General features: G+C 37.6%; 4 protein-coding genes and 188 non-coding genes across 192 annotated transcripts; 2 read left to right on the top strand and 190 right to left on the bottom strand.

Moving 5' to 3' along the window:
* Nucleotides 1-18,294: 18,294 nt before the first annotated feature.
* Nucleotides 18,295-37,733, bottom strand: LOC120338373 (uncharacterized). Its single transcript, XM_039406357.2, has 8 exons — nt 37,115-37,733; nt 36,534-36,691; nt 36,067-36,206; nt 32,545-32,663; nt 32,282-32,397; nt 31,631-31,731; nt 30,696-30,889; nt 18,295-30,443 (listed from the first exon to the last, which is right to left on the bottom strand). Exons 1-8 carry the CDS (start codon nt 37,664-37,666, stop codon nt 29,391-29,393), a joined length of 2,433 nt encoding a protein of 810 aa, XP_039262291.2. The 5' UTR covers nt 37,667-37,733; the 3' UTR covers nt 18,295-29,390.
* A 67,039-nt stretch (nt 37,734-104,772) lies between these two features.
* On the bottom strand, nt 104,773-104,845 carry Trnam-cau (transfer RNA methionine (anticodon CAU)). The gene has a single exon. It is a non-coding gene; the product is annotated as a tRNA-Met (tRNA).
* Nucleotides 104,846-105,285: 440 nt separating this feature from the next.
* Trnal-cag (transfer RNA leucine (anticodon CAG)) lies at nt 105,286-105,368 on the bottom strand. The gene has a single exon. It is a non-coding gene; the product is annotated as a tRNA-Leu (tRNA).
* A 954-nt stretch (nt 105,369-106,322) lies between these two features.
* Trnal-cag (transfer RNA leucine (anticodon CAG)) lies at nt 106,323-106,405 on the bottom strand. The gene has a single exon. It is a non-coding gene; the product is annotated as a tRNA-Leu (tRNA).
* A 711-nt stretch (nt 106,406-107,116) lies between these two features.
* Nucleotides 107,117-107,189, bottom strand: Trnam-cau (transfer RNA methionine (anticodon CAU)). Its single transcript has one exon. It is a non-coding gene; the product is annotated as a tRNA-Met (tRNA).
* A 587-nt stretch (nt 107,190-107,776) lies between these two features.
* On the bottom strand, nt 107,777-107,849 carry Trnam-cau (transfer RNA methionine (anticodon CAU)). Its single transcript has one exon. It is a non-coding gene; the product is annotated as a tRNA-Met (tRNA).
* Nucleotides 107,850-108,045: 196 nt separating this feature from the next.
* Trnam-cau (transfer RNA methionine (anticodon CAU)) lies at nt 108,046-108,118 on the bottom strand. The gene has a single exon. It is a non-coding gene; the product is annotated as a tRNA-Met (tRNA).
* A 1,029-nt stretch (nt 108,119-109,147) lies between these two features.
* Trnam-cau (transfer RNA methionine (anticodon CAU)) lies at nt 109,148-109,220 on the bottom strand. The gene has a single exon. It is a non-coding gene; the product is annotated as a tRNA-Met (tRNA).
* A 440-nt stretch (nt 109,221-109,660) lies between these two features.
* Nucleotides 109,661-109,743, bottom strand: Trnal-cag (transfer RNA leucine (anticodon CAG)). Its single transcript has one exon. It is a non-coding gene; the product is annotated as a tRNA-Leu (tRNA).
* A 711-nt stretch (nt 109,744-110,454) lies between these two features.
* Nucleotides 110,455-110,527, bottom strand: Trnam-cau (transfer RNA methionine (anticodon CAU)). The gene has a single exon. It is a non-coding gene; the product is annotated as a tRNA-Met (tRNA).
* A 587-nt stretch (nt 110,528-111,114) lies between these two features.
* Nucleotides 111,115-111,187, bottom strand: Trnam-cau (transfer RNA methionine (anticodon CAU)). The gene has a single exon. It is a non-coding gene; the product is annotated as a tRNA-Met (tRNA).
* A 196-nt stretch (nt 111,188-111,383) lies between these two features.
* On the bottom strand, nt 111,384-111,456 carry Trnam-cau (transfer RNA methionine (anticodon CAU)). Its single transcript has one exon. It is a non-coding gene; the product is annotated as a tRNA-Met (tRNA).
* A 711-nt stretch (nt 111,457-112,167) lies between these two features.
* Trnal-cag (transfer RNA leucine (anticodon CAG)) lies at nt 112,168-112,250 on the bottom strand. The gene has a single exon. It is a non-coding gene; the product is annotated as a tRNA-Leu (tRNA).
* Nucleotides 112,251-112,959: 709 nt separating this feature from the next.
* Trnam-cau (transfer RNA methionine (anticodon CAU)) lies at nt 112,960-113,032 on the bottom strand. Its single transcript has one exon. It is a non-coding gene; the product is annotated as a tRNA-Met (tRNA).
* A 5,337-nt stretch (nt 113,033-118,369) lies between these two features.
* On the bottom strand, nt 118,370-118,442 carry Trnam-cau (transfer RNA methionine (anticodon CAU)). Its single transcript has one exon. It is a non-coding gene; the product is annotated as a tRNA-Met (tRNA).
* Nucleotides 118,443-118,638: 196 nt separating this feature from the next.
* Trnam-cau (transfer RNA methionine (anticodon CAU)) lies at nt 118,639-118,711 on the bottom strand. The gene has a single exon. It is a non-coding gene; the product is annotated as a tRNA-Met (tRNA).
* Nucleotides 118,712-119,452: 741 nt separating this feature from the next.
* On the bottom strand, nt 119,453-119,525 carry Trnam-cau (transfer RNA methionine (anticodon CAU)). Its single transcript has one exon. It is a non-coding gene; the product is annotated as a tRNA-Met (tRNA).
* A 503-nt stretch (nt 119,526-120,028) lies between these two features.
* Trnal-cag (transfer RNA leucine (anticodon CAG)) lies at nt 120,029-120,111 on the bottom strand. Its single transcript has one exon. It is a non-coding gene; the product is annotated as a tRNA-Leu (tRNA).
* A 440-nt stretch (nt 120,112-120,551) lies between these two features.
* On the bottom strand, nt 120,552-120,624 carry Trnai-aau (transfer RNA isoleucine (anticodon AAU)). Its single transcript has one exon. It is a non-coding gene; the product is annotated as a tRNA-Ile (tRNA).
* A 437-nt stretch (nt 120,625-121,061) lies between these two features.
* Trnal-cag (transfer RNA leucine (anticodon CAG)) lies at nt 121,062-121,144 on the bottom strand. Its single transcript has one exon. It is a non-coding gene; the product is annotated as a tRNA-Leu (tRNA).
* Nucleotides 121,145-121,584: 440 nt separating this feature from the next.
* Nucleotides 121,585-121,657, bottom strand: Trnam-cau (transfer RNA methionine (anticodon CAU)). Its single transcript has one exon. It is a non-coding gene; the product is annotated as a tRNA-Met (tRNA).
* Nucleotides 121,658-123,885: 2,228 nt separating this feature from the next.
* Nucleotides 123,886-123,958, bottom strand: Trnam-cau (transfer RNA methionine (anticodon CAU)). The gene has a single exon. It is a non-coding gene; the product is annotated as a tRNA-Met (tRNA).
* A 196-nt stretch (nt 123,959-124,154) lies between these two features.
* Trnam-cau (transfer RNA methionine (anticodon CAU)) lies at nt 124,155-124,227 on the bottom strand. Its single transcript has one exon. It is a non-coding gene; the product is annotated as a tRNA-Met (tRNA).
* Nucleotides 124,228-124,424: 197 nt separating this feature from the next.
* Nucleotides 124,425-124,497, bottom strand: Trnam-cau (transfer RNA methionine (anticodon CAU)). The gene has a single exon. It is a non-coding gene; the product is annotated as a tRNA-Met (tRNA).
* A 438-nt stretch (nt 124,498-124,935) lies between these two features.
* Trnal-cag (transfer RNA leucine (anticodon CAG)) lies at nt 124,936-125,018 on the bottom strand. Its single transcript has one exon. It is a non-coding gene; the product is annotated as a tRNA-Leu (tRNA).
* A 927-nt stretch (nt 125,019-125,945) lies between these two features.
* Nucleotides 125,946-126,028, bottom strand: Trnal-cag (transfer RNA leucine (anticodon CAG)). Its single transcript has one exon. It is a non-coding gene; the product is annotated as a tRNA-Leu (tRNA).
* Nucleotides 126,029-127,006: 978 nt separating this feature from the next.
* On the bottom strand, nt 127,007-127,079 carry Trnam-cau (transfer RNA methionine (anticodon CAU)). Its single transcript has one exon. It is a non-coding gene; the product is annotated as a tRNA-Met (tRNA).
* A 196-nt stretch (nt 127,080-127,275) lies between these two features.
* Nucleotides 127,276-127,348, bottom strand: Trnam-cau (transfer RNA methionine (anticodon CAU)). The gene has a single exon. It is a non-coding gene; the product is annotated as a tRNA-Met (tRNA).
* Nucleotides 127,349-127,545: 197 nt separating this feature from the next.
* Trnam-cau (transfer RNA methionine (anticodon CAU)) lies at nt 127,546-127,618 on the bottom strand. Its single transcript has one exon. It is a non-coding gene; the product is annotated as a tRNA-Met (tRNA).
* A 465-nt stretch (nt 127,619-128,083) lies between these two features.
* Trnam-cau (transfer RNA methionine (anticodon CAU)) lies at nt 128,084-128,156 on the bottom strand. Its single transcript has one exon. It is a non-coding gene; the product is annotated as a tRNA-Met (tRNA).
* Nucleotides 128,157-128,352: 196 nt separating this feature from the next.
* Nucleotides 128,353-128,425, bottom strand: Trnam-cau (transfer RNA methionine (anticodon CAU)). Its single transcript has one exon. It is a non-coding gene; the product is annotated as a tRNA-Met (tRNA).
* Nucleotides 128,426-128,622: 197 nt separating this feature from the next.
* On the bottom strand, nt 128,623-128,695 carry Trnam-cau (transfer RNA methionine (anticodon CAU)). Its single transcript has one exon. It is a non-coding gene; the product is annotated as a tRNA-Met (tRNA).
* Nucleotides 128,696-129,764: 1,069 nt separating this feature from the next.
* Nucleotides 129,765-129,837, bottom strand: Trnam-cau (transfer RNA methionine (anticodon CAU)). Its single transcript has one exon. It is a non-coding gene; the product is annotated as a tRNA-Met (tRNA).
* A 503-nt stretch (nt 129,838-130,340) lies between these two features.
* On the bottom strand, nt 130,341-130,423 carry Trnal-cag (transfer RNA leucine (anticodon CAG)). The gene has a single exon. It is a non-coding gene; the product is annotated as a tRNA-Leu (tRNA).
* A 927-nt stretch (nt 130,424-131,350) lies between these two features.
* Trnal-cag (transfer RNA leucine (anticodon CAG)) lies at nt 131,351-131,433 on the bottom strand. Its single transcript has one exon. It is a non-coding gene; the product is annotated as a tRNA-Leu (tRNA).
* Nucleotides 131,434-132,262: 829 nt separating this feature from the next.
* Nucleotides 132,263-132,335, bottom strand: Trnam-cau (transfer RNA methionine (anticodon CAU)). The gene has a single exon. It is a non-coding gene; the product is annotated as a tRNA-Met (tRNA).
* Nucleotides 132,336-132,531: 196 nt separating this feature from the next.
* On the bottom strand, nt 132,532-132,604 carry Trnam-cau (transfer RNA methionine (anticodon CAU)). Its single transcript has one exon. It is a non-coding gene; the product is annotated as a tRNA-Met (tRNA).
* A 198-nt stretch (nt 132,605-132,802) lies between these two features.
* Nucleotides 132,803-132,875, bottom strand: Trnam-cau (transfer RNA methionine (anticodon CAU)). The gene has a single exon. It is a non-coding gene; the product is annotated as a tRNA-Met (tRNA).
* Nucleotides 132,876-133,072: 197 nt separating this feature from the next.
* Nucleotides 133,073-133,145, bottom strand: Trnam-cau (transfer RNA methionine (anticodon CAU)). The gene has a single exon. It is a non-coding gene; the product is annotated as a tRNA-Met (tRNA).
* Nucleotides 133,146-133,344: 199 nt separating this feature from the next.
* Trnat-cgu (transfer RNA threonine (anticodon CGU)) lies at nt 133,345-133,417 on the bottom strand. Its single transcript has one exon. It is a non-coding gene; the product is annotated as a tRNA-Thr (tRNA).
* A 233-nt stretch (nt 133,418-133,650) lies between these two features.
* Nucleotides 133,651-133,733, bottom strand: Trnal-cag (transfer RNA leucine (anticodon CAG)). Its single transcript has one exon. It is a non-coding gene; the product is annotated as a tRNA-Leu (tRNA).
* A 440-nt stretch (nt 133,734-134,173) lies between these two features.
* Nucleotides 134,174-134,246, bottom strand: Trnam-cau (transfer RNA methionine (anticodon CAU)). Its single transcript has one exon. It is a non-coding gene; the product is annotated as a tRNA-Met (tRNA).
* Nucleotides 134,247-134,952: 706 nt separating this feature from the next.
* On the bottom strand, nt 134,953-135,036 carry Trnal-cag (transfer RNA leucine (anticodon CAG)). The gene has a single exon. It is a non-coding gene; the product is annotated as a tRNA-Leu (tRNA).
* Nucleotides 135,037-135,865: 829 nt separating this feature from the next.
* On the bottom strand, nt 135,866-135,938 carry Trnam-cau (transfer RNA methionine (anticodon CAU)). The gene has a single exon. It is a non-coding gene; the product is annotated as a tRNA-Met (tRNA).
* Nucleotides 135,939-136,134: 196 nt separating this feature from the next.
* On the bottom strand, nt 136,135-136,207 carry Trnam-cau (transfer RNA methionine (anticodon CAU)). The gene has a single exon. It is a non-coding gene; the product is annotated as a tRNA-Met (tRNA).
* Nucleotides 136,208-136,405: 198 nt separating this feature from the next.
* Nucleotides 136,406-136,478, bottom strand: Trnam-cau (transfer RNA methionine (anticodon CAU)). The gene has a single exon. It is a non-coding gene; the product is annotated as a tRNA-Met (tRNA).
* A 469-nt stretch (nt 136,479-136,947) lies between these two features.
* Trnam-cau (transfer RNA methionine (anticodon CAU)) lies at nt 136,948-137,020 on the bottom strand. Its single transcript has one exon. It is a non-coding gene; the product is annotated as a tRNA-Met (tRNA).
* Nucleotides 137,021-137,219: 199 nt separating this feature from the next.
* Trnam-cau (transfer RNA methionine (anticodon CAU)) lies at nt 137,220-137,292 on the bottom strand. Its single transcript has one exon. It is a non-coding gene; the product is annotated as a tRNA-Met (tRNA).
* Nucleotides 137,293-137,795: 503 nt separating this feature from the next.
* Nucleotides 137,796-137,878, bottom strand: Trnal-cag (transfer RNA leucine (anticodon CAG)). The gene has a single exon. It is a non-coding gene; the product is annotated as a tRNA-Leu (tRNA).
* A 440-nt stretch (nt 137,879-138,318) lies between these two features.
* On the bottom strand, nt 138,319-138,391 carry Trnai-aau (transfer RNA isoleucine (anticodon AAU)). Its single transcript has one exon. It is a non-coding gene; the product is annotated as a tRNA-Ile (tRNA).
* A 437-nt stretch (nt 138,392-138,828) lies between these two features.
* Nucleotides 138,829-138,911, bottom strand: Trnal-cag (transfer RNA leucine (anticodon CAG)). The gene has a single exon. It is a non-coding gene; the product is annotated as a tRNA-Leu (tRNA).
* Nucleotides 138,912-140,129: 1,218 nt separating this feature from the next.
* On the bottom strand, nt 140,130-140,212 carry Trnal-cag (transfer RNA leucine (anticodon CAG)). Its single transcript has one exon. It is a non-coding gene; the product is annotated as a tRNA-Leu (tRNA).
* An 830-nt stretch (nt 140,213-141,042) lies between these two features.
* On the bottom strand, nt 141,043-141,115 carry Trnam-cau (transfer RNA methionine (anticodon CAU)). Its single transcript has one exon. It is a non-coding gene; the product is annotated as a tRNA-Met (tRNA).
* Nucleotides 141,116-141,311: 196 nt separating this feature from the next.
* Trnam-cau (transfer RNA methionine (anticodon CAU)) lies at nt 141,312-141,384 on the bottom strand. The gene has a single exon. It is a non-coding gene; the product is annotated as a tRNA-Met (tRNA).
* Nucleotides 141,385-141,582: 198 nt separating this feature from the next.
* On the bottom strand, nt 141,583-141,655 carry Trnam-cau (transfer RNA methionine (anticodon CAU)). Its single transcript has one exon. It is a non-coding gene; the product is annotated as a tRNA-Met (tRNA).
* A 118-nt stretch (nt 141,656-141,773) lies between these two features.
* Trnam-cau (transfer RNA methionine (anticodon CAU)) lies at nt 141,774-141,846 on the bottom strand. The gene has a single exon. It is a non-coding gene; the product is annotated as a tRNA-Met (tRNA).
* A 437-nt stretch (nt 141,847-142,283) lies between these two features.
* On the bottom strand, nt 142,284-142,366 carry Trnal-cag (transfer RNA leucine (anticodon CAG)). Its single transcript has one exon. It is a non-coding gene; the product is annotated as a tRNA-Leu (tRNA).
* An 832-nt stretch (nt 142,367-143,198) lies between these two features.
* On the bottom strand, nt 143,199-143,271 carry Trnam-cau (transfer RNA methionine (anticodon CAU)). Its single transcript has one exon. It is a non-coding gene; the product is annotated as a tRNA-Met (tRNA).
* A 196-nt stretch (nt 143,272-143,467) lies between these two features.
* Nucleotides 143,468-143,540, bottom strand: Trnam-cau (transfer RNA methionine (anticodon CAU)). Its single transcript has one exon. It is a non-coding gene; the product is annotated as a tRNA-Met (tRNA).
* A 198-nt stretch (nt 143,541-143,738) lies between these two features.
* Trnam-cau (transfer RNA methionine (anticodon CAU)) lies at nt 143,739-143,811 on the bottom strand. Its single transcript has one exon. It is a non-coding gene; the product is annotated as a tRNA-Met (tRNA).
* Nucleotides 143,812-144,009: 198 nt separating this feature from the next.
* Trnat-cgu (transfer RNA threonine (anticodon CGU)) lies at nt 144,010-144,082 on the bottom strand. Its single transcript has one exon. It is a non-coding gene; the product is annotated as a tRNA-Met (tRNA).
* A 1,206-nt stretch (nt 144,083-145,288) lies between these two features.
* On the bottom strand, nt 145,289-145,371 carry Trnal-cag (transfer RNA leucine (anticodon CAG)). Its single transcript has one exon. It is a non-coding gene; the product is annotated as a tRNA-Leu (tRNA).
* Nucleotides 145,372-145,798: 427 nt separating this feature from the next.
* Nucleotides 145,799-145,871, bottom strand: Trnam-cau (transfer RNA methionine (anticodon CAU)). The gene has a single exon. It is a non-coding gene; the product is annotated as a tRNA-Met (tRNA).
* Nucleotides 145,872-146,068: 197 nt separating this feature from the next.
* Trnam-cau (transfer RNA methionine (anticodon CAU)) lies at nt 146,069-146,141 on the bottom strand. Its single transcript has one exon. It is a non-coding gene; the product is annotated as a tRNA-Met (tRNA).
* A 198-nt stretch (nt 146,142-146,339) lies between these two features.
* On the bottom strand, nt 146,340-146,412 carry Trnam-cau (transfer RNA methionine (anticodon CAU)). Its single transcript has one exon. It is a non-coding gene; the product is annotated as a tRNA-Met (tRNA).
* Nucleotides 146,413-146,609: 197 nt separating this feature from the next.
* Trnam-cau (transfer RNA methionine (anticodon CAU)) lies at nt 146,610-146,682 on the bottom strand. The gene has a single exon. It is a non-coding gene; the product is annotated as a tRNA-Met (tRNA).
* A 1,064-nt stretch (nt 146,683-147,746) lies between these two features.
* Trnam-cau (transfer RNA methionine (anticodon CAU)) lies at nt 147,747-147,819 on the bottom strand. The gene has a single exon. It is a non-coding gene; the product is annotated as a tRNA-Met (tRNA).
* Nucleotides 147,820-148,019: 200 nt separating this feature from the next.
* On the bottom strand, nt 148,020-148,092 carry Trnam-cau (transfer RNA methionine (anticodon CAU)). Its single transcript has one exon. It is a non-coding gene; the product is annotated as a tRNA-Met (tRNA).
* A 437-nt stretch (nt 148,093-148,529) lies between these two features.
* On the bottom strand, nt 148,530-148,612 carry Trnal-cag (transfer RNA leucine (anticodon CAG)). Its single transcript has one exon. It is a non-coding gene; the product is annotated as a tRNA-Leu (tRNA).
* A 440-nt stretch (nt 148,613-149,052) lies between these two features.
* On the bottom strand, nt 149,053-149,125 carry Trnam-cau (transfer RNA methionine (anticodon CAU)). Its single transcript has one exon. It is a non-coding gene; the product is annotated as a tRNA-Met (tRNA).
* A 197-nt stretch (nt 149,126-149,322) lies between these two features.
* Trnam-cau (transfer RNA methionine (anticodon CAU)) lies at nt 149,323-149,395 on the bottom strand. Its single transcript has one exon. It is a non-coding gene; the product is annotated as a tRNA-Met (tRNA).
* Nucleotides 149,396-150,643: 1,248 nt separating this feature from the next.
* Nucleotides 150,644-150,726, bottom strand: Trnal-cag (transfer RNA leucine (anticodon CAG)). The gene has a single exon. It is a non-coding gene; the product is annotated as a tRNA-Leu (tRNA).
* An 829-nt stretch (nt 150,727-151,555) lies between these two features.
* Trnam-cau (transfer RNA methionine (anticodon CAU)) lies at nt 151,556-151,628 on the bottom strand. Its single transcript has one exon. It is a non-coding gene; the product is annotated as a tRNA-Met (tRNA).
* A 199-nt stretch (nt 151,629-151,827) lies between these two features.
* Nucleotides 151,828-151,900, bottom strand: Trnam-cau (transfer RNA methionine (anticodon CAU)). The gene has a single exon. It is a non-coding gene; the product is annotated as a tRNA-Met (tRNA).
* A 503-nt stretch (nt 151,901-152,403) lies between these two features.
* On the bottom strand, nt 152,404-152,486 carry Trnal-cag (transfer RNA leucine (anticodon CAG)). Its single transcript has one exon. It is a non-coding gene; the product is annotated as a tRNA-Leu (tRNA).
* A 440-nt stretch (nt 152,487-152,926) lies between these two features.
* Trnam-cau (transfer RNA methionine (anticodon CAU)) lies at nt 152,927-152,999 on the bottom strand. Its single transcript has one exon. It is a non-coding gene; the product is annotated as a tRNA-Met (tRNA).
* A 198-nt stretch (nt 153,000-153,197) lies between these two features.
* Trnam-cau (transfer RNA methionine (anticodon CAU)) lies at nt 153,198-153,270 on the bottom strand. Its single transcript has one exon. It is a non-coding gene; the product is annotated as a tRNA-Met (tRNA).
* A 197-nt stretch (nt 153,271-153,467) lies between these two features.
* Nucleotides 153,468-153,540, bottom strand: Trnam-cau (transfer RNA methionine (anticodon CAU)). Its single transcript has one exon. It is a non-coding gene; the product is annotated as a tRNA-Met (tRNA).
* A 200-nt stretch (nt 153,541-153,740) lies between these two features.
* On the bottom strand, nt 153,741-153,813 carry Trnam-cau (transfer RNA methionine (anticodon CAU)). The gene has a single exon. It is a non-coding gene; the product is annotated as a tRNA-Met (tRNA).
* A 437-nt stretch (nt 153,814-154,250) lies between these two features.
* On the bottom strand, nt 154,251-154,333 carry Trnal-cag (transfer RNA leucine (anticodon CAG)). The gene has a single exon. It is a non-coding gene; the product is annotated as a tRNA-Leu (tRNA).
* A 440-nt stretch (nt 154,334-154,773) lies between these two features.
* Trnam-cau (transfer RNA methionine (anticodon CAU)) lies at nt 154,774-154,846 on the bottom strand. Its single transcript has one exon. It is a non-coding gene; the product is annotated as a tRNA-Met (tRNA).
* Nucleotides 154,847-155,350: 504 nt separating this feature from the next.
* Trnal-cag (transfer RNA leucine (anticodon CAG)) lies at nt 155,351-155,433 on the bottom strand. Its single transcript has one exon. It is a non-coding gene; the product is annotated as a tRNA-Leu (tRNA).
* A 983-nt stretch (nt 155,434-156,416) lies between these two features.
* Trnam-cau (transfer RNA methionine (anticodon CAU)) lies at nt 156,417-156,489 on the bottom strand. Its single transcript has one exon. It is a non-coding gene; the product is annotated as a tRNA-Met (tRNA).
* Nucleotides 156,490-156,926: 437 nt separating this feature from the next.
* Nucleotides 156,927-157,009, bottom strand: Trnal-cag (transfer RNA leucine (anticodon CAG)). The gene has a single exon. It is a non-coding gene; the product is annotated as a tRNA-Leu (tRNA).
* A 1,286-nt stretch (nt 157,010-158,295) lies between these two features.
* Nucleotides 158,296-158,378, bottom strand: Trnal-cag (transfer RNA leucine (anticodon CAG)). Its single transcript has one exon. It is a non-coding gene; the product is annotated as a tRNA-Leu (tRNA).
* Nucleotides 158,379-159,089: 711 nt separating this feature from the next.
* Trnam-cau (transfer RNA methionine (anticodon CAU)) lies at nt 159,090-159,162 on the bottom strand. Its single transcript has one exon. It is a non-coding gene; the product is annotated as a tRNA-Met (tRNA).
* Nucleotides 159,163-159,359: 197 nt separating this feature from the next.
* Trnam-cau (transfer RNA methionine (anticodon CAU)) lies at nt 159,360-159,432 on the bottom strand. The gene has a single exon. It is a non-coding gene; the product is annotated as a tRNA-Met (tRNA).
* Nucleotides 159,433-159,632: 200 nt separating this feature from the next.
* Nucleotides 159,633-159,705, bottom strand: Trnam-cau (transfer RNA methionine (anticodon CAU)). The gene has a single exon. It is a non-coding gene; the product is annotated as a tRNA-Met (tRNA).
* Nucleotides 159,706-159,905: 200 nt separating this feature from the next.
* Trnam-cau (transfer RNA methionine (anticodon CAU)) lies at nt 159,906-159,978 on the bottom strand. Its single transcript has one exon. It is a non-coding gene; the product is annotated as a tRNA-Met (tRNA).
* Nucleotides 159,979-160,778: 800 nt separating this feature from the next.
* Trnam-cau (transfer RNA methionine (anticodon CAU)) lies at nt 160,779-160,851 on the bottom strand. Its single transcript has one exon. It is a non-coding gene; the product is annotated as a tRNA-Met (tRNA).
* A 197-nt stretch (nt 160,852-161,048) lies between these two features.
* On the bottom strand, nt 161,049-161,121 carry Trnam-cau (transfer RNA methionine (anticodon CAU)). Its single transcript has one exon. It is a non-coding gene; the product is annotated as a tRNA-Met (tRNA).
* Nucleotides 161,122-161,319: 198 nt separating this feature from the next.
* On the bottom strand, nt 161,320-161,392 carry Trnam-cau (transfer RNA methionine (anticodon CAU)). Its single transcript has one exon. It is a non-coding gene; the product is annotated as a tRNA-Met (tRNA).
* A 197-nt stretch (nt 161,393-161,589) lies between these two features.
* Nucleotides 161,590-161,662, bottom strand: Trnam-cau (transfer RNA methionine (anticodon CAU)). Its single transcript has one exon. It is a non-coding gene; the product is annotated as a tRNA-Met (tRNA).
* A 200-nt stretch (nt 161,663-161,862) lies between these two features.
* Nucleotides 161,863-161,935, bottom strand: Trnam-cau (transfer RNA methionine (anticodon CAU)). Its single transcript has one exon. It is a non-coding gene; the product is annotated as a tRNA-Met (tRNA).
* Nucleotides 161,936-162,135: 200 nt separating this feature from the next.
* On the bottom strand, nt 162,136-162,208 carry Trnam-cau (transfer RNA methionine (anticodon CAU)). Its single transcript has one exon. It is a non-coding gene; the product is annotated as a tRNA-Met (tRNA).
* An 800-nt stretch (nt 162,209-163,008) lies between these two features.
* On the bottom strand, nt 163,009-163,081 carry Trnam-cau (transfer RNA methionine (anticodon CAU)). The gene has a single exon. It is a non-coding gene; the product is annotated as a tRNA-Met (tRNA).
* A 197-nt stretch (nt 163,082-163,278) lies between these two features.
* Nucleotides 163,279-163,351, bottom strand: Trnam-cau (transfer RNA methionine (anticodon CAU)). Its single transcript has one exon. It is a non-coding gene; the product is annotated as a tRNA-Met (tRNA).
* A 200-nt stretch (nt 163,352-163,551) lies between these two features.
* Trnam-cau (transfer RNA methionine (anticodon CAU)) lies at nt 163,552-163,624 on the bottom strand. The gene has a single exon. It is a non-coding gene; the product is annotated as a tRNA-Met (tRNA).
* A 436-nt stretch (nt 163,625-164,060) lies between these two features.
* Trnal-cag (transfer RNA leucine (anticodon CAG)) lies at nt 164,061-164,143 on the bottom strand. The gene has a single exon. It is a non-coding gene; the product is annotated as a tRNA-Leu (tRNA).
* A 93-nt stretch (nt 164,144-164,236) lies between these two features.
* Trnam-cau (transfer RNA methionine (anticodon CAU)) lies at nt 164,237-164,309 on the bottom strand. The gene has a single exon. It is a non-coding gene; the product is annotated as a tRNA-Met (tRNA).
* Nucleotides 164,310-164,509: 200 nt separating this feature from the next.
* On the bottom strand, nt 164,510-164,582 carry Trnam-cau (transfer RNA methionine (anticodon CAU)). Its single transcript has one exon. It is a non-coding gene; the product is annotated as a tRNA-Met (tRNA).
* A 436-nt stretch (nt 164,583-165,018) lies between these two features.
* Trnal-cag (transfer RNA leucine (anticodon CAG)) lies at nt 165,019-165,101 on the bottom strand. Its single transcript has one exon. It is a non-coding gene; the product is annotated as a tRNA-Leu (tRNA).
* A 93-nt stretch (nt 165,102-165,194) lies between these two features.
* Trnam-cau (transfer RNA methionine (anticodon CAU)) lies at nt 165,195-165,267 on the bottom strand. Its single transcript has one exon. It is a non-coding gene; the product is annotated as a tRNA-Met (tRNA).
* A 200-nt stretch (nt 165,268-165,467) lies between these two features.
* On the bottom strand, nt 165,468-165,540 carry Trnam-cau (transfer RNA methionine (anticodon CAU)). Its single transcript has one exon. It is a non-coding gene; the product is annotated as a tRNA-Met (tRNA).
* A 436-nt stretch (nt 165,541-165,976) lies between these two features.
* Nucleotides 165,977-166,059, bottom strand: Trnal-cag (transfer RNA leucine (anticodon CAG)). Its single transcript has one exon. It is a non-coding gene; the product is annotated as a tRNA-Leu (tRNA).
* Nucleotides 166,060-166,457: 398 nt separating this feature from the next.
* On the bottom strand, nt 166,458-166,540 carry Trnal-cag (transfer RNA leucine (anticodon CAG)). The gene has a single exon. It is a non-coding gene; the product is annotated as a tRNA-Leu (tRNA).
* A 440-nt stretch (nt 166,541-166,980) lies between these two features.
* Trnam-cau (transfer RNA methionine (anticodon CAU)) lies at nt 166,981-167,053 on the bottom strand. The gene has a single exon. It is a non-coding gene; the product is annotated as a tRNA-Met (tRNA).
* Nucleotides 167,054-167,522: 469 nt separating this feature from the next.
* Trnam-cau (transfer RNA methionine (anticodon CAU)) lies at nt 167,523-167,595 on the bottom strand. Its single transcript has one exon. It is a non-coding gene; the product is annotated as a tRNA-Met (tRNA).
* Nucleotides 167,596-168,064: 469 nt separating this feature from the next.
* Nucleotides 168,065-168,137, bottom strand: Trnam-cau (transfer RNA methionine (anticodon CAU)). The gene has a single exon. It is a non-coding gene; the product is annotated as a tRNA-Met (tRNA).
* A 197-nt stretch (nt 168,138-168,334) lies between these two features.
* Nucleotides 168,335-168,407, bottom strand: Trnam-cau (transfer RNA methionine (anticodon CAU)). The gene has a single exon. It is a non-coding gene; the product is annotated as a tRNA-Met (tRNA).
* A 197-nt stretch (nt 168,408-168,604) lies between these two features.
* Trnam-cau (transfer RNA methionine (anticodon CAU)) lies at nt 168,605-168,677 on the bottom strand. Its single transcript has one exon. It is a non-coding gene; the product is annotated as a tRNA-Met (tRNA).
* A 198-nt stretch (nt 168,678-168,875) lies between these two features.
* Nucleotides 168,876-168,948, bottom strand: Trnam-cau (transfer RNA methionine (anticodon CAU)). Its single transcript has one exon. It is a non-coding gene; the product is annotated as a tRNA-Met (tRNA).
* Nucleotides 168,949-169,112: 164 nt separating this feature from the next.
* On the bottom strand, nt 169,113-169,185 carry Trnam-cau (transfer RNA methionine (anticodon CAU)). The gene has a single exon. It is a non-coding gene; the product is annotated as a tRNA-Met (tRNA).
* Nucleotides 169,186-169,653: 468 nt separating this feature from the next.
* Trnam-cau (transfer RNA methionine (anticodon CAU)) lies at nt 169,654-169,726 on the bottom strand. The gene has a single exon. It is a non-coding gene; the product is annotated as a tRNA-Met (tRNA).
* A 150-nt stretch (nt 169,727-169,876) lies between these two features.
* Trnam-cau (transfer RNA methionine (anticodon CAU)) lies at nt 169,877-169,949 on the bottom strand. Its single transcript has one exon. It is a non-coding gene; the product is annotated as a tRNA-Met (tRNA).
* A 198-nt stretch (nt 169,950-170,147) lies between these two features.
* Trnam-cau (transfer RNA methionine (anticodon CAU)) lies at nt 170,148-170,220 on the bottom strand. The gene has a single exon. It is a non-coding gene; the product is annotated as a tRNA-Met (tRNA).
* Nucleotides 170,221-170,418: 198 nt separating this feature from the next.
* Nucleotides 170,419-170,491, bottom strand: Trnam-cau (transfer RNA methionine (anticodon CAU)). Its single transcript has one exon. It is a non-coding gene; the product is annotated as a tRNA-Met (tRNA).
* A 197-nt stretch (nt 170,492-170,688) lies between these two features.
* On the bottom strand, nt 170,689-170,761 carry Trnam-cau (transfer RNA methionine (anticodon CAU)). Its single transcript has one exon. It is a non-coding gene; the product is annotated as a tRNA-Met (tRNA).
* A 198-nt stretch (nt 170,762-170,959) lies between these two features.
* Nucleotides 170,960-171,032, bottom strand: Trnam-cau (transfer RNA methionine (anticodon CAU)). Its single transcript has one exon. It is a non-coding gene; the product is annotated as a tRNA-Met (tRNA).
* A 164-nt stretch (nt 171,033-171,196) lies between these two features.
* Nucleotides 171,197-171,269, bottom strand: Trnam-cau (transfer RNA methionine (anticodon CAU)). The gene has a single exon. It is a non-coding gene; the product is annotated as a tRNA-Met (tRNA).
* Nucleotides 171,270-171,737: 468 nt separating this feature from the next.
* Nucleotides 171,738-171,810, bottom strand: Trnam-cau (transfer RNA methionine (anticodon CAU)). The gene has a single exon. It is a non-coding gene; the product is annotated as a tRNA-Met (tRNA).
* Nucleotides 171,811-171,960: 150 nt separating this feature from the next.
* Trnam-cau (transfer RNA methionine (anticodon CAU)) lies at nt 171,961-172,033 on the bottom strand. The gene has a single exon. It is a non-coding gene; the product is annotated as a tRNA-Met (tRNA).
* A 199-nt stretch (nt 172,034-172,232) lies between these two features.
* On the bottom strand, nt 172,233-172,305 carry Trnam-cau (transfer RNA methionine (anticodon CAU)). The gene has a single exon. It is a non-coding gene; the product is annotated as a tRNA-Met (tRNA).
* A 503-nt stretch (nt 172,306-172,808) lies between these two features.
* Trnal-cag (transfer RNA leucine (anticodon CAG)) lies at nt 172,809-172,891 on the bottom strand. The gene has a single exon. It is a non-coding gene; the product is annotated as a tRNA-Leu (tRNA).
* A 711-nt stretch (nt 172,892-173,602) lies between these two features.
* On the bottom strand, nt 173,603-173,675 carry Trnam-cau (transfer RNA methionine (anticodon CAU)). The gene has a single exon. It is a non-coding gene; the product is annotated as a tRNA-Met (tRNA).
* Nucleotides 173,676-173,872: 197 nt separating this feature from the next.
* On the bottom strand, nt 173,873-173,945 carry Trnam-cau (transfer RNA methionine (anticodon CAU)). The gene has a single exon. It is a non-coding gene; the product is annotated as a tRNA-Met (tRNA).
* Nucleotides 173,946-174,146: 201 nt separating this feature from the next.
* Trnam-cau (transfer RNA methionine (anticodon CAU)) lies at nt 174,147-174,219 on the bottom strand. Its single transcript has one exon. It is a non-coding gene; the product is annotated as a tRNA-Met (tRNA).
* Nucleotides 174,220-174,656: 437 nt separating this feature from the next.
* Trnal-cag (transfer RNA leucine (anticodon CAG)) lies at nt 174,657-174,739 on the bottom strand. The gene has a single exon. It is a non-coding gene; the product is annotated as a tRNA-Leu (tRNA).
* A 440-nt stretch (nt 174,740-175,179) lies between these two features.
* Nucleotides 175,180-175,252, bottom strand: Trnam-cau (transfer RNA methionine (anticodon CAU)). Its single transcript has one exon. It is a non-coding gene; the product is annotated as a tRNA-Met (tRNA).
* A 198-nt stretch (nt 175,253-175,450) lies between these two features.
* Trnam-cau (transfer RNA methionine (anticodon CAU)) lies at nt 175,451-175,523 on the bottom strand. The gene has a single exon. It is a non-coding gene; the product is annotated as a tRNA-Met (tRNA).
* A 164-nt stretch (nt 175,524-175,687) lies between these two features.
* Nucleotides 175,688-175,760, bottom strand: Trnam-cau (transfer RNA methionine (anticodon CAU)). The gene has a single exon. It is a non-coding gene; the product is annotated as a tRNA-Met (tRNA).
* A 197-nt stretch (nt 175,761-175,957) lies between these two features.
* On the bottom strand, nt 175,958-176,030 carry Trnam-cau (transfer RNA methionine (anticodon CAU)). The gene has a single exon. It is a non-coding gene; the product is annotated as a tRNA-Met (tRNA).
* A 164-nt stretch (nt 176,031-176,194) lies between these two features.
* On the bottom strand, nt 176,195-176,267 carry Trnam-cau (transfer RNA methionine (anticodon CAU)). Its single transcript has one exon. It is a non-coding gene; the product is annotated as a tRNA-Met (tRNA).
* Nucleotides 176,268-176,465: 198 nt separating this feature from the next.
* Nucleotides 176,466-176,538, bottom strand: Trnam-cau (transfer RNA methionine (anticodon CAU)). Its single transcript has one exon. It is a non-coding gene; the product is annotated as a tRNA-Met (tRNA).
* A 197-nt stretch (nt 176,539-176,735) lies between these two features.
* Trnam-cau (transfer RNA methionine (anticodon CAU)) lies at nt 176,736-176,808 on the bottom strand. Its single transcript has one exon. It is a non-coding gene; the product is annotated as a tRNA-Met (tRNA).
* A 201-nt stretch (nt 176,809-177,009) lies between these two features.
* On the bottom strand, nt 177,010-177,082 carry Trnam-cau (transfer RNA methionine (anticodon CAU)). The gene has a single exon. It is a non-coding gene; the product is annotated as a tRNA-Met (tRNA).
* A 437-nt stretch (nt 177,083-177,519) lies between these two features.
* Trnal-cag (transfer RNA leucine (anticodon CAG)) lies at nt 177,520-177,602 on the bottom strand. The gene has a single exon. It is a non-coding gene; the product is annotated as a tRNA-Leu (tRNA).
* A 440-nt stretch (nt 177,603-178,042) lies between these two features.
* Trnam-cau (transfer RNA methionine (anticodon CAU)) lies at nt 178,043-178,115 on the bottom strand. Its single transcript has one exon. It is a non-coding gene; the product is annotated as a tRNA-Met (tRNA).
* A 198-nt stretch (nt 178,116-178,313) lies between these two features.
* On the bottom strand, nt 178,314-178,386 carry Trnam-cau (transfer RNA methionine (anticodon CAU)). Its single transcript has one exon. It is a non-coding gene; the product is annotated as a tRNA-Met (tRNA).
* A 164-nt stretch (nt 178,387-178,550) lies between these two features.
* Nucleotides 178,551-178,623, bottom strand: Trnam-cau (transfer RNA methionine (anticodon CAU)). The gene has a single exon. It is a non-coding gene; the product is annotated as a tRNA-Met (tRNA).
* Nucleotides 178,624-178,820: 197 nt separating this feature from the next.
* Nucleotides 178,821-178,893, bottom strand: Trnam-cau (transfer RNA methionine (anticodon CAU)). The gene has a single exon. It is a non-coding gene; the product is annotated as a tRNA-Met (tRNA).
* A 164-nt stretch (nt 178,894-179,057) lies between these two features.
* Nucleotides 179,058-179,130, bottom strand: Trnam-cau (transfer RNA methionine (anticodon CAU)). The gene has a single exon. It is a non-coding gene; the product is annotated as a tRNA-Met (tRNA).
* Nucleotides 179,131-179,294: 164 nt separating this feature from the next.
* On the bottom strand, nt 179,295-179,367 carry Trnam-cau (transfer RNA methionine (anticodon CAU)). The gene has a single exon. It is a non-coding gene; the product is annotated as a tRNA-Met (tRNA).
* A 198-nt stretch (nt 179,368-179,565) lies between these two features.
* On the bottom strand, nt 179,566-179,638 carry Trnam-cau (transfer RNA methionine (anticodon CAU)). The gene has a single exon. It is a non-coding gene; the product is annotated as a tRNA-Met (tRNA).
* A 466-nt stretch (nt 179,639-180,104) lies between these two features.
* On the bottom strand, nt 180,105-180,177 carry Trnam-cau (transfer RNA methionine (anticodon CAU)). Its single transcript has one exon. It is a non-coding gene; the product is annotated as a tRNA-Met (tRNA).
* Nucleotides 180,178-180,374: 197 nt separating this feature from the next.
* Trnam-cau (transfer RNA methionine (anticodon CAU)) lies at nt 180,375-180,447 on the bottom strand. Its single transcript has one exon. It is a non-coding gene; the product is annotated as a tRNA-Met (tRNA).
* A 198-nt stretch (nt 180,448-180,645) lies between these two features.
* Nucleotides 180,646-180,718, bottom strand: Trnam-cau (transfer RNA methionine (anticodon CAU)). The gene has a single exon. It is a non-coding gene; the product is annotated as a tRNA-Met (tRNA).
* Nucleotides 180,719-180,916: 198 nt separating this feature from the next.
* Trnam-cau (transfer RNA methionine (anticodon CAU)) lies at nt 180,917-180,989 on the bottom strand. The gene has a single exon. It is a non-coding gene; the product is annotated as a tRNA-Met (tRNA).
* A 198-nt stretch (nt 180,990-181,187) lies between these two features.
* Trnam-cau (transfer RNA methionine (anticodon CAU)) lies at nt 181,188-181,260 on the bottom strand. Its single transcript has one exon. It is a non-coding gene; the product is annotated as a tRNA-Met (tRNA).
* A 435-nt stretch (nt 181,261-181,695) lies between these two features.
* On the bottom strand, nt 181,696-181,768 carry Trnam-cau (transfer RNA methionine (anticodon CAU)). Its single transcript has one exon. It is a non-coding gene; the product is annotated as a tRNA-Met (tRNA).
* Nucleotides 181,769-181,965: 197 nt separating this feature from the next.
* Nucleotides 181,966-182,038, bottom strand: Trnam-cau (transfer RNA methionine (anticodon CAU)). Its single transcript has one exon. It is a non-coding gene; the product is annotated as a tRNA-Met (tRNA).
* A 164-nt stretch (nt 182,039-182,202) lies between these two features.
* On the bottom strand, nt 182,203-182,275 carry Trnam-cau (transfer RNA methionine (anticodon CAU)). Its single transcript has one exon. It is a non-coding gene; the product is annotated as a tRNA-Met (tRNA).
* Nucleotides 182,276-182,439: 164 nt separating this feature from the next.
* Trnam-cau (transfer RNA methionine (anticodon CAU)) lies at nt 182,440-182,512 on the bottom strand. The gene has a single exon. It is a non-coding gene; the product is annotated as a tRNA-Met (tRNA).
* Nucleotides 182,513-183,018: 506 nt separating this feature from the next.
* On the bottom strand, nt 183,019-183,101 carry Trnal-cag (transfer RNA leucine (anticodon CAG)). Its single transcript has one exon. It is a non-coding gene; the product is annotated as a tRNA-Leu (tRNA).
* A 440-nt stretch (nt 183,102-183,541) lies between these two features.
* Trnam-cau (transfer RNA methionine (anticodon CAU)) lies at nt 183,542-183,614 on the bottom strand. Its single transcript has one exon. It is a non-coding gene; the product is annotated as a tRNA-Met (tRNA).
* Nucleotides 183,615-184,084: 470 nt separating this feature from the next.
* Nucleotides 184,085-184,157, bottom strand: Trnam-cau (transfer RNA methionine (anticodon CAU)). The gene has a single exon. It is a non-coding gene; the product is annotated as a tRNA-Met (tRNA).
* A 469-nt stretch (nt 184,158-184,626) lies between these two features.
* On the bottom strand, nt 184,627-184,699 carry Trnam-cau (transfer RNA methionine (anticodon CAU)). The gene has a single exon. It is a non-coding gene; the product is annotated as a tRNA-Met (tRNA).
* Nucleotides 184,700-184,896: 197 nt separating this feature from the next.
* On the bottom strand, nt 184,897-184,969 carry Trnam-cau (transfer RNA methionine (anticodon CAU)). The gene has a single exon. It is a non-coding gene; the product is annotated as a tRNA-Met (tRNA).
* Nucleotides 184,970-185,474: 505 nt separating this feature from the next.
* Nucleotides 185,475-185,557, bottom strand: Trnal-cag (transfer RNA leucine (anticodon CAG)). The gene has a single exon. It is a non-coding gene; the product is annotated as a tRNA-Leu (tRNA).
* A 440-nt stretch (nt 185,558-185,997) lies between these two features.
* Nucleotides 185,998-186,070, bottom strand: Trnam-cau (transfer RNA methionine (anticodon CAU)). The gene has a single exon. It is a non-coding gene; the product is annotated as a tRNA-Met (tRNA).
* Nucleotides 186,071-186,539: 469 nt separating this feature from the next.
* Trnam-cau (transfer RNA methionine (anticodon CAU)) lies at nt 186,540-186,612 on the bottom strand. Its single transcript has one exon. It is a non-coding gene; the product is annotated as a tRNA-Met (tRNA).
* A 469-nt stretch (nt 186,613-187,081) lies between these two features.
* Trnam-cau (transfer RNA methionine (anticodon CAU)) lies at nt 187,082-187,154 on the bottom strand. The gene has a single exon. It is a non-coding gene; the product is annotated as a tRNA-Met (tRNA).
* Nucleotides 187,155-187,351: 197 nt separating this feature from the next.
* Nucleotides 187,352-187,424, bottom strand: Trnam-cau (transfer RNA methionine (anticodon CAU)). Its single transcript has one exon. It is a non-coding gene; the product is annotated as a tRNA-Met (tRNA).
* Nucleotides 187,425-187,621: 197 nt separating this feature from the next.
* Trnam-cau (transfer RNA methionine (anticodon CAU)) lies at nt 187,622-187,694 on the bottom strand. Its single transcript has one exon. It is a non-coding gene; the product is annotated as a tRNA-Met (tRNA).
* Nucleotides 187,695-187,892: 198 nt separating this feature from the next.
* On the bottom strand, nt 187,893-187,965 carry Trnam-cau (transfer RNA methionine (anticodon CAU)). The gene has a single exon. It is a non-coding gene; the product is annotated as a tRNA-Met (tRNA).
* A 198-nt stretch (nt 187,966-188,163) lies between these two features.
* On the bottom strand, nt 188,164-188,236 carry Trnam-cau (transfer RNA methionine (anticodon CAU)). Its single transcript has one exon. It is a non-coding gene; the product is annotated as a tRNA-Met (tRNA).
* A 198-nt stretch (nt 188,237-188,434) lies between these two features.
* Nucleotides 188,435-188,507, bottom strand: Trnam-cau (transfer RNA methionine (anticodon CAU)). The gene has a single exon. It is a non-coding gene; the product is annotated as a tRNA-Met (tRNA).
* A 435-nt stretch (nt 188,508-188,942) lies between these two features.
* On the bottom strand, nt 188,943-189,015 carry Trnat-cgu (transfer RNA threonine (anticodon CGU)). The gene has a single exon. It is a non-coding gene; the product is annotated as a tRNA-Thr (tRNA).
* A 434-nt stretch (nt 189,016-189,449) lies between these two features.
* Trnam-cau (transfer RNA methionine (anticodon CAU)) lies at nt 189,450-189,522 on the bottom strand. The gene has a single exon. It is a non-coding gene; the product is annotated as a tRNA-Met (tRNA).
* A 164-nt stretch (nt 189,523-189,686) lies between these two features.
* Trnam-cau (transfer RNA methionine (anticodon CAU)) lies at nt 189,687-189,759 on the bottom strand. Its single transcript has one exon. It is a non-coding gene; the product is annotated as a tRNA-Met (tRNA).
* A 506-nt stretch (nt 189,760-190,265) lies between these two features.
* Nucleotides 190,266-190,348, bottom strand: Trnal-cag (transfer RNA leucine (anticodon CAG)). Its single transcript has one exon. It is a non-coding gene; the product is annotated as a tRNA-Leu (tRNA).
* A 440-nt stretch (nt 190,349-190,788) lies between these two features.
* Trnam-cau (transfer RNA methionine (anticodon CAU)) lies at nt 190,789-190,861 on the bottom strand. Its single transcript has one exon. It is a non-coding gene; the product is annotated as a tRNA-Met (tRNA).
* A 469-nt stretch (nt 190,862-191,330) lies between these two features.
* On the bottom strand, nt 191,331-191,403 carry Trnam-cau (transfer RNA methionine (anticodon CAU)). The gene has a single exon. It is a non-coding gene; the product is annotated as a tRNA-Met (tRNA).
* Nucleotides 191,404-191,872: 469 nt separating this feature from the next.
* Trnam-cau (transfer RNA methionine (anticodon CAU)) lies at nt 191,873-191,945 on the bottom strand. Its single transcript has one exon. It is a non-coding gene; the product is annotated as a tRNA-Met (tRNA).
* A 197-nt stretch (nt 191,946-192,142) lies between these two features.
* Nucleotides 192,143-192,215, bottom strand: Trnam-cau (transfer RNA methionine (anticodon CAU)). Its single transcript has one exon. It is a non-coding gene; the product is annotated as a tRNA-Met (tRNA).
* Nucleotides 192,216-192,413: 198 nt separating this feature from the next.
* On the bottom strand, nt 192,414-192,486 carry Trnam-cau (transfer RNA methionine (anticodon CAU)). The gene has a single exon. It is a non-coding gene; the product is annotated as a tRNA-Met (tRNA).
* Nucleotides 192,487-192,650: 164 nt separating this feature from the next.
* Nucleotides 192,651-192,723, bottom strand: Trnam-cau (transfer RNA methionine (anticodon CAU)). The gene has a single exon. It is a non-coding gene; the product is annotated as a tRNA-Met (tRNA).
* A 198-nt stretch (nt 192,724-192,921) lies between these two features.
* On the bottom strand, nt 192,922-192,994 carry Trnam-cau (transfer RNA methionine (anticodon CAU)). Its single transcript has one exon. It is a non-coding gene; the product is annotated as a tRNA-Met (tRNA).
* A 164-nt stretch (nt 192,995-193,158) lies between these two features.
* Nucleotides 193,159-193,231, bottom strand: Trnam-cau (transfer RNA methionine (anticodon CAU)). Its single transcript has one exon. It is a non-coding gene; the product is annotated as a tRNA-Met (tRNA).
* Nucleotides 193,232-193,665: 434 nt separating this feature from the next.
* On the bottom strand, nt 193,666-193,738 carry Trnam-cau (transfer RNA methionine (anticodon CAU)). Its single transcript has one exon. It is a non-coding gene; the product is annotated as a tRNA-Met (tRNA).
* A 198-nt stretch (nt 193,739-193,936) lies between these two features.
* Nucleotides 193,937-194,009, bottom strand: Trnam-cau (transfer RNA methionine (anticodon CAU)). Its single transcript has one exon. It is a non-coding gene; the product is annotated as a tRNA-Met (tRNA).
* A 196-nt stretch (nt 194,010-194,205) lies between these two features.
* Nucleotides 194,206-194,278, bottom strand: Trnam-cau (transfer RNA methionine (anticodon CAU)). Its single transcript has one exon. It is a non-coding gene; the product is annotated as a tRNA-Met (tRNA).
* A 466-nt stretch (nt 194,279-194,744) lies between these two features.
* Trnam-cau (transfer RNA methionine (anticodon CAU)) lies at nt 194,745-194,817 on the bottom strand. Its single transcript has one exon. It is a non-coding gene; the product is annotated as a tRNA-Met (tRNA).
* A 197-nt stretch (nt 194,818-195,014) lies between these two features.
* Nucleotides 195,015-195,087, bottom strand: Trnam-cau (transfer RNA methionine (anticodon CAU)). The gene has a single exon. It is a non-coding gene; the product is annotated as a tRNA-Met (tRNA).
* Nucleotides 195,088-195,285: 198 nt separating this feature from the next.
* Trnam-cau (transfer RNA methionine (anticodon CAU)) lies at nt 195,286-195,358 on the bottom strand. Its single transcript has one exon. It is a non-coding gene; the product is annotated as a tRNA-Met (tRNA).
* A 198-nt stretch (nt 195,359-195,556) lies between these two features.
* Nucleotides 195,557-195,629, bottom strand: Trnam-cau (transfer RNA methionine (anticodon CAU)). The gene has a single exon. It is a non-coding gene; the product is annotated as a tRNA-Met (tRNA).
* A 198-nt stretch (nt 195,630-195,827) lies between these two features.
* On the bottom strand, nt 195,828-195,900 carry Trnam-cau (transfer RNA methionine (anticodon CAU)). Its single transcript has one exon. It is a non-coding gene; the product is annotated as a tRNA-Met (tRNA).
* Nucleotides 195,901-196,405: 505 nt separating this feature from the next.
* Nucleotides 196,406-196,488, bottom strand: Trnaa-cgc (transfer RNA alanine (anticodon CGC)). The gene has a single exon. It is a non-coding gene; the product is annotated as a tRNA-Leu (tRNA).
* A 440-nt stretch (nt 196,489-196,928) lies between these two features.
* Nucleotides 196,929-197,001, bottom strand: Trnam-cau (transfer RNA methionine (anticodon CAU)). The gene has a single exon. It is a non-coding gene; the product is annotated as a tRNA-Met (tRNA).
* A 6,034-nt stretch (nt 197,002-203,035) lies between these two features.
* On the bottom strand, nt 203,036-211,612 carry LOC120344349 (uncharacterized). The gene is made up of 7 exons (XM_039413569.2): nt 211,289-211,612; nt 209,231-209,353; nt 208,452-208,559; nt 208,084-208,200; nt 207,425-207,579; nt 205,586-205,718; nt 203,036-204,360 (listed from the first exon to the last, which is right to left on the bottom strand). Exons 1-7 carry the CDS (start codon nt 211,590-211,592, stop codon nt 204,179-204,181), a joined length of 1,122 nt encoding a protein of 373 aa, XP_039269503.2. The 5' UTR covers nt 211,593-211,612; the 3' UTR covers nt 203,036-204,178.
* Nucleotides 211,613-218,791: 7,179 nt separating this feature from the next.
* LOC120341091 (kelch-like protein 38) lies at nt 218,792-242,852 on the top strand. Its single transcript, XM_078116730.1, has 12 exons — nt 218,792-219,115; nt 227,410-227,530; nt 228,437-228,593; nt 229,614-229,831; nt 230,422-230,568; nt 230,871-230,970; nt 233,319-233,401; nt 234,043-234,226; nt 235,493-235,630; nt 237,495-237,653; nt 240,218-240,368; nt 241,337-242,852. Exons 1-12 carry the CDS (start codon nt 219,060-219,062, stop codon nt 241,449-241,451), a joined length of 1,629 nt encoding a protein of 542 aa, XP_077972856.1. The 5' UTR covers nt 218,792-219,059; the 3' UTR covers nt 241,452-242,852.
* A 3,411-nt stretch (nt 242,853-246,263) lies between these two features.
* Nucleotides 246,264-272,969, top strand: LOC120341272 (kelch-like protein 24). The gene is made up of 12 exons (XM_078117236.1): nt 246,264-247,342; nt 256,421-256,541; nt 257,147-257,303; nt 258,324-258,541; nt 259,955-260,101; nt 260,505-260,589; nt 261,119-261,201; nt 261,903-262,086; nt 263,294-263,431; nt 266,955-267,113; nt 269,462-269,612; nt 270,615-272,969. Exons 1-12 carry the CDS (start codon nt 247,287-247,289, stop codon nt 270,727-270,729), a joined length of 1,614 nt encoding a protein of 537 aa, XP_077973362.1. The 5' UTR covers nt 246,264-247,286; the 3' UTR covers nt 270,730-272,969.
* The last annotated feature ends 2,795 nt before the right edge of the window (nt 272,970-275,764 follow it).

Here is a 275,764-nt window from a genome sequence, read left to right as displayed (position 1 = left end):
CGAGCTAAGAAGACGAGACAATGAAATACACGAGGGAATATGAAGTAATGTAATGTACAGTCATTCATTTTCATGACCTTCGTTCGCGTTTCGCGAGACTAATTACCTAATATCCTCTTAGCGTATTTGTATTACGGAAGAATGCTACATCATGACCATGGGGTTCTGACGCAAAAAAATCTGCAGCACAACTGTGATATTCTGGGTAACAAAAAAATCGACACTCAAAACCATCCATCCGGTTCAAAAGCTAACTATTCTATGTGATTCAAGAATCTTGATGTAAATTAGCACTAATGCACTTATGGGCGTTCCCGAAGTATGTGTATCAATATGGAGTAAACTAATTTTGTTTGCCTACTTTACATCAAGTTGTGTAAAGGGACTGAAACCTATATGGGCAAGGGGTATATTCACTTGGCTATCACAAACAGTCCCCGAACTTGTAATAGAACTAAAATACGAAAAATCGGAATAAAATTATGGCCTAATCCTAACCTGGTACACATACTACGGGATTACCCATTTCAGTAACATTCGTTAGAATTCAGACTTCTTCAGACAAGCATATTCAAACTAAAAATTCAATTTAATGCTTTAATAAAAATCAAGATCAGCCAATCGCCACTTTCACACGTTGATTACATCAACAAACCCTTCTTGAGAAAGCACAAGTGTAATAACACACAAATTAAACTAACGATGCTGATACTTTTCAAAAGCTCATGACTCCCTTGGTAATTGACCAAGATGTCGAAATTAGCGCATTACATAACAAAGTCTATTGTAAGTCATTCAAGAGCCTTGCTGCACATTAACACAAAGCAAAACTCTTCAATCACTTAAAATAGTTATCTCTAATCTCCTTCTATTCTTTTGTGTCGGGGATCCGAATGCATATAGTGCAAGGATGCTGTAGCAAGTAAAAATAACAATTCCATGGGATTCCAGTGTCTTGCTTTGTGTTATTGTGCTGCAATACTTTTTACTTAGAAAAGTTATCTTTAATCTTGCTACAGTATCTTTGCATAATATACATATGGATCCATCGGCACAAAAGAACAGAAGAAGGATAATTAAACTACTTCCGCCGAAACAAATCTAATACTGTCTTAATATTAACAAAGTGTATTGGAAGAGTATAATTGACACGCGTTTTTCACTGTCGTTAGCGGTTATGGAGTTTTCTGCGTATTTTCTTTGTGTTGTATTTAAGAATCCTGAAACTGAGCCACAATTAGTTTTAACTTTCAGTTTAGTTCCACTCTAGACTTTGTTTTAAATATAGCAAGCCTCTGACTATGTGAAGCTGACAGCTATCCCATGATTGATGACTACATCGTTGTCATCGTCTGCTCGCGCATAATACATTGTGATGTCACCATGTACCATGATTTTCGCAATTATGTCGTAATAATCTGAAACAACACAAACGTGCAACATGGGCATTTGATATAACAGCATCTCAGTGACCGCTTGTCTATATCCTTGTTCAAAACAAACATGTGGCATACCTCATAAACGCAAGGCTGCATTTATCTCCTTCAATAAAAGAGAGTGTGGCGTCTTCTGATTCTGACATGGGCAAACTACGGCCCGCGGGCCAAATCCGGCTCGTTGGGTAATTCAATCTGTCTCGCCTGATGCTGGCAAAACTAAACTATAAAATTTTGATGTTTTAACTGAAAGAAATTTGTTAAGATGACGATTAAATTTAGTTTTGGCACGTGGCTTATGGTTTTCCGCATTTGTTTTTGTAACACTGTAAATATTGTTCATAAAATGTAACTTTTCACGTCCCGCTTACATGGCCCGCCAGTCTAGGTGGGCAATATTTTGGCTCGTTGTCCAGAAACCTTGCCCACCTCTGTCTATTGCTTTCAATATGCTGTATTATTTGCTAAATTCACATGGAGTTGTTAGTGAAATATACTGAAATAGCTTCGCAGTAATTGAGATATGGTTCAAACAGCTGTGTTTGTATGATATCATAATAATGTTTGGTGAGTCATTGTTCGCTCACAGAGTGCGATTTGAGCTTGTTGCAGCAAAATGGTTTTCTTTTACGCAACTATTTAAGCTTCTAAAAGTCTCTCCACTTTGGGAAAGCGTGCTATATTCGATTTTAAATAGGCAAGAACGCAGGACTTCTACAAATCAGGTCACACAACTGGTGGTTGGGATCATATATCTAACCTTATTCCCCCTAACCTGCTGTCTATATGGCAGCTCAATAGCCGTACAAGGAAAAAGTCATTCATATATCGATTCAGAACCATTACCCATCCCTATTCCTAACCTGCTGTCTATATCGCTGCACAATAGCCCTCTACAGAGGAGCCATTCAAATGAAAATTGGAACTGTCTATATGTCAGCCCTATAGCAGCCCAATAGCCCATAACACGAGAGGAAACCATTCAAATAACGATTGGAACCATATATTCATCCCTATTACTAATCTGCTGTCCATATGGCAGTCCGATAGCCCAGTATGAAGTAGGCCATTCAAATGACCATTGGGACCATAAAATCCTCCTTTCCATGCTGTTTCTGCAAAGAACGCCATTTATATAGCTATTGGGGTTATACGTCCATCGCTATTCTTTATCTGCTGTATATGTGGCAGCCCGATTAAAAATTACAACATATTTACTGAAATCTAAACGGCCAAACTTCATCCGAAGTTTTTAAACTACTTTTTCTTAAATTTAGTCTTGTAAGTATAACTAACTTTCGCCTTCCCTAATATTTGGATCTTATGAATCCTTAGAGCATGATGCAAAAAAACTGTTCTGCGCGAGCTTATTTTGTAATAGATTCCTTCCTAATCAAATGCTTTTCAAATTTGCCTTTCATATCAGACATCTAACCATACTACTACTGAAGTTTTAAAGCGATAGCAGCAAATGCTATCATCTTAAATAGCTTGATTGTCGTCCATATAACGTTACTTGCCAAGTATATCTCTTCAGGTCTGTCACAATGAAAAAATCACCCATTAGTCACCATTTATCTCTGGACCGAGTGTGACTAAACATAACTTAACTTACGTATATTTTTCCTGTGATCAGAAAACAACGTCATCAACTTCCGTGTTGCGTGGGTCGAAACCTATTGTGATGTCACACTGGGTTACTTGAGTTGATTATTTAAAAAACAATAGTTTTCTGAAGATTTTGTCATCGCCAGGTTTCGCTTGTGCAATACGTAGAGTCGTTTCAATAAAAAGTCCAAACGTGGATAGATATTAGATTCCGCTAATATTTTTCGTAGGGTACTCCCGTAGTGTGTGTACAAGGTTAGGGTTGGGGCATGATTTTATTCCGATTTTCCCCTCTTTCAGTTCTATTACGAGTTCGGGGACTGTATGTGTTAGCCAAGTAAATATACCCCCTGCCCATAGGTTTCAGTCCCTTCACACAACTTGATGTAAAATAGGCGAACAAAAGTAGTTACTTCCATATTGGTATACACACTTCTAGAGCGCCTTTCGTTGTTCGTTTGCGGGGTAAGCATATAGGCACGTAGCTAATTATGAGTTGATGTCACTTGCGGGGTTACGTAGTGCGCGAAATCTCAAACCTTCGACCATTTCAAAGCTTCGTATCCATAACATACCACGTAACTGTATATATTGACTCTAGCCAGCTAGAGTGATTAAATTTTCGTTCAATAAGTCAAAATTGGCTACTGAGTACTAGAACCTTAAAACTCGACTCTGAGAGTAATTGTTATTCAATCACAAGCTTTTCACATTTACGGAAGCCCGTGTTTAACAGGATTTAGAAAGGATATTGTCACCAACATTTACGTGGCGTGGCATCTCAGACTAAGCATGGAATGGATATTAGGTTTGGAAGGATATGGGTATTAGTTATTTGAATTTCCCAAAATAGTACAATGGCCGGAAAGAGAAATTTGCTCTGAATGTTGGAATGAACATTTGGTGAAAATTTTTTCCTAACAGTAGTTGCAAATAAATCAGATGTTGCAGCTGTGGTTTATCGTGTAGGACAGGGGTATGCAAACTGCGACCCACGGGCCAAATGCGGCCCGCAAGAAAATATTGTGCGGCCCGCGGAGTAGTTAAGAATTTTGAATGGTGTACCCGCAAAACGAGTTTTTAGTTTAGGTATGCTGTACGTGCAAGCAATTCTAATTCCTTTGCGTCACAGAGCCTATACCGGTACCCGAGTGCCACTGTCATATCAGCAAAACTAGCTACAAAACATTTTTTGTACCTTAAACACTACTGGATAAGTATTTTAGCACGAAGGTAATTGCGAATTTATATCACTTTCGGAGATACGTAATGCGCGAAACTTCAATTTTGAGATGAATTTTAATCATTGTACTTGCACAGATTGTCACGAATTCCAATTCATATGTTTGCTCAGAACATTTCAAATTTTTATATTCATAACATACAACGTAGCCCACATATATCGACTCTAGTCTAACAAATCGATTCCCAAAGTGATAAAATTTTTGGCGTTCAAAAGGCCAAAATGGGCCATTGGGTGCCATGACCCCAAACTGGCATGAGCTTGTGACGTTTACGGATGTCCGTGTTTAACAGTATTCTGATTATCATATCATCAACAGCTCGATTGGCATTTCCGAATAACGAACAAGTAGGATGTGATATTAGGATTGGTGATATGCTTATGACTCGTTGGATAAGCATATACGCACGTAGCTAATTACAAGTTGATGACACTTGCGTAATTGCGTAGTGCGTGAAACTTTTAATCTTTAGAATTTAGATGAATCTATCTTCGTACGTACGTAAATTATCAAAACTAGACATTTATCACGTATCCCATTTCATGCGCTTACCTAGACCATTTTCAAAGTTTTATATCCAGAAAATACCATGGAACCCATAAATGTTTGACTCTGTGCTCAGTTCTGGATTAATCATTAAGCAAAATAAGCACGTGCTTAGGGCACCAAGGAAAAGGGTAAAATGGACAAATTTCCATAGGTTTTCATGAAAAAATTTGAGTAATCAGACGACACATACCTCAATATTGGCCTGGTTGAAATGAAGTTTTCAAGTATCATCTTGAATCTCTCTATCAATGTTTGTAAGTATGAGAACTGTTTCCAAATAAATCATGAAAATAAATCGTTAGTCCTCAATTAGCAATGAATACTAAAACTTAGCTCTTTACGCAACACCAGTTTCATTATTATCATATTTTATACATAGGGCACCAAAATCTTAAGTGGTTAAGGCTTCTAAAAGACATGATCGGACCATTCCTGTGGTTTTCCAAATGCAGAAAATTTGAGTTGGCTGGAATTGTTCATTGTGGTCAATGATTGCAAAGTTGCGCCTAAAACGAAAGCAATTTCAACTTCATTTTTTGCGGTATGTCATGGTATTCATTGAGAAATGGGACCTCCTGAAGTGTGCGCACCAAGATGGCGCACAACCTGAACTCAGGTTGTGTACCAGGTTAGGGTTCAGGTTATGCGACATCTTGGTGCGCATACTTCAGGAGTACCGAGAAAAGTACTCAATTTCTATAAAGACCACATCATATTCAGTCTAATCTAATTAATATGTAATATATACTTCTACGTACATAAGCTATTATTATATATACTTACCAATTCCGATGACTAAAAAAAACAAAACGAGAACTGACAGAAGAAATAGTTTATACCATGACGACAAAAATGGCTATAGCAAATTGATAAAATAACGTGGTTTGGTGTGTCTAATTTTACTACAATAGCATAATTTGAAGTTTTTTTTATCACATTTGAGTGACATGTTCAAAAGTTGAGCACAAAATGCTATTTTGCGAAGTGCTTTGTATTTCTTATTCCCATAATAAAAAATAAAAACAATAAAACATTTTTAAGGAGATAAAGATTTGGCAGGCGGCATGCTCATGCCTAGTCTAGGCTATGCATGCTTTATACAGATAATATTGGGAGTCAAGTCCATGCTTCCGAAAAACAATAAAACGTGCTAACTAATCCCATATTCGACATAGACCGGTAACCAGACGAGAGGCCATGGTTCGCCATATGATTACGCCGTATAATCGGCTTTCCTCTCCTCTGGGATAAATAAAATAAAAATCCTATCTTATCCCGCGATTTGCAACTAGAACTAAAGTCGGGATATGGAAATGGATAGTCGAGGTATGGGGGCTGGTTTTTGGTTGCCTTGGCAATTTTGTCACATTAATGTTGGCCTACGAGGCTGTAAAAAATTTTCCAACAAATTTGGAAAACACCATTCAAAAACGGCCCCGACTCCGGTCTCTCACCCAACTAAAATTTTAACGCTGGCTTCAGTTTTCAATCCTAGGTCGGAGGAAATTTCGACTCCGCGGTAAAGATCATTTGGTGATTCATGACGCTAGTTGGCGCTCTTGGGCATCTAAATTATTATGGAAATGTCAACAATTCATGATCAATTCCGAAATCAAAGTTTCCTGTTGCAAGGGGGCTGCAAATAAATCGCGACTGTGAATGAAAGATTCTTCTCGGGGATTCCCCCCCCCCCTTTTTGCTTAAATTGTTTTACATGTTGTTATTAGTCAGGGCAAAAAAAGCCGAAATTATGCTAATGGAAGGCTTGCAACATTGAGAGTTTTCTTGGGCAAAAATTTTGTCATTCTGAAGTCGTGAGTTATACGCGAAGTGCAAATAAGCTCCGGAGTCGGATATATGAACAGCCTGCGTTCGAGAGTAGGAGTAAAATATCAACTTTCCTCCGATTTTTAATGCTGGTTTAAATCACGGCATTAGGAATCGACAGCCTAGGCAAAACAAAACAAAAAACTTCATAGTAGTGCATGTACAAATATGATTGGCGTAGCAAGTTCTTAGGGGCCATGCCCTCATGCAAAAATCAACATTTTTTAAATGCAATTTTGCGGCATTTGCAGTAAGACAAATTCATACGTCTTTTCCAACATCATTTTGTTATGTTTTTAAACGATAAAAATGCGCGCTTATACCTTGGTTAATTTTGACAGTACGTCTGTGGACCGATTCTTCAATATATTGCTAGATATCGGAGCAAAAGGCCAAATTGATCATTAAAAAATGAGTACAAATTAAAAAAAAATTTTGTAAAATATTGCGACCTAATTATATGCTTAGGTATACTAAACGGCAAGTAGTGCTTTTATGCCCAAAAAATAAAATGCCTAATATAAAACAATCATTTTTATAAGAAATTTATTTTCCCAGAAATTAATTTAAAGTGAGAAAGCTGCTTTTGTTTGCCATTAACGAGTTTTTGAAATCGTGTCGTAGATTTACTTAATTAAACAGAATAAACCAGGGATGGGCTAAGTACACCCCGCGGCCCGGATCCGGACCAGCGAAGTGTTTCATGCCCATTTGTGTCTATTGAATTTACGACTATAGTTTTATTATGGATAAGAATTTTCGTTGAAAAGAACGTCATAATAACCCCGATTGTTTAATTTTGCTTCTTATTATGATGTAAAATTTAGCCTAGCTGTTGTAAATAAACTGTTTTAATTCAAACTATTTCATATTGAGTTTTGAGCCCAGTAGCCAAGTCTATTATCTGTACCTGGGCCCGCTTAGAGAAGTAATTGCCCACCTCTGGTATAGACGCCTCCAAGTTTCACTAGATACAATTACTTTTCCAAATACAAAATAAGCAATGAAATTTACTAGAAAATAAAATCACCAACGTTTAGATTTTTGTTGGAATAGCAAGCGACCCAAAAAATTTTCAAATCCAAGATTGAGTCGCGACTTATAGGTTGGGACGATTATTAGTTGTTCATTCATGTTCGCCCTACAATTCTGATTGAGCTGCGATTCATTGTTATTTCACAATATTAATAATGGACAGGCAGTGTTCTATCAATTGAGGTACTTTCCTTCCACGCCTACTGATCAATTGTTGCGTGACAATACATTGTTTGGTATGTCTGTGTGACGTCACACTTCGTGATAATAATCCTTTTATTGTGACAAAATACAACCGTGTAATATAACGGAAGTTACTGCAACGTATGTTGTCAACGGGAATAGCGTTTGTCGGTTTATTTTTAACTGTCTTACTTCCGGGGGATTTCTCCTTATGTGGGATTTTAATTTCCAAGGAACCGGGCTGGAGTCATCTCGTACTTCAAGTGACTGTATGTGTTAAAATAGCTACATGGGCAAACACCGTCCGCGGGCCAAACCGGCCCGTCGGGTTATTTAATCTGGCCTGCCAGACGCTGCCACAACCAAACTCAGACCAAATTTTTAGGTTTTAGCTAAAAAGACCTCCAGGAATTTGTTGAGATTGAGATTAAATTTATTTTTGGCACGGTGCCCATTGTTTTACACTATTGCTATTGTAACACTGTATATATTGCTCATAAAATGTAACTGTTTACGTTACTCTTACATAGCCCGCCAGTCTAAGCGAGCAAAATTTCTGGTCCCTGGCGAACCCCTAACTCGATAAAAGCTTATTTCTTCAATATGATGCAATACGACGCTTAATCCCTTTTCCTTCTGAACAAGGCCAAATACATGTGCGTGCTTGCATATGTATTTTTTTTTTGTTTATTTGTCTCATAATGATATTTTGATACTCCTGAAGTATGCACACCAAGATGTCGCACAACCTGAACCCTAACCTGGTACAAAACCTGAGTTCAGGTTGTGCGCCATCTTGGTGCGCATACTTCAGGAGGTCCGATATTTTTATAGATAAATAATGTGGAAATATTAGAGTTGGAGACTGAACGCTTGCATAAGGCCATTCTGGTCACAACCACGAATGTACAGCATTCACCTTTTTGAATGAAATATACCAAATTATGAAACCCATATCCACTGCCTTATCCAAAGTGTAACAAATTGACTAGGCAAAGCCGAACTGGAAACAATCCGGTCCTCCCACATTATAAGGGTTTTTTACGTTTTTCTTCAGTTTTGCAAGGTTTTTCGTGGTTTTTCACGAGTTGTGGCAAGATTTTTTGGAGGTTTTCACTGCTTTCGCACGTCTTTGCAAGATTTATGTTTTTCATAGTTTTTGGGTGCTTTTTTCCACGGCTTTGCGACGTTTTCAGTATTTAACGTATAACGTTTTTGGTGTTTTTTTGCTTGTAATGAGGCATGTTCGAACTGAAAAGCGTATAAAACGTGGCATGGTCCTTTGAGTAGGCATTTGGATTAGTAGTAACTACGTGTTACAAATGACATGTTTTTAATTTACATATTTAAATAACACGAGTGAGTCAGAATGTGCATCAACGTCCGATGAGAAACATAAATATGTATGAAACGTGATTCAACAAAAATATGCAAATTATGAATCAGCAATTTTGAGTAGTGCTGTAAATGCTAGTGGTGATATTATGCAATCTTTACAGCTTGGCTGAAAATATGTTTGGCTAATTATTGGGCATGAAGTGGACCTATGGATCGTTTTTCTCAATTGTTCTTGTTAATCTTTTGGTGCTCTTGTTGTTGCTGTTGCTGTTGAAAAAAATCTCTCTTGACCGCAACCAATAACCTAAGAGCTATATCTAAAACTTATATATCTAAATTTTCTACCTAAATATTTCAAATTTTGCGCTTTGAACTCAAATTGTCAGTGACATATTGTACAGAGCCTTGCTAGGAGTGAACGCTTATAAAACGTCGTTTAAAAAATGACGGGAAAACCCGCGTATGACATCCGGTGCAATCATTCTAATATTTGACTGAATTTTTTTTATGGCATTGCTGTATCCATGGAAATGATTGGGCTATGATATTCTTTTTGGTTATTCTTGTTAATCTTTCAGTGCTCTCGTTGTTGTTGTTGTTGACAAAAGAATCTCACTTGATCGCAACTAATAAACGCAGAACTATACCAAAAACGGTGCTCCTAAAGTATGTGCACCAAGATGTCGCATAACCTGAACCCTAACCTGGTACACATACTATGTTCAGGTTGTGCGCCATCTTGGTGCGCATACATCATACATCCCCAAAAACTTATATATGTTCAAATCTTCTACCTTCATATTTCAGCCCAAATTATGCTTGTTGATCTTAAATTATCAGTGACAGAGTGTTTAAGTGAAGGCTTATAAAACGTCGTATCAAAAATTATGGGAACACTTCCATATGACATTCGGCGGAATTCTTTTAACATTTGGCTAAAATTTTTCTGGCATTGCGTAGCTTTGGAAATCATTCGTCCCTTATATTTGGGCATTGCTTTTACTGGTTATTTTAGAGCGTGATTTTTGATTTTCGTATCATGTATGGCAGACTGAAAAATTCAATATAAGTAATCCAATCACTATTATCTTCAATCATCTATGACCACGTTCAATAATTCTCCTGATTAAAATATTCAAATATTTTACCCAAATTACTGAAACATAAGGTTTCGAGGTACAAAAATAAAGAAATAAACAATTGCGTAACTTGTGGACTATGAGAAGAAATGAACTGCATACCAGTGCATTATTTCCTTGTATGTAAAACGCATATACACGTCTTTCGCTGCGAACGGCCCCTATACCCTCCATGTCAAACTACGGCACGCTGGCCGAATCCGGCCCGTTGGGTGTTTCAATCTGGCCAGCCTGGATGCTGGATGCTGGATGCTGCCACAACCAAACTAAAACCAAATTTTAATGTTTTAGCTAAAAAATAGCTCAAAGAATTTGTCGAGATTGCGGTTACATTTAGTTTTGTTACGAGGCTTATTGTTTTCCACTTTCTCTTTTGTAACACTGTAAATATTGTTCATAAAATAAAACTATTTAAGTCACACCTACATGGCCTGCCAGTCTAGGGGGCAACATTTTTGGCCCGAGGTCCAAAAACCTGCCCATCCCTGCCCAATACCAACGTTTCCCAACCGGGAAGAAATTGTTCCCAAGAGAGGAATTTTGCTTCGGATTTGCTGTAGTATTCTGCTAATATTCTTCAATATTAATTACTAATACTATATTACCTATTTATGCACACATTACTAAATACCTAAACCAGGGTGGTCCAAGGTTGTCGGCTCCGCGGGCCACAAAATTATATTTGCATTGTTCGCGGGCCACACTAGTGTCAAGAGTCGGTGAACAGTGCAATACAAAACAAACGCTTTTATTGTGCAAACACATAGTTATCAGACATAGCCATCCCAGGCTAATAGAATCCGCATTCAATTTTTAGTTTTCTATGATGCCTATATTGGTAGCATATTTTCCCGACCAAAAAGATAGAAAGCCAGATAATAATTTAGACTGCCAAGCACATCATTCAACTTTGCTAGTTGCCTCAGCTAGCCATAACACTAGTACAATTCAGTGACATTATTGATGTAACAACAAACAATATGTCAAAAGATTTTTCTGATTAATTTTATTATACGAAACAACACGAAATGCGATTTTTTGATTACTCTCCTACTGTGACGCGGGCCACAGATAATGAAGCGGCTTGGGTTTAGACCACCCTGAGTCCTAAACTGTACAAACTGGTGCGACTTGCGTTCACATTAGCTAAGGATCCATCGAAGATTGTATGAATGAAGTAATTATCCATGGAGGCGAAGTAATTAGGAGTTCCAATATAGGCAAAGAGGGGATTTGACAAAAAGGTTGGGAAATCTGTCTTGGGGGCTCCCGAAGTATGCGAACCAAGATGGCGGACATCGGAATGTAATATGTGTACTAGGTTAGGGTTAGGCCATAATTTTAGGTATAAATACTACGGGAGGCTCTTGGCTAGTCTTCGAACTGATAATAGGACTAAAATAAGAAAAATTGGATAAAAATTATCGCCTAACCCTAACCTGTTACCCATGTTACGTTCCGATGTCCGCCATCTTGGTTCGCATACTTCGGGAGCACCCTGCCTTGTTCCTATTCACATGCTCTTTACAAGCAGCGACTAATTTTAACGATATGTGAGAATTTACCATTCAAGCTTTTCGCTGAGAACAAGGCCTTTCGCAAGCAAACACTGATGTCACGATATGTATCTAACGCTTCAACCGCTGGGCCATCGCGCTGTCCATTCATATATAAAGTGTTGTGTTATATATTATTTATGCCATCAAATCTGAAACAGATTAGTAACCTGAGATGTTATTGAGCATCGTACCAAAGCAGCGGGTGATGGTGCCGAGCCGGCCGGCCCTGGGTACTCCCGAAGTATGCGCACCGAGATGTCGCACACCCTGAACCCTAACTTGATACACATACTATGTTCAGGTTGTGCGCCATCGTGGTGCACATACTTCTGGAGGTCCGTTTTCTGCTGTTTTGACGGAGAACAAATTCACTTTAAAATCTTAAAAGACAGCCGATTGTTTAAAGGAAGATAATAAAAAATGAAAAACAAATGTTATTTGTTATGAAATAACACAACTTTGATAACATTGTCTCACGGATTCGGTTAATCGTTTTCGGTTGGCCAATTTTTTGATTGATTCGGATTACCGTTCTTCTCGAGTCCCTTTTCTAAACCATCACGACATAATCCAACTGGTTGTATTCGGTTGAACCTTTCCAGTTGACCAATTTTATTTGGTCGATTGTTGTTTGTCAGACTGTTTTCAATGAGGTCCAACCTCACTTTGTTTCGAGTTTGTTGATTTCAGTTTCGCCACTTGGCTCGTCGACTCGAAAAGAGGGACCTCCAGAAGTGTGTGCAATAAGATGGCGGACAACCAGAACACAGTATGTGTACCGGGTTAGGGTTCAGGTTGTGCGTCATCTTGGTGCACATACTTCGGGAGCGCCGAAGAGAGTACACAAGAATCTTTCGTAGGAAGCCCCGCCACCAATGAAAAAATGTGATATGCAATAAAAACACGCCGGCCACGATTTAAAAAAATAGTAATTAGTCAGCTCGGTTCTGGGTTAGAAAGGTTTTGAAATTTTGAATTTCAACGCAATCTGTATTCCTAAACCCAAACCTAAATTGGGTTTTACTCATTGACAAATCAGTTCAGGCTTGTCCATCCCATCTCATATCAATATATGATTGTCTCATCCCATGGGACATTTCGTATGCGATTCAGATGATAATCCAATTCCCATAGACAACCGTGTCGTTGTTCCACCAAAAAATTAATATTAGAGACAAATATATAAAGAAAAAGAGAGTAAAAGAAAATTAAAAAACGAATGAAACATTTTGAAGGTAAAAAAGCATGAATAAAAAGGTTAGCTCTGACGTCATCAAGTTGCAATAACATGTCTACTGCCCCATGGCAAATATAAATAGGTCTGACGTCCCATGGATGTTTTTCATAGAAAATCACCCTTGCCTACTATGTGTCTTTAACTAACATCCCGAAAAGATTTAATCAAGATATAAGTCAGACATAGGAGGCTGACAAAAATAAATGCTAAACAATAAAACGAGAATATCGGTTGGAAACCGAAGACTTATCGATCGATAGTTAGGGGATCCCCCAAAACAGAAACTGCAGTTTCGATTCATCCGCTCTTGTAACTTGCGCACTGCGCATCGCACACACACACTCGGCGGGTCTCAAATTCTCTCGCTTTACAAAAAATCAGATCACTATATCAATAATTGATTGATAACTCGCTAATTATACGACATAATTCGCCCAAAATCAATAGGCTTCTGGTCCGAGATAAGATGAATGCACATGCAAAATCTGGAGCAGATTCAATCTCGCTTTCGTGAGATATCGCGTGCATCTAACAGACAAACATATAGACATACAGACAAATACCTATCAACATACTTACCGATTAAAATCGATAAGTAACAAGAGGGCGATGCACAAATATATTGGCACGAAGACCAAATTGAAGCAGTGGTCTATACCTTACCTTTTTCATTCCCTTAGCGGCACGGTCAAAAAACTTCCGACTTTCGCGTATCACGAAATAGCACGAGAGACGTCGAGGAACCGCTACAAATACTTTTTATTAATTTTGAAGAGGTCACCAGTCACCACACAAAATTTCGAAGCGAAAAATACAATTTTTAACCACTGAAAATTTCAGAGCCGGTAGGTAAAATTTGGCCGGTAGTTAATGAGAAAAGCGACGAGAAAATTACCAACAAAAAACAACGGAGCTCCAGAAGTATGTGCATCAAGATGGGGCACATTCTGGACGTGGTATGTGTACCAGGTTAGGGTTCAGGTTGTGCGCCATCTTGGTGCACATACTTCGGGAGCGCCTAAACAATAACATAATAACAAGACGATCCCTATTTACATTTCGTGTCCGATAAGTACAATTGATCACAATACAACACATGAATACATCAATACATTTAAATGAGGCTTTGTCAAAACAATGTTGGAAACTTGAGAAATTGATAATTCAAACGAGATGACTGCAGCATAAATAACAAGCTTTACAAAACAGATCGAAACACAGAATAAAGTTTTAGATAGACAGTTGGTCATAACAAGAACCAACCAAGTAATCAACCAATAATCGCGATGTGAGTAAACATACGTAACACACACCAAAAGTAAGTAGGTTCCCGTGAGGAATAATCATGTGCGAGAAAATTGCTGGACTTCTCGTTGTCGTCGGGTGATTCACGAAACTGTTTGTCGGTTATAGCTCCACTACTAATTCCATGCATCTGAAACGAATACTTATCTAAATTATCCTCTTCCCGACATAGACTGGTAACTGGATGAGAGGCTGTAGTTCGCCATATGATTAGGTCGTCTTTCCAGTTATAAATATGTGAGTCATATCCTAGTACCGAGATATATCAGTTAAGTTTTCAAATCAGATATGTTACAAGGAATTCCGTCCGGTTCCGGATATCAATTAAATTCGACTCTTACTCCAGCTCTTGCTTGCGTTATTGTCAAAGTTTTAACTATATTAAACCCTCTGCGTTTGTGAGCATACTAATTTTCAGATTTTGATTCCAGAATTTTAGTTTCCGACTCTTCAAATCTGAGCGAGAAAACTTGTTCGTAAATCACAACACGTAAATCATTTTTTCATGATTTCCATTTTCCTTTTTGCTATCCTAACCCAGAACCTATTTTTTAATCTAATCATCTATATGAAGGATGCTTTAATCAGCTATCCACAGAAAAATCTGTTGATGTATCCAATTATCATGGCCAGCGACGCGCTCATAAAAGCCGTGCACCAGCCAACTGGGGAAATTGATTACTGACAAAACCGTTTGAATTTACGTTTTTTGTTAAAAGCTCTGTTATTTTCTCTCGAATGTATAATGTATTTCCAATTCGCAAACAAATAAATCGATTAGTCAAAATATCGTGAAAATATTTCCAGTAATTAGGAAAACGTGAAAGGTCGACTCAATATATTCGTTTCCTACAAAAGCATTCACGTCAGCTTTATCGCTAATCGGAAGCTGAAGGATAAAATACACTATTTATTACTTTTCCTTGTCACGCCAGCAAAAGATTTTAAAATGGCGTTTAACATGGCATTTATTAAAAACAAAGCACACAGTGAAAAAATAAAAAACAATTGAACGTTTTCGTTTGACCATTTTTATTTGATTAATTTTGATAATCGTTTATCCCAGTGCATTACAATTTAAAATTGGGAGAATCATAGCGTCATAAATCATTTGGTTCAATTCGGTTGACCGTTTTTGGTAGATCACTTTATTTGGCCTATTCGGATAACCGATTTTCTTATTGTTACATATAGTATATTTTAATATTTAAAAGAAGCATAACGTCATAAACCATCTGTTGGATTCGGGTGCCGGTTACGGTTGACCATTTTATTTGGCAGATTCGGATAACCGATTTTCTCATTGTTACATTCAGTACATTCTAATATTTAAAAGGCATAACGTCGTTATCCATCTGGTTGGTTTCGGTTGACCGCTTTTATATACCCAATTCGGATAACCGTTTTCTCAGAGTTACAACCAGCACTTACGTCAACGTTGTCGCGCTTATCGGAAGCTGAAGGATAAGATACACTATTTATTACTTTTCCTGTCACGCCGGCGGAAGATTTCAAAATGGCGTTTAACATGGCATTTATTAAAAACAAAGTACACAGTTATATAAAAAACAGTTGACCGTTTTTGGTTGACCATTTTTATTTGATTAATTTGGATAACCGTTCATCCCAGTGCATTACAATTTGATATTGGGAGAATTATAGCGTCCTATCATTAGGTTGCCGTTTTTGATTGGCCATTTTATTTGGCCGATTCGGATGACCGATTTTCTTATTGTTACATATAGTACATTTTAATATTTAAAATAAGCATAACGCCATAATCCATCTATTGGATTTGGTTGCCGGTTACGGTTCACCATTTTATTTGGCAGATTCGGATAACCGATTTCTCATTGTTCCATTCAGTACATTGTAACATTGAAAAAGGCATAACGTCGTAATCCATCTAGTTGGTTTCGGTTGACCACTTTTATATAACCAATTGGGATAACCGTTTTCTCATAGATCAACCAATCTTTAGGTCAACGCTAACGCGCTAATCGAAAGCTAAAGGATATATATAATAACACTTGTTTATTGCTTTAATTGTCACGTCGGCAAAAGATTTTAAAGCGGCGCATAAGATGGAAAGGAAAACTGCAAAGCACCAAACAGACAGTTGAAAAAACGGTTGACCGTTTTTATTTGACGAATTCAGATAACCGTTTATCCCGTTGCTACAATCAGTACAATTCAATTTTGAAGGGATTATGGCGTCATAAATCATTTGGTTCAATTCGGTTTACCGTTTTCGGTTAACTAATATTATTTACCCAATTCGAATTACCGTGGTATTGTCAGTGTTTTAAACAGTACAATCTAATTTTATAAAGGTCATGAGGTTATAACCCATCTGGTCAGACTCGGTTGACAATTTTATTTGGCCGATTCGGATAACCAGTTTTCTCATTGTTACATTTAGTACATTCTAATATTAAAAAAGCATAACGTCGTAACCCATCTGGTTGGTTTGAGTTGACCGTTTTTATATAACCAATTCGGTTAACCGTTTTTCTCCGTGTTACGGTCAGTAATTAGTTTTATATTATCTTTCCAATCCATGACGTTATAATCCATATATATGATTAACCGTTGTTATATAACCAATTCAGGTAACCGTTTTTGTCCGTGCTATGGTCAGCATTTGCGTCAGCGTTATCTGTTTTAATCGGAAGCTAAAGGATAAATTCACGTTATATTACTTTACTTGTGACGATCCCAGAATTGATGAATTGTGCAAAACGTAATCTCATCCAACACATTAATGTCGTTCGGGTTGTAAATGAAACATTACCTTTTCTCGTTAGTTAGGCACACAAATTTATACCACATAGTATGGGTGTCCGCCAAGACTAAGATTCACAAATAGGAGTCCGCGGCCCAAAAAGATTGGGAAACCCTGCTCTGGGCTACTCGGTTACTGTCTTAACCAAAACAAAGTAGCATTCTTAAAACGGAAAGCGTTTAAAATAAACAAATTCCAAAATAACAATTCGTATAAATATCTTTCCAATAGTTCACGTATTCCACTTCTGTATTGGAAAGTAATCCTTCCCGCGTAGACTACTCGGTTAAACAAAACAAAGTAGTATTCTTGAACCGGAAAGCGTTTGAAATAAACAAATTCCAAAATAATAATTCCTATGAATATCTTTTCAATATTACACGGTAGCGTATAAATAGTCCAACAACGTCATCAAAACCTAAGTATATCCCTTTTGCCAAGTGTTTTCCTAATCGCCGAAAAGTTTGTAATTTTCGGAACTGAATGACTAATTAGAATGTTAAGTGCTGTACCATTGTTCAACTTGCCTTACGTTATTGCTGCTAATTTTGAATAAACCATACATAGAACTAATGAGGTAGCCGCACGATCATTTCGCGTTCATCCCGTCCATTGCAGGATGAGTTCGAGTATTTGTTGTTATCTTGTGCGGACTTGTTTGAAAGCCTGGGTGGGTGATAAAGGATTTGATTGATAGCTCATAAGATCGTCCAATGTTACGTCGGAGTATAACCGCTAGATGTCGCTCTTGTCAATGTTTAACCCTAATTTCGTCATAGCCTAACTCAAGTGTTGTGGCGCAGTATAGAAGTCTCAATGAACCAGAATCTGAGCTATTAATAAACATGAAATGTATATACATATGGATTGTTTTTCTAAATAGTTGTTGTTGTTATTAGGTACGCTTATCTTTATAACTTGAAGAGTCGCTAGAACGTTACCATTTTACTCAACTCAACAACTGGGGTGAGTGTCGTTCAAAGAACCCTGTTCTTTCGTTATTCAATCGTTCTCTTGAACCCTTGATATTGCAGTAAGAAGCCAAAACATAATTTTTTTTAACATCGATTATATTGAACAAAAATATCCCGCACAAATATATAGAACAGTAGGTAACAATATGACGAAACAATAATATTAACAAAGCGATGGATTACACAACATTATGACGTCATAAATATGCAATATATATATATATATATATATATACGAAAACAAGGAAAAATGACGACGATGAAACTAATGACGTCACAAATGAAACTTTATGTACAGTGTGACGTCATAAATAAAAATCATTGCAAAAACAATGTACAAAAATAAGTTGCAGAACTCTGCAACCACTGTTGTGAGCGGAACATGAAAGCGAAAAAATGCTGCTGTTCGAAATTTGACGTTTCAATTTATAGGAAAGGGAACTAGGGGTATAGTACTTGTTTATATTTTAGAACGCGCAGTCTAGAAATAAGACTCATTCAAAAAAGAGGCCGTTGCAGCTTAATAACGTCCAACTTTTGGCAAAAAAAAAAATTTATTTGTGCCAATTTCCATATAATGAAATATTTAGGGGGGAAAAATAAACCAATTTGAATTTTCAATTAATAAAATCGATTGAGAATGCGGAATACATATGGATCAAGACAAATATAATGGGAAAATTAATTGATGCAGGAAAGCAGCAAAATTGGTTTAGTTAAAAAAATAAAACAAGCCACCACGAACGATAGGTTAATAAATCGACAATATAGCTTATAAGAATAAAGCTTACTATTAATAGAATTGACATATTCTACAGAAAAATTGAGTACAAAAACAATGATGAATATATATACGACTTGTGCAGCATATATAGGTAACCAATAGCACTCATCAGCTGTACATACAACAATGGGGTATATTATATATTATAAGTGCTGGTACATTACATACAATAATAATGGTGAAATTGATTACGTATTGATGACGTCATCGTTATCATATACATTTTCAAATTAATAAAATAGAAAATAAAGTAAAAATACATTGTGCTGAAATGCCGTAAAAAATGTCCTTTGGAAATGGGGTTCGATTTCGTCTTTCACTTGTCGCTTTTTGAGGGGGAATAAATTCAAAACATGTACAAATTATTACTCTGAATCTAAATATTTTTGAAAACGAATATGATTGTAACATCATAAACGTAAAAAAAATTGCAATGACATTATGCCGCCACAGTGCATTCTTTTGTTTGATTATAATCAGTTTCAAAACGAATAAACAACCTCATTGTTAGAAGATTCCCGCTTTATTTTATTTTGGTGACAATCTGTTTCCTGAGGCGGAATTCTCGTCTGTCAATCTCGCGACATTAGAAAAAAGCTCTATTTTTAGTTTGTCGAAAATTAGCTTGCCATTCCGCGATTCGTGGACTCAATTATGGGTGGAACTATTCGAATCTAGATATTTTAAGTCAAAACAAAATTGGTTTGTAACATTTGAAAATGAAAATTCTGAGTTTGATTTCACTCAACATGTCTGCCTATTCCGTTTGAGTGTATGTATTAAAATTTGCCTAAAGCTGAAACGATTGTCCATTGGATCACTTGCAACAAGCAAAACAAACGAAATAAAAACACACGCCAATCTTAAAATTATGGGCCCATAACTGATTCAAATATTAGTTTCCATTGTCTTTGACAACGCAGGCTGTCAATTGTACAAAATCTACAATTTAGAATCGAATTTTAGGACGAACTGCCAAAGTAGATGTCGTTGTTGACGCGCAATCTATCAATAAAATTAAGATTCGTAAAAATGGCATTTCATAAAATTAGTTCATTTTATTCAATGAGAATAGGGGTCTTGTTAAGCAGTCGCAGTATTGATTGCTGAAGTCAATTTTAAAAGAGTAAATCAGAAGGTACCTTTCACGGGAGGTCGGAAGAAAATGGTCCGTCATTCTATTTATTAACGTAATTGAAAAAGATATATTGTGTATGCAAATTTTATAATTGAAAGCGTGTTGATAAATGGCGAGTCTTGATAAATTAAATTGAAAAAAAATCGATTTTTGTGTGGTTAATCAAACAATACCGAAAACGGTGGTTAGAATGGTTGATTCACGGTTCTAAGACACGATTTCAAAATTTTCTTACAAGAATATGATGAAACGAACCGGATTTGGGATTATTATATGGAAAAGGAGAAATAAATTCGTGTTCTTACAGAGGAAGAAATTTATGTTATACTGTATTTACATACATGTTTTGAGATTAGCAGTTTAGCGCCGTAGGCTGGATATATGTCATAAACATCCGGACTTTATTGCGGATAAAAATGAAACAACTTTTGGTGATTTTGCAGAAAAAATTGAGGTAAAATATCACGTTCTGGTGACATTTTCACACAAAAATGCGTTAAACCTTCGTAAATAAACAAAAAACCAGAATAAGTTTGGATTACTGGTATTAAAGTAGAAATTAGCGTTTTCTGGTCAATTTGAAAATAAGGTTTAGAACTTGCTTTACGACACAAGATTTCGACGATAAATTGGCATTTTCTATTCAAATCAGTATAATTTGTCGATGATGCAATCGGAGTTATCTAATCTTAAAGTGATACAATAACATCAAATAACCTTATTTTAAATCTGAATCATCTCTAGAGTTTAAAAAAATTAACCGCTTATTATTTTTATCAAAATTCGCAAACAAAATTTTTATTGTTACATGAATTACGGCATAAAAACTAATGTAATGAATTTATTTAAAAATTCAAGTGTGATTATGATATTCGGAATAGTGTGAAAGCAGATTTTGCAATATATAACAATATAGAACAAAATTTTTGCCTTTCCGGTCTGAATAAGACTTCACCCACGCCGTCACTCGAATATAAGAAACCTCCCGTTTTTTAGACTCGCCGAACTGAACGTCAAAATGAACTTTTAGAGTTTGTGCGATTTAATAAAGAAATACTAAGGCGAGATTTAAAGACGGTTTAAAAAACGCATAATCATGAGTGTAAAGCCTTCCCTACGGCTATACTTTAATTACCATGGCCGAATGATTATATTTTACATCATTCTTAACCTGCTTAGGAACGGGCCTAGCCAGGCAATGGAGTATTTAAAAAAAAAATTTCGCGGCGCAACTTAAGCAGGTGCGACTTTGAAATGAGTCTTCCCCCGTAGTACAATAAATTGAGACGTAATAATTTGGTTTAATTACAATTGAACGATAGTGATGACAGATATTGAAGTATTTTTGGATTCGTGAATTTTCAAATTATTAATATTTAACATAACATTAGTATGAATGTGCGATATATATTTTATTAGTTTGCAATTCGTGGAAATGCGATTTTGTTTAGCGCTAATTAAAAGTAGGAATGCGGAACTCTCGATCGTTTTGTGTTGCTTGCTTGCTGAAGGTTCGATTTATATGTTTCTTATTTACTCGTAAATGTAATGGGACACTATAAACATGAGTCGTAAAACGGGTAATTTACATATTGTTGGCGCATAATGGTTGTTTCGCGCTTTTTGGAAAATTAAAATAAATATATTGCGAAATTCGTCTGTGTCGAAACAATCACTTAATTGAACAGAATCGTGACGGAACAATCCCCGCACGATTTATTTCGTCAAACAAACGAAAAATCAAATTACTCAGAGAGGGAATCAACCACAAAGAGGTATAGGGTTTGAAAGTGAGGAATAAATTTAAGAGAAAGTGAAATATATACAAATAGTGAATTCATGAGAAATATACTTAGGGATTTGACCTCCGGAATTTATATTATTTGCTCATATTTCATCCAGAAGTAAAATAAATTTGAGTAAACATTGATATAAAAGAACTTGCAATATCATGGGATTAGGAAGGTGACAATTTGGCAAAAAACCTACAAACAGATTATTTCCATTAAAACCAAAAATGTGAAAAATAAGAACATTTAGCGACGAGTTAATTGGCAGACGTGTTTTTGTACTGATATGTACAAAGAGCCATACTTGAGTATTTGAGAAAACGACGACGATTTAGGTGAATTTTCAATTTACCTGGCTTGGTGCGAAGAGTGAGCTTTTAAAAATCGTTTACAGGTATATTTTTTAACGCGTAGCTGACCTGTTAATTTATCAATAGAAATTGTTGCTTCAAACATTGAGATAGTCAACAAAGGGTTAGGCAATAACATATAACAGCCACGAAAGCAGATCACGAACCTAGCTCACGATTTTGAAAACTGAAGCACGACCTGAGCTAAATTAAGTCACGTCAGAAAAATGTAATGTTCCCATGGAAAATACAAAACCACTAAAATGTTATTTCCGCCATTTTGCGTCCAAATCGAACGCAATATATCATCCAATTCATAATTTCGTCAACATGTTTACACGTTTTTTGATATTTTTAAGCCAAAATGCCCTAAAAGTTGACAAAATAAATTCGATGGGGAAGCACTGAAAGAAAAACATTGCCACAAGCAAAATCTGATTCATAGTTAAACTATAATCATAAAGAACCCGACATTTTAAATTTTCGTCAGAAATTTCTCAAATAAATCGCCCGTATTGTGACCAATTCAAGCTTGGTTTAACGTTTCATGAAATAACAATAAGAATTCCAGGATCTCACAATAAAAACGTGCGGCGCCATATTTACTTATGTCATGTATTACTTCCGTTATTCGGACGAAAATGTCTCGATATCTCGACGAACTTTGGGTCAAAAACAGAAATGGTCAAATCGCAGAAGTTAATTAAGTCAATAAATAATATAAACTTATCATTATATTTCAATAAAATAAGGTATTCTAAATTTTAGCGTGGATTTCGGCATATAATTTCATCGCATAATTAATTTCATGTGGTAAATTACTAATAATTGGGACATTGAGCTATTAATCGGGTAAGACGAACCTATAATTTCATTCTAGTGAAAAAGCGCGTGTGTGATTAAGACAAATTTCCCCCAAAGCGAATAAAATTCATTGAATATACGACTTTAACACTTAGTCTTAGGCATAAGTTTTTCCATAAATACAGCTTAGCTCCATCTGTAAAGAAGTTAGAATCTTAGCTTACAAGAGCCACGCTTTCAACCTTCTACCGTACTCCGAAATTCAGTATCGATTTCTAATTTTGACAAAAATTCTAACGGGCTATTTTTTAAAATAAAAAAAAAACAGCGAGCGATATACCCTAATTTATTCATGAAATGTCATCAGTCTTGTATAACGTCACACTAATTAGCCTAAACGAGTTAAAATATAGGCTAAAGGTTTATAAACGCTGAACGTGATAGCGTGCGTTTAACAAAATCGTATTACATTTGTTTAAATGAGCCAAAAATATAGGTATATTCAGAGAACAGTGTCTAGCACGGTACAGGTATTTATAATACTTTAAATTCAATACTAGGCAATAGAAGAAAGGCGCTTAAAATCTGAATAAAAACGATAATTTAATTATAGAATGGCGCAAACGGTGATAATTTGCATTATAAATTTAAAATGATTTTACAATATGTTAAATTTGCATTTTCAAACTTTTTACGATTGAAATAAGAAGATGACATTTCGTTTTACAGCGAATATTGTCTGTGACGTCACACTAGTATGTTAATGAATTTGATTATTATTTTTAACCAGTGGAACGAGGGACATTTCTAATCCTAAGTATATATTTTTGCATAAATTTTTATTCAAATACTGTAGTCTGTAAATGACGTTAAACGAGTACTGTATTCAAATTCAGGAACGGTTAAAATTAGTATCAATGTCGCTGCAATTGTCATTGAAAATTTGTGAAAGAGAAATACGATTGAACCGAATATTTAATCAATTAAAACATCTTTGAATCAAATAACATATATCAAATTTCATATTAATCTGTATTTTGTAGAACTGTAATTTTGTAAAACGACTGATCACATAGTTTGTCAAATTTAGAAATTGCCTTGAAAATTGAAATATTAAATAATTGTACATACTATTTCAACTTGAATGCGAACTCGAAAAAATATCCCTATTCAATTCAGAGACATAATTCGCACGCTTGGGAAAGTCGTTGAAAGAATAATGTTTATTGAACGTGCAATCTTCAGTTTGGAATTTGTTTTTTGAGGACACGTATTAAATTTGCGGTTACGGATCGTGGATGTCTTCCTACAACACGTGGGGTTTTTGACACCATGTACGTGTAAAAAACAAAGCGTATTATTTGCATTCGATCTGATAATGCTACCCATTGCACGCAATATTAGGACATGATAAATAATAGTAAAATTGTGGCAACAATTTCCAAATACCCTTACAAAGTCATTTATATTTCTATAACGATTGGGCAACATTTTCGAATTTTCAAATATTCCGTAACACAACGATTTTATCATATAGCGTCATGGACCTAATTAATTCATAACGAATAAAATATCGAATCTTGACTCAAAGACCATTAGTCCAACATTTTTAAATGGTCATTTTACTTATTAGATATCAAGAAAATTCCTGGCAATAAAATAGCAATTAGAAAAATGTGAATATCGATCAAGAAAACAATCGCATTTTACATAATGAATTATGAGTCATGGATAGAAAGCGCAAACCATTGTTGGTTCCTATTATGAACGAATAATCCAAAAAGGAAAATTTTGAACCGCGTTAACATCTACTGTAATTAGTATTTCTCTAATATAACCATTTAAATGCTTGGCAATCCGCCAGTCACGACTGAACAATTCGAAGATAACCAAAAAATTTAAACAATGACAATTTGAATCTATTGTTAGTTCACAATGGTTGTTTATCTCTAAACCGGTTGTTGCCTCACAATGCGGAAGATCAACAACCCCTCGCACGGAAATATTCGATTGCTACAAAAACATGTCAGCAGATCCTATATGCAAAATTCTTCTTACATTACCTATTGTTTCATAGGACTAATAGGAAATTCGTCTCCTGAAATCGGGGAGAATAAAGGTCGGTAATAACCGCGACACAATATCGATTGAGCGACGTTGAAGTCTTCTCCACTGAGGATAATTATTGTAACAAAATGCTTTTATTTTTTAAGCCAGAAGCGTGACCAAAATATGATTCAACAAATAGACTAACGTTTACATTTAGATTGTAAACAGGGTGCGGTACATTTAACAAGAAATATAAAAAGTTTTTGTGCTTTCAATACTGAATCTGGGCGCGACTTTGAAAAACCTATACATCATACTGCCAAAAATAGAGATGCAAACCTAATACAAAAAATATTTTCGTACGTGAAGTTGGTGCATTGTAAAAAAAATTTCCGCTTTGGCTGACGCCGAAGAAACGTGTTTTTACGCTTGAAATACAATCCTGTCTACGTACGCGCGTGCGTCATTCTTTTTTGATTCCGCGGAAAGTAAACAATGTATAGTTGTTCGGCAGACGTCACATACATAAACGTCTTTCGCTTGCAAAGAATAATAATTATTACACCAAGTCATGGAAAATTTAAAGTAATTATCGTAATATGAAACTGAGCACTGCTGCCACAATGGAAACTACAAACGGCATACAATAGAAACCGAGCGAAATGTTCCTCGTACGACCACATACACAGATTTGAACATTTTCTATACTCATTGGTGACCTAATATGTTTATAGCGAGTAAATTGATCAACCGAAACATATTTCCTAGTAATTTATATGGAGAATGTGTACCTATATCAAAACACTTAGTTCAAATGAAACTTGAGGAAGATATATTTAGTGAATTTTAAAAAGCGAACTATCGATTTTAGTCTTTAAAATATGCCATTTTACTAATATTTCCAAACAGTTATTTATTTTAGATGATTAAAATATCAAAATTCGGATCTCAGATCTTAAAACGCGTAAACACTAGAGTTCTGACATCTAGATAGGGGCATCATAATTATGATCGAAATTGATTCATAGTAAGGAGTCCTTATTGCCAATTAAACGATACCGAAAACGTCATTTTTAGAAATTTTAAAAGTTTCCTTTTCGGGTGACGTCCGAGGTTTTTGAAACAAAATATGATATGAAAATCATCAATTTAAAATATACGCTGATTCATGAGAATGATCGTACAATTATACATGATATACACATAAATTACATTATTTACGTGCTGTTTATGCACGGCCAGACAAGAATTAAAATGTAGGTACTTTCCAATAGTTCGACGTGACTTAGTACATCTTAATAATTTCCATTTTAAAGTATTATGACGTAACAATAGGATCGTGGAACATGTCATAAAGCCATATTGTTGAGTTAACAATTTGTAGGTAGACTCATTTTAAAGGGCGTGATGTGTGACGTCACATACGAATGAATCAAAAGTACGGTGCGTTTTATGGCTAAAATTGGTCAAATGCAAATGTCATCAGAAATTACATATTTTCCAAACGCTAACATACGGCGCTCAAGTGGGTAATTTGAACATCGAAATAACAAACAGTTGGAGCGTGAAATATGTACGATATCGGATTAGGAAATTTTCCCGGAAAATACATGCGAAATGCAAACAGAAAAGATACGACTTTTCATATCTCAAAAGACATGAGAGTGTACGTAAAATCTGAAGCACTTTTGATCCGCATTGAAGCTTCGTCGACATTGCTCGTTTAATGAGTTATCCATGCAGTATATTAATATAGGGTTCCGGTATCAAATTACGGTAAAAAGCGATAAATTTCAATTCATTTTGTAACAGCGAGTGTCTATCGCGTAACGCAGGTCTGTGTGGCCCTAAAACTAGTATTCAAATGAGACGGGCGACGAATATAGCGAAGTAAAATGCAAATTTTCTCGACATAAAGATAATGGTCCGCATTCCTCTCGTATTGAACGAACACAGGCCTCACGAGAATACAGAAACGCGGTTTGAACATAAGTAGAATCCATTATATAGTCGAAGTGCCGTTTTATTTCGATTGACATTAGCTGAAAGCCAATTTAGCAATACAGGCTTCTGCATGCAAATATAACGTAACATGTTCGACCTATGGTATATAAAAATAGAATTAATCGCTAATGGAATAACGCACACAAACATTAATTTTTACATAACATATAAAATCTTTACTGTCGCTTGAAATTGATTACTGGACAAAATTCTTGAATACCCAACGAAGGGTTGTTAAGTTACGATTTTACAAAAAGCGAAACCGAAAAACGAGGGCTATTATACGCGTAAGATTGGACAAATGACTTCAGTCAAGAAAATGGTTATATATTCAATTAAAAGAAAACTCCGGATTTTATTAGCTAATTTAAATATTTCTGTGATTAAAAAATAACGTCGGTGACAAAAATGAAACTAGCAGACGGCATTTTCCCGAAACTGAAGACAATAATTGTCACGTCACAACCAAGATTAAGTACTCTTAATAATTCAAACTAAACGATAATTTGGGAATTTATTTCGTTTCTTGAATGCAAACGAAACTCATGTAATTCTAGATCTTATGTATAATTTACATGTAGCGGACGTTAAGTGTTTACCGAAATTGAAATTTTGAATATTAACAACAAAAACTGAGAGGCAATTATTTTCATTTGAATAAGTTTGTAGTAAAATGGTTTATTTGAATCGATAAGTTTTGCAAACAAAATTTTCACAATTGAAATATATTTTTTCAAGCGTGTTTCGGGGATAAATGTGACTAAATAAGCCAGGTTTATTACTGTATTAAGTATGGTAGTTCTCTTACGTTTAGCAAACATGTAGCTCAGATAAGGGACGTGAAAAAGCAGAAATTTGCATCTAATTTTGACATATCGATTAAACGCGGTGGCAAACCAGTATTCAAATTTATGCGTATTACTGGTGATATAATGAGGTCATTTCGTAAACGTCCGCGTTACAGAAAATCATTACACAGGACGTTTGAATTTTGTATGCAAAATCTTTTAACTCTATCGTGTTTACTAAAAAACAATTTACTGGTAAATCACAAGCCCGAATTAGTGATGTATGCGAATAAAAACGCGACGGTTTAAAAAATTCAGAAACCTTGTCAAAAAATATAATACTGTTAAAATCAATTTACCGAAATGGTAGTTTCGAGATAGCGAATTGAGCCAATACGACGTGAAAATATTGACAACGGGCGGATTGGGTTATTAAAAAAAATCGAGCCTAAAAACCAAAACAGGAAAAAATAATTGAATAATTGAATGATATAAGGCTGTTCGAATTAAAATGCGACGGCATAAAAATGACCGAGGGGATTGTCAAAAATTTTTGTCCTTACAGCCTAATATCAAAATTGTCAGAAATACAAAGGCGGCGGCATATAAAAATTTAGTAACAGAGGACTATCGAAAAAAGTGTCGAATTTTCAGCGGTAAAAATTTACCAAAACAGGGAGTTGGACTTAAAAAAATTATTATTAAAGGGGATTACAAGAAATAATTACGGCTTTTCAACACAATACTTTGCTACTTTAATAAAAAAACAAGGTAAAATAAGGCTTCAATGATCTATGTTGAACTTCTTGCTAGTAAACATAAATAATAAAGTACTTATTTCTAACATAGAGAGTGGCATGATTCATACAATTATTCTTCGTAATTTTGTTGTGATTTAAAATTAAAAAATATATTGGAAATTTCGCCCTTTTTCTTAAAAATTTAGAACCAATTTTATTTGTTTAAGAATAGCATTCAACTACCAATTTTAAAATCAACGCCATAATAAAAATTTGTAAGATACCAAAATATTCTCTATAAAACCATACATAATTCTCTCGCTTTATAAAAATATCACAATTTACAGCCAGCACATACAAAACTAACATAACACGACGGTGTACGGTACAAAACTACGGGCGGGTTTGGCTATTTCATATTCCCATACTTCTCCGCTCACCTTATATGGTAACATATACTTTTCAGTTGACGAAATTCTTCATCAAAAGACGTCGCTTAATTGTCGATGTATAATTCCCATTACGGAAGAAAAATTCACAGACAATGGTGATATTTCTGCGGACCTGGAGTGCTTTCCACTCCGCGTAAAGTCACCGAGATGCGGCACTTTCTACATCGGGGAGAGGGTACTGTCTTGTATTTGCACGAAAGACTTTTTATAAGGCGTTCTCTGTCATGGAGAAGCCCTCGATATTGTCCATTTCGATTAGACATTTTTTTTTATTAGTTGTCCATGTCCAGGCACATTTTAGCGAGGGTTTTCGCATCGTTTTCATTCGGGTTCTGCTTCATGACTCGTTCCACTGTGTTTCGATTGAACAATCCGCATAAGTTTTTAAATAAATTGTAACGTGGGTTCGAGGGATCGGTAAAAGAAGGTCCTTGTGGGACAGAGTTTTGTTGTATTGGGGGTAAATGGGGGTGTACTTGTCTTTGAATTAGGTTTTGTTGGTGATTGAGGGGTACAGGGGACGAGTATGGTTGTCTGTTAGCATTTTCATAAATGGGGTCACGCCCACCCATATGTGGTACCATGCGGTTACCAGAGTTTGGTAAATTATTTGGGTTTGAAAGGCTTGTAGGGGGCATCATAGGGAGCCGTGACTGGGGAAACCCATATTGATAACCCATGTGAGGTTGGGAGTTGGCGTGAGATTGCATACTGCCCATCTGGCTCATCAGCATATGATGCTGCATCATAGCTTGGTGCCACTGCATCATAGCGTCATGATTTTGAGGGTACGGGGGTTGGGGAGGATATTGGGGTAGTGGGGGGACTTGCTGCTGATGAAAACTGGGGTAAGTCATGTTGTTGAAGCCCCCCATTGCTCCAGTTTGTTGTCCCAGGTAGCTTCTGTCATACATGACAGCGGGGGGTGAACTATGGGGCATGTTCATTGTTGCCAAATGGGGGTGTTGTTGATGAATAGCAGAAGACGCAACATTACGTCTCGTCTGACTGTGCAAAGATGGTGGGGCTAAATGTCCTATTCCAGGCTGCATTGGGTTTGCATTTTGCTGTTCAGCACCAGTTGAATGGGAGTTATTTTCGTTGAAAGGGTATGTAGGGTAACCCCCACTTTGTGGGTAACCATTATAAGGCCCCAATTTTATTGCCTGCATTTCAGATGTGACAGCAGTCATGTTAGGTAAAGATGGGGTTTGATGGGGGTTACTTGATGATGAGCCCCCACAAGCACCCATAGATGATGGTGACGGGGTCCCACGAGCTCCTTCTTCCTGGCCTTTAGGAGTTAAATCTGATGGCTTGCTGACCTAAATTATTTAAATAAAATTAATCAAAACTTCTGAATTCATTAAAAATAAACAAGCATCGACTGATATTAAATCAGCTACAAGTTTCAAGAGGCATTTCCTACGCAATTCAATTTAGTGCTTTCTACTGATTGGAATGAAAGAGCATAAGAATAAATATGGTTTGGTGCGAGCTATGCAATATGGCAAAGTTTATATTTATAAAGTAGAAAATTGATAATTCTATGTTTTTAAATTTAAAAAGCTACACACCTTATTTAGTTGAGCACCGGTATTTGTCTGTGGGCTTGTAGTCCTCTGTGAGTCTTTTAAAATGTCATAAGTTAGTCTTTGAATTGACGCGCTATTCGGCGAGCGTTCTTTGATTTGTTCACTCACAGAACGTTGCGGGAATGAGCACTCCGGATGAAAAAATTTACACTTTTTACCATAAGTGCATTTTTCAGCTGAAAGAAATTTAAAATGTATTATTTAGTGGTGTGGTATTTTTTCTTAAGCTCTAGGTATGCATTCAAAGATATACAGGGTGTCCATAAAGTCCTTTTACAATTTCAATTTTGTTATGAAGTCAATTCTCAAAAATATATCTTAATCAGGTTTGTTCCTTTTTAATCAGTAATTGTTCAGGTATTTTCACTTCATTTAATACATCTTGTGTGAGGGCCAAAACAATATATGATATCCATAAATTCCCTTTGCAATTTAAAAAAAAATTAAGACTTTATGGACACCTTATATATGGTACTTGGAGGGGAAAAATTGGGGCTCCCGAAGTATGCGAACCAAGATGGCGGACATCGGAATGTAATATGTGTACTAGGTTAGGGTTAGGCCATAATTTTAGATATAAATACTACGGGAGGCTCTTGGCTAGTCTTCGAACTGATAATAGGACTAAAATGGGGAAAATTGGAAAAAAATTATCGCCTAACCCTAACCTGATACGTTCCGATGTCCGCCATCTTGGTTCGCATACTTCGGGAGCACCGAAAAATTAATATTGAAATGAGTCTAATTCAGTTGCCCATGTTATTGCTAAATTGCTGATATAGTAAGTATAAGATATATAGAGTATATATTGGGTAATGGGTGCAGCTGGGATGCCATGACAAGAATCAAAAACCTGTAACTTTAGCTTATAATTTTTAAAGAAGTAAAGACGATATTAAAATCAGACAAGTACTTACCATAAGGGCACCGTTTTTTCTCTTCCGTCGGAGGTCGGAGACGTAAAAAGTTATCAAGGCTTGGACCGTTACGCCCAAGTGGATCATCAGGAGGCATAAACCTAAAGAAATAAATAATCGATATAAACATAAGTTCAAGTTGGAGATAATTAAAAATTAAGCTATTAACAATGTTAATAATAGGTTTGATTCCTGGTGGTAAAGGCATTGGACCTAATTATGTATTCATTTCAGGTTTTCAGGATTCCTAAGATAGTAGGTCTTTACATTTCAGTGACCGCTTATACAGAGCCTTGCTCAAAGCAAGAGTATAAAAGAATATGGATATTTGAAACTAATCTTTTTTCTGTTTTTTTTTGTGTTTTATATCAAATTTACCGGTACTTGTTGAGTTATGTCATTTACTAATCAGAATTCTAAGATAGGATAGGATTTACATATCTATCTTGGGGAAAGGAAAGCTGATAAGACTGCCTAATCATTTGGCGAACCACGGCCTCTCGTTCGGTTACCAGTTTATGTCGAGTATAGAATTAGTTAGCAAGTTATATGTTTTCAGATACATGGACTTGATGGTGGAGGAAGCCCTAGCCGTCCAACTGTTACGTGAACCACCCTGATATAAAGCAATTTGAATATGACTATCCATACCTGTCATTAACAAATGAATACATTAGGAGACGCTTTTCAATAATCTCTCGCCATTCTGGTTTTTCATTCTGCAGATCTCTGAAGTTATCATTACTGACTATGACTCCTTGTGTCATCTGCAAAACAAAATTATATTCCATGAATTATAGCGAAAAATTACTAATTTTTTTTATGCATTTCTGTCTTGCCAAAATTTGCATAAAAAAAGAACTTCTCATTGCGACAGAAATCAATTGTAAAGTTGCTTTCGATAGGCACCATACCTCAGCTAATTTCAAAATAAATCGGTCATCATAGCAGGTTATTCTTCGGCCGCTGACATGTCTTGATGGTGTCCAGACTAAGATTTTATCCGCATGAAGTTTTGTCAAGATCTCTTGATCTGAAAGCAATTAAAAAAATATATAAATATGTTTAATGTGGTATAACTTTTTGTTAATTATACAAAATATAGGTACAAGGTATTTATTTGGGTAGAAGTTTACCCCCCTCAAAAAAAATTTATAACAAACAGTAAGACAAAAATTTAAATCATTTTTCCATAGAAAAATTTGCTAATAATAAAGAAGACTCTCATCTCTGAGTGGAACTATAACCAACACCAAATACCATGATGTATACTGAGATTGAAGAATTACTGAATACCTATTGGAGAGTTTCATGAAAAAATTTGAAAACTGAACTAATTTGACAAAACGATTTTTTGACAAAAAAAATTCTAAAAAACAAATTTATTCCATTCGGCAACTAGAATCAGGAAATATTCAATAGGAACACTGATTTTAATTATGCACAACGCTCTGCCCTGGGGGTGCTTTTCCAACTTATTTTAGTTCAATTCCACATTTATTTCAATTTAAACTGACGCTGCGTTTCTGAAGGCTTCTGAGAAACATGTGAATGGAACTCATTGTGAGAAAACAATGACAAGAGGAGGCAGCATTGTGAAGTAACAGTATTATGAAACATGAAAAACAAAGGCATTACTTCCTCATATTGTGAGGTAGAGGATCTAATAAATCCAATAATATTTCCCATATGGAATTTCAATGAAAAAAAAAACTAAGCATATTCTATATGCTTGCCAATTTAACATGCAAATACTACCTAAATGCAGTGAAAACTAAACTAAGAAATATGTGTATATTATAAGAAATATATTATAAAATTATAAGAGGAAGAGAAATAGTTATAATTGAAATAAAATATATCATTATTTAACAGAAATATCATTTGATTACAGGGCCATTTATAGAGAAACAGACCCAAACTGAATATTTTTTAAAATGAGCAAACTTATGAAATTGGAACCTCAACATATTGCGCAATTCCAAAATAGACATTCAAACCCTTCTAGAAATTCCATGTACACACCCAGTTACAACCCCCATAGTACCACCTTCACTAGTACACCTATAGGGGATCAGGGACGAAAGCAGAACCACAAGTCTTTCAAGGACATAAGCAAACAGAAATCTTATTAATCTCCGCATCACACAAAGAATAAAGGCATATTGATTACCAAGCATTAGCTGTATGTAAAGATGTAAATTGAGTAATTTACCAATGGCCAAGCTTGCCTGTGTATAAAGACAATAAAGTATTATTACATCACAGAAGAATGTGTTCCTCTTTTTATTTAATTACTTTGTGTTCCATCTCGAAACTTCCCTTGAGTATTACGACATAGTAGACTGATAATATTAATGGTCTGAAACTAGTATTCATGTTTCAAAAATTAGTTCAACAAGATAACGAAAATATCAGCCCTCAGTCAATACTTCATCATGGGAGCCCAAAACCTTGCTTTGGTCAAACTTCAATAATGAAATATTTGATAGAATTTTCAAGATAAAGATACTGACTGAAATAGGAATTCAAATATTCAAAAAAAAATTTAATTTTTATTTTAGTCCAAAAAATTCATCTCATAATATTGTCCCAAACAAATTATATTTCATTATTTTGCCATTTTTCAATTCTTTTTATTTTGAAAACTTGATAAAAGAAAAATCTTATTCTAGTACAAATTTTACTAAGGTATAAGAAATTTTGATTACCCAAAAAGCCTTCAAAAGTGCTATCATTAAATTCTTATTTCACAAAATAGTGTAACCCTACACAAATTGATACTAAAGTTTCTACACCATAAATCATTGAGCAAACATGATTGATGGATGCCTGATAAAGCAATGAGTCATTTATTTAAAAAACAGGACTAAGGGATTGTTGTTTGCTGTGAAATGCCATACAAATCAGGGGCACTGGGGTAACATGCCATGACTAACACTAGAGTAAACAAGATACTGGTTATACTATATTCAAATGGGGTGCTCGGGAAGTTTGAGAGAGTAACAAAAAAGACAAATAAATAAGACCCACTTTTTGAAAATAAGTTGTCTGGGAATGATAGCTAGACAATCGCTCGTGGTTCCTCATACAACTAGGCTATTTTAGGACAAGATTTACATATTTATTTCTGTAGGAAAATGATAAGATGCTCAATCATAATAGGGCAACCACAGTCTCTTGTCCAGTTACAAGTCCGTGTCGGATACAGGATTAGTTAACCAGTTATTTGTATCCAATACATAGACTTGATGGTTGAGAAAGCTGTAACAGAACACTGGCTCTGTAAACCACAACATAACATGAGGTATCACCCACCCTTCATTTTTACATTTTGTATGTTCAGTTCATATTTACAGCACAGTGACAAAATAAACTACCAATTCCTGCTAGCCAAATATGAGTTATTATGAATATAGAATTTCTATATTATGATTGTTTTATTGGCTGAAATCTGAAAATAAATACTGAAATCTTAAAATAAAGTCAAAATAAAAGATGTACCGGTAAGTGAAATAAATATTTAAAAAGGGTTTCTTCTTGATATAAATTATTGTCAGCCCTATCAAATGACAAAATCAAATTTTAAGTCCTGTCCAAACATAAACTATACATATTTTATATAACCAATGCCAGTGCCATGCTTGACTATGCCTCAAATTATTGCTTGCATTTTTAACAGCTTATTCAGAACTAGTATGCAAATGAGGTGTTGTTATCGATCCCCAGGCACAAAAATGCAGCGCTCGAATTGAAAACATTATTGTGAACGGTCACAAAGGACATGCAGTTCATATTGCCCATCTGGTTATTATTTTCATATTCTCAAAGGGATTTTGCCCACCCTTTCAATGCAGATCTCAAATTGAAAAGATTATTGCACAAAGGACATACAGTTCAATTATTTTTAAAAAGATTTTACCCTCAATATACATCCTTTCAACTTTTGACTATTTAACTATAGGTATCTTAGATTAGGCTATCTTTGGTACAGTAGCAATATCTAATCATGTAATAATTTTTTTTTTTTCAACTAGTCTATTAAACATATGCTATGTAAATCATAAGTATTCAGGACATTCAAAATACTTGTACTGTGATTCTCAAACTTTCATCACAAAAAGAGTTTCAGTCATTCAATAGGCTCCTCCCTGCTAAGTGTTGTACCTTTAATATGCGATGATAAGTACCTGACCAGGGCCATTAGTTACTTCGCTGACAGGTTATGGTCCCTAATTATCCCACAAGGTATTAGAACAGATTTTTTTTATGAGAAATTTGCTCAGAGCAAAGTCACAGAAAGTCACTAAAAAACTGAAGAGAATGATTTCAGAGCAAAAGCAACAGGTGATCACAAAAATGACGTGTTTGTAAATACCGATTGCGACAAGTTTTTAATATGCAAAATATGGCATTATATGATATGGAAAACCAACCTTTTATTGGGGCGTCAGGTCTGGTTTGCTCTTTTCTGTACTTGGGTACAAAAACAGTTATATCCCTATGCCCTCTATCAAGAAAATATTGCACCGTCAGTTGAATTCCTTTGCATGAGAAATATTCTTTGTTTCCATGACTAAAATAAAACAAATTGTGAAAAAAAATTTAATAATGACTATCTCAGAAAATTCATAATTTATGCCTAAAAATGAATAGTTTTATAAAAAATTTTATTATCTGCCCTTAGAATAACAGTGAATTCAAATATATTTAGAATAAGTTTTTCAAATTTCAAATTTTGAAAGCCAGGTTGGGCTAAATGTAACTTAAAAAAATAGAAAGTGATTTTTCTCAATTACTCTCTATTGGCCTATCCCGTATAACTATTTGAATATTTAATAACTCTATATATTTTAACAAATTTGTCACTAGACGATATTTTGGCAAATTTTATCTATCTCACCTCATTGCTACGTTACTGCCATCAATGACAATCGGTCGCAAGTTGTCGCTCGCACTCGATTCATCTTCTTTATTGTCATCTTCAACGGTCGAAGGTCCGCGCGGAACCAATTCAGAAGATCTTTGACCGCTTGAGTCTAAGATCTGGCCGCTTTCAGTCTGGGATGAAATAAAATTTGTTTTTTTGTGTTGTTAAAATAATTCAGCTCAAATGAAAATGACAAAAAACTATCCACTGTATATTAAAAATTAGAAAATTCTCTAAGTTCGTGATGGTCAAAATAAATATTTTTCTTTTATTAAAAGCTTAGTAAAACCTGATATTAGTCACAAAAATATTATTCCCGTATTTTAATTTTTTTTAATTCAACTGTTGTTTGAAATTCCATGTAGAATATTAAAATATTATATCGGAAGCAATATGATTTTTTAAGTGATAGATACAGAGTAGAGATAAATATTAAATTTTGTAAAATGAGCTATTAACAACTTAAAAGAGAAAATTATTGATAAAACTATTTGAAAAGTTTTTTTTTAAGGCACCTTCAAACACCAACATTATGTCAAAAAAATTGTACTCACATAGGTATCAGTGTCCAGGATGGCTGTGCTTGAATTTGCGTAATCTCCCAACGCAGAAAGAATATCATTTTTAGACGCATTGTGCCCGATCTCTTTTAATATAGTTTTAACTTGATTCGGGGTATACCCAAGTTTTAAACAAAATGATATTTTTTCTGCCAGTTCAACTGCTTCCTCTTCCCTACTTTTTTTCGAGTCTTTTTCCAATAACTTTGAGGAATACAGACTTGCGTCTGGTAAACTATTGTAAGCGCGTTCAGAAATAACGTTTATATCACCCATGGGTCTAGTTGGATACAACGTCCTTGGGGGGTATCCTTTAGTAGTAAATCCCTGCCCCATTGTGGGGGGTGAAAAATCTTCGTCGTGTCCGAGAGATGTTGTAATCATTTTAGCAGTTTCCTTCTGACAACAGCAAGTTGAAGAACAACTAAAACTGTGGTATCCGCTGTCTGCGTTTCCACCTATTTGAGTATCTTTTTCACCGTCTTCTATTTTTTCTGAGGAATGTTTTTCTCCCCCACTCGTTTCTAGTGGTTCTACTCCAACCATCCTTAACTAGCAACAAACTTATTAACTTTTAACTATATTCATTAAAAATCTTAAAAAAAAAATTCAAGTCATAATTTTCAGATAATGAGTTTCTCTCCCAAAAATTAGAACACATACACTAGAAATATTTATATTCCTAAATTTTTTTATTTTAAATCTCATTGCCACCATTTTGATTCTGAATATTCTAAAGGACTTATTTTTCAAAAATTATATGAAAAGCAATAATTTTGAATTTCATTTACCGGTATATTACATCCCTGGGTGAGTACTCCCAAAATAAACTCAGTTTCACTTTTACTGCCATTTTATTGTGACCAAGCCTCCTTTTCTAAGCCTTCGTGCTGTGGGTATGAATAACAAAGCCATTTTCAAACCAATAGTGAATTTAGCTAAAAATTATTATTATATTGTAGAAATTAAATAATTGAAAAAACAATTCAGAACAAAGTGCATTCTGTATCTTTCAAATTGACTAAAATATCTCAAACTATATTGATCATTATTTAGACATTTTACAATTTTAGAAGCTGTTGTATGTCCTGCTCTATGAGAACCAAATCAAACTAAAAAAAATAGATACAGACAAAAAAACTATCTTGAAATTGCTGAACCTTTATATGATATCATACTATAACTACAGATAGCTAGCAACTGTATATAAATCTGATATATATTACATTCCTCTGATTTTGTTATGCTGTTATGACCATCTTTATATTCAAACAAAATGACTTTTGAATTTAGGAAAAAAACTTGTAACAGACATATTATATTAAGTCAAAAATATTTGATTTCTGGCTGTATATTTCTCTGCCTGTTATTCTAGAATTTATAAACTGACAGTACCATTACTAAGAGATAGAAAAGTTTCTATTTATAAATTGGCCTGAACAAGAAACGCATTGGTGCTCTCCTATCTTGGCTGTGTCATAAACCAACTGACTTGAGATATATAGAATTTAGTAAAATTTACTTCAAAACCAGAAAAAGGCCGCAAGTATGAGAGAGCAAAGAAAAATTGGTGTGCCGTCTCTGAAAGAAGGTAAAATGAGAGATCTGTAGACTTATATGCAAATTATAACCTCACTAAATCAGTGCAGAAAAAGGTCAGACTTGGCCAGGCTCAGTTCAAACTAGTGTTATTACTGTGGCAGACCACGGCCAAACTAGTAAACACAGGTTAAATATAACATTGAGTTGAATTTTGGTGCCATATTTCCCCGATTTTTGAGTTATCTAAATAAAGTTGAAATTGAATCCTTTCTGATATAAAATTAGTTGTTAGGATATGAAAGTCTGAATTTCATACAGTGATTAAAACCATGCCAACATATAAAATATTTTAATTTGTGCTGATAAGTGTGAAATTAATTAAGTTTGAAATTTAAATAAATATCAGTAATACTAAATTTCATGACAACAACAAATTGAAATCAAAAAAGCGCATAAAGATAACCAATCCCATTGTGAAAGAGAAGCGAGAGGCATTCCTAAAAGGAGTTTGTGGGCCGGAATCTCCCCTTTTAAAATATGAAAAAAAAAAATAATTTTTTTACATACCAATTTTCCATAGCTTGAAACACTTTTGGCCCCACAAAACTCTGGCCGGACCCGCCAGCTGATACGGTCTAACTTGGCAATTAGATATTTCAGAACCCCGTTTTCAAAATTACTGGCTACACCTCTGTGGAGAGGTATGACTAAGACAATACGAATTGATTTGACATTTAGTGTATCGAATATTTCAAATTCTTGATTTCAGAAATAAATGATAATAGTTTTATTTTACAAAATTATCATTCCAAATTAATTTTATAGATTGGCCAAAAATGCATCTGTGTAAACAGTAGGGAAATTAAAAAACCAATCGAAAAATGTTTGTATTTTAACTTTCCATTCTCAAACTTGACTTTTATGTGGTAATTGATGAGTATTGAAAATTTATTTGGGACGTAATAGCAGATTCAGTTCAGTTTTCGCCATCTATGGTTATAGAATAATGTGTAGGATATCCAAAATTTTGAAAAATACAATCTTTAACCAATGAAAATTTCCATTAGTGAACGAGAAAAGCGACAGAAAAAAAAATAGGGGTTAGTTTGCAAAAATATGATACTCACCAATGATATTTTAAAAAACCCAGCTAAAGCCAGAAAATGCCTAAAATAGAACCTAACAGCCCATAAAATACTTGACCTTTATATGTGATGCGATCCTATGAACCCACATCGGTTGTCAACTGTCTGCCTTTCAAAGACAAAATAAAACATGCAGTTTCGAACAGGCATATCATAATCTGACAAGACAAAACCACACATCTGACAAGCATGATATAACGATAATTACTATGACATTTTATCCATGTCTCACATCCTATCAACTATGGCCCATTCATAGGCTATAATAACCTTAGAGAAGGTCTAAGATTTTGATATTCATTTCACTGATATTATAAATTTAGATTACATTTTGGAAATTCCAGAAGGTCACAACAAAAACTTCCAAGGATACTCCCCCACTGCATATCAACTTAGTTTTTGTTTTTATTTCAGGCTAAATTAGTCGCAATTGTGCACTATAATAACATGTGGGAGTGAAACAATCTTTGAAAAATCCTGCATATCCTGTTCTGACTTTCGATTAGAATATTCAGCTCACCTGTGTCATTTCTGAAATTTCATAGAGTGGTACTATTTTCACTACAATCAATAGGGGAAGTGTTTACTATAAAGACAAAGCTATTGGGGGGCTTTCGAACCTCTAAAGCTTCAACTACATATACGTAACTCTACCAAGATTCAATACAATACATAGTAAACTCTATCTCACAGTTGCAGAGTGTTCATAGCTGTCTATGGCTATCTTCGATAATTGCACAACCCTCCCAATAAAAATACCACTTACAATTCAAGATACTTTAATTCAGCCAGTTAGACAACAATACATTAACAAGGGGTTGCAGTTTGCTAAAAGCTTCGATTAAGACATTGCAATAGAGCTGCACTGACTTCTGGGACATTCATATCAGGATTTCGAGTTGAGCAAAAGAAATGAACTCTGAATTATGAAATTACTCATCTTAATCGCGTAGGAAACTATGAAATCATGGTATAATTTCTTCATTTTCTAAGATTTAAATTAGTTGTAAATGTAGGCTGGTTCACACATCTATGAAGAATATCAAATGTACAGGCTAACTTAATTAATACACTTAAGATTAGATTTATTCATGACTGAAAATCATTGAAGCTTAACTTGCCAGAATAATGACTTTACAATTGGCAAAGATGACACAAAGATGTCATGACACATTTTAGTAGTTCCTGGTTAAGATAAGGTCAAATCATACCAACATGGACTAGATCAGTAGATTAAAACAAGTTATGATACCCACAGGCAGACAGGTGAAGTCTTCTAGCTATGTCAGTATGTGCAGTAATTTATTTTGACAAGTCCTTCGCAACAAACAACATAGCTGAATGATTTAAAAGCTAAATGATATATTCTAATCCTAACTAATTTCAGCTGTATTTGGATTTGCTTTAAAGACTAATACAGTAATATGCTCATATAGCTCTAACCTAGTAGTCTAAGTAAATGTTTTACTTGAGGTAAAAACAGAATACAGAAATAAGCATGTTTGTTACATTAATACCTTCTGGTATTTATGCCCCAAAACAAACGAGGTGAATTGGCCTAATCATATTAGATTTTTGTATCAGGGTTGACAGGCTGAGTGTATAAGTATAAGTTTATTTCGACTCCATAATCAGCATACCAATAAAATGACTGGTAAAAAAAATAAATAAAAACTGATTATGAAATCAGGAGAGCAAATAAAACTTTAGATAAGGTTTAAAACGTACTGAATGTATACAAGATGAAAGGTTTTGCCAAGAAGAAGTGGTACGTGTTCACTCACCTAATCACTCACAGTATTAAGTAATTTATATTTTGGCTTATCTGAAAATGTGAAGAATGTATAAACTGAAAAAGCGGGCACTTACTGAAGCTATATAATAAAAAGTAAGGTATTATTGTTAACTGATAACTTTAAAAAGTTGCCGTGTATAAACAGAACTATCTGTACATAACAGCGCGACTAATATCACAAAGTACAGACCCGCCAGCTGACTTCTGCCTGGGAAAGCACTAGAATGCGAGACAGCGGACAACACCGAAATATCAGTAGACGTCAGTTTAGTCATCGAGCTCAGTGACTGAACAATGGCGTCACGATCTTCAATTATGAGAAAATAACGCACAATGGGGGTTTCGATGGTACGCGTAGTCGCCAGGTAAATAGAGACATGATTGCTAATAACACGAAGTTAGTGAGAGCGTCGGATTCAAAATATAGGCTTTAGAGCAATTTGTAAAATTTTCGTATCTGACGATTTTCGACGGCGTATAACAAAACCTAACTTTGATAGTTAGCTCACGAAGATGAAGTACGATCGACATAAAACCCTATATAAGGTGTCCAAAAAATTGTCGCCCGATTTTAAAGTAACAACAATTGAAAAAAATTTCGTCTTCATTTATTAATGGTTCTTATCGTGCTTGTAGTTCTCATTTATCATAAAATAAAACTTATTTAAACTATCAATTGTTAGTAATATAAAATTGACCGAAATTATTTGGAAACTTTGATATCGAAATCACTCCATTATAGATGCCCATGTCACTATCATTTATTCACACCGTCATTCAATTTTACCTGTTTTTCTTTCATTCTGTTCATAATAAGTTAGCCTAACTTATCCAAACCTAATCAAAGATAAACAAAATCAAAGAAAACAGACTAGTCGTGCGTCTATAACAAAATACGGAAATCATATCCCTTTCTTTACCACTTGTTAATCATTCGAGAAACATCTCTCTCTTCCGCTCTGGGTTACAGAACAAAAATCGAGATTCCGAGTGATTTTAATTTGAAAATCGTACATAATTTTTATTAAAAAGCTATTTTTGCTCACATTAGATATAACATTCAACGACTCAATTATTTTATACATAAACAGCAACGTGGTTCTTATTTTTTAATGAAAGCTTTATCAAAAAAATGTTCGTGCTACGTATTTTTGATTATCTTTTATATCGGTATATTCTCTTATGACAAATTAACCAGAATTAACAATAACTGACAATATGAACTTCCTAGTATGTTATAGATAACAATGGAACAATGATTTAATGACTATCTGACACTGCCAAGGAATGGGGATATGCACAATAGACGCGGCTCTAGTCATATTCAGATAGATTAAAGATAATTCAGTATGAAATCAAAATTACTATTCACAATGACGACTCAGACGGACGGAAATAAAGAAAAGTTGCCAATATTAGATTTGATGACATAACTTAAGTGTAAGAGACAATCCCACTTTGTGACATTGACGAGATACTGATAATGCATGCCTTAGTCATACACACAGGAGTACCGTAAGATACAAACAATAAAGTGGATAATACGTATTAGACAAGGCATTCTAGATCTTACATTGTTTTCAAAACAATACTGAACGAGAGTGCTGTGATGTATATATTTTGAGATGAGAACGAAATGACCATTTTTCGTCAATTAATGTGATGTATTGGCAAATGTTAGATTCAGTTAAAAGAATGGCACATTCCCTTTCCATATGACACACATTAGCACCACCTAGCGAGTAGGGTCTACCCCTAATTTTGACACCAGCATATCAGCGTATAAAAAATTAAGGTCCAATAAGCAAGAATGCGGTCATTAAAATTATTAGTAAATAAGTCCCTGAGAGAGCACAACATTTTTTTAAAGAAGGAAAAATTTGTCCGTCGGCGTAAAGTGATAATTTCAGAAAAAGCTCTACAATTACGAGGTATTCGGATCTTATCAAATTCCGCTCTTAAGAGAATCGCATTCAGAAATGCAAAGAAAAACTTCTAACATTCGCACTTTTCAAAATACGCTTGTGTTGTATGTACTGTATGAACGAGGCTGTGATAAAATAAAATGTTTTTTACAGAATTTATCACGATTAACAATATCTGTGTTTGCCATTTCGTGAACATGACTGCATTGTCTTTTGTAAAGCCGTTTCAATATTGCTAAACTAATATGCAAATACATTTCGGATTATTGAAAGCTGTGAGCGTAATATCACAAAACAAACTCCCAAATTCATAGATCTTGTACTGATAATTTAACATTCGTCAACAATTCGAATTACAATCCGACATTTTGAATTTTGACAGGAAGCCATTTTGCTAGATGGTTAGTGGCGTTGGAAACGAAATCGACCTAATTTTCAGACGACGTACTTCTCCGCCTTCAGATCGCAACAAAAATAGGGATGGGATTTACATATTTATACCGAGAGAGAGAAAAGCCGATAGAACGACTTAAATCCTATGACGAACCACGGCCTCTCTCCCGGCAAATGTGGGTTTTCATGTGTCTTGCTTCCAGTATTTACAAAATTTTGAATATAGCCAAGGCTTTTATTTTGATAGTGTCTGTGTTTGAAACGTATAGTTAACTAGTTAACTATTCCTACAACCGACATGAACTGGTAATCAGAAAAGAAATATTTTTGTTTAGACCTTATTTCCTCTTCCTCAACACATATGGAAATTATATTCTCTGTATGATTACGTCGTCTTACCGGTTTCTCCTCTTCGCTGAAATAAATTTTTTATTTTGTATAGCTAATGACATTGTTCTTTTGAGGATAACTCAAAGAAAATTTATCTGATTTTCATCAGAAAGAGTTTTGTATTATCGCATGATACGAAGTCTACATATCTGTCTGTGTCGAGCTACATTAATTAAAGGAAAAATCACAAGGAATTTAAATCTTCATCTCCAACGCGGACCCGCGAAATATTCTGACCTGAACTACAAATGACCTATCAGTCTTACTAACGTTGGCTTGGATTTAAAAGATCAATACCCACCAATTAAATATGATTAATCTGAGCAAAAAGTTTTGAAAAATACCAATTTTTGAGACGACTTTTGGTCGAGTTTCGGTATTTTAATGTTTGAATAGCTTGTTGTGCTAGATCTAGAGTTCTTTCACAAAATTTGAAATTAGTAGATTTCGAAAATTATTACCAAATTGTTCTAATGATGACGTTTGATCTGAGTGTTTATATCCGAATAACTTGACTTAAATTTGTTGATTAAATTATTACTACATTTTTCAAAGAATAGCAAAAATAGTAAAATTGACTCCCGTCACCGAATCGAATTTTCAAAAATATGCTAAAGTGGGGTATGTTTCTATATCGGAATAGACTTTTTTCTAGAATTTTTGTCCTCAATTCGGTTCCATTTCGAATATACTCATTTGGTTCCTTTTCAAAACATTTTGAATTCATAGTGTTGCCGATGGAATTCGATATAAGACTTGAACATTCCACTAAAAAGATGACAGCAGATATTAACGCCATATTGTTTTCAAGTATCTGATAGACTTGAAAGCTCCATAAAATATAAATATTTTTCAATATTAAATACGAAGGTAGCCAAGTTGATAAGACTGCGAACCGAGACTTCTTTGTTCCATTAACACTAAATTTTACTGAAACAGTTCGACTTCAGGATTGGAAATTCGCTTTAAAATCGGAAGATATCATCCGGGTAAAAACGCCATATTGTTTCCAAGTAACTTAGACGACAAAGATTCAAAGCATATAATTTTTGCATATTCAATATGACTTGCGATACCTGCCGATACTGATACCTGGAACCGCGGCCTCTTTGCTCTATATTGAACCCAAATTAAAAATTATAACAATATTTTATTTTTTACCGCGTACGCCATATTGATTTCAAGTAACTGAAAGATTTAAAAAATAAAATTTACTATATTCAATAGTAAGTAGAGCCACACCGGTATGACTTGGCATTGACCGCGTTATACGAATACCGATCAAGGTAGATTACGAGAATAAGTAACTAGTTGGATGATAGAAAACACAAGCTTAGTATTCAAAATGTCCACATTGGATTGGAACAGGTACTGTGTTTCCCCGAAAATATTACCTAGTAAGAAAATAAGACCTAGCGTGAATTCAAAAAAATTATTTCAATATAAGCCCTCTCCTTTAAATAAGAACTTGCGCGAATTTTTTTTATAAGTAAATGAATATCGGTTTTCATACTTTGTCCTATTAGTTTGTCTTAGTTTCAGGGAAACACGGTAGTACAGGAAGCGCTGTATAAAGACTTACGATTGGTGATTATCATTTGGGCATTTGTGATTGCCGAGTTGTCGTGGCAGATCAATTTGATGATGGCGATCAACACCAAAAGCTGATAGATCGCGCTGCAATAGACCACGGTTTGGATGAGGTAGTATCGTTTTATAAATTCCCCCTTACTAACGCCAATTAATTGATAGACTAGTTTCGGTCTTCGCGCCTATGATATACCGATATCGTAGAATTAAAATTTGATGTTGGCGATGAACGCCAAAAGCTGACGAGTCAGGCTGCAATAAAACAAGGGTAGATAGTTCATTTTGAAAACTCCGAATACACACTGATTAAAAATGGAGAATTCTGGAAAGCGAGCAAAATCTTTAAAAGAGTTTAAAACATGTAAAACAATGGCGTAGCCAGGGGGTGGTTTTGCGGGTCACGCCCCCCCCCCTTTTGTTGAAATGTAAAAAAATAAAATCAGTTTTCTGTATCATAGATATATAGCGATTTTTCGTAGCTTAAAATGCTTTTTAGAACCCAAGGCTAATAAGAACACGCGTATTACAGCGTTCGACTGAACCCGCTAGCTGTTTCGATCTAACTTGGCAAATAAAAAAAATTTAGAACCCCCCCCTCTTTGAAAATTTCTTCTGGCTATGCCCCTGATAAAAAATATCATGTGCCCGGTCACCGGCACACACATAAACATACGAAAAAAACAAACATGGTTGAACGAGGATTGGACTAGAAATGAACAAACAATAATACGCGAACGTATTGAACTTTCGATCTAGTAACTAGTAGTATAATTTTCCTATTACAAACGCCAAATAATCTATAGACTAGTTTCGGTCTTCACGCCTACACATGAATACCGTACGATTGAAATTTCGCTACCTACTTTGCTACAGAGTTAGTCACCCACAAGTATCCATTCTGTCACCTGCTTACTGATAAGCATTTTTATGTCAACTCATTTATAATATAGACGGTACTCCCGTAGTATATGTACCAGGTTAGGGTTTGGCCATAATTTTATTCCGATTTTAGTTTTATTACGAGTTCGGAGGCTGTCTGGGATAGCTAAGTGAATATATCCCCTGCCCATAGGGTTCAGTCCCTTTATACAACTTGATGCAAAGTAGGCGAACAAAATTAGTTTCCTCCATATTGGTAGGCTACATACATTTCTGGAGCGCCATATAGCCTACTGGAATAGCAATAATCTAACGTTAGTCTACCGATTTCGTTACTTAACAACGGTAAACCGCTAACATGCAACCATAAAGACGCCACTTCCGCCAGCCAGCTTCGGTAGCTAAAAATTTTCTCATCTAAAAATACGATTTATACATACCTACAGTAAGCAAAACAAGTTTTTTTAAACCACATATAAGCTTAACTTTTACAATTATCTATGTAATTCGTGCCTTCAAAATAAAACACTTATAGCTGTCACCACGCCAACCTTGTTACCGCTTAGCACGCGAACTATAGCTTTGCCAAACACGCATTGAGAGGTCGCCGCAATCTAACTGCGGGTAGCCTGAAGCAAATTGACAAATTGCGATTTTTCACAAGAGAAAAATCATTCTATGCGGTCATAATCGTGATGAAAACACGTGAATAACTGTACTGTAAAAAAATAGTGAAATTACCCGCTTTTTCATGTTATAAATATTAAAAATATTTAAAAAAAGCTGTGAATCGCTTGGCAGACCCAAACGCGCGCTTCAAACTGCAACAAAACTCAGGCTAAAAATGGCATATTTATACAGCTATATCTTTCGGATTATATTAATACATTAACTTCAAAATTCGAATATTTTATCGCATTTCTAATTAAATATAGAAAATGGCTTTTCTTCTAACGCCTGGGGTAAATAGCCATCGATGGCGGAAGCAGACCAATTTGAATGTAATGGCTTACTCAGCTTATTTTTATTCATAATTATTATTATTACTATGCGCACATAATACATAGACTTAAAATCAAATTTATCATTCTTGCATCATAATGCAAAAATAAGGATTTATTGTTAATGTCCGGATATGAATACGACGTAACAATATACGGACAATGATATTTTAAATATGAATTAAATTCAAAAACAAGCGAAATCCTTTCACGCACTTGGGAATTTTTCAGTATATCTATCTTCATTATGTGAACATTTATTGTCAACAGATATTCTGTGCGACTGTATCTCGTTCGATTCTGTGGAATTTACCACCAGTAAGCATTTTTACGACTGGATTTTTGACGTATTAAAATTCGCGATGCAATGCTTGTGACTTGACTTACGAATCATCGTTTTTATTGCAAAATTCAACGTTTACCGCCAGTAAGCCAGTAAGCCGTTTGATTTCCTGGCCATATAACTGGAAATGGACATTTTAAAACGAGCGGAATCCTTTGAACGCATTTTCGTTCCATTCGCGAGATTTACCGTCGGCGAACCGCTTCCCTGGCCGTGCTGACTGGAATTTTACCACATTGGATTTGCGTTAACACTTACTCTATGACAGTATCAAAAGTGGCTGGTAGTAACATTGCTTATAAGAGATAATTTTTTTTTTTCAAGATCGGGCGACAATTTCCCTAACCGTATTGACTGGAATTCCAGGGAATATGTTATAAAATATTACTCTACGGGTACTGGATGTCCCAATACATTTATTTGAACTTGTAAAATATACCGTATCAGCGGACCTTCAGAAGTATGTGCACCAAAATGGCGCACAAACTGAATATAGTTAGTGTACCAGGTTAGGCTTCAGGTTGTGCGCCATCTTGGTGCGATACGAATACGTTATACGAGTATTACTGGGTGTTGTCGGCTTTCTCGGTCATGTCATTTTGAAAACATAAAAATTGGAAATGCAAATGAGAATCATAAATATTAAACATATTTAATGATGATCCGAATAAACTCTATGGATAAGCCTCATCATACTTTAGCGCGATTTTGCGTTTCTCTACACTTATAAACATACAATTTGTTACGCCAGACATGTCTTTGAATGGGGATTGGTACTCGAATTCAAAGTATTCCTTATAAGGGCTCACAAAAATAAAAATGAAAAAGTCCACAATGAGCCACTATTTTTACAATAATTTGCGTAATACTCAGCAAACCGACAGTAACCGCACGAAGTTGTTTTTCTATACCATTTTTTGCATATTTATTTGCATTTTTGACAAATTTACACAAATTTTATAATGTTACAACTAAATTTTACATTTTTTGCATAGGCTTGAGACACATACGCGCATCCGTATGACCCGGTATTCAAATAGAAAGCAACTTAGACATTTTAATTCACAAATTTTAAGAAAATCAAGAACCGAACATGCTTGGTCTTACTATAATCAATCCTAATTAGTATAAGATTTCCCATTTATCACACACGGCCATGATTAATCGATCGAAAGTTATTGATTATTTTACGCAAATGTGAAAATTTCCCTTCAAAATTTTTTGCATTCTAGTGGTTCTAGTATTTGCAAGTGCGCATGCGTCGCGCATGTCAAGTAGCGTTTAACATAGAAATTCCGTGAACTACAAAACCTCGTCTGCACGCTATCACGGCTTATCGTGCGAAAAGAGCATTAATCAGCAATTTGCTGGCCGAAGTTGCCTAATATATTCAATACATCCTTATGTAATATATACATTAAGATGTGATCGCTGTCCAATAAAATTGATAAGACAAAAGTAGGAACAGAGTTCAGGGGTCACGGAAGTTCAGATTGTTTGATCAGGAAGTAATTTGTCAATTTTATGGTAATTTGTTGTTTGCAGTAGGGGCAGTAAAACCTCGCCTCTGCTTTATTCTTGTACCTGAATAAAATGGGATGGTCGGCTAGAAACGTCAACAGTCTCATGATCGTACCAAAGTTGTCGCACAACCTAGGACAACGACGGTGGTAATATTCATTAGGAAACTTGTTGGCAACAACGATGCAAAACACTTCAAAGTTGAAATACTAAATCGTCCGAATTACACAAAATGGCGATGCTATGTAACATTTGCTAAATTAATTTGGAAGTGGATTAAACGCCTATTTTCATGACTACTTCACCAAATGATTTCAAAATTACAGTATTTGACTCTGAAAGAAGTCGCAATAAGGATATTACTTAGGTAGCGTAATGATCTAGCACAGTGGTTCTCAACTGGCTGCCGGTGCCAAAAGTTTAGAGCGTACTGTCAGTCTTTGTATGAACCCCTGCATAACCTGCAAATAATGGTCAAACCTAGTCAAAGTATTACGACAGTTTCACAACACTGAGAAATAGATGTCGTAAACATATCACAGACGCATAACTTATATTTCTCTCATGTTCAAAAAACGGAATAACAGCAACATCGCCATTAGCTTTACCAAAGTAAATTAAGATGGCCTAGAACAGGGTGGTCCAAGGTTTTCGGCTCCGCGGGCCACAAAATTATATTTGCATTGTTCGCGGGCCACACTAGTGTCAAGAGTCGGTGAACAGTGCAATACAAAACAAACACTTCTATTGTACAATCACATAGTTATTGGGCTTAGCCATTCTAGGCTAATAGAATCCGCATTCGATTTTTAGTTTTCTATAATGCCTATGTTAGCATATATTCCCGATCAAAACGTTAGTAAGCCAGATAACAATTTAGACTGCCAAGCACATCATTCAACTTCGCTAGTTGCTTCAGCTAGCCATAACACTATTTAATTCAGTGACATTAGTGATGACAATATGTCAAAAGATTTTTCTGAATAATTTTATGACGAAACAACACGAAATGCGATTTTTTGATTACTCTCCGAATGTGACGCGGGCCACAGATAATGAAGCGGCGGGCCACAGATAATGAAGCGGCGGGCCATATGTGGCCCGCGGGCCTGGGCTTGGACCACCCTGGCCTAGAATGTGCGCTGTGATTGCATTACCTGTACTTGTGAAATGATAAACATTGGGGCCACGAGCGTTAAAACCCTCCAAAATTGATAGTCGAGATAGCCGTCGTAACGTAATATAGACGCAGATAAATATATATACATTTCTAATTCGCAAGCAACAGAAATGGAACAACTGTTACATTGCTATTAGTCTTACCAGGGTTTGTCAAAATGACCTAAAACAGGGGTGGGCAAATTATGGACGCGGACCACATCAGACAATCCATCGAAGTGTTTCATCTGGCCCGCCGATGAAAATATTGATAAAAAAAACAACGTCATAATGACCCCGATTGTTACATTGTGCTTCTTATTATTATATAAATGTAAGCCTATCTTTCGTAAATAAACCGTTTTTATTCACAGTTTACCCTATTAAGTTTTGAGTCTCCTGCCCGCAGCAACCAAGGCTATTTATCTATGACTGACCCACGCCAAAAAGTAATTAAAGGCCTAGAATGTGTACAACACTTGCACTACTCGTATTTTTGCAATAGTGAACAGGGAGCAACAAGTGCTTGAAGCCTCCGGAAAGCGGCCACGGGGCATAAAAGAATGAGAATCCTTGATTAAAAGTTAAAGCTTCAGACTTAACTGTGTTGGTATCGCAAATTACAGAATCAGAAAGGAGTTGCAATGCAATGAAAATATGCATTGAGAATTCATTTGTGGTTTTCAATTCAATTTGTGCCTTTTGCATAGGCTTGAGACACATACGCCATTTTGTTTCGATTATTACTTGTGTGTGGATTTGTTTAAATCCACTGTACGCCACTGTAATATCAACCCTTTTTTGAAACACTCAAATTTTTGAAAAATAAATTTTGTGAATTTTCGCGACACAAGAATATGCTCGAATACTAGATAACGTGCTCTTATGGTTGAAAAATTATCCGGCAAATATAAAACGAGAATATCCGTCGGAGACCGAAGACTTATCGATCGAAACTGCGGTTTCGGTTTATGACTCAATAGTGACACCGCGTGTCCCATCACTAATTAATTAATAACTCGCTAATTATACGACATATTTCATCCAAAATGAATAGGCTTCTGGTCCGAGATATGATGAACGCATATGCAAAATTTAGAGCAGATTCAACCACGCCTTCTTGAGATATCGCGTGCATCTAACAGACAGACAAACAGACAGACAGACAGACAAATACCTATCAACATACTTACCGATCTAAAGATCGATAAGTAATAACTATTTTAGAAAATAAATTTATTTTCCTAGAAAGCAACTCAAAGTTGATAAAGCTGCCCTTTATTTGCCATAAGCGAGTTTTTAAAATCGTGGCGTGGCTTTACTAAAGCGAAATAGATGTTGACATGTTTTCACGCTGTGATACTTACCGAGTATTTACTATTCAGCAACACTCCAAAACAAAATATAAAATAAACAATAAAATTGAGTACAAAATAAAATCAACAAGTATATCGGTCAGAGACCGAAGACTTATCGATCGAAAGTTAGGCGATTCCCCAAAACAGCGCTCTTACTTCATAGTGACACCTTGTGTCCCATCAATAATTTATTAATAACTCGCTAATTATACATAATTCACCCAAAATCAATAGGCTTCGGGTCCGACATATGACGAATGCACATGCAAAATTTGGAGCAGATTCAATCTCGTTTTCGTGAAATATCGCGTGCATCTAACAGACAGAAAGACAAATACCTATCAACATACTTACCGATTAAAATCGATAAGTAATACTCTTTAGGTTTTTTGTTGAAAAACAAGTGATCTAAGAGAATTTTCAGTCGACACAGTTTTGAACGCATAGGTTGGGAAACACTGGTCTAACAGCAAAAAATAACAGATCAAGCATTCGAATATAAAAATTTTTGCTTTTGCAGACAGGAAAACAACAACCGTTGCTAATTGGTAAAATAACAAGATGTCAGGAATTTGCCCATCATTTAAAATATAGACGAGCTTACGTGAACCTCATTATTAGTGGCTAATGAGCGGCTATTTTAAAACGCGTCGTCTGCCTTATAGCTGGGTGAAAAGTTCAGTTCGTTATTTTTTGAGAGACTCGGAGTCTGCGTGTGGCAAAAAAAATAATAAACTCATTTCAAAACAAGATAGCAATGATCAAATGTATGGACAAAATGGTGACGTATCGGTGCCGGCAACGAAAAGCTTTAGAGCAGGCCTCTTCAAACTAAAAATCGCGACCCCACAGGGGAATGCAAAACGAATTTTAGGGGTCGCAAAAAGTACACCAATTTCACACAAATGACTTTATTTATTGTACTTTTTAGACCTTTAATTCGAAACACAATTATTAAAACTAGATAAGCGGTGCGCTTGCATACCAATGCCGACTTTGATCGTAAGAGGCGTGGGACAGGGGGTCGCGAAAAGGCCATAATTTTATTCCAATTTTCAATATTTTAGTTCTATTACGAGTTTGGGGACTAGCCAAGTGACTCCCATAGTATTTGTACCTGAAATTATGGCCTAACCCCAACTTGGTAAACATATTGAGTTTAGGTGTCCGCCATCTTGGTTCACATACTTCGGGAGTACCTTTTTTTGACATATTGGAAACAAAATGGCTACTTAATAAAACTATTCATGATATTTCCGTGATTAAAACAAACTTTTCCGATCGGATTGAACTATTCTATCAGAATTTAGAATTGTTTTCAAATTTTTCTCGATTTGTCTTTTCCTACAATCTCCTTAAATTTTAATGGTTGTTTGGAACCGCACAATTCTTGTCAGATAATTTGCATACAAGATAAAAATTCACAATGATATCGGGCATTACAGAACTCAAAAGTAAATTGGACAGTTTTAACAATAACAGTAAAAACAACAACAAGAATCTAAGAAAATGCTCCATTAACACATTTCGTGTCCAGAAATGATATCTAGGTGTTTAAAACAGAAAGAGAGCGATGCCGAAATATATGGCCACGAAGACCAAAACGACGTAATAGGGTATGGAATCTATTGCAGTATACTACCGGTATCAGCCGTCACGGTGTCATAAAAACTTGTAAGATAGCCGTCACGTTGCCATAGAACGTGTTCCCATGGATAAAAATTAAACGGAGGAATTATAGATAAAATATCAGATCTCATAGAATTCAGAAAAATCTCGGGAATAAATAAAAGCCATAACCTTATTATAATAATCTTAAATTTAAAAGTGATTGGTTCACTAGTTAACAAGAAAAGCAATTTTTTCCATAATAACAAGAAGAAAATACCAACAAGAACAATAATCACAATAATAACAAAATGATTCATAAGTCGATTCCGTGTTCAATTATCAAGACTCATCCAATGGTTACTAGCTTTGCGATACAACCATTTGAGTCGCTGAACAGAACGCTGGGTTGGCATGTTACTCAATAATTAAAGTGACTTTAACATTTATTTTTAAAAGCTCTATTAAAAAATCACCCGTCGAAACAAGTTTCTGCTAAAACACGATTCGCAAAATGTCAGATCTATTTCCAGACGGGGAAAGAAAATTGATCAATCATGATTACAAAAATGCTTAGTCATGGGTAATTACCACAGAGCATGCAAATACTTGACATTATATATAAAAGTCTTAATTATATGATTTCACTATATTTCTTCTTTCGAAGTATGACGTAAAAAAATTGATGACGTCACGGGGTAGCTTTCATTTACTTTTGGGCGAATAACCTCGTGTTGAGGAAATTCTAAAATAAGAGTGTTTATCATCCTTGCATCAGAAATTTCGATAAATAGCGGTAGGTTTGAAATTATTTACTACTCGGGGAACACGGCTAAGCGGAAATGAACTTTTCAAAGCTGAAGTTCTTTGGAAAAGAATTTGCATAGAAATTTCGTTGCTATGCGGAAACGTCCGTCTACGACCTTCTAAGTTATAAGGTGACATTCAAATGACCTTGTTTTGCTTTGATTGAAACGTTTTTCAAGTAGAGATGCGGAGTCTGGAAAAATTGAACACTATCGACATACAGCTGTAAAAATCTCGGTACTCCCGTAGTGTGTGTACCAGGTTAGCGTTAGGCCATAATTTATTGGCCATAATCGATACTGGCGATCGTTTTGATATTATGCTGTTGTTCTTGTTATTCGTATTTCTTGCTGTTGTGAAAAGAAATCGCTTCTCTCTTTAATTACTGGTCCAATCGCTTTGGAATTTTTAGTGGCAAAAAATTGTATTTGTCGCTGGAAGGCTATCATAGCTTTTATTTCTTTCAAACATTACTGTGGGTTCTGAGGGATTCGTTTATGTGCGATGATGTCATCAGAATAAAAAATTGATACATTTTGGCGGTTCCGCTTTCGCGTTCGTTGCTATATGAAGTCGCGAAGACTGCGGTACCGGTAGTCTGCTGTGAAAGATTGCATACACGTACTAAGTCGTTTTGCCTTTCGTGTCTTTGTATTTGAGCATCGCTCTCTTGTAACCTGGGTAAGGGGGTGAGTATGGGGTTCTTGAACCCAATATTTTATCCAGCGATATCAAAAAGTTGAGTCCAATTTTTTAACCACTACGCCATCGCGATAGATCAGATATTCATAATATATCCGTGATTAAAACAAATTCTTCCGGTCGGGTTGAACTATTCTATCAGAATTTAAAATTGTTTTTGAATTTTTCTTGATCTGTCATTTCCTACAGACTCCTTAAATTTTAATTGCTTATTGGAACCGAATATTCTTGCCATGTAATTTACATACAAGATGAAACTTCACAATAATATCATTTGTAAATATTTGTTGGATTTTATCAGCAGCCATTTTGTGCCTAACATATTCTTGATAGTTTGACAAAATTGTCCGAACATGGAATACTTTCTGATATCTGTTATTTTCAACAAACTCCCTGATTTCTCATAGCTGGTTGGAACGCAAAATTCCCGGTATACAATTTGCATACTAGATAAAACTTCACGAAGTTGGTTTCCTCGGTAACCATTTTTTGTCGTCCGATACATCAAATAAAACAATTCGCGTCAGACATAAATGGATAAATATAAACGATTTCTATGTTTTTCTCTAGCCAGGGATGTCCAAAACGAATAGAATTTTTGAACATATTCAAAATTTATATATTCGTTATTGTAAATTTTCAAATTTAGGAATAATTTGGATGGGATAGGATTTACATATTTATCCCGGGGGAGAGGAAAGCCGATAAGACGGCTTAATCATATGGCGAACCATGGCCTCTCGTCTGGTTACCAGTCCATGTCGGGTATGGGATTAGTTGGCCAGTTATTTGTTTTCGGAAGCATGGACTTGGTGGTGGAGGAAGCTGTAACCGACCAGCGGTTACGTGAACCACCCTACGGCGGCGAGGAGTCCAGTAATCCTCTCGCACATGATCATCCCCGCATGGGATTCGAACCTGCGATCCCACGAAGGGTAATCAGAGATGCGGTGGCGAGCGTATTCCTAACGCTTAGCACGATGCGCCACACCGTCGAGCAATTTGGAACATTTTTACTTCAAAATTAGGGATTTTGAACCGTCAGACAAGCAGATCAAAACGTATGTATCTCAACCGGTAAAGCGCTTGTGTAGTTTTAGATGTGATCAACAATATTGAACTTGCTGCATTTTGAAGATCATTTCGTGTTGTCATTATTAGGTTCGCTTTCATTCATATTCATAGCTTATACAATTTTTACAATTCAGACGATTGAAACTATTGTACAAGGGGTTCTTCGAGTCTCTGAAAGGCTTCATTGTTTTTTTTGTGATACCAAAAAGGTTGAACACCACTGTTCTAGAGCGTTAGTGGTCGTCTGCATCGTTTCTAGCAGTGCTATTTCCACATTTACCTAAAGGCTTCGAAAATAACCATACAGCCAGGGACGCACATAGGGGATAGTTTTGCGGGTCGAAAGCCTCTCTCCTTGTTTGAAATGTAAAAAAAAAGCTTTTTCTGTATCAAACATAGCAATTTTTGGTAACTTGCAACTTTTTTAGACACCCAAGACTTTTGAACACCCATTCGGAAACCCTGACCTGCTAGCTGGTACGTTCTAATTTGGCAATTAGAAATTCCAGATCACTCTTGGATAGGGTTGCCAACTATGAAAAGTCTCAATAAAGGACATAGATTACCGTCATCATTTATTTTGTAACTTGCAGGAAAGAACAATATAAAACAATGAAATACAAATTATATACAAGCTAAAAAGATATATTGAAAAATCTTCATGTAATGCTCTGCAATTATTACAAGTGTCTGATATTTTGGAGAAAGATTATCCAAAAGAGATAATTTTCCAAATGTTGAATTTTCATCAAAGTCAAATCTTTTTTCCAAATACGTTATCGCAGAGTTGAGAAATAATCCAAAATCTTAGAGACCAATTATATTCTAGGTAAAATTCTAGTTATATTCTAGTTATTGAACTAGAATTCACTCAAATCTTGGAATTGTTAATAAAATTGGTATTTCTTTGGCTATTAGAGCCGTGCCAAAGCGAAATTAAAGAGAATAATTAAAAGCTTGCAAATACATAAACGGATGCGATTTAAGAACGAAACAATATCAAACACAGTACTATAACTATCGGGCAAAACGACGTTGGAAAAAATAAAGGACAATTATCATCTTAAAAAGGACAAGGACAAAAATCTCAAATAAAGGATTGTCCTTTGAAAAAAGGACGTTTGGCAACCCTACTCTTGGAATAATCATGGCTACGCCCCTGCATACATCCACAAGAGCTTATTTATTTGCTTACACAAAATAAATCAAAATGGAGGTCGATAAAATTGCTGAAATATTTGTGATAACCGCTGTTTATTAATCGGGTAATGACTTTGTTTATTAGATTTCGATCGGCCATTTTGAAATTGTCAAAACACTTAGTGAGCGAATGCGATGACTAATTGTGTTCGAAATTCATGCCCACAATGTGTAATATATTGGGTATGCTATACGTTGAACTTTATAGGGAAACATACCTTTGCTAAAACAATACAGGGTGGTCGCTACAAAAACAGAAATTTTGGTACTACTGTAGTATGTGTATGTACCAGGTTAGGGTTAGGCCATAATTTTATTCCGATTTTCCTTATTTAAGTTTTAGTAGGCGTTCGGGGAATGTTTGTATTAGCCAAGTAAATATGCCTCCTGCCCATAGGCCGTTTACCTAACTTGAAGTAGGCGAACAAAATTAGTTTCCTCCATATTGGTACACACACTTTCTGAAAGGCAGAAATTTTGAAGGTCAAGTGAGATCACGAATAAAATGCGTATTGATATAAGTGGAATCCGAACGATATCTCACAAGTTACCATTTAAACCTCTATACGAGTTTAGACTTGGTTAAGACAATACCCTGAGGTGCGCGGGCGACATTTTAGAAGCATCTACAAATGAAATATAACATGTCTTAAAAAAAATTGTAAAAGTTATTCTTTGTAAAAGGAAATAGCTGTTTGACAATTTATTTTTATTTTTTTGGCAAGCTACTTAAATAAGGAATGATCGGAATGAAAACTTTTCATGAAATAGGATTCCTTCCATCGTTAGGTTGGACAACTAACTAAAACTTTGACGACATAGTTTTGATGCTAGAGGTTATCATTTATATTGATTATTGATTCTAACGGTTAGATTGTACATAAAAAAATAATTCAATTCTGAAAGCGAGTAGCCTTGGACAATAAATTAAAATTCATAGAGACTCTTTTTCTCTGCCCTTTTGTTAAAAATTCGACAATTTAGTATTGACGTTGAATTTTATTATTAATTTTAAGTTAAGTAGTACATAAATAAAATAAGTCTGGACTCGAGTAAAAATAAATTAAAACTCACGGCATCGTGCTCACTGTCCACCAGTTTATCTTTTTCGTCGTCTGCAGTCAAATGTTGACGGTATGAGTCGCGCTGATGTCAGGAATCGTGGACTGAATCTTCCGATCGAGATTGAGCTTGAAAAGATGATCCTGCAAGATCAAGACGAGAGTTTAGGTTTGCCTGCGCTGAACGTATGATTGTATTTTATGGACCCAAACCAAGACCGAAATATCAAGCGGTTTTCTTAAAACACAATTATTTGCTAGTTTAGTTGGGGTCAAAGTTGTTCACAGCTAGATCTTTCTCGACGCCATCTTTGAAGGTTCGATACTTCTAAAGTACAGGTTGTACATAATGTCCCCTTACAATTTCAATTTTGTTATGAGGTCAGTTCACGATATATCTTAACCAGGTTTGTTATTTTTTAATCAGTAATTGTTCAAGTATTTTTTCTTGAAAACAATATATGGTATCAAAAAGTTCCCTCTATGGACACCCTATATTTGAAACTGATAAGCCAAAGTATTTACTGAAAAGCAGGGCTCGGCATTTTTAATCAAATATTCGGATCAAATAATGAATTATTCGAATCGGTTAAAATAAAAATTTTGAATTCACGCATCTTGTTTTATTTGACCGCTAAAAGTCAAGATGAATTTCTCAATTTTTTTTATTGAAACCTTGTTTTTGAAGTGCATTTTTGACACAACTCTTTTCTTTCTATTGAGTTATTGATGAAAAATATTTATTATTGTGTATAAAAAACTCAGCAAACTGACTGAGGGATAAAATCTATGTTTTGAGTAATTTATGTGTTATGTGTAAAAGTCACATACAATTACATATCTAGTACATCTAGATTCTGTTCTGAAAAACAGGTGGAAATACATGATTTTTGCTCTTATCGCTGCTTAAATCTTCCCGCGTTTTGCTTGCCGCCCTTATCACTGTAATTTTTTTTATGGCCCAGCCGTCCCAAATGTTTTAAGTTCGGTCCACTTTGTTTTCAAATATTGCGTTTGGAGTCGCTTTACTTTTTTTTAACCCACAATACAATAAACGAGAATATCAGTCAGAGACCGAAGACTTATCGATCGAAAGTTAGGGGATCCCCCAAAAAGCGTTCTTACTTCATGGTGACACCTTGTGTCCCATCACTAATTAATTAATAACTTGCTAATTATACGACATAGTTTATCCAAAATCAATAGGCTTCTGGTCCGACATATGATGAATGCATATGCAAAATCTGGAGCAGATTCAATTTCGCTTTCGTGAGATATCGCGTGCATCTAACAGACAGACAAATACCTATCAACATACTTACCGATTAAAATCGATGAGTAATTAATAGAAAAGCTTTAAGATCAAGAGATGATTAAAGTGCCGTGCTCCTGCTTACAGCTCCCTTTTTTCCTGCCTTTCAATAGTGAAGTATAATAGAAATCTTGTATAAGATATTGTGTTGTCGTTACATCAGTGGTTCCCAACCTTTTTCAATAAATTCCTCGCACTGCCTATTTCGAAAAGTTTTACTCTGTCCAATTCACAAAAATACGCGTTTTCTTATTTGTTCAATGTTTACAGTTTTCTTCATAAAAGCGGGTGCTAGGCCACACACGACTGCATGGGCTTATGTTGCTTAACAGTGTCCCGGTTTAATGTACGAGGTAAGGCTAAAAAGAAACGGGACTGACGTCACAGATTGCGCAACACGATTAACCATCGGTAATCAACACTTTTGCAGTGTGACGTAATATGTGTTCTTTGTTTAACAGCTGTTTTAACACAATATCGCAATTATTTTTGCTTTTCAGGATCCATAAGTGAATGTGATAAATTTATTGTTGAAAAAAAATGCTCTGCGAGGTCGGATGGAGTTTTTTGGCGATAGGGGGTTCAATTAAAGAATGACGACTGAGCAAAGAACTAACATTACCATATTAAACAGTGGTATTCGCACTCTGGCTTCTGGGAAGTTTGAAATGTTTAAAATATGTCCTTGAATATGCATTACAGAGTACTAGATAAGTAAAAAAAATTAGTAAGACTCCACTGGTACAACGTAATATTTTCTCCTCAATAAGAAAAAATTTCTACCTTGTGGACTTCTTCCCTTGTTAGGGAATGCCATCTTAAATGGTAAAATTTCAAAAAAGGTCGGATCAAATTTGCGTTCCACATTACCATTCAATCCCAAATTACAGTTAAATTAAAGTAATATTTACAGATTTCCTCATAGGGTCTAGACACGATTTTGAAACATGATTTCAGGTTCATTCATTTATTCCGCAAGTATTTTGTTTGCTGAAACGTGACATTCGTGATTCCAACCTATCAAAAAAGCACTCAAATTAGTTTTGTGTATACACGATCATGTAGATGAAACATAGCGGCGGTTCCGTCGGGTAAATTAATTCAAGTTCCGACAGTCAAAATTGGAATTATTGGACACGAATTGCACGTATGGCTATTTCTGCTAGATTGTGGTGTTGTTGGAATAATAACGTTTTTCTAGACATCTAATGAACCTTGGAATTTCAACTTTTTAGTGTTCGATGACAATAGTAGCCACAAGAATTGTGTTTCTTTCATCGGACAAAAAATGGGCTTTTTCATAGGCGTAGCCCCCCACTTTCCAAAAAAAAAAATTTCAATTTTCTGTTTGAATGCAATTTTGCGGCATTTGCAGTGAGACATAAATCCATACAGATTTTCCAACAGCATTTTACTCTATTCTTGAACGATTTATTGAAAACTGAATTTCCCCGGCTTGCTATCAATAAACCTTTCACCAAATGAATCAACCGAGGTAGATAAAAATGCGGGCTTATATAGCTTGGATAACTCTGACAGCAAAGTAAGTTTGCAGAGAGAAATTGCTGAATATCAGTCGCTGCCTTTTTCTAGCCTTGTTCGGAGCAAAAAGCACGAGTAAACGTCTTATTACGTCATTAAACAAAAAAAATTTGTTCCCGCTCCAAAATTTTGGGCTGGCTACGCTATTGCTGATGAACCATTGAATTTCAATTTTCCATTCCTTTAATAGACACACCAACGAACAAATTATCTCGCGTTTAGGTACAATGTAAACTTTATGAATGACGATTAAGATTCGTGATCGCGCTCATACCTTCGAGAAAATATTATTGTATTTAATATAAATCTCGTGCCTCTACACCTACTTGAGCTGAAAAGTCTTATTTGCCATTTTAAAACTCGCGTTTTCGTTTTTCAATAATATGCTTTTTTGTCCTAAAACTCACGAAACTTGCGTTTGCGCTTATACCTTTACTTGTTCTACATTATTAACTGCCCTTAATCTCGTATGTACGTTTGAATAACATTTTCTGTGCTAAAACTTGCGCTCATGCCTATGTCGGCACAAAAATATTGTCTGCCCTGAAAATTGCGTTCGCTATCATACATCTGATGGAACAAAATTATTGTCTGCTTTAAAACTCGCGTTCGCGCTCATACCTCTGCCCAATGAGGAAAATATTGTCTGCTTTGAAACCCGTGTTCGTGCTCGTATCTCCGCTTGAACAACAGTATTGTATGCCTCAAAATTCGCGTTCGCGCTTTTTCCCTTTGCTTGAACAACATCATTGACAGCCCTAAAACTCGCGTTCAAGCTCATACCTCCGCTTTGAACAACATTATTTTCTATCAAATTAACCTTGAGTCACGAACGTTTCTGAAATCGGAAACAAATCTGAACCGCAATGATTCTGTTTGGTAAATCGTGACATTCCTTCGTCTTTGTCAACTAATTGAGCTTGTTTACGCGGATGCAGGACCTGGAATAGTACAACACTAAGCTAACTTATATCTGTTGCGCTGCGGTTATGCAAGGTTCATTTCAAAATGTTGAAACAATTTTTTGAATCTCTCCGAGCCGCGCGGCACACAAATAACCCCTGTACATGTACATATTTTGTTCCGCATTTCTGCTCTTTTTCTCAACTTCCATGATCTATTCTCCCTCCCGAAACTCCTAACAATTTTGGACAAATTGCCCTTGCTTATATGGTTGCAGGTTCCATATGAACGGGACAAAAAGATAAGCCGAACATGCTTGGTAGCTCAAGGTTTATGCCAGAAGCGTGAAACAATATATTCTTTTCTTACATCGCTCCGAACCAGGCGCCATACAGATAACCACTTCTTTTTTACTCCGTATTTGTTCCCCCTCTCCCTCCTACCAGTGGACCTGAATTAAAAATTTGTATCAAGTATACACTATGAGTTCTAAAAATTTAAAATAGAAAAATTTTCCTCTAGGTAACAAACAAGGCTGGGCATTCTGTATCAAATCGAATAGTACATTATTCGAATTGGTTCGGTCATAAACTTCAAATCGCCGCCATCTTGATTTTTTTCGTTCGCCAATCGTCGAGGTGAGTCCGACGGTTCCTTTACATTTGAACCCACGACAATTGCACCGGCATACTATCGCACCTATGAAATTTTTTGTTGCTTCACGGATATTTGAACCCATACTAACCCTAACCCATGGGTTCTAGCACCCGCATATAGATTGAACCCGCGGATATACACATGGGCTTAAAATGTAAGTGGGTCCAAATGTACGGTCATCGAGTCCGTCATTTTTTTTTGTTGAAGCTATATTTTTGAATTGCAATTGTAACATTGACTCTTTTTTGCTAGTGAGTTATGTTTCTTATTGTGTGTGAACTCTCAGTGAACTGTCAAAGTGCCGGATATTAAGTTTTCAGTAATTTATGTGCTTGAAAGAAACATTACAATATTAAGGGACATACAATTACCAATCTTCCTAGTATTCGAGATACGATTCTGAAATCATCACAATCATCAGATGTTCAAAAATGCACAGCCCGAGTAGCAAATTAAATTTCAATAACAGAAAACTAAGCCGACACACTGATTGAATTCTAATGATGAGTCTAATACTGACATTGTCAATGTACTACCTGTGGGCCAAATCCGGCGGTTCAATCTGGCCAGCCTGATGCTGCCACAGTCCAACTAAAACCAAATTTTGATGTTTTACCTAAAAAATAGCTCAAGGAATTTGTTGAGATTGCGGTTAAATTTACCTTTGGTACGAAGTTTATTGTTTTCCACCTTTGCTCTTACAACACTGTAAATATTGTTCATAGAATGTAACTTTTACGTCATAATCAAATGGCCCGTCAGTTTGAGTGGGCAAAATTTTTGCTTAAGTGGCTGCATGATTTAACTGGCATATGTTTAGATCAGACTGCGTATTAATTCATTTCCTAACAAATTACTTCTTATCTTCAGAATCTTATCTGTCCGTATCTAGAATCCGTAATAAAAAAATCAAATATATTGAATTAAAAAGGTGAATTCAAAATGGCGGAATTTTGAATTACGTATTTTGCGTAACATTTTCTAATTACAATTTCGATGGAATAAACCCCAAAATCTATCGATTTGTTTTATGCGAGACTAACTACTTATCCCTTCTCTATGCTTTCGTGTCGGTGGATGCTTATGCAGATATTGCAAGGATGCTGTAGGAAAGGTAAAGATAACTATTCAAAGTGATTAAAGAGTCTTGCTGCACACTAACACAAATATATTTTGGTAACAAAGTCTGACCTTGGTGTGCAACAAAAATCTTGAATTACTTGAAAAAGGCTGTTTTGAGAAAATGGGGGAAACTTTGCTCCACTATATATCGTTTTTTCCTTACCAATTGTGTTTCATTACAGTCTAAACTTCATCGAAGCAATCAATAGAAAATGAAATCGGATCGTTTGTACAAAGCCCCTGTCAAAAAACACCCGCTAAAAAATAGTAATTAGGTCAGAACTATAGTAATGCTGACTGCACTGGAAATTAAAATTTTCAAATCATCACTAACCCCAACTGAATATTTGTTATTTTAAAACGCCGCGGGGGTATTTTTTTCAAATCCCACCTATTTTCATTAGTGGTGGAGGCTTTGTACAAACGATCCGAAAGCCCTATAACCAGGAATTCCATCGATCTGGAACCCAAAATAGGCTTTCCTATGGCCTCCAGGCTAATGTTACAATTACAGAAGTCACAGTGTGCGGAGCACTTACCCTTCATGCTTCGTTTAAGTTTGTATTCTTTCCCGTACTCATGAGATACGTTTTTACGTTTGTTCATTTTAAAATTTAGGCCAAAATAATCACTACCACGACAAAACCTAAGAATTGCCACACATGCCTATCTGTGCCTTACTTCTCTGTGTTCCAAATAAGATTGTGTTGCTTTTATGTTTACTCGGTGAGGTGGGGCCATGGCGTTTAAACCCGTGATGTGCCGCCCGAACGTGATGAAGTTTGTCTGTATCAGTGGTTCTTAAACGGTGGATCGCGCCTCACAAGGGGGCGTCATTAGATTTTTAAGGAGGGGGGGGGGGCTTATTTGAATATTTACATTCAAAAATTTCATTTGCTTCATTATTCTCGTCCCATCCACGTATTTTTAACGTGTTTTTTGAATAAACATACTTTCATCTTATTATCTGTTATTTTAGTTTATTGTTAGCTCGTTATTTTTGAGGTGGGGCGCGTGACTCAACAAAGTTTGAGAAGCAATGGTCTATATACAGGGAGTCCTCGACTTACGACGTTGTTCCGTTCTTGAGACGCGATGTAACCCGAATTTCAGTGTAAGTCGGAACAACCAAAATGGCGTACAGTATCACTGAAACTGTGTACCATGTGACTGAAGCTTAGTGATTATTCGTTCATAATCGTAATAGTTCGCAATTGTCCACGTCATTTACGATGTAAATGACGAAAACCAATGAGCCCAAAGTACTGATTTTCTTGATCACAAAGATCCAGTTTAAAGGCTTAGATATTACAGTACAGTATTATCTTTTATATTTTTATGAAGTTCGTTCGTAACCTCGAAACAGCGTTATGGAGTGCGCGTTTGTAACTTCGGAACAGCGTAAGTCGCGACCGTCGTAACCCGAGGACTCCCTGTAGTTGTATATATATAACCACATACGACTATACGTTCCAAGAAATATTGACGACATACAAAGAGTCTATTTTCTCATTCCACACTATGAATTCCACTTAAAACGTCAGCGATTCATTTTCCAAGGAAACAAGGGTTTGGCAATTACCGGAGAACGATTAAAACCGGGCGTATTTAGGGCGTGGTATCAGTAACGCAATCTTTACATATTAGTGACCTTCATGAGTTTATCGCAGAGTTCTGAGTTCATTTGGCTTATGATTTCCATATCCTGGTGTCGGGGTTCTCAAACTGGACCCAGGGGGCCATAAAGTAATTCTGAGAAGTTTACTGTCGCTCCTACTGGCATTCAGTAGTTGTGCTTTGTTCAGTTTTTTTTTTTATATCAGCCCTTATCAGCGTTGTGATTGTCGCTACTCGAGGATCGCTCAAGGTCTCTCGCGACTCCGGTCGCACAATTAACATAAACGGTATATTTTCCCCCATAAAACGCCTCTAGAAAACGCCTTTACGAGGTACAATTTGAGTTGATTACCTTAATTTAAAGTAAATAGTTTTGTATTAGCTTATTTCTTTGACTGTAATGGATTTTTACTTCCATTAAAAATATTATTATTCAAAATGACGCATAAAACAATGAATGGAAAGCCATGTTTTGCAGTGTAGGGGGGCAAGGGGTGCTAACATTTTTTTTTTGGAATGGGCCGAGTGGATACAAAACGTTGGACCTTACTATGTCTGCATCACGTGTTACAAATCTCAAAATAATTTTCTCACACTTCATTAATTTAATATTTAATTTAAATCAAAAGCAATAATTTCAGGATTGAGACATTTTCTGAGACCAGTCAGTTAGATATTTTCAACTAATCATTGTAATGCATTTATTCATTTAATTAATGGCTTTTTAATCAGCAAACGTGGCACACAAAAATAGATTGTTGGAAAGTGGGACATAAAACGTAAGAGTTCATTAGTTACTGTTATAATGGATTAAACTGACAGATGTCGGCTTTGTGGGTGAAATCGAAATATAAAAAATCGGCAAACAATTTTATATTCAAGATTGAGAACAAAATTTAATTATTTTCGCTTCTGGCTTGGGAGGTTTGTTTGAGAACAGTCGGTTAGGACAACTTTGAAAACAGATAACAAAGAAATTTGTAGAGGACGATTCTTAAAGCTTCAAGCTTGGTACTCCCGAAGTATGTGAACCAGGATGGCGGACACCGGGACGTAGTATGTGTACCAGGTTAGGGTTAAAGCCATAATTTTATTCCAATATTTTATATTTTAGTTCTATTACGAGTTCGGATACAAGCAAAGTGACTCCCGTAGTATTGGTACCTGTAATAATGGCCTAACCCTAACCTGGAACACATACTACGTTTCGGTGTCCGCCATCTTGGTTCACATACTTCGGGAGCATCTCGAGTTTTAGAACGAAACGTTGAACGCAATTTAGAAATTGGAATAATTTTTTTAAAAAAAATAACACATCAAACGTCATCGATACTCGCGGAAGACCAAGCTATTAGAAGGTAAATTGAGGCGCGGTTTCCAAAAAATTCAGCCCACGGTAAAATTAAGAAGTTTGCTGTAAACTTAAAAATTAAAATATTAGGCCGACAGTTAACAATATTGAATGGTTAATCAACACGCCATGCTTTCCAGAATGACATGAGGCCTGTTTTGATAGCAAGGCTTGTCCGCCTGTTTGTCGCCCGTTGGAGACAAATTTACGACCCAGAGTCACCGAAATACGAGAGAAATCGCCATGACGACCAATTTAGTAGCAAAATCAATGAATCCCTGTTTAGCAGAACACAGTTTGAGAAATGCTGGTATAAAGTTCCAAACCGCCGCCGTTCCAAAATAACCATGAACTTGTTAAACCGAGATCACCGCGCGAGACATGAAAAGAGAGAGGCATCACGACTTTGGGCAATTATTATCAACCGTAAAATGTAGATCTTAATCTACTTAAAGAAATTAAGTATTTTATTTATCTGAACGTGACAGAAGTAATGCGCGTCTCATTCAAGTGCGGATTAGTAAACCAACGTACTTAGATAAAGGAATGCGCAAGTCATCATTCTACGATGTTAGAAAAAATTGTTGAAAATAATGTGAGATGATGAAATTCTTTCCGAAATATGGCCATGTTATATGTTTTTATTAATACGCTTCTTCACGCATTTGCTCCGAGCAAGCCCTGTAAAAATAGCCTCATATCTAGCGATAGGTCATCAATCTTTGATATTAGAAAATTGTAGAAAATAAAGGGTCATGACAAAATATGGCCACGTTTAATGTTTTTTTTTCATGCCTTGCTCTCCGAACAAGGCCCGGTAAAGCAACCACTGATATATGACGATATTTCATTATTCTCCCTTAAAAATCTTACGCTGTTTCTTACCATCATCAAGGCAAACCAATAAAAAATTAAAATCCTTAACAGTTCACTTTTCATTTTCATCGACCAGGTGAAGTTTATCTGTACAGACATCCGAAACGCTGGCCAAACTATGTATCGTTTGCTTTTGATTAGAGCTGAGCATTTTCGAACACCTAATGATTTCAAATTCAAATCGTTTTTTTCGTATCGAATCGAATACTTGTAATTAAGTGTGACTTCTTAATGTAATGGGTGCTCCGGACATATAAATAGAGCCATGCTCAATGTTTTTAATACATTTCACTCTTTCAACATAGGAATCTATGTTAGAATAGGGCCTTGCTCAATTATTTTTTCAGAAAACCGATTTTTATTTGATGTCTTTCCCCAATTTTCGTTGCGTATTTCGTATGCGTGCAACTAATTACTTAAAATATTTAAATCAAAATGAGGTCTATTTTTATGAAGAAAAATATGGCAAATTGTTTCGATCAGTACTACAAAATAAAAACAATTAAGTGCTGCACTTTGAAAACGTAAAAGAAAACTAAAAAATCCAATTGGCCGAATCAACATTTTTTATTTAATTTGTTGTTCCGACCCGCACACCCCTTTCGTAGTTACGCCCAATTTTGTAAAAAGTCTATTATTTGAAATAAAAAGCGTAAAAAAGTATTTTATAATGGTTACATTGTTTCGCGTTTTTTTTTTTTTGACAAATTCTAAGAAAAAGCTATTCGTGTCTAATATTAGTTTTATAGGAAACACTACGAAAGTCTTATACAATGGTGAACATGTTTTGAACATGATAAACGTGCGATATCGATGTGATGTCATGGGTTGAGTGGAAATAGACAATTAAATAATACCATTAACTGTAATTTCAATGAGTTTCTACTCATCTGCCAATCTACACGAAACGTTTATAAACGTTTTTATAATTTAATTCTAAATAATAAAAGCAAAGTTCAAACTCCATACTCGTCACGTCACCTTGGGCAGAATATATATCTAGTATACAATACAGAACGGGTAAAATTCCTAGTTCTTCTCATCAATAGTAGTGATTGATTGTCTAAAAAAGCCTTGTTTAAAGAGAGGTAATGTGAATTTGTAAAGTAAACATAATAAATTAACTAATACAGAAGACCGTCGGAGAATAACTCGACTTATAATTCTAAAAATACCACATAACCCGGATGTTATAAATTGTGATTGCAATATGCTAACCCAGTGGTCCTGAAACTTTTTAACATCGTTTCCCTCAAAATCGAATTACCAAAAGCTCAATTACCCTCTTACAGTAATATACAGTATTCATATCGTTATCAATTTTTCATTTACCAAAAATGGCGGTAACACTAACACCTATTGCATCTTTCGATTTAAATTTGAGTCGTTAAATTTGCGCAAACTCAGCATTTTAGTCTAAAATCGGTACGGCTAAGTATAGTTATTATATCCATATTAACCGCGTGACCTGATGTCTGAGCTAATTGACTAGATCACTAGATGACAGCATTGCATGTTCATCTTTTCCGCAGACTGGTCAAAAGTACGGAACTTACAGAAACAAAATTGTTAAAACAGTGAGCGCCTGGATTATCCCGTAAAAATTGAAAATTTACCTTATTTGGGGGTAATTAACCCCAGTTTGGGAGCTACTTCTTAGAAGATTTATTACTGGTTCCGACTATGTTAATATCGCAAGTTAAAAATCTTGGCTTCAAATATATCAAAACCATGAGTGCTATAAATTGAATAAGCAATGCCAAGCAGTTGATAATCCGGTTCTTCTAAATATCATGACTGCTTGTCTCATGCCTTGTTCTGAGATGTAAAACACTCATATACAAATGGAATATGTCATTTATTATTTGAAGTGGGAGGCGGGAAAAAATCGTCGTACGAAATAAATGAAAGTAAATTCCATTTTTTCAACAAATTCTAAAAAAAGGTTCGTGTTTAATATCAGTTTGGTAAGAAACATTGCGGAAGTCTTATACAAAGGCGAACATTACTTTATGTTTTGAACATGATAAACGTGCGATATCGGAGTAATATCATGTTTTCAGCAAAAATAGAAAATTGTCTAATACAGAAAACCACACCTTTATTTTTCGTTTCTATGAAAGCCTTTAATTATTGGAAGAAAATAGTCAGATTAATTGCTTCGCTAATTTATTGTTGTTGTTAAGACAATAATTCTACGTGACTGCTTGTACAGGCCTTGTTGGAGAAAAAACGTGAAAAAGCGTCGTATTTAAAATCATGGTTTCAACTTATTTTAAATTGTTAATATTTATTTTTTTCATTTTTTATCAAATTCAAAATTTTTCAAATTTTCCATGAGCTCCGGCCGTTGTTTTGGACGTTTCTTTCTGATTTCCAAAACTTGCGCCTCTACCGTGGGTGGCTTACGAGCTTTAGTGAAACATTATTCGAATAGACGAATGAGATAGGTAATACGAACCATGAAAACTCTAATAAAGTATTAGATGTTACTCACATCATTGTCTGGTTTTCGGGGTCGTGGTTCAGATTAAGTTTTCATGAAACATTTGCTACAAACGAGGTCACTCGCACTCACTCAGAAGTTAAAGAGACTCATCTCTGAGCAAAGTTACGACACTCACTCAGAAGTAAAAGATACTTACCTCTGAGCAGCAAAGTAATGAGCACTCACTCAAAATTAAAGAAGACTCATCTTTGAGCAAAGGGACCTCCTGAAGTATGCCCACCAAGATGGCGCACAACCTGAACTAAGGTTGTCTACCAGGTTAGAGTTCAGGTTATGCGACATATTGGTGCGCATACTTCAGAAGTACCGAGCAAAGTCATGTGCACTCAATTAGAAGTGGCGAATACTCATTTCTGAGTTTCTGAGTGAAGTGCAACCACTCAAGTGCCAAGAGAAAACAATGCATGAAAGTTATAGCGGAACTTTGATGAAGCATTTCAGAGAATTGAGAAACCGATGTGAAACAGTTTAATTGCCTTCTATTGCCAGAATTGTATAAACTATATGTGAGCAAACCAAATACTGGCAAAACGAACGAATTTTTAAAATGTAGTGAGTTTGATAAAAGTAAACAATATAAATATACTGTATCAATATGGACTCAGGGATTTGAATAAAAATTCGCAGAACTCCAGGGCTGTAATGGCGGAACCTTAGAGTTCCCCGGAACTCCGGTTAAAAACCATTGCTCTGACCCACAATACACAATTTCAAGTTAATTAACTATGGCCGCCATTTTGTATGAATGAAATTATTCTTAAAATGGCGAGGTATGACGGGTCTGTTCTCTTATTTTTATCTAATATGCAAAATATTTTAGTCCTCCCCAAAATTCTTCGTTATAAAATTTTTTGATTACTGGGAAAATGAATTCGTGAAAACGATGTAGGAATAACTAAGTATGATCATAACAAAACCGTTTGCCGGGAACTATTTCAATATGAAAAAATTTACTCTAAAAATATGTTTTATCAAATAGGAACTAACAATCAACGGATCAATGGGTGAACATAAATTTTATTATTATTTTGGAAATTTTCTGAATAAAAAAATAAAATATACCAAGTTTCAAGTCGATTAAATTTATATTTCATATATGACTGAGATTTTGAGTTGTAACACAAATTGTTAGAGTCAAATTTCTGCCCTTTTTCATTTTGTTGCACATTTTCTTCGTTTTATTATGTTTGTGTTTATTTGTGTAAACGAGACTCATATCGTAACAGAGGTGTCGGAGGTTACTAAAACTATGTAGAATTTTGATGGCGCATTGTCCGCACTCACTCGGAAGTAAATGATATCTGAGCGAAGGTACGGGCACTCACTCAGAAGTAAAGGAGACTCATCTCTGGGTATAAAGTCACGAGCGACCACTGTAATACCAAGAGCCACTAAAACTATATAATGTTATAATGGTGGTGCATTAGGAGAGCATTTCCATTTTGACTAACAATCGTTAATTTATAAGCTACGTCGTAGGTTCATTAGGGCAATCCTAACAACAACATAGACACTAGAAACGGTAACAACAAAAATTCAGAAAAAAAAAATAAGAAAATACCCCGCCTGTGTATTTTGCAATGTCATCTGCGAATTAATTATGAATTATGATTTCATAATACGACAATGACACAAAATGACGAAAATCACGACGCCGATTGAAGATCACATCGCAACATTCAATATGGGTACATTTCCATTTTAATTCCCAATCGGAAACTAGTGATCTATAAGGTCTATCAGAGAGACTTTACGCCCTTACAACAACATGGACACTATATAAACGGTAACAAGAGCCAATTAGAAAAATACACTGCAAAACGGTCTTGTGACTGAAACGGTAGTTTAACTGTGTTAATGTCACTGATTACGCATCTCACGTTCAAATTATATTCCCTCACTGCGCCTAGGGTGAAATAAATTGTGAAGGCGATGCCTCATCGAAATATTTCCGGTCCAGTCCAGAGAACTGAGTGTAGAAGAGTTTTGTAGCGCCCTACAAAACATGTTCACTTCGTGTTCAAGAAAAACCCCGCCCTTTGCAATGTCATATGCAAATTAATTATCAATTATGATTTCATAATACGACAATGACACAAGATGACAAAAATCACGACGCCGATTAAATATCAGAATCGCTCGAATGATTGTGCGAAAATTCCAATGACGTTTTGCACGTTATCAATGATTTTACGGATTCCGTGAAAATATTTCCGTTTTATTTATTTTTGATACTCATTTTACCAAAAATAAGGCCTAAAATTGCCAATTTCTTGATGATTAGATTCACGGATCGAAAATATTGTTGAAAGCATGATTGAATCACAGCCGCAAAAATATTTGAATCTCTTTCAAATTTTTTTTATAGACATTCGATCAAGGTCAGGTCATGCGCGCTTACTCAGGAACATACAGAATATTCTCTGAGCAAAGTTACTAAGAAATAAAAGTGATTGATCACTGAGCAATGTTATGAAAGACGAATAAAGTGCGAAGAGCTATAAAGATTTTACTAAATACAAGTTGTTCAGTTGTTCATTTGAGAAGTTTTGCAAACACGTTTAAAACCGATGTAAGAAATTGCTTATCACAATGTCATCTAACAAGCAATTTTTTTAAACGCGTTTCACTCGGGAAAGTCTCTGTATACATTATGCAGACGCAGTATAATGTAGAGAAAAGATGAGCCATATTATGAACTCTTTATAGGAGTTTCTATATAGCTTTCCAACTCCAAACAAGGTTCTGAACCGTGAAACTCTTCAACACTGACTGTATTGTGTATATATATATGTATATATGTTTTTTCAAATATAATGTGCTATATACTATTAACCATCGTCTAAAGTGAATGGCTGGGCTTTATATGATTCGAGTTTAATCTACCTCAAAGAATGAATTCGATAAATTGCCAGTTGGAGCCGTAGATTATTGCGTATATGTTTGATATGTTTATTTAATCATTGAGTTTGTTTATGCATGTTTTCATATCACGCAATAAAATTTCTTTAGGTAAAAAGTGCAAGGACGATTTTCATGAATATTCATTTATGACGCAAAAAAACAGTTCCCATTAGGAAAAGACAATAGAATCTGGCGCCATTGTTCGACAATTATTACGTTTGCTAGGCAGAACAATAGCGTTCGCAGATGAAAATCGTGATTTAGGACAATTACAAATATTTTCCTCCCACGTTTCTTAGTAATCTTTTCGAAACTAGACAATTGTTATTATCGAACAATCCAGGTTCAGGTATGATAACATTAGTAGATTATGACATCATTAAAAATTTATTTAATCATCGTGTATATAACACTTGACATAAGTCACGTTTGTCTGGTTTTATCGCCCTTTTTAAAACAATATAATGATAAAACGATACCCCGTAGGATGTGTACCATGTTAGGCCATAACTATATTCCGATTTTCCTTATTTTGGTTCTATTACGAGTTCGGGATCTGTTTGTGTTAGTTAAGTGAATATACCCCCTGCACATAGGTTCCAGTCCCATCACATAACTTGATGTGAGGTGGGCGAATAAAGTTAGTTACCTGGAGCGCCCATAAAATATACAAACATTAGATAACAGACTTGAAATAGGTAAATCTATATTGCCAGGAAAGCAGTTATACAGTAGTGTATTCACCAATAGGCTTTTAATCGAATTCCAGTAACGATAAATACAATTTATTGCAAAGAATACTTGAATGTTTTTGCCAATGCTTAACTTCAGATTAGTGGAATCCATGGCCAATAAATCTCCTAATAATAGTGGGCTTGAACTCTTAAACTGTTTCAATTAATTTCCTAACTCTAGCATAGTGCAAATCATAGCTAGTTTCGCGCCAATTCATATCTGGTATCGGCCTCGGTAAAAATTCTTAATAACTTTGCTTTCAAAGAAAAGTTCAATCCAATAATATTTCTAGCGAGTTCATGTAACCTCGCTCTGAGAGAATATTTAAATAAAAATAAAGAATACGTCACAATACAGATTTAATCTATATTATGACGCGGAACACGCTTCAAATTAATTGCTGAGAAAAAAATTTAATTTTAATATTCCTGATAAAGTATGATAAATTCAATATTACATACCATGCACCGTAAACTCTGAAGATCGTGATTTGTGGAGTCGGTGGCATCGGCTTTCAGAGGATCTTAATAAAGCTTGAGTCTTCAGACATAAAAATAATTCAATTTCTATACTGTTCTGTTCATATAAACTCTGATGAAAAAATTGGTTATATTTATTAGCAGAGTGTATTCGAACACAACGGTGACCGTACATTTGAACCCATGCGTATATACGCGGGTTCAATCTATATGCGGGTGCTAAAACCCATGGGTTAGGGTTAGTATGGGTTTAACTTTCCGTGAAAAAAAAAAATTCCATAGGTGCAATAGCATACAGGTGCAATTGTCATGGGTTCAAATGTACGTGGGTTCAAATGTAATGGAACCGAACACAACGCAACCAAGTCCCTGCATCTGGACAGGGCGAGGATTTTGGGACACGGGCCAACAATTTGCTCACCTAGACTGCCGGGCAATGTAAGTGTGACGTACAAATTACATTTTATGAACAATATCTACGAGCGGCCTAAAGCATGGCATAAAGTATAACTTAATAACAGCAATAATAATAACAGCATTATTGCTGTTATTAAGTTATATCTTGTATTGTTTGAAGAAGTTAGACCATGATCTAACGAAAGCTCACAAATATACTTACTATTTCGTTGAAAGAGATCATGTTATTTTTACTCAACAAATTCCTTGAGCTTTTTTTAGCTAAAAAATCAAAATTTGGTTTTATAGTTTGGTTGTCGTATCATCAGGCGGACTAGACTGAATTATACAACGGGCAGGATTTAGCCCGCGGGCCGTAGTTTGCCCACGTAATATCTGGACGATCAACTGGTTAACGATTCCCATACGCAATACGGACAGGTGACCTAACGAAAACTCATGGTTAGTTTCGTTATTAAGTCGTCTTCTCGGCTTTCCTCTCCCAAAACTAAATATGAAATACAAGCGAAATTGATTCGTAAAATACAACGCGATTTGAAAGCGCACTGCAAAACTTTGAAACACAACAATATTAAACCATATTACGCAGAAGGCTGGTAAATTGGCTGAATAAGCTAAAACCATAGCCTCAACCAGATACGCCAAATTAGACCGATCTATATTTACCGCCTCATAGCTCAACACGCAAAACTTGGATGTCTAGACAAACCGGTGGTTTCCAACATTTTTTTGATGCATCCTCCCTTGGCCCTTTGTAAACTCTTTGTTCCTCCCCTCCCCCCACCACGCATAAAAACTCGGTATTTATTTGGTATCCAATCTTCAATGGAAGATTTGCTAGCAATATGTACAGTTTGGATTGAATATATATGCATAACACTAATACTGATAGGTAAAAATATCAGTAATACTGCATGGAAATACGAAGATTAAATAATACTAAATAAGTATAAATAATTAGTAACACTACACGCAAATATAAAGTCAAATTTTCTCATCAAATGTTTAAATTTTGGTACCCCTGTAGTATGTGTACCAGGTTGGACCATAATTTTATTCAGATTTCCCTTATTTTAGTTCTATTACGAGTTTGTGGACTGTCTGTGTTAGCCAAGTGAATATACTCCCTTTCCATAGGCTCCCGTCTATTTATACAAATTGATGTAAAGTAGGCGAACAAAATTAGTTACCTCCATATTGGTACACATACTTCTGAAGCACCCAAATTTCCTCAGGTTGGGAAATACTGTTCTAGACAGTTGTTCAAGTTTTTTCTCTAATTTGGTTACAAACGGATGAATATGTGCAATGCAATGATACTATATTCATAATTAATAACGCAAGTTCAAAGTAAGTTTTCCTCCTCAAAAATATTTTAATTTCCTCTCCGGCTGGGAAACACTGGTCTAGACATTCGTATAATTTCTAATTTGGTTACAAACGAAAATCGAAACACCAGTCATAACTCTACACAATAACAACTTTTAAAAAGCAAAAATACTTTTCGCCTTAGCCTTAGGCATTTCGTGAACGCTCGTCAGCAGTTCAATCAAACTGGCGCTGAACAGCATGGGCCTAATAAATACACATATAATTATGGTTGGGCCTTGTATGTTTGATTATAACTTTATATGTTTGTGCGATCGCAGAGATTTTTTGGAATTTCTAGGAGTCGAGTGGAAAGTTAATAAAAGAGAATAAAAATTGAGAGTGGGATGATGACGCGATGTTGTGAAATAATAAAGAAAATATAGAGAGACGAATGAAAAAGTCGAGAGTGGGATGATAAATAAACTAAAATTATTTTTATTCGTAACACTATTGTTATGATGAGAAATAATGAAACAATAAAATATGCTTTCAAATTTTCTCGAACAGAAATTTGATTAAATTGAGCTCGCGAGTCTTCATTTATTAATTAAAATACGGCAAATGAATTACAGCAATCGTTGATGTTTTGAATGTTGTATGTAAATATGAGAATTGAATTGTCGCTTCAGCGTTAGAGACAAACTATTCAAGCGAACATTTAGATTTGTTGGTCGCAAAACGAAATTTTTACTGATTCCAAATTATTTTTAGACATATTCTCTAAAAATTCACCCCAAAACGGAACTGATGGCGTTAAAAAATGTACGGGCCATGGTTAAGCTAGGCTTAAAATTTTCCAAATTTTATAATTGGAAAAACACGGAAATGGACGGAATTGGCAAAAATTGAGTTAAATGTTTGTGCGATGACGTCAGCGAGTCACGTTTAGCGAGCAACAATTTGGTATATGGTTTTAGAGTCTATCAAGGATGGCCCTCACAAAACAAGCGTAGTTTTATACTTCGATCTTCTGCGGCCGAGGGAATGTCTGGGTTTAATTATTTTATCACGTTTTTTCACAATAGTGGTTTGTTTATTTATGGTTTTAAGTAAACAATGCGATCACGATCGAAAGACGGGACGGCGATGCATTTTCTTCATAAAGCACTCAAAATTCCATTTTATGAGAAAGTAACAAAATATGGATCTTTTGTAATAAAGCCCCGCAACTAATACAAAATGGAAAATTTGAGAAAAATACCGCCGACACGTTTTAAAATTAAAAAAAAAATAAGAATTATCTAGTTAGAGTTAGGATCTTAGGAATCATTTGAAACTCTGAATTTTCAGCGGAATATGAAAGAAACCACGACAGCAGCAAAGGCAATGAAAAAAAAAAAAACGGAAAAAAGTAACTGAAAGCATCCAGTGCCCATCAACAGCCAAAATAGGTCTGCATTCCTCACCCTAACTGGTTAATTAGAAGATTAAATAATTTTGTTATTTTGAGCAAAGGCGTGGGTGTATTTTTGGCGAAGGCTTTCTACAAAAGATCTCAAAATATACTTCGGGGAAATTAGAGAAAAAGCTTGGTCAGATTTAAGTATAAAAATAGTTTTAAGACGCAGTCGAAACCAGTAAATTGCATCTCACTGGATTAGACCTATTGGCCTATGTTTCCCAACTTATGTTATTTTGGGGTCGCCTTGTTTTTTCAACGAAAATTTAATGGATTTCGATTTCTGGTGAATTCAATTTTTTTTATATTAGGTATTGTTCTATTGCTCAATAGTGATTGACTATGTGTAGAGTATCACAGCGTAAAAACTTGGCGGCTCTTATTTCACATAAGTGAAGCCATGTCCCGATTTCAGAAACTCGCTGATGGCAAGCAGCTTTCTCCATAGTGTAACTTTGAATTAATTTCTGTTGAAATAAATGTTATGTGCTAATGATTGATTAGTATTAGTAATTTTGCGGCCATAAAAGCACTACATGCCATTTAGTACGTGAGTAGCTTGAAATATAAAGCTGGGAATCACTGCTATAGGCCACCTGTGCCATGTTAAGTCATGGGATTTTTGTCTCTATATGTGTGGACATTGCTCTCTCGTTACTTATCGATCTTAAGATCGGTAAGTATGTTGATAGGTATTTGTCTGTTTGTTTGTTTGTCTGTTACACGCGATATCTCACGAAAGCAAGGATGAATCCGCTCCAAATTTTGCATATGCATTCATCATATCTCGGATCAGAAGCCTATTGATTTTGGATGAATTATGTCGTATAATTAGCGAGTTATTAATTAATTAGTGATGGGTCACAAGGTGTCACTATGAAGTAAGAGCGCTGTTTTGGGATCCCCTAACTTTCGATCGATAAGTCTCCGGTCTCTGCCCAATATTCTCGTTTTATATTTATCAAAGTAAAATAAGCTTTCCCTGGAATTATGCAGAACCAAATAAATACTTAATGTATGTAACTTACTGAACTTCTTTCCCAACATTTATTAAATCCTACGCCTCTGTCTCACCAACTTTGACGTAGTTATTTGGTTGAAAAAACAGATTTCAATAAAAACGTCTCATTCTGCTGTCATAATGATTTATTACCATGACGAATATATTTGACACGCCGATATCAGATTATTGTATCACAATGTTTCTATAGTGACGAAACAAAACGTTTTTTATTTATCAACAAAAACTTCTCAAATTTTCATTATCTATGTATTAATGGTATTTAGTTACAGTAATTGCTATTGGCGGTTGACACGAAATTCAAAGCTGACCGTGCTTTGCTTGCCTGGCCGCAATGTCACTTTTCATGACAGAAATCACACAATGGAGATAATGCGGCTCTTTCATAAAGTTGTTAATTTACTGGTCTAGGGGTGACATGACAGGTTTTAGAAAACATAAACACGTGTGACACTGTAAATCAGTGATCCCAGAGTTTATTGATCGGAGGCCAAAATTAGAAGCGGAAGAATGTTCGCGGGCCGAGTAAAAGGAGCGACCATATGGGAACAATACCAACCTGTATAATTGAATTGTCACGAATATACACGTACAAACTGTGATGAGGGCGTAACAATTGGTGGCATCTAAAGCGCGAATAGGTAGAAAGTTCGGCGAGCCTTATATTATTACGCGGGTCGTAATTGGTCCACGTGTTGGGAACCCTTGCTGTAAATATATCGGCTCACCATATATGTCACGGTTTAGCGGGGAAAATGCCGGCTGTACCACCCGGTAGGCTTCAATGTCCCGGCCATGTAGTATAGCAGCCGTAAGACTTAAATCTACTGCCGAAAATTATCAAAATACTAAATTAACATCAGAATTACATCATCATCTTGACGATGAATTATAGAAAAACTTCGATTCCAATTCCAGCTCGGACAAAATTTTGAAAATTTTTTTTTTAAATAAATCTTTTTAAATAGAATGGTAAGAACGCTAATCAAAATTATTGCTTCATGAGTTTTCGTAACAAGTTTCGATATATTTTAAGCATTGGAAGTTTTTTATTAGGACGATTTCAGCATTTTTACATCTTTTCAATTTCATTAGATCGACCCCGCGCTCACATACTTCAAGCTTATAAATTATTGGAAGAATATTCCTCTTCTACACCACCACGCGGTTGGCAATTTCATCCGTTATCGTTACTTCCATCGGAGATATTTGTCTATCAGAATAGTTTGGCATGATTTCACTGGATCTGTATTTTCAAACTCCACGAGGTTGTGATGCCAAAAGCTCTCACAGAAACATATTCGACTTTGTCAAGTAATTTTCTTGAAGGTTCGTAATTTTCATCAACATGGCGTCAGCAGACATGGCGTTCAACTCTAGTATATAATCAATCAGAGGTCATAGTCGATTTTATTCAGAGGTCGGGCCGACTGAAAAAATTCCCACGACATCACAGACCTGCTCTTTTTTTTTGTTTAAAATTTTGATTTGGTGGCTTTTTATTCCGTGGTTTCCGTTTGCGGTGGCTATCAAAAACAGTTCATTAATCAGAATTAATCAGGTGTACCAACCTCATAAATTCAATTTAAAGTTTGTTTTGAGTTTGAGCGCGAATAAATGATGTTTACGGATATTATAATGATGTTATGCAAGCACCAAAAGGAGTATTTAGTTAGTACTAATGGAGCTTAAAATAACAAGCAAGAAGGATTGAATTTGGCAATTTTACATAACCAAAAAATGAGAATATCGGTCGAAGACCGAAAACAGAAACTGCGGTTTCGATTCATCCGCTCTCACTCCATAGCGACAGCGACACCGTGTGTCGCACCACTAATTAATTAATAACTCACTATTTATACGACATAATTCATCCAAAATCAATAGGCTTCTGGTACGAGATATGATGAATGCACATGCAAAATTCAAGCAAGCAGATTCAACGTCTCTTTCGTGTGATATCGCGTGTATCTAACAGACAGACAAACAAACAGACAAATACCATACTTACCGATCAAGATCGATAAGTAATAACTACTATTTATCTTCTTGTGTTGGCTGATTTTAAATATACTTGTTGATATAATCGTGAGCTCAAAATAAACAGAGAAGTATTGAATTTGGTACTCCGAGAGAAAGTCTCTTCAATGGAAAACGTTAATGATCTTATATAACCAAAAAAAAATTAAAATATCAGCAAATTTGACTCATCAAACAAAGTGTCAACGATCTTATGAAAGTATCAGTTCGGGTTACAAAGACTAACTACCAATCTTTCTTCTATGAATGATTGCAAATATGCTTCTTGGACACGCGGATCATTTTGTTGTTGTTGTTTATTAGTCTTCTCCTTGTTTTCTTGTGAAAAGTGAAAACAAAAATCGCTTTCTTGGTGGTTATAGATTGAATTTGTAGCTAGAATGCTATTACGTTTATTTAATCCAAAGGTTCCTGTGGGCTCTATAGGATTCCTTTTCTTGCGGGCGGTGACGTCATCAAAATTGAAAATTGCGCATCTTCGTGCGAGACGTTACAGAAATACATTTGTGTTAGTGAACAACAAGGCTATATTAAATCATATTGCTCATATTTAGCCAATAAAAAGGTTTAAAGTGTAATGGCGCTCACAACTGTGAAAACAATGTCTATTTGAATAACAGTGTGCTACAGATATTGATACTGAAAATTAACTTGCGGACGTGGTATTGTTCTTATTATGCTCTTACGGGAAGGCAGCGTCAGTACCGAGTATTACAGCCCGCGTTCTCCAGTCTACTTACTATCTTGCGACAGTCGCTAAGGATTACCAAACCAGGTCGAACACAATAACACACGCCAAACAGTTGGAATACTAAAAAGACGGTTTTTAATATTAGTGTCACTAGGGTATATGCAAAATCATCAATTTACCTAAATTTACACAAATCATCTACAGCAGGGCTTCCCAAACTAGGGGCCGCGAAACGAATTTTAGGGGCCGAAAAGAGAACACCAAATTCACACAAAGTACTCTAGTCTGTTGTACTTTTTCAGACTCTTGATTTGAAATGCAATTATTAAAAATAGTGTAAAACAAAAATTTCACGATTACGAGTGAATACATACATCATCTTACCGTGTTTCCACGAAAATAAAACGGTGTCTTCGATTTTCTTCCGAAAATGACACCAGGGCTTATTTGTGGGGGACGAAGAGAATAACGAATTTTTTTAATATGACAAATATGAATACCGATTTCCATTTACTTATAAATAGCACATTTTCATTTAAAAAAAAACTGCTACATAAAGATTATTAACCATTTAAAAAGTAGTAAAAATACGTATTCATCATACCTTTTTTGCATTGAGTTTATCATTTTTAAAATTCAGGTCCAGTCTCATTTTCGGATTTTGCATTCATTTTCTCATTGCATATTTCAAATATTTTATTTATTCTGAATGTATTTTATTTTCTCATTATTGCAAATGATGTGTTTATGAATCAAATTCATTTTACCATTCTATGTTGTTCACTTTGTTACGTAGGGTCTATTGTTGCGTAACAGAAGAGCTGCAATTTCGTAGGCTGCAGTTTATTCATTTGATGAACCGAGATTATCAAGTGATTTTTTAGTATTTTAAAGAAAAACCAGGCAGGGATTAGAAATAAAAGTTAACCTTTTGCCTTTAATCATTAGTACTACATGTTAATTAAACTCAAAAGGCATAAAGTACACTTTAACGACGACAAAATTGTGTTTTATTTTGAGGCAGCATATTTTTTGTGTAGGTACGCGCGAGTTTCCCTGATAATTTGGCGTCGCACAAACCGCTGCCTTACGCTAAATTTGAGCAATAAGAGTGAGTAACAATTCCGGATAAGAACCATGCCGTCGGTGGCCAGACATCGTAATTCATCATTTAGACCTGCATAAACAAACATTGAGCAACGACTGGACTTGTTATGCAGCAAAAAGCATTCGCACCAATTACACTGAATAATTGAGTAATGTTAACCTGAATAAATATGTGCTTGTTTTTGTTATTGAGTAGGCCTACTAAAAGTTGAGAATTAGCTGTGTCAATAAAACATTAAAAATGCATATTCCGAACTGTTTATCATTATTAGCGTGAATAAGGGCCGCGTGAATAAGTGTATAAAACGGGGCCGCGATCCCGAAAGTTTGGGAAGCCCTGATCTACAGATGCACCATACTGTTAGAGAACTAATCAAGCCACTAACTGTATAAAAACCCGACGGGGCAAGTACCCCAACGCACCAGATTACACGAAGCACACGAGTGCACACACGCGGTTCTTACCGATAATCCTTATTAAAGTTGTAAGCCAAGGTGAATGGCACCATGCGGCACCTGGTGGATATAAACTCACGGTTACGTGTGCCAATAACGCCTTTTTGTCAATGAATATCTATTGCACTCCCATTAAATATAACAAAAAATCAGTACGACCAGTTGTTAGAAGCCCATCCCATATTACCGGTATTTTCATACAACAAAAACAAGCTATTATCTTTAAAAAATATTTTATCCACTCCAACTATGCATAGATTTATTACAGCAGACGCAATAATCTCGTTTCAATCTCAACAGACATGTCCTCGAAGAAAAGTAACATATATCTAGCTTTTTAACCAGACTTTGACAAAAACACTTGTGCGAGTTCCGTATGTTTTGGGAGATCTGTAGGATTCGACGAAGTTGCAGTCCAACGATGATTGTTGATTTGAAAAGGAGAAAGTTTCACTTCTAGTTCAGTAGACAGGTATTTTTTCTTCTTCGGCGCAAAAATGACCAAATTATTCTCCTAGTAATAGACTTTTTCAACTGTATGTTTGCAAATATCACGCAATTGTGACAGCTTCGAAATCGATATTTTGTACTAGCTCGATGGTTCTCAATTTCTTTTTGGCGCTCCCGTATTATTTGCCCAAGATGGCGGACACCGGAACGTAGTATGTGTACCAAGTTAGGTTTAGGGCATAATTTTATTCCATTTTTTATTTATTTTAGTTCTATTATGGAGACTAGCCAACTGACTCCCGTAGTACTTGTGCCTTAAATTATGGCCTAATCCTAACCTGGCACACATACTACGTTCAAGTGTCCGCCATCTTTGTGCATATACTACGGGAGTACCGATTAAACGATGCACACGAATGCATACACATGGTTCTCACCCATAATTCTAATCAAGATTATAGGTGAATAGCAACATTCGACACATCGTGGATACAAACCCATGAGTACAAGCGCCAATAATTCCCTAAATCAGGAGTCACCAAACTTTTTTGACCGCGGGCCGGGTATGACTCAAACTGTGTTGGAACGGCCCGGACAAACATTTTTGTCAATGCAATACAATAAATTCACGAACGTTTGGAAATCCATTCAGTTTATTCAACAATAAATATATTTTACATTTCTGAAGACTTGAATATTAAATTCTATCTCTATTGCAGAATAAATAAGTATAATAAGTCTATTTTGATTTTCCCGCAAAATAATCATACACAAAACATAAACAATGAACACACAGAAGATTGGAAAAACTGGCAATACGTTTATAAAGGTTTAATGTATCGAGAACATCCTAGGAAAACAAATATACAAGATTTCTATATCTATTCAATTATCCTGAGTTTAGCTGTTAGCAAAACGTTGCTGCCATGAATAGGAATGTTAAAAAATCCACTTTTTTGCGCCAAAAAATATGTACGCATCACATCTGCTATGTAACGTTACGCCGCGTTGGAATAACGCTCATATAAACGACTACGGGCTGCCTGCGGTACCTCTGAATTCCATGAAATTTTGACATGGTTTAGATAAAATAAACAACTATTATCTGGTATTTGATTTTTTTCATCAGCGCATAAATTTCAAGTTATAAGTAGTGCAAATTTGATGAAAATGATAATGTCTATGGACACCAATAAAATTTATGTGAACGTGAGTATTTCCTTCTTAACTAGATACTTACCAATTTTTATGAAGTTTGTTCTATCAGAACATCTTTGATTATTACCCACAATGAACCAATGTCAAACTAACATGTACAACTCGAGCGTTTCTTTGCGACAAACTTTCGGCGGTGCCAATGACCGTTACCAGAATAAAATCCTGAAATAGTCTCAATATTCCGTAGATGTGACGCAGATCGAAAGATTAGAGATTGATATGTGTTCTTTTTTCATATTTATTACAGGTATTATCCAAAAAGTGATACAATGCTTATGGAAAAAATTGGCATGTCGGACGGTACTAAAATCCCGATATCTTCGTTATTTCTAGACCGTTTTTTATAAACTTGGTATTGTCTTCTTAATTTCACTCAGATCTATCCACTGGCGCAGTTTTTATTTAATTCGGATGAACTTTAATTTGTTTCTAGCATACCCACATGAATATTAGCATTTAGGCAGTACAAAAGTTAGTGTGACTTGTGAAATTGCAGCAGTACGCGAGGGATCACAGTACTGTTCGCGCAACATGCACATTCGACGTTCATTTCAGCATAAGAAACGTAAACAGTTCCGTCGAAAGCCCGCGCCACAAGTATACGAGTGCATCTTTCGCGGAAAACGTTTAGCACCGGTAGATAATTTCAGTCTATTTTGTCAGAGCTATTTCTAGACTAATATTTCATTACTACTATTAAAACTACAACTCTTAAGGAGGCAAATGATGATTGACTTATTTGATTCATACTTAAATTTTTCAAACACAACCAAAAACTAACGAAGAGCATTCAAAATCGCAAAAACGAAGTACTCTTTACAACCAAGACTGAATCTGTCAAGATGACAAAAGTGACTGAGCGGATGCGAAAAGGCCTATTATTACGTCACTTTTTTGCATCTTGCTGATTGGCCCTTATTATCAAATAAACAAGACAATGCTCGGGAAAATTTCCATTGGAAAAAAATTTTGCCATTTTTGCGTGTTATTGCGGGCCGGATAAAATTACGCCGCGGGCAGGATCCGGCCAGTGGGCCGTAGTTTGGTGACCCGTGCCCTAATTGAACACAAATCTTCTACAAATACTTGATGGACGACATAACCACCAAGAAACAATGGAGAAGCAGGCAGACTAAAGCAACAAATTAAACGAAGCACACAAATGCATACACAAGGTTCTTATCCATAATTCGTTGTTATTGTTGGATTGGCTAACACCAAAATTTGACTTTAATACTATCATGGGTGTTTCCGAATAATAATTGCATATTGTTTTACAGCAAAATGCTATTGTGGCGATTTTTCATGCGGCGAATTTTCCTATGCGGTGAAATTTCCTGCGGCAAATTTTTCGAATACGCATTTAAACGGAGGAAAACAGCTCTCGGGACTGATCTTGTTTCGGACAAGCGATTTTGCTGGATTTAAATTACATGGAAAAAGAACAATTGAATACGAAATATTGCAAAGCATATTAGAGAACTAAAGTTGCCAGAAAAATCATAAATTACGTGAATTTTGTTCAACCAATATTGATGATGAAACTATGATAATCTATAAATGGGATTTTATGTTATTTTCGGCTTCGAAAATTTTTTCATTTTGGTGAAAAATTAGACGATATTCCATGTCAAACATATTTGTTTCAGACATACATTTTTGTTGGACTTTCGGAAAACTATAAATAGAATTTTCACCATTTTTCGGAATGGACCAACATAGAAACGTGAGAAAATTTTTGCTGTGAATGTTTGATATAAAACCTTGTATTGGACACGTAGTGGACATAACGATCGTTTCAAAATTTTGTTGTTATTGTTATTATTTGTCTCCGTCAACACGTTTTGAAGAAATCGCTTCTCTCTTCGAATACTGGACCAATTGCTTCGAAATTTTCAGTGGTTAAAGATAATTTTTTTTTCCAGAAGGCTATTACTTTTGTTTCGCTATGACGTCATCAAAAATATGTATCTCCACGTGTCCATATATTTGAGCATAACTCTCTTGTTATAATTCAACACAGACTGTAGTTTTATTCAGAGATGTTGAGATTGCCTTGTGTCAAATCTTGCACACACATTAAGCTACTTAGATCATGGTAGCAAATCATACAGGATAAAATTAGTAGCATAGGTGAAACCGACATTCTAGAATGAATCTGATCTGACTATAAAAACTTGGAAATTATGTACTGTGAAAATGTGCTAAAAGAATTGGATGGAGAACGAAACCCTTCAGGAAGTATGTAACTTTGATATTATTTTTCGACATTTCGGTCAGACTTTTGAATAGGTATAAATAAGCCATCAAAATCAACTTCTAGGGTGTATTCACACGACTTAGATATTTTTTGCTGTGATTGATATAAACAATAGAGAAAAATTCAAATGTCATTTTTGACTTAGGCTATAATTGTATGTACATAGGTAGAAAATTGTATGCCAGTACTTCGACAATCATTTAGGATTTCCTACTAACCGTATCCTATCCATCCAGAATACAATTCCCAGCAAACTTTCCGAAGTGATTATCATCTGACAATGACCATAGAGAAATGATATTCTGTAAATGAAAAACCAACAATTAAAAATTAAATCGCTAATTTAACTTTTAAGTTTGTAGCTTGTTTTAGAATAAGCACTTGCAAACGATGTACTAAAAAAGTATGCAATAAGAACTGAATAAAAAACTTTTGTAATTATGTACTGTGAAAACATGCCAAAAAATTGGTCAGAGAACAAAACCCCCAAGTAAGTGGAAAACGTTATAACACTCCGTAAGTCTGATGATTTGTTTCAGACATACATTTCTGTTGAAATTTTGAAAAACTATAAATAGGACCCCCACCACTTTTCGAGTTGGGCTAACATGAAAACTTGTGATAAATTTTGCTGTATATGATTGATATGAACCATCGTATTATGATACAGCGCCAGTTAGTAGTTTGATTGCTTTGTTGAGATTGCTTTGTGTCAAATCTTTGACACACATTAAATTATTCAGATCACAGTACCAAATCAAACAGATTAATCAGCAGCATAGGTGAAACAGACATTCTAAGATGTATCTGATCTGACTATAAAAACTCAAAAATTATGTAATGTGGAAATATACTCAAAGGATTCGTTGGAGAATGAAACCCTAAAGTAGGTGGAAATCTTTATGAAACTCCGTATGTCTGGAGATTTCTTTCAGACATACATTTCTGTTGGACTTTTGGAAAACTATAAAAATGATTTTTATCATTTGTCGGGTTGGACCACATAGGAACGTGAGAAAAATTTTACTGTGAATGATTGATATGAAACATTGTAATATAATAAATACAACGTCCTTATCAACACAGACTGTAGTTTTATTTAAATATGTTGATATTGCCTTGTGTCAAATCTTTGACACACATGTTGATATTGCCTTGTGTCAAATCTTTGACACACATTAAACTACTTAGATCACAGTACCAAATTAAACAGGATAATCTTTTTTTGCTGTGAATGGTTTGCTATGAAACAAACAATGTAGAACAATTCATATGTCATTTCATACTTGGGCTATTTTTTTATGTACATAGGTAGAGAATTGTGCGCCAGCACTTCGACAATTATTTAAGTTTTTGTACTAGCCGTACCCTATCCATCCAGAGTTTAATTCCCAGCAAACATCGCAAAGTGATTGTCATCTAACAATGACCGTAGTGAAATGATATTCTGTAAAAGAAAAACAAGAATTATAAAATAAAAATCCCTATTGAACTTTCAAGTTTTGTGGCTTGTTTTAAGGGACTTAAACTTAAACACGATACGAAACCATTCATAGAAAATTCGACTCTCAGACCCTGGGCTTGCGCCACAGCTCATCATGCGATGGTACAAAACGTTTAATCTTCACATTCGGAAGCTTGTATTGCTGTGAGCAGCTTTATCTAAAATGCATTGCGATTAGAACTTAGAAAAAATATGCCCAGTCAGCACCGCAGATAGGGATTTTGCCATAAATACACCATCTATCACATTACATTGATAATAAGGAAATAAAAACTATGTATCGTTAGTTAATGTAATAAAACACGCCACATACACATATCGTGGTGGCATGCTTTCAACGCGACAATAGAAGAAAACTTTGAAGTTTAATGTGGCAATTTTTTTGAACGCGAGCTATTGTATGAGTAGAATGAGTAAAATTGTGAGTAGAAATAATAAATTGTGACTGCAATAATTGCCTTCATATTTTAAACTGCAAGAGGAGTCAACGATGGACTTTAACTGTGTGAACAAATAAACATCGAATTGCAAGTTTATTTACACCTTACACCTTTATGAATTATGGGTAATCTTCGAAGGAATGGGAGATGGCTACTCCCGAAGTATTCATACCAGGTTAGGGTTAGGCTATAATTCAGTTTTCGTTCTTTACGAGTTCTATTACGAGTGCGGGGACTGTCAGTATTGGCTAGATGAATATCAATCACACTGTTCATAGGTTTTAGTCCCTTTAGACAACTTGTATAAAATATGAGAAATGGCAGTTGGCCTTCCCAATGTCTACTCTCCAATTGAAATAAATGGATTCCTTCAGGACTTTCCCTGTTTCAATCAAGTTTTGTCCGGGAAACGCCTCAGAAATATTTTACAGTCCTCAGACAAAAGTTTAGCACTTGCTACTAATGACCCGAATAAAGACAAATTGTTCAAATACTTGTTACCTCGGTCGCTATTATTTCAAAATTCGTACTCTCCCGTGTTCACTATTAGCGCACTGTTTTAGGGACTGCGAAATCGCTATTTTTTACGATTTGGAAGTGTAAAAATTCAATGTTGACAAATATTTTCGTGCGAGTATGACAAATAGGTTGCGTACTGGAATATTTGGGTTGCTGGAATTCTAATCTATTTGGTGCACACATGAGAGATGAAAACGGCAAAATTTTTGTTTTAAATATGATTATTAAACAAGAACGCCGATTGCCTTCTCACGCAAAAACGGTCAGCAGAGTCGACCAGATGTTGGGAGTTAAACGCAGTCCGTTTTTTTGAACGAGAGTGCCTATGTGACAATGAATGACATTAAAGCATTGTGATCAAATAGCACAATTTTCTAATGCAAGTTTGACGGGTCGTTGTAGCCTACTCTTCTTAGTGAATGTATTAAAGCCATTGAAAATGTTCTGATACCCGACGCGACATTGTTTAGTATGGAATGTAAACTTATTATCATTATTAGACAATTATTTTATGAATTAGAAGAAACTTACAGCAGCATTTCACAGATTTGCGAATCACCCAATTCACAAAATACATGTTGTATTAACAGCCATGATTAACCAAGAATGTAAAAAGTACGTGGCATCCCCCGAAATTTTGCAATTGTGGCGGGACTGGAGTTTTGTTTATTATTTTATTTATATTTCTTGGCTGGTTATTGCATATGCATTGGTGTGTGGAGTCTGAGCCCTAATTCGCCCAATAGTTGTATTCAGTTACTTGATTCCAACCACCACTGCATATGTGAACTGCTTCGGTTTCGCAGTGTCTTTCTTCTTGCTTTTGCTGTCGCCGAGTAAGGACCGTATTTTGTCGCTCTTATTTTATCTGCTGCTTTAAGCGTGGATTTTACACTATTTTAATAAAGTCTCTTCGTTTGCATCGTGAACTTCGAACCTACTTGTGTGTCTTTGCAGCACATTGGATCTTCTGAACTAATTATTACAGTAATACTAGACTGTATTAGTGGCGAGCACCTACCGGTATTCCGGTTAAGTCGTAACGTTTGCAAATTGACGAGCAAGCGCCAGGTTTGAAAAATCAGACGATTTTTTGATTAAAAGTTCATATCACACCGAAGAAAGAATTACGACCAGGAACGAAATGTAATAAGGGATAAAATTGCCCAGATGGAAACCAAAAACAAAGACATTGAAGATAAGAATAAATCACTGGGAGCGGAAAATAAAGAACTGGCTAGACAACTGCAAGATGCTTTGTCTCAACTGAAAGTAGTCAAGACCATTGTTATACAACTTGGAGAAAGATATTTTGGCATGAAGGAAGTACTCGAACGGGTTGTATGCCGTCTGGAGAGCATTGACGAGGCCATGGCTGAGGGTGAGGTGCCATCATTTATTCCTAAACCTATTCTGAAAACCCCTGAGGTGCCCAAGAGTGTTGATAGGAATGGTGAACCTGACTGCCCTGATGATATATGTTTGATAAATGGTACCGCTACTATTAAAAAATTGAATTTTGCTGATGAGTGAGTGTGTGGTTGACCAGTCTACACCTATGCATGCAAGTGTGAATGGTAATGTTACTGATTGCAAGGCAGTTCCTTTTGGTATGAATAGTAGTATGAGAATGGATATTCAGCCTGATACTTTTAATGGCGATGGTATGTCTTTGGGTGATTATTTCTGTCATTTTTCATCCATTAGTACCTGTAATGGATGGACTGATAAAATTGCTGGTGTACATTTTGCTGCATGTATGCGTGGGAAGGCTTTGTCCTTGTTGAATGAATTATCTCTTCCCGACAGGCACATTTCGAGCGTTGCAGTGAATCACTTGAACAAGCGTTATTATCCAGAGGGTAAGGAATCATACTTTGCTACTCTGTTTAATAACAGGAAGAAGTTGGCCACTGAGACGCCAACGGAATATGCTACTTCTCTTTGTGCATTGTCAAGGAAGGCTTATCCCTCTTTGGATGTTATTGCTCGTGAGAATCTGATTAAGCAGCGTTTCATTTCAGGTTTTCCTGATTTCGAGATGTGTAAGACTTTGACCATCAGGCAGACTCAGAGTTTGGATGAATTAATTACTGTGGCTGATGTATGTCATTCTATTGATGCTACGCGCAGTGCACCTGGTTGTAATCGTGCTAATAAGCCCATGGTAGCTGTTGTGAATAATTCTGGGTGTGATGATGGTGTGAGTGAATCTGAATTTAGTAAGCTGCGGAAGATATTAAAGAGATGCTTGACCATTTTTGGGCTAGGTTTGATGAAGGTCATCGATCTCGATTTTCCCGTCAGAAGGGTTGGCGTAGGAATGAAGGTATTACTTGTTATGGCTGTGGTACCAAGGGTCATATACGTAGGAAATGTCCAAAGAACCTGAGCCAGAGGTCACACAGCTTCTCAGTGTGATCGATATTATGTTCCACAGAATTCGCAGCCTTCTGCTTATTTGGCCCAGCAAACGGCCAGTGGCCCTATAGGAAATTTTTCTCAAGGGAATAGCTTCAATTCTGTTTGGGGTGGGAATGGCCAAACTCGTGATGGTGGTAATATTCCCCAGTTTCACCCTGCTCCCCAGAATAGTGATATGCCTTTAAACAGAAATCAGTAGCACGGGGGTCCTCAGTTGCTGCTGGAAAGATGACGAATGTATGCATGGACCATGATTTTGATAATTTGATTTGTTCTTTGAGATTACCCACTAGCTGGTATGCTATGGTTGATGTGTGAAACTGTTTCTCTGAGTAAGCTCTTTTGTCTGTTCCTAGTTGTGGAATTGCGGATAAATGTGTGACTGAGTGAGTGAGATGGTGATTTATGGTCGTTTGAGTTGTCTGTGGGAACCCAGGTTGATGTCATAGCTGTGGCAGAGGCTGCGTGTGTGATTGAGAGTGAATATTGGTGGGCGTGGTTTATTTTTATTATCCCTTAGTGGTGAACGCCTCATGCTCTCTGGTGCCTCTCATGTTGCTCAAGGAAGCGGTAGAAATAACTGCTGATTTGCCGGACAATATAGCTGTTTCTGACGATGTACAGGATCTTACTATTCCTGTTGATGTTAAACCAGAAGTTAATTTTAATTCTGAGTTGTCCGATAAACATCAGGTTGTTACTCGTTCTGGTAGGACAAGGCGTAGACCTGCCTACTTGGATGATTTTCATACTTGATTTATGCGCTGTAACATTTTGTTTTGAATTACATTGGGAATTGTGCTATAATGTATATATTTAGGTAGGACTAGTTAGTGTTTTTAGATAGGGTTTATTTGATTTTGTAGTTGGGAATTTTTTGTATTTTTATTGTGTATTTCGTAAATAGTATGCTTTATATTTGTCATACTTTCAGGAATGCTTTCTACTGTTCAATATTTCGTTCCACTGTGTTTCATATTTTGCTAATACCTGCCGATGGACATACACAGTGTTTTTTACAAGTTTTGTATTCCTACTGTGTTAATAACTTTCCTAGGGAAAGTTCTTATTTTATTTTTTTGAGAGTAAATTTTTCTGAATTTTCTCCAATGAAAAGGGGGGTATTGTGGTGGGACTGGAGTTGTACTATATTTTATTTATATTTCTTGTCTGGTTATTGCATATGCATTGGTGTGTGGAGTCTGAGCCCTAATTTGCCCAATAGTTGTATTCAGTTACTCGACTCCAACCACCACTGCATGTGTGAACTGCCTCGGTTTCGCAGTGTCTGTCTTCTTGCTTTCGCTGTCGCCGAGTCAGGACCGTATTTTGACGCTCTTATTTTGGGGCTCCGGCAGTATGCGAACCAAGATGGCGGACATCGGAATGTAATATGTGTGCTAGGTTAGGGTTAGGCCATAATTTTAGGTATAAATACTACGGGAGGCTCTTGGCTAATCTTCGAACTGATAATAGGACTAAAATAAGGGAAATTGGAAAAAAAATATCGCCCAACCCTAACCTGTTACCCATGTTACGTTCCGATGTCCGCCATCTTGGTTCGCATACTTTGGGAGCACCCTTATTTTATCTGCTTTAAGCGTGGATTTTACACTATTTTAATAAAGTCTCTTCGTTTGCATCGTGAACTTACTTGTGTGTCTTTGCAGCACATTGGATCTTCTGAACTAATTATTACAGTATTACTAGACTGTATCAGTGGCGAGCACCTACCGGTATTCCGGTTAAGTCGTACCGTTACACAATATTCAATACATCTGATCATCGACGATAAATTGAAATAAGACCAGTCTTAAAATCAAGTGCAACTATTTCCAATTGGAAATTTTCCAATATCCTATTTTTTATAAATACCTTGTCCTCTATATTGATGACCAATTAAAATGGGCCACACATATTAACTACATCGCTGGAAAGCTGGCGCGTGCTTCCGGAATATTATTTAAACTCAGAAGAAAATTTCTCACCATGCCAGCTCTTCGAATGGTCTGTTTTTTTACTTTTCCAGTCATATCTACAGTATGGTATCATGTCATGGGGTAGCGCTTCGACAACTCTCTTTAGAAGATTGGAGGTGTTGCAAAATAAAGCAGTCAGAGCTGTATGTAATGCACCATTTCGGTCTAGACTTGACCCTTTATACCCCAGATGCAGCATAGTTGAACTTGGTCATATTCATGAAATCGAGATTTTGATGGTAAACTTCCCATAGCATTCACTGAATTTTTTTACGAAGCAGAGCACTATCCATTCCCATTCCACTAGATCAGCTTCGTCAGGTTCATTTCACGTCCCAAGATACTCGTTTAGCAGAACACAGAATTCAATCAAATGTATGGGTGTGAAGCCCTGGAATGTTTTACCTAATGCCATTACATCGCTATCGTATGGTATGTTTAAAAAAATCTGAAAGATAAATACATTAGTAACTATCTCTCTTCTTATAACCATTGAAGTACCGGTACCGGTACTCGACAGTGTCGCATATCAAATTGCTCGCTGTTAAGCAAGTCGGGCAAACAATAATAAGCGCAAGGAGTCCAATTCTAGAATACCCGCCGCATTAAATCTGGTAACTCTGAATGACTCGGTGAAATAATCTAGGTTTACCAATTTTTATGACCGTTTTTTTTTCGTCTGTTTCATCCTACTTACTGCAAGTTTTATACTCGTATAATAGGATACCGTACTGGTATTGTTTGCAATATATTCTTCGCTGTAAACTAATTAGAGTGGTAATTTTCACTCTTTTTAATTTGTATAGAACCTTTCAAAATTGTATTTGTTAGAAATATTTTGTGCGTGTTGTTCGTTTTCCTTGGTTTTTAGTTTTACATTTGCCAAATTTGCATTCTTTTTAAGTTTTTCTTGTTGTCCTCCCATTTTCTTTCTTTAGTGCATTCTCGCGTGATAGTTATATATTTATTTTGTTAAATAATCTGCGCGGTAGCCTTAATTATGTATAGTGCCGCAACTACTGGTATTCAGTAATTGTGTCTCATTTAGTTACTTTTTTTTATACTAACCTGCATCAGCTAGATGTCTCTCCTCTATAGGTCCCTCGCGACTCCGGTCGCACAATTAACATGATCAGTATATTTCGTTTGTTGTAACAGTTTTCTATATGCTTGTTTTTTGTGTTGACAAATAAAAGATTGATTGATTGATTGATATGCAAGGTTATGATATTAATGTCGACAATATTTGTAAGCATATATCAATGGACGAAAATATTTTTCACTCCGGCCACTTGCTGAACAACGATTCTCTAAAGTTGATTGATCGAATAGACAGATAGTATTTATGTATAATCTCACTGTCTCACAATCTCTCATGTTCTCTGTTTTTAATAAAAATATTTTCACGAATGTTTATTTTACTTTTGTGTATTAGGTATGATATGTTGGGGTTTTATTTATTTAAATTTGAAACTGTCCGGAATGCTCAAACAGGTGTATAAGTATAATGATATTGTTGAGTAACCAACTTACCAAGAGGGAAGTCTAATGAACTTGAAGTTAGGGCGTCGTAAACCCCGTTCTGAATTTATTTTTTAATTTGATTGACAGAATTTTAATTGTGATTTAGGATAGGTAATTTTCATTTAGTTGGCGCTGATAATGATGCACATGCATAAGGATCCGTATATAAATAGGAAATTTGAAATAGGCTCCTAACGCACTGTGTCTGCTAATTGAAAAGCGATAGCACAAGATTCAGCAGCAAATAATAAACAAAATTATTTTATAATCATGGTTTCTTTCATAAAGATTTGCTAATTATGGCAAGATATAAAGAATAAACCCTAAAAAAAAACTATTGCCGCGCGAGAAATGAATAAGAATTGTCGATTGTGATCCGATTTAAACTTATTCGCACGCAAACCAAGGCACGCCGACATTTAAAAACTACATGTCCCTGCGTAAGATCTGATATAATATGAATGTGATTGAGATATTGGGTCAAGCTGGCTCGCCAAACGGGGAAGGATATTTTGTAAGTGCTATTCTGAATTCAAACATCTACTAATCATCCACCATCAATTTGTGGTCAGTGGGTATACCCACATTTAGGAATAAAACAATCGTTCATATGTACAAACACAACCACGCATGTGGAGCCGATCAAACGCATGGGGAATGTAAAATATTGTCAAAAATCTTTTCAAAATTTACTAGAAGACTGAAAACTCCGTAACACGGTGTTTTTCATTTCATAATGTCATTATAGCAGCTGAGTATTTGTTGTCACCGCGATCGTTTTGGCATCTGACATTCTGTTTAATGTTGGTAGTTTATCAGGAAATAGGGCTCGGTTTGAGTCCTTCCATGGTCGTGGACTGGAAAGGATTCAAGACCCCCAGGTGTTATAATATACTATAATAATATTAATAACGGTTTCGGCAAAAATTCAATGTTGACAAATATTTTCGTGCGAGTATGATAAGTTGCGTACTAGTACTTTTACCGATATTTGCAGGAATTCTAACTTAAGCAGTGCAGACATGGGAGATAAACGGAAAAATGTTTGTTTTCAATATGATTATTATACAAGCACGCCGATTCCGCTTCCCCCGCAAAAACGGTCAGCGGCGTCGATCGTATGTTGGGAGTACAACGCAGTGTATTTCTCTGAACGAGTGTGCTTAAGTGACACTCAATAACATCAATGCATTGTGACCAATATGCACGATTTTCTAGTGCAGATTTGACGGGTCGTTGTTTCCTTCTTAGTGAATTTATTGAAGCCATTCAGAAAGTTCTGATTCCCGACACGACATTGTTCAGTAATGGAACGGAAACTTATTATCATTATTAGACCACAATTTTACGAATTAGAACTTTCATTACCCTCCCACAGATTTGCAAATCACTAAATTCACAAAATACATAAGTCGTATTAAGATACATTATTGAGCACGAATGTTAAAAGTACGAGGCATTTCCCGGAAATTTGCGATATTTAATATATCTAGTCATCCACGATAAATCGAACTAAGACGAGTCTTGGAATCAAGTGCAACTATTTCTCATTGATATGCGAGGTTATGATATTAATGTCGTGAATATTTGTGAGCATATATCAATAGAGGAAAATATTTTGCATCCCGGCTGCTTGCTGAACAACGATTTGCTAAAGGTGATTGATCGAATACACAGGAAGTATTCATATTTAATCTCACTGACCAACATCGGGGTTTTGGAGTGATTTCAAGATCGTGTTCTCGGTCTTCAATCAAGATATTTTTCACGAATGTTTATTTTACTTTTGTGTATTAGGTATGATATATTATGGTTCTATTTATTTAAATTCAAATTGATCCGAAATGCTCAAACAGGTGTATAAGTATAATATTAATAATAATAGTATCGTGTAATTGAGTAACCAACTTAACGAAAGGGAACCCTAATAAACTTGATGTGTTAACTTGAGGGCGTCGTAAACCCCGTTTTGAATTTTTTTTTCAATTTGATTGATCTACCTACTGCTTAAAAAACAACGTTGTTTTACAGTCATCTAACGTAACTTTTGCGACCAAATCTTTTTTGTTCTGTATGGCATTACCCTAGCGCAATTATTACCGACAGAATTTTAATTGTGATTTAGGATAGGTAATTTTCATTTATTTGGCGCTGATAATGATGCACATGCATAAGGATCCGTATATAAATAGGAAATTTGAAATAGGCTCCTAACGCACTGTGTCTGCTAATTGAAAAGCGATAGCACAAGATTCAGCAGCAAATAATAAACAAAATTATTTTATAATCATGGTTTCTTTGATAAAGATTTGCTAATAATGGCAAGATATAAAGAATGTGGCTTGGATTATATAACAGAACGACATTTATTCTTTGACGAAAACCCTTAAAAAAAAAAATAAATGATCGCGAGAAATGAATAAGAATTGTCGATTGTGATCCGATTTAAACTTACTTGCACGCAAACCAAGGCACGCCGACATTTAAAAAGTACATGACCATGCGTAAGATCTGATATGGTATATAATATAAATGTAATTGAAATATTAGGTCAAGCTAGCTCACTAAACGGGGAAGGGTTGTAAGTGCTATTTCGAATTCAAACATCTACTAATCATCCACCTTCAATTTGTGGTCAGTGGGTATACCCACATTTAGAAATAAAACAATCGTTTATATGTACAAACACAACCACGCATGTAGAGCCGATCAAACGCATGGGGAATGTAAAATATTGTCGAAAATCTTTTCAAAATTTACTAGAAGACTGAAAACTCTGCAATAACGGTGTTTTTCGTCATTATAGCAGCTGATTATTTTTTGTCATCGCGATCGTTTCGGCATCTGACATCCTGATTAATGTTGGTAGTTTATCAGGAAATAGGGCTCGGTTTGAGTCCTTCCGTGGTCGTGGACTGGAAAGGATTCGAGACCCCCAGCTCGAACACAAACCGAGCCCTCTTTATCCTGATAAACGATGCAAACTTGTTCTACCCTTGAATAAGGATGCTAAGTATGATTACTTTCAAGTATTCAATTCTTATCAGATTCCTAAATTTTCGATTCCGATTCTCGATTCCGAATCTCGATTCCTCGACATATCTTTCCGAGAAAACATACACACCTAAGCAATATTATATGAAATCAAACAATAGAGCGATGTTCGAATATATGGACGGACAAGAAGGCCAAAACTAAGTAGTATAGGTATTCAATCTGTCAGAAATAAAATTAATATTCAATTGCAAAGGTCGTTGGGCGTCCAGCGTCTTTCTGGGTGTCCAGGTCCCCTCGAATTACTTTGACGTAAACTTTGTTTAAAATAATCATAGATTGATTTATCTATTACTGTTACAATTCAAATCACGGAAATTCGTTGCTACGAAACCAGTTAAGGTTTCTCGTGCTTCCCTTCACCCTAAAGTTACACTTTCTTTTTTGCATTCTTTATTTATAAAGTGTAATATAGTATGATGGCAAATAAATGACTGATTAAGAATTATCAGAAGCGAATTAAAGTTATTGTTCGGTGTGATATTTAGTTTATACTAGATCTTTTATGACAATAATTGGCAGGCAAGTCTCTCAGTAATAACTTAAGTAGAATATCAAATTGATAACTTGATCAGATTGACAAACTATGGACCTTTCCCCGACCTTTGACCCCCAGAAAGTTCTTCCTATACTTTACCATTAGAAAATTTTCGGGGTTATTTTAAGAGTGCCTTTGCGAATTGGCGCCTGTAAAATGGGGTATGTGTTTCGAACCATCATCAGGATTCATCGCATACAACAATCTGTTTTTTAAAAGTACCGGTAAATGAATTTTAGCCTAGTTTATCACAGCTATTTTTACACTAATTTTTTATTACTGCAATTAAATTAAAACTCTTAGGAAGACAGAATGATCATTGAATTATCTGATTTATGTTTAAGTTTCCGAAACACAACTGAAACCTAACGAAGAGAGTCCAAAAACGCGGAAACGAGGTAATGTTTACGACCACGCTTGAAAATCTGTCTGAGTGAGAAAATTGTCTGAGCGGATGTGAAAGGGAGCATTGTTACGTCACTTTTTGCATCTTGCTGATTGGCCAATGTCACGAAGTTAACAAGGAAGTCGATGCTCGGGGAAAGGTCCATTGATTGAAGCAAAAAACGGAATTGGACTATTTACCTATATAAATTATTATATAATCAAAACGGATTCCTATTTCGCTGACTCTTATGTGCAGTGGCCAGAACTGCTACGCCGAAAAAGAAACTACATCAACATAATCATACTCGTAACGTAAGATCGCACATAGAAGACATATATATATATATATGCATCACGGTACGTCATTTTTAAATAAGATCTAGTAGCATAGCAATTAACTAATTCATAAGATGCGGATTATTCCTTGTGAAGTTGAGTTCCGAATGCGAGGCAATAAAAATCTATAGTAACACACATCATGCAGAATTCTAGTTATACCGTATTATACTTATCTTGTAGGTATGATTTTTCAATTCGGCATTTTCCCTTTCTGAACTTTATGTATTCAATATTCCATAAAATTGCATTCTCCCATCAGCTTCCGGTTCGTCTTAAAGAGGAATGCGATATGGATTGCGACTGTTAACGCATGGAATTAAAAGGACATTATCAGTATTATTATTACAAGTCGTGGCGATTTTAGTTACAAGGATAATGTACGCCAGACTGAAATCAATTTTTTCGAGCCTAGACAATACAGGTAGACCACAAAGGCCGAACACGATAATGCAAATAGCCTAGTTACGGAATTTAAATGAAAAATGGAAATAAGATTACAAATAATATAGATCAAATATTATAGTATGAAGATAATTACCTGCACATGTCATTATCACATCGAAACTACTGAAAATACCGACGTAAAACGGCCGGAGTGAACTTGCATCTGTTCGAACCAAACACGCACTGGCAAGGTTGAAACCAAAGTGACAGAACACGTGTAGCAAAGGCATTGTGATTCAGATTCAGATTCAGATTTTATTTTCGTCATGCAAAACCAATATACGATATGAAAAAATAAAAAAAGACATATAACAGATTACGAAGACAGATATCGGCTTGTTGCAATAGACGAGGGATCGCGAAAGACTCAAAGAGTCATCCAGTCAGCGACACCTTGTAGCTGCATTGAAGCAGCAAATATAGCAACCGAACAACTCAATATTGAATAGTCACTAAATTCGACACAATCATATATATAAAAGGGACAACAAAAAGAATGCCACAATGACCACGAAAAGTTACCTAAACATTCACTTAATTAGCCTCAATCACAAAAAGGAACAACAAAGTTTGAAAAATAAAATACAGGATGTCATAATAACTATGGAGTATTAGATATTTACCTAATTAAACTCGATCATACAGAGTAAGAACAAAATAAAATCGAAATAAACACCGAGATACTACAATGATCACATCGTATTATATGACTTAACAGCGACATCTGTAAGAAGGATATGCCTCAATGACAACAAAGAATTGCGCAATAATGCTGACTAAGCATACACAGTAAACCAATATGGCGTGCCCAGCAACGGGCTTCTGTGGGTAATTATAATTGGAGTTTACGGTAATCGCTAAAACATTAGCGATCAAAAGCATATTCAGATTTTTTTGAGTTATATTAATTTAAAAAAATATTAAAACAATAACAGATTGCACATAGCGTGAGCAAGATTTTTTATTTAGCTACATTAAGAAAAGATTAAAAATGATAATCTGATGTGACACCCTTCAGTGCCATAATCCGAATTTACAACTTCAAAGAGGTGAGTCAACCAGTGAGTGAGTTTTATTTAAAAACAAAAAAGATACGATTAAATTTAGATTATATGTGAGCATTTCAGAGACGAGAAATACCAGATATGTGCAACATTATAAAAACAATTTTTATATTAACGAAATTCCTTTCAACAATGCGACGTGACTGCGGCTATGAAGGCCGGAATGTCATTCCGCCTCTAAATATATGAAAAATTATTTTAAATATTTGAGCATACCATCGAGGCTTCTATCACGTTGAACAATAATAATTACAAAATTAATTAATTTCGTCATAAAGATGTGTTTGTGTTTTTGCCCATCTGGCCTTAATTTATAACAAAAATCATTATTCATTTTGAGTACCAGCTGTATGAAAGGATCTTGATTTAAACCCACGCTCACCTGTACGCAACGCCTTAGACCGCTGTGCCAACCAGTAACCCTGAGCATGGTAGCAAAATCAAAATATAAAATTTGTTTGAAGTATGAAAAATGAAAATGAGTAAAATAATTAAGAATTTCAAGTGTCGGATTTGGAACCAAATCCAAAAGCTTGATATAATAAAAGACATTGTGTTTGTGATCTAGGTCTGAAATGTTTACTGTAGCCCCGAGTGAGGATGGAACTCACGACCTTGAGATCATGAGACTCATGCGCTGCCTACTGCGCCATCGAGGCTCCCATTGCAGCGAGAAATATATATAACAAAATCTTTCATTTTCGCTTTTATTTAATAAGGATTTGTGTGTCAACATTGACAGAGGCGTGCCACTATGATAGTCACTCTGTCAATACGACAGAAGCATGTTACAAATACAAGTCTCAATCGAAGACTGCGACATGCACGTAGCGCCTTAGATTACATTAGACATGTGTTCTGTTCTGTCGCATCAAGATAAAATATGTTATGTGCCTCGGGTGAGGATCGAACTGACGACCTTGAGGTTATGAAACTCACGCGCTGCCAACTGCGCCACCGATGCTCCTTTTTGGCCAGCAATATATATAACAAAATCTATTAGTTTTTTCATTTATTGTTCGAATAGGATTTGTGTGCCAACAATATGACAGAAGCGGGGTAAGAACCCAAGTCTCAATCGGAGAATGCTTCGATTCAGCTTCGATAACAATAGACATGTGTTTATGTTCTTTCGCATCAGGTCTAAGTTATACGATCCGACCCGAGTTTAAGGATTTGTGTGCAAAAAATATGACAGAAGTGCACACTTTTTTTTTATATATCGGATCAGAGTACGGATGTGAAACCGGATCGGTATTATATTAATACGTCATGTCCGAGTTGTAACGGTAATACGCTTCATAAACATATCGCTGCATATGCAGCAATCATACGTATGTCAGGGGGTTGTGAACATAGCATAATTGCCGCCCCCGAAGCTTCCGTTTCATCATTTCCGACGGGGCGGTAGATGGTATTGACTTATCTAAGCTACCGTTTATGGGTAGCGGGGTATGACCTTGGGTTAATGTTACGTATATTAGCCTCGCTCATATCCGTTTAGGATTATCTTCCAGTTTGGGACTATTCCTACCTAACAACCGAGTATCTCCGTATTTATTGATTATAGTGCTCAGGAATTCTTTGTACATTTTGATTGTGGCTGTTGTTATGCAAATATCAAAAGGGCCATTATATCGGTTTTCGATATCTAATTTTATTTTCAGTTTTATTGTTTCCCGTTTCATAATAGCGAAGAGTTTGTTTGTCGCTATAAGTTGTGGTCCCGAGTGGCTATTATAGTAAATATTTTTGTTTGTAGTTTTTATCTTTTGCTGGCTGATTGCGTTCGAACAAGTTTGTAAATATTGGATGTGCTCGGTTATTTTTGAGCAGTGGAGGAAAATATGTTCAGTAGAGTCCGAATTCGCTTTACAAAATTTACAATTTAGGATCCTAATTTTTCCGAATTGATCATGGCGGAGTGAGGTGCCTTTGCGACGGTTTCCGAAAAAGTATCCATTTTGGACTATTCTGTAGCTACAGATTCTTTCTGCATTGGAGATGTAGAAGTGGGATTCAAACACACGCCTCCATCGGAGACTGCGACCTGAACGCAGCGCCTTAGACCGCTCGGCCATTCTGCCTTTCTATGCACACAGGGTAGCAAATAAAATGTAGGAACCTTATTGAAATCTTATAAAGTGAAAACGAGTGAAGTAACTCAGTGTTTTAAGAAACCGTAATTGGAATCAACTCCAAAAGCTATATATCACGATAGATATGTCAGTCTGGACTGTCGCATCAGGTCTAAAGTATTTAATGTTCCCCAAGTGAGGATTGAACTCACGACCTTGAGACTCGCACGCTGCCTACTGCGCCATAGAGGCCCCCATCACATCGGGAAATATGTTTAACAAAATCTATTATTTTTGCATTTATTGTTTAAAAAGTATTTGTGTGCCAACAGTACAACAGAAGCGTGTCACAATTCCATCAAAGCGAGCAATATATATAACAAATTACATTTTTTTCGTCATTCATTGTTCGAAAAGGTTTGGTGTGTCAACAGTATGACAGAAGCGTGTCACAAATCCAAGTCTCATTGGAAGACCGCGACATAAACGTAGCGCCTTAGATTACATTAGACATGTGTTCTGTTCTGTCGCATCAAGTCTAAAATATGTTATGTGTCTAGAGTGAGGATTGAACTCACGACCGTGAGATTATGAGACTTACGAGCTGCCTTCTGCGTCAACGAAGCTCCCATCAAAGCGAACAATATATATAACAAAATCTATTATTTTCGCATTTATTGTTCGAAAAGAATTTGCGTGGCATCATTGCATTTATTGTTTGGAAATTTGAAAAGTATTTGTGTGCCAACAGTATGACAGAAGCGTGTCACAAATCCAAGTCTCCATGGAAGCCTGCGACATAAACGTAGCGCCTTAGATCGAACTCACGACCTTGAGATTATGAGAGTCACGCACTGCCTACTGCGCAATCCAGGCTTTTATCACAAAGAGCCATATATATAAGAAAACCAATGATTAACGTCATTGATTGTTCTGAAATGACTTGTGTGCCACCATTATGAAAAGAGCGGGTTACGAAACCGAGTCTCAATCAGACACTGTGACCTGAACGCAGCAGCTCAGATTACAATAGACATGTGTTAATGTTCTTTCGCATCAGTTCTAAGTTATACGATCCGACCCGAGTTTAAGGATTTGTGTGCAAAAAATATGACAGAAATGGGATTCGAACCCACGCCTCCTGTCGCATCAGGTCTAAAGTATTTAATGTTCCCCAAGTGAGGATTGAACTCACGACCTTGAGACTCACACGCTGCCTACTGCGCAATCGAGGCTCCCATCAAAGCGAGCAATATATAGAACAAAATCTATTATGTTTGCATTTATTGTTTGAAAAGTATTTGTGTATTTATGTAGTTAAGCGTGTCACAAATCCAAGTCTCACTTGAAGACTGCGACATGGACGCAGCGCGTTAGATTACATAAGACATGTGTTCTGTTCTGTCGCATCAAGATAAAATATTTTATATGCCTCGAGTGAGGATCGAACTCACGACCTTGAGATTATGAGACTCACGCGCTGCCTACTGCGCCATCGAGGCTCCCATCAAAGCGAGCAATATATATAACAAATTCTATTGGTTCGTCATTTATTGTTCAAAAAGGATTTGCATGCCAACAGTATGACACATGCGTGTCACAAATCCAAGTCTCATTAGAATACTGCGAAATAAACGTAGCGCCTTAGATCGAACTCACGACCTTGAGACTATGAGAGTCACGCACTGCCTACTGCGCAATCCAGGCTTCTATCACGAAGAGCCATATATATAACAAAATCAATGAATAACGTCACTGATTGTTCTGAAATGACTTGTGTGCCAGCATTGTGACAAGAGCGGGTTACGAAACCAAGTCTCAATCAGACAATGCGACCTGAACGCAGCATCTTAGATTACAATAGACATGTGTTTATGTTCTTTCGCATCAGGTCTAAGTTATACGATCCGACCCGAGTTTAAGGATTTGTGTGCAAAAAATATGACAGAAATGGGATTGGAACCCACGCCTCCATCGGAGACTGCGACCTGAACGCAGCGCCTTATACCACTCGGCCATTCTGCCTTTCTATGCACAGAGGGTAGCAAATAAAATATAGGAACCCTATTGAAATCTTATAAAGTGAAAACGAGTGAAGTAATTCAGTGTTTTAGGAAACCGAAATTGGAATCAACTCCAAAAGCTAGATATCACGGTAGATATGTATTTCTGGACTGTCGCATCAGGTCTAAAGTATTTAATGTTCCCCAAGTGAGGATTGAACTCACGACCTTGAGCCTCACACGCTGCCTACTGCGCCATAGAGGCCCCCATCACATCGGGAAATATGTTCAACAAAATCTACTATTTTTGCATTTATTGTTTGAAAAGTATTTGTGTGCCAACAGTATGACAGAAGCGTGTCACAAATCCAAGTCTCACGGAAGACTGCGACATAAACGTAGCGCCTTAGATTACATTAGACATGTGTTCTGTTCTGTCGCATGAAGTCTAAAATATGTTATGTGTCTAGAGTGAGGATTGAACTCACGACCGTGAGATTATGAGACTCACGCGCTGCCTACTGCGCCATCGAGGCTCCCATCAAAGCGAGCAATATATATAACAAATTCTATTGGTTCGTCATTTATTGTTCAAAAAGGATTTGCGTGCCAACAGTATGACAGAAGCGTGTCACAAATCCAAGTCTCATTGGAAGACTGCGAAATAAACGTAGCGCCTTAGATCGAACTCACGACCTTGAGATTATGTGAGTCACGCACTGCCTACTGCACAATCCAGGCTCCTATCCCGAAAAGCCATATATATAACAAAATCAATGATTAACGTCATTGATTGTTCTGAAATGACTTGTGTGCCAGCATTATGACAAGAGCGGGTTACGAAACCAAGTCTCAATCAGACACTGCGACCTGAACGCAGCAGCTTAGATTACAATAGACATGTGTTTATGTTCTTTCGCATCAGGTCTAAGTTATACGATCCGACCCGAGTTTAAGGATTTGTGTGCAAAAAATATGACAGAAGTGGGATTCGAACCCACGCCTCCATCGGAGACTGCGACCTGAATGCAGCGCCTTAGACCGCTCGGCCATTCCGCCTTTCTGTGCACACAGGGTAGAAAATAAAATATAGGGACCCTATTGAAATCTTATAAAGTGAAAACGAGTGAAGTAATTCAGTGTTTTAGGAAACCGAAATTGGAATCAACTCCAAAAGCTAGATATCACGGTAGATATGTCTTTCTGGACTGTCGCATCAGGTTTAAAGTATTTAATGTTCCCCAAGTGAGGATTGAACTCACGACCTTGGATCTCACGCGCTGCCTACTGCGCCATCGAGGCTCCCATCAAAGCGAGCAATAAATATAACAAATTCTATTTGTTTCGTCATTTATTGTTCGAAAAGGGTTTGTGTGCCAACGGTATGACAGAAGCGTGTCACAAATCCAAGTCTCATGGAAGACTGCGACATAAACGTAGCGCCTTAGATTACATTAGACATGTGTTCTGTTCTGTCGCATCAAGATAAAATATGTTATGTGTCTAGAGTGAGGATTGAACTCACGACCGTGAGATTATGAGACTCACGAGCTGCCTACTGCGTCATCGAGGCTCCCATCAAATCGAGCAATATATATAAAAAAATCTATTATTTTCGCATTTATTGTTCGAAAAAGATTTGTGTGCCATCAGTATGACAGAAGCGTGTCACAAATTCAAGTCTCAATGGAAGATTGCGAAATAAACGTAGCGCTTTAGATTACATTAGACATGTGTTCTTTCTGTCGCATCAAGTCTAAAATAGTTATGTGCCTCGACTGAGGATCGAACTCACGACCTTGAGATTATGAGACTCACGCGCTGCCTACTGCGCCATCGAGGCTCCCATCAAAGCGAGCAATATTTATAACAAATTCTATTTGTTTCGTCATTTATTGTTCAAAAAGAATTTGTGTGCCAACGGTATGACAGATGCGTGTCACAAATCCAAGTCTCAATGGAAGACTGCGACATGAACGTGGCGCCTTAGACCGCTCAGCCATTCTGCACTGCTATGCACACAGGGTAGCAAATAAAATATAGGAATCTTATTGAAATCTTATAAAGTGAAAACGAGTGAAGTAATTCAGTGTTTTAAGAAACCGAAATTGGAATCAACTCCAAAAGCTAGATATCACGGTAGATATGTCTTTCTGGACTGTCGCATCAGGTCTAAAGTATTTAATGTTCCCCAAGTGAGGATTGAACTCACGACCTTGAGACTCGCAGCCCCCCATCACATCGGGAAAAAATGTTCAACAAAATCTATTATTTCGTCATTCATTGTTTGAAAAGTATTTGTGTGCCAACAGTATGACAGAAGCGTGTCACAAATCTAAGTCTCACTAGAAGACTGCGACATGGACGCAGCGACTTAGATTACATTAGACATGTGTCCTGTTCTGTCACATCAAGTCTGAAATAATTATATGCCTCGAGTGAGGATCGAACTCACGACCTTGAGATTATGAGACTCACGCGCTGCCTACTGCACCATCGAGGCTCCCTTCAAAGCGGGCAATATATATAAAAATTACACTTGTTTCGTCATTCATTGTTCGAAAAGGTTTTGTGTGCCAACAGTATGACAGAAGCGTGTTACAAATCCAAGTCTCATGGAAGACTGCGACATAAACGTAGCGCCTCAGATTACATTAGACATGTGTTCTTTCTGTCGCATCAAGTCTTAAAGATTTATGTGCCTCGAGTGAGGATCGAACTCACGACCTTGAGATTATGAGACTCACGCGCTGCCTACTGCGCCATCGAGGCTCCCATCAAAGCGAGCAATATATATAACAAATCTTATTTGTTTCGTCATCTATTGTTCAAAACGAATTTGTGTGCCAACGGTATGACAGATGCGTGTCACAAATCCAAGTGTCAATGGAAGACTGCGACATGAACGTAGCGTCTTATATTAGATTAGACATGTGTTCTTTCTGTCGCATGAAGTCTAAAATATTTATGTGCCTCGAGTGAGGATAGAACTTACGACCTTGAGATTATGAGACTCACGCGCTGCCTACTGCGCCATCGAGGCTCCCATCAAAGCGAGCAATATATATAACAAATTCTATTGGTTCGTCATTTATTGTTCAAAAAGGATTTGCGTGCCAACAGTATGACAGAAGCGTGTCACAAATCCAAGTCTCATTGGAAGACTGCGAAATAAACGTAGCGCCTTAGATCGAACTCACGACCTTGAGATTATGTGAGTCACGCACTGCCTACTGCACAATCCAGGCTCCTATCCCGAAAAGCCATATATATAACAAAATCAATGATTAACGTCATTGATTGTTCTGAAATGACTTGTGTGCCAGCATTATGACAAGAGCGGGTTACGAAACCGAGTCTCAATCAGACACTGTGACCTGAACGCAGCAGCTCAGATTACAATAGACATGTGTTAATGTTCTTTCGCATCAGTTCTAAGTTATACGATCCGACCCGAGTTTAAGGATTTGTGTGCAAAAAATATGACAGAAATGGGATTCGAACCCACGCCTCCTGTCGCATCAGGTCTAAAGTATTTAATGTTCCCCAAGTGAGGATTGAACTCACGACCTTGAGACTCACACGCTGCCTACTGCGCAATCGAGGCTCCCATCAAAGCGAGCAATATATAGAACAAAATCTATTATGTTTGCATTTATTGTTTGAAAAGTATTTGTGTATTTATGTAGTTAAGCGTGTCACAAATCCAAGTCTCACTTGAAGACTGCGACATGGACGCAGCGCGTTAGATTACATAAGACATGTGTTCTGTTCTGTCGCATCAAGATAAAATATTTTATATGCCTCGAGTGAGGATCGAACTCACGACCTTGAGATTATGAGACTCACGCGCTGCCTACTGCGCCATCGAGGCTCCCATCAAAGCGAGCAATATATATAACAAATTCTATTGGTTCGTCATTTATTGTTCAAAAAGGATTTGCGTGCCAACAGTATGACAGAAGCGTGTCACAAATCCAAGTCTCATTGGAAGACTGCGAAATAAACGTAGCGCCTTAGATCGAACTCACGACCTTGAGATTATGTGAGTCACGCACTGCCTACTGCACAATCCAGGCTCCTATCCCGAAAAGCCATATATATAACAAAATCAATGATTAACGTCATTGATTGTTCTGAAATGACTTGTGTGCCAGCATTATGACAAGAGCGGGTTACGAAACCAAGTCTCAATCAGACACTGCGACCTGAACGCAGCAGCTTAGATTACAATAGACATGTGTTTATGTTCTTTCGCATCAGGTCTAAGTTATACGATCCGACCCGAGTTTAAGGATTTGTGTGCAAAAAATATGACAGAAGTGGGATTCGAACCCACGCCTCTATCGGAGACTGCGACCTGAATGCAGCGCCTTAGACCGCTCGGCCATTCCGCCTTTCTGTGCACACAGGGTAGAAAATAAAATATAGGGACCCTATTGAAATCTTATAAAGTGAAAACGAGTGAAGTAATTCAGTGTTTTAGGAAACCGAAATTGGAATCAACTCCAAAAGCTAGATATCACGGTAGATATGTCTTTCTGGACTGTCGCATCAGGTTTAAAGTATTTAATGTTCCCCAAGTGAGGATTGAACTCACGACCTTGGATCTCACGCGCTGCCTACTGCGCCATCGAGGCTCCCATCAAAGCGAGCAATAAATATAACAAATTCTATTTGTTTCGTCATTTATTGTTCGAAAAGGGTTTGTGTGCCAACGGTATGACAGAAGCGTGTCACAAATCCAAGTCTCATGGAAGACTGCGACATAAACGTAGCGCCTTAGATTACATTAGACATGTGTTCTGTTCTGTCGCATCAAGATAAAATATGTTATGTGTCTAGAGTGAGGATTGAACTCACGACCGTGAGATTATGAGACTCACGAGCTGCCTACTGCGTCATCGAGGCTCCCATCAAATCGAGCAATATATATAAAAAAATCTATTATTTTCGCATTTATTGTTCGAAAAAGATTTGTGTGCCATCAGTATGACAGAAGCGTGTCACAAATTCAAGTCTCAATGGAAGATTGCGAAATAAACGTAGCGCTTTAGATTACATTAGACATGTGTTCTTTCTGTCGCATCAAGTCTAAAATAGTTATGTGCCTCGACTGAGGATCGAACTCACGACCTTGAGATTATGAGACTCACGCGCTGCCTACTGCGCCATCGAGGCTCCCATCAAAGCGAGCAATATTTATAACAAATTCTATTTGTTTCGTCATTTATTGTTCAAAAAGAATTTGTGTGCCAACGGTATGACAGATGCGTGTCACAAATCCAAGTCTCAATGGAAGACTGCGACATGAACGTGGCGCCTTAGACCGCTCAGCCATTCTGCACTGCTATGCACACAGGGTAGCAAATAAAATATAGGAATCTTATTGAAATCTTATAAAGTGAAAACGAGTGAAGTAATTCAGTGTTTTAAGAAACCGAAATTGGAATCAACTCCAAAAGCTAGATATCACGGTAGATATGTCTTTCTGGACTGTCGCATCAGGTCTAAAGTATTTAATGTTCCCCAAGTGAGGATTGAACTCACGACCTTGAGACTCGCAGCCCCCCATCACATCGGGAAAAAATGTTCAACAAAATCTATTATTTCGTCATTCATTGTTTGAAAAGTATTTGTGTGCCAACAGTATGACAGAAGCGTGTCACAAATCTAAGTCTCACTAGAAGACTGCGACATGGACGCAGCGACTTAGATTACATTAGACATGTGTCCTGTTCTGTCACATCAAGTCTGAAATAATTATATGCCTCGAGTGAGGATCGAACTCACGACCTTGAGATTATGAGACTCACGCGCTGCCTACTGCACCATCGAGGCTCCCTTCAAAGCGGGCAATATATATAAAAATTACACTTGTTTCGTCATTCATTGTTCGAAAAGGTTTTGTGTGCCAACAGTATGACAGAAGCGTGTTACAAATCCAAGTCTCATGGAAGACTGCGACATAAACGTAGCGCCTCAGATTACATTAGACATGTGTTCTTTCTGTCGCATCAAGTCTTAAAGATTTATGTGCCTCGAGTGAGGATCGAACTCACGACCTTGAGATTATGAGACTCACGCGCTGCCTACTGCGCCATCGAGGCTCCCATCAAAGCGAGCAATATATATAACAAATCTTATTTGTTTCGTCATCTATTGTTCAAAACGAATTTGTGTGCCAACGGTATGACAGATGCGTGTCACAAATCCAAGTGTCAATGGAAGACTGCGACATGAACGTAGCGTCTTATATTAGATTAGACATGTGTTCTTTCTGTCGCATGAAGTCTAAAATATTTATGTGCCTCGAGTGAGGATAGAACTTACGACCTTGAGATTATGAGACTCACGCGCTGCCTACTGCGCCATCGAGGCTCCCATCAAAGCGAGCAATATATATAACAAATTCTATTGGTTCGTCATTTATTGTTCAAAAAGGATTTGCGTGCCAACAGTATGACAGAAGCGTGTCACAAATCCAAGTCTCATTGGAAGACTGCGAAATAAACGTAGCGCCTTAGATCGAACTCACGACCTTGAGATTATGTGAGTCACGCACTGCCTACTGCACAATCCAGGCTCCTATCCCGAAAAGCCATATATATAACAAAATCAATGATTAACGTCATTGATTGTTCTGAAATGACTTGTGTGCCAGCATTATGACAAGAGCGGGTTACGAAACCAAGTCTCAATCAGACACTGCGACCTGAACGCAGCAGCTTAGATTACAATAGACATGTGTTTATGTTCTTTCGCATCAGGTCTAAGTTATACGATCCGACCCGAGTTTAAGGATTTGTGTGCAAAAAATATGACAGAAGTGGGATTCGAACCCACGCCTCCATCGGAGACTGCGACCTGAATGCAGCGCCTTAGACCGCTCGGCCATTCCGCCTTTCTATGCACACAGGGTAGAAAATAAAATATAGGGACACTATTGAAATCTTATAAAGTGAAAACGAGTGAAGTAATTCAGTGTTTTAGGAAACCGAAATTGGAATCAACTCCAAAAGCTAGATATCACGGTAGATGTCTTTCTGGACTGTCGCATCAGGTTTAAAGTATTTAATGTTCCCCAAGTGAGGATTGAACTCACGACCTTGGATCTCACGCGCTGCCTACTGCGCCATCGAGGCTCCCATCAAAGCGAGCAATATATATAACAAATTCTATTTGTTTCGTCATTTATTGTTCGAAAAGGGTTTGTGTGCCAACAGTATGACAGAAGCGTGTCACAAATCCAAGTCTCATGGAAGACTGCGACATAAACGTAGCGCCTTAGATTACATTAGACATGTGTTCTGTTCTGTCGCATCAAGATAAAATATGTTATGTGTCTAGAGTGAGGATTGAACTCACGACCGTGAGATTATGAGACTCACGAGCTGCCTACTGCGTCATCGAGGCTCCCATCAAATCGAGCAATATATATAAAAAAATCTATTATTTTCGCATTTATTGTTCGAAAAAGATTTGTGTGCCATCAGTATGACAGAAGCGTGTCACAAATTCAAGTCTCAATGGAAGATTGCGAAATAAACGTAGCGCCTTAGATTACATTAGACATGTGTTCTTTCTGTCGCATCAAGTCTAAAATACTTATGTGCCTCGACTGAGGATCGAACTCACGACCTTGAGATTATGAGACTCACGCGCTGCCTACTGCGCCATCGAGGCTCCCATCAAAGCGAGCAATATTTATAACAAATTCTATTTGTTTCGTCATTTATTGTTCAAAAATAATTTGTGTGCCAACGGTATGACAGATGCGTGTCACAAATCCAAGTCTCAATGGAAGACTGCGACATGAACGTGGCGCCTTAGACCGCTCAGCCATTCTGCACTGCTATGCACACAGGGTAGCAAATAAAATATAGGAATCTTATTGAAATCTTATAAAGTGAAAACGAGTGAAGTAATTCAGTGTTTTAAGAAACCGAAATTGGAATCAACTCCAAAAGCTAGATATCACGGTAGATATGTCTTTCTGGACTGTCGCATCAGGTCTAAAGTATTTAATGTTCCCCAAGTGAGGATTGAACTCACGACCTTGAGACTCGCAGCCCCCCATCACATCGGGAAAAAATGTTCAACAAAATCTATTATTTCGTCATTCATTGTTTGAAAAGTATTTGTGTGCCAACACTGCAGTGTTAACTCTAAGCGAATTATGAGTGCGAAAGTGCTTCGCAGTCGAAAAAAAAAGTGCGAAAGTGCTTTTGCCGATTTTAACAAGTTAGGTGCTCTAGCCTTTCATATAACCCATTTAAAACGGCATAGATACTCGAAAAAGCGCTCCTCCGGTTAATATTATGAATTAAAGAGAAGCCTTTCCTTTAACCGAGTTCCCTTTAAGCGAATTCATGTTTAATTGAAACAAGCGAATTCATCGGCAACGAAAAGACATCTGCTAACACTTGCCGCGAACAAAACTTTCATGCAATGTATCACGGTGTCAGTTGCTTACTCGGTGAACAGCAAAGGCTTTCACATTTGTTACTCCTTCCATCTAACAGACAACAATTGATACACGTAGGCTGGAAACCATATTAGTTACAGGGTGGATCATTTGTACAAATTCCGTGCAAAATAATCCCCCCCAATAATATAAATAGCAATCAACTAATTAGGGTTAGGTGCGCTGGAAATTCAACTTTTCGATTTATCCCTAAACCTAAACTGATAATTATTAATTTGTGATTTTTAACCACTTTGAAAGTCGCCACCCGCTGTTTTAAAAGATAGGTTAACCTACGTTCCCTCCCAAATATTACACAGGATACTCCCCTGTTTTAGGAGATAGGTTGACCTACTTTCCTTTCAAACTTTTTTCTCCGAAATATTATACAAGATCACTTTGAAAATCCTCCCCTTTCGTGAGCTGGCGTGACCTAATTTCTCATTTACATTTATATTATACTATTTTAGAGCTTACCCAAAGACAAGTAATTTTTAAATGTCGGCATGCCTTGGTTTGCGTGCGAGTTAGTTTAAATCGGGCAGAAAACATCATATATTGGCAAAATGTTTAGTAATGCCACGTACTTTCAGCATTCATAAATGGCACTCTTTGTAATGCTGCTGACCTAGTATCAAATATTCGCATCACAACGCCACTTGCGAGGTTTCCATATATTTCAATTACACTAATAGGAACGATGACACCACAGAGTTTTCTTTTGCAAAGGTACACGAAATATAACGAGGGTGTTTCTTGAAAAAAACATGAATATAAAAAATAAACGAATGATATGATAGTGGATCCCAAATAATATTGAGAGTGTCTCGAAATACCAATCCATTTCATAAATAATTTTTATTTGACCACATGAACGCTGATATACGCATTCTCAGATATCGGACATCCAGTCGCTATATTCAATCGTTCATATGCACAAATCTCACATTAATAGTAATTGCTACCCACGTTTGTAAAGTTTAGAAACCAACAAACAGAAAATAACTTATCCTAAAACACAATTAAAATTCAGTCGGCAATAAATTCGTCGCCAAGACGATGGCATACAAAACAAAAAAGATTTGGTCGCGAGAGTTACTTAGATGACTGCAAAACGACGTTGTTTTTTAAGCAGAATGTAAAACAATCAAATTAAAAAACGGGAGTTACGACGCCCTTAACACATCGTGTGTATTAAACTTCCCTGGTAAGTACTATTATTATTGTACTTATACACCTGTTGGAGTATTTCGGACAGTTTCGAATTTAAAATTAATGAAAACCCGACACATAATAAAGACGCAAAAGTAAAATGAACATTCATTGAAAAAGTTATTATTTAAGAAAGACAACATGATCGTACAATTCCGCCCAAACCTCGATGTTCGCAAGTGAGATGATAAATAAATACTTCCCTGTATTCGATCAATTAACTTTAGCGTATCGTTGTTCTGCCAACAAACAGCCGGGTGCAAAATATTTCCGTCCTGTGATATGCTCACAAATATTCTCGATATTAATATCATACCCTCGCGTATGTACTTTCTATTAGCTCTTTAGTGATCCCTCGCATCCTTGGCCAAGTCATGTTTCGAATATGTGAACATTTTATTCGACCATACATGACCGGCGGGATGATAAAATTGTAAACAAGAGAGAGGTAAAATCAATTTCGAATTTCGGCTCGTTTACGAATTGTTGCGCCTGTTATCGTCGAAAATGATTACATTTGTTGTATTTTGAGGCATTTAAGCAGTAATAATTAGGGCATGACATCATCAAAATCGTCAAGTGAGATCTTGAAATTGCAAATTCCGTAAATAAAATTGTGAATTACTCGGTAACGAATTCAGCTTCAATGACCGTCGGGGTATTGTTTTGTTGAAAATTATAATTAATGTGAGAGCGCCCAAAACATACAGTCCATACCGATGCGACTGCAATTTATATGGCCGCACTTGGCGTGGCGCGTTTATTAATAGTGTAAAATAAATTAAACGAATATCAATTATAACCAAGCCTGTCAGCGTGTTTATTTTCTGTGGGCAAGAATCGTAAAATACCATCTTGGGACAAATTCACTTCTATTATAAAATCTAATTTTTCAGTTATTATCGTTATACAAATAACGTGTGGCAACTTTTTAATTTATCGTCGACCAAAAAACCGCCCCACACTCGTCCAAACGTGTGTCAAGCTTGACCGACAGGAACAGATTCATCGACGACTTTAATTAGGGAAAATATGTATTTTGTTGGGAATGCTAAACAAATGTAACAAAACGCATTTTTTTGTGATATAACTTTGTATTTTCGGAAACGGATTGCCGTGAAAGGTAAAATTTGATCTAAATTAATCGCAAAAATGTTTTATTTTAAATGTAACAAAACACATTTTGCGATATAACCTTGTATTTTCGAAAACGGGTGTCCTGAGAAGTAAAATATGATCTAAATTAATCGCAAAAATGTTTTATTTTAAATGTAACAAAACACATTTTTCGCAATACAACTGTATTTTCGGATACCGGGTGTCATGAAGAGTAAAATAGGATCTGAATTAACCGTAAATAATGTTTCATTCCAAATGTATTAAAACGCATTTTTTTGCGATATAATTTTGTATTTTCGAAAACGGGGCGTCATGAAATATATTAATCTAATGTTTTATCTATTGTCTAACTAACGTCTGGTACATATCATTTTCGGGGAGAACTCTAGCCCGCGAAACGTCATTCAATTTAAAATAGAGAATGTTCCACGCATTCCAAAACGGAAAATCACCAGTAAGTCGACAGGGATTCAACCCTTCGGATTCAGTATTCAATATCCCCCGTGTCAGAAATTTCTGAAGATTGGAACAAAGAACCCGTCAAACCGCCGCGGAAGAAGGGGAGTATTTTTTGCACTAATAATTAGGGCGTGGCATTATCAATATCGTCAAGAAACTGGTGAATTTTCAAATTCCATAAATAAAATTGTGAATTGCTCGGTAACATTTTAGCTATAATTATCGCCGGGGTATTGTTTTGTTGAAAACATGTTGAAACTTGGGGGAATTAGTTACAATTAGCGCCTGACCTCTATTAGGCACTCGAGCACTCAAAAAAAAAAGCACTCGAGTCCAATCTTTTTAGCATTAAGTCGCATACGTAAGATATCCTGTAAAAGAAGTGCTGTTCATTAACGCCATCTCGTTTTATGACCACGCAGAAATGCCTTTATTGTCGAATTATTCAATCACTATTTTAAATCAACATTCAGGATTGGCACAATTTCAGATTTGCGAAGTTTATCACCATAGAAAAACATGAGAAAGTTAGTTATCGTCTTAATAAATATCAGCATCACGGTATCGACAATAATATTACCATTCGCATAAAATTGGGACCGTAAATTTACAAATCTTGATAGGTAATATTAAAGCCAACGCAAATGTTAATTTGAGTCCTCAATGTCTTCAACCGCTGTTGCCGATGTGAACAAACGGGTAAACCCGAAATATAAAACTTCGATGGCCACCGACCCGCAAGAATTCATATTTGTAAAAAAGAGAGGGCGGGAATATAGATTAACAAAACCTGAATATCGCCGCCAAAACGATCGGTGACAAGAACAATTAGCGTATACAACGGAATTAACCAGTAAAAAGGCTTTGTTGCCGATTTTTTAATGTTTCGCCCAACGTTCCAAAAATATTTGTTATTCGGTACTCGTTAAAAATATTCAATTCAATAAAATATTGAATTTTGCCCACCCGTACTCGCATATCAATGAGAAATAGTTGTGTAAATATCGCAAAATGCCACGTGCTTTCAACATTGTGATTACAATAAAATGGCACTTAATGGTATTTTGTGAATTTGGTGATTTTGCAAATCTGTGACATGCTGCTAAAAGTTTCGTCTGGTTTGAAAATCGTGCACTTTGGTCACAATACATCCAAAGTGACTATAACACTTTACTAACACTTTTATAGTCATTTTGAATTCAACGATATCATTGATAGTCACATGACCACGTTCGTTCAAAGAAAGGCACTGCCTAGTATTCCAACATCTGGTTTCAAAGACGCGGAGCGTTTTGCGGGAGAAGCGGAATCCGTGTGCTTGTATAATAATCATAATATAAACAAGAATTTTGCGGTTAATGCAAAAGCTTTATCTCCTATGTCTGCATCTCATAGGTTAGAATCCCGGTAAATATCGTTATGATATGCAGAATTGAGTTACAAAAGTACTAGTATGTTACTTATTTGTCAACTTAATACTCGAAAATATTTGTTAACTTTGAATTTTTATTCCATTCAAAATCGGAAAAAAGTGCTATTTCCCTTCAAAATCGGAAAAAAGTGCTATTTCGCAGTCCCTAAAAAAAGTTGCGAAAGTGCTTCGCAATTTTCGCAAAAAAGTGCGCTAATAGTGAACACTGGCCAACAGTATGACAGAAGCGTGTCACAAATCTAAGTCTCACTAGAAGACTGCGACATGGACGCAGCGACTTAGATTACATTAGACATGTGTCCTGTTCTGTCACATCAAGTCTGAAATAATTATATGCCTCGAGTGAGGATCGAACTCACGACCTTGAGATTATGAGACTCACGCGCTGCCTACTGCGCGATCGAGGCTCCCTTCAAAGCGGGCAATATATATAAAAATTACACTTGTTTCGTCATTCATTGTTCGAAAAGGTTTTGTGTGCCAACAGTATGACAGAAGCGTGTTACAAATCCAAGTCTCATGGAAGACTGCGACATAAACGTAGCGCCTCAGATTACATTAGACATGTGTTCTTTCTGTCGCATCAAGTCTTAAAGATTTATGTGCCTCGAGTGAGGATCGAACTCACGACCTTGAGATTATGAGACTCACGCGCTGCCTACTGCGCCATCGAGGCTCCCATCAAAGCGAGCAATATATATAACAAATTCTATTTGTTTCGTCATCTATTGTTCAAAACGAATTTGTGTGCCAACGGTATGACAGATGCGTGTCACAAATCCAAGTGTCAATGGAAGACTGCGACATGAACGTAGCGTCTTATATTAGATTAGACATGTGTTCTTTCTGTCGCATGAAGTCTAAAATATTTATGTGCCTCGAGTGAGGATAGAACTTACGACCTTGAGATTATGAGACTCACGCGCTGCCTACTGCGCCATCGAGGCTCCCATCAAAGCGAGCAATATATATAACAAATTCTATATGTTTCGTCATTTATTGTTCAAAAAGAATTCGTGTGCCAACGGTATGACAGATGCGTGTCACAAATCCAAGTCTCAATGGAAGAATGCAACATGAACGTAGCGTCTTATATTACATTAGACATGTGTTCTTTCTGTCGCATGAAGTCTAAAATATTTATGTGCCTCGAGTGAGGATCGAACTCTCGACCTTGAGATTATGAGACTCACGCGCTGCCTACTGCGCCATCGAGGCTCCCATCGAAGCGAGCAATATATATAACAAATTCTATTTGTTTCGTCATTTATTGTTCAAAAAGGATTTGCGTGCCAACAGTATGACAGAAGCGTGTCACGAATCCAAGTCTCATTGGAAGACTGCGAGATAAACGTAGCACCTTAGATTACATTAGACATGTGTTCCTTTCTGTAGCATCAAGTCTAAAATGTTTATGTGCCTCGAGTGAGGATCGAACTCACGACCTGGAGATTATGAGACTCACGCGCTGCCTACTGCGCCATCGAGGCTCCCATCAAAGCGAGCAATATATATAATAAATTCTATTGGTTCGTCATTTATTGTTCAAAAAGGATTTGCGTGCCAACAGTATGACAGAAGCGTGTCACAAATCCAAGTCTCATTGGAAGACTGCAAAATAAACGTAGCGCCTTAGATTACATAAGACATGTGTTCTTTCTGTCGCATCAAGTCTAAAATATTTATGTGCCTCGAGTGAGGATCGAACTCACGACCTTGAGATTATGAGACTCACGCACTGCCTACTGCGCAATCCAGGCTTCTATCACGAAGAGCCATATATATAACAAAATCAATGAATAACGTCATTGATTGTTCTGAAATGACTTGTGTGCCAGCATCATGACAAGAGCGGGTTACGAAACCAAGTCTCAATCAGACACTGCGACCTGAACGCAGCAGCTTAGATTACAATAGACGTGTTTATGTTCTTTCGCATCAGGTCTAAGTTATACGATCCGACCCGAGTTTAAGGATTTGTGTGCAAAAAATATGACAGAAGTGGGATTCGAACCCACGCCTCCATCGGAGACTGCGACCTGAACGCAGCGCCTTAGACCGCTCGGCCATTCTGCCTTTCTATGCACACAGGGTAGCAAATAAAATATAGGAACCCTATTGAAATCTTATAAAGTGAAAACGAGTGAAGTAATTCAGTGTTTTAGGAAACCGAAATTGGAATCAACTCCAAAAGCTAGATATCACGGTAGATATGTCTTTCTGGACTATCGCATCAGGTCTAAAGTATTTAATATTCCCCAAGTGAGTATTGAACTCACGACCTTGAGACTCACACGCTGCCTACTGCGCCATAGAGGCCCCCATCACATCGGGAAATATGTTCAACAAAATCTACTATTTTTGCATTTATTATTTGAAAAGTATTTGTGTGCCAACAGTATGACAGAAGCGTGTCACAAATCCAAGTCTCAATGGAAGACTGCGACATGAACGTAGCGTCTTATATTACATTAGACATGTGTTCTTTCTGTCGCATGAAGTCTAAAATATTTATGTGCCTCGAGTGAGGATCGAACTCACGACCTTGAGACTATTAGACTCACGCGCTGCCTACTGCGCCATCGAGGCTCCCATCAAAGCGAGCAATATATATAACAAATTCTATTGGTTCGTCATTTATTGTTCAAAAAGGATTTGCGTGCCAACAGTATGACAGAAGCGTGTCACAAATCCAAGTATCATTGGAAGACTGCGAAATAAACGTAGCGCCTTAGATCGAACTGACGACCTTGAGATTATGAGAGTCACGCACTGCCTACTGCGCAATCCAGGCTTCTATCACGAAGAGCCATATATATTACAAAGCAATGATTAACGTCATTGATTGTTATGAAATGACTTGTGTGCCAGCATTATGACAAGAGCGGGTTACGAAACCAAGTCTCAATCAGACACTGCGACCTGAACGCAGCAGCTTAGATTACAATAGACGTGTTTATGTTCTTTCGCATCAGGTCTAAGTTATACGATATGACCCGAGTTTAAGGATTTGTGTGCAAAAAATATGACAGAAGTGGGATTCAAACCCACGCCTCCATCGGAGACTGCGACCTGAACGCAGCGCCTCAGACCGCTCGGCCATCCTGCCTTTCTATGCACACAGGGTAGCAAATAAAATATAGGAACCCTATTGAAATCTCATAAAGTGAAATCGAGTGAAGTAATTCAGTGTTTTAGGAAACCGAAATTGGAATCAACTCCAAAAGCTAGATATCACGGTAGATATGTCTTTCTGGACTGTCGCATCAGATCTAAAGTATTTAATGTTCCCCAAGTGAGTATTGAACTCACGACCTTGAGACTCACACGCTGCCTACTGCACCATAGAGGCCCCCATCACATCGGGAAATATGTTCAACGGAATCTACTATTTTTGCATTTATTGTTTGAAAAGTATTTGTGTGCCAACAGTATGACAGAAGCGTGTCACAAATCCAAGTCTCACTAGAAGACTGCGACATGGACGCAGCGCCTTAGATTACATTAGACTTGTGTTCTTTCTGTCGCATCAAGTCTAAAATAATTATATGCCTCGAGTGAGGATCGAACTCACGACCTTGAAATTATGAGACTCACGCGCTGCCTACTGCGCCATCGAGGCTTCCTTCAAAGCGAGCAATATATATAAAAATTACACTTGTTTCGTCATTCATTGTTCGAAAAGGTTTTGTGTGCTAACAGTATGACTAGGGATGGGCAATGTAGAATAATTTACTATTCTAGAATATTCTAGAATAGTTAAATCGAATCCAGAATACCGAATCCTATTCTATTTTTATACTTATTCAAATAGTGGGAATTTCTACATTGCTGGATTTAGATGGTAAAAAATTGCAAATGTATTACTTACTATAAATGTATTATCTATTTGGAAATGTCCTGAACATTGGATTTCATTTGATACTAAACAGGCAGTTCCCAGGACAATAAAATTTAGGAATATTACAATATTTTTTGCCTTCAATTGTTCCAAATGTATGTAATCCCTAAATACTAATAAATACTGATATGCTAAATTAAGACACGCTTTACACACTTTAATAGTAAGCGGTTAAATACAAAATAGACATGTAACGGCGTTAAATCATTATTAATGTAAGTCTGCCGAGTATACTAAAACATACCCGCTGAGAACCAGCGTGTGGCCACTGCAACCTATGCGCCGTTGTAAAATATTAAATTTAACCACTATCAATTAAAATCAACCATTTATTCTGTGAGAGCAAGACACGTAAAACCAAGTTCCCGTAAACGCGATTTCGTACTTAGTTATTAGGTAATAACATCTGAAGACGAACTCATTTTCTATGATTATCGTTACATATCATTATCTACCCAGACTTGGCCCTACTCGAATTCAATACGTCACTAGCTTCGCCAGATGCGGCACCTTTTTTCAAAATTCATCGGCGACTAAAATACTACAGACTTCCGATCAAACGTGCGTCTATCTTGAACGATAGAAATGTTATCATTAATCATTATCTACCCAGACTTAGCCCTACTCAAATTCAATACGTCACTCTCTTCGCCAGATGCGGCAACTTTTTTCAAAATTTATCGGCGACTAAAATACTACAGACACTCGATCAAACGTGCGCCTATCTTGAACGATAGGAATGTTATCAATAATCATTATCTACCCAGACTTAGCCCTACTCAAATTCAATACGTCATTATCTTCGCCAGATGCGGCAATTTTTTTCAAAATTTATCGGCGACTAAAATCAAACGTGCGTCTATCTTGAACGATAGAAACGGATCGAAAAATATGTAATCTTTTGAGAGTGAAATTTAAATGTGACAGTTGTTCGCGTTTTGCGATATAACTTTGTATTTCGGAAAATGGTATGATAAAATTATTCGTAAATAATATTTGATTTAAATTAATGGCGAGTAATGTTATAACATTTAACGCCCGGCTTTTGGTTTACGTGCATCATTTTTTTGGGAAAACTCGTAGGTCGCGAAAAATCATTTAATTTAAAATGAGGCAAGGCACGTCTGTAAACAATTAAAGATTGTTGCATTTAGATTATCGGAATATCATCACTAAGTAACGTTAAGATTATCGGAATATCACCAGTAAATAACGCTAGCTAGATAGCAAAGAAGGAAAACGCAAAAATGGTGCAATAACGAGTCCTCGGCGTGAGGTTATATTGCCGACTTCTTGTCTTGAATATGCCGATTGAAATTACAGTGTTTGATGTTTACCGATTTACGGGTTCTTCGCGAGCAGACGCAAGTTTAATTAAACGAGAGAGATTTCCACGCGAGAAAAACGCTCGTCTATAATTGATAAATTAGAAACCCGAAATACAAAAATTGACTCTTGGCGCCGGAGAGGCGGAAACCGAATCCTGTTATCGGATCCCGTTGGATTCGAATACTTTGGGATTCGAATCCTCCGGATTCGGTATTCTATATTGCCCATCCCTAAGTATGACAGAAGCGTGTCACAAATCCAAGTCTCATGGAAGACTGCGACATAAACGTAGCGCCTTAGATTACATTAGACATATGTTCTTTCTGTCGCATGAAGTCTAAAATATTTATGTGCCTCGAGTGAGGATCGAAATCACGACCTTGAGATTATGAGACTCACGCGCTGCCTACTGCGCCATCGAGGGTCCCACCAAAGCGAGCAAGATATATAACAAATTCCATTGGTTCGTCATTTATTGTTCAAAAAGGATTTGCGTGCCAACAGTATGACAGAAGCGTGTCACAAATCCAAGTCTCATGGAAGACTGCGACATAAACGTAGCGCCTTAGATTACATTAGACATATGTTCTTTCTGTCGCATGAAGTCTAAAATATTTATGTGCCTCGAGTGAGGATCGAACTCACGACCTTGAGATTATGAGACTCACGCGCTGCCTACTGCGCCATCGAGGCTCCCTTCAAAGCGAGCAATATATATAAAAATTACACTTGTTTCGTCATTCGTTGTTCGAAATAGTTTTGTGTGCCAACAGTATGACAGAAGCGTGTCACAAATCCAAGTCTCATGGAAGACTGCGACATAAACGTAGCGCCTTAGATTACATTAGACATGTGTTCTTTCTGTCGCACCAAGTCTAAAATATTTATGTGCCTCGAGTGAGGATCGAACTCACGACCTTGAGATTATGAGACTCACGCGCTGCCTACTGCGCCATCGAGGCTCCCATCAAAGCGAGCAATATATATAACAAATTCTATTGGTTCGTCATTTATTGTTCAAAAAGGATTTGTGTGCCAACGGTATGACAGATGCGTGTCACAAATCCAAGTCTCAATGGAAGACTGCGACATGAACGTAGCGTCTTATATTACATTAGACATGTGTTCTTTCTGTCGCATGAAGTCTAAAATATTTATGTGCCTCGAGAGAGGATCGAACTCGCGACCTTGAGATTATGAGACTCACGCGCTGCCTACTGCGCCATCGAGGCTCCCATCAAAGCGAGCAATATATATAACAAATTCTGTTTGTTTCGTCATTTATTGTTCAAAAAGGATTTGCGTGCCAACAGTATGAAAGAAGCGTGTCACAAATCCAAGTCTCATTGGAAGACTGCGAAATAAACGTAGCGCCTTAGATCGAACTGACGACCTTGAGATTATGAGAGTCACGCACTGCCTACTGCGCAATCCAGGCTTCTATCACGAAGAGCCATATATATTACAAAGCAATGAATAACGTCATTGATTGTTCTGAAATGACTTGTGTGCCAGCATTATGACAGGAGCGGGTTACGAAACCAAGTCTCAATCAGACACTGCGACCTGAACGCAGCAGCTTAGATTACAATAGACGTGTTTATGTTCTTTCGCATCAGGTCTAAGTTATACGATCCGACCCGAGTTTAAGGATTTGTGTGCAAAAAATATGACAGAAGTGGGATTCGAACCCACGCCTCCATCGGAGACTGCGACCTGAACGCAGCGCCTTAGACCGCTCGGCCATTCTGCCCTTCTATGCACACAGGGTAGCAAATAAAATATAGGAACCCTATTGAAATCTTATAAAGTGAAAACGAGTGAAGTAATTCAGTGTTTTAGGAAACCGAAATTGGAATCAACTCCAAAAGCTAGATATCACGGTAGATATGTCTTTCTGGACTATCGCATCAGGTCTAAAGTATTTAATATTCCCCAAGTGAGTATTGAACTCACGACCTTGAGACTCACACGCTGCCTACTGCGCCATAGAGGCCCCCATCACATCGGGAAATATGTTCAACAAAATCTACTATTTTTGCATTTATTGTTTGAAAAGTATTTGTGTGCCAACAGTATGACAGAAGCGTGTCACAAATCCAAGTCTCAATGGAAGACTGCGACATGAACGTAGCGTCTTATATTACATTAGACATGTGTTCTTTCTGTCGCATGAAGTCTAAAATATTTATGTGCCTCGAGTGAGGATCGAACTCACGCGCTGCCTACTGCGCCATCGAGGCTCCCATCAAAGCGAGCAATATATATAACAAATTCTATTGGTTCGTCATTTATTGTTCAAAAAGGATTTGCGTGCCAACAGTATGACAGAAGCGTGTCACAAATCCAAGTATCATTGGAAGACTGCGAAATAAACGTAGCGCCTTAGATCGAACTGACGACCTTGAGATTATGAGAGTCACGCACTGCCTACTGCGCAATCCAGGCTTCTATCACGAAGAGCCATATATATTACAAAGCAATGATTAACGTCATTGATTGTTATGAAATGACTTGTGTGCCAGCATTATGACAAGAGCGGGTTACGAAACCAAGTCTCAATCAGACACTGCAACCTGAACGCAGCAGCTTAGATTACAATAGACGTGTTTATGTTCTTTCGCACCAGGTCTAAGTTATACGATATGACCCGAGTTTAAGGATTTGTGTGCAAAAAATATGACAGAAGTGGGATTCGAACCCACGCCTCCATCGGAGACTGCGACCTGAACGCAGCGCCTCAGACCGCTCGGCCATCCTGCCTTTCTATGCACACAGGGTAGCAAATAAAATATAGGAACCCTATTGAAATCTCATAAAGTGAAATCGAGTGAAGTAATTCAGTGTTTTAGGAAACCGAAATTGGAATCAACTCCAAAAGCTAGATATCACGGTAGATATGTCTTTCTGGACTGTCGCATCAGATCTAAAGTATTTAATGTTCCCCAAGTGAGTATTGAACTCACGACCTTGAGACTCACACGCTGCCTACTGCACCATAGAGGCCCCCATCACATCGGGAAATATGTTCAACAAAATCTACTATTTTTGCATTTATTGTTTGAAAAGTATTTGTGTGCCAACAGTATGACAGAAGCGTGTCACAAATCCAAGTCTCACTAGAAGACTGCGACATGGACGCAGCGCCTTAGATTACATTAGACATGTGTTCTTTCTGTCGCATCAAGTCTAAAATAATTATATGCCTCGAGTGAAGATCGAACTCACGACCTTGAAATTATGAGACTCACGCGCTGCCTACTGCGCCATCGAGGCTTCCTTCAAAGCGAGCAATATATATAAAAATTACACTTGTTTCGTCATTCATTGTTCGAAAAGGTTTTGTGTGCTAACAGTATGACAGAAGCGTGTCACAAATCCAAGTCTCATGGAAGACTGCGACATAAACGTAGCGCCTTAGATTACATTAGACATATGTTCTTTCTGTCGCATGAAGTCTAAAATATTTATGTGCCTCGAGTGAGGATCGAACTCACGACCTTGAGATTATGAGACTCACGCGCTGCCTACTGCGCCATCGAGGGTCCCACCAAAGCGAGCAAGATATATAACAAATTCCATTGGTTCGTCATTTATTGTTCAAAAAGGATTTGCGTGCCAACAGTATGACAGAAGCGTGTCACAAATCCAAGTCTCATGGAAGACTGCGACATAAACGTAGCGCCTTAGATTACATTAGACATATGTTCTTTCTGTCGCATGAAGTCTAAAATATTTATGTGCCTCGAGTGAGGATCGAACTCACGACCTTGAGATTATGAGACTCACGCGCTGCCTACTGCGCCATCGAGGCTCCCTTCAAAGCGAGCAATATATATAAAAATTACACTTGTTTCGTCATTCGTTGTTCGAAATAGTTTTGTGTGCCAACAGTATTACAGAAGCGTGTCACAAATCCAAGTCTCATGGAAGACTGCGACATAAACGTAGCGCCTTAGATTACATTAGACATGTGTTCTTTCTGTCGCACCAAGTCTAAAATATTTATGTGCCTCGAGTGAGGATCGAACTCACGACCTTGAGATTATGAGACTCACGCGCTGCCTACTGCGCCATCGAGGCTCCCCTCAAAGCGAGCAATATATATAACAAATTCTATTGGTTCGTCATTTATTGTTCAAAAAGGATTTGTGTGCCAACGGTATGACAGATGCGTGTCACAAATCCAAGTCTCAATGGAAGACTGCGACATGAACGTAGCGTCTTATATTACATTAGACATGTGTTCTTTCTGTCGCATGAAGTCTAAAATAATTATATGCCTCGAGTGAGGATCGAACTCACGACCTTGAAATTATGAGACTCACGCGCTGCCTACTGCGCCATCGAGGCTTCCTTCAAAGCGAGCAATATATATAAAAATTACACTTGTTTCGTCATTCATTGTTCGAAAAGGTTTTGTGTGCTAACAGTATGACAGAAGCGTGTCACAAATCCAAGTCTCATGGAAGACTGCGACATAAACGTAGCGCCTTAGATTACATTAGACATATGTTCTTTCTGTCGCATGAAGTCTAAAATATTTATGTGCCTCGAGTGAGGATCGAACTCACGACCTTGAGATTATGAGACTCACGCGCTGCCTACTGCGCCATCGAGGGTCCCACCAAAGCGAGCAAGATATATAACAAATTCCATTGGTTCGTCATTTATTGTTCAAAAAGGATTTGCGTGCCAACAGTATGACAGAAGCGTGTCACAAATCCAAGTCTCATGGAAGACTTCGACATAAACGTAGCGCCTTAGATTACATTAGACATATGTTCTTTCTGTCGCATGAAGTCTAAAATATTTATGTGCCTCGAGTGAGGATCGAACTCACGACCTTGAAATTATGAGACTCACGCGCTGCCTACTGCGCCATCGAGGCTTCCTTCAAAGCGAGCAATATATATAAAAATTACACTTGTTTCGTCATTCGTTGTTCGAAATAGTTTTGTGTGCCAACAGTATTACAGAAGCGTGTCACAAATCCAAGTCTCATGGAAGACTGCGACATAAACGTAGCGCCTTAGATTACATTAGACATGTGTTCTTTCTGTCGCACCAAGTCTAAAATAGTTATGTGCCTCGAGTGAGGATCGAACTCACGACCTTGAGATTATGAGACTCACGCGCTGCCTACTGCGCCATCGAGGCTCCCATCAAAGCGAGCAATATATATAACAAATTCTATTGGTTCGTCATTTATTGTTCAAAAAGGATTTGTGTGCCAACGGTATGACAGATGCGTGTCACAAATCCAAGTCTCAATGGAAGACTGCGACATGAACGTAGCGTCTTATATTACATTAGACATGTGTTCTTTCTGTCGCATGAAGTCTAAAATATTTATGTGCCTCGAGTGAGGATCGAACTCGCGACCTTGAGATTATGAGACTCACGCGCTGCCTACTGCGCCATCGAGGCTCCCATCAAAGCGAGCAATATATATAACAAATTCTGTTTGTTTCGTCATTTATTGTTCAAAAAGGATTTGCGTGCCAACAGTATGAAAGAAGCGTGTCACAAATCCAAGTCTCATTGGAAGACTGCGAAATAAACGTAGCGCCTTAGATCGAACTGACGACCTTGAGATTATGAGAGTCACGCACTGCCTACTGCGCAATCTAGGCTTCTATCACGAAGAGCCATATATATTACAAAGCAATGAATAACGTCATTGATTGTTCTGAAATGACTTGTGTGCCAGCATTATGACAGGAGCGGGTTACGAAACCAAGTCTCAATTAGACACTGCGACCTGAACGCAGCAGCTTAGATTACAATAGACGTGTTTATGTTCTTTCGCATCAGGTCTAAGTTATACGATCCGACCCGAGTTTAAGGATTTGTGTGCAAAAAATATGACAGAAGTGGGATTCGAACCCACGCCTCCATCGGAGACTGCGACCTGCGAAAACGAGTGTGAAGTAATTCAGTGTTTTAGGAAACCGAAATTGGAATCAACTCCAATAGCTAGATATCACGGTAGATATGTCTTTCTGGAGTGTCGCATCAGGTCTAAAGTATTTAATGTTCCCCAAGTGAGGATTGAACTCACGACCTTGAAACTCACGCGCTGCCTACTGCGCCATCGAAGCTCCCATCAAAGCGATCATATATATATATAACAAATTCTATTTGTTTCGTCATTTCTTGTTCGAAAAGGGTTTGTGTGCCAACGGTATGACAGAAGCGTTTCACAAATCCAAGTCTCAATGGAAGACTGCGACTTGAACGTGGCGCCTTAGACCGCTCGGCCACGCGACTCACGCGCTGCCTACTGCGCCATCGAGGCTCCCATCAAAGCGAGCAATATATATAACAAATTCTATTGGTTCGTCATTTATTGTTCAAAAAGGATTTGCGTGCCAACTGTATGACAGAAGCGTGTCACAAATCCAAGTCTCATTAGAAGACTGCGAAATAAACGTAGCGCCTTAGATTACATTAGACATGTGTTCCTTTCTGTAGCATCAAGTCTAAAATATTTATGTGCCTCGAGTGAGGATCGAACTCACGACCTTGAGATTATGAGACTCACGCGCTGCCTACTGCGCCATCGAGGCTCCCATCAAAGCGAGCAATATATATAATAAATTCTATTGGTTCGTCATTTATTGTTCAAAAAGGATTTGCGTGCCAACAGTATGACAGAAGCGTGTCACAAATCCAAGTCTCATTGGAAGACTGCAAAATAAACGTAGCGCCTTAGATTACATAAGACATGTGTTCTTTCTGTCGCATCAAGTCTAAAATATTTATGTGCCTCGAGTGAGGATCGAACTCACGACCTTGAGATTATGAGACTCACGCACTGCCTACTGCGCAATCCAGGCTTCTATCACGAAGAACCATATATATAACAAAATCAATGAATAACGTCATTGATTGTTCTGAAATGACTTGTGTGCCAGCATCATGACAAGAGTGGGTTACGAAACCAAGTCTCAATCAGACACTGCGACCTGAACGCAGCAGCTTAGATTACAATAGACGTGTTTATGTTCTTTCGCATCAGGTCTAAGTTATACGATCCGACCCGAGTTTAAGGATTTGTGTGCAAAAAATGTGACAGAAGTGGGATTCGAACCCACGCTTCCATCGGAGACTGCGACCTGGACGCAGCGCCTTAGACCGCTCGGCCATTCTGCTTTTCTATGCACACAGGGTAGCAAATAAAATATAGGAACCCTATTGAAATCTTATAAAGTGAAAACGAGTGAAGTAATTCAGTGTTTTAGGAAACCGAAATTGGAATCAACTCCAAAAGCTAGATATCACGGTAGATATGTCTTTCTGGACTATCGCATCAGGTCTAAAGTATTTAATATTCCCCAAGTAAGTATTGAACTCACGACCTTGAGACTCACACGCTGCCTACTGCGCCATAGAGGCCCCTATCACATCGGGAAATATGTTCAACAAAATCTACTATTTTTGCATTTATTGTTTGAAAAGTATTTGTGTGCCAACAGTATGACAGAAGCGTGTCACAAATCCAAGTCTCAATGGAAGACTGCGACATGAACGTAGCGTCTTATATTACATTAGACATGTGTTCTTTCTGTCGCATGAAGTCTAAAATATTTATGTGCCTCGAGTGAGGATCGAACTCACGCGCTGCCTACTGCGCCATCGAGTCTCCAATCAAAGCGAGCAATATATATAACAAATTCTATTGGTTCGTCATTTATTGTTCAAAAAGGATTTGCGTGCCAACAGTATGACAGAAGCGTGTCACAAATCCAAGTATCATTGTAAGACTGCGAAATAAACGTAGCGCCTTTGATCGAACTGACGACCTTGAGATTATGAGAGTCACGCACTGCCTACTGCGCAATCCAGGCTTCTATCACGAAGAGCCATATATATTACAAAGCAATGATTAACGTCATTGATTGTTATGAAATGACTTGTGTGCCAGCATTATGACAAGAGCGGGTTACGAAACCAAGTCTCAATCAGACACTGCGACCTGAACGCAGCAGCTTAGATTACAATAGACGTGTTTATGTTCTTTCGCACCAGGTCTAAGTTATACGATATGACCCGAGTTTAAGGATTTGTGTGCAAAAAATATGACAGAAGTGGGATTCGAACCCACGCCTCCATCGGAGACTGCGACCTGAACGCAGCGCCTCAGACCGCTCGGCCATCCTGCCTTTCTATGCACACAGGGTAGCAAATAAAATATAGGAACCCTATTGAAATCTCATAAAGTGAAAACGAGTGAAGTAATTCAGTGTTTTAGGAAACCGAAATTGGAATCAACTCCAAAAGCTAGATATCACGGTAGATATGTCTTTCTGGACTGTCGCATCAGATCTAAAGTATTTAATGTTCCCCAAGTGAGTATTGAACTCACGACCTTGAAACTCACGCGCTGCCTACTGCGCCATCGAAGCTCCCATCAAAGCGAGCATATATATATAACAAATTCTATTTGTTTCGTCATTTATTGTTCGAAAAGGGTTTGTGTGCCAACGGTATGACAGAAGCGTGTCACGAATCCAAGTCTCAATGGAAGACTGCGACATGAACGTGGCGCCTTAGACCGCTCGGCCATTATGCCCTGCTATGCACACAGGGTAGCAAATAAAATATAGGAATCTTATAGAAATCTTATAAAGTGAAAACGAGTGAAGTAATTCAGTGTTTTAAGAAACCGAAATTGGAATCAACTCCAAATCTAGATAGCACGATAGATATGTCTTTCTGGACTGTCGCATCAGGTCTAAAGTATTTAATGTTCCCCAAGTGAGGATTGAACTCACGACCTTGAGACTCGCAGCCCCCCATCACATCGGGAAATATGTTCAACAAAATCTATTATTTCGTCATTCATTATTTGAAAAGTATTTGTGTGCCAACAGTATGACAGAAGCGTGTCACAAATCCAAGTCTCACTAGAAGACTGCGACATGGACGCAGCGACTTAGATTACTTTAGACATGTGTCCTGTTCTGTCACATCAAGTCTGAAATAATTATATGCCTCGAGTGAGGATCGAACTCACGACCTTGAGATTATGAGACTCACGCGCTGCCTACTGCGCCATCGAGGCTCCCTTCAAAGCGAGCAATATATATAAAAATTACACTTGTTTCGTCATTCGTTGTTCGAAAAGGTTTTGTGTGCCAACAGTATGACAGAAGCGTGTCACAAATCCAAGTCTCATGGAAGACTGCGACATAAACGTAGCGCCTTAGATTACATTAGACATGTGTTCTTTCTGTCGCACCAAGTCTAAAATATTTATGTGCCTCGAGTGAGGATCGAACTCACGACCTTGAGATTATGAGACTCACGCGCTGCCTACTGCGCCATCGAGGCTCCCATCAAAGCAAGCAATATATATAACAAATTCTATTTGTTTCGTCATTTATTGTTCAAAAAGAATTTGTGTGCCAACGGTATGACAGATGCGTGTCACAAATCCAAGTCTCAATGGAAGACTGCGACATGAACGTAGCGTCTTATATTACATTAGACATGTGTTCTTTCTGTCGCATGAAGTCTAAAATATTTATGTGCCTCGAGTGAGGATAGAACTCACGACCTTGAGATTATGAGACTCACGCGCTGCCTACTGCGCCATCGAGGCTCCCATCAAAGCGAGCAATATATATAACAAATTCTATTGGTTCGTCATTTATTGTTCAAAAAGGATTTGTGTGCCAACGGTATGACAGATGCGTGTCACAAATCCAAGTCTCAATGGAAGACTGCGACATGAACGTAGCGTCTTATATTACATTAGACATGTGTTCTTTCTGTCGCATGAAGTCTAAAATATTTATGTGCCTCGAGTGAGGATCGAACTCGCGACCTTGAGATTATGAGACTCACGCGCTGCCTACTGCGCCATCGAGGCTCCCATCAAAGCGAGCAATATATATAACAAATTCTATTTGTTTCGTCATTTATTGTTCAAAAAGGATTTGCGTGCCAACAGTATGACAGAAGCGTTTCACGAATCCAAGTCTCATTGGAAGACTGCGAAATAAACGTAGCGCCTTAGATTACATTAGACATGTGTTCCTTTCTGTAGCATCGAGTCTAAAATATTTATGTGCCTCGAGTGAGGATCGAACTCACGACCTTGAGATTACGAGACTCACGCACTGCCTACTGCGCAATCCAGGCTTCTATCACGAAGAGCCATATATATAACAAAATCAATGAATAACGTCATTGATTGTTCTGAAATGACTTGTGTGCCAGCATCATGACAAGAGCGGGTTACGAAACCAAGTTTCAATCAGACACTGCGACCTGAACGCAGCAGCTTAGATTACAATAGACGTGTTTATGTTCTTTCGCATCAGGTCTAAGTTATACGATCCGACCCGAGTTTAAGGATTTGTGTGCAAAGAATATGACAGAAGTGGGATTCGAACCCACGCCTCCATCGGAGACTGCGACCTGAACGCAGCGCCTTAGACCGCTCGGCCATTCTGCCTTTCTATGCACACAGGGTAGCAAATAAAATATAGGAACCCTATTGAAATCTTATAAAGTGAAAACGAGTGAAGTAATTCAGTGTTTTAGGAAACCGAAATTGGAATCAACTCCAAAAGCTAGATATCACGGTAGATATGTCTTTCTGGACTATCGCATCAGGTCTAAAGTATTTAATATTCCCCAAGTGAGTATTGAACTCACGACCTTGAGACTCACACGCTGCCTACTGCACCATAGAGGCCCCCATCACATCGGGAAATATGTTCAACAAAATCTACTATTTTTGCATTTATTGTTTGAAAAGTATTTGTGTGCCAACAGTATGACAGAAGCGTGTCACAAATCCAAGTCTCACTAGAAGACTGCGACATGGACGCAGCGCCTTAGATTACATTAGACATGTGTTCTTTCTGTCGCATCAAGTCTAAAATAATTATATGCCTCGAGTGAGGATCGAACTCACGACCTTGACATTATGAGACTCACGCGCTGCCTACTGCGCCATCGAGGCTTCCTTCAAAGCGAGCAATATATATAAAAATTACACTTGTTTCGTCATTCATTGTTCGAAAAGGTTTTGTGTGCTAACAGTATGACAGAAGCGTGTCACAAATCCAAGTATCATGGAAGACTGCGACATAAACGTAGCGCCTTAGATTACATTAGACATATGTTCTTTCTGTCGCATGAAGTCTATAATATTTATGTGCCTCGAGTGAGGATCGAACTCACGACCTTGAGATTATGAGACTCACGCGCTGCCTACTGCGCCATCGAGGGTCCCATCAAAGCGAGCAAGATATATAACAAATTCCATTGGTTCGTCATTTATTGTTCAAATAGGATTTGCGTGCCAACAGTATGACAGAAGCGTGTCACAAATCCAAGTCTCATTGGAAGACTGCGAAATAAACGTAGCGCCTTAGATCGAACTGACGACCTTGAGATTATGAGAGTCACGCACTGCCTACTGCGCAATCCAGGCTTCTATCACGAAGAGCCATATATATTACAAAGCAATGAATACCGTCATTGATTGTTCTGAAATGACTTGTGTGCCAGCATTATGACAAGAGCGGGTTACGAAACCAAGTCTCAATCAGACACTGCGACCTGAACGCAGCAGCTTAGATTACAATAGACGTGTTTATGTTCTTTCGCATCAGGTCTAAGTTATACGATCCGACCCGAGTTTAAGGATTTGTGTGCAAAAAATATGACAGAAGTGGGATTCGAACCCACGCCTCCATCGGAGACTGCGACCTGAACGCAGCGCCTTAGACCCGCTCGGCCATTCTGCCTTTCTATGCTCACAGGGTAGCAAATAAAAAATAGGGACCCTATTGAAATCTTATAAAGTGAAAACGAGTGAAGTAATTCAGTGTTTTAGGAAACCGAAATTGGAATCAACTCCAATAGCTAGATATCACGGTAGATATGTCTTTCTGGACTGTCGCATCAGGTCTAAAGTATTTAATGTTCCCCAAGTGAGGATTGAACTCACGACCTTGAAACTCACGCGCTGCCTACTGCGCCATCGAAGCTCCCATCAAAGCGAGCATATATATATAACAAATTCTATTTGTTTCGTCATTTATTGTTCGAAAAGGGTTTGTGTGCCAACGGTATGACAGAAGCGTGTCACAAATCCAAGTCTCAATGGAAGACTGCGACATGAACGTGGCGCCTTAGACCGCTCGGCCATTATGCCCTGCTATGCACACAGGGTAGCAAATAAAATATAGGAATCTTATAGAAATCTTATAAAGTGAAAACGAGTGAAGTAATTCAGTGTTTTAAGAAACCGAAATTGGAATCAACTCCAAATCTAGATAGCACGATAGATATATCTTTCTGGACTGTCGCATCAGGTCTAAAGTATTTAATGTTCCCCAAGTGAGGATTGAACTCACGACCTTGAGACTCGCAGCCCCCCATCACATCGGGAAATATGTTCAACAAAATCTATTATTTCGTCATTCATTGTTTGAAAAGTATTTGTGTGCCAACAGTATGACAGAAGCGTGTCACAAATCCAAGTCTCACTAGAAGACTGCGACATGGACGCAGCGACTTAGATTACATTAGACATGTGTCCTGTTCTGTCACATCAAGTCTGAAATAATCATATGCCTCGAGTGAGGATCGAACTCACGACCTTGAGATTATGAGACTCACGCGCTGCCTACCGCGCCATCGAGGCTCCCTTCAAAGCGAGCAATATATATAAAAATTACACTTCTTTCGTCATTCGTTGTTCGAAAAGGTTTTGTGTGCCAACAGTATGACAGAAGCGTGTCACAAATCCAAGTCTCATGGAAGACTGCGACCTAAACGTAGCGCCTTAGATTACATTAGACATGTGTTCTTTCTGTCGCACCAAGTCTAAAATATTTATGTGCCTCGAGTGAGGATCGAACTCACGACCTTGAGATTATGAGACTCACGCGCTGCATACTGCGCCATCGAGGCTCCCATCAAAGCAAGCAATATATATAACAAATTCTATTTGTTTCGTCATTTATTGTTAAAAAAGAATTTGTGTGCCAACGGTATGACAGATGCGTGTCACAAATCCAAGTCTCAATGGAAGACTGCGACATGAACGTAGCGTCTTATATTACATTAGACATGTGTTCTTTCTGTCGCATGAAGTCTAAAATATTTATGTGCCTCGAGTGAGGATAGAACTCACGACCTTGAGATTATGAGACTCACGCGCTGCCTACTGCGCCATCGAGGCTCCCATCAAAGCAAGCAATATATATAACAAATTCTATTTGTTTCGTCATCTATTGTTCAAAACGAATTTGTGTGCCAACGGTATGACAGATGCGTGTCACAAATCCAAGTGTCAATGGAAGACTGCGACATGAACGTAGCGTCTTATATTAGATTAGACATGTGTTCTTTCTGTCGCATGAAGTCTAAAATATTTATGTGCCTCGAGTGAGGATAGAACTTACGACCTTGAGATTATGAGACTCACGCGCTGCCTACTGCGCCATTGAGGCTCCCATCAAAGCGAGCAATATATATAACAAATTCTATTTGTTTCGTCATTTATTGTTCAAAAAGAATTTGTGTGCCAACGGTATGACAGATGCGTGTCACAAATCCGAGTCTCAATGGAAGAATGCGACATGAACGTAGCGTCTTATATTACATTAGACATGTGTTCTTTCTGTCGCATGAAGTCTAAAATATTTATGTGCCTCGAGTGAGGATCGAACTCACGACCTTGAGATTATGAGACTCACGCGCTGCCTACTGCGCCATCGAGGCTCCCATCAAAGCGAGCAATATATATAACAAATTCTATTTGTTTCGTCATTTATTGTTCAAAAAGGATTTGCGTGCCAACAGTATGACAGAAGCGTGTCACGAATCCAAGTCTCATTGGAAGACTGCGAAATAAACGTAGCGCCTTAGATTACATTAGACATGTGTTCCTTTCTGTAGCATCAAGTCTAAAATATTTATGTGCCTCGAGTGAGGATCGAACTCACGACCTTGAGATTATGAGACTCACGCGCTGCCTACTGCGCCATCGAGGCTCCCATCAAAGCGAGCAATATATATAATAAATTCTATTGGTTCGTCATTTATTGTTCAAAAAGGATTTGCGTGCCAACAGTATGACACAAGCGTGTCACAAATCCAAGTCTCATTGGAAGACTGCAAAATAAACGTAGCGCCTTAGATTACATAAGACATGTGTTCTTTCTGTCGCATCAAGTCTAAAATATTTATGTGCCTCGAGTGAGGATCGAACTCACGACCTTGAGATTATGAGACTCACGCACTGCCTACTGCGCAATCCAGGCTTCTATCACGAAGAGCCATATATATAACAAAATCAATGAATAACGTCATTGATTGTTCTGAAATGACTTGTGTGCCAGCATCATGACAAGAGCGGGTTACGAAACCAAGTCTCAATCAGACACTGCGACCTGAACGCAGCAGCTTAGATTACAATAGACGTGTTTATGTTCTTTCGCATCAGGTCTAAGTTATACGATCCGACCCGAGTTTAAGGATTTGTGTGCAAAAAATATGACAGAAGTGGGATTCGAACCCACGCCTCCATCGGAGACTGCGACCTGAACGCAGCGCCTTAGACCGCTCGGCCATTCTGCCTTTCTATGCACACAGGGTAGCAAATAAAATATAGGAACCCTATTGAAATCTTATAAAGTGAAAACGAGGGAAGTAATTCAGTGTTTTATGAAACCGAAATTGGAATCAACTCCAAAAGCTAGATATCACGGTAGATATGTCTTTCTGGACTATCGCATCAGGTCTAAAGTATTTAATATTCCCCAAGTGAGTATTGAACTCACGACCTTGAGACTCACACGCTGCCTACTGCGCCATAGAGGCCCCCATCACATCGGGAAATATGTTCAACAAAATCTACTATTTTTGCATTTATTGTTTGAAAAGTATTTGTGTGCCAACAGTATGACAGAAGCGTGTCACAAATCCAAGTCTCAATGGAAGACTGCGACATGAACGTAGCGTCTTATATTACATTAGACATGTGTTCTTTCTGTCGCATGAAGTCTAAAATATTTATGTGCCTCGAGTGAGGATCGAACTCACGACCTTGAGATTATTAGACTCCCGCGCTGCCTACTGCGCCATCGAGGCTCCCATCGAAGCGAGCAATATATATAACAAATTCTATTGGTTCGTCATTTATTGTTCAAAAAGGATTTGCGTGCCAACAGTATGACAGAAGCGTGTCACAAATCCAAGTATCATTGGAAGACTGCGAAATAAACGTAGCGCCTTAGATCGAACTGACGACCTTGAGATTATGAGAGTCACGCACTGCCTACTGCGCAATCCAGGCTTCTATCACGAAGAGCCATATATATTACAAAGCAATGATTAACGTCATTGATTGTTATGAAATGACTTGTGTGCCAGCATCATGACAAGAGCGGGTTACGAAACCAAGTCTCAATCAGACACTGCGACCTGAACGCAGCAGCTTAGATTACAATAGACGTGTTTATGTTCTTTCGCACCAGGTCTAAGTTATACGATATGACCCGAGTTTAAGGATTTGTGTGCAAAAAATATGACAGAAGTGGGATTCGAACCCACGCCTCCATCGGAGACTGCGACCTGAACGCAGCGCCTCAGACCGCTCGGCCATCCTACCTTTCTATGCACACAGGGTAGCAAATAAAATATAGGAACCCTATTGAAATCTCATAAAGTGAAAACGAGTGAAGTAATTCAGTGTTTTAGGAAACCGAAATTGGAATCAACTCCAAAAGCTAGATATCACGGTAGATATGTCTTTCTGGACTGTCGCATCAGATCTAAAGTATTTAATGTTCCCCAAGTGAGTATTGAACTCACGACCTTGAGACTCACACGCTGCCTACTGCACCATAGAGGCCCCCATCACATCGGGAAATATGTTCAACAAAATCTACTATTTTTGCATTTATTGTTTGAAAAGTATTTGTGTGCCAACAGTATGGCAGAAGCGTGTCACAAATCCAAGTCTCACTAGAAGACTGCGACATGGACGCAGCGCCTTAGATTACATTAGACATGTGTTCTTTCTGTCGCATCAAGTCTAAAATAATTATATGCCTCGAGTGAGGATCGAACTCATGACCTTGAAATTATGAGACTCACGCGCTGCCTCTGCGCCATCGAGGCTTCCTTCAAAGCGAGCAATATATATAAAAATTACACTTGTTTCGTCATTCATTGTTCGAAAAGGTTTTGTGTGCTAACAGTATGACAGAAGCGTGTCACAAATCCAAGTCTCATGGAAGACTGCGACATAAACGTAGCGCCTTAGATTACATTAGACATATGTTCTTTCTGTCGCATGAAGTCTAAAATATTTATGTGCCTCGAGTGAGGATCGAACTCACGACCTTGAGATTATGAGACTCACGCGCTGCCTACTGCGCCATCGAGGGTCCCATCAAAGCGAGCAAGATATATAACAAATTCCATTGGTTCGTCATTTATTGTTCAAAAAGAATTTGCGTGCCAACAGTATGACAGAAGCGTGTCACAAATCCAAGTCTCATTGGAAGACTGCGAAATAAACGTAGCGCCTTAGATCGAACTGACGACCTTGAGATTATGAGAGTCACGCACTGCCTACTGCACAATCCAGGCTTCTATCACGAAGAGCCATATATATTACAAAGCAATGAATACCGTCATTGATTGTTCTGAAATTACTTGTGTGCCAGCATTATGACAAGAGCGGGTTACGAAACCAAGTCTCAATCAGACACTTCTACCTGAACGCAGCAGCTTAGATTACAATAGACGTGTTTATGTTCTTTCGCATCAGGTCTAAGTTATACGATCCGACCCGAGTTTAAGGATTTGTGTGCAAAAAATAGGACAGAAGTGGGATTCGAACCCACGCCTCCATCGGAGACTGCGACCTGAACGCAGCGCCTTAGACCGCTCGGCCATTCTGCCTTTCTATGCTCACAGGGTAGCAAATAAAAAATAGGGACCCTATTGAAATCTTATAAAGTGAAAACGAGTGAAGTAATTCAGTGTTTTAGGAAACCGAAATTGGAATCAACTCCAATAGCTAGATATCACGGTAGATATGTCTTTCTGGACTGTCGCATCAGGTCTAAAGTATTTAATGTTCCCCAAGTGAGGATTGAACTCACGACCTTGAAACTCACGCGCTGCCTACTGCGCCATCGAAGCTCCCATCAAAGCGAGCATATATATATATAACAAATTCTATTGGTTCGTCATTTATTGTTCAAAAAGGATTTGTGTGCCAACGGTATGACAGAAGCGTGTCACAAATCCAAGTCTCAATGGAAGACTGCGACATGAACGTGGCGCCTTAGACCGGTCGGCCATTATGCCCTGCTATGCACACAGGGTAGCAAATAAAATATAGGAATCTTATAGAAATCTTATAAAGTGAAAACGAGTGAAGTAATTCAGTGTTTTAAGAAACCGAAATTGGAATCAACTCCAAATCTAGATAGCACGATAGATATGTCTTTCTGGACTGTCGCATCAGGTCTAAAGTATTTAATGTTCCCCAAGTGAGGATTGAACTCACGACCTTGAGACTCGCAGCCCCCCATCACATCGGGAAATATGTTCAACAAAATCTATTATTTCGTCATTCATTGTTTGAAAAGTATTTGTGTGCCAACAGTATGACAGAAGCGTGTCACAAATCCAAGTCTCACTAGAAGACTGCGACATGGACGCAGCGACTTAGATTACATTAGACATGTGTCCTGTTCTGTCACATCAAGTCTGAAATAATTATATGCCTCGAGTGAGGATCGAACTCACGACCTTGAGATTATGAGACTCACGCGCTGCCTACTGCGCCATCGAGGCTCCCTTCAAAGCGAGCAATATATATAAAAATTACACTTGTTTCGTCATTCGTTGTTCGAAAAGGTTTGGTGTGCCAACAGTATGACAGAAGCGTGTCACAAATCCAAGTCTCATGGAAGACTGCGACATAAACGTAGCGCCTTAGATTACATTAGACATGTGTTCTTTCTGTCGCACCAAGTCTAAAACATTTATGTGCCTCGAGCGAGGATCGAACTCACGACCTTGAGATTATGAGACTCACGCGCTGCCTACTGCGCCATCGAGGCTCCGATCAAAGCAAGCAATATATATAACAAATTCTATTTGTTTCGTCATTTATTGTTCAAAAAGAATTTGTGTGCCAACGGTATGACAGATGCGTGTCACAAATCCAAGTCTCAATGGAAGACTGCGACATGAACGTAGCGTCTTATATTACATTAGACATGTGTTCTTTCTGTCGCATGAAGTCTAAAATATTTATGTGCCTCGAGTGAGGATAGAACTCACGACCTTGAGATCATGAGACTCACGCGCTGCCTACTGCGCCATCGAGGCTCCCATCAAAGCGAGCAATATATATAACAAATTCTATTGGTTCGTCATTTATTGTTCAAAAAGGATTTGTGTGCCAACGGTATGACAGATGCGTGTCACAAATCCAAGTCTCATCCAGTGCCTCGAGTGAGGATCGAACTCACGACCTTGAGATTATGAGACTCACGCGCTGCCTACTGCGCTATCGAGGCTCCCATCAAAGCGAGCAATTTATATAACAAATTCTATTGGTTCGTCATTTATTGTTCAAAAAGGATTTGCGTGCCAACAGTATGACAGAAGCGTGTCACAAATCCAAGTCTCATTGGAAGACTGCGAAATAAACGTAGCGCCTTAGATCGAACTGACGACCTTGAGATTATGAGAGTCACGCACTGCCTACTGCGCAATCCAGGCTTCTATCACGAAGAGCCATATATATTACAAAGCAATGATTAACGTCATTGATTGTTATGAAATGACTTGTGTGCCAGCATTAAGACAAGAGCGGGTTACGAAACCAAGTCTCAATCAGACACTGCGACCTGAACGCAGCAGCTTAGATTACAATAGACGTGTTTATGTTCTTTCGCACCAGGTCTAAGTTATACGATCCGACCCGAGTTTAAGGATTTGTGTGCAAAAAATAGGACAGAAGTGGGATTCGAACCCACGCCTCCATCGGAGACTGCGACCTGAACGCAGCGCCTTAGACCGCTCGGCCATTCTGCCTTTCTATGCTCACAGGGTAGCAAATAAAAAATAGGGACCCTATTGAAATCTTATAAAGTGAAAACGAGTGAAGTAATTCAGTGTTTTAGGAAACCGAAATTGGAATCAACTCCAATAGCTAGATATCACGGTAGATATGTCTTTCTGGACTGTCGCATCAGGTCTAAAGTATTTAATGTTCCCCAAGTGAGGATTGAACTCACGACCTTGAAACTCACGCGCTGCCTACTGCGCCATCGAAGCTCCCATCAAAGCGAGCATATATATATATAACAAATTCTATTTGTTTCGTCTTTTTATTGATCGAAAAGGGTTTGTGTGCCAACGGTATGACAGAAGCGTGTCACAAATCCAAGTCTCAATGGAAGACTGCGACATGAACGTGGCGCCTTAGACCGGTCGGCCATTATGCCCTGCTATGCACACAGGGTAGCAAATAAAATATAGGAATCTTATAGAAATCTTATAAAGTGAAAACGAGTGAAGTAATTCAGTGTTTTAAGAAACCGAAATTGGAATCAACTCCAAATCTAGATAGCACGATAGATATGTCTTTCTGGACTGTCGCATCAGGTCTAAAGTATTTAATGTTCCCCAAGTGAGGATTGAACTCACGACCTTGAGACTCGCAGCCCCCCATCACATCGGGAAATATGTTCAACAAAATCTATTATTTCGTCATTCATTGTTTGAAAAGTATTTGTGTGCCAACAGTATGACAGAAGCGTGTCACAAATCCAAGTCTCACTAGAAGACTGCGACATGGACGCAGCGACTTAGATTACATTAGACATGTGTCCTGTTCTGTCACATCAAGTCTGAAATAATTATATGCCTCGAGTGAGGATCGAACTCACGACCTTGAGATTATGAGACTCACGCGCTGCCTACTGCGCCATCGAGGCTCCCTTCAAAGCGAGCAATATATATAAAAATTACACTTGTTTCGTCATTCGTTGTTCGAAAAGGTTTTGTGTGCCAACAGTATGACAGAAGCGTGTCACAAATCCAAGTCTCATGGAAGACTGCGACATAAACGTAGCGCCTTAGATTACATTAGACATGTGTTCTTTCTGTCGCACCAAGTCTAAAATATTTATGTGCCTCGAGCGAGGATCGAACTCACGACCTTGAGATTATGAGACTCACGCGCTGCCTACTGCGCCATCGAGGCTCCGATCAAAGCAAGCAATATATATAACAAATTCTATTTGTTTCGTCATTTATTGTTCAAAAAGAATTTGTGTGCCAACGGTATGACAGATGCGTGTCACAAATCCAAGTCTCAATGGAAGACTGCGACATGAACGTAGCGTCTTATATTACATTAGACATGTGTTCTTTCTGTCGCATGAAGTCTAAAATATTTATGTGCCTCGAGTGAGGATAGAACTCACGACCTTGAGATCATGAGACTCACGCGCTGCCTACTGCGCCATCGAGGCTCCCATCAAAAGCGAGCAATATATATAACAAATTCTATTGGTTCGTCATTTATTGTTCAAAAAGGATTTGTGTGCCAACGGTATGACAGATGCGTGTCACAAATCCAAGTCTCAATGGAAGACTGCGACATGAACGTAGCGTCTTATATTACATTAGACATGTGTTCTTTCTGTCGCATGAAGTCTAAAATATTTATGTGCCTCGAGTGAGGATCGAACTCACGACCTTGAGATTATGAGACTCACGCGCTGCCTACTGCGCCATCGAGGCTCCCATCAAATCGAGCAATATATATAACAAATTCTGTTTGTTTCGTCATTTATTGTTCAAAAAGGATTTGCGTGCCAACAGTATGACAGAAGCGTGTCACAAATCCAAGTCTCATTGGAAGACTGCGAAATAAACGTAGCGCCTTAGATCGAACTGACGACCTTGAGATTATGAGAGTCACGCACTGCCTACTGCGCAATCCAGGCTTCTATCACGAAGAGCCATATATATTACAAAGCAATGAATAACGTCATTGATTGTTCTGAAATGACTTGTGTGCCAGCATTATGACAGGAGCGGGTTACGAAACCAAGTCTCAATCAGACACTGCGACCTGAACGCAGCAGCTTAGATTACAATAGACGTGTTTATGTTCTTTCGCATCAGGTCTAATTTATACGATCCGACCCGAGTTTGAGGATTTGTGTGCAAAAAATATGACAGAAGTGGGATTCGAACCCACGCCTCCATCGGAGACTGCGACCTGCGAAAACGAGTGAAGTAATTCAGTGTTTTAGGAAACCGAAATTGGAATCAACTCCAATAGCTAGATATCAGGGTAGATATGTGTTTCTGGACTGTCGCATCAGGCCTAAAGTATTTAATGTTCCCCAAGTGAGGATTGAACACACGACCTTGAAACTCACGCGCTGCCTACTGCGCCATCGAAGCTCCCATCAAAGCGATCATATATATATAACAAATTCTATTTGTTTCGTCATTTATTGTTCGAAAAGGGTTTGTGTGCCAACGGTATGACAGAAGCGTGTCACAAATCCAAGTCTCAATGGAAGACTGCGACTTGAACGTGGCGCCTTAGACCGCTCGGCCACGCGACTCAGCCAACAGTATGACAGAAGCGTGTCACAAATCCAAGTCTCATTGGAAGACTGCGAAATAAACGTAGCGCCTTAGATCGAACTGACGACCTTGAGATTATGAGAGTCACGCACTGCCTACTGCGCAATCCAGGCTTCTATCACGAAGAGCCATATATATTACAAAGCAATGATTAACGTCATTGATTGTTATGAAATGACTTGTGTGCCAGCATTAAGACAAGAGCGGGTTACGAAACCAAGTCTCAATCAGACACTGCGACCTGAACGCAGCAGCTTAGATTACAATAGACGTGTTTATGTTCTTTCGCACCAGGTCTAAGTTATACGATATGACCCGAGTTTAAGGATTTGTGTGCAAAAAATATGACAGAAGTGGGATTCGAACCCACGCCTCCATCGGAGACTGCGACCTGAACGCAGCGCCTTAGACCGCTCGGCCATCCTGCCTTTCTATGCACACAGGGTAGCAAATAAAATATAGGAACCCTATTGAAATCTCATAAAGTGAAAACGAGTGAAGTAATTCAGTGGAATTGGAATCAACTCCAAAAGCTAGATATCACGGTAGAAATGTCTTTCTGTACTGTCGCATCAGGTCTAAAGTATTTAATGTTCCCCAAGTGAGTATTGAACTCACGACCTTGAGACTCACACGCTGCCTACTGCGCCACAGGGGCCCCCATCACATCGGAAAATATGATCAACAAAATCTACTATTTTTGCATTTATTGTTTGAAAAGTATTTGTGTGCCAACAGTATGACAGAAGCGTGTCACAAATCCAAGTCTCACTAGAAGACTGCGACATGGACGCAGCACCTTAGATTACATTAGACATGTGTTCTTTCTGTCGCATCAAGTCTAAAATAATTATATGCCTCGAGTGAGGATCGAACTCACGACCTTGAGATTATGAGACTCACGCGTTGCCTACTGCGCCATCGAGGCTCCCATCAAAGCGAGCAATATATATAACAAATTTTATTGGTTCGTCATTTATTGTTCAAAAAGGATTTGCGTGCCAACAGTATGACAGAAGCGTGTCACAAATCCAAGTCTCATTGGAAGACTGCAAAATAAACGTAACGCCTTAGATTACATAAGACATGTGTTCTTTCTGTCGCATCAAGTCTAAAATATTTATGTGCCTCGAGTGAGGATCGAACTCACGACCTTGAGATTATGAGACTCACGCGCTGCCTACTGCGCCATCGAGGCTCCCATCAAAGCGAGCAATATATATAACAAATTCTATTTGTTTCGTCATTTATTGTTCAAAAAGAATTTGTGTGCCAACGGTATGACATATGCGTGTCACAAATCCAAGTCTCAATGGAAGACTGCGACATGAACGTAGCGTCTTATATTACATTAGACATGTGTTCTTTCTGTCGCATGAAGTCTAAAATATTTACGTGCCTCGAGTGAGGATAGAACTCACGACCTTGAGATCATGAGACTCACGCGCTGCCTACTGCGCCATCGAGGCTCCCATCAAAGCGAGCAATATATATACCAAATTCTATTGGTTCGTCATTTATTGTTCAAAAAGGATTTGTGTGCCAACGGTATGACAGATGCGTGTCACAAATCCAAGTCTCAATGGAAGACTGCGACATGAACGTAGCGTCTTATATTACATTAGACATGTGTTCTTTCTGACGCATGAAGTCTAAAATATTTATGTGCCTCGAGTGAGGATCGAACTCACGACCTTGAGATTATGAGACTCACGCGCTGCCTACTGCGCCATCGAGGCTCCCATCAAATCGAGCAATATATATAACAAATTCTGTTTGTTTCGTCATTTATTGTTCAAAAAGGATTTGCGTGCCAACAGTATGACAGAAGCGTGTCACAAATCCAAGTCTCATTGGAAGACTGCGAAATAAACGTAGCGCCTTAGATCGAACTGACGACCTTGAGATTATGAGAGTCACGCACTGCCTACTGCGCAATCCAGGCTTCTATCACGAAGAGCCATATATATTACAAAGCAATGAATAACGTCATTGATTGTTCTGAAATGACTTGTGTGCCAGCATTATGACAGAAGCGGGTTACGAAACCAAGTCTCAACCAGACACTGCGACCTGAACGCAGCAGCTTAGATTACAATAGACGTGTTTATGTTCTTTCGCATCAGGTCTAAGTTATACGATCCGACCCGAGTTTGAGGATTTGTGTGCAAAAAATATGACAGAAGTGGGATTCGAACCCACGCCTCCATCGGAGACTGCGACCTGCGAAAACGAGTGAAGTAATTCAGTGTTTTAGGAAACCGAAATTGGAATCAACTCCAATAGCTAGATATCAGGGTAGATATGTCTTTCTGGACTGTCGCATCAGGTCTAAAGTATTTAATGTTCCCCAAGTGAGGATTGAACTCACGACCTTGAAACTCACGCGCTGCCTACTGCGCCATCGAAGCTCCCATCAAAGCGATCATATATATATAACAAATTCTATTTGTTTCGTCATTTATTGTTCGAAAAGGGTTTGTGTGCCAACGGTATGACAGAAGCGTGTCACAAATCCAAGTCTCAATGGAAGACTGCGACTTGAACGTGGCGCCTTAGACCGCTCGGCCACGCGACTCACGCGCTGCCTACTGCGCCATCGAGGCTCCCATCAAAGCGAGCAATATATATAACAAATTCTATTGGTTCGTCATTTATTGTTCAAAAAGGATTTGCGTGCCAACAGTATGACAGAAGCGTGTCACAAATCCAAGTCTCATTAGAAGACTGCGAAATAAACGTAGCGCCTTAGATTACATTAGACATGTGTTCTTTCTGTCGCATCAAGTCTAAAATATTTATGTGCCTCGAGTGAGGATCGAACTCACGACCTTGAGATTATGAGACTCACGCGCTGCCTACTGCGCCATCGAGGCTCCCATCAAAGCGAGCAATATATATAACAAATTCTATTTGTTTCGTCATTTATTGTTCAAAAAGAATTTGTGTGCCAACGGTATGACAGATGCGTGTCACAAATCCAAGTCTCAATGGAAGACTGCGACATGAACGTAGCGTCTTATATAACATTAGACATATGTTCTCTTTCTGTCGCATAAAGTCTAAAATATTTATGTGCCTCGAGTGAGGATCGAACTCACGACCTTGAGATTATGAGACTCACGCGCTGCCTACTGCGCTATCGAGGCTCCCATCAAAGCGAGCAATATATATAACAAATTCTATTGGTTCGTCATTTATTGTTCAAAAAGGATTTGCGTGCCAACAGTATGACAGAAGCGTGTCACAAATCCAAGTCTCATTGGAAGACTGCGAAATAAACGTAGCGCCTTAGATCGAACTGACGACCTTGAGATTATGAGAGTCACGCACTGCCTACTGCGCAATCCAGGCTTCTATCACGAAGAGCCATATATATTACAAAGCAATGATTAACGTCATTGATTGTTATGAAATGACTTGTGTGCCAGCATTAAGACAAGAGCGGGTTACGAAACCAAGTCTCAATCAGACACTGCGACCTGAACGCAGCAGCTTAGATTACAATAGACGTGTTTATGTTCTTTCGCACCAGGTCTAAGTTATACGATATGACCCGAGTTTAAGGATTTGTGTGCAAAAAATATGACAGAATTGGGATTCGAACCCACGCTTCCATCGGAGACTGCGACCTGAACGCAGCGCCTTAGACCGCTCGGCCATCCTGCCTTTCTATGCACACAGGGTAGCAAATAAAATATAGGAACCCTATTGAAATCTCATAAAGTGAAAACGAGTGAAGTAATTCAGTGTTTTAGGAAACCGAAATTGGAATCAACTCCAAAAGCTAGATATCACGGTAGAAATGTCTTTCTGTACTGTCGCATCAGGTCTAAAGTATTTAATGTTCCCCAAGTGAGTATTGAACTCACGACCTTGAGACTCACACGCTGCCTACTGCGCCACAGGGGCCCCCATCACATCGGAAAATATGATCAACAAAATCTACTATTTTTGCATTTATTGTTTGAAAAGTATTTGTGTGCCAACAGTATGACAGAAGCGTGTCACAAATCCAAGTCTCACTAGAAGACTGCGACATGGACGCAGCACCTTAGATTACATTAGACATGTGTTCTTTCTGTCGCATCAAGTCTAAAATAATTATATGCCTCGAGTGAGGATCGAACTCACGACCTTGAGATTATGAGACTCACGCGTTGCCTACTGCGCCATCGAGGCTCCCATCAAAGCGAGCAATATATATAACAAATTTTATTGGTTCGTCATTTATTGTTCAAAAAGGATTTGCGTGCCAACAGTATGACAGAAGCGTGTCACAAATCCAAGTCTCATTGGAAGACTGCAAAATAAACGTAACGCCTTAGATTACATAAGACATGTGTTCTTTCTGTCGCATCAAGTCTAAAATATTTATGTGCCTCGAGTGAGGATCGAACTCACGACCTTGAGATTATGAGACTCACGCGCTGCCTACTGCGCCATCGAGGCTCCCTTAAGAGCGAGCAATATATATAAAAATTACACTTGTTTCGTCATTCATTGTTCGAAAAGGTTTTGTGTGCTAACAGTATGACAGAAGCGTGTCACAAATCCAAGTCTCATGACAGACTGCGACATAAACGTAGCGCCTTAGATTACATTAGACATGTGTTCTGTTCTGTCGCATCAAGATAAAATATGTTATGTGTCTAGAGTGAGGATTGAACTCACGACCGTGAGATTATGAGACTCACGAGCTGCCTACTGCGTCATCGAGGCTCCCATCAAATCGAGCAATATATATAAAAAAATCTATTATTTTCGCATTTATTGTTCGAAAAAGATTTGTGTGCCATCAGTATGACAGAAGCGTGTCACAACTTCAAGTCTCAATGGAAGATTGCAAAATAAACGTAGCGCCTTAGATTACATTAGACATGTGTTCTTTCTGTCGCATCAAGTCTAAAATAGTTATGTGCCTCGAGTGAGGATCGAACTCACGACCTTGAGACTATGAGACTCACGCGCTGCCTACTGCGCCATCGAAGCTCCCATCAAAGCGAGCAATATTTATAACAAATTCTATTTGTTTCGTCATTTATTGTTCAAAAAGAATTTGTGTGCCAACGGTATGGCAGATGCGTGTCACAAATCCAAGTCTCAATGGAAGACTGCGACATGAACGTAGCGTCTTATATTACATTAGACATATGTTCTTTCTGTCGCATGAAGTCTAAAATATTTATGTGCCTCGAGTGAGGATCGAACTCACGACCTTGAGATTATGAGACTCACGCGCTGCCTATTGCGCCATCGAGGGTCCCATCAAAGCGAGCAAGATATATAACAAATTCTATTGGTTCGTCATTTATTGTTCAAAAAGGATTTGCGTGCCAACAGTATGACAGAAGCGCGTCACAAATCCAAGTCTCATTGGAAGACTGCGAAATAAACGTAGCGCCTTAGATCGAACTGACGACCTTGAGATTATGAGAGTCACGCACTGCCTACTGCGCAATCCAGGCTTCTATCACGAGGAGCCATATATATTACAAAGCAATGATTAACGTCATTGATTGTTCTGAAATGACTTGTGTGCCAGCATTATGACAAGAGCGGGTTACGAAACCAAGTCTCAATCAGACACTGCGACCTGAACGCAGCAGCTTAGATTACAATAGACGTGTTTATGTTCTTTCGCATCAGGTCTAAGTTATACGATCCGACCCGAGTTTAAGGATTTGTGTGCAAAAAATATGACAGAAGTGGGATTCGAACCCACGCCTCCATCGGTGACTGCGACCTGAACGCAGCGCCTTAGACCGCTCGGCCATTCTGCCTTTCTATGCTCACGGGGTAGCAAATAAAATATAGGGACCCTATTGAAATCTTATAAAGTGAAAACGAGTGAAGTAATTCAGTGTTTTAGGAAACCGAAATTGGAATCAACTCCAAAAGCTAGATATCACGTTAAATATGTCTTTCTGGACTGTCGCATCAGGTCTAAAGTATTTAATGTTCCCCAAGTGAGGATTGAACTCACGACCTTGAGACTCACGCGCTGCCTACTGCGCCATCGAAGCTCCCATCAAAGCGAGCATATATATATAACAAATTCTATTTGTTTCGTCATTTATTGTTCAAAAAGGGTTTATGTGCCAACGGTATGACAGAAGCGTGTCACAAATCCAAGTCTCAATGGAAGACTGCGACATGAACGTGGCGCCTTAGACCGCTCGGCCATTCTGCACTGCTATGCACACAGGGTAGCAAATAAAATATAGGAATCTTATTGAAATCTTATAAAGTGAAAACGAGTGAAGTAATTCAGTGTTTTAAGAAACCGAAATTGGAATCAACTCCAAATCTAGATAGCACGATAGATATGTCTTTCTGGACTGTCGCATCAGGTCTAAAGTATTTAATGTTCCCCAAGTGAGGATTGAACTCACGACCTTGAGATTCGCAGCCCCCCATCACATCGGGAAATATGTTCAACAAAATCTATTATTTCGTCATTCATTGTTTGAAAAGTATTTGTGTGCCAACAGTATGACAGAAGCGTGTCACAAATCCAAGTCTCACTAGAAGACTGCGACATGGACGCAGCGACTTAGATTACATTAGACATGTGTCCTGTTCTGCCACATCAAGTCTGAAATATTTATATGCCTCGAGTGAGGATCGAACTCACGACCTTGAGATTATGAGACTCACGCGCTGCCTACTGCGCCATCGAGGCTCCCATCAAAGCGATCAATATATATAACAAGTTCTATTTGTTTCGTCATTTATTGTTCAAAAAGGATTTTCGTGCCAACAGTATGACAGAAGCGTGTCACAAATCCAAGTCTCATTGGAAGACTGCGAAATAAACGTAGCGCCTTAGATTACATTAGACATGTGTTCATTTCTGTCGCATCAAGTCTAAAATATTTATGTGCCTCGAGTGAGGATCGAACTCACGACCTTGAGATTATGAGACTCACGCGTTGCCTACTGCGCCATCGAGGCTCCCATCAAAGCGAGCAATATATATAACAAATTTTATTGGTTCGTCATTTATTGTTCAAAAAGGATTTGCGTGCCAACAGTATGACAGAAGCGTGTCACAAATCCAAGTCTCATTGGAAGACTGCAAAATAAACGTAACGCCTTAGATTACATAAGACATGTGTTCTTTCTGTCGCATCAAGTCTAAAATATTTATGTGCCTCGAGTGAGGATCGAACTCACGACCTTGAGATTATGAGACTCACGCACTGCCTACTGCGCAATCCAAGCTTCTATCACGAAGAGCCATATATATAACAAAATCAATGAATAACGTCATTGATTATTCCGAAATGACTTGTGTGCCAGCATCATGACAAGAGCGGGTTACGAAACCAAGTCTCAATCAGACACTGCGACCTGAACGCAGCAGCTTAGATTACAATAGACGTGTTTATGTTCTTTCGCATCAGGTCTAAGTTATACGATCCGACCCGAGTTTAAGGATTTGTGTGCAAAAAATATGACAGAAGTGGGATTCGAACCCACGCCTCCATCGGAGACTGCGACCTGAACGCAGCGCCTTAGACCGCTCGGCCATTCTGCCTTTCTATGCACACAGGGTAGCAAATAAAATATAGGAACCCTATTGAAATCTTATAAAGTGAAAACGAGTGAAGTAATTCAGTGTTTAAGGAAACCGAAATTGGAATCAACTCCAAAAGCTAGATATCACGGTAGATATGTCTTTCTGAACTGTTGCATCAGGTCTAAAGTATTTAATGTTCCCCAAGTGAGTATTGAACTCACGACCTTGAGACTCACACGCTGCCTACTGCGCCATAGAGGCCCCCATCACATCGGGAAATATGTTCAACAAAATCTACTATTTTTGCATTTATTGTTTGAAAAGTATTTGTGTGCCAACAGTATGACAGAAGAGTGTCACAAATCCAAGTCTCACTAGAAGACTGCGACATGGACGCAGCGACTTAGATTACATTAGACATGTGTTCTTTCTGTCGCATCAAGTCTAAAATATTTATGTGCCTCGAGTGCGGATCGAACTCACGACCTCGAGATTATGAGACTCACGCGCTACCTACTGCGCCATCGAGGCTCCCATCAAAGCGAGCAATATATACAACAAATTCTATTTGTTTCGTCATTTATTGTTCAAAAAGAATTTGTGTGCCAACGGTATGACAAATGCATGTCACAAATCCAAGTCTCAATGGAAGACTGCGACATGAACGTAGCGTCTTATATTACATTAGACATATGTTCTTTCTGTCGCATGAAGTCGAAAATATTTATGTGCTTCGAGTGAGGATCGAACTCACGACCTTGAGATTATGAGACTCACGCGCTGCCTACTGCGCCATCGAGGCTCCCATCAAAGCGAGCAATATATATAACAAATTCTATTGGTTCGTCATTTATTGTTCAAAAAGGATTTGCGTGCCAACAGTATGACAGAAGCGTGTCACAAATCCAAGTCTCATTAGAAGACTGCGAAATAAACGTGGCGCCTTAGATTACATTAGACATGTGTTCTTTCTGTCGCATCAAGTCTAAAATATTTATGTGCCTCGAGTGAGGATCGAACTCACGACCTTGAGATTATGAGACTCACGCGCTGCCTACTGCGCCATCGAGGCTCCCATTAAAGCGAGCAATATATATAACAAATTCTATTTGTTTCGTCATTTATTGTTCAAAAAGAATTTGTGTGCCAACGGTATGACAGATGCGTGTCACAACTCCAAGTCTCAATGGAAGACTGCGACATGAACGTAGCGTCTTATATTACATTAGACATATGTTCTCTTTCTGTCGCATGAAGTCTAAAATATTTATGTGCCTCGAGTGAGGATCGAACTCACGACCTTGAGATTATGAGACTCACGCGCTGCCTACTGCGTCATCGAGGCTCCCATCAAAGCGAGCAATATATATAACAAATTCTATTGGTTCGTCATTTATTGTTCAAAAAGGATTTGCGTGACAACGGTATGACAGAAGCGTGTCACAAATCCAAGTCTCATTGGAAGACTGCGAAATAAACGTAGCGCCTTAGATCGAACTGACGACCTTGAGATTATGAGAGTCACGCACTGCCTACTGCGCAATCCAGGCTTCTATCACGAAGAGCCATATATATTACAAAGCAATGATTAACGTCATTGATTGTTATGAAATGACTTGTGTGCTAGCATTATTACAAGAGCGGGTTACGAAACCAAGTCTCAATCAGACACTGCGACCTGAACGCAGCAGCTTAGATTACAATAGACGTGTTTATGTTCTTTCGCACCAGGTCTAAATTATACGATATGACCCGAGTTTGAGGATTTGTGTGCAAAAAATATGACAGAAGTGGGATTCGAACCCACGCCTCCATCGGAGACTGCGACCTGAACGCAGCGCCTTAGACCGCTCGGCCATCCTGCCTTTCTATGCACACAGGGTAGCAAATAAAATATAGGAACCCTATTGAAATCTCATAAAGTGAAAACGAGTGAAGTAATTCAGTGTTTTAGGAAACCGAAATTGGAATCGACTCCAAAAGCTAGATATCACGGTAGATATGTCTTTCTGGACTGTCGCATCAGGTCTAAAGTATTTAATGTTCCCCAAGTGAGTATTGAACTCACGACCTTGAGACTCACACGCTGCCTACTGCGCCATAGAGGCCCCCATCACATCGGGAAATATGTTCAACAAAATCTACTATTTTTGCATTTATTGTTTGAATTGTATTTGTGTGCCAACAGTATGACAGAAGCGTGTCACAAATCCAAGTCTCACTAGAAGACTGCGACATGGACACAGCACCTTAGATTACATTAGACATGTGTTCTTTCTGTCGCATCAAGTCTAAAATAATTATATGCCTCGAGTGAGGATCGAACTCACGACCTTGAGATTATGAGACTCACGCGTTGCCTACTGCGCCATCGAGGCTCCCATCAAAGCGAGCAATATTTATACCAAAATTCTATTGGTTCGTCATTTATTGTTCAAAAAGGATTTGCGTGCCAACAGTATGACAGAAGCGTGTCACAAATCCAAGTCTCATTGGAAGACTGCAAAATAAACGTAGCGCCTTAGATTACATAAGACATGTGTTCTTTCTGTCGCATCAAGTCTAAAATATTTATGTGCCTCGAGTGAGGATCGAACTCACGACCTTGAGATTATGAGACTCAAGCACTGCCTACTGCGCAATCCAGGCTTCTATCACGAAGAGCCATATATATAACAAAATCAATGAATAACGTCATTGATTATTCCGAAATGACTTGTGTGCCAGCATCATGACAAGAGCGGGTTACGAAACCAAGTCTCAATCAGACACTGCGACCTGAACGCAGCAGCTTAGATTACAATGGACGTGTTTATGTTCTTTCGCATCAGGTCTAAGTTATACGATCCGACCCGAGTTTAAGGATTTGTGTGCAAAAAATATGACAGAAGTGGGATTCGAACCCACGCCTCCATCGGAGACTGCGACCTGAACGCAGCGCCTTAGACCGCTCGGCCATTCTGCCTTTCTATGCGCACAGGGTAGCAAATAAAATATAGGAACCCTATTGAAATCTTATAAAGTGAAAACGAGTGAAGTAATTCAGTGTTTCAGGAAACCGAAATTGGAATCAACTCCAAAAGCTAGATATCACGGTAGATATGTCTTTCTGAACTGTTGCATCAGGTCTAAAGTATTTAATGTTCCCCAAGTGAGTATTGAACTCACGACCTTGAGACTCACACGCTGCCTACTGCGCCATAGAGGCCCCCATCACATCGGGAAATATGTTCAACAAAATCTACTATTTTTGCATTTATTGTTTGAAAAGGATTTGTGTGCCAACAGTATGACAAAAGCGTGTCACAAATCCAAGTCTCACTAGAAGACTGCGACATGGACGCAGCGACTTAGATTACATTAGACATGTGTTCTTTCTGTCGCATCAAGTCTAAAATATTTATGTGCCTCGAGTGCGGATCGAACTCACGACCTTGAGATTATGAGACTCACGCGCTGCCTACTGCGCCATAGAGGCTCCCATCAAAGCGAGCAATATATACAACAAATTCTATTTGTTTCGTCATTTATTGTTCAAAAAGAATTTGTGTGCCAACGGTATGACAGATGCGTGTCAAAAATCCAAGTCTCAATGGAAGACTGCGACATGAACGTAGCGTCTTATCTTACATTAGACATATGTTCTTTCTGTCGCATGAAGTCGAAAATGTTTATGTGCTTCGAGTGGGGATCGAACTCACGACCTTGAGATTATGAGACTCACGCGCTGCCTACTGCGCCATCGAGGCTCCCATCAAAGCGAGCAATATATATAACAAATTCTATTGGTTCGTCATTTATTGTTCAAAAAGGATTTGCGTGCCAACAGTATGACAGAAGCGTGTCACAAATCCAAGTCTCATTAGAAGACTGCGAAATAAACGTAGCGTCTTATATTACATTAGACATATGTTCTCTTTCTGTCGCATGAAGTCTAAAATATTTATGTGCCTCGAGTGAGGATCGAACTCACGACCTTGAGAATATGAGACTCACGCGCTGCCTACTGCGCCATCGAGGCTCCCATCAAAGCGAGCAATATATATAACAAATTCTATTGGTTCGTCATTTATTGTTCAAAAAGGATTTGCGTGCCAACGGTATGACAGAAGCGTGTCACAAATCCAAGTCTCATTGGAAGACTGCGAAATAAACGTAGCGCCTTAGATCGAACTGACGACCTTGAGATTATGAGAGTCACGCACTGCCTACTGCGCAATCCAGGCTTCTATCACGAAGAGCCATATATATTACAAAGCAATGATTAACGTCATTGATTGTTATGAAATGGCTTGTGTGCTAGCATTATTACAAGAGCGGGTTACGAAACCAAGTCTCAATCAGACACTGCGACCTGAACGCAGCAGCTTAGATTACAATAGACGTGTTTATGTTCTTTCGCACCAGGTCTAAGTTATACGATATGACCCGAGTTTGAGGATTTGTGTGCAAAAAATATGACAGAAGTGGGATTCGAACCCACGCCTCCATCGGAGACTGCGACCTGAACGCAGCGCCTTAGACCGCTCGGCCATCCTGCCTTTCTATGCACACAGGGTAGCAAATAAAATATAGGAACCCTATTGAAATCTCATAAAGTGAAAACGAGTGAAGTAATTCAGTGTTTTAGGAAACCGAAATTGGAATCAACTCCAAAAGCTAGATATCACGGTAGATATGTCTTTCTGGACTGTCGCATCAGGTCTAAAGTATTTAATGTTCCCCAAGTGAGTATTAAACTCACGACCTTGAGACTCACACGCTGCCTACTGCGCCATAGAGGCCCCCATCACATCGGGAAATATGTTCAACAAAATCTACTATTTTTGCATTTAATGTTTGAAAAATATTTGTGTGCCAACAGTATGACAGAAGCGTATCACAAATCCAAGTCTCACTAGAAGACTGCGACATGGACGCAGCACCTTAGATTACATTAGACATGTGTTCTTTCTGTCGCATCAAGTCTAAAATAATTATATGCCTCGAGTGAGGATCGAACTCACGACCTTGAGATTATGAGACTACGCACTGCCTACTGCGCCATCGAGGCTCCCTTCAGAGCGAGCAATATATATATAAAAATTACACTTGTTTCGTCATTCATTGTTCGAAAAGGTTTTGTGTGCTAACAGTATGACAGAAGCGTGTCACAAATCCAAGTCTCATGGAAGACTGCGACATAAACGTAGCGCCTTAGATTACATTAGACATGTTTTCTGTTCTGTCGCATCAAGATAAAATATGTTATGTGTCAAGAGTGAGGATTGAACTCACGACCGTGAGATTATGAGACTCACGAGCTGCCTACTGCGTCATCGAGGCTCCCATCAAATCGAGCAATATATATAAAAAAATCTATTATTTTCGCATTTATTGTTCGAAAAAGATTTGTGTGCCATCAGTATGACAGAAGCGTGTCACAAATTCAAGTCTCAATGGAAGATTGCGAAATAAACGTAGCGCCTTAGATTACATTAGACATGTGTTCTTTCTGTCGCATCAAGTCTAAAATAGTTATGTGCCTCGAGTGAGGATCGAACTCACGACCTTGAGATTATGAGACTCACGCACTGCCTACTGCGCAATCCAGGCTTCTATCACGAAGAGCCATATATATCACAAAGCAATGATTAACGTCATTGATTGTTATGAAATGACTTGTGTGCCAGCATTATTACAAGAGCGGGTTACGAAACCAAGTCTCAATCAGACACTGCGACCTGAACGCAGCAGCTTAGATTACAATAGACGTGTTTATGTTCTTTCGCACCAGGTCTAAGTTATACGATATGACCCGAGTTTGAGGATTTGTGTGCAAAAAATATGACAGAAGTGGGATTCGAACCCACGCCTCCATCGGAGACTGCGACCTGAACGCAGCGCCTTAGACCGCTCGGCCATTCTGCCTTTCTATGCGGACAGGGTAGCAAATAAAATATAGGAACCCTATTGAAATCTTATAAAGTGAAAACGAGTGAAGTAATTCAGTGTTTTAGGAAACCGAAATTGGAATCAACTCCAAAAGCTAGATATCACGGTAGATATGTCTTTCTGAACTGTTGCATCAGGTCTAAAGTATTTAATGTTCCCCAAGTGAGTATTGAACTCACGACCTTGAGACTCACACGCTGCCTACTGCGCCATAGAGGCCCCCATCACATCGGAAAATATGTTCAACAAAATCTACTATTTTTGCATTTATTGTTTGAAAAGTATTTGTGTGCCAACAGTATGACAAAAGCGTGTCACAAATCCAAGTCTCACTAGAAGACTGCGACATGGACGCAGCGACTTAGATTACATTAGACATGTGTTCTTTCTGTCGCATCAAGTCTAAAATATTTATGTGCCTCGAGTGCGGATCGAACTCACGACCTTGAGATTATGAGACTCACGCGCTGCCTACTGCGCCATCGAGGCTCCCATCAAAGCGAGCAATATATACAACAAATTCTATTTGTTTCGTCATTTATTGTTCAAAAAGAATTTGTGTGCCAACGGTATGACAGATGCGTGTCACAAATCCAAGTCTCAATGGAAGACTGCGACATGAACGTAGCGTCTTATATTACATTAGACATATGTTCTTTCTGTCGCATGAAGTCGGAAATATTTATGTGCTTCGAGTGAGGATCGAACTCACGACCTTGAGATTATGAGACTCACGCGCTGCCTACTGCGCCATCGAGGCTCCCATCAAAGCGAGCAATATATATAACAAATGCTATTGGTTCGTCATTTATTGTTCAAAAAGGATTTGCGTGCCAACAGTATGACAGAAGCGTGTCACAAATCCAAGTCTCATTAGAAGACTGCGAAATAAACGTAGCGCCTTAGATTACATTAGACATGTGTTCTTTCTGTCGCATTAAGTCTAAAATATTTATGTGCCTCGAGTGAGGATCGAACTCACGACCTTGAGATTATGAGACTCACGCGCTGCCTACTGCGCCATCGAGGCTCCCATTAAAGCGAGCAATATATATAACAAATTCTATTTGTTTCGTCATTTATTGTTCAAAAAGAATTTGTGTGCCAACGGTATGACAGATGCGTGTCACAAATCCAAGTCTCAATGGAAGACTGCGACATGAACGTAGCGTCTTATATTACATTAGACATATGTTCTCTTTCTGTCGCATGAAGTCTAAAATATTTATGTGCCTCGAGTGAGGATCGAACTCACGACCTTGAGATTATGAGACTCACGCGCTGCCTACTGCGCCATCGAGGCTCCCATTAAAGCGAGCAATATATATAACAAATTCTATTTGTTTCGTCATTTATTGTTCAAAAAGAATTTGTGTGCCAACGGTATGACAGATGCGTGTCACAAATCCAAGTCTCAATGGAAGACTGCGACATGAACGTAGCGTCTTATATTACATTAGACATATGTTCTCTTTCTGTCGCATTAGGTCTAAAATATTTATGTGCCTCGAGTGAGGATCGAACTCACGACCTTGAGATTATGAGACTCACGCGCTGCCTACTGCGCCATCGAGGCTCCCATTAAAGCGGGCAATATATATAACAAATTCTATTTGTTTCGTCATTTATTGTTCAAAAAGAATTTGTGTGCCAACGGTATGACAGAAGCGTGTTACAAATCCAAGTCTCATTGGAAGACTGCAAAATAAACGTAGCGCCTTAGATCGAACTGACGACCTTGAGATTATGAGAGTCACGCACTGCCTACTGCGCAATCCAGGCTTCTATCACGAAGAGCCATATATATTACAAAGCAATGATTAACGTCATTGATTGTTATGAAATGACTTGTGTGCTAGCATTATTACAAGAGCGGGTTACGAAACCAAGTCTCAATCAGACACTGCGACCTGAACGCAGCAGCTTAGATTACAATAGACGTGTTTATGTTCTTTCGCACCAGGTCTAAGTTATACGATATGACCCGAGTTTGAGGATTTGTGTGCAAAAAATATGACAGAAGTGGGATTCGAACCCACGCCTCCATCGGAGACTGCGACCTGAACGCAGCGCCTTTCTGTCGCATCAAGTCTAAAATATTTATGTGCCTCGAGTGAGGATCGAACTGACGACCTTGAGATTATGAGACTCACGCGCTGCCTACTGCGCCATCGAGGCTCCCATTAAAGCGAGCAATATATATAACAAATTCTATTTGTTTCGTCTTTTATTGTTCAAAAAGAATTTGTGTGCCAACGGTATGACAGATGCGTGTCACAAATCCAAGTCTCAATGAAAGACTGCGACATGAACGTAGCGTCTTATATTACATTAGACATATGTTCTTTCTGTCGCATGAAGTCGAAAATATTTATGTGCTTCGAGTGAGGATCGAACTCACGACCTCGAGATTATGAGACTCACGCGCTGCCTACTGCGCCATCGAGGCTCCCATCAAAGCGAGCAATATATATAACAAATTCTATTGGTTCGTCATTTATTGTTCAAAAAGGATTTGCGTGCCAACAGTATGACAGAAGCGTGTCACAAATCCAAGTCTCATTAGAAGACTGCGAAATAAACGTAGCGCCTTAGATTACATTAGACATGTGTTCTTTCTGTCGCATCAAGTCTAAAATATTTATGTGCCTCGAGTGAGGATCGAACTCACGACCTTGAGATTATGAGACTCACGCGCTGCCTACTGCGCCATCGAGGCTCCCATTAAAGCGAGCAATATATATAACAAATTCTATTTGTTTCGTCATTTATTGTTCAAAAAGAATTTGTGTGCCAACGGTATGACAGATGCGTGTCACAAATCCAAGTCTCAATGGAAGACTGCGACATGAACGTAGCGTCTTATATTACATTAGACATATGTTCTTTCTGTCGCATGAAGTCGGAAATATTTATGTGCTTCGAGTGAGGATCGAACTCACGACCTTGAGATTATGAGACTCACGCGCTGCCTACTGCGCCATCGAGGCTCCCATCAAAGCGAGCAATATATATAACAAATTCTATTGGTTCGTCATTTATTGTTCAAAAAGGATTTGCGTGCCAACAGTATGACAGAAGCGTGTCACAAATCCAAGTCTCATTAGAAGACTGCGAAATAAACGTAGCGCCTTAGATTACATTAGACATGTGTTCTTTCTGTCGCATTAAGTCTAAAATATTTATGTGCCTCGAGTGAGGATCGAACTCACGACCTTGAGATTATGAGACTCACGCGCTGCCTACTGCGCCATCGAGGCTCCCATTAAAGCGAGCAATATATATAACAAATTCTATTTGTTTCGTCATTTATTGTTCAAAAAGAATTTGTGTGCCAACGGTATGACAGATGCGTGTCACAAATCCAAGTCTCAATGGAAGACTGCGACATGAACGTAGCGTCTTATATTACATTAGACATATGTTCTCTTTCTGTCGCATGAAGTCTAAAATATTTATGTGCCTCGAGTGAGGATCGAACTCACGACCTTGAGATTATGAGACTCACGCGCTGCCTACTGCGCCATCGAGGCTCCCATTAAAGCGAGCAATATATATAACAAATTCTATTTGTTTCGTCATTTATTGTTCAAAAAGAATTTGTGTGCCAACGGTATGACAGATGCGTGTCACAAATCCAAGTCTCAATGGAAGACTGCGACATGAACGTAGCGTCTTATATTACATTAGACATATGTTCTCTTTCTGTCGCATTAGGTCTAAAATATTTATGTGCCTCGAGTGAGGATCGAACTCACGACCTTGAGATTATGAGACTCACGCGCTGCCTACTGCGCCATCGAGGCTCCCATTAAAGCGGGCAATATATATAACAAATTCTATTTGTTTCGTCATTTATTGTTCAAAAAGAATTTGTGTGCCAACGGTATGACAGAAGCGTGTTACAAATCCAAGTCTCATTGGAAGACTGCAAAATAAACGTAGCGCCTTAGATCGAACTGACGACCTTGAGATTATGAGAGTCACGCACTGCCTACTGCGCAATCCAGGCTTCTATCACGAAGAGCCATATATATTACAAAGCAATGATTAACGTCATTGATTGTTATGAAATGACTTGTGTGCTAGCATTATTACAAGAGCGGGTTACGAAACCAAGTCTCAATCAGACACTGCGACCTGAACGCAGCAGCTTAGATTACAATAGACGTGTTTATGTTCTTTCGCACCAGGTCTAAGTTATACGATATGACCCGAGTTTGAGGATTTGTGTGCAAAAAATATGACAGAAGTGGGATTCGAACCCACGCCTCCATCGGAGACTGCGACCTGAACGCAGCGCCTTTCTGTCGCATCAAGTCTAAAATATTTATGTGCCTCGAGTGAGGATCGAACTGACGACCTTGAGATTATGAGACTCACGCGCTGCCTACTGCGCCATCGAGGCTCCCATTAAAGCGAGCAATATATATAACAAATTCTATTTGTTTCGTCTTTTATTGTTCAAAAAGAATTTGTGTGCCAACGGTATGACAGATGCGTGTCACAAATCCAAGTCTCAATGAAAGACTGCGACATGAACGTAGCGTCTTATATTACATTAGACATATGTTCTTTCTGTCGCATGTAGTCGAAAATATTTATGTGCTTCGAGTGAGGATCGAACTCACGACCTCGAGATTATGAGACTCACGCGCTGCCTACTGCGCCATCGAGGCTCCCATCAAAGCGAGCAATATATATAACAAATTCTATTGGTTCGTCATTTATTGTTCAAAAAGGATTTGCGTGCCAACAGTATGACAGAAGCGTGTCACAAATCCAAGTCTCATTAGAAGACTGCGAAATAAACGTAGCGCCTTAGATTACATTAGACATGTGTTCTTTCTGTCGCATCAAGTCTAAAATATTTATGTGCCTCGAGTGAGGATCGAACTCACGACCTTGAGATTATGAGACTCACGCGCTGCCTACTGCGCCATCGAGGCTCCCATTAAAGCGGGCAATATATATAACAAATTCTATTTGTTTCGTCATTTATTGTTCAAAAAGAATTTGTGTGCCAACGGTATGACAGATGCGTGTCACAAATCCAAGTCTCAATGGAAGACTGCGACATGAACGTAGCGTCTTATATTACATTAGACATATGTTCTCTTTCTGTCGCATGAAGTCTAAAATATTTATGTGCCTCGAGTGAGGATCGAACTCACGACCTTGAGATTATGAGACTCACGCGCTGCCTACTGCGCCATCGAGGCTCCCATCAAAGCGAGCAATATATATAACAAATTCTATTGGTTCGTCATTATTGTTCAAAAAGGATTTGCGTGCCAACGGTATGACAGAAGCGTGTCACAAATCCAAGTCTCATTGGAAGACTGCAAAATAAACGTAGCGCCTTAGATCGAACTGACGACCTTGAGATTATGAGAGTCACGCACTGCCTACTGCGCAATCCAGGCTTCTATCACGAAGAGCCATATATATTACAAAGCAATGATTAACGTCATTGATTGTTTTGAAATGACTTGTGTGCTAGCATTATTACAAGAGCGGGTTACGAAACCAAGTCTCAATCAGACACTGCGACCTGAACGCAGCAGCTTAGATTACAATAGACGTGTTTATGTTCTTTCGCACCAGGTCTAAGTTATACGATATGAATCGAGTTTGAGGATTTGTGTGCAAAAAATATGACAGAAGTGGGATTCGAACCCACGCCTCCATCGAAGACTGCGACCTGAACGCAGCGCCTTAGACCGCTCGGCCATCCTGCCTTTCTATGCACACAGGGTAGCAAATAAAATATAGGAACCCTATTGAAATCTCATAAAGTGAAAACGAGTGAAGTAATTCAGTGTTTAGTTATGTGCCTCGAGTGAGGATCGAACTCACGACCTTGAGATTATGAGACTCACGCGCTGCCTACTGCGCCATCGAGGCTCCCATTAAAGCGAGCAATATATATAACAAATTCTATTTGTTTCGTCATTTATTGTTCAAAAAGAATTTGTGTGCCAACGGTATGACAGATGCGTGTCACAAATCCAAGTCTCAATGGAAGACTGCGACATGAACGTAGCGTCTTATATTACTTTAGACATATGTTCTCTTTCTGTCGCATGAAGTCTAAAATATTTATGTGCCTCGAGTGAGGATCGAACTCACGACCTTGAGATTATGAGACTCACGCGCTGCCTACTGCGCCATCGAGGCTCCCATCAAAGCGAGCAATATATATAACAAATTCTATTGGTTCGTCATTATTGTTCAAAAAGGATTTGCGTGCCAACGGTATGACAGAAGCGTGTCACAAATCCAAGTCTCATTGGAAGACTGCAAAATAAACGTAGCGCCTTAGATCGAACTGACGACCTTGAGATTATGAGAGTCACGCACTGCCTACTGCGCAATCCAGGCTTCTATCACGAAGAGCCATATATATTACAAAGCAATGATTAACGTCATTGATTGTTATGAAATGACTTGTGTGCTAGCATTATTACAAGAGCGGGTTACGAAACCAAGTCTCAATCAGACACTGCGACCTGAACGCAGCAGCTTAGATTACAATAGACGTGTTTATGTTCTTTCGCACCAGGTCTAAGTTATACGATATGAATCGAGTTTGAGGATTTGTGTGCAAAAAATATGACAGAAGTGGGATTCGAACCCACGCCTCCATCGAAGACTGCGACCTGAACGCAGCGCCTTAGACCGCTCGGCCATCCTGCCTTTCTATGCACACAGGGTAGCAAATAAAATATAGGAACCCTATTGAAATCTCATAAAGTGAAAACGAGTGAAGTAATTCAGTGTTTAGTTATGTGCCTCGAGTGAGGATCGAACTCACGACCTTGAGATTATGAGACTCACGCGCTGCCTACTGCGCCATCGAGGCTCCCATTAAAGCGAGCAATATATATAACAAATTCTATTTGTTTCGTCATTTATTGTTCAAAAAGAATTTGTGTGCCAACGGTATGACAGATGCGTGTCACAAATCCAAGTCTCAATGGAAGACTGCGACATGAACGTAGCGTCTTATATTACATTAGACATATGTTCTCTTTCTGTCGCATGAAGTCTAAAATATTTATGTGCCTCGAGTGAGGATCGAACTCACGACCTTGAGATTATGAGACTCACGCGCTGCCTACTGCGCCATCGAGGCTCCCATCAAAGCGAGCAATATATATAACAAATTCTATTGGTTCGTCATTATTGTTCAAAAAGGATTTGCGTGCCAACGGTATGACAGAAGCGTGTCACAAATCCAAGTCTCATTGGAAGACTGCAAAATAAACGTAGCGCCTTAGATCGAACTGACGACCTTGAGATTATGAGAGTCACGCACTGCCTACTGCGCAATCCAGGCTTCTATCACGAAGAGCCATATATATTACAAAGCAATGATTAACGTCATTGATTGTTATGAAATGACTTGTGTGCTAGCATTATTACAAGAGCGGGTTACGAAACCAAGTCTCAATCAGACACTGCGACCTGAACGCAGCAGCTTAGATTACAATAGACGTGTTTATGTTCTTTCGCACCAGGTCTAAGTTATACGATATGAATCGAGTTTGAGGATTTGTGTGCAAAAAATATGACAGAAGTGGGATTCGAACCCACGCCTCCATCGAAGACTGCGACCTGAACGCAGCGCCTTAGACCGCTCGGCCATCCTGCCTTTCTATGCACACAGGGTAGCAAATAAAATATAGGAACCCTATTGAAATCTCATAAAGTGAAAACGAGTGAAGTAATTCAGTGTTTAGTTATGTGCCTCGAGTGAGGATCGAACTCACGACCTTGAGATTATGAGACTCACGCGCTGCCTACTGCGCAATCCAGGCTTCTATCACGAAGAGCCATATATATTACAAAGCAATGATTAACGTCATTGATTGTTATGAAATGACTTGTGTGCCAGCATTATTACAAGAGCGGGTTACGAAACCAAGTCTCAATCAGACACTGCGACCTGAACGCAGCAGCTTAGATTACAATAGACGTGTTTATGTTCTTTCGCACCAGGTCTAAGTTATACGATATGACCCGAGTTTGAGGATTTGTGTGCAAAAAATATGACAGAAGTGGGATTCGAACCCACGCCTCCATCGGAGACTGCGACCTGAACGCAGCGCCTTAGACCGCTCGGCCATCCTGCCTTTCTATGCACACAGGGTAGCAAATAAAATATAGGAACCCTATTGAAATCTCATAAAGTGAAAACGAGTGAAGTAATTCAGTGTTTTAGGAAACCGAAATTGGAATCAACTCCAAAAGCTAGATATCACGGTAGATATGTCTTTCTGGACTGTCGCATCAGGTCTAAAGTATTTAATGTTCCCCAAGTGAGTATTGAACTCACGACCTTGAGACTCACACGCTGCCTACTGCGCCATAGAGGCCCCCATCACATCGGGAAATATGTTCAACAAAATCTACTATTTTTGCATTTATTGTTTGAAAAGTATTTGTGTGCCAACAGTATGACAGAAGCGTGTCACAAATCCAAGTCTCACTAGAAGACTGCGACATGGACGCAGCACCTTAGATTACATTAGACATGTGTTCTTTCTGTCGCATCAAGTCTAAAATAATTATATGCCTCGAGTGAGGATCGAACTCACGACCTTGAGATTATGAGACTCACGCGCTGCCTACTGCGCCATCGAGGCTCCCTTCAGAGCGAGCAATATATATATATAAATTACACTTGTTTCGTCATTCATTGTTCGAAAAGGTTTTGTGTGCTAACAGTATGACAGAAGCGTGTCACAAATCCAAGTCTCATGGAAGACTGCGACATAAACGTAGCGCCTTAGATTACATTAGACATGTGTTCTGTTCTGTCGCATCAAGATAAAATATGTTAGGTGTCTAGAGTGAGGATTGAACTCACGACCGTGAGATTATGAGACTCACGAGCTGCCTACTGCGTCATCGAGGCTCCCATCAAATCGAGCAATATATATAAAAAAATCTATTATTTTCGCATTTATTGTTCGAAAAAGATTTGTGTGCCATCAGTATGACAGAAGCGTGTCACAAATTCAAGTCTCAATGGAAGATTGCGAAATAAACGTAGCGCCTTAGATTACATTAGACATGTGTTCTCTCTGTCGCATCAAGTCTAAGATAGTTATGTGCCTCGAGTGAGGATCGAACTCACGACCTTGAGATTATGAGACTCACGCGCTGCCTACTGCGCCATCGAGGCTCCCACCAAAGCGAGCAATATTTATAACAAATTCTATTTGTTTTGTCATTTATTGTTCAAAAAGAATTTGTGTGCCAACGGTATGACAGATGCGTGTCACAAATCCAAGTGTCAATGGAAGACTGCGACATGAACGTAGCGTCTTATATTACATTAGACATGTGTTCTTTCTGTCGCATGAAGTCTAAAATATTTATGTGCCTCGAGTGAGGATAGAACTCACGACCTTGAGATTATGAGACTCACGCGCTGCTTACTGCGCCATCGAGGCTCCCATCAAAGCGAGCAATATATATACCGAATTCTATTTGTTTCGTCATTTATTGTTCAAAAAGAATTTGTGTGCCAACGGTATGACAGATGCGTGTCACAAATCCAAGTCTCAATGGAAGAATGTGACATGAACGTAGCGTCTTATATTACATTAGACATGTGTCCTTTCTGTCACATGAAGTCTAAAATATTTATGTGCCTCGAGTGAGGATCGAACTCACGACCTTGAGATTATGAGACTCACGCGCTGCCTACTGCGCCATCGAGGCTCCCATCAAAGCGAGCAATATATATAAAAAACTCTATTGGTTCGTCATTTATTGTTCGAAAAGGATTTGCGTGCCAACAGTATGACAGAAGCGTGTCACAAATCCAAGTCTCATTGGAAGACTGCGACATGGACGTAGCGTCTTATATTACATTAGACATGTGTTCTTTCTGTCACATGAAGTCTAAAATATTTATGTGCCTCGAGTGAGGATCGAACTCACGACCTTGAGATTATGAGACTCACGCGCTGCCTACTGCGCCATCGAGGCTCCCATCAAAGCGAGCAATATATATAACAAACTCTATTGGTTCGTCATTTATTGTTCGAAAAGGATTTGCGTGCCAACAGTATGACAGAAGCGTGTCACAAATCCAAGTCTCATTGGAAGACTGCGAAATAAACGTAGCGCCTTAGATTACATTAGACATGTGTTCTTTCGGTCGCATCAAGTCTAAAATATTTATGTGCCTCGAGTGAGGATCGAACTCACGACCTTGAGATTATGAGACTCACGCGCTGCCTACTGCGCCATCGAGGCTCCCATCAAAGCGAGCAATATATATACCAAATTCAATTTGTTTCGTCATTTATTGTTCAAAAAGAATTTGTGTGCCAACGGTATGACAGATGCGTGTCACAAATCCAAGTCTCAATGGAAGACTGCGACATGAACGTAGCGTCTTATATTACATTAGACATGTGTTCTTTCTGTCGCATGAAGTCTAAAATATTTATGTGCCTCGAGTGAGGATCGAACTCACGACCTTGAGATTATGAGACTCACGCGCTGCCCACTGCGCCATCGAGCCTATTTGTTTCGTCATTTATTGTTCAAAAAGAATTTGTGTGCCAACGGTATGACAGATGCGTGTCACAAATCCAAGTCTCAATGGAAGACTGCGACATGAACGTAGCGTCTTATATTACATTAGACATGTGTTCTTTCTGTCGCATGAAGTCTAAAATATTTATGTGCCTCGAGTGAGGATAGAACTCACGACCTTGAGATTATGAGACTCACGCGCTGCCTACTGCGCCATCGAGGCTCCCATCAAAGCGAGCAATATATATAACAAATTCTATTTGTTTCGTCATTTATTGTTCAAAAAGAATTTGTGTGCCAACGGTATGACAGATGCGTGTCACAAATCCAAGTCTCAATGGAAGAATGCGACATGAACGTAGCGTCTTATATTACATTAGACATGTGTTCTTTCTGTCGCATGAAGTCTAAAATAATTATGTGCCTCGAGTTAGGATCGAACCCACGACCTTGAGATTATGAGACTCACGCGCTGCCTACTGCGCCATCGAGGCTCCCATCAAAGCGAGCAATATATATAACAAACTCTATTGGTTCGTCATTTATTGTTCAAAAAGGATTTGCGTACCAACAGTATGACAGAAGCGTGTCACAAATCCAAGTCTCATTGGAAGACTGCGAAATAAACGTAGCGCCTTAGATTACATTAGACATGTGTTCTTTCTGTCGCATCAAGTCTAAAATATTTATGTGCCTCGAGTGAGGATCGAACTCACGACCTTGAGATTATGAGACTCACGCGCTGCCTACTGCACCATCGAGGCTTTATTGTTCAAAAAGGATTTGCGTACCAACAGTATGACAGAAGCGTGTCACAAATCCAAGTCTCATTGGAAGACTGCGAAATAAACGTAGCGCCTTAGATTACATTAGACATGTGTTCTTTCTGTCGCATCAAGTCTAAAATATTTATGTGCCTCGAGTGAGGATCGAACTCACGACCTTGAGATTATGAGACTCACGCGCTGCCTACTGCACCATCGAGGCTCCCATCAAAGCGAGCAATATATATAACAAATTCTATTTGTTTCGTCATTTATTGTTCAAAAAGGATTTGCGTGCCAACAGTATGACAGAAGCGTGTCACAAATCCAAGTCTCATTGGAAGACTGCGAAATAAACGTAGCGCCTTAGATTACATTAGACATGTGTTCTTTCGGTCGCATCAAGTCTAAAATATTTATGTGCCTCGAGTGAGGATCGAACTCACGACCTTGAGATTATGAGACTCACGCGCTGCCTACTGCGCCATCGAGGCTCCCATCAAAGCGAGCAATATATATACCAAATTCAATTTGTTTCGTCATTTATTGTTCAAAAAGAATTTGTGTGCCAACGGTATGACAGATGCGTGTCACAAATCCAAGTCTCAATGGAAGACTGCGACATGAACGTAGCGTCTTATATTACATTAGACATGTGTTCTTTCTGTCACATGAAGTCTAAAATATTTATGTGCCTCGAGTGAGGATCGAACTCACGACCTTGAGATTATGAGACTCACGCGCTGCCTACTGCGCCATCGAGGCTCCCATCAAAGCGAGCAATATATATAACAAACTCTATTGGTTCGTCATTTATTGTTCGAAAAGGATTTGCGTGCCAACAGTATGACAGAAGCGTGTCACAAATCCAAGTCTCATTGGAAGACTGCGAAATAAACGTAGCGCCTTAGATTACATTAGACATGTGTTCTTTCGGTCGCATCAAGTCTAAAATATTTATGTGCCTCGAGTGAGGATCGAACTCACGACCTTGAGATTATGAGACTCACGCGCTGACTACTGCGCCATCGAGGCTCCCATCAAAGCGAGCAATATATATACCAAATTCAATTTGTTTCGTCATTTATTGTTCAAAAAGAATTTGTGTGCCAACGGTATGACAGATGCGTGTCACAAATCCAAGTCTCAATGGAAGACTGCGACATGAACGTAGCGTCTTATATTACATTAGACATGTGTTCTTTCTGTCGCATGAAGTCTAAAATATTTATGTGCCTCGAGTGAGGATCGAACTCACGACCTTGAGATTATGAGACTCACGCGCTGCCCACTGCGCCATCGAGCCTATTTGTTTCGTCATTTATTGTTCAAAAAGAATTTGTGTGCCAACGGTATGACAGATGCGTGTCACAAATCCAAGTCTCAATGGAAGACTGCGACATGAACGTAGCGTCTTATATTACATTAGACATGTGTTCTTTCTGTCGCATGAAGTCTAAAATATTTATGTGCCTCGAGTGAGGATAGAACTCACGACCTTGAGATTATGAGACTCACGCGCTGCCTACTGCGCCATCGAGGCTCCCATCAAAGCGAGCAATATATATAACAAATTCTATTTGTTTCGTCATTTATTGTTCAAAAAGAATTTGTGTGCCAACGGTATGACAGATGCGTGTCACAAATCCAAGTCTCAATGGAAGAATGCGACATGAACGTAGCGTCTTATATTACATTAGACATGTGTTCTTTCTGTCGCATGAAGTCTAAAATAATTATGTGCCTCGAGTTAGGATCGAACCCACGACCTTGAGATTATGAGACTCACGCGCTGCCTACTGCGCCATCGAGGCTCCCATCAAAGCGAGCAATATATATAACAAACTCTATTGGTTCGTCATTTATTGTTCAAAAAGGATTTGCGTACCAACAGTATGACAGAAGCGTGTCACAAATCCAAGTCTCATTGGAAGACTGCGAAATAAACGTAGCGCCTTAGATTACATTAGACATGTGTTCTTTCTGTCGCATCAAGTCTAAAATATTTATGTGCCTCGAGTGAGGATCGAACTCACGACCTTGAGATTATGAGACTCACGCGCTGCCTACTGCACCATCGAGGCTTTATTGTTCAAAAAGGATTTGCGTACCAACAGTATGACAGAAGCGTGTCACAAATCCAAGTCTCATTGGAAGACTGCGAAATAAACGTAGCGCCTTAGATTACATTAGACATGTGTTCTTTCTGTCGCATCAAGTCTAAAATATTTATGTGCCTCGAGTGAGGATCGAACTCACGACCTTGAGATTATGAGACTCACGCGCTGCCTACTGCACCATCGAGGCTCCCATCAAAGCGAGCAATATATATAACAAATTCTATTTGTTTCGTCATTTATTGTTCAAAAAGGATTTACGTGCCAACAGTATGACAGAAGCGTGTCACAAATCCAAGTCTCATTGGAAGACTGCGAAATAAACGTAGCGCCTTAGATTACATTAGACATGTGTTCCTTTCTGTCGCATCAAGTCTAAAATATTTATGTGCCTCGAGTGAGGATCGAACTCACGACCTTGAGATTATGAGACTCACGCGTTGCCTACTGCGCCATCGAGGCTCCCATCAAAGCGAGCAATATATATAACAAATTCTATTGGTTCGTCATTTATTGTTCAAAAAGGATTTGCGTGCCAACAGTATGACAGAAGCGTGTCACAAATCCAAGTCTCATTGGAAGACTGCAAAATAAACGTAGCGCCTTAGATTACATAAGACATGTGTTCTTTCTGTCGCATCAAGTATAAAATATTTATGTGCCTCGAGTGAGGATCGAACTCACGACCTTGAGATTATGAGACTCACGCACTGCCTACTGCGCAATCCAGGCTTCTATCACGAAGAGCCATATATATAACAAAATCAATGAATAACGTTATTGATTATTCCGAAATGACTTGTGTGCCAGCATCATGACAAGAGCGGGTTACGAAACCAAGTCTCAATCAGACACTGCGACCTGAACGCAGCAGCTTAGATTACAATAGACGTGTTTATGTTCTTTCGCATCAGGTCTAAGTTATACGATCCGACCCGAGTTTAAGGATTTGTGTGCAAAAAATATGACAGAAGTGGGATTCGAACCCACGCCTCCATCGGAGACTGCGACCTGAACGCAGCGCCTTAGACCGCTCGGCCATTCTGCCTTTCTATGCGCACAGGGTAGCAAATAAAATATAGGAACCCTATTGAAATCTTATAAAGTGAAAACGAGTGAAGTAATTCAGTGTTTTAGGAAACCGAAATTGGAATCAACTCCAAAAGCTAGATATCACGGTAGATATGTCTTTCTGAACTGTTGCATCAGGTCTAAAGTATTTAATGTTCCCCAAGTGAGTATTGAACTCACGACCTTGAGACTCACACGCTGCCTACTGCGCCATAGAGGCCCCCATCACATCGGGAAATATGTTCAACAAAATCTACTATTTTTGCATTTATTGTTTGAAAAGTATTTGTGTGCCAACAGTATGACAAAAGCGTGTCACAAATCCAAGTCTCACTAGAAGACTGCGACATGGACGCAGCGACTTAGATTACATTAGACATGTGTTCTTTCTGTCGCATCAAGTCTAAAATATTTATGTGCCTCGAGTGCGGATCGAACTCACGACCTTGAGATTATGAGACTCACGCGCTGCCTACTGCGCCATCGAGGCTCCCATCAAAGCGAGCAATATATACAACAAATTCTATTTGTTTCGTCATTTATTGTTCAAAAAGAATTTGTGTGCCAACGGTATGACAGATGCGTGTCACAAATCCAAGTCTCAATGGAAGACTGCGACATGAACGTAGCGTCTTATATTACATTAGACATATGTTCTTTCTGTCGCATGAAGTCGAAAATATTTATGTGCTTCGAGTGAGGATCGAACTCACGACCTTGAGATTATGAGACTCACGCGCTGCCTACTGCGCCATCGAGGCTCCCATCAAAGCGAGCAATATATATAACAAATTCTATTGGTTCGTCATTTATTGTTCAAAAAAGATTTGCGTGCCAACAGTATGACAGAAGCGTGTCACAAATCCAAGTCTCATTAGAAGACTGCGAAATAAACGTAGCGCCTTAGATTACATTAGACATGTGTTCTTTCTGTCGCATCAAGTCTAAAATATTTATGTGCCTCGAGTGAGGATCGAACTCACGACCTTGAGATTATGAGACTCACGCGCTGCCTACTGCGCCATCGAGGCTCCTATTAAAGCGAGCAATATATATAACAAATTCTATTTGTTTCGTCATTTATTGTTCAAAAAGAATTTGTGTGCCAACGGTATGACAGATGCGTGTCACAAATCCAAGTCTCAATGGAAGACTGCGACATGAACGTAGGCGTCTTATATTACATTAGACATATGTTCTCTTTCTGTTGCATGAAGTCTAAAATGTTTATGTGCCTCGAGTGAGGATCGAACTCACGACCTTGAGATTATGAGACTCACGCGCTGCCTACTGCGCCATCGAGGCTCCCATCAAAGCGAGCAATATATATAACAAATTCTATTGGTTCGTCATTTATTGTTCAAAAAGGATTTGCGTGCCAACGGTATGACAGAAGCGTGTCACAAATCCAAGTCTCATTGGAAGACTGCGAAATAAACGTAGCGCCTTAGATCGAACTGACGACCTTGAGATTATGAGAGTCACGCACTGCCTACTGCGCAATCCAGGCTTCTATCACGAAGAGCCATATATATTACAAAGCAATGATTAACGTCATTGATTGTTATGAAATGACTTGTGTGCTAGCATTATTACAAGAGCGGGTTACGAAACCAAGTCTCAATCAGACACTGCGACCTGAACGCAGCAGCTTAGATTACAATAGACGTGTTTATGTTCTTTCGCACCAGGTCTAAGTTATACGATATGACCCGAGTTTGAGGATTTGTGTGCAAAAAATATGACAGAAGTGGGATTCGAACCCACGCCTCCATCGGAGACTGCGACCTGAACGCAGCGCCTTAGACCGCTCGGCCATCCTGCCTTTCTATGCACACAGGGTAGCAAATAAAATATAGGAACCCTATTGAAATCTCATAAAGTGAAAACGAGTGAAGTAATTCAGTGTTTTAGGAAACCGAAATTGGAATCAACTCCAAAAGCTAGATATCACGGTAGATATGTCTTTCTGGACTGTTGCATCAGGTCTAAAGTATTTAATGTTCCCCAAGTGAGTATTGAACTCACGACCTTGAGACTCACACACTGCCTACTGCGCCATAGAGGCCCCCATCAGATCGGGAAATATGTTCAACAAAATCTACTATTTTTGCATTTATTGTTTGAAAAGTATTTGTGTGCCAACAGTATGACAGAAGCGTGTCACAAATCCAATTCTCACTAGAAGACTGCGACATGGACGCAGCACCTTAGATTACATTAGACATGTGTTCTTTCTGTCGCATCAAGTCTAAAATAATTATATGCCTCGAGTGAGGATCGAACTCACGACCTTGAGATTATGAGACTCACGCGCTGCCTACTGCGCCATCGAGGCTCCCATCAAAGCGAGCAATATATATAACAAATTCAATTTGTTTCGTCATTTATTGTTCAAAAAGAATTTGTGTGCCAACGGTATGACAGATGCGTGTCACAAATCCAGGTCTCAATGGAAGACTGCGACATGAACGTAGCGTCTTATATTACATTAGACATGTGTTCTTTCTGTCGCATGAAGTCTAAAATATTTATGTGCCTCGAGTGAGGATCGAACTCACGACCTTGAGATTATGAGACTCACGCGCTGCCTACTGCGCCATCGAGGCTATTTGTTTCGTCATTTATTGTTCAAAAAGAATTTGTGTGCCAACGGTATGACAGATGCGTGTCACAAATCCAAGTCTCAATGGAAGACTGCGACATGAACGTAGCGTCTTATATTACATTAGACATGTGTTCTTTCTGTCGCATGAAGTCTAAAATATTTATGTGCCTCGAGTGAGGATCGAACTCACGACCTTGAGATTATGAGACTCACGCGCTGCCTACTGCGCCATCGAGGCTCCCATCAAAGCGAGCAATATATATAACAAACTCTATTGGTTCGTCATTTATTGTTCAAAAAGGATTTGCGTGCCAACAGTATGACAGAAGCGTGTCACAAATCCAAGTCTCATTGGAAGACTGCGAAGTAAACGTAGCGCCTTAGATTACATTAGACATGTGTTCTTTCTGTCGCATCAAGTCTAAAATATTTATGTGCCTCGAGTGAGGATCGAACTCACGACCTTGAGATTATGAGACTCACGCGCTGCCTACTGCGCCATCGAGGCTATTTGTTTCGTCATTTATTGTTCAAAAAGAATTTGTGTGCCAACGGTATGACAGATGCGTGTCACAAATCCAAGTCTCAATGGAAGACTGCGACATGAACGTAGCGTCTTATATTACATTAGACATGTGTTCTTTCTGTCGCATGAAGTCTAAAATATTTATGTGCCTCGAGTGAGGATCGAACTCACGACCTTGAGATTATGAGACTCACGCGCTGCCTACTGCGCCATCGAGGCTCCCATCAAAGCGAGCAATATATACAACAAATTCTATTTGTTTCGTCATTTATTGTTCAAAAAGAATTTGTGTGCCAACGGTATGACAGATGCGTGTCACAAATCCAAGTCTCAATGGAAGACTGCGACATGAACGTAGCGTCTTATATTACATTAGACATATGTTCTTTCTGTCGCATGAAGTCGAAAATATTTATGTGCTTCGAGTGAGGATCGAACTCACGACCTTGAGATTATGAGACTCACGCGCTGCCTACTGCGCCATCGAGGCTCCCATCAAAGCGAGCAATATATATAACAAATTCTATTGGTTCGTCATTTATTGTTCAAAAAGGATTTGCGTGCCAACAGTATGACAGAAGCGTGTCACAAATCCAAGTCTCATTAGAAGACTGCGAAATAAACGTAGCGCCTTAGATTACATTAGACATGTGTTCTTTCTGTCGCATCAAGTCTAAAATATTTATGTGCCTCGAGTGAGGATCGAACTCACGACCTTGAGATTATGAGACTCACGCGCTGCCTACTGCGCCATCGAGGCTCCTATTAAAGCGAGCAATATATATAACAAATTCTATTTGTTTCGTCATTTATTGTTCAAAAAGAATTTGTGTGCCAACGGTATGACAGATGCGTGTCACAAATCCAAGTCTCAATGGAAGACTGCGACATGAACGTAGGCGTCTTATATTACATTAGACATATGTTCTCTTTCTGTTGCATGAAGTCTAAAATGTTTATGTGCCTCGAGTGAGGATCGAACTCACGACCTTGAGATTATGAGACTCACGCGCTGCCTACTGCGCCATCGAGGCTCCCATCAAAGCGAGCAATATATATAACAAATTCTATTGGTTCGTCATTTATTGTTCAAAAAGGATTTGCGTGCCAACGGTATGACAGAAGCGTGTCACAAATCCAAGTCTCATTGGAAGACTGCGAAATAAACGTAGCGCCTTAGATCGAACTGACGACCTTGAGATTATGAGAGTCACGCACTGCCTACTGCGCAATCCAGGCTTCTATCACGAAGAGCCATATATATTACAAAGCAATGATTAACGTCATTGATTGTTATGAAATGACTTGTGTGCTAGCATTATTACAAGAGCGGGTTACGAAACCAAGTCTCAATCAGACACTGCGACCTGAACGCAGCAGCTTAGATTACAATAGACGTGTTTATGTTCTTTCGCACCAGGTCTAAGTTATACGATATGACCCGAGTTTGAGGATTTGTGTGCAAAAAATATGACAGAAGTGGGATTCGAACCCACGCCTCCATCGGAGACTGCGACCTGAACGCAGCGCCTTAGACCGCTCGGCCATCCTGCCTTTCTATGCACACAGGGTAGCAAATAAAATATAGGAACCCTATTGAAATCTCATAAAGTGAAAACGAGTGAAGTAATTCAGTGTTTTAGGAAACCGAAATTGGAATCAACTCCAAAAGCTAGATATCACGGTAGATATGTCTTTCTGGACTGTCGCATCAGGTCTAAAGTATTTAATGTTCCCCAAGTGAGTATTGAACTCACGACCTTGAGACTCACACACTGCCTACTGCGCCATAGAGGCCCCCATCACATCGGGAAATATGTTCAACAAAATCTACTATTTTTGCATTTATTGTTTGAAAAGTATTTGTGTGCCAACAGTATGACAGAAGCGTGTCACAAATCCAAGTCTCACTAGAAGACTGCGACATGGACGCAGCACCTTAGATTACATTAGACATGTGTTCTTTCTGTCGCATCAAGTCTAAAATAATTATATGCCTCGAGTGAGGATCGAACTCACGACCTTGAGATTATGAGACTCACGCGCTGCCTACTGCGCCATCGAGGCTCCCATCAAAGCGAGCAATATATATAACAAATTCAATTTGTTTCGTCATTTATTGTTCAAAAAGAATTTGTGTGCCAACGGTATGACAGATGCGTGTCACAAATCCAAGTCTCAATGGAAGACTGCGACATGAACGTAGCGTCTTATATTACATTAGACATGTGTTCTTTCTGTCGCATGAAGTCTAAAATATTTATGTGCCTCGAGTGAGGATCGAACTCACGACCTTGAGATTATGAGACTCACGCGCTGCCTACTGCGCCATCGAGGCTATTTGTTTCGTCATTTATTGTTCAAAAAGAATTTGTGTGCCAACGGTATGACAGATGCGTGTCACAAATCCAAGTCTCAATGGAAGACTGCGACATGAACGTAGCGTCTTATATTACATTAGACATGTGTTCTTTCTGTCGCATGAAGTCTAAAATATTTATGTGCCTCGAGTGAGGATCGAACTCACGACCTTGAGATTATGAGACTCACGCGCTGCCTACTGCGCCATCGAGGCTCCCATCACAGCGAGCAATATATATAACAAACTCTATTGGTTCGTCATTTATTGTTCAAAAAGGATTTGCGTGCCAACAGTATGACAGAAGCGTGTCACAAATCCAAGTCTCATTGGAAGACTGCGAAGTAAACGTAGCGCCTTAGATTACATTAGACATGTGTTCTTTCTGTCGCATCAAGTCTAAAATATTTATGTGCCTCGAGTGAGGATCGAACTCACGACCTTGAGATTATGAGACTCACGCGCTGCCTACTGCGCCATCGAGGCTATTTGTTTCGTCATTTATTGTTCAAAAATAATTTGTGTGCCAACGGTATGACAGATGCGTGTCACAAATCCAAGTCTCAATGGAAGACTGCGACATGAACGTAGCGTCTTATATTACATTAGACATGTGTTCTTTCTGTCGCATGAAGTCTAAAATATTTATGTGCCTCGAGTGAGGATCGAACTCACGACCTTGAGATTATGAGACTCACGCGCTGCCTACTGCGCCATCGAGGCTATTTGTTTCGTCATTTATTGTTCAAAAAGAATTTGTGTGCCAACGGTATGACAGATGCGTGTCACAAATCCAAGTCTCAATGGAAGACTGCGACATGAACGTAGCGTCTTATATTACATTAGACATGTGTTCTTTCTGTCGCATGAAGTCTAAAATATTTATGTGCCTCGAGTGAGGATCGAACTCACGACCTTGAGATTATGAGACTCACGCGCTGCCTACTGCGCCATCGAGGCTCCCATCAAAGCGAGCAATATATATAACAAATTCTATTTGTTTCGTCATTTATTGTTCAAAAAGAATTTGTGTGCCAACGGTATGACAGATGCGTGTCACAAATCCAAGTCTCAATGGAAGAATGCGACATGAACGTAGCGTCTTAGATTACATTAGACATGTGTTCTTTCTGTCGCATCAAGTCTAAAATATTTATGTGCCTCGAGTGAGGATCGAACTCACGACCTTGAGATTATGAGACTCACGCGCTGCCTACTGCGCCATCGAGGCTCCCATCAAAGCGAGCAATATATAATAAATTCTATTTGTTTCGTCATTTATTGTTCAAAAAGAATTTGTGTGCCAACGGTATGACAGATGCGTGTCACAAATCCAAGTCTCAATAGAAGACTGCGACATGAACGTAGCGTCTTATATTACATTAGACATGTGTTCTTTCTGTCGCATGAAGTCTAAAATATTTATGTGCCTCGAGTGAGGACCGAACTCACGACCTTGAGATTATGAGACTCACGCGCTGCCTACTGCGTCATCGAGGCTCCCATCAAAGCGAGCAATATATATAACAAATTCTATTGGTTCGTCATTTATTGTTCAAAAAGGATTTGCGTGCCAAAAGTATGACAGAAGCGTGTCACAAATCCAAGTCTCATTGGAAGACTGCTAAATAAACGTAGCGCCTTAGATTACATTAGACATGTGTTCTTTCTGTCGCATCAAGTCTAAAATATTTATGTGCCTCGAGTGAGGATCGAATTCACGACCTTGAGATTATGAGACTCACGCGCTGCCTACTGCGCCATCGAGGCTTCCATCAAAGCGAGCAATATATATAACAAATTCTATTGGTTCGTCATTTATTGTTCAAAAAGAATTTGTGTGCCAACGGTATGACAGATGCGTGTCACAAATCCAAGTCTCAATGGAAGACTGCGACATGAACGTAGCGTCTTATATTACATTAGACATGTGTTCTTTCTGTCGCATGAAGTCTAAAATATTTATGTGCCTCGAGTGAGGATCGAACTCACGACCTTGAGATTATGAGACTCACGCGCTGCCTACTGCGCCATCGAGGCTCCCAACAAAGCGAGCAATATATATAACAAATTCTATTTGTTTCGTCATTTATTGTTCAAAAAGAATTTGTGTGCCAACGGTATGACAGATGCGTGTCACAAATCCAAGTCTCAATCGAAGAATGCGACATGAACGTAGCGTCTTAGATTACATTAGACATGTGTTCTTTCTGTCGCATAAAGTCTAAAATATTTATGTGCCTCGAGTGAGGATCGAACTCACGACCTTGAGATTATGAGACTCACGCGCTGCCTACTGCGCCATCGAGGCTCCCATCAAAGCGAGCAATATATATAACAAATTCTATTTGTTTCGTCATTTATTGTTCAAAAAGAATTTGTGTGCCAACGGTATGACAGATGCGTGTCACAAATCCAAGTCTCAATGGAAGACTGCGACATGAACGTAGCGTCTTATATTACATTAGACATGTGTTCTTTCTGTCGCATGAAGTCTAAAATATTTATGTGCCTCGAGTGAGGATCGAACTCACGACCTTGAGATTATGAGACTCACGCGCTGCCTACTGCGCCATCGAGGCTCCCATCAAAGCGAGCAATATATATAACAAATTCTATTTGTTTCGTCATTTATTGTTCAAAAAGAATTTGTGTGCCAACGGTATGACAGATGCGTGTCACAAATCCAAGTCTCAATGGAAGACTGCGACATGAACGTAGCGTCTTATATTACATTAGACATGTGTTCTTTCTGTCGCATGAAGTCTAAAATATTTATGTGCCTCGAGTGAGGATCGAACTCACGACCTTGAGATTATGAGACTCACGCGCTGCCTACTGCGCCATCGAGGCTATTTGTTTCGTCATTTATTGTTCAAAAAGAATTTGTGTGCCAACGGTTTGACAGATGCGTGTCACAAATCCAAGTCTCAATGGAAGACTGCGACATGAACGTAGCGTCTTATATTACATTAGACATGTGTTCTTTCTGTCGCATGAAGTCTAAAATATTTATGTGCCTCGAGTGAGAATAGAAATCACGACCTTGAGATTATGAGACTCACGCGCTGCCTACTGCGCCATCGAGGCTCCCATCAAAGCGAGCAATATATATAACAAATTCTATTTGTTTCGTCATTTATTGTTCAAAAAGAATTTGTGTGCCAACGGTATGACAGATGCGTGTCACAAATCCAAGTCTCAATGGAAGAATGCGACATGAACGTAGCGTCTTATATTACATTAGACATGTGTTCTTTCTGTCGCATGAAGTCTAAAATATTTATGTGCCTCGAGTGAGGATCGAACTCACGACCTTGAGATTATGAGACTCACGCGCTGCCTACTGCGCCATCGAGGCTCCCATCAAAGCGAGCAATATATATAACAAACTCTATTGGTTCGTCATTTATTGTTCAAAAAGGATTTGCGTGCCAACAGTATGACAGAAGCGTGTCACAAATCCAAGTCTCATTGGAAGACTGCGAAGTAAACGTAGCGCCTTAGATTACATTAGACATGTGTTCTTTCTGTCGCATCAAGTCTAAAATATTTATGTGCCTCGAGTGAGGATCGAACTCACGACCTTGAGATTATGAGACTCACGCGCTGCCTACTGCGCCATCGAGTCTATTTGTTTCGTCATTTATTGTTCAAAAAGAATTTGTGTGCCAACGGTATGACAGATGCGTGTCACAAATCCAAGTCTCAATGGAAGACTGCGACATGAACGTAGCGTCTTATATTACATTAGACATGTGTTCTTTCTGTCGCATGAAGTCTAAAATATTTATGTGCCTCGAGTGAGGATCGAACTCACGACCTTGAGATTATGAGACTCACGCGCTGCCTACTGCGCCATCGAGGCTATTTGTTTCGTCATTTATTGTTCAAAAAGAATTTGTGTGCCAACGGTATGACAGATGCGTGTCACAAATCCAAGTCTCAATGGAAGACTGCGACATGAACGTAGCGTCTTATATTACATTAGACATGTGTTCTTTCTGTCGCATGAAGTCTAAAATATTTATGTGCCTCGAGTGAGGATCGAACTCACGACCTTGAGATTATGAGACTCACGCGCTGCCTACTGCGCCATCGAGGCTCCCATCAAAGCGAGCAATATATATAACAAATTCTATTTGTTTCGTCATTTATTGTTCAAAAAGAATTTGTGTGCCAACGGTATGACAGATGCGTGTCATAAATCCAAGTCTCAATGGAAGAATGCGACATGAACGTAGCGTCTTAGATTACATTAGACATGTGTTCTTTCTGTCGCATCAAGTCTAAAATATTTATGTGCCTCGAGTGAGGATCGAACTCACGACCTTGAGATTATGAGACTCACGCACTGCCTACTGCGCAATCCAGGCTTCTATCACAAAAAGCCATATATATAACAAAATCAATGAATAACGTCATTGATTGTTCTGAAATGACTTGTGTGCCAGCATCATGACAAGAGCGGGTTACGAAACCAAGTCTCAATCAGACACTGCGACCTGAACGCAGCAGATTAGATTACAATAGACATGTGTTTATGTTCTTTCGCATCAGGTCTGAGTTATACGATCCGACCCGAGTTTAAGAATTTGTGTGCAAAAAATATGACAGAAGTGGGATTCGAACCCACGCCTCCATCGGAGACTGCGACCTGAACGCAGCGCCTTAGACCGCTCGGCCATCCTGCCTTTCTATGCACACAGGGTAGCAAATAAAATATAGGAACCCTATTGAAATCTCATAAAGTGAAAACGAGTGAAGTAATTCAGTGTTTTAGGAAACCGAAATTGGAATCAACTCCAAAAGCTAGATATCACGGTAGATATGTCTTTCTGGACTGTCGCATCAGGTCTAAAGTATTTAATGTTCCCCAAGTGAGTATTGAATTCACGACCTTGAGACTCACACGCTGCCTACTGCGCCATAGAGGCCCCCATCACATCGGGAAATATGTTCAACAAAATCTACTATTTTTGCATTTATTGTTTGAAAAGTATTTGTGTGCCAACAGTATGACAGAAGCGTGTCACAAATCCAAGTCTCACTAGAAGACTGCGACATGGACGCAGCACCTTAGATTACATTAGACATGTGTTCTTTCTGTCGCATCAAGTCTAAAATAATTATATGCCTCGAGTGAGGATCGAACTCACGACCTTGAGATTATGAGACTCACGCGCTGCCTACTGCGCCATCGAGGCTCCCTTCAGAGCGAGCAATATATATATAAAAATTACACTTGTTTCGTCATTCATTGTTCGAAAAGGTTTTGTGTGCTAACAGTATGACAGAAGCATGTCACAAATCCAAGTCTCATGGAAGACTGCGACATAAACGTAGCGCCTTAGATTACATTAGACATGTGTTCTGTTCTGTCGCATCAAGATAAAATATGTTATGTGTCTAGAGTGAGGATTGAACTCACGACCGTGAGATTATGAGACTCACGAGCTGCCTACTGCGTCATCGAGGCTCCCATCAAATCGAGCAATATATATAAAAAAAATCTATTATTTTCGCATTTATTGTTCGAAAAAGATTTGTGTGCCATCAGTATGACAGAAGCGTGTCACAAATTCAAGTCTCAATGGAAGATTGCGAAATAAACGTAGCGCCTTAGATTACATTAGACATTTGTTCTTTCTGTCGCATCAAGTCTAAAATAGTTATGTGCCTCGAGTGAGGATCGAACTCACGACCTTGAGATTATGAGACTCACGCGCTGCCTACTGCGCCATCGAGGCTCCCATCAAAGCGAGCAATATTTATAACAAATTCTATTTGTTTCGTCATTTATTGTTCAAAAAGAATTTGTGTGCCAACGGTATGACAGATGCGTGTCACAAATCCAAGTGTCAATGGAAGACTGCGACATGAACGTAGCGTCTTATATTACATTAGACATGTGTTCTTTCTGTCGCATGAAGTCTAAAATATTTATGTGCCTCGAGTGAGGATAGAACTCACGACCTTGAGATTATGAGACTCACGCGCTGCTTACTGCGCCATCGAGGCTCCCATCAAAGCGAGCAATATATATACCGAATTCTATTTGTTTCGTCATTTATTGTTCAAAAAAAATTTGTGTGCCAACGGTATGACAGATGCGTGTCACAAATCCAAGTCTCAATGGAAGAATGCGACATGAACGTAGCGTCTTATATTACATTAGACATGTGTTCTTTCTGTCGCATGAAGTCTAAAATATTTATGTGCCTCGAGTGAGGATCGAACTCACGACCTTGAGATTATGAGACTCACGCGCTGCCTACTGCGCCATCGAGGCTCCCATCGAAGCGAGCAATATATATAACAAACTCTATTGGTTCGTCATTTATTGTTCGAAAAGGATTTGCGTGCCAACAGTATGACAGAAGCGTGCCACAAATCCAAGTCTCATTGGAAGACTGCTAAATAAACGTAGCGCCTTAGATTACATTAGACATGTGTTCTTTCTGTCGCATCAAGTCTAAAATATTTATGTGCCTCGAGTGAGGATCGAATTCACGACCTTGAGATTATGAGACTCACGCGCTGCCTACTGCGCCATCGAGGCTTCCATCAAAGCGAGCAATATATATAACAAATTCTATTGGTTCGTCATTTATTGTTCAAAAAGAATTTGTGTGCCAACGGTATGACAGATGCGTGTCATAAATCCAAGTCTCAATGGAAGAATGCGACATGAACGTAGCGTCTTAGATTACATTAGACATGTGTTCTTTCTGTCGCATCAAGTCTAAAATATTTATGTGCCTCGAGTGAGGATCGAACTCACGACCTTGAGATTATGAGACTCACGCACTGCCTACTGCGCAATCCAGGCTTCTATCACAAAAAGCCATATATATAACAAAATCAATGAATAACGTCATTGATTGTTCTGAAATGACTTGTGTGCCAGCATCATGACAAGAGCGGGTTACGAAACCAAGTCTCAATCAGACACTGCGACCTGAACGCAGCAGATTAGATTACAATAGACATGTGTTTATGTTCTTTCGCATCAGGTCTGAGTTATACGATCCGACCCGAGTTTAAGAATTTGTGTGCAAAAAATATGACAGAAGTGGGATTCGAACCCACGCCTCCATCGGAGACTGCGACCTGAACGCAGCGCCTTAGACCGCTCGGCCATCCTGCCTTTCTATGCACACAGGGTAGCAAATAAAATATAGGAACCCTATTGAAATCTCATAAAGTGAAAACGAGTGAAGTAATTCAGTGTTTTAGGAAACCGAAATTGGAATCAACTCCAAAAGCTAGATATCACGGTAGATATGTCTTTCTGGACTGTCGCATCAGGTCTAAAGTATTTAATGTTCCCCAAGTGAGTATTGAATTCACGACCTTGAGACTCACACGCTGCCTACTGCGCCATAGAGGCCCCCATCACATCGGGAAATATGTTCAACAAAATCTACTATTTTTGCATTTATTGTTTGAAAAGTATTTGTGTGCCAACAGTATGACAGAAGCGTGTCACAAATCCAAGTCTCACTAGAAGACTGCGACATGGACGCAGCACCTTAGATTACATTAGACATGTGTTCTTTCTGTCGCATCAAGTCTAAAATAATTATATGCCTCGAGTGAGGATCGAACTCACGACCTTGAGATTATGAGACTCACGCGCTGCCTACTGCGCCATCGAGGCTCCCTTCAGAGCGAGCAATATATATATAAAAATTACACTTGTTTCGTCATTCATTGTTCGAAAAGGTTTTGTGTGCTAACAGTATGACAGAAGCATGTCACAAATCCAAGTCTCATGGAAGACTGCGACATAAACGTAGCGCCTTAGATTACATTAGACATGTGTTCTGTTCTGTCGCATCAAGATAAAATATGTTATGTGTCTAGAGTGAGGATTGAACTCACGACCGTGAGATTATGAGACTCACGAGCTGCCTACTGCGTCATCGAGGCTCCCATCAAATCGAGCAATATATATAAAAAAATCTATTATTTTCGCATTTATTGTTCGAAAAAGATTTGTGTGCCATCAGTATGACAGAAGCGTGTCACAAATTCAAGTCTCAATGGAAGATTGCGAAATAAACGTAGCGCCTTAGATTACATTAGACATTTGTTCTTTCTGTCGCATCAAGTCTAAAATAGTTATGTGCCTCGAGTGAGGATCGAACTCACGACCTTGAGATTATGAGACTCACGCGCTGCCTACTGCGCCATCGAGGCTCCCATCAAAGCGAGCAATATTTATAACAAATTCTATTTGTTTCGTCATTTATTGTTCAAATAGAATTTGTGTGCCAACGGTATGACAGATGCGTGTCACAAATCCAAGTGTCAATGGAAGACTGCGACATGAACGTAGCGTCTTATATTACATTAGACATGTGTTCTTTCTGTCGCATGAAGTCTAAAATATTTATGTGCCTCGAGTGAGGATAGAACTCACGACCTTGAGATTATGAGACTCACGCGCTGCTTACTGCGCCATCGAGGCTCCCATCAAAGCGAGCAATATATATACCGAATTCTATTTGTTTCGTCATTTATTGTTCAAAAAAAATTTGTGTGCCAACGGTATGACAGATGCGTGTCACAAATCCAAGTCTCAATGGAAGAATGCGACATGAACGTAGCGTCTTATATTACATTAGACATGTGTTCTTTCTGTCGCATGAAGTCTAAAATATTTATGTGCCTCGAGTGAGGATCGAACTCACGACCTTGAGATTATGAGACTCACGCGCTGCCTACTGCGCCATCGAGGCTCCCATCGAAGCGAGCAATATATATAACAAACTCTATTGGTTCGTCATTTATTGTTCGAAAAGGATTTGCGTGCCAACAGTATGACAGAAGCGTGTCACAAATCCAAGTCTCATTGGAAGACTGCTAAATAAACGTAGCGCCTTAGATTACATTAGACATGTGTTCTTTCTGTCGCATCAAGTCTAAAATATTTATGTGCCTCGAGTGAGGATCGAATTCACGACCTTGAGATTATGAGACTCACGCGCTGCCTACTGCGCCATCGAGGCTTCCATCAAAGCGAGCAATATATATAACAAATTCTATTGGTTCGTCATTTATTGTTCAAAAAGAATTTGTGTGCCAACGGTATGACAGATGCGTGTCACAAATCCAAGTCTCAATGGAAGACTGCGACATGAACGTAGCGTCTTATATTACATTAGACATGTGTTCTTTCTGTCGCATGAAGTCTAAAATATTTATGTGCCTCGAGTGAGGATCGAACTCACGACCTTGAGATTATGAGACTCACGCGCTGCCTACTGCGCCATCGAGGCTCCCAACAAAGCGAGCAATATTTATAACAAATTCTATTTGTTTCGTCATTTATTGTTCAAAAAGAATTTGTGTGCCAACGGTATGACAGATGCGTGTCACAAATCCAAGTCTCAATCGAAGAATGTGACATGAACGTAGCGTCTTAAATTACATTAGACATGTGTTCTTTCTGTCGCATAAAGTCTAAAATATTTATGTGCCTCGAGTGAGGATCGAACTCACGACCTTGAGATTATGAGACTCACGCGCTGCCTACTGCGCCATCGAGGCTCCCATCAAAGCGAGTAATATATATAACAAATTCTATTTGTTTCGTCATTTATTGTTCAAAAAGAATTTGTGTGCCAACGGTATGACAGATGCGTGTCACAAATCCAAGTCTCAATGGAAGACTGCGACATGAACGTAGCGTCTTATATTACATTAGACATGTGTTCTTTCTGTCGCATGAAGTCTAAAATATTTATGTGTCTCGAGTGAGGATCGAACTCACGACCTTGAGATTATGAGACTCACGCGCTGCCTACTGCGCCATCGAGGCTCCCATCAAAGCGAGCAATATATATAACAAATTCTATTTGTTTCGTCATTTATTGTCCAAAAAGAATTTGTGTGCCAACGGTATGACAGATGCGTGTCACAAATCCAAGTCTCAATGGAAGACTGCGACATGAACGTAGCGTCTTATATTACATTAGACATGTGTTCTTTCTGTCGCATGAAGTCTAAAATATTTATGTGCCTCGAGTGAGGATCGAACTCACGACCTTGAGATTATGAGACTCACGCGCTGCCTACTGCGCCATCGAGGCTATTTGTTTCGTCATTTATTGTTCAAAAAGAATTTGTGTGCCAACGGTATGACAGATGCGTGTCACAAATCCAAGTCTCAATGGAAGACTGCGACATGAACGTAGCGTCTTATATTACATTAGACATGTGTTCTTTCTGTCGCATGAAGTCTAAAATATTTATGTGCCTCGAGTGAGGATAGAAATCACGACCTTGAGATTATGAGACTCACGCGCTGCCTACTGCGCCATCGAGGCTCCCATCAAAGCGAGCAATATATATAACAAATTCTATTTGTTTCGTCATTTATTGTTCAAAAAGAATTTGTGTGCCAACGGTATGACAGATGCGTGTCACAAATCCAAGTCTCAATGGAAGAATGCGACATGAACGTAGCGTCTTATATTACATTAGACATGTGTTCTTTCTGTCGCATGAAGTCTAAAATATTTATGTGCCTCGAGTGAGGATCGAACTCACGACCTTGAGATTACGAGACTCACGCGCTGCCTACTGCGCCATCGAGGCTCCCATCAAAGCGAGCAATATATATAACAAACTCTATTGGTTCGTCATTTATTGTTCAAAAAGGATTTGCGTGCCAACAGTATGACAGAAGCGTGTCACAAATCCAAGTCTCATTGGAAGACTGCGAAGTAAACGTAGCGCCTTAGATTACATTAGACATGTGTTCTTTCTGTCGCATCAAGTCTAAATTATTTATGTGCCTCGAGTGAGGATCGAACTCACGACCTTGAGATTATGAGACTCACGCGCTGCCTACTGCGCCATCGAGTCTATTTGTTTCGTCATTTATTGTTCAAAAAGAATTTGTGTGCCAACGGTATGACAGATGCGTGTCACAAATCCAAGTCTCAATGGAAGACTGCGACATGAACGTAGCGTCTTATATTACATTAGACATGTGTTCTTTCTGTCGCATGAAGTCTAAAATATTTATGTGCCTCGAGTGAGGATCGAACTCACGACCTTGAGATTATGAGACTCACGCGCTGCCTACTGCGCCATCGAGGCTATTTGTTTCGTCATTTATTGTTCAAAAAGAATTTGTGTGCCAACGGTATGACAGATGCGTGTCACAAATCCAAGTCTCAATGGAAGACTGCGACATGAACGTAGCGTCTTATATTACATTAGACATGTGTTCTTTCTGTCGCATGAAGTCTAAAATATTTATGTGCCTCGAGTGAGGATCGAACTCACGACCTTGAGATTATGAGACTCACGCGCTGCCTACTGCGCCATCGAGGCTCCCATCAAAGCGAGCAATATAAATAACAAATTCTATTTGTTTCGTCATTTATTGTTCAAAAAGAATTTGTGTGCCAACGGTATGACAGATGCGTGTCACAAATCCAAGTCTCAATGGAAGAATGCGACATGAACGTAGCGTCTTAGATTACATTAGACATGTGTTCTTTCTGTCGCATCAAGTCTAAAATATTTATGTGCCTCGAGTGAGGATCGAACTCACGACCTTGAGATTATGAGACTCACGCACTGCCTACTGCGCAATCCAGGCTTCTATCACAAAAAGCCATATATATAACAAAATCAATGAATAACGTCATTGATTGTTCTGAAATGACTTGTGTGCCAGCATCATGACAAGAGCGGGTTACGAAACCAAGTCTCAATCAGACACTGCGACCTGAACGCAGCAGATTAGATTACAATAGACATGTGTTTATGTTCTTTCGCATCAGGTCTGAGTTATACGATCCGACCCGAGTTTAAGAATTTGTGTGCAAAAAATATGACAGAAGTGGGATTCGAACCCACGCCTCCATCGGAGACTGCGACCTGAACGTAGCGCCTTAGACCGCTCGGCCATCCTGCCTTTCTATGCACACAGGGTAGCAAATAAAATATAGGAACCCTATTGAAATCTCATAAAGTGAAAACGAGTGAAGTAATTCAGTGTTTTAGGAAACCGAAATTGGAATCAACTCCAAAAGCTAGATATCACGGTAGATATGTCTTTCTGGACTGTCGCATCAGGTCTAAAGTATTTAATGTTCCCCAAGTGAGTATTGAATTCACGACCTTGAGACTCACACGCTGCCTACTGCGCCATAGAGGCCCCCATCACATCGGGAAATATGTTCAACAAAATCTACTATTTTTGCATTTATTGTTTGAAAAGTATTTGTGTGCCAACAGTATGACAGAAGCGTGTCACAAATCCAAGTCTCACTAGAAGACTGCGACATGGACGCAGCACCTTAGATTACATTAGACATGTGTTCTTTCTGTCGCATCAAGTCTAAAATAATTATATGCCTCGAGTGAGGATCGAACTCACGACCTTGAGATTATGAGACTCACGCGCTGCCTACTGCGCCATCGAGGCTCCCTTCAGAGCGAGCAATATATATATAAAAATTACACTTGTTTCGTCATTCATTGTTCGAAAAGGTTTTGTGTGCTAACAGTATGACAGAAGCATGTCACAAATCCAAGTCTCAAGGAAGACTGCGACATAAACGTAGCGCCTTAGATTACATTAGACATGTGTTCTGTTCTGTCGCATCAAGATAAAATATGTTATGTGTCTAGAGTGAGGATTGAACTCACGACCGTGAGATTATGAGACTCACGAGCTGCCTACTGCGTCATCGAGGCTCCCATCAAATCGAGCAATATATATAAAAAAATCTATTATTTTCGCATTTATTGTTCGAAAAAGATTTGTGTGCCATCAGTATGACAGAAGCGTGTCACAAATTCAAGTCTCAATGGAAGATTGCGAAATAAACGTAGCGCCTTAGATTACATTAGACATTTGTTCTTTCTGTCGCATCAAGTCTAAAATAGTTATGTGCCTCGAGTGAGGATCGAACTCACGACCTTGAGATTATGAGACTCACGCGCTGCCTACTGCGCCATCGAGGCTCCCATCAAAGCGAGCAATATTTATAACAAATTCTATTTGTTTCGTCATTTATTGTTCAAAAAGAATTTGTGTGCCAACGGTATGACAGATGCGTGTCACAAATCCAAGTGTCAATGGAAGACTGCGACATGAACGTAGCGTCTTATATTACATTAGACATGTGTTCTTTCTGTCGCATGAAGTCTAAAATATTTATGTGCCTCGAGTGAGGATAGAACTCACGACCTTGAGATTATGAGACTCACGCGCTGCTTACTGCGCCATCGAGGCTCCCATCAAAGCGAGCAATATATATACCGAATTCTATTTGTTTCGTCATTTATTGTTCAAAAAAAATTTGTGTGCCAACGGTATGACAGATGCGTGTCACAAATCCAAGTCTCAATGGAAGAATGCGACATGAACGTAGCGTCTTATATTACATTAGACATGTGTTCTTTCTGTCGCATGAAGTCTAAAATATTTATGTGCCTCGAGTGAGGATCGAACTCACGACCTTGAGATTATGAGACTCACGCGCTGCCTACTGCGCCATCGAGGCTCCCATCGAAGCGAGCAATATATATAACAAACTCTATTGGTTCGTCATTTATTGTTCGAAAAGGATTTGCGTGCCAACAGTATGACAGAAGCGTGTCACAAATCCAAGTCTCATTGGAAGACTGCGAAATAAACGTAGCGCCTAAGATTACATTAGACATGTGTTCTTTCTGTCGCATCAAGTCTAAAATATTTATGTGCCTCGAGTGAGGATCGAACTCACGACCTTGAGATTATGAGACTCACGCGCTGCCTACTGCGCCATCGAGGCTCCCATCAAAGCGAGCAATATATATAACAAATTCAATTTGTTTCGTCATTTATTGTTCAAAAAGAATTTGTGTGCCAACGGTATGACAGATGCGTGTCACAAATCCAAGTCTCAATGGAAGACTGCGACATGAACGTAGCGTCTTATATTACATTAGACATGAGTTCTTTCTGTCGCATGAAGTCTAAAATATTTATGTGCCTCGAGTGAGGATCGAACTCACGACCTTGAGATTATGAGACTCACGCGCTGCCTACTGCGCCATCGAGGCTATTTGTTTCGTCATTTATTGTTCAAAAAGAATTTGTGTGCCAACGGTATGACAGATGCGTGTCACAAATCCAAGTCTCAATGGAAGACTGCGACATGAACGTAGCGTCTTATATTACATTAGACATGTGTTCTTTCTGTCGCATGAAGTCTAAAATATTTATGTGCCTCGAGTGAGGATAGAACTCACGACCTTGAGATTATGAGACTCACGCGCTGCCTACTGCGCCATCGAGGCTCCCATCAAAGCGAGCAATATATATAACAAATTCAATTTGTTTCGTCATTTATTGTTCAAAAAGAATTTGTGTGCCAACGGTATGACAGATGCGTGTCACAAATCCAAGTCTCAATGGAAGACTGCGACATGAACGTAGCGTCTTATATTACATTAGACATGTGTTCTTTCTGTCGCATGAAGTCTAAAATATTTATGTGCCTCGAGTGAGGATCGAACTCACGACCTTGAGATTATGAGACTCACGCGCTGCCTACTGCGCCATCGAGGCTATTTGTTTCGTCATTTATTGTTCAAAAAGAATTTGTGTGCCAACGGTATGACAGATGCGTGTCACAAATCCAAGTCTCAATGGAAGACTGCGACATGAACGTAGCGTCTTATATTACATTAGACATGTGTTCTTTCTGTCGCATGAAGTCTAAAATATTTATGTGCCTCGAGTGAGGATCGAACTCACGACCTTGAGATTATGAGACTCACGCGCTGCCTACTGCGCCATCGAGGCTATTTGTTTCGTCATTTATTGTTCAAAAAGAATTTGTGTGCCAACGGTATGACAGATGCGTGTCACAAATCCAAGTCTCAATGGAAGACTGCGACATGAACGTAGCGTCTTATATTACATTAGACATGTGTTCTTTCTGTCGCATGAAGTCTAAAATATTTATGTGCCTCGAGTGAGGATCGAACTCACGACCTTGAGATTATGAGACTCACGAGCTGCCTACTGCGTCATCGAGGCTCCCATCAAATCGAGCAATATATATAAAAAAATCTATTATTTTCGCATTTATTGTTCGAAAAAGATTTGTGTGCCATCAGTATGACAGAAGCGTGTCACAAATTCAAGTCTCAATGGAAGATTGCGAAATAAACGTAGCGCCTTAGATTACATTAGACATTTGTTCTTTCTGTCGCATCAAGTCTAAAATAGTTATGTGCCTCGAGTGAGGATCGAACTCACGACCTTGAGATTATGAGACTCACGCGCTGCCTACTGCGCCATCGAGGCTCCCATCAAAGCGAGCAATATTTATAACAAATTCTATTTGTTTCGTCATTTATTGTTCAAAAAGAATTTGTGTGCCAACGGTATGACAGATGCGTGTCACAAATCCAAGTCTCAATGGAAGAATGCGACATGAACGTAGCGTCTTAGATTACATTAGACATGTGTTCTTTCTGTCGCATCAAGTCTAAAATATTTATGTGCCTCGAGTGAGGATCGAACTCACGACCTTGAGATTATGAGACTCACGCGCTGCCTACTGCGCCATCGAGGCTCCCATCAAAGCGAGCAATATATAATAAATTCTATTTGTTTCGTCATTTATTGTTCAAAAAGAATTTGTGTGCCAACGGTATGACAGATGCGTGTCACAAATCCAAGTCTCAATGGAAGACTGCGACATGAACGTAGCGTCTTATATTACATTAGACATGTGTTCTTTCTGTCGCATCAAGTCTAAAATATTTATGTGCCTCGAGTGAGGATCGAACTCACGACCTTGAGATTATGAGACTCACGCGCTGCCTACTGCGCCATCGAGGCTCCCATCAAAGCGAGCAATATATAATAAATTCTATTTGTTTCGTCATTTATTGTTGAAAAAGGATTTGTGTGCCAACGGTATGACAGATGCGTGTCACAAATCCAAGTCTCAATGGAAGACTGCGACATGAACGTAGCGTCTTATATTACATTAGACATGTGTTCTTTCTGTCGCATGAAGTCTAAAATATTTATGTGCCTCGAGTGAGGACCGAACTCACGACCTTGAGATTATGAGACTCACGCGCTGCCTACTGCGTCATCGAGGCTCCCATCAAAGCGAGCAATATATATAACAAATTCTATTGGTTCGTCATTTATTGTTCAAAAAGGATTTGCGTGCCAACAGTATGACAGAAGCGTGTCACAAATCCAAGTCTCATTGGAAGACTGCGAAATAAACGTAGCGCCTTAGATTACATTAGACATGTGTTCTTTCTGTCGCATCAAGTCTAAAATATTTATGTGCCTCGAGTGAGGATCGAATTCACGACCTTGAGATTATGAGACTCACGCGCTGCCTACTGCGCCATCGAGGCTTCCATCAAAGCGAGCAATATATATAACAAATTCTATTGGTTCGTCATTTATTGTTCAAAAAGAATTTGTGTGCCAACGGTATGACAGATGCGTGTCACAAATCCAAGTCTCAATGGAAGACTGCGACATGAACGTAGCGTCTTATATTACATTAGACATGTGTTATTTCTGTCGCATGAAGTCTAAAATATTTATGTGCCTCGAGTGAGGATCGAACTCACGACCTTGAGATTATGAGACTCACGCGCTGCCTACTGCGCCATCGAGGCTCCCAACAAAGCGAGCAATATATATAACAAATTCTATTTGTTTCGTCATTTATTGTTCAAAAAGAATTTGTGTGCCAACGGTATGACAGATGCGTGTCACAAATCCAAGTCTCAATCGAAGAATGCGACATGAACGTAGCGTCTTAGATTACATTAGACATGTGTTCTTTCTGTCGCATAAAGTCTAAAATATTTATGTGCCTCGAGTGAGGATCGAACTCACGACCTTGAGATTATGAGACTCACGCGCTGCCTACTGCGCCATCGAGGCTCCCATCAAAGCGAGCAATATATATAACAAATTCTATTTGTTTCGTCATTTATCGTTCAAAAAGAATTTGTGTGCCAACGGTATGACAGATGCGTGTCACAAATCCAAGTCTCAATGGAAGACTGCGACATGAACGTAGCGTCTTATATTACATTAGACATGTGTTCTTTCTGTCGCATGAAGTCTAAAATATTTATGTGCCTCGAGTGAGGATCGAACTCACGACCTTGAGATTATGAGACTCACGCGCTGCCTACTGCGCCATCGAGGCTCCCAACAAAGCGAGCAATATATATAACAAATTCTATTTGTTTCGTCATTTATTGTTCAAAAAGAATTTGTGTGCCAACGGTATGACAGATGCGTGTCACAAATCCAAGTCTCAATCGAAGAATGCGACATGAACGTAGCGTCTTAGATTACATTAGACATGTGTTCTTTCTGTCGCATAAAGTCTAAAATATATATGTGCCTCGAGTGAGGATCGAACTCACGACCTTGAGATTATGAGACTCACGCGCTGCCTACTGCGCCATCGAGGCTCCCATCAAAGCGAGCAATATATATAACAAATTTTATTGGTTCGTCATTTATTGTTCAGAAAGGATTTGCGTGCCAACAGTATGACAGAAGCGTGTCACAAATCCAAGTCTCATTGGAAGACTGCGAAATAAACGTAGCGCCTTAGATTACATTAGACATGTGTTCTTTCTGTCGCATCAAGTCTAAAATATTTATGTGCCTCGAGTGAGGATCGAACTCACGACCTTGAGATTATGAGACTCACGCACTGCCTACTGCGCAATCCAGGCTTCTATCACAAAAAGCCATATATATAACAAAATCAATGAATAACGTCATTGATTGTTCTGAAATGACTTGTGTGCCAGCATCATGACAAGAGCGGGTTACGAAACCAAGTCTCAATCAGACACTGCGACCTGAACGCAGCAGATTAGATTACAATAGACATGTGTTTATGTTCTTTCGCATCAGGTCTGAGTTATACGATCCGACCCGAGTTTAAGAATTTGTGTGCAAAAAATATGACAGAAGTGGGATTCGAACCCACGCCTCCATCGGAGACTGCGACCTGAACGCAGCGCCTTAGACCGCTCGGCCATTCTGCCTTTCTATGCACACAGGGTAGCAAATAAAATATAGGAACCCTATTGAAATCTTATAAAGTGAAAACGAGTGAAGTAATTCAGTGTTTTAGGAAACCGAAATTGGAATCAACTCCAAAAGCTAGATATCACGGTAGATATGTCTTTCTGGACTGTCGCATCAGGTCTAAAGTATTTAATGTTCCCCAAGTGAGTATTGGACTCACGACCTTGAGACTCACACGCTGCCTACTGCGCCATAGAAGCCCCCAACACATCGGCAAATATGTTCAACAAAATCTACTATTTTTGCATTTATTGTTTGAAAAGTATTTGTGTGCCAACAGTATGACAGAAGCGTGTCACAAATCCAAGTCTCACTAGAAGACTGCGACATGGACGCAGCGACTTAGATTACATTAGACACGTGTTCTTTCTGTCGCATCAAGTCTAAAATATTTATATGCCTCGAGTGAGGATCGAACTCACGACCTTGAGACTATGAGACTCACGCGCTGCCTACTGCGCCATCGAGGCTCCCTTCAAAGCGAGCAATATATATAAAAATTACACTTGTTTCGTCATTCATTGTTCGAAAAGTATTTGTGTGCCAACAGTATGACAGAAGCGTTTCACAAATCCAAGTCTCATTAGAAGACTGCGACATAAACGTAGCGCCTTAGATTACATAAGACATGTGTTCTGTTCTGTCGCATCAAGTCTAAAATAATTATATGCCTCGAGTGAGGATTGAACTCACGACCGTGAGATTATGAGACTCACGAGCTGCCTACTGCGCCATCGAGGCTCCCATCAAAGCGAGCAATATATATAAAAAAATCTATTATTTTCGCATTTATTGTTCGAAAAGGATTTGTGTGCCATCAATATGACAGAAGCGTGTCACAAATTCAAGTCTCAATGGAAGACTGCGACATGAACGTAGCGCCTTAGATTAAATTAGACATGTGCTCTTTCTGTCGCATCAAGTCTAAAATATTTATGTGCCTCGAGTGAGGATCGAACTCACGACCTTGAGATTATGAGACTCACGCACTGCCTACAGCGCCATCGAGGCTGCCATCATATCGAGAATTATGTAGAACAAAATCTATTATTTTGGCATTTATTGTTTGAAAAGGTTTTGTGTGCCAACAGTATGACAGAAGCGCGTCACAAATCCAAGTCTCATGGAGGACTGCGACATAAAAGTAGCGCCTTAGATTACATTAGGCATGTGTTCTGTTCTATCGCATGAAGATAAAATATGTTATGTGTCTAGACTCTAGAGTGAAGATTGAACTCACGACCGTGAGATTATGAGACTCACGAGCTGCCTACTGCGTCATCAAGGCTCCCATCGAAGCAAGCAATATATATAACAAAATCTATTATTTTCGCATTTATTGTTCGAAAAGGATTTGTGTGCCAACAGTATGACAGAAACGAGTCACAAATCCAAGTCTCATGGAAGACTGCGACATAAACGTAGCACCTTAGATTACATTAGACATATGTTATTTCTGTCGCATCAAGCCCAAAATATTTATGTGCCTCGAGTGAGGATCGAACTCACGACCTTAAGATTATGAGACTCACTCGCTGCCTACCTCGCCATCGAGGCTGCCATCATATCGAGAATTATGTAGAACAAAATCTATTATTTTGGCATTTATTGTTTGAAAAGTATTTGTGTGCCAACGGTATGACAGAAGCGTGTAACAAATCCAAGTCTCAATGGAAGACTGCGACATAAATGTAGCGCCTTAGATTACATTAGACATGTGTTCTGTTCTGTCACATAAAGTCTAAAAACCTTGAGATTATGAGACTTACGCACTGCTTACTGCGCCATCGAGACTCCTATCACGACCAATTTAAATAACACAATCAATTATTACGTCATTAATTGTTTTGAAATGACTCGTGTGCCACCATCCTGACAGGAGCGGGTTACAAACCCAAGTCTCAATCGGAGACTGCGACCTGAACGCAGCAGCTTAGATTACAATAGACATGTGTTTATGTTCTTTCGCATCAGGTCTAAGTTTTTGATCCGACCTGAGTTTAAAGGATTTGTGTGCAACAAATAAGACAGAAGTGGGATTCGAACCCACGCCTTCACTGGAGACTGCGACTTTGACGCAGAGCCTCAAACCGCTAGGCTATTTTGTCTTGTAATACATGCATTGTAGCAAACAAAATATAGAAACCTCAGTGAAATCTTTTATAGTGAAAACGAGTGAAGTAATTCATTATTTTGAAAGACCGGGATTGGAATCAACTCCAAAAGCTAGATATCACGATGGATATGTGTTTTTGAAATGCCGCATCAGGTTTAAAATATTTGACCTGCCCCGAGTGAGGATCGAACTCACGACCTTTAGTTTATGAGACTCTCGCGCTGCCTACTGCGCCATCGAGGATCCTATCACGACGAGCAATATATATAAGAAAATCCATCATTAACGTCATTAATTGTTCTGAAATGACTTGTGTGACACCATTATTACAGAAGCGGATTACGAATACAAGTCTCAATCGGAGACTGCGACCTGAAAGCAGTGGCTTAGATTACATTAGACATGTGTGTATGTTATTTGGCACTTGGCACCAGGTCTAAGATACATGATCCGACCCGAGTTATATCACGACAGATATGTGATTCTGGACTGTCGCATCAAGTCTCAAATATTTGATCTGCCCCGAGCGAGGATTGAACTCACGACTTAGAGATAATGAGACTCATGTGCAGCCTACTGCGCAATCGAGGCTTCGATCGCAGCAAGCAATATGAATATATAACAAAATCTGGTATTTACGTCATTTATTGTTCGAAAAGGTTTTGTGTGCCAACAGTATGACAGAGGAGCGTCACAAATCCAAGTCTCCAACAAAATCTATTATTCTTGCATTTATTGTTTAAAAAGGATTTGTGTGCCAACAGCATGACAAAAGCGTGTCACAAATCCAAGTCGCAATCGAATTTTGCCTTGCAATTACTTCTATTAATTCCTAAATTCTCTGTGAATTCTATGAGATCTAATACTTATCCAAAATTTCGCTGTATCACTTTTAATTATGAGACCACGGTTTTTAATCCACCAAGCGTGACGGCTGATTTCGCAAATTGTTGCTCCTAGAAAATCGGAAGTTTTTTGAGGTTATGGTACCGGTAACGCTAAATGTAAAGTAAACTACGGTACTCCATTGCTTGGTTTCAATATATTTGTAGACTGTGATATCTGCCGTTATAATACCGGCCATCAACTGTCCGGATCATCTTGCAATTTCAGGGTGGCACAAGACAGGAACTGGTAAAGTGAGGGCTGTTGGAGTTCCGGTGCCGTGACACAGTTTGAAATTAAGTCTTTTTTTTTGACAAGTTACACTTCCCTAACTAGACCATTGTTGTACTATAAACATGAAACATATAAAAGATTCCAGTTCTAGTATCCGTACTGTAAAAGTGCCTTCGAACAACTTCGGACGGTTCCTAACTTCGGACAAGAATTTTAAACAGTCATATCTCGGCTAAAAAACGCATTATTCCGCCAGTTTTAATTTTTATGGCTAGCGTTGTTACGTGTACTCCTTAACTTTTTAATTTAGCATAATCCTTTTTTTTATTAAAAAATGGAATTAATACCAAAATGACTACCCGCTATTCAACGGCGCTTCGACTGAGGCTATCATCATCAAAATACCACCATTCGGTAGAGGGCGATAACAATGTATTCAATTCATCAGAGTGATGGCAAGATGTCGTACAAGATTTACCTAAAACCTAAAATTCCGAATCGTAAATACCGTCAAAATATTGAGAATTCACGGTGCGTCAAAAGTTACGTCAACCTCACATAAATCATTTTTGCTCACCTTTGAGACGACGTCACTCTGCGTCGCGGAAAAAAGTTTTGACGCCCGACACAACAGCGCCAAATTGCCAATTTTCAATCAGATACTGACTGCGTTCCGGTGTAATATTTTTGTATTTTGTTCGGTTCATAAGTGAATATATGCCAAAACTACATTAATGAGAATACATGTCTTATCTGATCGTTGACATCAAATATCGAATCTATGAAAATTTCAACGTTCATATGCCACTGTATACTGACGTAACAACATTTTGTGCCTTGAAGTCGAAATGACAGTTATTGATCGTTTCAATATTATGTTGTTGTTCTTGTTTATCAACATTACAGAATCGCTTTTCTCTTCGAATACTGAATTGATTGCTTTGAATTATTCGATTGATTTTTCCGCCAGAAGACTATTGCTTTTACTTATTTCAAAAATTTCTGTGGACTTCCAGAGATTCCTTTTTTTATTAGTCAGAATAGTAAAGAGCGACACTGTGTGACGTGTCTATATATTTGAGTATAGCTCTCTTGTACCCATAATACCACATTGTAAACTACTTGAACTGTACAAAAGCGGGAGTGCGACTTACACATGACAATTTCTACCGAGCTAAGGATCCATTAAATATTGGGGATTAGTTTGAAATATTTTACTTTTAGGCTCTATTTTAAGTACTGGGATTAATATAAAATCCTATTTTAATGAAGCCCTTTAATTCAGTATGAAAAAGAAGTTTTTTATCATTTGTAAGCAATATGAAAATGATTTACAATGTAAGAATCAAAATCTTTTATTTTTAAAGATTTTTTCAAATTCTCAAATGTGCGATTGTATTTTTTCAAATGAGTGGGAATTTCGAATGAATAGTCCGCAGCTGTAGCAACCTTAGATTTTTCCACTGTAGATATTTCATATGTATACTTTTATTCTGATGTATGTAAAATCTGATGTAAAATAAAGGTTCAAATTTTCGCCTGCGTTTGTAATAATGTTCGTAAGTCTATTTCAGTGATTACCAGATTCTTGTGGTGCAACACTGTACTGATCAAAACCTATTATTTAATTTTTTCTTCAATTCTCGAATAAGCAATTATATTTTGTTAAGTGCAGGGCAATGTTATGGACTCTATTATCTGATTTAAATTCTATAGATTATGTATTTTAATTGAGTAGTAATCAACATTATATTGAAATTTATCATTGTAAAATCACTGTTTCAATCTGATATATTCAATATTAAAAATACTTGTGTAGGTACAAGTGTTATTGAGTCTACTTGTGGCAGTATTGCTTCCAGAATAAGCTTGGTATAATAAGCAGGCAGAAATACAATAAATAAACCATGTATACATCAGAGACGTCTAGTCTCATTTTCATTTCCTTTTGTAATGAAGCTAAAAGGACGCCTGCGACTCTGTTGTGAATAGAAGAGGTGTTATGCTCGTTTTTGATCTTTGTACACATTTCCATAACGAGTCTCTATTTTACACGTTTGCCTATGATCATTAGAACATGACGAATCACTGTTTTATTATTTTTTTTATGCCTGAGTATTCAGTTCCCAATAGCGTGTTATATTGATTACACACAGACGGCTATGTATGGGTTTAAACGTATATCGTGAGTCTGCACCAGTGTTTACCCTATTCAGTCCCGAACCAGAGCAAATTAAATCGCGGCAAACTCAGACACGAGATTTGAATAAACTCTTATTTTATCAAGATTTGTATACTGTTTTAGGTTACTACAAAAATATCATTTTTAATAATATGAGTGTAGTGTTGATATGATTCTTCAGAAAAGTCTTGAAAGATTGCGTGAAATTTAATCCAATATATATAGCAAATCCTGCTAGTCGAGGCCTGAGGTGCGGCCAAGGACGTTTAACTTGTGACCCAGAATTTTAATTGTTTATTGTCGGTCTATATTCTTATCAATAGAATTTAGAAAAAGACTTTTCATACCGGTATATTTTTGGGAGAACTTCTGTCGTAGTTAATTCACTGACACTCATTTTATTTTTCTTTCAACTCGAAAAACCATAAGTATCGCGGTATTTCTATAAAGTACCTTCCGACACGCGACAATTATTCACGAAAGCGGTCTTGAACAAACTAAAATTTGATGTTTGCTTCATTTTGATATACAGGGTGTCCCCAAAGTCCCTTTACAATTTCAATTTTGTTATAAAGTCGGTTCTCAATATATCTTAACCAAGTTTGTTGTTTTTATTCAGTAGTTGTTTGGGCAATTTTACTTCAATTTTAAATCAATACATCTGTGAGGGCCAAAACAATGTATGGTAACGATAAATTATCTTTGCAATTTAAAAAAATTAGAATTTTATAGACCCCCTATAGTTCTGCTTCGGACATCTGGCTTATCAAATCTGAAGCAACAACATACTATTATGTAAAATGAGCAACTAGAACAGTTACTTGACTTTGATATATTTTCAAATACTAGTGATGCGCAGAGTCGAAGTTTGACATGTTTTTATTGCTATTGAAGTTGGGCAAGGATTTGTATTTTTAAACTTCCCGGAGTCGGGAGTTAATTGCGATATATCTGTAAGACATTACTTGTTGAGACGGTTGCTATTGAAGTGAAGATGTGAATACCACAAACAGATGTTCGGAACAGTATCTATGACTAAAGGTACCCGCGATAAAGACGCAAAAGATTAACATGTTTTTGTGCAATATTTACATTTTTATTAATCACTTTGCAACGAACATTTAACGTCAGAAAGATTCTCTACTCATTTAATAAAGTAACAAAGGTTGCTAATGCAACAAAAATAAACTTCGTAGACTGGGAAAGAGATAACAGTTGTTGATGGAAACCGGAAATTTTTATTTCAAAATATCCGTGTTTATCTCAATTACTGACTATAAACAACCGAACGACGTAAAATTATGATCAATCTTGTGAAAGTTGGATGGTTGCCAAATTCAGTTAGCTTTAATAATTATTGGATTTAACGTTGTTGGTGTTTCAGGTTATATTATACATCTTGAGTAAATTCCACGTCCACACAAACGGCTTTTAAACTATAAATTGAGGTCGTAACTATATGATCTTCCTATTCAGGTCACAGGTGTGGATGCCTTTAAAGGGCTTTGTTCAAAGTGAAGGCGTATAGAAATTGCTTATCAAATTCTAGAAAAATTGTCAAACTCTTACCCACAAGTTTTCAATAGTCACCAATCGAAAAAGTAATTGGAGATAATTGAGAGCTTTCAGGTATTTGTCGTTTTTAACTCTTTAATTACATACACACATTTTGAATTTGGTGGTCAGTTGATAGTAGGCATTGAAATGTAATAAACGAATGACAATAGTTAAATATATCTAATAATGGGAAATTATTGAGCATTGTTAAACTGGAGAGAGAATCGGGGAAAACCATAACGAAATTATCAAAAAGGAGTTACCCAGACTACTAACTACCTGTACTTAATGCTGAAAAATCAATTAGCATGTATAAAGTTTGGGAGGGGAGGTATTCCGAGTAACAATTAGTTAAACTAGTAGCAATGACCACCTTCGCAAGATGAACTTATTTTATTAAATTCAAACCAGCCATTCTCAAACGTTATTGTATATATACTATATGATTTAAATTGAAGTTGTAAAAAATGTCACCAAGTCAACTTCGAATTGTGAGGCGCTATGACAATACATTCCTATATTGCAAAACTTTGTTTCTTTCAACGTACCATGTGTTACTTAATTATAGGCTCGCTGTGCGAGAGAATATCTAAAATATATGAACCACGGTAATATAAAAAAAATTCCATTGCTTTTTACATCGGTTCTAGCAGTTTCCATAGGTTCTGAGATTTTAACCCATGCATTCTAATTTGCCGAGAGTGTGCCATCCATTTTCTCCCTTATTTCCCATGTCGCCGAATCTTATTTCTTTGACCGGTAACTTGGTCTTGGCGGTCAGGAATCCTTCGTCTGCCCTGATGGTGCCGTCGTTCTTATCGCAATTGCATTTCCATACGTTGTCAGCACATTGGCCTTGAAATATAAAAGGATAGGATAGGATTTACATATTTATCCAGGGGGAGAGGAAAGCCGATAAGACGGCTTATTCATATGGCGAAGCACGGCCTCTCGTCCGGTTACCATTCCAAGTCGGGTATGGGATTAGATTTACTGTATTGTTTGTTTTCGGAAGCATGGACTTGGTGGTGGAGGAAGCCGTAACCGACCAGCGGTTACGTGAACCACCCAACGACGGCGAGGAGTCCAGCAATCCTCTCGCACATAACCATCCCTGCATGGGATTCGAACCTGCGAACCCACGCAGAGTAGTTAGAGGTGCGGTGGCGAGCGTATTCCTAACGCTTAGCCCGTTGAGCCACACCGCCGCGCCAAATTGCAAAAGCTTGTTCCAAAAAAAAAACGGTTTGAAATTTTATAAAACTAATATTTATTTAATTTTTAATCAAGTTAATAATTCCCAAATATTCACCTTTAAGATGTTGAAAATCAAATGCGATTGAATAAATTGATTTGTCTAAAGTTAAAAAACTCACCGCTTGAACTTTAAAAAAATATACTAAATTAATTAAATTGATTGAACTTGAAAAAGAATATAAAAAAACGATATATAGCCATACTTATTTATCTAGTCTAGACAACAACGAATTGAAGAATTACTGTATTTTCTACTATTCCGGATATTTTATTATAAACTCATTTATTTCAACTTGGACTGGTAATTTTATTTATCAGCATTAATCATGTCATGCCATGTTACCCTATGCGACTAGAACAGGTATTGCGTCGTCGAGTTTTCCCGAACGATGGCGTTTTATTATAGACTTATGTTTATTAGTGCCTTCAAATTCAACTATGCAATCTACTCGGGCGATTAGCGTACGTGTCTTGCTTTTCATTAAAATTTCGTATTTGACGCAATTTAAAATTTTATTTATGCCATCATATTACATTTTACATGACCGTAAACAATATATAATGACGTCATAATAAATGATTTATGGCGTCATGATTAAAGAAGGATCTCACAAGAATCAAAACCTCTCTCATCGTCCAAATCCGGGCTGGCTGTATATGAACGTAGCAGAAGCCCCACATGGATATTCAAATGACTATATATGAGTTGGCTGTATATGTATATTGTTGTCTGTATTATTGGAACTATATGACGTCAACAAGCTCACTCAATGACTTGGTTTGGTAAGTAGAATTCAAGACGGCCAAAAGCCAGTGACGTTACCTGTCTCTCCACAAGCGCAATAATAATTTATCTTGGAAATTGCTCCACCCCAATACATCATCTTCTCTCCATCTCGCGAAACCCACCAGGCATAAGGATTAGTTCGAAATAAGGCCATGCCTTGACAACGGGCCTATTTGAAAAGAAGAATAGATTTGGTTAATTAACTGGGACATTCAAGTTTTTGTATTATGTTTGTACGGTTCTAGGATAATTCGTTGCAGAAAAATTCGCCGTAGGAAATCTCGCAGAGGGAAATTTCGTCGCATGGAAAATCGCCTTCTGTAAAAAGGATCGTTCTTAAAACACATATCCAAACCCTATAATCCCAACTGTTTTTTATCGCAAATACTTGTTTTACAGCAATATGCTCTAGCGATTTTTCCTATGCGGCGAAATTTCCTTAGGCGAGATTGCCTACGGTGAAATTTCCTGCGGCGAATTTTCCGGGCACGTGTTTGTACAAGTAGTATGTAGATCTAATGAACCACCGCACAAGAAAGTATCTAATTTGGGTATAGCTGGGAAGGCGATATTTTGATATGAAAACACACCTATCATTGTGACTAGTGTAAATTATAGTAACTCGGAACAGCTCCAGAACTTTATAAATGCTAAATGATTTTTCAGCAGTACACGTAGTTGGTAGTCTAAGTTATTTTTATTGAGTTTTAATAATTTTATTAGTATGGTTTTCCCCGTTTTCTCTTCAGTCTAATAACGCTTAAATCTATGTAAGCTCTTATAAAGGAAAAAATCTTTGTGTGAATGACCTGCTGTGGTTACAAGGTTTGACTCCAATTCCAGAATAAAAAATTCTGGAACTCTGGAATAGTAAAATTTGACTCCGAAACAAAAAAAAATTTGACTTCACAAGATCTCTAAATACTTGAAACAGCTGTTTCTGGCTTTAAACAGTAAAATTGTCTAATTTGGCTCCAGTCTCATACTTCGACTAACTAACGCTGTTCGCTCGGCGAGTTGGGTATTACGTGAAATGCCACAGTGTTTTGATTTACGGGCTCATTCTTGAATACTTAAGCAGCGGATTTTCAAAAATGCGCACTAAATGCGCTTTGCGGAAACAGATCAACACCAATGTCCTCCCGTTAGTGGTCACGAGATAACAATGCACGATATTATTAACACAACGGTTTATTGAGACTTTATATATAATTACCCACAAAAAGAACAGGTTGATAATATATATTTTGATCCCTTGAAATAAAACATATTCCAGTAAGTCAATTTTCCATTACGCTGCCCGAGTGTTTATATGTATGTTTGTGTACATCAGGGGTCGGCAACCTACGGAGTAATATAATCCGGCCCTCGACGCTTCACTGAATATAGTAACAAAACAGCCATTTCGACGATTATATTCTTTAAGTAACAGCATTTATTGCGAGACACGCGTAGACTAAATTATATTATAATCTAACAAGTATAAAATTCACAATTACTCGTTTGATGAGCCTATGAATTAAATATAATTAACACATGGCAACAAAACGCATAAAAGTCGATGCTAAGTGCAAAGGATTCAATGGCGCCAAAAATATTCAAAGGGAATTTTTTGAGATGCAATAATTCACTGCTTGATTTTTAATATAAAAAGTATCATCCGTTCGGTTTTCAACTTTCTAAAAATATGTGCGGCCCGCCAATGACTTGCAATTACAACCCTTGATTTTGGCTAGCGAGTAACAAAAGGTTGCCGACCCCTGGTGTACACGGTAATCGATCCTTCGTAATAAAAAAGTGTTTTGTGGAGATAGGGAGTAGGGGCATCCAAAACTTTGTCAAAAACGCATCTTGATAATAATCAAAGTTGCAAACCTTAATATATTGCCGACATTCCCTTGAGTTCTCTATGATTTTAATCGTGTAATTCAGGCTGATTGTATACCGGGGAATCTTGGAATAGCATCCACGATCTTCGCAGTTTGTCATCTTCACCTCATTCATGGAATCATGTCGAATTTCAGTGATTGCTGTAAATGTAATATAAAATAGTTAACGGTAAGTCTTCTACTTTCTAGATAAAGCTTTCAACTTTTTGTGAGACTTTCAATAAAATATATCGTCAGAATTAATTAAATTTTCTCAGCTTCAAATGAAACGTTTTCTCGGTTCAGTGAAATCTTGTTTTGAGTAAAAATAATAGCAAATTAGACGTTCGAAATGAATTTCGTCTAATCATGGCCATGAACTCATTCCATATCTCAGTGTTTGCTGGGAATACGACAGTATAATATTCATTGGGTAATATTCATTGGTTTTGAATTTTTGTTCGAAACAGAGCTCTGACTGTGTTTCAAAGCGATCCCAAATTCCAGTTTCCGTTGGTAATATGAAGGCTCAACAATTGCTTTAAAGATTTTGGCTCTTACGCTCCAAACAAGGCTTTACATAAGTAAACTGAGTATACTACTATCACTGAACCTCATAGCATTGTGAACATGCATCAGTAAATTACCACAAATCGACAAACGTACCATCCGATCCAGAAAAGTCACAATGAACCTCATATTGGTTGTTGGCTGACCCAAGAAGGTATTTCCCAGACGTCTCAATTTCGTCTCTTTCCTGAAGTTGCTTGCACGTAAAAACATCTGTTGTAACAAAAGAGATCTTTTAGCATGGAACGTTTTGAGAATAATCGCTGGTAAAAACCCATGCCCACCACCTCACTTATAATATGTATTTGGGGCAAGCAAGTAAGGAATAAAAAAGATTCGTTTTCCTTTTAAAAAATTTAATCATACTACTTATAATCTTATATAACTACTTATTATTGTTTGTTCTGAACATCGTTGTTACGCTCATGCAATATCACACCGCATATTGTGTTAAAAAATGGTACCTGAGCAGTAATGGTATTTCGGTTGCTCACTTGAGGTCATTCTTAGACGATAAAACCCGGATGTTGAAATACCGTACCGCAATATGAACTCTTTACAATTGGATACGCCTGAAAATTAAAAAAAAGAGGTTACGAATATTTCCAACGTCTCTATTTAAAGATATCCATAAATATCTTATGTGATTCAAAGCTTTGCGTCCCATCAACACAAATGTATTTCGATAAGATTTCGCACAGCCGAGCTCAGGTTTCTTCAAACAAGCATATAAACAAGACAAGCAATGAATGCCTGACATAGAGATTAGTAGTTAGTCCTGCCTTAGGAGTTAGTTGCGCCTAACCAAAGATGATAGTTGAATAAATGGTTTTCATAAGTATTTGGTTTGATAAAAAAAAAGGGAACATGAAAAGGTTTTACTAGAACAAAGCCAATCAGCGAAGACGTGATAACTTTCGCATTTTTAAAATACCGTATTTTACGTGTCCCTAGGCCATTGGTGGGAAATCTTTTTCGGCTCACGTGCCAAAATCGACAACATTTAATGACAAAATTCTTTCGCGTGCCGACCAAAATTGTCGAGAGCACACTCTGTTGTTACGTCGTAATATATTTCTTTGAAGCCATATGTCACGAAAGGCCAAAAAGAATTAAATAAGGAAATAATGAATGAACAAACACCGAGTTTTCTCAACATAATTAAATGTGTCGAAATCGTCTGTAGTCTTCCGAAATCTTGAAAGGTAAGAATGTTTCTGAATAAAAATGAATTCTCACATACCGTCATAAATTCTGAAGTCGCAGTAAACAGAGACCAGAACTCCGGTACCAATCGTTCTCAATGGGTAATATCCGGTTGTTGAAACTCTGTGAATTTCGTTCAGTTCCTTGCAGCTTGTTTGCCCTAAATAACAGAGATATTCTGATAACAATAAGTGCGAAATGGAATTTTCCATGAAAATCTTCAGAACTAGGGAAACGTAGTGTGACGTCACCAGTGACCCCCAAAACTATTATTGTCAACTTATACCAGTGTTGAGGAGTTTCAAAGTCATCTGATCGAGATGACTCGACACGGATTTGACTAACATCCATAGACAACTCGACTTTAGATTTGAAAACAATTTGGGCGAGTTTTTAAAAAAGAGAAAAATATCTGACAAAGTAAGATTTGACATGCCGAAATGCTGTGCTTTAAAAAAATATGGAAAATTCATCATCTTGATGCAGCAATAACTCATAACCTTGATGATACCGATGTAAATGTTGTATACGATTGAATTCTATTTCAATTTCATAAATAACGTTGCAATAACGGAAGTTGGACGTCCCTTGTGTTCGTGCCAATATGACTCATGATTATCAATTCACTGTTATTTACTAAATCTTATGACTCTGGACTCGACTTGTTACTCGAGCTTAACATTTGCTACCGCCCATACTTGGCTCTAGCTTTGAAGGGCCCGTGACTCTACTTGACTTGCGACTTCTACCCAACACTGAGTTGAACTACACCGAAAGGCCAAAGTCAGTAAAAAGCATGATCGGTCATGGCGCAACATTCTAGATTAGATTATGTCGTCAACGTACACATCTGGGGCGCAATATATGATTTCACAAGTAGGGGTAATTCTATACCAACGCACAGTTGTGCGTCGTGTCGGATTCGGAGGGTTTGGGGTTCGGGTTGAATCAGAAGACAAAAACTTTATTCAAAGCATGTTCCGAAATTTTAAATTAAAGCAGAAACATTAAAGCAGATGAACCCCGTGCCAAAAATGATGAATGCTATTTAATTCGGTTTGAATTTGGGTTTGAATCACAAAACAAAAATTGTATTCAGAAATTTTCAATTTTCCATAATGTATGTTGTATTACTGTCCATGTTCATGTTGTATTACTGTTATCGAGCGGGTTTCAATTCCAAAATAACAACAGCTCACTTGCAACTATGTCATGAGATTGAGCGCCCTTTTAAAACAGCTATTTGTTACAAGTGTTCGGCAATGGATATTTTCTTTCTGTGTTTACATATAAACACATCTACATGCACACATCCCTGTTTGTATTCACAACAATGAAGTCGGCTACGGTAATCCACGATGAGCCTATCATGTCTGGCCAATCGAAACAAATACTAGTGAGCGAACAGAATAAAAAAAATAGAAAATTTAAATCTCCTGTCGCATAATTTTTTTAATCAGTTGAACGTACTTTAAAATGGCCAAATAAATCGAAATTTCAGTAGAAAATGTATTATATATCTACGCTAAAATCATTTGCAAGCGTGTCAAGATCACTTTAAAACGGCAAATAGTTTTTTTCCGCCTAGATATGTCAGCGATATTTTTCTTGATTTTTCGTTCGAAGGATTCAGTACTTGTCGAGCCGTCCTATCCGAAAAAAGGGGCCACGATTATTCGATTTGTGTCACTTCGTTCGCGCATTATATTAATTAGATTGGCAGAAATAGCCTACCTTTGATACCTGTATATTAACAAAAAATTTCGAACAAGTTCCATCGTGAACTTGATTTCCAAAATCGCGCTTCTGATTTTGGAATTGAAAAAAACCCAGAAATGTTCGCATGTGAGTACTTGATTTATGTGAGATTTAACAAGGATTTTTATACGTTTATCGATAACTTGAAGTACTGAAATACCCTATTCAATAAACAAATGACGTCATCAGAATGATGTATACTGGCTTTAAAAACCCTATGGTCTCTAAAGTCCGAGTTTCAGGAGGAGGGGCCGTTCACCTCACTTCTCCCATGTATTAATAGCGGGCGCGGCCATTTTTGAACAGACAGGTAAAGAAAATATGAAAATAAACTCACTCATTATGTTTTGAATTCTCACATAATCCGGCGCGTCTCCTTTTGCTCCTTTAATACCTTGAGGTCCCACTGGCCCAGTACCACCCGGGTCACCTTTGGGGCCAAGTTTCCCGGGCGGGCCTGAACGTCTAAGGTGTTGAGAGTCCCTTTTATTATCAACAGGAGCGACAGACCCGCAGTTGACTTGAACTACGTTGCACGAATCCCCTCCTTTTGACGGAAACGGCACCGAATGCTGGGCGACGACAATTATAGTTGTAATGTGGCAAATTATTAACAATATGAGCACCATGGATTTTTCCATCGTATAAGATTATTAATTAATGATCTGTGAAATACGTTGTACAAAGTTAAAAATTATTCGAATGAAAAAAGTGTTTAAAAAATATCTGGTAAAAATATTTTCGATTCTCGAAACTCATTAATCTTTACTGAATTCTAAATTCCGTGATCCAAGTAATTTACCACGGGCAAGGTTAATACTTTCCATCGGGTGTCAGGAAATAATTATTACCGAATTGTGAAAAATAGTTATATTTTTGTCAAAAAATTCATCTGAAACTTAAGACTTGGATTGCAAGTCTTAGAAATTACTTATAAAAATATATGACTTTGCACCCTCGATAGTCATCCCGACCCCTCACCTATTCACTGCATGGCGTAAAATATTATTCGTAATTCGCAACTCAATATATATAAACTAAGAATGAGAAGATCGGTTATCTAACGCAAAATATATACTTCTCCTCTTCTACCTGTGCTGCTTTCTTTAATTATGAAATGAACTACTACTGATTACAGGAGCATCATGATTTTAAGAAACCTATGCAGCTCCTATCGTTTTGAGCACATTTATTGAAATACGCTCATATGAGCCTAAATACCTTATTTAGATAGCCGATAAAAAAAATGAGAAGGGCGAAACGCGCTTGCGTCATTTTTAAGAAATGAACATTTCTCCTTATCTTAATCTTTTGTGTTTTAAGGCCAGTGTCTGTGTGCGTGTGTGTTTCAACTGACAAACGACTCACTTTAATCATTAAAGTTAATGCATACTCAAGGTGTGTTTTCAACAAAAAGATACAAACAACTCAATTCAAGCCAGACATGGCTAGTTATTTTAAAATCCTACGTGATCCCGGCTGCCTGCCCTAAATAGCCCAATTTTATTTTTATTTTTTTAATTAATCGTTGAAATTATGCATAGTAGTGAACAAGTCTTTTACGGGAAATTGACATAAGGATGGTTGACAAAAGGATGGTTTATGAAACGCTCAACATCAGATCATGTATGAAAAATTGTATTATAAATGTATATGCAAACGGCGTCAATCAATCATGGCCATATTATTTGGGAAACGTTTGTAAGTAACCGGTTATATTTTTATTATGCATGAAAATGTTTGTTTTTTTCACGTTTTATACCGTTAATATTCTACCAAATGTTACTGGTTTCAACCGACGGACTTTTTTCAAAGTACACTGAGTCATTCAAACGAATATTGGATCATTTGTCCAAATCCCCGTCACTTGTGAGAAAATGTGAGAGTTGAGAAAAACACCGCCGCCGTTCGGGTAAGAAATGATTTGAAAATTTAAATTTCCAGGGCAATCTGCATTACTGACCCTAACGCTAACTGGATAATCACCTCATAATTTTCTTATTTTGAGCGTTGGCGGGGGTGTTAATTTATTTTTTTGGCGAGGGGCTTTGTACGAAAGTTTATAAAAACTATGACTTACCCAACTATGACTTACCCCAAATTGAATTTAAAAACCCATACCATAAGCAATCATGCTTGTCTAAGTACTGACTGAGTCAGAATATGACAATCGATTGCAGGTAGATCGCGTGACAATTACACAACAATCTTTCAACACACGCGAGGCAAAAAGCTTCCTGCGACAGAACGAGAGAAACTACGCAAACGCATCGGTATCACGTTGCATGTGAATACAACACGACAATACAAACGATTTCATTGTAAACATACCTGAGTTAGACCTTTGAATTAAAGTCTTTCTTAGCACTTGAACCCGCGCTGTTGTGATTTACCTTGCCTGAATTTTCCAATCCATTTAAGACTTAACCGTCGAAATTATGTAGTAACGGGGAATAAAATTTCTACTTGATGTCTAACTAACCGCCCTAGCACGATTTAATTGAAAAAAAAGAATGCTTTTATTCGGCTTTGTTGGCCAAACCACGGGCATCGAATAAACGTGAGATCTGCTAATAGGAACAGATAGTGTTTTCAAGGGAGACTCGGCTTAAATCACTTTAATGAACTTGTATTACAGGCCACCATGTATGCTTAAAGTATACTATTCACGGAAATAGACAAGTAGTTTAGATCGCTATTTTGTCTAATACGGCTGACGTTGATTACAAACTTTCCAACAAATTTTTTTTGAAAATTCTGCTCCAACAGCCCACCATGGTAGAGAGAAAAGCAATTATCGCCTTTTTGCACCATCACGCGGGAAAAGACCTAAAATCCATTTGTAACTCGCGTTTGAACGGGGAGAAAAATATGTTTTTATAAAGATGTCAAATGGTTTCGATAGATCCCTCTGCATCATTGGGAAGCACTTGAGAAGTGGCGGTTACTTTCTGTAACTTTTGTTTGCGGTACCAAGTTGGATAGTCAAACGAGAAACAGTTACCGTGGTGGACAATGCTTTATGACGATGTTCTCGAATTTCATAAACTTTCAATTTCCGTGTACATCGACGGCCAATCCCATATTACCATGCTGAACCCAACCCATTTACCCACGAGGTATTATTTAATGAACAGCTAAGTGGGATTGCATTGCATCAACTGATTGCTCAATTGTTTTCACTCAATTGTTTTCTATTCCGCCAACAGTTACGCAATTAAAGGCAGAAAGTAGTTGAGTGATAACTGTGTGCACCCTCAGTGTTACGTTTGTTGTCGAAGAGGCCTTGACAAATAATAAAAATCAGTGAACCGCTGCCCACTAGCGGTGATATATCAGGGGTCTAATTCAGAGCCCCTGAATTCAAAAGCGGAGTTGTACAATATTAATGAACCCAGTAACGATGTCTTTAAATGTTCATTTTGTGAAGCCTTCTCTTTTGGACAATATACACTTACGGGTAACTGAATATTCTCAGACTGGGAAAAGATTGTGGAACGCAACATGTACTAGGAAGTTTATAAAAAATTCATGCCCTAAAATTACAATTTGCGGAACCGACCACTTTCCTGGAATGGGCTTGAGCCACCACAAAGTTTTACTAGGGAAGAAAAACAACATGGAACCAAAGCTGGTTGTCTAGCAGCGACATGCGACAATGTTTTAATATAAAATGTCGGCAATTTACTTATGCAACTAGTATGGGTGTCGTTAAGTGCGGCAAGGTTTTTACGAAATCAAACCAACATTATTCTCTAGACATAGTTCGCAGAGATGGTATTGGAGAGTAATGAGACCACCAGAAGAACGGAGTATTCTCCGCTTACTGTTGCCACCCAGCGTCTGTATACACTGTGGCTTGGGATGAATATTTATTTCGCATTTATTTACTCATTTGATATATTTTATTTATTTTTAATTTGCAATTGCATTGCATTTTTTCATTCAGCTTGTATACTTTGAAATCGATAAGTGCTTAGCCCCGATGTTAACCTTGAGTCACAAATACCACGGGGGAACTGTCGCCTATACATCTTGCAGTTGTGCGAACAGCGATGGTATTTTGATTGAGGCCTGATACTGAAGCGATTAAATAATTATTTTTCACATTTGCTGGCATTATTTTTTGTTACTGCAAATCTCTAAATAACAAAACACAGACCGAGTCGAGTTCAATATCAACCTTGGATATTTTAATCGTTATTCTCATCAACCCGATTTTTTAATGGAGATAATTCTTGCGTCACAGTGTTGTCAACCGTCTATTACATAACGTTGAATGTTATTCATTTAACATGAATTTGTCACTTTTAATTAAATTGCGTCACTTTAAATTTGTCACTTTTAAATTAAAAAGGCGCGGCGGTGTGGCTCAACGGGCTAAGCGTTAGGAATACGCTCGCCACCGCACCTCTAATTACTCTGCGTGGGTTCGCAGGTTCGAATCCCATGCAGGGATGGTTATGTGCGAGAGGATTGCTGGACTCCTCGCCGTCGTTGGGTGGTTCACGTAACCGCTGGTCGGTTACGGCTTCCTCCACCACCAAGTCCATGCTTCCGAAAACAAACAATACAGTAAAAACTAATCCCATACCCGACTTGGAATGGTAACCGGACGAGAGGCCGTGGTTCGCCATATGGATAAGCCGTCTTATCGGCTTTCCTCTCCCCAGGGATGAATATGTAAATCCTATCCTATGGACCTTTCCCCGACCTTTATTGTTTTGATTTTGGTCGCTCAGACAAACATTGCAAATATTCAGGCTTGCGTAGGGCGATAGAGTGGTACGTTGCTCGTTTTAAAGCCTTCGAATGGCATTTCACTGGTGATGGCGGTATTTTCGTGCTTCTGAAGTTATAACATATTGTCAAGTGATCTATTATTAACGTTATTCCGCCTTCAAATTGCCGTTACCGTACCTGACTCAGTTCCAAAAGCCTATTTAACATACAAAAATGGAATCACTCAGAGATGACTTTTCTATGGAGTTGATTCTCCAAGAACTTTTCTTTCCACCAGCTGGAGAAGGATACAAAACTTTTCATTGAAAGGTGATATTCAAACTTATATGGTTGAAGAATGTCAGAAGACTGAGAGACCTGCGTGACTACCGGTACCGTATCCCATGGTTCATGGACTAATAGTTAGCGTCCAAGTTAGAACTGAACAAGTTAGAAATTTGTGGGTTTAGTATAGGATAGGATTTACATGTTTATCCCGGGGAAGAGGAAAGCCGATAAGACGGCTTATCCATATGGCGAACCACGGCCTCTCGTCCGGTTACCATTCCAAGTCGGGTATGGGATTAGTTATATTGTTTGTTTTCGGAAGCATGGACTTGGTGGTGGAGGAAGCCGTAACCGACCAGCGGTTACGTGAACCACCCAACGACGGCGAGGAGTCCAGCAATCCTCTCGCACATAACCATCCCTGCATGAGATTCGAACCTGCGAACTCATGCAGAGTAATTAGAGGTGCGGTGGCGAGCGTATTCCTAATGCTGAGCCCGTTGAGCCACACCGCCGCGCCGGTGAAACAAATGAAATGCAGGGGCAGTTTCAATGTTTTAAATACATTTTCTAGAAACATTGCACAAACTACAGCAATCTGTAATTATGAGCAGATGAATATTTTTTTTAGATGCATTCATGATGGTTCGTTTAATCATCAATCTTGGTTCAACGCTGGAGTTCAAAGCCAAGTGCTATAGATAAGTTCAGGAGTCTCTGCCACCACATCATCTTCAAATAGTGGCGTCGCTGGATAGTCACCAAGTCTCTGATGCAATTTGTACATGCTAGGCCTAGGCACAGTGAAGGCACTTAAGTTTATGTCCTATCATAAAAACACAGATTTATTAGCTCAGCCTGATGGGTGCAAATATACTATTGAAAGATAGGTTTTACAATATAGTTTATTCATTCAGTGTAGAAATAGAATAAAACAGATTATAAAAAACATATGATGAAGGAACAAGCAAGTAAATCCAAGAAAACTACTACAAATTATACAGTTTTCCAGATAATGTGTTGTATAGGATAAAAATACACACCAGATTTATGCTTTTAGGCACAACAATGGAACGTCAAAATAATAGAATTAAATTCATTTCACAATTCCATTGACAGACATAATGTATCACAATGATTTTACTGCTGAGTTATTTTATTAAAGCTGTCTGGTTTTATCTCCTGATAATATGGAAGAATTGCGCTCGCTGAGCACTAACATTGCCTCATTGTTATATAGTCAGATGGGCAAACACCCACCACTTTGTTCGGTTCTAAAGTTATCAGATGATTATGAACAAGTTGCAATTTATATGACAGTGATAATGATAAATGCAAAATAAGTATATATCACACACCACAGTTACTACAAAGTGCAGGGCCAACTTCTGGTATCAGGAGCAGCTTGGTGTGACTTTGCAGTCCGTACAAAAAATGATATTATGATCACCAGGGTCACACCGGACATGGCATGCATGCGGAGCATACTCCATAAAGTAACATCATTTTATCACCAATGGATTGTAAAATATTCTGCATGAAGTCCCAAGTCTTCAATATTAATTTTCCTTCTTTATTCATCATTTTTACAGTTAGCAAACATGACACCAATGCTGGAAGAAGTATGTGTTTTCTCATTTTGAATTACGTTAAAAGTGTTGCCCGATTCTGTCTAACAAAGCGCTGTCATTTTCATCAGCGGCACTTGAGGTAGTTTCAATTAAAGAGTCTGGGGGCAGATCTGGTTAGATCCTTAACAATCCTTTCTCACTTTCGTCAGATTCCCATGTCTCTGTATCAAATGAGGTATCTGGTGATAGATCCTGTTAAGTTATGATCCAAAGTTAAATTATGGTATAAGTAATCCATACTTCACAATTTGATGGTGCTCTTTTGTTGGGCGACAAGAATCTGATATAGGGTCAGGGTATTCATCAGTTGGTTAATCGCCTCCATGAAAATGCATGATGGAACGCATTGCTTGTATGAAAATTCATTTCATATAAGAATTAACATATCGAATATATATCATAGGTGATTTTTCTTAGGTTGAATTGACTGTGAGGCCTGTTGCATTCCTTTATCCACCTCATTGCTTTTTGGCGATCAATATGTGGCTTCGGAAAAGACACAAATCTTACTCCATTTGAACGGCAGGGGTACCGTACAGATTGTCAGACTGGCAAATACCATATGCGCAGCGTTTACACATACTGTAGTTAGTCTACCAAAATAATTCACTAATAGATTCTGTTTAATAAAAATGCAACATCGTATTGAAGGCGAATTCTTCCGTACTGACATACGGTAGGCTACCGGTACTCTTGATTGCATCAGCATGACTGTCTACTATTTTTTGGTTCGAAATAGCAGTTGGTTGACCTGTACGGTACCGGTACCGTACGGTACGGTACCGTTCCTGTCAGGTGCATGCAACGGGTACAGCCTTTTAGTACAGATATACAGATTTCGTAAACGTGATTTGCAACAAGTAACATACAAATTACAGCTTTCTAATTATCGCAGCTCTGTGAAGAAAACAAAAAGCGAAAAAAAAGAACAAAGATCTGCCTAAACCGCCACCAACCTGTGCGGAACGCGTCTAAAGTTGTCTGAGCGACTTTTCAGCGGAGAATGTTTGTTTACATCTGCTCGCTTGTGATTGGTTGAGAATACGGATGTTTTGATGTCGGGGAAAGGTCCATTCAATGTTCAATTACGATGGCTTATTCTTCATTTTTAAAACTTTGCAACCGGTTTTCGACTCCATCAATCCGATCCTTCTAAATTAGCATTGTTTTAGGATCATTGTCACCTACAGACGGGGATTTCCCGATAGTTTGTTATCGTTTACATATGTTCATGTTTCGCAAGGATTGTTCCTTACCAATAGCCAGAATATTCGAAAATATATTATCTGAAAGTATTGTTCCGGTTCAGGAAAGTACCTCCAGTCACAACTCCAGTGACTGTTCAAAGCTGAGAGTTCTGCTTACCATACCGTTTTGAGATAGAAAAACTACCGTAGGTTACCGGTACCGGTATCTGGTCAATTTGGCAAGTCTGTTTAGAGTTAATCGAAGAAAACAATAGGAAACATGAGTGATTCTCGGGAAAATACATATTTTAAAGATTGTTTTGCTGAATTTAATGAGTAAGTTGTTTTTATATCTATTTGTTAGCCTACCAGTACAGTCAGCAACATACCGTAAAAGTGCCTATCTTCGGACAAAGTTCTGTATTTTCATCAATAACTCGATCATTTATCGTCCAAACGGTGCCAAATTTGCTCGGTAAAACATTGATGCGGTACTTGACATTCACTGCAAGTTAATCTAATGCCAACCGTTTGCATTTGCAATGATACATTTTAACCGGCTTGTACAGTACGGTAAGTCATTGACACAGTGCAGCGGGGCACCAAGCGGTTAGAATTTAGAAATTTAAGCCCCGAAACCAAAAGCTGCATTGCAAAACCAGTAATGCGCATCTTATAACAGTACAGCACACTATCCAAATTCCAAGAATTTCCCTCCATTTGGCTCAATAAAACAAACACTCTATGTGTCTCACAAACGAGGAGCGTCTGGGACCACGTCAGATGCTTCATATCGTGCCATGCTTGTTTCAATAAAAATCTAAATTAATCGAGGCTGTCACATGATCAAAATTGCCGTTTTTTTGCTAAAAACTCTCGAATGCTACGGTAGAATTTTTTTCCTTCAGTAAATCGGATTATTTTTTCCCAAGGAATTCAATGATGACGTTACTAGAGTGCGCTTCTTTGTAGTATTTTGCGCAACTTCATAATACTGCATTATTGCCGATATTTAGGGACAACAATGTCCAGACGTCTCCCAAAGAAGGGGTGTCTGATCATCTGTAAAATGGGTTTCTCTGAAATGAGACAATGTCACCCGATTTGTATAGTGTGCTGTACTGTATAATGTCGATGTTAATTCTTGCTCAGATCGTTTTGTTACGTAACAATACCTGGAAGTCGTAGATTTTCGGCTTCGTGTGGTTTGATCGCACCGGCACAATTACGAAGGCTGTCAGAATGATGTCGAAAGCAAAACCTCTCAGTGGCACACTGAAACGCAGAAAAAGGACAGAAGAGGAAGAAAGTATGAAAAAATTAAAATAACCAAGATAACGAAATATTTAAACCAAAATTAAATGAGTTTGCTAACGCGGAAGCGCAAATTTTAGGTTACCATTGCCTTTTTATACCGAAATGTTAAGCTTTTTGACGAAATAAAAAAAACGTTGTCTTAGCTTATGTCCGAGAATGGGTGTGAGATTGTATACCGATATTGTTTTAAGCATGATTCAGTCTGAATACTGAGATATCTAAATCAGGGTTTCCCAAACTGGGGGAGCGAGGGGTCGAGCGACGAATTTTAGAGGTCGCAAAGGGCACACCAATTTCACACAAAGTTCGATATTTATTGAAACTAGTGCAAAACATATTGCAATAATAATGCAAAAAATAAAACGATTTCGAAAATGATCGGAGTAGGGGCTCGCCTGCATACCGATGCCGGCTTCGATTGTTAGACCCGAGAAGTGGCGTGTTTCCAAATCACCCGCGGGCCGCACAGAAGTATCTAGCGTATGTTGTGCAGGCCTGGTGTACACGTAACAGCGCTAGCCATAAAAATAAAAACTGGCAAAATATCACGCTTTCTAGTCGAGATATGGCCGTTTGAATTTTTTGTCCGAAGTTTGGAACTGTCCGAAAGTAGGCACTTTTACGTTATCATACTGCATTTTCCTACCTGTCTGCTGACGTTTGTTTATTCACATTTACCAAGAAATTACTGTTTTTCTAATTATTTGTTGCATTCATCACTTTCGAGTCACCACAACTACAGTACTATAACCTGTCTAATATCAGTGCTACACAGTTTTCCGATTCCAAGAATAGCCCAATTATAACAGTGAGTGCAAACGAGACAGTCTAGCCTTCATACCAGCACAAATTTTCAAAATGGCACTACCTAATAAATTTGAAAGAAGAGTACCGGTAATTTAAAAACAATACCATTGGATTTCTCGGAAAAAAAAATAATACACTTTACAGTATGAAAAAAATTTCACTGTAGCATTCAAGAGTTCCCAGCGATGCGGCTGTCGCATGTCTCGATTGATTTAGATATTGTCGAGACAAGCAAGGCCTGATCGGAATCATCTGCTGCAATGCCTTATTTTAGAGACACATATTAGTATAGCAATATTCTATTAGAAGAAGGTTATGCACACTTGCTGGCTTAGAAGTAGAAAGACTCTTCCTGGATAAATATGAATTTTCAATTTTTATCGTTTTTTAAAATGGTTTCAATTTAAGATGAGATTGATTTAGGCCCATTTTGAATCTTAAAATATAAACTATTTCAAGAAAGGAATTCAGAAAACCAAACTATTCGTATATTGACATTCGTAGCATCAGTGTCAGGTCTGCTTTAATTCCAATCTTATTTTAGTTTTTTCCTATTTCTGCATATCTGTGAATCATTGGGGCATGACTAGTCAGAATTGTCATCTTTAACGAAACTTGTCAAAGCTGCTATTTTGTACATTTTACTTGTAATAAAAAGTAGGTACTGACTGTTAGAAATTAATGGCTGCTTGTAGGCCTATATGGTGTGTTGCAAAGGTGGATAAGCATCATATATATAAAAAAAATCCAAGCTATGATACGCTGAAGTCTCAGTAGTTCTTAGCACTTCAGTGATTGCCTGTAACTTTGCTCAGATATCGGTTGGTCTCCTTTATTTCTGGTTGAAAGTGTATGACTTTACTTTTAAAACAATTCCTTTTGAAAACTAAAAACTAATTAAGTGGCAATACTAAGATAAAGTCATAGTGAAGATTGTTTTTATGCTGAACAATGCAGTGTTCCCATATGTTATCATATCAAATAAAAGTGTATATTCCAGGAATCATTTTGGTGAATATACCATACAAATTGAAGATTGGATTCATATTAATACTAATAATTGGAAAGTACTGTCTAACTATAATATATAAATAATATAAAAGTAATATCCAGTCATTTAATAAGGGAACACTCTTTTCAGGTTTTTTTTATACTTTGTCACTAATCTTAAAATTAGGTCATTGTCCAAGTAAACTGCAGGTTTCAAGGTAGGGTTGTCATATTCATGTCAAGTAGAGGAAATTCGACAAGATGGCATACATATTTAATATTTTTATAAGTTGTTCTCACGATGTCCCTCCCTCTCAATAAGGCTGTAGTGGTGTGGCAGTGCTAAGCGTTAGTAATACTGCATCTATGACTATCCTGCAGGGTGAGAGGATTGGTGGACTCCTCGCTGCCGTAGGTACAAGGTCTATGTATCTGAAAATAAATACCTGGGTAACAAATCCCACACTCAATATGGATTGGTAACCGAACGAAGGCCGGGATTCACAGGTCCTTTTCATAAGTTTTTCTCACAATCTCACTCTGAATAAGGCTGTAAGGGAGCATCCAGTAATATGTTCCTAGTATGATTCCTAATTCAAAGTTGATTCACAGCTATCCAAATCTTGATTCAAATTCGAGTCTGAATGCAAAGTCGAGCCGCGGCAATCTTAATCTCAATTCAATTTTGAGTCTGAGTGCTGAGTTTAAGATTAGAAATAGATACCTTTAGAATGTTTCAAAAATAATGTGAAGACAGATAAAGTGATAGTGAATATTGTATTCATGTGGAAAAATTCAGTCTTCCTATTCTCTAAATTATCATAATATTATTTGTATAGGCTATATATATTTTCTCAGGTGTTCCAAAATATGTGTACCAATATGGAGGTAACTAATTTTTTTTGCCTACTTTACATCAAGTTTTGTGAAGGGACGGAAGCCTATGCGCAGGGGGTATATTCTCTTGGCTAACACAGACAGTCCCAGAGCTTGTAATAGAACTAAAATAATTGATGTCCGAATAAAATTATGGCCTAACCCTAACCCGGTACACATACTACGGGAGTACCGTTTTCTCCTATAAGCTACTGTGATGGATATATATCCCAAATTATTACTAAAATTTGCTTTGTAACAAATAAATTTTTAACGGCACCTTCAGTTTAAATTGTATAGCACATCTAGTTATTGAAATTGGGAACACTATTATGAGAATAGGTTTCATGAATTTGAAAATTTCTGTTTAATTTCAATACTTAGTCCCTGATTTTTAATTTTCAATTTTATTATTTGATTGAAGTCCCTCGACCCGGGGTTACAAGTCAAGCGTGGGTCATCCGAGTCTTAAGTCAGGTTTGAGACTGAACTCGAGTCGAATCACTTGGATAAGTCCACCTGGCAGTTAGCTTAGTGTGAATACAATTCATCCTATAATTTCACCGATAAAATTATATATTATTTCTGTAAATTTTGGTATTCCAGTGACTGCTATTAACTTAACTAAAAGACAATAAAATATACCGGTACTCATAATGCCGCAAACAAAATATCAGTTTCGTCATGTTTCAAATCACCTTAACCGTATATATACTTTCATTGCTTTGGGTTCTCTAGGTGGTATTTTGGAGGAATTTTAGAAATTTTTTGATTCATATTTCTCAATAAACTATTGACTGGCACAGTATAATTGGATGAAGTAGTATTTTTGAAGAAACAATATTTCGATTTTTTAAATCGCTGAGAATTGTTTATTATTGATGAATGGTCTCTTGCCTGGAAATCTCTTTCTGAATAAGGCCACAAAGAAGCAGTCCTAAGTGTCTAGTGTTCCCATGTTTAAATTACCTTGCTTGCATATAATATACTTTGCTTTCTACAGAAACTATTCTAATGAGAAATACCATGAGAAACTTTGTTTAGTGTAGTTTACCAAATAATAACTATTGAATGGTAAAGTTTATAGAGATTGTGTAGTCAGAAAATATTGTTAGAAAGGGGAACGCCATTCTTGAAAAAATGTGTTAAATTATAGTCTCTGAAAACCATTTTGTATAAGGGCCATTCCAAGCAAAAGTTGAATTCCATCAATTTTTTAAAAAGTGTAGTGAAAGTAATTTTTTTTTATTTTTGATATCAAAAGACATTGGAATTTTATTGGACTGCATTCATTTCATCGAACCCTCTTAAAATTTCACCCAGGTTTTTGATGGTTTATAAAAAATGGCCTGAAATGTAGAAATTTTGGTATAATTGACATATTTTGTGTTGATTCCTGACACAAAGTGTTCGATTGTGTGGTACAGTTATTTCATATAGAATTGACGCACTGGATTTAAGTAAATAAAGTTTGAATGTTTGCAGTGCTGTAGAACATTTCTTCACCCATGTAACGATTTATTACCAGAATTTTAAGAGATGATAGATGCGGCTATTCCGAAGTGGAAAAATGTCCTTCAGTGTCACGTCCTGTAGTGTCACATACAATGTGCACATTATTGGCATGGATTTACAGTGTTACATTAAGTAACTTGAGCAACACATAGAGGGGTAGTTCAGCTACTGCACCAGAAAATATTATGGGCTCCTACTGTACCATCGCAAAAATTTACAGCACAACACAACATACTGTTACTGCATGGTGGATTTGCCGTCCTGTAGTGTCACGCTATATTTTACTAAAATTTTTCATCTACTAAGTAAGGTTGGATGTAACTTTTGTGCAATTTTTTACATATTCAATAAAGCAACTGATTGGACAATGAAACATGTAGCTGAAAATGTGAAAATATATTGAATTTAACAACATGCAAAATTTCTGGAATTGTCCTGTAGTGTCACTTGGAATAGCCCATAAGTATACATGCGGTCTTCGATATATATTGAATTGAATATCATTTCTGTGGATTTTATTACAGGTTGTGGTTGGATGCAGACATGTTGCTAATTATGGCTATATGTTAGAGTTTGACCATAAAAACATAAAACAATTGCCTTAAAAAGATACTGATGTACCGGTAATATACACGTAGAAAAAATTTCAAATGAAAAATATACAATCCCTCATACAGAAAATCAAACATTTTGTAGACAGGTTTTGCAAGACGTGGTGGTATTATGCTCGAAAAAAAATATTGTAAACTGTTTATAAAACATATCTTTATCCTTGACTTGAAAACAACTCCTTTTCGATAATCCATGTTGTTGGATACGGTACCGGTACATTGATATCTGTGAAATCATATTTCTTATTTGTTCCGTATCCATGCCTTTTGCCCTAAACAAAGCCCTCAGAAGCATCCACTGATATCAGAAATTATGACTATCGATTTTAAAAAGGACTGGAACCTTCATGACTGGGCATTGCCTAGTAGAATATTTATTGTGGTCGCCTGTAACTTTTCCTAGAGGTAGGAACCCTTTACTTGTGAGTGAGCGACCTTGCCCTGAGTTGATTTTTAATCTTTTCTATAAGACTGATGTATGAAAATTAGTTACCCTTTGCAGTTTGCCAGGTTATATTACAGCTAGCTTCCTATAGCCAGCTGTTTTATTTTTTCATGTCCAATAAAACTAGAATATCAAACTCACAGTACTATCCAGATTCCAGATGTAGTTACTTTTAGGAAATGTCTGTCCTGATATAATTAATTTAAAATGTTACATTCATGCCAGGCTCGGCGATGTGGTGCATATGGATAAATATTTTTATTGAAATGTGCTTGCCACCGCATTTCTAATTACTAAGGCTGTCCAAATATTCGAAATTGAATTCCAAATTACCTTATTCGAAGCGTTTTCGGCCAATTTATGAATCGTTAAAATTTGGTACAAAATGCGCCTCACGGCCACCTTTGAATGGCGTTTTGCACTAGGCGAGCAAAAACTTGTTTCTATCGCTTTATTTGCTGTAGAAAGGTCTCTCTTATTGCCCGGTGACATGTAATTATCCATTTCATGCATGGTCATAAATGAAAAGTTATGGGGACAAAGATTTAAAGATGATGTTTTTTGAGAGAACACAAGGAGAAACAGGCAAATTCAGTATCAGCAAAATCGCCAGTTCTATAAATAGAATCGATTTGTAGCTGTTGAGTCAGTAATCATAGGAACATGGTACAGGACTGAAACACTTTTTGAAGGTCCAATACTCTTTTTCAATAGAATTTGTAATTTCTTCTAATGGCAATACTTTGTATCACCTATTTATTACTATGACAAATAATTGCACTCTTGCGAGTGGATGGCTGTTGTACAGCAAAATTATGGTCATCAACTAATAATGTCATCGAACTAGCTCTGAATTTGTGAGTTAACAAAATGCAATTTTAAATTTTTTGGGCAACAGTTATATCTATAAAAATAGTTGTTTATCATTTTACTGAAAATCACATAAAAAATATTGAGTTAATAATACTAATAATAATAGGATTAGAATAGCAACTACAGGCATGAAAAGAGTCTGTGCAATTTCCAACTCTTAACACTTGATAGTTACCCTAATTTTTTGACCAGTTCAAGGAGGCTTGTGATCTCCTTTTATAACTCTGGAAACAGCAAACTCTGTTATGCAAAATATTTGCAATAATTTAGATATAACTGCACATACGTTATCACTATATTGAAAAGAAAGTTTTATTGTACATTAGAGACAAATTTAGGATTGTGCAATAATATTCGATTATTCGGTCCGATTCGAGAAAAATATTCGGTGCGATTCGAATCAAAAAAAGATTCGATTTTAGACAGCCCTACTAATTAGCCTGCATGGGTTCGCAAGTCTATTTCAAGGCAGGGATAGTTATGTGCGAGAGGATTGCTGGGCTCTTCGCCGCCATAAGGTGGTTGGCGTAATCGCTGGTCAGTTACGGCTGTAATATTCAAGGGCTTGATTCCAAGTAACACAGGTTTCAATTGCTCACAGAATATATATTAAATGAAAGTAAATAGAAATACAACATACGTTGTATTGCAACAGATTCGTTTTAGAATGTACTATGACATGGCCCGAACTAGATCACTAGATGTCCTGATATTATTACGTTATAGACCAAATATAAGACATAGAATATAGCATTATTTCATGGACAATACAACGGCTTCCTCCACCATGAAGTCCATGCTTCTAAAAACAAATGGTTGGCTAACTATTCGCATACCCAACATGGACTAGTAACCGAATGAGAGACCATGGTTCCCATATGATTGAGCCGTTTTATCGGTTTTCCTCTCCCTGGAATAATTTTGTAAACCCTAACTATGTAAATCCTATCCTATATTAGTAGGATGGCAGAGATTTACGATTTCAATGAGATATTTTCAACCTGAAGTATCGATAATATTCTCAATTCTGTAATACTTGACATTGCAGTTCATGGTTTGTTTGTCTGTTTATCAGTCTAGGTCATTGTTTCGCAACCTATGAGTCGAGTCGTGTTGACACAATGGTTGTAGAAGCATAGTCAAACCTCATACTGAAAATTGTGATGATACTTAAATGAAATATATTTTTATTTCAGGTACAGAAAAGCTGGTCTATATTGTGATTTTACGATCAAAGTTGGTTCAGAAAAATTCCGAGTGCATAAGATTATTTTGTCTACTGCAACTGATTATTTTAAATTAATGTTCCGCCATGAGGTTAGTATATTTATAATATCTGACATTTAAATATAGTATTGTATGTATGTAAATTTTATTGGGTATTTTATATTAGGTATTGCGGTGTGTGGGTCTGCGTTAAAACATTTACTTTGCTTAGTAGAGCCACTCCGCAATTCGAAAAAACTATCGCAGTTTTCTCACTTCGAAGTAAATTGCGGGGAAGAAAAGTTATATAAAATGGATTGTATAATATTACTCACTTGAGTTTGGTCGTAAAAGTACTACACATTCAGTATTTAAGCATATATCCTTGAGTCGCGACATTTTACAAAATCAATTTCTTTTTTAATTTAGGTAATTTTTCATTTTTTTTAGAACCAATGGTGTAATAGACATGCCAACTGAAAAGAATTTAGTTGTCCCGACAGTATGTTGGCTGCCTCTTAGCCATTAGTGGCTGCTTATACTGCTTTTTTGCAGCTGAATGCGTGGAATATGAGTCATAAAAATTGAAAGCTAAGTTGTGAAAAATATCAAACAAATTTTTATCGAAGATTTCTCTAAAATTAAATGGATTTGCAGGTTCAAATCCCATGTGAGGATAACAATGTGCGAGGGATTGCTGGACACCCCACCGCCGCAGGGTGGTTCACATAACCTATGGTCGATTACGGCTTTCTCCATCATCAAGTCTATGCTTTCGAAAACAAATAACTAATCACATATCCGACATGGAATGTTAACCGGACGAGAGACCATGGTTCACCATAGGGTTAAGCCGTCTTAACACTTCCCTCTCCCCCAGATATGGATAGTGCAATATGGGGTTTCAATAAAATTGTGCACAATTGCTTAGTACAATGATGGTTGATATATGAGACAAATCTTGACAGTGTGATGTATTTACTTACAACTGCAATTTCTGTCAAAATTATTTTTCAGACTGTTGAGACTCTGTCAGGAGAAGTTGATATCCATGGATTCAGTACGGATACTATTGAGAAAGTTATCGAGTATATCTATACTTCCAAATTCCCTATTGATGAGACATCTGATATCGCATCATATATGCAGGCTTCACATTTCTTACAACTCACAAGTGAGTTTATTTTTCCTTGAAACTCCTTAATTTAAACCAATAGATAAGAAAGTCTTTCCCATATAACGCGACATGACATTCAATGATAAAAAATAAGGTCTTGGAGTCGAGAAAAAATTACACTCAATTTCAAACTCTAAACCAGGGTGGTCCAAACCCAGGCCCGCGGGCCACATGTGGCCCGGCACTTCATTATCTATGGCCCGTGTCGCATTCGGAGAGGAATCAAAAAATCGCATTTCGTGTCGTTTCGTCTTAAAATTAACCAAAAAAGCTTTTGACATATCGTTGCATCACTAATGTCACTGTTTTGACTATTGTTATGGCTTGCTGAGGCAACTAGCGAAGTTAAACGAGCGAAGTTCTTGGCACTATTGTGGCCCGCGAATAATGCAAAAGTAATTTTGTGGCCCGCGGAGCTGCCAATCTTGGACCACCCTGCTCTAAACCATTCATGAGACGATTCCGGTTCTAACTTTTGAAATCGGGTATTGTCAAAATCTTTGACTTTGGCTACGAAATCCAGGTTGTAAAAATATTTGGACTATTTGTCAGGTTCCAACTCTAAAAGTAAATTTTGACCACAACCAAGTTGGCGTATGCAAGCCTCCTTAAATTGTCTGTTGCGAATACTTAGGCAACTTAATGCTTTTTGAACTACTGTCAGAAACTTCGATTTTGAGTATCACCTTCAGAGGTAAAATTAAAACTTCAACTTCTGGCTGAAGAGAATTGACAATTTAGACTCTGGAAAGTTTATAAATACGAATCCGACTCTATATTAGTAAAACATATTGATTAAACCAAATCGACTTATATGAGTTTTTACTTGAAAATGGAAGAAGGCACAAAAACATATAGCTCATTTAATAAAGCTTGATAACCTACTAGATTTTCATGGTCAAGTTGTTAGAGCCATGTCGGGTTAAACAAGAGTGAAACTTAACACTGGATATCTCATTTCTTATATTTTGTAGTTTTCAATAATTTAAAATATATTCTAATAAAAATCTTTTTCAGAATTATGTGGTATTGTCACTGAATACCTAGAACATAATTTGGGTCCCATATCTTACTTCATCACCATAAATATCTCAAAGTTGTACGATCTGAAACAACTCGAAGAGAAATGTGATAAAATTGCTTACAACAACTTCACAAAAATTGCAGAACTGGATGAATTCAAGGAAATAGATGAAAAACGGTTGATGGGCATGATCAAGGCCAGGGAAAACACGGTTAGTCAGACTTCATAAGAAGTTTTTGAGTCACTCTTATTATTTTAGATGAGTAGCACTGGAATTTCAATGAAATGTTTTCTTCAAATAAAAGCTCGCTCGTATGGCCCGTAAATGTTGGTGCATACTTTTCAATTCGTAAACATTCGAAATTCATCAAAATATTTTACCATAACGTGAATACTATAGTTTTATATTTAAATGAGACCCAACTTGGTGTCAAAATAAATTTTATAAATTGTTCTTTCACTATACATAAAGCCAATGGTGGGATTCAGCTGGTTCGCACTGGTTCCATAGAACCGTCTCATGGAATTTCATGAGTTCAGCGAATCGGGTAGGAGTACTGGTTACTCTCAATGTTATTTTGTAACAGAAACGGGTGAAAAAATATGACTTTTGTTTTGAAAACCGGCTGACAAAAAAATTGAATCCCACCACTGCATAAAGCTCATTTCTACGAGCAACTGGTACATCAGAATCTACTATTCAAGGACTGGCAACTTACCCGGTTCCTCAATACCTGACCAATTTATTTCACTTTGGCAAAGTGATGAGACTTGATATTATACAGCTATTATTCATTTTAGGCAACTGAAGATGAAAAATGCTTGGCTTTGATAAATTGGACAAAATTTGATGAGAAGAATCGTTCAAAGCGGTTTGTCAAATCTTTCAAGCAATTTGATTTGACTAAGATGTCGCTCACATTTCGCAGAAATCTCCTGGAGAAAGATGTAAGATACTTATTTACTGTCAGTGTACTTACCCGACCAAAAGTATTATGCCCAACGTTTATTTTTCAAAGACTTGGGAATTCTAAGATTCAGCGTTAAAAAAATCATAATTTATCCCAATTTAACAGCACATGGTAAAAATTAACATCTCATTTTTATTCTACTGCAAACTGGGACTGATGCATGATCGCGACAGTGATTTAATATTATTTCAAAGTAACATAAATAATATATGAGTGTAAATTTATATCAAACTATATATAGCACATGGTAGGTAAATGCTGAATCGTTATATTTTTCAGAGCCTCATTGCTGCAAATCCTGAAACTTTACGAATTGTAGCATTGTCAATAATTGATGACAAGTCTGCTACATCGAGCATTTCTGCATCAAGTTCAGAAGGTGATTCAGCTCAATATTCATTTACTAAATGAACCTCAAATATTTATGTTGTTACTTTATATTAAGTTTAAGCAACCACGGATACATGGGGAGATACTGTTTTTGAAAACATCTTCCAGTTTGGCATCCCATACCCAAGTTATTATACATAGGGTTTAAACCATGAATCTTTAGTCTACACCTACAGAGGCGCAAAACTCTAACGACTCCACCATCGCACCAGATATTCAACTATTTTATTAAGTATTGCCTGCAGGCTAGCATCCATATCAGTAATCAGTAGTTTATTTCTCACCATACTTAAAATAGGCACAAACATGCAAATTGCAATACATTAAATTATAAATAGGCCATATTTTAGAGTGAAGGAGACGCGAGAAACCAATACTGGTTATCGAGCAGCACCTATAAAATAAGTCTAACACTATAATATAAAGAAGAAAAAGTCGAACTAAGTTTAAATAAATTGAGAAAAAAATTCATAAAATATCTCGAGACGATATGCTGTAACCAGCAATCGCTCGCTTCAACCAAAGTGACTATAATAGTCACTTAGGCTTCAACAAAAGGAAAGACGACTCCGAACACCACCCATTCGGTAGCCATGGAGATGGCGTTAGTGGGTTGTGTCACAATAATACCATTGTGATGCGCATTCTCTAACAATGGGCAATAAATGTCAAATTCTGATGTCGCATGGTTACAGTTGAACCCATGGTTTGCTGAGGGCAACAACAGGATCACCATCGAATAACCATACATTTACGCTAGAAAGGAATTGAGATACCTGTTAATGGGATCTAGTGATTGGAAGCTGGAGTCAGGCCTTCACATAACGTTACAGGAAATATAAAATCAGGGAAGACATGAAATGTCAAAATACGGAAGATGTTCCAGAACAGTCATTCGAAAGGAATGTAACTTAGTATCAAAAGACATTCACAGTGGGTAACTAGATAGACTACAAGACATGAGAAGCAAAACTAAGAAGAGTCAAGTAGTCTAATAGTTAAGTGAACCAATGAAGTAAAGTTTAAAAGTACATAAAAAATATTATTTATCAGGTAATACTTTTACAATGTTTATTAAAAGTATAATGATAATCAAATAAGCAGTTTAGGCTTTACTGCCTGCAAGAGAAAACAAGTCACAATGTTAGCTATTAAACCAAGATCTTGAGTACGTTGGCTTAGAATTTCAATGTGGTTCAATTCGTACAAAGCTTCATGAACCATCTCAAACATAAGAAAAGTAGATTACATAGTTTAAATTCAGACTCAGGATATGAGTTTATACAACCCCACATCTACACTGTTCTGTGAGAATTAACTGTAATCTCAAAGTAGACCTGCGGCCAGAATTTTATGTTTCCTTGTTTTCGTTGTAATTGGTACTGGACTAGGGTACATTTATTAGTTAAAATGCAAACCAATCACTGAAACTGTTCGTTATAAAAGTGACAATTATCGGTTAATTGTATATGAAAAGTGATGTCGTGGCCACACATTCTGTAACACAGCCTTATTGGCTGCAGACAAAAACACATGTACTAGCTATAAAGAAAAATAAAATTGTTGAATTGAAATTCTCAGTAACTGATTAGTAATCTTTATACATATACATACGTACGTGGCTTCATACATATCTAATACAGCAGGGGTATTACGGCCTGTGAGCTGGATCCGACCCACAGTGGTGTTTCATTCAGCCTACTTGTGCGTGCTGAAATTAGACTATAGTTTTAATAATATAAATAAATATATACCGTACCGTAAAATAAACAAATACCGTGTGTTATTCGCATCTGAATTCAATGTATGAAACGAGCCATCTATATTCCAAATTTATCAATCCGAATTATTATTTAGAAGTATAAAGATTAAAAAATGCAAAGGCAGATTTTTTGGATGCTGCAGTGGCCACACCAATCCTATTAACTATTGCGTCCTTGTTGCACTAGATCAGTGATTCTCAAATAGTAGGTCGCTACCTGCAATTGGAAGCATTTCCTCGACTCGATCTGATAATATCCAATAGAATGGGCAATCTCAATTTTTGCATCAATAGAAAATTGCGTGTGGATACCTTGTCTCTTCTCATATTTTAACACCTCATTATGAGTCTATAGGGAAAATGGCAATAAAAGTGAGTCGCAAACTGAAAAGAGTGCACTGCAATAAATATTTGTTGTTCATTAGCTGTTTCGCTATTTTATTTACAAATAAATCGATTTTATTCATAGTTCCATATCAAACCTCCGGCCCACTAAGCAAGTCCATTATCTAGAAGCAGCCCACTCAGCAAAGTAATTGCCCATGCCTGTAATACAGCTTTGTTCCCTATTCCAGATGACGCATTGGTCGTTTTTGACAAAACCTCTTTCCATCTCCAACATTTCAATCCAAGGTCAAATGAATGGGAGCAAATGCAGGTAAGCATCATCAGCTTTGCATGACTAACTTATCAAATTGAAGCACCTTTCTTGCAAATGGCAGGTCATGATCTTTGCAAATATACCTTATTATATAAGCTTATTATAGTGAAGAAATAATTTCAGCAAACTTTTGTAATGGCTGAAATGATTTTTGTTTTGGAACAAGGCCCCACACCCCAATCGAACCATTTTTCTTGCCCACATGGTAGGCTGAAATTTTGTTTACAGTTTTTGATTGATAAAGATGGGCTTGATATTTTGACATAAAATTTTGATTTTTTATGGGGTATCAGCCTCATCTTTTCCCGAACAAGACTATAAACAAGCAGCCACTGATACGAACACTGCTGCTACTATTTTGAAATGTCGAAAATCGGCAATAATTAACTATTATCTCACGCCATCGGTAGATAAATAGAGTTAGAGTCGTAAATAAACAAATCGGCACATTCTAATTTGAATCGAAAATAAAATATTCGAAACTGACATCCCTGGTGATAGTCATCAGGTTTGAACCATTGATCTTTAACTTGCAACACGAACTTAGATTTCAGTAGAGTTTCCAGAAATCTCAAACCCCCTTTCAGGTTATTTGTCATGTATTGAGCTGAAACTCACAAAACTCTTTCCTTATATAGAAAATGAATGACAACATGAGGTCAGGAGATTTCACTGCTATTGCATTGAATCAGCATATTTATGTCTTGGTTGATAGGACCTCATTCTATCGACTCAAATATGTCGATGTTAATGCTACATGGGAGAAATTGAAGAGTCCGTTGAAAGTTCATGGCTTTTACCCACCAATGACTTTGGTTGATGGTTAGTAGTAACTAATGACGTTTGGTTGAATAATTCCTCATTTCAATACATATTACGAAATACTAATGTTTTTCCAGACATTTCCAAATATTTACTATTTTTTATGTTCAGTGTATTGTTACTTTATATTTCAATTTCTTATTCAAAGCAATCGAAAATTCATAGCATTATTAGCAAGGTTTCTTACTGAATTTATATAATTTGGTATCAATGACAAATTTAGTTTTTAAACTATTATTCATGTCTGAGATACGTTTTTTGTAAAGTACCTGTAATATCAAAGGTTGGCAATATACTTAAGTGAAATTTGTTTAAACAATTTTCGGCCTTTTAACACAAATTAAAGATATACCTAATGCCAGCAGATTACGTTTCTATTGTAAGTAAATGACTTTCCAATTTGAGTAATCAGAAAGTCTTGAATTGTAGTTGCGTGCAGTGAAGGTAATTCATTGGCTTCCATTGTATACAAATAGCAATGAAAATTAATGGAGGTTTCTTTCCTACTAATCCAAGAATAAAATTCATTTCCAACATGATTAATTTTAATGTAATATGACAATGGAATTTTGGTACACCCAAGGTATGCAAACCAAGATGGCTGACACCGAAATGTAGTATGTGTGGGTTAAGCCATAATTTTAGGTCCAAATACTATGGGAGTCACTTGGCTAGTCTTCGATCTCGTGATAGAACTAAAATAAATTGTAATAAAATTATTGCCTTACCTTAATCTGGAAAACATACTACGTTATGGTTTCTGCCATCTTGGTTTACATACTTCGTGAGCATACTTCGAAATTATTACATGTTGGGTTGAATGCAATTATATCTGTGTTATTGTTTAACTAGCACGGGTACAATTACAAACCTGTCAAGCATCTGGATATTGTTGTAATCCCTTTTTCATAGTGATACAACAACATCTTGAAAAATAAATATTGTACCATGCGTCATACTAAGTTTGAACATGATGGTAATGGCTTCAAACTGAATGAACCAGGGCTTGAAACCAAGAACCCTCCTATACAAACTTGAGCGACTCATGAGGCCATCACCCCCACCTCTACTGTGAACTCGTAAAAGTCTAGATACAGATAGACCAGATGAATTTCGACTGCTACGTTGAGTATTAAAAATTTGAATCCCACCACGATGAAAGGTTGGCAATGCCCTTATCATTATGCCAATACCACCTTAATTATTCATATTTGAAAAAAAAATCCATCCAAAAATATCCAATTTAAAGTTCTATTCACATATCAGATGAAATCTGGATTGTTGGTGGATGTGTTGGATCTGACACAACAACAGTGGAAAAGTATGATTCTCTGAGAAACCAGTGGACAAAGATGAAAAGCAAGAATGTTAAATGTATTGCTCCTGCAGTCATCTGCATGCAAGGTATGTTTTCTTCAAATCAGGTTATTTTATCAAATATTCCTGTACATTGCCAGACAATAAGTACAGAGTCTTTGCAAAGTTTATTTCAGTGTTTAAAAAACATCATTTTTTAACCAGGCTGACTTTCTGTCCTTTCAATTATTCATTAAATGCATTAAGAGCATTTGCTGTCTAATAGAAGAATGAAAACATCAATATGCTATGTTGGAATGGTTGCTTTTTTGATAAAATTAAATTTCAATGCAAGACCCTTGGAAAGATTATATATATTATAACATTTAGGATAGGATTTACATATTTATCCTGGGGGAGAGGGAGGCTGCTGATATGGCTTTTTCATATGGTAAAGCACGGCCTCTTGTCCGCTCAATAGTTCATCTCGGGTTTGGGATTAGTTAGTCACATATTTGTTTTCAGATTCATGGACTTGGTGGTGGAGGAAGCCGTAACCGACCAGCAATTTCGCAAACCACCCTACGATGGTGAGAAGTCCAGCAATCCTCTCGCATATAATTATTCCTAAATGAGATTCGGATTTGCGAACTCACACAGGCTAATCAGAGGTGCGATGACGGGTTTATTCCTAATGCTTAGCACGTTAGTCACGTCGCAGAACATAATCACGTATAGTGAAAAAGAGCAAAGTATTTTCATTTTTTACGTTCATTTTCAATGTAGTTCAAGATAAATATTATATCGCGCCTGATATGGGATCGTCGGAACCATATAACACAAGAAGTGTTGCCAAGTGATAAATATTAATTGTTCATGTGTGGATACATGGCGCCCATCTGATTAAATTTTCGCATGTTTCATATACTTAGCAACAGCAGCAAAACTTGATTTCTGCTTGATAGAATTTAACATTCAAAAATTCTTCCTCCACAATGTATTATATACTTGATTGTAAAAAGGCTTTAATTTAAATATGGGAAGTACCATGCAAAATGTATTTATAATAGGGTTATATTCAGATTTATTTTTCTAGTATTCTTTTGTATTGAGAATAACACATTGAGATAGTTATGATATATTCATACCAACGTTCTTCAGCATCGTGTCTCATACTCACTCAGTACATGTAACAATTCCATATACGGTGATACCTCGGTAGTCTCTACTCGAACAAGTCGGTAGTCGACTGAAAGATTCTAGCCAAAAATACTGGTGTACTCAAACGGATATTTGGTGCTCGGGCAACTGAGCGCGTCACCAAGTGATTTCACCCAAACAGCACAGGAGCCATTTAGACATTCAACAAGAGAGCGATACTCACATTTGTGGTCACAATGGCCAAATCAAAGTAGTACATAAATGCAACGTATCACTGCAGATTACCGGTACGGCAATCTTTACGACTAACACAAAAGTGAAGCCGGCACATGGTGGGTCATTGCACCTAAAAAACGAATCCCATACGGAAATATGCTGAAACATAACATAATTGATACAAAATTTTGTATATTTTTATTTCACAGTTCAATAATTATTGTTGTTTAAGAACACATTTTGTCAATAATTATGGTAGTTTGGAATGCATAAAGAACGAACTAAAATTATTTACATTATTTTTTGTAGCAAAAATATTTCTGTATTTGAACAACTATGTAGTCAAACATCAATCGACTGAATCTGAGGTATAACTGTATTTGATAATTACAAATAAACTTCATAAACCTAGTAGTTAGAACGACTGCTTTGTGTTATTGATTAAGCTTTTAATGTTGAACATGTGCTTGATACATTTCTTTGACCAAACTTTCAGAACATGTTTCTAGATTTAATGGCTTTACTTTCATTCCAAATTCCAATATAATGTTCAGCTGTCATTCTGAAGCCAAAATTAATTGGTTTGAATTTGCAGGAAGCATTTATAGTTTGGGAGGATATGAAGGATCAAGTGCAACTAACAAAGCAGAATGCTTCAATCGAAATACATCAAAATGGAGATTCATTTCACCAATGCTGAATGCCAGAAGAAAATCTGCTGCTGTTGAATTTCAGGATCGCCTTTATATTCTTGGTGAGTTGTATAAGTTCATTCAAGTCTAGATAACATAGAGTTCAAATTTTTTTCCCAACAGGCTTAGATTTTAAAAGTTCCAAAAGTTGTGTAGAGTTTAAATATTTAACATTGCAATTTGCAACGCACATTTGATTTATCCTACCAGTGTGTGCTTTTACATTTTATACTCACTACACAGTGAGAGCCATAAGTAATGATGAAATTAAACTAGTTCGGGTGTAGCAAAATCTATTTTTATTGAAACAAGTCCAAATTACTGTAAATAAGTAAAGAATTTCCATTCCTTTCCAAACAATACTTATTAATGAGAAAAAGGGATATTTGGATACGCTTGACGAGGCAAAAGAGCAAGGGCAGTAAAAATTGGCACAACATTATCTGCCTTTTGGACAGAAAGCTCATTTTCAAACATAGCATGGTCATGAAAAGCTTTTGTGGTCAAGGCAGAGAAACTCTACCTAAAAAAGGCTCTGGATACAAAAAATCCAATTATGAAAATTCTTCTTGTAAAAATATTGCTTCGGCCAATGTAAGATTTTCTACACACGGAAGGCCGGAAACTTGAAAATAGAGTGTAGTGATATTAATATCGTTTTTCGTGTTTATAAGAATACCAAATGTGATGCACATATGCTAGCAATGCCGTCCATGTTTTGATTTAAAAGATTTTACAAATATTTTTCATTGCAATTCGAAGGCAGCTGTGTGCTGCACGGCGATAAATCTGCCATTCCACTGGCCCATTTGTTTGCATGTACATGTACAATGTGTTTCTAGCAAAAATCAGTGAAATAATGATAACAGTTAAAACAAAAGTAAAATGAAATATAAAAAAATGGGAAATTTTGAATTTTATGTGTGTGTGCTCATTTTTGTTTATATATCAAGTTATCTCTAACCTGTCAACTTTTGCCTACTCCGATCACGCCGTCCTCCCACTCTCCGCGGTCTTCGTTTAGTCTGGCCTAGTTGGCCAATGCCGAATGTAAACAAATTTACAGTTCATGGTTTTTATTTGATATTTCTTCATCTTTCCATGTGTACTTATATATTTATTATGCAGTAATCTAATTTCAAGATGTATTTGATACAAGTTTTAACCATTATTATAATTTATACAAATAGTTAATCCAAAATTTGTTTGGGCTTAGAACGGATTGAGTCATTTACAAGTAAAACTTCATTCAAAATTGTCACTTTTTCGCGGGCCACACTAGTTTGCTTCGCGGGCCGCAGTTGACCCATTGACCGCAGTTTGCACATCCCTGGTCCAAGGCACAAGTTTATTGATACCTTGCTATATTATGCTGTCACTTAACTTGATGACAATGAGATGATAAAAATCTGACAAAGCTTTAGATTGGTTTTCTAGGCTTTACTTCGCACTTCTCAGTTTTACTCATACCAACCACTTCACTTCATCTACTCTATCTGGCATTCGATAATTTTACTTTGTGTTAGGTTTGAGCTGTTGATTTGCGCCAGATGTTTCCAGTCACTTCTTTGCACTGGTTTTTTATTGGCCAATAACACTTTAAAAGTCTCTTCAATTTCTCAACTGCTGAAAAAATTGTTCAGTTAAAGTCTAGTGACTTTGCTTCGAGCAAACTTGCATTGTTGGGTTGGGGTAGAGAACTTAAAACGCCCTATATATTCAGATATTAGAGAAGTGTGGCATATTACACCACATCTCGGTGGTATAGAATAATAAATCATTGTACAGGGTGCCCCCAAAAAATTGAACTCATGCAATATGTTCCAAATGGACTGGGTGCCGTTTTTTGAGTCACCCTAAATATGTGTGTTACCGAACTATACCAATTACTGATTGCAATGTAATAAGTTCATGTTGCAGTGTTAATTATTGTGATAAAATCTCAAGAATTTTGTGAAAATTCGCGGCACACTTTCAAGACCTCAGCGGCACACTAGTGTGCCGTGGCACACAGTTTGGGAAACACTGCTCTAGACGAAGGCATAGCAAGATTCAAACAAACCATTTGAGTAGCAAAATGCTTTACGAACGCCCCAGTTACATCTGATTTATTTTATGCTCTTTTGAATGACGTGCTAAAGGATAAAAAATTAATTACAAAGTCGAATGGTAACTTTTTTATATTTCAACAAGAATTAATGGAACCTGTATTTTAGACAACATTATAGGTTCAATTTATGATAACAGTTGAATAAATATAAGTTAATGCTTTATGATACTTCTTGCTAATATATGAATCGAAAAACAATAAATTGGTATATTTTTGCCAAAATCAAAATTGCTTGTTTTGTCGGATAATTTTATTAAAGCAGGTGAAGATTATTAATCTTATATCTGGTATTTTAGATCTACTAGCTCAGTGCCGGTATTCATACAGAACTATATTCACACAAAAATATTCATCCAACTCCCCAGTCACATATGGACTAAATTTATATCTAAACCTATGATTTATTAGATATATCTTCTGAGTACATGCAAAAGCTAATATTTTGGATGTTTGGCTTACAAATGAATGACTTAGCTTTGTGCTGATATTGTTACACTTTTACTCTTTGTATACAAGGTGGATATGATATGGGTCAGGATCTGAAAACTGTTGAAACATACGATCCATCATCCAATTCCTGGACCATGTTTGCACCGATGATATCAGCTCGTCGCCTCCTCAATAGCTTTGTTTTCAACGGGAACATTTATGCAGTTGGTGGATATGGGTATGTATAGTTATATATGGTTATTATAGTTATAGTTATCATTATTATATCACATTGCATTCAGTTGCGAAAATACTAAATTTTCATCGTAATTACGTGATATAGGTTATAATAAGGTTACATACAGTGACTCTGATGAATATTTTACTATTTTTTTAATAATGTATGACTGGCTTCGACTTGTTTGAAATTTAATTTATAACTCCCATCTACATATGCGTGGCCAGGACTTCGAAAAGAGGGATCTTGTCACAAAAGTTCCCTCATAGTGGCTTTTAAAATAATCACCCGATTACTAAACTCTAAATAAGTTCTCATTTGAAGATAATTTATAAAGCGCTCTATATTTGAATAGGCTTTCATGCCGAATTTATCTTCTTGGCTGGTTTAATTATATTAGGAAATCGACGACCAGTGCTATCAAATATGACCCTACCATAAAGGTTTGTTCATAATTCATGACTTCCTCTGCTGTTTGATCTAATCCAACATAGAACTCCAGTAACTCAGACTTTGCCTGATAACCCACTCAAGCAGATTCCATAGCACCGGTTCGAACTAACGTTGGTCAAGCAGTCAACACTTAAATTCATGATTTATCCGGAATGCTTTATACACCCTGTTTTCAGAATTTGTCAAATCCTGTGTCCCACCTCAAAAATAACAGATAATAAGGCAAAAAAAATTTTTTTTCTAAAAATCATGTTAAAATTATTTGGAGGGAATAGAAATATCAATAGAAGGAGATCAAGTCTAACAAATAGTCTCATTTTTATTTAGTTTCATACCCCCTCTACGCGATTGTGGGGCACCACCCACCATTTGAGAACCACATATGGATTTGGCAATGGCAAACTAAACAGACTTGATCATTAAAAAATTGGTCTTTGTCACGAGTCTTCAAAAATGTTGAAGCCTGTAGTTATTTATAGTATTGTAGATTATGTTTGTTCTTATCTCTCTTTTAGTTCAAGAAAAACCATGGAGAAATATGATTCCGAAGAGAAAACCTGGGTGATGGTTGACATTCCTAAAGATATGAACCTTGATATAATGGGGTCAGTGAATATAAAAGCCATTTGAATATTCGTACCAACCATATTGACTTCCAAACGTTCCACAGCTCCTAATTCTTCATTTCAATCACAATCATTTTTATATTTTGTATTTTGCTGGTCATTCAAATATACTTTCTGTTGAAATTATAATTTCAACTCAGTCCTTGAATATCGCAAAAAATATTAAATTACTATTTATGCAAAGTGAGGGAAGCAAAAAGAGTCCCAAAATAAGAAAAGGAAGGAATTTAACAAAAAAAAAAGGATTAGGAACCACTGCACTAGGCCAAGGACTCCTTGGTTTGCAATATTTTACACTTGGGCTCTATTTTCAATTACTGGGATGAATATAAAAATCCAATTTTACATTCCCTGATTTTTTTTAATAATTCCTGATATAATGAAACCCATTAATTCGATTTGCGAAAATAGGTTTTTTATTCTCTGATTTTTGTGTCCACCTTTTGTTAGATTCTCTGTGTATTACGTTTACTTCTTCAATAACAACCAATCTTATTCGTGGGAGTCCCCCATACTTGTATAGAAAAAAATTTGGAAAAGGATTTCTAGTTCGACATGGTCTGAATTAACTTCAAGTTAGATTAAATTTAAATGGGTTAGTTTGTAAAAATTGTCATATAATATTGTTCTTGTTGCGATATCATTTAGTTTAAGGTTATAATACGCCAGTAATATAGAATTTCAACATCAGTCCCATATCATCTGAATTACTTTCCATGAATGCAAGTATTTCTATAAACCTATAATGAAGTTATAGATACTACACCTAAATTTTATGTTCATCCTTGAAATAGTTGTCTTAATTGAAATTTAATGGTTTTATTCTCAAATATGCATTTTCTGTTGTCGAAAGCAATGAGTTATATGTTAAAGTTTACTAGATTTTTAAGGCAATTCTCGTATAGATAGTTAATTTAAATTAAATTAATTTTTTTATTCGAAAATACGTATTTAAATTTTTCATCGATGCCGTATCAGTGAAATACAAATGTTCCTTCCCTCTGCTACTATTCTAATCTGAATACCGATGCTTCAAGCTATAAATTTTAAATTAATAAGACTGCCAATCAAGTGTAAAGCTTCATGAAAAGACATGTTTTCGAAATAAGTTCAAATCTTACTCGCCCACATGAAAAATGGTAGAAATTGTGCCAAGATTTGTATGCAGTATAGAAATGATTGCCAAACTCTTATGGGGCCACAATGTAACAATCAAAACCTTTTATTTTTAAAGATTTTTTATAATTCTCAAATATGTGATTGTATTTTTTAAATGAGTTAGTGTTTCAAAATAATAATTAACAGCTGTAGCATAATTAATATTTTCCGCTGTAGAAATTTTATGTGTTTTCTTTTGATAATCTGATGTATTTAATACTAATAAATTAAAAGTTCAAAATTCCAATCTGCGTTTGTAATGGTGTTCCTGAGTGTACTATGTCAGTACTGTATGCACCTATATGCACTAGTCTGAACTGCAACCGCATAATCTTTTTGTGAATCAGGTTTTTATGCCGTACTCTATGCGGGCTCGGCAGTGTAGCGCATTGTGCTAACGCTCTTCTTCTCACCTCTGATTGATTACCCTGCGTGCGTTAAATCCTGTGGTTGATTATTATGTGCGAGAGAATTACTGGACTCCTCGGCGCCATAGGGTGGCTCACATAACCACTTGTTGGTTACGGATTCTACCGCTATCAAGTCTATTTAAATAAAACAAATGACTAGATAATGTAACCCAATGCCTGACTTGGTAACAGGAGAGGCCTAGGTTCACCATATATTCAAATCTTCTTATCGACCCTACTGTCCCCCGAGATAATTATTTAAATCAGGCAACCTTTTTCGCAGGAGAGCCAAAAACAAATACTTCTGTGAAACTGCGGGCCACGCTTTTATCAAACATAGGCTTTCAAATAGATGCAGACACAATTTGTTTTTAATATGGACGTGCTGCTCACGTTAATAATGCTAAACAGTTCGATATTTACATTTTTGATATTTTAATGACACATTGAATTTTTATCTTTTAGTGGGCCTATTCGATAATAAAAACAAACACGCATTTATTCAGATGAACCTCACTCAACATTGTGATGGGCGCGACTGTTTTTTGCCGCGCAGCAAGTCCAGTCGTAACTCGCTGTTTGTTGATGCAGGCCGCAATTATAATTAATTACGATATTTGGGCACTGGTGGCATTGTTACTCACTCTTAATGATCAAATTTGGCGTGAGGCAACGGTTCGTGTGGCGCAAATTTATCAGGAAAAACTCACGACGCACCTAATCTGAATAAAACACAATTTTGTGATCGTTAATTTGTTGTTTATGCCTTTTAAAGTTTATAAACATGTAGGTCTAAAAGATAAAGGTAAAAGGTTAACTCCTCTTCCTTATCACTGCCTGGTTTTCCTTTAAAATGGTAAACTAAATCACACATGTTAGCTGAACTCGGTTAAGCAAATGAATAAACTGCGGCATACGAAATTGCAGCAAGGGTTTACATCTACTGTTACGTAACAATGGACCCAACGTAACAAAGGTAAAATTGTTATTGATTCATATACACATCGTTTGAAAACATATAAAAAAGGAAGCATTCAGAATAAACTATGTAAAATATGCAATCATATATTAGGTAATATTTATCACAACTCTCTTAATTTTTCAGGCGCACTTATTGCCATTAGTTATCGGGAACCGATCGCTTAATAATTCTCAACGACTAACATACCATGATGCGCAACTAAAGCTTTGACCAATGAGAAGTGTCTGACGCGATACGCTCCATTGCGGCAACTTGATTCGTTAACGCCCACACGAGTTCCCAGCGTTTTGCTGCAGTTTCACCATATCTGTTGGTCGCATTAGACTCGTGGGCTGTAGTTAATATTATATTATATAATCAGTGGCTATGGCTAATAAAGATAAATCTCCACATAGTCTACACTACAGGTGTTCTTTTGTCCAAAGTATTTTACCAGCAGAGTATAACCATCTACTGATATGTAACTGGGTAATGTATTTTCCTCCAACTCTTTTTTTTTCACTTTGGTAAACATACACCAATTATCTATTCCGTCCTCAGTTTATAAGAATGAACGTTTGTTTTCAAAACGATATATTTCTTCAATTCCTGTTCTACATCTTTTTCTTTAATGTGTCCTGGAACCCATGCTATGTCTATTTTAATCATTTCACGTTGTTGCAGGAAAAAGCTCATATGTGGTATTTGCTGTTTTTCCAAGTACTGTTCTAAAGCAAGCACTCCTTAGCGCGTTTTGCATGTAACGTAACGCTCTCTTTTGGAATCGCGCTCAGTATTATATTTTCAGCTTTTACACGCAGTCCTTCTTCAATCTTTATATCTCTCGTAAATTTCATTTGCAGACAACATGGACGAGACATTTTTTTCTGGTGGTTTACCTATCTTTTCTTTGAAGCCATTTTTTAAAACGGTAGAGTAAGGATTCATAACGATGCAACTTCCTTCGCTCCACTCGAAAACTCCCGATAAGGGTTCGCGAAAGACTGTGACAGTCATCGAGTCAGCGACACCTGGTGGCTCAAGTTTAAGAGGGAATGACGAGAAGAAATTATGGAATTTAATCACTAAAAATTAACAGAAAAACAAAATCAAAAAATATAACCAGAGTAATAGTAAACGAGACAATGCCCTCACGGGGTTCAACTGTGCGTTCATGAACCGTAACAAAAAATGCTAAAAAAAAGGATGGAGCCCGTTGCCAGTAGCGACCGAAGCTGGTGGTAATAGTCAGTCACATTAGTTGTAGCCTACTGAGGCATGTTGGTTGCGAATTGTAAGGAATATTTTATAATATGGAAAGGAATCACGCAAAAAATAACTTTATATGGTAACTGCAGATGATTTACCGGTACTGTCTAACTAGAATTCAAAGCAGCTCAGAATTTGTACAGAACATTATCCCATCACCGTACCCCTAACAGCCAGTCTGGATTTCATGACCTTTTTGAACGAGAAATCGGGCGTGCAATCAGAAATTCCCGCGTGCAAATAAGAATTCCTGGCGTGCAATTATAGCTCACGGCGTGCAAAACAACTGCGCCCGCGTGCAACTGACTTCGACATTAGATACCGGTACCTCTCAATACATCTGCGTAAAATTACCTGTATTGGATAAAAAAATATGTTGAATGGATAGGATAGGATTTACATATTTATCCCGGGGGAGAGGAAAGCCGATAAGACGGTTTATTCATATGGCGAACCACGGCCTCTCGTCTGGTTACCATTCCAAGTTGGGTACCGGTATGGGATAAGTTTACTGTATTGTTTGTTTTCGGAAGCATGGACTTGGTGATGGAGGAAGCCGTAACCGACCAGCGGTTACGTGAACCACGCAACGACGGTGAGGAGTCCAGCAATCCTCTCGCACACAACCATCCCTGCATGGGATTCGAACCTGCGAACCCACGCAGAGTAATTAGAGGTGCGGTGGCAAGCGTATTCCTAACGCTTAGCCCGTTGAGCCACACCGATGGACGTTTGACAATTGACCCTAAAACATTATTTCTACAGTTTGTCGCTAATTTTGAGAGTGTTTGTGCGACTTTAGATATCGATACTGTTCAGTGCATCCGTGTAAAATTATTGTATGAAAAATACGCTGAATCAGAGACATAACTGGCCAGCCAGCGCCGGTGAGGAGGTGATCTTTTCGCCCATAACTTTTCTTACAAGATTCCTATCATCCAACACGATATCTTTTTTGCTTCACATTTTTCGATCAGGCCAAACTGAGCAACTGGTCGACAATTATGGAGTTCCAATTTGTTTTGCATCTATATATTACTGGATTATTGATTTAAAAACCATTTAAACCGATTTTCATTGGTGAGCAATTGCAAATTTTCGGCGTGCAAATTTGAATTCGCTCGTGTGTATTTTTGCGGAGCGCTAGCGCCTTCGGGCGTGCACCTGCCATGGAATCCAGTCTGGCCTAACAGGTTGTATATACTTTGGCTTAGGATGGATATTTATTTTGCATTTATTTATTCACTTGATATATTTTAATTTGCAGTTGCAATTCATTTTTTCATCTAGCTTGTTTACTTTGAATTTGATCCTTTCTCTGCACTAAACAAATATATTAATATTGAGTCACAAATTTCACGAAGTAACTGTGGCACCGCATACAGAGATGGCATTTTGATAGAGCCCGACACTGAATCGGTTGAATATTTGCATCCTTCACATTTTCTGTCATAATTTTTACTGTTACTACAAATGTCTAATTGAAAAGAAAACAGGCCGAGGTCGAGTTTGATTCTAACTTATCATTGGATAATTTCAATCGTCATTCTAGCTAACAGGATTTTTGATTGGCGATATAACTTGAGTCACAGCCACATTGTTGTTAACAGTACATTACAACATTAAATTTACCTATTTAGCATTTACTAGTTTGACTCAAATTTAATGTTTCTGTCGAAGGCTCGATGTTTATTTTTTAAATTAAAACCAGTTGTCGACTCCAGTAATCCGATTCTCTATGATTAGCATTGTTTACAGAATCATTGTCACATACTAACGGGGATTTCCCTTTTGTTCGTTTTTGTTTACAACTGTTCACTAAGAGTTGGTTGGTTGTTGGTTAAAAAGAGCCAGATTATTCAAATAAATTCTTCGAAAGCTGTATTTGGATTCGGGAAAGTATCTCCAGCCATAACGTCGGGGACCCTCAAAGCTGAGAGTTCTGCTCACCATACCGATATCGTTTTGGGATACAAAATCTGGTTTATCTGGCCAATTTCTCAAGTCTGTTTGGTGTTAATACAAGAAAACAGAGGCAAACATGAGTGATTCTCAAGAAAATACATATTTTAAAGATTGTTTTGCCGAATTTAATGAGTAAGTTGTTTTTATATCAATTTGTTAGGCTACCAGTACTGCAGTACAGTTTTGCGTGCCTGCTGAAACGGCTACCGGTACCGTATCGTACTATTTTACTCCATTTTTGTTTGCTTATTCAAATTTAACAAATAATTACTGTATTTCAAAATATTTGCTGCAATCATCACCTCAGATTCCAAGAATAGTCCCCACATCAAAGGACATCAAAATATAACAGTGAGAGCAAACCCATCTTTTACGACACAGTCCATATCGGCACAAATTGGCAAACTGGCGCTGCCAAATAAACTTGAAAGAAAGTTCAAACTAAAATCGTCATCATTGGATTTCTCGAAAAAAATATCAGAAAAAAAATTAACCGAGAGTTCTAAAATTTTTAGCAACTAAACAACAACTTTGATCGTGGTACACAATACGATTGAATTAAATCATTATCAAATCAACGAGACAAGCTTGCATTCTATGTTCAACACTAGGTTAGGCTAAAAACTCTTGAAATGCTTTTTTAAAAAAATTTTTTTTTGGTAATTCTCCAAGGAATCTAATGATGACATTATTAGATTGCGCTTATTTTTGGTTTATTTCGCAGTGCCAGATTGCTGATAGGGAGGCCCAGACTGTCTCGTAAATGAGAGGTTTGCATTCAACTGTTATAATTGATATCTTTCAAAGTGGGGGCTATTCTCGGAAGTATTGACATACTTGGCAGCGAAATGAAATTGGTCATCAGTTAAGTGAGCCAGTTAGATTCATTTTGAATCTTGAAATTAGAACTATTGCAAGAAAATATTTTATAAAACCAAACTTTTCGTATATTGACAATTTGACACCTATAGCATCAGGGTCAGGTCTGCTTTAGTTTCAATCCTATTTCTGTATCTCTGAGAATCAATGGGCATGATTAGTCACAATAGTCATGCCCAATAGTAAACATTAAGTTTATTCTGTATTTTGTAAATTTTAGGTCTATATTTTAAAATTATATCATTTTTAGTGTATGTATTATTCTTTTGTTCTTTTCTTATCAAAAGTTTGTTCAAAAATGTTTTTGGATAGTTGTAAAGAATAAGAACTTGCATTTTTTGTAATAAATTAGTGAATTACAATAATAGTTAAATGCAAGAAATTGATATGTAAATGGCATTTGAATTTAGGAAAATAATAAAGCTTTATTCACTGTTCAAATTGAGAAAAAACTGTTTGCGGCTCTCGGCACAATTCCCAAAATGCAATGATGCCGGCAAAAACCCACGAGTTTGACACCACTGCCGTAAGGTAATGCAAGCTACAGTCATAGACAGCTATCAGACTACTGAGTTAGTCAGTATTATTACCATGGGCTTTAGTTTGATTGCAGTGATAAACAATTAGCATTGAACATTCTGCGTTAGTCTGTTATCAGTCCCGTTTTTCAGCGTTTCGTCCCGCCGTCCCGATAAGTCAGCCAAAAGTCCCGCTTTTCCAGCATAATACAAAAACATGTTCTCGTTACTGTTGTTTCTGTGTAGCGCAGCGCTAGCCTACTTACTGAAGGTGAATGCGTTCGTTTCCCGCTGATTCTCATTGATGGCAGACGTATAGCATGTAAAACCAATACTAATTAGTCTAAATTCGAATTATTTGTACCGGTATCGTTAACGTCAATTCCTTCCTATTTTTCGAACTGAACCCGATATTTTAACAGAGAATATGCGCATGGTCAAAAAAAATAGCCGAGACAGCTTTAAATGTAGAAATGTAGGCCTATGTAGTAAAATTGGGAAATGTGAAGGTATAAAATCACAGCTAAGGGGTCGTTGTCTTTCGAGGCGTCCCGATTTAAAGTCACAAAAATATGGTAACCCTATGTATATGAAACTTTATTCTATCTTTTTGAGTTTTCATTTTCTGACTTACTGGGATTTATTAATCTTGCAGTTCTGATATTTATCCAATATGATTGAGAAAGTTCGGTTTTTGTAAGATGAGAGAGAATTGAGTAAATAACTATACTGAGATAAATAATGTCCTAGTTAAGATTGTTTTTATGTAAAATACAGTGTTCCCATATGTCAAATCACATAAACTGTATAACTATTACTTGTCTTTCTATAACCTATTTTGGTGAATATACCATACAAATTTTAGATTAAATGTGCCATGCAAAGAATATTAATTTAATAAGGCTGTTTAACCGGATTGTATAGACAAATATTTATTAAGATAAAAGGGAACACTATTTTCAGGTTCCCTTTATACCTGGTCACTGATCTAAAATTAGATTAACATCCAAGTAAACTCCAGGTTTCAAGGTAGAATTGTCATATTCATGTCAAAGAGAGGAAAGTCAATAAGATGGCCTACATATTTAGTAACTTTTTTTATAATTTGTTTTTACAATCTCTCTTTGTATAAGGCTGTAGAGGCGCATCTAATGATATGTATCATACTTAGAGGCATGAGTAATTAACGGTTTCCAATGACTACATGGTTGTATTGCAATTGTATGTTAGATTGATGGCTCCATAATCAGCATAAAAGACAATAAAAGGATTGATGAAAACAAATAAATAAAAACTGATTATGGAATTAGGAGAGCAAACAAAACGGTTAGAAGTTAAGGTTAGAAATGTACAGAATTTAATCCTTATACTGTAAATTGTGAACAAAATTAGATTTCATTGCCTGTTATTCATTAGAATTGCTCTGGTTTGAGGTAATATTCAGATAAATCTATTTTGAATATCTGAAATCTAAAAACCATGCGAATAGTTTATTGACATCTCTACTATCCGGGTCAGGTTTATTTCCTAATTCTGCGCCTCTGAGAATCAATGACGAATGACTAGTAAGAATGTCTTTTCAAACAAACATATCAAAACAACAAAAAGCTATTTGTATGCCATAATTCTTAGGATATCATAATCTGTTAGTACCTGTGGCGTGTCGAGGAAATTCACTGTAGGAAAAATTAGCGCGAGATCATTTTGCTGTGAAACAAGTACCGTATTCCCGCGAATAGGTCTACCTGGTAAATAAGACGAGGCCCGTATTCAAGCCTGAAAAATGGGTGTTTGCATATAACCTGCCAATAAGACGGGGTAGTAAATTTGGATCAACATCGGAATCTCAAATTACCATGAACGGGCTTTTGAGCGGTTACCGCGTTTGCGCATTGGTTAAAATAGCCTATAATGACTTTTTCTTGTATCGTAATATTCAATCCAAACAACTACGTGAATTCAAACTGTCATTAAATTTCAATCTAACTGTTTTCAGCGTAACTCGTGATTAAGTTATGGACATAATAATGTCCACATTATCTGTGGACATAATAATGTGGGATAAACTACCTGATTATATTACATTTTGTAAATAATAATACATATAAAGTAGGGTTACCATATCTAGAAAGACAAAATACCTGACAAAATTTTAATGAACCACGTTGACCAATTTTGCAGCCACAACACATTTATAGTATGGTATAAATTCACGCTGTCCTCGGTTTTCCGTGTGAATAAAATAAATACTGAACAAAATGAACAGGGCAAAATTGCTGCCAAACCCTAGCACGGAATAAGTACAGGTACAAGTAGTATCGCCAAAATTTTCTCATAGTCCGAATTGAATAATAAGGTGACACCAAAAAAATGAAAATTATCATACTCGCCCAATAGGACAAACCCCCCAAAACCTGGCCAAAAATTTGGGTCTAGAAAAGCGACTTATTCGTTTTTTTTTCGCGGAAATACAGTATTTGTGATAAAAAAGTAGCTCTTTAATAACAAATTTTTTGTAATAAAATGGTACCTTAAAAACCTAACTGTTTTTATCGCAACTACTTGTTTTACATCAAAATGCTCTTGCGGCGATTTTTCCTATTTTGCGAAATTCCTGCGAGATTTCTTTCAACAAAAATTTTATGTGGCGAATTTTCCTAGAACCTTTCTGTGGTTACCCCTGACTTATTTCAAAGATCAATCTTCATTATTTCTGAGCTAGTGCATAGGACCTTGCTTTGTGAAAATTTATTATAAAATATATTTGGTTTCTATGCCTGTCACTCCAACATTTTTGATATCAGTCAACTTTGGATGAGAAAGTCTTTGAAGTTTGGTTGTTGTAAAGTTTAGGAAATATCAAGACTGAGATAAAGAATTGAGGATTGAATTTATGTGAAAACATAACATGTTATGGCCTAACATACCCGTTCTTATTGAAGCCAACTTGGTGGAAAGTACTTTGCAAATTGATATTTGCTTCGCTCTTATTTACTGACTGATTCAGTGTTCCCATTTTGTAAATCATCAAACCATATGTTTATCATGTTATATTGAAAGTTCTTGTGGTGAATATACTTTGAAAAATACGACGTTTAGTTGCTTTGTAAAGAATAATATTGAATGGTACAAAGCAGTTGGATTGTGTAGCTGGAGTTTATTGTTTTCACAGAGGAAATACTATTCTTGAGACATTCAAATCTTGTAATGTAACTTTAAATAATACAAGGTTACAGGGAATTTTTTGAAATATTGCCTTGTACATGTGTGGAAATATTCAGTGTTTCCATACACCTAGCTGATTGTATACCTACACTTCTAGGAGTTGTTTTGGTGACTAATACATTACTTATTAATAAGTTTGCTTTGTTCACAAAGTGGAATGGTACTAGGATTATGCAATCAGAATTTCTATTTATTCAAAACATGAACACTATTTTCAGGACCAATTCTATTTATTTGAAACTAAAGTAACATTTTAGGAATTATTTTATTAATTTAAGAATTTCTGTTTATTTTTGATACTTTTGATCTCTAATCTGAAACTTGGGTTGATGTTTAAGTAAACTCCAGTTTTTAAGATAGGAATTTTAAATTTATATCATGAGATGGGAAAGCTCAGAGAACAGAAATATTATAAAGCAGCATTTGGATCATTTATTCTTGGAATGATAACATTCCTGGCACTCAATGGCAACTCAACGTTATCACACCAATGCTGGGGGTTCGACCAGTGTTGGGTAAAAGTCCCCGAACCTTTAGTCACAACTAAAGTCATTGGTTATGTAAGTCTTGAGTCATGTCTGCAAAGTTGAGTCACGGCTGTTCGAGTCTTAATTCAAATTAGAGTCCAAGTGCGAAGTTGGGCGCTCACAGGAGTATGTGTACCAATATGGAAGTAACTAATTTTGTTCTCCTGCTTAACATCAAGTTGTGTTAAGGGACTGAAAATCGGTATAAAATTATGGCCTAACCCTAACCTGGTACACAGACTACGGGAGTACCCAAAGTTGTGTCACTCTAACCCCGTGTCTTGGTTCAACTTCAATTTCTCACCAACAGTCAGTTGCATATGAGTCGCTGACTCAGGTCACTTTGAGTCTCTGACAAATGGTCCAGCCTTCCCAGGACTGATTTCAACTCATTATTTTTAGTTTGTGATTTAAAGATAGTTTAGGACCCATGCGCTAACCACTAAGCCATTGATCCAAGTTTAGTGTTATCCAGTTCAAAATTGTTTTGGTTTCTTTTCTTCTAAAAGCTATTATGGTAGATATAACCCAGAAATCATACATATTGAATAGTACCTTGAAATTGTATAGCCAGCACATCTATTTATTGAAATTGGGAACACTATTATCAGGATAGGTGTCATGAATTTAAAAATTTCTGTTCGATTTTAATACTTAGTCTCTGATTTTTGATTTCCAATTTTATTATTTGAATGAGGTCTCCTGACCCTGAGTTACAAGTCAAGTACACTTGTAGGCCATCCGAGTCTCAAGTCAGGTTTGAGTCTGAACTCCAGTCGAATCACTGGGCCAAGTCCACGCTGCAGTTAGCCTAGAATTAATACAGGTCATCTTATAATTTCATCGATACAATTATATATAATTTCAGTAACTCTTGACATTCCAGTGACTGCCGTGAACTTAATTAATAGACCATAAAATATACTCATAATACCACAAACAAAATATCAGTGTCCTCATGTTTTGAATCACCTTAATCGTAAGTATACTTTCATTGCTTTGCCTTCTCCAGGTAATATTTACCGAAGCTGGAATTTAAAAATAATTTCGATTCCCATTTCTAAATAAACTATTGACTTTCACAGTTTATTTTGGATGGAGTAGTCTAGCTATTTATGAAGAAACACTATTTCGAGTCCTGAAATTACTGAGGACTGTTTATGTTTGATGAACGGTCTCTGGCCTGAAAATCTCTTTTTGTATAAGGCTGCATAGTAGCAGTGGCTGTAAGAGTTCACTATTTACTAAGCTGATAAGTCAACATAATTATAATATGACAAATAAAAATTCAGTGTTCCCATGTTTAAATCACCTTGTCTGTATATATACTGTGCTTTCTACAGAAACTATTCCAAAGAAAAATAACATAAGGAATTTGTTTAGTATAGTTCACCAAATAATATCTATTGAATGGTACAGTTTATAGAAACTGTGTAGTCAGAAAATATTGTGAAAAAGGGAAACACTATTCTTGAGAAAAATTGTTGAATTATAGTCTCCGAAAACAGTTTTGTATAAGTATACCTGTGGTCTTTGAGATATTGAATTGGATATTATTCCTGTGGAATTTATTCCAGGTCTGGTTGGTTGCAGACATGTTGCTAATTATGAATACAAGTTAGAGTTTGACCATGAAAACATAAAACTACTGCCTTAAAAAGATACTAATGTACTGGTAATAACATACACGTAGACAAATTTTCAACTGAAAAATATCCCTCAAACAGAAAATCAAATCATTGTAGACGGGTTTTGCAAGACATGGTGGTATTATGCTCGAAAAAAAAATGAATATTGTAAATTGTTTATAAAACATATCTTTGTCCTTGACTTGAAAACAACTCCTTTTCGACAACCCATGTTGTTGGATACGGTACATTGAAATCTGTGAAATCGTATTTCTTATTTGTCCCGTATCCATGCCTTTTGCCTCAAACAAAACCCTCACAAGCATCCACTGATATCCTTAGTAGTATGCTAAGCATTAGTAACAGGCTCGCCAACTCACCTCTGATTACCCTGCATGGGTTCAAAAGTCTGATTCAATGCAGGATAGGATAGGATTTACATATTTATCCCGGGGGAGAGGAAAGCCGATAAGACGGCTTATCCATATGGCGAACCACGGCCTCTCGTCCGGTTACCATTTCAAGTCGGGTATGGGATTAGTTTTACTGTATTGTTTGTTTTCGGAAGCATGGACTTGGTGGTGGAGGAAGCCGTAACCGACCAGCGGTTACGTGAACCACCCAACGACGGCGAGGAGTCCAGCAATCCTCTCGCACATAACCATCGCTGCATGGGATTTGAACCTGCGAACCCACGCAGAGTAATTAGAGGTGCGGTGGCGAGCATATTCCTAACGCTTAGCTCGTTGAGCCACACCGCCGCGCCGCCAGGGATAGGTATGTACGAAAGAATTGTTGGACCTGTCGTCATGGGGTGGTTTTCACATAACCCTGGTCGCTTACCGCTTACTCCGCCATCAAGTACATGCTTCCGAAAACAAAACAACTAACTAACTTATCCCATATCCTATATGGACTAGTATCCGGACGAGAGGCCATGATTCGTCATATGATTAAGCCTACCTTAGTGGATTTCCTCTCCCCCAGGCATAAATAAATGAATCCTATCCTATATTAGAGTTGACAGTGGGGATGGCGGAGATGCGTGAATTACTATTCCAAAGAAACATGTTCAAATGTAAAATATAAAGAATATTCTTAATTCTGTAATATTCGATATTGCAGTTCATGGTTTGTTTGTCTGGATATCAGTCTAGGTCAGGGGTGTCAAACTTGTGGGTTTTCGGGGGCCGCATTGCATTTTGGGAATTGTGCAAAGGGCCGCAGACAGTTTTTGATATATTTTTATAATGTATATTTAAAGCATATTTTAGATAGGTGTGGTTTGTGACATATATTGTGATGCAATTAAACAGCCATTTACATATTAATTTTTCTGCATTTCATCGTTATTGCAATTTACTGTATTTATTACAAAAAATCATAAATTTTTATGTACAACCATTCAAAACATTTTTGAACAAAGTTTTGATAAGGAAAAAATAATACATACACTAAAAATGACTTAATCTAAATATATAGACCTAAAATTTACAAAAATACTACAGAATAAACTCAATGTTTTTTCATTACATATGTCCTGACGTTTGGCATCTCTTTTGAGCCACCAGCTTACGAATATCAGGCTTAAATGATTTTACAGTACCAACTCAATTAACGAGGTCACATAATCATCGGTTAATCTGGATCGTTTAGAATGTTCGATTAATTTTAGTAATGCCAAAATATCATGTTTATCATTTCATGTATAGATCAGTAAACAAACAAATGACTGACTTTTTGGACTAGACATTTCCCGCCACATTTCACAAAATTTCTAACCATTACGTGGCATCGGGCGCTTGAGTTATGGTTGATATTGACTTTTAGTAACTAGGTAGTTGTATAATTATAATAATATGCGAACACATAACAATTTTCCGTTCGGAGTTGATCTTTGAATTTGTCATATTGACTGCTGAATTTATTCTGATAATGTCTACTTATATTGTATTCTTTCATTGAACTGATGGAAATGTGACAAATTAAACAATGTGCTTCAGCATTTTGAGAAATGCAGAAATATTGCAACTCCAAGCTCCCAACTTCCTTCAAATATACTTTTTCTAGCTTGAGGTGTATCCATAATTGGGTCAAATGGAAAACAAATAAAATTTTGATTTTTAAAAACTACTTTCAGTGAATTGTCGTTTTGTGTGTGAATAATCAATTTCAATTTGAAAGGTTTGAAAAATGTATTACATGTAGATAAGAAAACTTCCAAAATATTACAATTATTGTTGAGCGTTCGAGGGCCGCATTGGGAGTTCTCTGGGGCCGCATGCGACCCGCAGGCCGAGAGTTCGACACCCCTGGTCTAGGTCACTGTTTTCCAACCTATGAGTCATGTTGACACAATGGTTGTAGAAGCATAGTCAACCCTCATACTAAAAATTGTTGATGATACTAAAATTAAATATATTTTTATTTCAGGTACAGGAAAGCTGGTCTATATTGTGATTTTACGATCAAAGTTGGTTCGGAAAAATTTCAAGTGCATAAGATTATTTTGTCTACTGCAACTGATTATTTCAAATTAATGTTTCGACATGAGGTTAGTATATTCATAATATCTGAATACAAATGTAATAGTTGGCATTATGGCTTAGTCAACCCAGTTCAAATCTCATGCCCACCACCTCACCCAGGATGGGCAATGCCAACTGAAAAGATTCTGGTTGTTTCCAAAGTAATAGATTCTTAGCTATTAGTGACTGCTTATACTGCTTTGTTTGCAATTAAAACCGTGAAATATAAGTCATAAAAAGTGAAAGCTGACTCGTAAAAAATCGAACAAATGTTCATCGAAGTTTCCATTCAATGACCATAGCTCTGTAGTATGTTGTGATCCTGGGTTGACTTTCCACCATGCAAGTCTAGGATTACTAATACAGGGGATCCAGTATTGCCCAAAAAATACTTATACTAGGTTAAGATGGTGGTATTGGCCTAACCATGGAGTAAGCAGGGCTTAAACTCAACATAATGTGACAACACACAAATTTGCCCTGGAAATACAGACACCCTCCCCAGGGTTCCCATAGACATAGATAGTGCAATAGAGGGTTTCAATAAAATAGTACACGATTGATATATGAGACAAATCTTGACAGTGTGATGTATTTACTTACAACTTACACCTCCAAAATTATTTTTCAGACTGTTGAGACTCTGTCAGGAGAAGTTGATATCCAGGGCTTCAGTGCGGATACTATTGAGAAAGTTATCGAGTATATGTATACTTCCAAATTCCCCATTGATGAAACATCTGAAATTGCATCATATATGCAATCTTCTCATATGTTCCAACTGAGAAGTAAGTGTTTTTCTATTTGAAACCCTTCATTTAAAACCAATGAAGTGGATAGTCTTCCCATATTTCATATAACAACGTGACGTGACATTTATCAACAAAAAATCGGGTCGTGCATTCGAGAAAAAATGACACACAATTCCAAACTCTGATTCCGGTTCTAACTATTGAATGCAGGTTACCAACATTTTTTTGACTCCGTCTTCGTCTCCCAAATCCAAGTTATAAAAATATTTGGACCATTTGTCAAGTTCCAACTCTAAAACTAAATTTTGACTACAAACAAGATGGCGTGTGCAAGCCTCTTTAAGTTATCTGTTGAGAATACTTAGGGAACTTAATGGTTTTTAAGCTACTGTCAGAAACTTTGGTTTTAGTTATCACCTTCAAAAGTCTGCAAAATTACAACTTCAACTCCTGACTGCAGAGAATTAAGAATTTTGAGTCCGACTCCAGATTCTTGGAAAGTTTGAAAATACAAATCAGACTCCAATATCAATAAAAACCTAATGATCAAGACAAATCAACTTATAAATTTTTTTATTTGAAAATGATTTGAAAAAGAAGACACATTGAAGTCTAGCTCCTTCAATAACACTTGATTATCTACACTCTACAGCACGGGTGTGCAACCTGCATCTCGCGGGCTAAATGTGGCCCTCAATGAAAATTTATGTGGCTCGCAGAGAAATGCTAATTTTGAATGATGAGGTCCTGTGAAATGAATTTTCAATTTAATTTAATTTGGTACGTGGGAGTAATTCCAATCCCTTTGCATTGCGAAGCCTATATTGGAGTTCAATTTATCTATGTCTATGACTTTTTAATGCCCCTAACAGCTAGCTTGTGTGAACGACGCATGTCATAACATCAATGACACCCCTGACCTACAGTATTTTCATAGTTAAATGGTTAGAGCCATGGCGGGTTGAACAAGGGTGAAATTACCACTGAATATGTTTTTTCTTTCCTATATTTTGTATTTCTTAATAATTTAAATTATTTTTTAATAAAAATTTTCAGAATTATGTGGTATCATAACTGAATACCTGGAACAGCATTTGGGTCCCAAATCTTACTTCATCACCATGAATATCTCGAAGTTGTACGATCTGAAACAACTCGAAGCCAAATGTGATGAAATTGCTTCCAACAACTTTGCAAAAATTGCAGAACTGGATGAATTCAAGGAAATAGATGAAAAACAGTTTGTGGGAATGATCACGGCCAAGGAAAACACGGTTAGTGGGATATTAGTTATTGAGACTCTCATTTACACTTTTTTATAGATGGGAGAAGGGAGCCAGTCATATGGTGACTAGTCACTAATCCATGCTGAGTATGGGATTAAGCAGCAAGTTATTTGTTTCAGTTGCATGTACTTGATGGTGGAGGAAGCCGTAACCGAGCAGCGGTGAATCATCTTACGGTGCCGAGGAGTCCAGCAATCCTCTCGTACATAATTATCCCCCACTGGATTTTAACCTGCGAACCCACGTAAGGTGCAAAAGGGTGCAGTGACAAGTGTATTTCTAATGCATAGCACAACGCACCACTTTGACGAGCCAGGCTCGCGTTTACTCGGCCCATAAATGTTTGTTTGCACAGGCCTAAGGATTTGTGGTCAGTATTATTAATGCCTAGTCCAACTCTAAAAGGTATTAATGGTGGTTTACGGTTAATGTTCTATAGTGTAGTAGTATGTTTCACGAAAAAGGAACTCCATCTTCGCTATACATGCCAGTTCTATAAATAGCATCGATTTGAAAATCGTCCTTCAGATATGTGAAATCGTTGATGTGACTCAGACGGGAAATGAACTACAATAAACTCCCTTATAATGGCTTAGTATTGGTTTATCATGTCTTTCTAGTCATACATTCCATCCCTGGCCCTGTGATGTTTTGAAAAATATGATTTCGACTGCACCATACTTGGCAGAGCTATCAAGATTTTTTAAACATGATAAAAACGTAAAATTAATGGTACCATAATTTTCACTCGTAACGGCACGCATTAGAATGTTTATGTCTATCTACGCGCATTTCCGTCGGAAAAAGTACCATTTTTTTGCATTGAGGGGGGCCTGTGCAGTAATAATTAGAGGTGTGACGTCATCACATTTGTCAATTGAAGCCTCGAACTTGAATATTCTGTAAATACAATCGTGAATTTTAGAGTACACTTCTTGCTATAATAGTGGTTTTGGTGTTGTTCTTTGGAAAATAACACAAGAAAACGTTTGAATAAAAAATAATTAATTAGAAATAATTATTAACCCTCTACTAGACACAAAATTTCGCAAGTTTAATAGAAATTTGGAATTTTGACTTATAGAAAAAGTATTTTTAGAGAAGTAAGTTTTAAACATATATTGCTGAATAGAACTCTAGCACACGCTATTAAAAAGCCACTTTGTTACCCGCGGGTCAGTTGTTCGTCATCCCTGCTATATGCCATCGCCAAAACAAATTTGATTTTCAGAGAAACTTGTGAAAAACAAGTGATTGTGGCCAACCAAACGCTGGTTCCTGCTAGGGTCCATTCACTCCAAACAATAGCCATGGCAGTAAGCCACTAATACATGAAATGTACCTACTATTTCTTATGACTGTCATAAGACTCAGAAATTTATAACCGTTACTTCCTATTAGGCAACTGAAGAAGAAAAATGCCTGGCTTTGATGAATTGGACAAAATTTGATGAGAAGAAACGTTCAAAGCGGTTCGTCGAATCTTTCAAGCAACTGGACTTGACTAAGATGTCGCTTTCATATCACAGAAATCTCCTGGAGCAAGATGTGAGTCTTTTGTCATTTAAATTCCTATTCAGAAACTTGTAAAGGCAATATCTATATTTAGCACAGTAAGGTTTCATAATATTCTAGATGTTTGCATAATCCTTGATGTGGGACAAAAGCCAAGTCCAAGTTTGCAATTTTGAAAATTGATAAATTTTTTTGTATTTAAGGGGTTCATCTTCTCGGATATATTGACCACTAGTATATAGAGAAACAATAAAATTGATCATGTGGCAACCATAACTCAAAGTTAGGTTAAGTACAATAAATTAGATATTTAATTTTGGCATTTTGTTGGTGAAATACGTACGCTATTGAAAGATTGCACAAACACCAAGGGGTGCCAAGTTGCCAAGCAACATTTTACATCCTGCTATTTGATTATTTATTTGACTATCTTTAGAGCCTGATTGGTTCGAATGCTGAAGTACTTAAGATAATAGCACTTTCGTTTTTGGAAAGCAAGTCTGCTGCATCAGATTCTGAAGGTAACTTGGAACAAACATTTATTACTACTCATATTATTTTAATTTTTAATAATTTTGTTTTGGTCATTGTAATTTGTAATATGCTGACTTTTTTCGATTTATTTTAACGTAAAAATTTCTGATTGATCTTTTATAATAGTCAAATCAGGAAGTTATATTTATTTTTGGTTACTTAGCTAAAGATACTTGTTCAGCTTGACTTCCTGAGATTCGAATATTCACAAAGCTCTTTACAGGCAGTCACATTCTCTCAATTCAATTCCCTAAAATTCAAATCACAAGGCCTCTTACAGGGAGCCATTTTAGAGATCATTAGTTTTGATAGAACTGAAATTTTACCATTGTGACTCAATTATTGGATTAAACTGAACACATTTTAATTCACTGGCTGCTGCCCTACTGTGGGCCAGGGTGGAAAGCAAAATGTTTCGGTCAATAACAATTTTGGACAAAATACCAACTTTGACTTAAAATTATTAATTTTACCTGCTATAGATGGCTTTAGCATACAAGCATTTTTATATTGCAGACGATGCGTTGGTCGTTTTCGACAAGACCTCGTCCTATCTCAAACAGTTCAATCCAAGGTCAAATGAATGGAAGCAAATGCAGGTAAGCATCATCAGCTTTGCATGACTACACTGAAAAACCTTTTCTTGCAAATGGAAGGTCATGCATGATCTTTGTATATATATCAAATAAGCTTATTATAGTGAAGAAATAATTTTAGCCAATTTTTGTAATGGCTGAAATTATTTTTGTTTTGGAACAATGCCCCACACCCCAATCGAACCATTTTTACTTGCCCACATGATGAGCTTAAATTTTTTCTTTCAACATGGGAGATCAACCAAATATGAGGGAAAATATTTCTCACCCAAATGCATTTTATTTGTTTGCAGTCTATGATCGATAAAGATGGGCTTGATATTTTGACATAAAATTTTGATTTTTTATGGAATATCAGCCTCATCTTTTCTCTGAACAAGACTATAAACAAGCAGCCATTGATACGAACACTGCTGCTACTATTTTGGAAAGTCGAAAATCGGCATTAATTAACGATTATCTCACACCATAGGTAGGTAAATATACTTAGAGTCGTAAATAAACAAATCGGCACATTCTGATTTGAATCGAAAATAAAATATTCGAAACTGACATCCCTGGTGATAGGCATCAGGTTTGAACCATGGATCTTTAACTTGAAACACGAACTTAGATCTCAGTAGAGTTCCCAAAAATCTCAAACTCCCATTCTGTATATGTGTCACATAATGAGCTGAAACTCAGAAAACTCTTTCTTTATGTAGAAAATGAATGAAGATATGAAGTCAAAATGGTTCTCTGCTATTGCATTGAATCAGCATATTTATGTCTTAGTTCGAGACAACTCATTTTATCGACTCAAATATATCGATATTAATGCTACATGGGAGAAATTAAAGAGTTCGTTGGTAGATCATGGCTATCACCCACCAATGACTTTGGTTGATGGTTAGTAGTGTATATGCCTCAACTAATGACGTTTGATTGATTAATTCTTTATTTTAATTCATATTACCCAATACCAATGTTTTTCCATATTTTTCCAAACATTTGCTACTTCTTATGTTCAATGTATAAATACTTTATATTTGAATGTTTTGTCTAAAATAATTACAAATTTATAACATTGCTAAAGTTTCTAACTAAACCTATATAATTTGATGTCAATGACAAAATTTATTTTTTGAACTATTAATAAACTAAGGTTAAAGCTTAGCATGTATTAGACTCGTTGTTTTTAAAGTATCTGCAATATCAACGGTTGGCAATATACTTGAGTGAAATTTGTTTAATCAATTTTCGGTCTTTTAACACAAATTAAAAATATACCTAATGTCAGCAGATTACATTTCTATTGTAAGTGAAATGACTTCCCAATTTTATTAATCATAAAGTCTTGAATTGTAGTTGCGTGATACACCTAACTCTTGTGCAGTAAAGGTATTTCATTGGCTTCCATTGTATACAAATAGCATTGAAAATTAATGGAAGTTTCTCAACAAATCCCAGGATAAAATTCCTCCCAACATGATTAATTTGAATGTAATATGACAATGAAATTTTGGTAGTATTCAGGTAAAAATACTATGAAAGTCACTTGGCTAGTAACAAAACTCGTGATGGAACTAAAATATAGAAAATTGGAATAAAATTATTGCCTAACCCTAACCTGGTACACATACTATGTTCTGGTTTCCGCCATCTTGGTTCACATACTTCGGGAGCACTAAAATTATTGCATGTTGGGTTATATCTGATTATATCTGTGCTATTGCTTAACTAGCACGGGTACAATTACAAACCTGCCAGGTCTCCGTATATTGTTGCAATCCCTTGTTCATAGTGATGTAATACAACATCTTGTAAAAAACATTGTACCATTCGTCATACTAAGCTTAAAGATAATGGTGCTGGATTTACCGGGGCTTGAACCCAAGAACCTTCCCTTACCACCTTGCACGGCTCACAAGGCCATCACCCCCACCTCTACTGTGAACTTGTAAGAGTCATTATTCAGATTAAGCAGACAAATTTTGATTGCTTTGTTGGGGATTAAAGCTTTGTAATGCCCTTATCATTATGCCAATGCCGCTCTAATATATTCAAATTTTAAAAAAGATCAAATATCCATTTTGAAGTTTTATTTGCATATCAGGTGAAATCTGGATTGTTGGTGGATATAATGGATCCGATACAAAAACAGTGGAAAAGTATGATTCTCTGCGAAACCAGTGGGCAAAAATGAAGAGCAAGAATGTTGAATGTGATAGCCCTGTAGTCATCTGCATGCAAGGTATGTTTTCTACAAATCAGGTTATTTTATCGAATGCTCCAATACGTTGCCAGACAGTAAGTACAGAGTCTTTGTTTAGTTTGTTTGAATGTTTAAAAAACATCTCCATCATTTTTCGATCAGAATGCTTGTGCAAGATATCCTAAATCTGATCTTCTGGCTTTTTAATTATTCTGTAAAATGCATTAAGAGCAAGGCGTCTAACATGTAATAAAGAGTCTACGATGTGATAATTCAATCTCCATTTAATTTAGTAGCATAGCTGTCTGAAAACATAGATTGGCGAATGCTTTATTTCTGAGAATGATATTGCGCAATATTACTTGAAATAGTCAAGTTTTAATCACAAAAAAATAAAGAATTTAATAAACATATTTTATCAAATGTACTTACCATGCAGATGGATATATAACTCGTTTTGATGAAAAATCCCATCAAATGACAGTTTAAAATGGATAAATTGAAGCACCGTCTGTCGACTAAATATTCTGAGTTAACTTAGGTTAAAAATATTTTTTCCAATGATTGCTGTCTAATAGAAGAATGCAAACATCAATAGGATATGTTGGAATGGTAGCTTTTTTGATAAAATTAAATTTCAATGCAAGAACCCTTGGAAAGATTATATATATTATAACATTTAGGATAGGATTCACATATTAATCCTGGGGGAGAGGGAGGCCGCTAATATGGCTTATTCATATGGTAAAGCATGGCCTCTTGTCCGCTTAATAGTTCATCTCGGGTTTGGGATTAGTTAGTCACATATTTGTTTTCAGATTCATGGACTTGATGGTGGAGGAAGCCGTAACAGACCAGCAATTTCGCAAACCACTCTACGATGGTGAGAAGTCCAGCAATCCTCTCGCATATACCTACATGAGATTCGGACCTGCAAACCCACACAGGCTAATCAGAGGTGCGATGACGAGTTTATTCTAATGCTTAGCACGTTAGTCACGTCGCAGAACATAATCACGTATAGTGAAAAAGAGCAAAGTATTTTCATTTTTTAAATTCATTATCAATGTAGTTCAAGATAAATATTATATCGCGCCTGATATGAGATCGTCAGAACCATTTAACACAAGAAATGCTGCCAAGTGACAAATATTAATTGTTCCTATTTTTAAATACATGGCGTCCATCTAATTAATTTTTCTCATTTTTTATATACTTAGCAACCGTAGCGAAGCTCGATTTTTGCTCGATATGGTCTAACAATCAAAAAATTTTCTCCAATAAGTATTTTATATTAAAGTGTAAAAAGGATTTCATTTGAAATATTCCTATAAAATTTGTGAGATCAATAGCCAAAAATGCTGCGGTACTGAAAAAAAAATTCAGTGCTTGAATACCAGAGTGCACCACGGAGTGAGTTCACCCAAAGAGCACAACTGCCTCTTAAACATTCAACATGAGAGTGATGCTCAAATATATGGACACAAAGGCCAAATCGAAGTAGTACAGTAATACAATGTGTCACTGTAGACTACCAGTACGGTAACCTTTACGACTAACACAAAAGCGGAGCCGGCACATGGTGTGCAATTTTAAAGACCCTCATTGCACCCAAAAACAAATCCCATATGGAAATATGCTAAAACGTAACATAACCAATACAAAATTTTGTATTTTTATTATGTTTGAACTTCATAATTGGGCCGAGATTCGGATCCGGACTCGGATTCGAGTCGAATCCACGCATTTTTCAGACTCGGATTCAAAGCACAAGCGACAATCATCCAAAGTACAATACTTGATGTACAATCGCGACATTTTTGTTGTTGAAATATCATTGCTTTCATCAAAATCAGAGGATGAAATTTTGCTTGGCTTATGCTCCGAATGATTTTTCTCCCTGGCGACAAAGTCTATGCTTATCAAAAATTCGAAGCCATAATTTTTGCTTCACCATGAATGTGGCAATTTAGTGTATATTGACATGCGACTATTTATTAATTTGCGGGACAATATTGATGAATTCAGCTTAAAACGTGGTGGAACACTATCTATGTGAGGCTTCATTTCACTTGATGTGGTTTTCAAAACTTCACTTTCTTCAGCGGTCGGTATTGCGGTGAAAAAGTTTGAACAACCTCCTCTTGCTTCTACGTTTCGCTTAATCGTTAATGCATCTAGTGCGTCAATGTGCTTTTTATTATTCAAATGACGTTTTAAATAATCAACTTCTTATTCCCTCCCATGATTTTCTTTTTCCAAATCACTAACAGGTGCCACTTCCCGACAAACTTTGTGGATTATCACATTCCTTGACGTGGAATAGCAATAAATTTCGCAAAGTTTAGCAGTTTTTTTAGCTTATGCATACCGGTATCAAAATTGCAAATTAGTGTCGAACACTTCACTGTTGAGTTAGCCATTCCACTTTGAAATGAATTTTCTTATTTTTAGCTTTACTTTCCTGATTAGACATTTTACACACAAACGTCAGATAAAGAAAACTAGTATATTATTGGTTTTGGTTAATATGCTGAATATGAAAACGCTTAAAACTTTTTTTAGTAATTTCTGGTGAAACATACTCACCACATCGCTATATAACATCGGTATCATTCAGTATAAGCTCATGGCCACGTGTGTACCAATCTAGAGATTTAGGAGCCAACAGTGCTCGCACTCGCTTAAACTCAGCACTTCTTTAAATCCCAACTAGTTTAGCCATATATTTACGGTTTAGCCTAACCATACGGCTACGAGCAACCAACAAATTTCCTGTTACAAACAATGGGCACCAGCTTTGCAACATTTGATACCTATTAAAATTCTAAATTTTCCCATATCTTCATCTGTTTGATTACACTACGAACAATAAAAAGATTTAGTCGGGTCCACAACACGAAATTCAGAGCACGCGATGAAAATATAAAAACCGACCCACGCTGGCATACAAAAATCAAGGTATTCGTGACAGACAGATGTGTGACATCACAATGACTAGTGTTAACCAGAATACACGTGAAACATAAAACGAGCATTCTAGTTGAGCGTTAATAAAAATGACATATGAAATATGAGCCACGATTTGGAAACGAAATGCTGCAACTGCGCGAGAATGAGATTTTACTGCGCAAATGTTCTGGTGGTACTGCGCAATTGCGCGGTTGCGCAGCTTAGAGGGAACCTTGCCTATAATGTATACAGATAAATATGTTGGTTTTGGTACACTTTTTGTTAATAATTATGGTAGTTTGGAACTAACTAAAATTATTTCCATTATTTCTCGTAGCAAAAATATTTCGGTATTCAAACAAATCTGTAGTCAAACATCAATTGAGAACCTCTTTATGTTCAACTACCGATGTATGTTACTTCATGAAGCTAGTATTTAAAGCGAATGCTTTGTTATTTATTAAGCTTTTCATTTTGGACAGGAGGTTGATATATTTCTTTGAACATACTTTAAGAAATTACATCAGATATTACACATTTTCATTTAAAATCCCAATATTATGTGCTGCTGTTATTCTAGGAGCCAGAATTTTTTTTTTTGCAATTGCAGGAAGCATTTATAGTTTGGGAGGACAAGAAGAATTAAGTGCAACCAACAGAGCAGAATGCTTCAATCTAAATACGTCAACATGGAGATTCATTTCACCAATGCTGAATGCAAGAGATGACCCTGCTGCTGTTGAATTCCAGAATCGACTTTATGTGCTTGGTGAGTTGTACAAGTTCATTCAAGTCTAGATAACTTAAAGTTCAAATTGTTTTACCAAAATGATTCAATTCTAAAGTTTTATACTAACAGACAGAGTTGTGTTAAGTTTAATAATTTTATATATCGAAGCACTTTTAATTTATCCTGCCGGTGTGTGCATTTACATTTTGCATTCACTACACAGTGACTAACGAGAGCCACAAGTAATGCTGATATTGAACTAGTCCTAGTGTAGCAAAATCTATATTTATTGGAAATAGTCCAATTCACTGTGAATAAGTAAAGAATTTTCATTTCTTTTTAAACAATACACTTAAATATGAGAAAGAAGGATATTTGGATACGCCTGACAAAGCAAAAGAGTAAGGCCAGTAAGAATTCTTTCAGATTATCCCGTTAAGTGGTGCAACATTATCTGCCTTTTGGACAGAAGACTCATTTTCAAATATAGCGTGGTCATGAAAAGCTTTTGTGGTCTAAGGCAGGGGTATCAAATCTATATTACAGGAAGGCTAGTTACTAATAGGTGGATGAAGCCGCGGGCCGCACATAGAAACTCTACCTATAAAAGGCTCTGGATACAAAAAATCCAATTACGAAAAATTCTTCTTGTAAAAATATTGCTTCGGCCAAGATTAGATTCTCTACATGCGAAAAGTCGAAAACTTGCAAATCGAGTGTAGTGATATTTGTTTATTGTAGGTTAATTTAATGCAGTGCTTGAGGAAGGGATGTCCAATTTGAATTTAATATTTTAATAACGCAACCTTCGAATATCGTTTTTCGCGTTTATAAGAATACGAAATATGATGCACATATGCTAACAATCCTGTTCCTGTTCTGATTTAAAACATTTTACAATTATTTTTTATCGTAATTCGAAAGCAGCTGTGTGCGACATGGCCATAAATTATCTGTCATTCTATTAACCAATTCGTTTCTTGTGGGCATGTACAATGTGTTTCTAGCAAAATTTAGTGAGATAACGATAACAGTTGAAACAAAAGTAAAATGAAATGAAAAAAGGTGTAAATTTTGAATTTCATGTGTGTGTGTGCTCATTTTTACATTACGTATCTCTCAGCTGTCAACTTTAGCTTCCTCCTCCGACTGCGCCGTCCTCCTATTCTCCATGGTCTTCGTTTAGTCTAGCCTAGTTGGCAAATGCCGAAGGTAAACAGATATACAGTTCGTAGTTTTTATTCAATATTTCTTCATCTTTCCACATGTACCTTTTCTATTTATTCTACAGAAATCTAATTCGAACATGTATTTGTTGCAAGTTTTAACCATTATTATAATTTATACAAATAATATATTCGAGTTTTGTGGGGGCTTAGAACGGCTTAGGGCATTTCCAAGTAAAACTTCATTCAAAATTGTCACTTCTCCGCGGGCCACACTAGTTTGCTTTGCGGGCCGCAGTTTGACCACCACCTGGTCTATGGCACAAGTTTATTTATACTTGCTATATTATGCTGTCACCCAACTTGATGACTATGAGATGATAAAAACCTGACTAAGCTTTAGATTGGTCTTCTAAGTTTTAGATCGTACTTTTCAGTTTTACTCATCCTACCCAATTCTAGTCTATCTGGCATTTGATAATTTTGCTTTATGAAGAATCATTTCATGAATTAAATTCAACTTCTTTTCTTATTATATTACACAACAAAAACGTGACACATGCCTTTGTTTTAAAAATTGAACAAAAATTAATATTTTGTCATATTCAAACATAATTTTTAGGCATATGCGCAGATAAAAAGCATTTTAGAATTGTTGAATTTTTTAAAAGCATGAATTTTATGAAAATTGAAGGTTTTTTTCAAACTTCAGACAAAGGCTTAGCAAAATTCAAACAAACTATTTGAGTCGCAAAATAATTTATAAACTCCGCAGTCACATCTGATTTCTTTTGTGTTCAATCAAATAGTTGATTCAACTCCTGATATCACAATTGCATAAATATGACTCGAATTAATTTTTTAAAATAATGTTTTATTTAGACATTTCTTCTATATGACTTGAAAAGCAATAACTGATCTGGATTTTCGCTAAAATTGAAATTGCTTGCACTAGGCAATAAATTTATTTCAAAATAAAAATACTCATGTTTTATAAAATATTTCTTCTAAATAGTGATATATTCAACCTCAGTGTGATATTTACATAAAATATTTACCCAACTCCCAGTGATATGTTGTCTAAATTTATATATAAGCTTATATTTTATGAGATATATCTTCTGAGAACATGCAAAAGCTGATATTTTGGATGTTTGGCTTACAAATGAATGATTTAGCTTTGTGCTGATATTGACACACTTTTACTTCTTTGTATACAAGGTGGACATGATAGGGGACAGGATCTTAAAACTGTTGAAACATACAATCCATCATCCGATTCCTGGACCATGTTTGCACCGATGTTATTGGGTCGTCGCCTCCTCAATAGCTTTGTTTTCAACGGGAACATTTATGCAGTTGGTGGACTCAAGTAAGTATAGTTATATCATTATTTTATCACATTGCATTCAGTTGCGCAGATACTAAATGTTCATCGTAATTATGTGATATAGGGTATAATAAGTTTACAGTGACTCTGGTTAATATTTTACTAGTTTTTTTTAAAGATGGATGACTGGCTTCGGCTTGTTTGAAATTCAATTTATAACTCCCATATACATATGCGTGGCCAGGACGTCGAAAAGAGGGATCTTGTCACGAAAGTTACCTCATAGTGGCTTTTAAAATAATCACCCGATTACTAGACTCTAAATAGGTTCTCATTCGAAAATGATTTATAAAGCGCTCTATATTTGAATAGGCTTTCATGTCGAATTTATCCTCCTGGCTGGTTTAATTATATTAGGAAATCGACGACCAGTGCTATCAGGTAGGACCCTACCATGAAGGTTTGTTCATAAATCATGACTTCCTTTGCTGTTTAAAATTTAATCCAACAGAACTCCATTAACTCAGGCCTTGCCTGATAATCCACTCAACCTGAGCATGATGGCCAGCAGATTCCATAGCATCGGTTCGAACTAACGTTGGTCAATCAGTCAATACTCAAATCCATGATTTATCCGGAATGCTTTATACGCCCTGTTTTCAGAATTTGTCAAGTCTTGCGTCCCACCTCAAAAATAACTGACAAAAATAGCTAACAACAAGCTACAAATAACAGATAATAAGGCGAAAGTATGTTTTATTTAAAAATCATGTTGAAAATATTTGGAGGGAACGTAAATATCCACAATAAAGAAGTTTGAGTATCTAAAATAAGGAGATCAAATCTAACAAATAGTTTTATTCTCAATTAGTTTCATACCCCCTCTACGCGATTGTGGGGCACCCCTACCATATGAGAACCACATATGGATTTGGCAATGGCAAATTCATAAAAAATTAGTCTTTTTCACGAGTCTTAACAAATTTTGAAGCCTGTAGTAATGTATAGTATTGTAACTTATTTTTGTTCTTATCTTTCTTTCAGTTCAATGGAAACCATGGAGAAATACGATTCTGAAAAACAAAACTGGGTGATGGTTGACATTCCTGAAGATATGGACCTTGATATAAAGGACTCAGTGAAAATAAAAGCCATATGAATATTCGTACCCAACATATTGACTTCCGAACGTTCCACAGCTTCTAATTATTTTATTCCCATTTATCGTGGAACTTGATTTTTATATTTTGTATTTTGCAAATCAATCAAATATTCTTTCTGTTCAAATTGTAATTTGAACTCAGTCCCTGTATAAAACCCTTCCTCTCCCCGTACTGTCAATATTTTTATATCAACTCATATTAATTTGTGTGCGATCAAATTAGGATAGGATTTACATATTTATCTCTGGGGGAGAGGAAAGGCAATAAAAATGCCTAACCATATGGTTTACCACGGCATCTCGTCCAATTGCCATTTCATGTCAGGTATGGGATTAGTTAGTTATTTGTTTTTGGAAACATGGACTTGATGGTAGAGGATGTTGTAACTGACCAATGGCTACGTGAACCACCCTACGACAGCAAGAAATCCAGCAATCCTCTCACACGTAACCATTCCCACATGGGATTCGAATCTGCGGACCCACGAAGAGTAATCAGAGGTGCGATGGCGAGCGTATTCCTGAATTAGAGCCCTGAATATTGTGAAAAGCCTTGCTTCCCAGCATTTACACCAACTAGGGCAAAGTTCCCAACCCTGGGGGTTTTGTAGGTATTGGGAAGGAATTTTGCCTTGCACTTTCTGCCGAATTATACCATTCTTGAGGTCTGTTTATTACTATAATACCACATTGTAAACTACTTGATTTGTACAAAAGTGAGAGTGCGATTTGCCATAACAATTTCTACTGAGCTCAGGGTCCATTAAATATTGAATTCAATGAAAAAAGTTGAGAACCACTGCACTATGGGGAGGACTACTTGGGGATTAGTTTAAAATATTCTGCTGTTAGGTTCCATTTTTAAGTACTGGGATAAATATAAAATCCTCTTTTACATTCCTTGATTTTTAAAGTACTACCTGAAACCCTTTGATTCAGTTTGCAAAAAGGAAGTTTTTATTTCTGATTTTTGTGTCCACTGTTTGTTGAATTCCTTGTGTATATTCTGTTTCCTCTTACAATAACAATATATCATGTTAGAGGGAGTTACTAGTTGATTTGAAAGAGGCTTTCTAGTTCGACATGGACTGAACTCCAATTAGGGCGGTTATTGACGAACTAGATTGAATGAATTAAGATGAAAAAAAATTGTAAAAATTGCTAGATAAAACATTGTTATTGGTGCGACATGATTCAGTCTAAAGGTAAACTAAAATGTGCCAGTAATATAGGATTTCAACATCTGCCACACCATAAGCATAATATTTTTCAAGTAAACTAAATTACTTTTCATGAATGCAACATGCAAGTATTCCTATATGCCTGTAATGAAGTTATAGATACTACACCTAAATATTATGTTCATCCTTGAAATAGGTAACTTAATTGAAATTTGAGGGTTTTTTATTCTCAAATATTCCTTTTTTTTGTCGAAAGTAGTGAGTTCTATGTCAAAGTAAATTCTTGTCTGGACACCGTCAATTTTAATTTCATGTATTTTTTATTCCAAAATAGCCATTCTAATTGTTTTTAATGCTGTATCAGTGATTTAAATGTGTTCCCTATGCACTTTGCTACTATTGTAATCTGAATACCCATACTCCAAGTTATATATTTTGAATTAATAGTACCGCCAATCGAGTGCAATGCCTCATTAAAATCAATGTTAAGACTCTCCCCTAAATGAGAAATGGTAGAAATTGTGCCAAGATGTGTATGCAATATGGAAGTGATAACCAGACTCTTATGGTGCCGCAATGTATGAATCAAAACCTTTTATTTGAAGATTTTTTCTAATTCCCAAATATGCAATTGTATTTTTTTAAATGAGGTTAAATTTTAAATGAATAGTTAGCACTAGCAGCTGTAGCAACTTCGAAAAATTTTCCACTGTAGATATTTCATGTGTATACTTTTAATCTGATGTATTTAAAACTAATAAAATAAAGGTTCAAAATTTTTGCTTGTATTTGTAATAGTAAATTTGAGTTGGGTTACGCGAGACTAACTTCCTATCTTTTCTCTATGCCTTTATGCTAGTGGATCCGTATGCGTATACTGCAAGGATACTGTAGCTGGAATAAACATGACTAAATGCAAATTAAATGTTTATGCATTGTTACGTCATACTTGATTTGATATTTCAAATTCATTTACCAAATTTATTTCTTGCCATTGTTGTAAACTGCTTGTCTGAGGAAGTCTGACTCTGGTCGGACGAAACGTTACAGAAATACATTTGTGTTAGTGTGCAACTGGACTCTTTAATTGAATAGATTTGTAATAGTGTTCCTAAGTGTACTTAAGTCAGTAATGGCACAAGGCGAAAGTCCAGATTAAATGAACCTCGTATACATCAGTGATCGCTCGCCATTGGTTCATTGTTCCCTTCAAAAATTAGTGAAGGCTGAAGGATGCATGTCAATGGAAGAGGTTTTCCAGCAGATTGCTCATAATGAACTTACGATACCTACATGGACTAGTATAGACTGCAACCTCCCAATCTACCAGTGAATTAGGGTTTTATATCCTACAAAAGGCTCGGCAGTGTGATGAGCGTTTATAATACGCCCTTCACTACTCCACTGATTACCATGCGTAAGTTCGAATCCTGTGGTTGATTATTATGTTTCTGCGCCATAGGGTGGTTTACATCAGGGCTACTCAACTATTTTTACCGAAGGTCCGCATACAAAACTTAAAAATTATTTGGGTCCGGTCTTTCCAGAAATTATATTTCGGCATCCTTAAACGCGCACTTCCTCGACCGACTAATGATTATTAGCTAATCAGTATTGTTTATTGTGGCGTTATAGTTCTTTTCATGTATATTCGAAACTATAAAAGTCATTTTATAAAATGAAACATCTAAAGTGGGGCTAATGATCCAAAATGGTGACCGTGCATTTGAACCCATGTACATTTGGTTAGTATGGGTTTAACTATCCGTGAAACAAAAAAAATTCCATAGGTGCAATAGCATACAGGTGCAATTGTCATGGGTTCAAATGTACGTGGGTTCAAATGTAATGGGACCATCCAAAATAAATAATTAGGTGTGGTCCAAATCCATTACTCGAGAATTCAAAGTTTGTCTACCGTAACCAATGTTGGGCTAAAAAGTGTCATATTCGAAGCCGTGGCTTTTTTCAAATTTAAGAGTTATCAGTAACAATCGGCAAGATTCTTTTACAAATACTGCAGCCTACTTTGCTTGGAAATCTCAAGATAAGTTAAGTTTATTTCGACTCCATAATCAGCAAAAAGGCGATAAAATGGTTGGTAAAAACAAATAAATAAAAACTGATTATAAAATCAGGAGATTAAACAAAACCTTGGATAAGGTTTAAAACGTACAGAATATAAGATGGAAGGTATTGCCAAAAAGATTTCTTATTTTAAATTGGATTAAGACAAAATCGACTGATATGCTGGAATCAAGACTCTTGGTCTGACAAAACGTTACAGAAATACATTTGTGTTAGTGTGCAGCAGGACTGTTGAATCGCATAGTACCGGTACCAGCACTAGTATACTCGGCAAATGACAGCTTTGTGAACCACGTTGTTAAATAAACCTTATTCATTAAAAACCCATCCTACGCGCAAAAAGAAAAGTGATGTAAAAAAAACAATTTTACCATTAGCTCTTATGGGGAATGTGATCACCAGAGCAGAAAATTTGCATTTTTCGTAATCACCTAGATATCTTTCAATGTAGACGTGTGCAGTTTTGAGGATAGAATATTTTTTACATCTTTTTTGATATTTTTATCATGATAAAAACATGGTCAAGATTTTTGATAATCGTTCATTAATTAATTTTATTGAGCGCGGTGTTTCCGATGACGTCATTCTCACTAGACCATGAGATTCTGCCAATTCGCCGTGCTCTGTGGGATATGCGCTGCGAATGCGGCGCTAGCCGCTAATGTCGCTTTAGGTACGGTACCGGTACTGGAAGCTTTTAACATTGACAATCTATAACCCATACCATTTCTATCATGTTTGTTTACTGGTTTTACGCATTTATACCTGTACAGCTACCAATCATTTACTGAAGGCATGCTGACGTGTTATTTAAACTACCGGTACCGTACAAAGGCTGCAAGAGGTGAAAACTAAATTATTTAGTAAATATTGAAATAGGCCTACGAACAAAAATGTTGGCCAGCCTGCCAATAGGCAGGATAAGTTGTACGGTACCGGTATACAAAAAAGATGAATATCTCCAACTTATAATGGTACAATACCGGTCTCCTAACTAGGTTAAAAAACATGACTGAATACGAGAGAGAGATTTATTTCGTCAACCAGAATACAAGCATTGAATCAATAAAAATTATATACAAAACACACAGTTATTCGGTATAGACTGGGGAGCGATACGACTATTACAGTCAGCTCCCCCCTGCCCCCCATATTCGCTATCAAGATAAACAGTTAATTAAGATGTTTGAACAATTTAACAAAAACTCCTTTGAGGAAGGGTTGACTGAGTTATGGAATATTTTTGGATTCGGTTAAAAATGTAGTCCATTATTAAACCACTGCTTTTTTTTTGTAGCTTTTCACTTAGTAGACACTTAGCAAGTACGACAGTTAATTTATAAAAAAAAATGTAAAATACTAACAAATCAGTCTGGTATTCAAACATGTGATGATTGAAGTGAGATATAAATTTGAAGTCACGTTTAGGATATTACATTAAACAACAATGGAACAGGTACATTGGAATCAGTTCAAATGCTAATGGCATTATTGAAATAAATATGCGAAATAAAGACTGAAGTTTCCATCTGAGACATTGGAAGACGCTAAAACTTTATAGACTTGATAGTGCTGTAGTGTGGAAAGCCTTCTCACAATGCAGTAATAATGGGACATATATTTATAATATCAATATACAGGCTTTAAGTTGAACTATATGTTTAATTAAAATATCTATCTTTGCTAATAAATGCTGAAAACTATTTATTTCAATCTGCTGAGTGATTAGGGCCAGAAATTTGCTGTAGAGAGACCATCAACAG

This window comes from Styela clava, chromosome 10 (assembly GCF_964204865.1).
Source record: "Styela clava chromosome 10, kaStyClav1.hap1.2, whole genome shotgun sequence".
NCBI classification, from domain to species: domain Eukaryota; kingdom Metazoa; phylum Chordata; class Ascidiacea; order Stolidobranchia; family Styelidae; genus Styela; species Styela clava.
This window is presented reverse-complemented; position numbering and strand designations above follow the sequence as displayed.

What these genes read in the sequence shown, in the direction of transcription:
- LOC120344349 (XM_039413569.2), bottom strand. Translation starts at nt 211,592, where the DNA reads ATGGAAAAATCCATGGTGCTCATATTGTTAATAATTTGCCACATTACA. An exon ending in TGACTTTTCTGGATCGGATG is followed by an intron (nt 207,580 to 208,083) that starts GTACGTTTGTCG and finishes TTACATTTACAG; the next exon opens with CAATCACTGAAATTCGACAT. An exon ending in AATGTCGGCAATATATTAAG is followed by an intron (nt 205,719 to 207,424) that starts GTTTGCAACTTT and finishes CTTTTCAAATAG; the next exon opens with GCCCGTTGTCAAGGCATGGC.
- LOC120341272 (XM_078117236.1), top strand. Translation starts at nt 247,287, where the DNA reads ATGAGTGATTCTCAAGAAAATACATATTTTAAAGATTGTTTTGCCGAA. An exon ending in AATTAATGTTTCGACATGAG is followed by an intron (nt 256,542 to 257,146) that starts GTTAGTATATTC and finishes ATTATTTTTCAG; the next exon opens with ACTGTTGAGACTCTGTCAGG. An exon ending in GAAATCTCCTGGAGCAAGAT is followed by an intron (nt 260,102 to 260,504) that starts GTGAGTCTTTTG and finishes GACTATCTTTAG; the next exon opens with AGCCTGATTGGTTCGAATGC.
- LOC120341091 (XM_078116730.1), top strand. Translation starts at nt 219,060, where the DNA reads ATGAGTGATTCTCGGGAAAATACATATTTTAAAGATTGTTTTGCTGAA. An exon ending in TGTTTTGCTGAATTTAATGA is followed by an intron (nt 219,116 to 227,409) that starts GTAAGTTGTTTT and finishes TTTTTATTTCAG; the next exon opens with GTACAGAAAAGCTGGTCTAT. An exon ending in TATGCAGTTGGTGGATATGG is followed by an intron (nt 240,369 to 241,336) that starts GTATGTATAGTT and finishes TCTCTCTTTTAG; the next exon opens with TTCAAGAAAAACCATGGAGA.
- LOC120338373 (XM_039406357.2), bottom strand. Translation starts at nt 37,666, where the DNA reads ATGGTTGGAGTAGAACCACTAGAAACGAGTGGGGGAGAAAAACATTCC. An exon ending in ACCTGACGCCCCAATAAAAG is followed by an intron (nt 32,664 to 36,066) that starts GTTGGTTTTCCA and finishes AATTGCTTTCAG; the next exon opens with ATCAAGAGATCTTGACAAAA. An exon ending in GAAAAAACGGTGCCCTTATG is followed by an intron (nt 30,890 to 31,630) that starts GTAAGTACTTGT and finishes AATTTCTTTCAG; the next exon opens with CTGAAAAATGCACTTATGGT.